This window comes from Ischnura elegans, chromosome 6 (genome assembly GCF_921293095.1).
Source record: "Ischnura elegans chromosome 6, ioIscEleg1.1, whole genome shotgun sequence".
Classification (NCBI taxonomy): Eukaryota; Metazoa; Arthropoda; class Insecta; order Odonata; family Coenagrionidae; genus Ischnura; species Ischnura elegans.
This window is the reverse complement of record NC_060251.1, coordinates 29,869,901-30,158,258: the sequence shown is the minus strand read 5'-3', so window position 1 is coordinate 30,158,258 and position 288,358 is coordinate 29,869,901. Positions and strand designations below refer to the sequence as shown.

At 38.5% G+C, this 288,358-nt stretch overlaps 5 protein-coding genes and 1 long non-coding RNA gene across 16 annotated transcripts; 2 read left to right on the top strand and 4 right to left on the bottom strand.

The window, feature by feature from the left end:
• Positions 1–15,381: 15,381 nt before the first annotated feature.
• LOC124160509 (cuticle protein 19.8) lies at positions 15,382–54,894 on the bottom strand. Its single transcript, XM_046536368.1, has 5 exons — positions 54,703–54,894; positions 47,905–48,246; positions 22,746–22,919; positions 19,369–19,599; positions 15,382–17,172 (listed from the first exon to the last, which is right to left on the bottom strand). The coding sequence occupies exons 1-5, from the start codon at positions 54,712–54,714 to the stop codon at positions 17,011–17,013; spliced, it is 921 nt and encodes a 306-aa protein (XP_046392324.1). The 5' UTR covers positions 54,715–54,894; the 3' UTR covers positions 15,382–17,010.
• Positions 54,895–135,698: 80,804 nt separating this feature from the next.
• LOC124160216 lies at positions 135,699–138,427 on the top strand. 8 transcript variants are annotated; one of them, XR_006865116.1, is made up of 3 exons: positions 135,699–135,738; positions 137,298–137,462; positions 137,544–137,840. It is a non-coding gene; the product is annotated as an uncharacterized LOC124160216 (long non-coding RNA). The 8 variants fall into 8 exon arrangements; XR_006865115.1 differs by lacking the exon at positions 135,699–135,738 and adding an exon at positions 135,925–135,964; XR_006865113.1 differs by lacking the exon at positions 135,699–135,738 and adding an exon at positions 136,313–136,352.
• A 4,520-nt stretch (positions 138,428–142,947) lies between these two features.
• LOC124160448 (28S ribosomal protein S15, mitochondrial) lies at positions 142,948–146,801 on the top strand. The gene is made up of 5 exons (XM_046536302.1): positions 142,948–143,137; positions 143,209–143,386; positions 143,960–144,093; positions 144,244–144,439; positions 146,359–146,801. Exons 1-5 carry the CDS (start codon positions 143,017–143,019, stop codon positions 146,669–146,671), a joined length of 942 nt encoding a protein of 313 aa, XP_046392258.1. The 5' UTR covers positions 142,948–143,016; the 3' UTR covers positions 146,672–146,801.
• A 4,199-nt stretch (positions 146,802–151,000) lies between these two features.
• LOC124160251 (bifunctional 3'-phosphoadenosine 5'-phosphosulfate synthase 2) lies at positions 151,001–249,667 on the bottom strand. 4 transcript variants are annotated; one of them, XM_046536066.1, is made up of 12 exons: positions 249,427–249,667; positions 166,397–166,426; positions 164,966–165,080; positions 161,744–161,979; positions 160,616–160,754; positions 159,776–159,894; positions 158,769–158,993; positions 157,314–157,562; positions 156,340–156,537; positions 154,612–154,821; positions 153,294–153,570; positions 151,001–151,845 (listed from the first exon to the last, which is right to left on the bottom strand). In XM_046536066.1, the coding sequence occupies exons 1-12, from the start codon at positions 249,469–249,471 to the stop codon at positions 151,748–151,750; spliced, it is 1,941 nt and encodes a 646-aa protein (XP_046392022.1). In that variant the 5' UTR covers positions 249,472–249,667; the 3' UTR covers positions 151,001–151,747. The 4 variants fall into 4 exon arrangements, with proteins under 4 accessions (XP_046392022.1, XP_046392023.1, XP_046392024.1 ...); XM_046536067.1 differs by lacking the exon at positions 249,427–249,667 and adding an exon at positions 186,364–186,715; XM_046536068.1 differs by lacking the exon at positions 166,397–166,426.
• A 2,820-nt stretch (positions 249,668–252,487) lies between these two features.
• LOC124160371 (carbonyl reductase [NADPH] 3-like) lies at positions 252,488–259,548 on the bottom strand. Its single transcript, XM_046536209.1, has 6 exons — positions 259,243–259,548; positions 259,025–259,153; positions 258,801–258,932; positions 258,463–258,716; positions 257,980–258,188; positions 252,488–252,921 (listed from the first exon to the last, which is right to left on the bottom strand). The coding sequence occupies exons 1-6, from the start codon at positions 259,264–259,266 to the stop codon at positions 252,791–252,793; spliced, it is 879 nt and encodes a 292-aa protein (XP_046392165.1). The 5' UTR covers positions 259,267–259,548; the 3' UTR covers positions 252,488–252,790.
• A 1,805-nt stretch (positions 259,549–261,353) lies between these two features.
• On the bottom strand, positions 261,354–285,540 carry LOC124160250 (carbonyl reductase [NADPH] 3-like). The gene is made up of 6 exons (XM_046536064.1): positions 285,417–285,540; positions 285,174–285,302; positions 284,950–285,081; positions 269,745–269,998; positions 268,326–268,534; positions 261,354–261,782 (listed from the first exon to the last, which is right to left on the bottom strand). The coding sequence occupies exons 1-6, from the start codon at positions 285,438–285,440 to the stop codon at positions 261,652–261,654; spliced, it is 879 nt and encodes a 292-aa protein (XP_046392020.1). The 5' UTR covers positions 285,441–285,540; the 3' UTR covers positions 261,354–261,651.
• Between the last annotated feature and the right edge of the window lie 2,818 nt (positions 285,541–288,358).

The following is a 288,358-nucleotide window of genomic DNA, read 5'->3' as shown; positions in this document are numbered from 1 at the left end:
TCGAGCTGGGCCACGGCTGGGCTTACAATCAGCTCGAATTAAATTTAAAAAATGTAATTTCAATTTAATTAATATTTTGAATATATTTAGTAATTAAAATGTTATATTGTTACTAAATTCAATTATTAAAGTGGTAAAAACAAAACAAATTATTTAATTTGTAGTTTTGACCGACTTATCAATTGTTGTGTTACTATAACTCCTAAAAGCATGCCCATATGAAAGAGATGAATTTTTTTTGTGAAATTATCCTTTTTTTAATGGCCTATATGTTAACCCCGCCTGAGACGAATCCAAAGAACCAAATCTCATTGAAATCGGTGCAGCCGTTCTCGAGTTATAAGTGTTCTAACTAACACGATTTTCGACTTTCTTTTATATATATAGATTACGAAATAAGAAACAAAACTCGACTGTAAGCACGCTTCGAAAACCAAACGGAGATTTTACCTCAAATGATAATGAAACGGCAACACTCCTGATTGAAACACTTCTACCCAGCGATAATATTGAAAACGAAACCCCAGAACATGTGCAAGTGCGTACGAAAAATAAAGAAAAACTAACCGTCGGTCAAATTACAGAACCCTTCACTACGGTAGAACTCCGAAACGCAATTAAAAATTAAAACAACAAAAAAGCCCCAGGATTCGACGGTATAAGAACTGAAATAATCAAGCACGCATACCCGAAGATAAACGAGAAAATGCTCAAAATGTTCAATAAACTATTGAAAGAAGAAAAATACCCGTCAGAATGGAAACTTGGAATACTAAAGATTTTCCCCAAACCTAAGAAGGATCTAAGTAACCCAAAATCTTATAGGCCAATTACGTTGTTACCAGTGCTCGGGAAAGTGTATGAAAAACTTTTAGCAAAAAGAATCAACGACGAATTAAACGCCAGAAATTATTTCAACAAGAATCAATACGGATTTGTGAAAGGGAAAAGTACCACTGATGCAATTATCAACGTGGTTAACATCGTACGAGAAACATCTAAAAAGTACGTGCTAGGCGTCTGTCTAGACATTTCCGGCGCCTTTGATAATGCATGGTGGCCTGCTATTTTAAATGAAATGTTGGAGCAGAAACTATCCAAGAACATCTATAACATCACAATAGAATATTTTAAACAAAGACGCACGAGGCTGGAGCTGAATGAAACAGCGATTACCAAGACATTATCAAAGGGATGTCCACAGGGTTCGGTCCTCGGACCGCTGTTTTGGATCATACTATTCAATGAATTACTGAACCTAGACTTGGAAAACGACACGGAGATAATCGCATATGCCGACGACGCCCTTCTCCTGGTGAAAGGTAATAGCAGAAATGAATTAGAAAGCACTTGCAATAAAGCATTAAATAGAATCAATAACTGGGGCAATAGTAAAAAGCTAACATTTTCACAAGAGAAAACCGAATGCATTCTTCTAAAAGGAAAAATGAAACGAAAGCCTATCGTTAAAATCAATGGAGTGAATGTTAAATACCGTAGTGAAGTGAAATACTTGGGTGTGATAGTGGGTGAAAACACAACGTTCAAAGAACACTGTAATCATCTAATAAACAGAATAAATGAAATATTCGTACCCCTATCACAGTTAGCCAAATCTTCTTGTGGATACACATGTGCATCACTCAGAAAACTTTACATAGGAATTGCAGAGCCAATACTACTATATGGATGTGAAGCGTGGGGCAGTGAGATTGAAATTCGAAATAAAAGCAGGCAGAAAATAACATCAGCTCAAAGAATGGCGTTACTAAAGGTAACTAAAGCATACCGAACCGTGTCCAGTGCTGCACACTGTGTACTTGCGGGATGCATCCCCGTCCATTTAATGATAGAAGAAAGAGTAGAAATTTTTAAAAATAAAATAACGAACACTGATTGTGAGATAAGCAGGAGAGCTCTCCGTAAAGCGACGATTGCCAAATGGCAGAAGGAATGGGACCAAAATGAAAAAGGAAGAGAAACCTACCAATGCTTCCCAGACGTGCACGAACGAATAAGAAAAATGGCCAGAGACATCGATCACGACACTGTCCAATTCCTGACCGGTCATGGAAATTTTATCGCCAAGCTATTTCAATTCAAATTAAGTGAGACCAGAAATTGCACCTTCTGCAAAAATAAGGATGAAACCTCATGGCATTCACTCGCTGAATGTGAGGCATTGGGGAATGAAAGGAGAGATCTAAGAAAAATGCTGGAAGAAAATAACTTGGCCTGTAACAGAATGAACGTTGTGAATAACCAAATTAAAAAAACCACGAGAACATTAATGAGCAAAATATTAAAAAGGAAGCATGAAATAACTACCTAAGCTGACCAAACGAAAGCCGATTCCCGATGATCCTACCGCAGTTTTGCGGGAGGTGAGGGGGACACTAGCCCGGCGATAGCCGGGGCAATACTCAAACGCACTAAAATCGGCAAGCCTTGAAACACGGCAAAGAAAAGCAGCCCCCGGGAAATAAGTCTCTGACTTGAAACCCGGGGGGTGGAGGTGGGTTTATGGGGGCTTTGCCCCCAACACTAGTGTCCAGTGGTGGTATCTACCGATTCGATCGATAGATTTTTCTTCCTCATAGGAAAATCTACTAGAATTGGTAGAAGAAAAAGTGCGTATGCTTGGTTTCGCTAGGTAGGGCCTCCTTCGCTTCTATAGCGCTGGAGTGTTTAATCCCTATTTCCCTCCCTTCCATTCCTTTCCTTTCCCTGGAGGCGTCGGCGGGCTCCGATCGCGACGGCGCCTCTTTCCTTTTTCCTTCCTCTCCAGCCCCTCCCCGGGTGTCCTGGCGTATAAGCCTCGGGCTTGGTTCCGGGCCCCGGTGCGTTGTACCCTTAGCAGGGTTCGCCTTGAACCCTCAGAATTCTTGTCCAGTGGTGGTAAAGAAATTGCGTACGCTTGGTTTCGCTAGGTAGGGCCTCCTTTGCTTCTATAGCACTGGAGTGTTTTATCCCTATTTCCCGCCCTTCCAACCCTTTTCCTTTCCCTGGAGGCGTCGGCGGGCTCCGATCGCGACGGCGCCTCTCTCCCTTTTCCTTCCTCTCCAGCCCCCTCCCCGGGATTCCTGGCGTATAAGCCCCTGGCTTGGTTCCGGGTCCCGGTGCGTTGTACCCTTATCAGGGTTCGCCTTGAACCCTGAGAGTTCTTCTTGTCCAGTGGTGAGGTAAAACGAGTTTTTCATTTCCCCTCGTATTTGAGTCGTGTAATTTACTAAGCATTTGAAATTCGTCTCTGGGGTGCGCTGGTGTATTTGTCTGTAAAATTTGATAGAGAAGATAAAGGTAATGCAGCCGGCGTCGTGAACTAGGTTTTAACCAGTTGAGATTGTTAATGTGATTGGTGGTATGATGGTGGCATTTGTAAATTAAATACGAACCTAATACAGGCGTTGAAAGAGCGGTGAAGTTTATTGGACAGCACCTGAGATGTGAAGTGGAGGGAGAGAAGGAGGAACGACGAGGTGCTGGACATGGCGGGTGCTACTTTGGTCCCTAAAAACCTATCGCTGGGGCTATCGCTCTGAGGAACAGATAAAATGATCGTGCGATTAAAGATTGCCATTAGTCAGTCCATTCAAAGCGAGTTAAATACTGAGAAAAAAGTAGCACATCAATGGTCTGGTGTCAAAAATAACTCGTTGAAATCATTGACCTTTGATACGAACGGAGGTGGAGGAAAATTCCATGTTTCATTCGAAAGTCATTTTTTTCCGTTTTCCTGGTATGACTCGTGACTTTGACCTCAAACGTAACGGTTCCAGAAATTTAAATTGAACTTGAAAGACACTCTAGAGAAAAAAGGTTTGTAATTTTGTGAGAAGAAAGAATGATTTGCCAGACGAAGGTGGTGGAAATTTTATAAATCAATTTTTTAGCATTATTTGTGCTAGGTATCAACATTCAGATTTTGAAAATTATATGCGGTATAATTTGGAAAGAAAGCAACTATCTAAGTTGCTCACAGCGTTCACACAGCATATGCGCATGGTGGTGAATTCGATCGAGCAGCCTTATTTTCACACAGTAAATTGGAAAGTTCTGCTAATTGAAGTACATCCGTGATTTAAACGTCAATTACTTTATATCGAAGTTTAATTATCAACATTTTCCGAGTACGTTCTCCAATATAGCAACATCGTTAAACTCCTTTTCGATTTTTTAATCACCATAAATCAACTATCGACTACTTACATTCAAATCACTAGCGCGATTACACTTCCATTATAATTTAAACATTAATTATTTTCTATCCAAGGTCATGACTTTTCGACCATTCTCTACGATATAGCAAATATAATGACTGCAGCATCTCCCGGCGAGCATTAGCATAATAGGTTACAGAGCACACATCTTAAAGTAATACTACACTTTCCCCATAACTTTACCATAACACCTACTTTAACATAATATTACCTATTGGCGAAGCGAAGTACTTAGCCTTGCACTGCCTCTATTTTATGTTTTCGTTGTTGTTATTGTTATTTCCGTTCTTTCAAAGACACCGCAGACGACGCATTCTCGGACAGAGATTTGTCGAAGGATTTCATTGGCTCTTCAGATTTCCCAATGATACCAACCTCGCGCGCTCGTACCTACATAATACGCGCGATGACGGTGGCTTACATGATCGCTCGATAGAGCGGAAGGTGATAGAAGAACGTGATGGTCATATATCGCCGTCGTCGCTGTCACATTTACATAATCGAGGTGCTGAAGCCCCAAAGCCCCTTGTTTAATTTCCTCACTCTAAAACTTGCCAGGCAATACTACATTCAGACTAGACTACTGGACGGAGTGTATCGAGCGTTATTATCATTAAATTATTCTAACGACTCTAAGGTAGATTTCCACTGAGTATTTAAGAAGAATTCTGGCAGTCTTCCCTCCATTCATGGATTCCCCTCTTCCAGTCACAACACGGCCTACTCCCCTTCATTCTATCCAAAAATCCCATTCTCTTCCTCTCTTGCTCTCATTTACCCAACATTCCCTCCCCGCTAAGTACTCGCTCCATCCATACCTTCTGTCTCCTACGTATCTCATCTAAAAGCTGCCTCTCCTCACCCACCATGTCCAGCACTTCGTCGTTCCTCCTCCTCTCCCTCCACTTCACCTTCTCCATTTTTCTCCACACCCACATCTCGAGCGCCTCCAGTCTTCTCTCGTCCTCCTTCCAAAATGTACACGTTTCCGCACCGTAAAGCGCTACACTCCAGATAAGACTCTTCACTAGCCTTTACTTCAAATTATTACGAAATGATCCTTTCATCACCTCCTTTCAGTTCGTGAGCGCCGAATCAAGCATTAGAATAAAATTTTTGCGGCTAAGTTTCAACGGTGAAGACTAACATTAAAATTTTATGTGGTTACAAAAGGTAAAAATAAAATCGCTCAGATAAGTATCTCGATACTATACTGCTTAATTAACGAAATTATTCCATTGTTTTCTCCTGGCGTAGCGATATTTCACGTAATAATCGATAAATCATAAATATCGCCAAAATAAAACGGTCTTCGTTCACCGAAATGTCAAAATAAATTACCCGTGCTACATATTTTACTATAATGATTTCCCGTGGCTTCAGATAACCCACGCAGGTAAAATACTGAACTAGATAGAAGTGTTGGATAAAGATGGAATGATGGAAGTGTAACATGAAATTTGCGGCAACGAGATTAAGGTTGAGAAGAGAAAGCATTTTCTGTATTTTCTTAAAGGTTAGGAAGTGGCTGATGACATCTCTATGCCTGGAAAAAGGTAACATGATAATTCGTAAATAACTGTATGAACAAACTTCGCTACATTGGATCCATTGGTAAATTTGAAGTTGCAATTGGATCAACCATCGGTCAGATACATTTTCGTTCATAAATAGCGCTACGTTTCCTCAAAAAAAGTGAAGGAGCGTTACCAGCTAGCAGGGTACTCAGCTACCTGCTAGCAGCCTGCGTCGTATCAGCGCTCAAGCCTCGCCCCAAGGTCACCTCACAAGGCGGCAGGGGGAACCAGAAATACGTCACACGGACTTTTTCCCATTATTCCTACTTAGCCGTCACGTTCTCGCGCGCTTACAAATTTTCACTTTTTGTTTAATCGCGAAAAATAGATATCGTCATTTAAAAATCTAAAAGCGTGAAATTCGTACTCCAGGAGTAATAATCTTTCGATTTAGGCAATAAAAAAATAATAGGAAACCACCCTATTATAATATGTATTCTATCCATTACATCTCGCCTGCCTCAGTCAATTCTATTCGTGGAGGGGTTGTTGAAAGCCTTGATGGGGGAAGAATGATAGGTGGGCAGGGGAGGAAGAGGAAAGAATTAATGGACAGATTGAAAGAAAGTAGGCTGTATTGTGATTTGAAGAGGGAATTCGATTGGAGTGGGGACGACCAGAATGATTCTCAACGGCTCTATGTAAACCTACTTCAACCGGTATAATATCTATCCATATCTACGTAAAAGAGGGCTTCTGTTTGTCAGTCCGCTAAACATTGCCATAAGGTTGCAAGGATTGCAACCAAATTAGTATATTGATGCATCTCATGCTCCCGAACCCCGTCGTGCAATTTTCGGTTGCTTCAGTCGCGTCCTTCGCGTCATTTGTTACGTCACGTCATACAATTTCTGTGGTTCTGACATCCTGCCGAAAGGCACACCTCTTTACTCTCTCAAAGGGAAATCATGCTCAGATAATGCTACACTTATTTATTAATCCCCTCGGTGAAAACCTTTTCGCTGGGGTATGAGTTCATAAGACGTTTTTGGTATATACACGTACAGATACACATAAAATCAATGTAGTGGAGCGGGGAATAACCTGATCCCGGAAATCGTTTGCTGTTCAGCATACCTAAATATCCTGCTATGTGACCATGAAATCCAAGTTCCAATTTTCTCACTTCTCTAGGTACTATCCCTCCCGAGCAAAAACGGGTGGCCTGCAAATACTTAAATTAAAAGAGACCTCACGCTGGATTTGAACCTGGTACCCTTCGGTCAGCAACTACACGCTCAACGCACTAGGCCATCACACTCCTACCATACGTAGGATAGCTCTTAAACCTTTGCTTATAATGCCAGTTGCATCACACGAATAGGTTGTCGGAAGACATTTTAGAATTTCGTCTTCGAACTCCGCGGTCACACTACCGGTTTGGAAAGTTCTCGATCGCCGCCAACGTGAGATTTCACAGTACCGAAAACCCGAGGACGAGAAATGGAGGATGGGGAGGGGTTGGGGGAACGGTCCTCGCTAAAACCGCTTCGTTAAGAAAAGAAAGAATGCCGAGCGTTCAGACGAGTAACATACATTTGCCCTCAATTTTTCGGGGGTACCAAAATGCTAACCTTCCTGGATCGTTAGCCGAGCTCTTACGCAATCCCTGATCCCAACGGCACCAGCATCAAGACAAACGACTTTCAATGCTCAAGTTAGTGAAAGTATAATTTACAATCCCACTTTATTATTTTTTGGCTGATGCGAGTGACCCAGTGGGTACGATTCCGGGCCACTGATCGGAAGGGTCTTGGGGTTCAAATTCCATGTGAAGTCTTCGTACAGCCAAAAATGATCCGCGAAGTGCAAGGTGGCTAAGGTAATGGAACTGCACACCTCTTTCTATAATGTTTGCTACAGCTGTGGTCTACTGTCGGCGTAAAAATGATATGCCGCTGTACTTGCAAATTTATAAAAGGGGTTGTGTGCATGCTAAAATAATTTACGACACATACGTTAATTAACGACAAAATGTGCGTTAATGAATAAAAAAAAATACGCAAAGCCATTTTCTTGATCTACATAAATGTTTGCAACTTATTGTGGAAGACGAATGCTGTAGACGCAGTAGTTTTCCCTAGGTTGAGTTACAAAGTTCATGAAGTTGACAAAACGGCTAATTTTACGGTGCGCGGAGCCACTTATTGCACAGTAGGCCGGCCCTTATTTTTCAGAATTGCGAAAAGTTATGTTTTCCTGGTCTCAAAATGATCCAAATGGTGTTCATATCCACGTGTTAAAATTTGGTTACTTTAAAATAACGGCAACCCGTGCCCCAAGGGCCCTAAGTACTAAGGACCCTCAATTGAGTTTTTTGGGGCCAAAAAGCGCTATTTCTATGTAAAACGTATAAGTAAAGTCCTTCAGGACCGATTTTCTGTTTGTTTTAGCCTATCTCTAGTCGTTTAGGAGATATCGTCCGTCGTAATGCAATCCCCCCCTAGGGCGCCACCCCGCACCGCGGCACCGCTGAGGTATGTCCTGAAATATAAGTCGGGAATAAATGGAAATTTAAAAATTTACTAAAAGTTTTTTTACTAAATCTCATTGGCCGAAAATAAATATATTCGAAGTAAGAGAGTAGAATTGAAGGCTTATTTGAGTGTAATTTTTGAAATAGCATTAAAAAATTGCAGCAAAGCCATATTCGACAGTACTGAGAGAAGTGTTTAGAGTCGATTTCAAATACTTTTAGCAAAATTTAATTAATTGCAAGTATCAATTACTATCCAAAAAAGTAGGAAATCGATTTATATTTGGATACTAATAGATTTATCTGAAGAACGGGGCGGGATCCCCCCATGGTTCATCGTCATATTACGTTCCTCAACTCTGAAACCTGCTAATAATGGGGTCGCTCATGGAGACCTGAAATCGCAAGTCATGTACAAAAAATTCTCAGGATGGAAGGGAAAGATATTTTGCGAAGAAGACTAATCTTCCTCATTCTCCCACTAACTTTCAGTGTACAATAAGGAAACGCGAAAGTTGCAGCAAAATTTTCATAAGTTTTTTATGCAATTCACTTTTTCTGTACTTTCGTTAATTAGGGTAGGGTAATGGGTAGATATCAGCTGAAAATAAGGATTAAGAAAACTAAGATATTAGTATGCAGACGAAGAGAAGAATTCAAGACTATTTTTAAGATTAAAATAAAGGACCCAAAAAATAGAACTTGTGGGAAGCTTCAAACTATGATTAATCAATACATCGAAATAAGTAGAGAAATTGTTTTAAATCTGTTCCTCCTTTTTCTGAAGTTCATCATGAGTCACCAGGAAAACGTTTTTGCTTAAGGGAGAATTATTCATAATACTTCTCTCATCTTATGTATAAGTATTAGTAGCTACTTTTCTCATATACATAAATTATCGGGTGCCTCTCTTTTTCGGATTTAACTGATTTTTCATAAAGAATATTTTAATGCCACTACTTTTTGTATCTCTGTCCCGTAAAATAATTTTCACAATCCCTTCGTACCCAACGCCCTAATTTCAATCTGGACCAACCACATACTTCCCCGTAAGTCGCCTCAATAGGCGTGTGGCAGGGGGTGCTAGGACACCAACCGTTTACATATAAAATGGAAATGATTGAACTAAATTACCCATGGCATTTACTAAGTCTTGTCGTGCGGAGAAAAAACGTATTCCCATACCTATGCGTTCTGCAAAATATCTCTCTTCATTCATCGTTTCTATGGGACCTGGAAATGTAGTGAGGTTCTATTATGATGTCCTCCGTGTCACTCTTATAGATATCGATTCTCATTTTAAAGCAATCTAAGTCTGGGGCGCAGCCTCCGAATCTCTAGCGGCTCCCAGCCTAATTCGCTTAACATCTGGCTACTGTCTGTATCTGTCTGTCCTCCAGTAGCACTGTTTGACGAATCACGCAGCTTTCCTTTGCATTTTAACAAGTTCACGGATTAAGCCTTTCTGCACCAGATCTCATGTGCTTGCTGCATATTCAAGGTGTTGCCGTACGATTGCGAAATATCACCACTCTTTTACTTTTTCATCCGGAAATCTTCCCGCATTACGATTGACGAATCCTAGCTACTTCAGGGCTCTGCCACAAGTATTTGGTATGTGTGTTCCTACTGTGCACGAAACCCAGAGACCCCCTATGATAAGTAAATCTGATATTATAGGGGATTCTCATGGCTTTCTATCTCTCGAGCTACGTGACTGAGAAAAGCTACTTTCTGGCAACGAAACAAACCCATGAAATAATTGATTAGCTTATATCCATGAAAAAATATCCGCCAGGTCTGAATGAATAACTATTATTATTATACATAAATCTAATACATTAGGCAGAATACGGCCAGACGATAACAAGTTTAGGAGACTAGAAATATTGGGAGCAACTAGTAAAAACGACGGTACGAGAAAATAGATAACACAATTGCCCACAGCGACGAGGCAACCGATTAATATTGTAAAAAATTGTCATGATATTGAAAATGCTGAACCTGTTGACCGCATTTTTTTAAACCGTTATCAATAAACTGGAATCGCAACTTCAGGAGCCTACTAGTATATACTAGAGTATATCGGGACTAGCCACGGTGATATCTTTACGGAGTCACCCGCAATGCACAATCAGGAGACTACAAATGAAACAATACTCAAAGCCACAGGTTTATAAAATTGACCAAGCGTCAGATAAGCCGAAAGCCCACGATAATAGTGTAGCGATGGTATTTTCTTAAATCCAGAATCTTATATAGCGGGGAATAGAATAGTAAAAATAGAATAGAATAGAGCGGGGAAAAAACCCTTAATTTTGCCCAAATAATTTCTCCGAAGAGGTAGCAATTATTTTTCTTAAATGTACCCCAAAGTTCTCTCAATATTTGCAGAAAACTCTTCGTATTTTCGCCATAGTGTTTCAAAATTTAACATAATTTATAGAAAAAAGCGCCCAGAGCAGCGGTTTCTTCGACTTGATGTTTCTCTGAACTTGATGAAAAGAAAAACCGAAATTTATTCCTTTTGAAATGCTAAGTTTGGTGAAAAACGTTAATACGGAGATGTCATGAGAGGACTACCTCTGAAATACATTTTAGAAAATATAAATTATATACATAAAAATAATATAAAGCCATTTTATTCGTAGTGTAAGGAGAGTTCTTTTGTGTGTACTACAAAGTTTTCAAAAGAATTTCATTGTATTGATTTTCAATTTTTTGCATGTTTCTGACTTTACCCTTTATATATTTATTGCAATGGTCCAAAGTAGAACGTGGAGATGCCTGGAGAAAAAACGAGCCGAATTTGTGGGCAATTTCTCGGACGCTAAATTTTTGTCGTAATTTTCGTTCAAGATAATAGGTACGTAGTTTTGAGTCAAATTGATTGATAAAGTTTTTAGGGGAAAACGTGGTAATAAAGGTTTCTTAAATAATAGAATTTTCAAACACTATGAAAGGCGTCTCTTCAAGATAGTGTCACTCTAAGAAATTTGAATGGCGGAGGTCTGACAAGCCCCAAGGGAGATTTGACTCCTAGTGGTTCCGGGGTAAAGTCGGTTCAAATTTTTGTAAAAATTCAGCCCACTTTAATTTTGAAGAGTTTATTTCCCATGCTGCTAGGATACTGGGTATTTATAATCTCCAACCGAATGATTTGAACAAATACACAGGTAATTGTCAGGTACAAGAATAAATTCCTTTGTACATTCATGCACATATGAAAATTAATTTGCTTGTGAGCGATAGAACTAATTACGCTGCAATTCGTTTCATCCGGCATGGTCACCCCCTGAAATCTGCGCCCAGGGCAAATGCCCCCTCTATCCCGACCTAGTTCCGGGCCAAATTGAAATGTCATCCTCTGTCATCTTTCACCCTCCATTTCTTTTTAATTTCTTACATCACGTCTATGGCCATTTTATGCGGAGCGGTTGTTTCAGCGGGTGAGTTTTGTGTCGAACATGGCGAATGACACCTACCGTACTGACCTTAGTACTGTAGATCTGTACCCCAGTGCGACCCAGTTAGAATACCTACTTTGGAGTTATTTCGTAACAACCAACCTTTGATGCGAGGAATAGGTGTTTGGTATCATTTTAAAGAATAAATTTTGCATTTGTTTTTTTCATTCGTTTGTGTTGTTCATTTAGAGATAAGTAACACTTCGTTACAAAAATGGCAAACTAAGAATTTTTCAAAGTAATATTACGCCCGTTGAAAAATTCGAAGGATTTTACGTAACGTATTATTACGCCCACGGCACGCAAAGGGTAAATAGCCCTAGAAAAGTTATTTATGTCGGAAAAAGTCCCGGTTCAAGGAAAAACATCGAAAAAGTCCCAAAAAGTCTCCTACAAGAGTTGTTAAAAATGTTTTATTTCATAAAATTGAATATTATATTAAAAAGCAGAAAAGCCTCATTTTTAAAAAGAGCCTTAAGACACTCCCGGCTCTATGAAACGTTGGGAATAATGCGGGCTGCATTCTCCAGGCGCAGCCATTCTATATTCGGTGTATGGAGATTATTGTTATTTTTAAAGTAATCTACCGATTAAGGCTGCTTTGAATGGAGTAATTATGAGGTACACTGGCAGTATCCACTTCCTCAATGAACTTCCCTCTTCAATTCACAATTAGGCTAACTCTCTTTATTTTATCTAAAAATTCCATTCTCTTCCCTCCTCTCCCTCGTTCAACCAACATTCTACCTTCCAACACTGTTTTCAACATCCCCTCCCCACTAAGTACTCGCTCCACCCATACCTTCGGTCTCCTCCGTATCTCACCAATAAGCTGCCTCTCCTCACCCACCATGCCCACAACTTTGTCGCTCTCCTCCTCTCCATCACCTTCACCTTCTCCATTCTTCTCTAGACCCTCATCTTATACACCCACTCTCTTTTCTCGTCCTCCTTCCTAGGGGTCAGTGTCCATTTTTCTGCACTATGAAGCGCCACACTCGAGGTCAATCTCTTCACAAGCCATTTCTTTAAACTTTTACATAACGATTCTCTCAGCAGCTCTTGACTGTTCAAGAACACCTCCTTTGCTAACGTAATTCTCTTCCTGATGACCTTACCTCTGCATCCGTTTTCCTCAATTTTGCTGCCAAATAGTTGATTTGCTCTATCTGCTCAAGTTTTTCCCACCTACTTTCATCTTGAGTCTTACATTCCTAGCTCGCTTGCCCTACAAAACTGCATAACTTCATTATTTTGGTGATTAATCTTCATGCCATATTCCCTGCAGCGCTTGTCTGATGAATCCACTAGAGCCTGCAGCTCTCTCACTAGCTGGCTGATTATCAGCTGGCATCAACAGCTGATTATCCACGAATCGCCCAGATTTGCCCATGGTACATCTTTCCCCTCACTTTTACTCCAGCTCCCAACTTATCCCATGCCTCTCTTACCATTCCCTCGGCATATACGCTAAAAAGCATCGTTGACAGCAAACAGCCTTGCACCACTCATAGACCAATACTTGCCCACCCAGATTTTATGTCCACAATCCTTACTAGTGTGGTCTGGGCCATATACAAAATAGGAATGAGTTACCTACCCCTCCAATCTACACATGTTTTCTTAAAACTGTCCATTTACTTACCCCAGTTAACTCTATCAAATTCACAACTCCTGAACAAGTCCTGCATATATTTTAGGTTTCTCTCTACTAGGGAGCTCATCACTGCTATTGCATCTCAAGTTGACCTTCTGTTACGGCAATGAAATACATAGTTGGTTTTTGGGGCGAAAGATGGCATACAGATGCGTGGAGAGACATGAGTGACTGAGTGGTACCCCAGAAGGGGATGGACCGTGTTTTAGGTGCCCAGGAAGGGGGTTGTATTGTCAAGGGTGCCTGGGAAGGGGAAGGGAGAAGAGACAATAAGGTGTGAAGGGACTGGAAGGGATGACGGGACAAGCAACAGCCCCAAAAAGCGACTGTCGGTGTATGGTGCCTACTCCACGAATGTACGAACGATTCCAAAATAGCTGTAACAACGATATAAAAAACTAAAATACAGTCCATTTTAAATCTACGACATTTTATCTATGTTGACAAGCTGAAGGTGCAACACCTTCCTTTCCTGAAACTAAACTGCTCATTCCCCAAATACTCATTTGTCCTCACCTCAACAGTACTATTTAATATACACAGAATAGACAAATTTCCATGGATTGGGCTAATAGTGCTATAATCTCTGCATTCAGCTTTCATCTTTTTTCGTCGCAGAATTAGAACTTTTTTCTCCTCCGAATCCTCCAGCCAAAATCTCTCTTCATAGATCCTGCAAACTAGTTTGAAAAACCTTTCCTTACCAAGATTCTTCAGAAGTGATTTTTGACCAATGATGATCCAATGTACACATGAGCGATTTCAGGTTTCTGCATATGCTAACAAAGTTACATAGCAAAGTCGGTCATCATGTGATGGAACTGATTGGCTGACAAAGGCAATGTGTTTTGTTTATATACATTGGAAATTTTATTTCATTTTAATTTTGCACTATCAATGAATTAAAAGTACACATGATGTTACTGATAATTTACCCAATATTGCATTCACTAACTTTTTCGTTTCTCTTGGTAAGACTGAAGTTGGTGTTACATTGTTGACCTTGTCTATTGGATACTGCACAGCCACCTAGTGAGCTCTTTAATGTGCTGACATATATTTCCTTGATCTTTTATGAGGTAATGGTGGTGCTCCTCTTGCATGCCCTCACCCAGAACACAAGGAACTCAACATGCTAGCCGCCATCATCACCTAGCTAGTTGCATTGGCTGTAATGACCCAGAAGTCCCTGGCATCTACAATGATGACCTAGCTCACTTCATTGAAATAGATCAATTAGAAGATGGAGCCACTCAACCTCAACAAACCCTATTATTACTTATGAACAATTAGACTATGCCTCATGAATCCCTATGTCTACTCAAGGCTTTCAAAAGACTTATCCCCTATTTTTCTTAGAACTTCCGCATTATCCACATATCCATTTGATCTTTAAATAAGATATGTTGACAATCTCCTTAAAATATATTGAAAGACAGAATTGTAAAAGCACAAATTATAATTTTTTAAACCTGATAATGAAATATCGCATAGCTTTAATAGCTGAACCTGTAATGTATATTAATTTGCTGGTTATATTGTGCCAAGTGCTCATAGGCAATTAGGTATTTTGAGTTTTGATATGTTTTCCTTTTAATCTCGCTTTGAAGATGTGTAGTTCTTAGGTGGAGCTACAATTAAAGAGAATAGTGAAGAAGATCTTGTGTTATTTTGTGGCTATAAAATAACAGAACCTTTGAACTGATTAACAACCTATAGCATTAGATTTTCAGCCCATCTGCAATTTTATGAAAACAAAGGTCATCACTTTTAACTGACTTTTCTTTAGCCTTTTGCATGCATTTTTAAATTTCAATACATATTTTAAAAAGTGGAAGACCAAGAGCTTCAATTATTATGCAAACAATGAACCAAACCAAAGAACACTCAAGAAAAACACCAAATAATCATCACAGAGAGACATAAAGTTTCAACATAAGTGGGTATGTATGTATTCACAAAGAGAAAAAATTAAAAAGAAAGATGGTTGACTGAACATTTATATTTACGAATTCAATCAATCTACAAAAAATACAAGCGGTATTAGCCGCAAAAATTCGACCACAAAATCCACTCTTGCTTCTTTCCATCTTCACACACATGAAATACACATATTTAACACTGGAAATACCCTAATACGGTAAGCTCTTTTTGGAGGACATTTCATTATCAAGCAGCATTCCAAAAAAGCATGGGTAATAAACTACTTTTGCCAGCTATAGCAGCAGAGCAACCAATGATATGGCTGCAATGTGCTGCAAAAGACAAGTTGGCATGCTCAAGTTTCGATTTGTCTTTTACATGAAAACATGTACAGTCACGAGAATAACAATCAAATGAAAAGCAACAAGTATGCGGATAAATTTTGGCACGGGTTGCTCTTCAAAATAGAGATATAATCACAGCAGGGAAGCTAAACAGAAACAACAAATCTGGTAAGTAAATGACAGATATCATAGAACAATTGAGAGCAACTTTTTAGATGGTGCCATCTGTCAATCCATGATATGAAAAGAAGACAATATTACAGCTGAGAAAGCTCAAGAAATATGATGGTAACAGAGAATATGTGTTCTAGAAAGTTCTAAATACATATGTTCTAAAATGTTCCAGAAAGAAGGAATAAGGAAGGAATTGTGCACGGATTTGGATGAAACGGTGATGGTATTGCTGAAGGTTAAATAATTAAACAAGCTGTATAACTGAGGAAAATGAACTGTGAAGACTGCAAATGTGAGTAGAGGAAGAGAAAGTCGGGCCAGGAGTGAAGGCAGAGTAATTTATCGCTGAAGAGGAAAATACTGTGAAAGCTGCAGAGATTTTGTATGCTCACTGGAAAGAGTAATGAGTAAAGGTCTTCCAAGTCACATTTCATTTAAAAGAAAATATTATATGCCCCTGGCAGAGAAAAAGGTGAGTTAGAGCCTTTAGCGGGATAAGTTACACTCTCCATTTAGATGCATTTAAAAAATAGGATACATATTATAAAAATAAGAATTTGGCGTGAGTTCCTTTCAGTGAATTATTGAAGCATTAAATGCAGTCATAATAATGTTTGCATGAAGTAAATTGATATTTGAAGATTGAAAACAATGCTGATGTTTTCAATACGCAAGGTAAAAAAGACAAAAAGAGCCCATTTGGAAAGCAATCAAAATGCATGCACAATTTACAAAAAATCAAAAGATTTCTTTTGGGAATATGACTGACTCATAAGCATGCCAAACCTCAAGCTTGCAGGTATACATATTCAAGGCTCGGAAATAATTGCAATCAAAATGCTCAGAAATGTCAAATAAAAAAAACTTTGCTTTAAAAGACAACAGCAGATTTGGGACGGCTGAGGAGTGGTGATCAAGGAGAAGGCTTGAAAAATAATACTATTGGGGTATTGGTTGATAGGAAATAAAACAAAGAATAAATTAAGGATCGACCAGTTACATGGCAAGTACCTGACCTTTCTGCCGAGGGGAAACTCGATGTGAGCCAACTTAATGAACAAAGACTGACTAATTTTGTTTAAAAAGAATGATCTATCATGGCCAAAATTGTCATTGCCGAGGCGTTGGCTTTCATGTTTCCCTCATCGCATAGAAATGTTATTAGAAATGATTTATTGCTGATACTGCTGGGGGAGCTGGTGTTGCTGCTGATAGAGGATACCACCAGCTACTGGGACACCGACACGTGGGGCGGCCTTGGCAGAACTAGGGCGGTACGCGGCCTGGAGGAGGTGAGCTTGTTGAAGCTGCTGGGGTTGACGAGCCAGAGTATACTATCGAGGGATGATCAAAAGAAATAAAGTAAGTTGTGAAAAAAGTGTACAATGAATCACAAATTAAATAAACCAAAACAGAAAATTATTTTAATAATTTAAAAGGAAAGGAAAATTATTTTCCAGATGGCAAAAAAAGTTAACCAAAAACAAAAATCAAACTTTTGTTTGTTTGTAATTAACACTTTCACTAATAGGTAATTGTCAAAAAATGCTAAAATGATGAAAGAATTTTAATCTTCAGCTGACATCTTACAAGTAAAAATAAATAAATTATTAATGCATGTGTTCAAAGAAAGAGTTAAAATATAAATCAAAATTGAAAATTAATAAATATTTGCGTAAAATTATCTTCAGAAAACAGTCATAATTTTTTTTTTAACTATACGCTATCCATGTAAAAAACCAGATTATTAACTTAGGATATAAGAAAAATGAAGTAACTTTACTGTCTACATGGGGAACGTAACCAGGAAAAGAAAAATGAAAGAAGACACATAAATGGGAGCAGTTGCATTTGTTTAAAAAATCAAATGCCTATTATCTTTAACAAGATAATTTATGACATAAAAAATAAACTGAAAGTTCAAAAACGACAGTAGACCTGACAGTGAAAAAATAATGTAGAAAAGAACTACCCCCCAGATCTCTTCCTCCTATTTAGGCATAATCATACCAAAAAATATTTAATGGTAAAATTGGACATTGCAATATTTCCACTGAGTTTTATTTTGACACTACTACTTGTAACAACGAAACATGTAATAATATGTGTAGTAAAATATTTCAATGCCCAATTTACTAATATTAAGAACTTCCACCACATTGTGCCTAACATTATACAAGGTAAAAATTTTCTAGCTACAACTTAACCACTTTTACCTTAGGTCAAAACATAAACATGCTTTAGCAAATGTTTTATAAGCAATTAAGATCCAAAGAAATTTCAGCTAGTTGATCGGTATGAAGACTTCAAATTATTCAGGATTAGGAGCACTGGTCTGAAGCATAGCCATGTATAGGAGGAAACCGCCCCCCTTGAAAGATGGTATGTAGCAATTAAATTCTACCTCAAAATCTTTTTGATCTAGTTCTGCTGTAGTAAATTTCATTTAAAAATTGTGAACGCTGCTCAAAAGACAAAGAACTGAATTCTTAATTTTTATTTTTTGAGAAAGTAACAAATATCTATTTTGCAAACGAAATGAATGAACAATTGTATGACCACAGTCCCTTGCTACCAAGAGGTAAAGAAGACGAGGGGTCCGGGTACCTGCTCCCAGATTTTGAGGGTAAGGCCTAAGCCCTGCTGCATTCTGTCCCAAAACTAAGACTTCACATAAACCCGTGACTGTCATGAAGGGTGAGAGCTAGGAAACCTATATTTTCGGCAGTCGTTCGCCTGTGTAGGAAAATCTCCGAAGAAAATTTTCAGCTTTCATCTCCTGGGTCAGGAAATATCCTGCCGCATATTTTTGTCCTTAGTAGCGAAAGAGTTAAACGTCTACGATACAAATACTGGCATTGGGAAAAAGCTCCACTTGGTGCCTAGTATGCCTGTGCAGGCAAGACAATTTAAAGGGTATTATAGGGCAAATTAGAATCAAATTTGGCAGTGATGGGCAACCACAGGGAATTAAAATCTGGCAGCTGAAATCTAATCATGAAACTCAAATGTAGCTCAGATTCAATCCAAAGATCATCATGACACAATGTAGGTTGAGGTTACATATTCCATCAAGACCCCGCAGAATATGTATATTAAACCACCCTCCTCAAAACAACTGCCTTAATTTTCCCCTTCCTGTGATACCTATAGAGAAGTGATCTCGCCAATAAGCCACCTACATTTCAGTGACGGAACTACATAGTTATATTTCCTATTTCACTATACACCATAGAGCCCTTAGCTGTGAATATATCAGTATGTTTTTAAGGTTGTTTTACATGGAGCACATCATTGTGCAGATTAGCACAGAAAATATTTGTAGACATTGCAACGATGTGAGCTCGGAAATAGAGCAGTGGCTATTTTGCCATCTAGCATACATGCAGTCTCGCATGCGTTCCAGCAATTCACCGCTTCACGCGATGCAATTTTGACTGCCCGTTCGTACATGCATCAGTTTTCTCAATGACGTGCAGCATGTGAAACAGCCTTTAGAGTGAATTTTTAAAATGAAATTTTCTCCTCACCTGTTGGGGCACGGCCTGCACGTATTGGGGAGCTGGTTCCTGGGGGCGCTGCCTGAGCTGAGGGGCAGGGGAGGGGATGGCCACATACTGCGGCTGCGCCCTCTGTGGCTGAGGAGCGGGAGCGTGGGAGGCGAAGGCACCGTTGGGCACAGAGGCAATGCGGGTGGCTGTCTGGGGAGCTGGTGTGGGCAGCTTCACCACAATGTCAGTGGGCTCCCTCACAACCTCAGCCTGGGTGGGAATAGGGAGAAAAATTAGTCATGAGCAAAGGCATTTTCAATCATGCTCCTCCTTCTTCTGGTACAGCTGCATACATCAATAAATTTAACGTCTAGCATATTATCCAATAACATTATTAACACTTAAAGTGCTGACCTTAGTACTGTAGATCTCTATCCAAGTGCTAGCCATTTTCAATACTTTTGTGTTATTTCTTATTAACCAACCTTTGATGCAAGGAATTGGTGTTAGGTATCATTTTAAAGAATGAATATGGCTTTTTTATTTTATTTATTTGGGGGTTGCTACTGCTTTGTTAAAATATGGTAAACTACTAATTTTCAACAGATGATTTGCATAGTATCATGCCTGCAGCAAAAATCGAAGGATTTCATGCTCCATAATATTACGCCCATTCCACTCAAACTATTAACCTGATAAGAAAATGCACTAAATGTACATTAACAACCGGAAGAAAATGTACTAAGCTGGGCTTAAGCCTGGATCATATAATCATTATTCCATCCCTTCTGAGAGATGGCTCCAGCAATAGTTTTTCAGGGACCAAAAGAGTGGTTGCTCAAACAATCATTTGAATCACACGGTCATTCCTATTGTCCCTTTTTCCTTCACTAATTCCGTCATTTTTCGTATTTACAACTGATATTCAATAGAATGCCGAGAGTGGCGTTACAATTGCAGTAAGTGGCTGTGCATTCTTTTTGGCTGAGAAACTGTGTCAGCGATGGTTTCAGCAACAGAGGAAAGGATGAGCCGAGTGAAAAAAAAGGATGGGATTTGCATCCCGGGAGCCATCTCGGAAAATGATTACGTGAAACTGTCATTTTAATGCCATCATTGGAGCGATCATTAGAGCTATCACTCTTCAGGGGAGTGAAATATGATTGTGTGATATAGGCTTTACATAAACATTTTTTCAAATTGCTTTTGCAAAAACTAGAAGAGAAAGACAAGTTTGAATTAAATAGCCCTAGCAGCACCAAAAGGATTATATCTATATTTAATATGTATCTATATTTAATGTGTACATATTATATCTGTATAAAATACATGCAAATGTCCTCTACCACACTGATAATATCTAAATATTATACATATTATATTTGCTGCCATAATATGGATTTATATAGATTAAATACGTATAACTCGTCATAAATCTGTATATTACACATATCTTATACATGTTTGATGATCCCTGGTTATGCCGCAAGGATATTATTTGCATATTTTAAAGATTCTGGTATACATCAAGGACTATGGATCATCAGAAATGTATAAAATATGTATAATATACAGATTTGCAAATCTGTATTTCGAAATCTTAAAAATATACAGATATAATCCTTTTGGTGCTACTAGGGAAATGGCACAATTTCCACCTAGGTGACCTAGTTGATTGGTCATACATAAGTCCATTCAACAAGATCAAGTTACAAAGTATGCATGACCACTACAATAAAATTCCATGATGCTTCAATATGTCAAAAATATTTTTTTCTCCATCTGAAATTTTACCTTATGTGCAATAAAATCTTTTCATATCATTTTAACTTGATAATAGCCTCCAGGAGGTAATGCTTACTGGGGTAGAGATTGTTGCAATAGAGATATGTAAGCAGGATTGTTATTATTTGTTTATCTCATCCAATCACCTCAACAGTTCCCAGATGTTTCAGCAAGAGAAGTCTTTTTGCCCTTTCGTTCTGAGATGCATTGCCTGTATATTACTCCTACGTATTACTTTCAAATGTTTGCATGCACTCATAGCTTTATTGGTTTATTTTTTATGCACAACAGGTTTAAACTGATTTTCATGAGTCACGTTATATTTTTATGATTTTTGTAGTGTTTAGATTATTTTTCCATCACTACATATGCCATTCAACATTTTTAAATGATTTTTTTGAACTGAAAGATAATATTTAACTTTTTAAATCACAAAGAAATTAAACTTAGAGCCCATTGAACATGGTACTATAGATTATATCTATTCTATTTATTCTCATTTCCTTTTTTCCTTTCCATTCCAACCAACTGACCGTCATGTAACAATCACGCTGTGCTGATCATTTATTTCCAGTAGGATTCAACATGGAAAACATCCCTACTGCTTTCCCATTTCCTTTCAGTTCTATTATTCTGCTTGTGCATAGAACCCTTCAAAAGGTAAGAAAATAAAGGAGAAAGGAATGCGTGTACGGTGACTTACAGAAGGTATCTTCAGGCACAGGTGGATTAAGGTGGGAGTGGGGCACGTGCCCACCCAAGACGGTTAAAAATAGACAAGATTTTTAATACGGTCATCATTACTACATTCGTTTTGTTTCGTTTATTACTGAGCCTTAATTATTTAATTTCACCTAAATAACTTTCATATTAAAATAAAGAGGATATTTTGCATATTAATTGTTTTACGTTGTTTTTAATCTCAATTATAAGAAGACCGTTTGCCTGTCAGACCCTGGCTCCCCCCCCCCCCCCCCCCCACCCCCCAGAAAAAATTCTGGATCCGGCCTTGTCTTCAGGGCTTGGTCACCTGACATCCTCTGTGATGGCCATCATGGAAATCAAGTTCACCATGAATACTGACCCCAGCAGAAGAACCAGAAGAAGAAGATGCATGAGAAATGCAAGCCAGAAAAAGCCATATCAGGAATAATCTGGACAGTGGCGTAGCCAGGAATTTCATTCGGGGGAGGTCCAAAACCAGGGGAGAAAAGTTTTGAAAAACAGGGTACTAAGTAATGGGTTTAAAACTAATTTTAACACTTTTCATAATCGAAAAAACATCAATTTTTAAATAAATATTTTGTAAATTCATTATTCTTCAATATTTTGTTTTCTTTTATGAAGGAAAATAATTGCATTTTCATATTTTGGGGGGCCGGTCCGGACCCCCTGGACCTCCCCCTGGCTACGCCACTGAATCTGGAGTAATTTCACAAATAAAAACATTATATTCCTCTAAATATGTATAGTCCACCCCAGAATACAATCTCCCACCAAATTCATGTTCAACCCAGTTTGGGACTGTTGCTTTGTGGTGGGAATGTGCTGTCAGTAATTGGGGCACAAGTACTCCTAGTCAGATCGACCTCTCATCCCTGACCAATTGACGGTTGTAGTTTGTTCCTCACCTTGAATCCCTGCAGGGGGTCAGCAGTGTAAGTCACGGTCCTGATGAAGCCGTCAGAGTCAACGACACTGTAGGATCCTGAGATCTTGTCTCCCTCCCTCTGCTCTTTCCTGTTCTGGTAGTTGGTGAAAGTGTCATCCTTGACATCGAAGGAGAAGTTGTATGCAGGGTTGGGCTACAGTGTAGAGAAAGAAATAGGACTTTAGTCAATTAACTTACATCCTAGAGGTCATTATAAATATAAATATTTGAAACATAGTTACCTACTTGAGGAACAACACTAAAAATTTAGACCAAATACTACCAAGAGCATATAAAGTTTAGGCTACGAATTTAGATTTAAAAATATGCTTACATTTATTTTTTTTCAACAAATAATGCTATTAAAAAATTATTTTCTAGAAGAATACCCAATAAAATTATCATTAATGTGAAGAAAATGATGTAAGCTGTATTAATGTATGCATTTTTTCAAGAACTTGCGGGAAAAAGTTAAAATTAAAAAACAATAACATTTCTCCCTTGGAAGCATTATAGCTTGGTCATGCATATGTCCAATCAACATGTAACGATTAATGCATTAATACCACATTAAAATTCACTGGCGCACAATTTTTTTTATTTTTGCGCTATTATAATCCTTTGTTGGACACAGAGAAGATAACTTTTAAGCGTTGGCGTGAATGTGTTTCTAATCTGTATCTTTTAGTGGGGCGTGTTATAAGCGGCGTTGACTTCACGTCGAAGTCGCGTTGCAACGAATCAAAGTCAACGTTCGGTATGAAAATCGAATCGAGATCGAATCGGTTCGAACGAGTGGACTGAACTGAGACATTACAATTCCCAAGAGCTGATTGAGAGCAAGGAAAACAAGGTAAGTACCTGCTTCTTTATGAAAACGCGCACATATCGACATACTCCCTGTGGATTGACAAAGCCATGCATAATTCATATGCTTATGGTGACTGAATAAATTGAATTGAATGACAACCGTTCGGAATAAAAATCCATCGGAATAATGCTGATCAGTATAATGCACATTTACTTTGTTTCGAACGAGTGGCTGGAACATTACATTCCCCAAGAGCTGACTGAGAGCCCCTCATTAATGCAAGTCCCTGCTTTATGCGAACGCGCATATATCCACTTCTCTACCTGTGGATTGAGAAGGGAGTAACGATTACGCGAGCGTAGCAATTACGATGAAGTTGACATTCCGAGCGAGTCACCGGCGACGCTTTCCGACGAAGAGGAGCCTTATAAGAACTGGAGGAGCCTATAATTGAGCGAGAAAACGGAAGTCCAGCGTACTAAGAGATTAAAAAAACTTGACGCCAGCAGGCGGGTCAGGCTGTTTCACCCCCCTCGACGTTATTACATCCACGGGGTAAAAAAAAAGACTGGACGTTACGTCGACTCGACTTGGAATACCTACTGTAACAACTCCCATCTCTGACGGGTGAAAAAGGAAACGTTGTGAAAATAGAAGCGGTATCTTCAAATAGAGTCATCACGAGGAAAGGCTTTCGCGGCGTTTTTTTACATGAAGAGAAAGTGAACTGGGTCTTCGGCAAAATCGAGGGATAAAAGGGGCTGGAATGAAAGGAAAGGGGTCTCGAAGACAGGAAGGAGAGGATTGGCTATTCAGGAAGCCCATAAAGCAGACTCCGACCACCGGAAACGGCATGCATGGAGACTTGAGCGCGCCGAGATTAAATCTTAAATTAAATAACCCCCCCTTGTTTGTACAGAGACTTTACATAAATTTTGAGTTAGCTATAAAGCATTAAATCCACGTAAAAGTGAAACGTAATAGCATTGTTATCAACCCATTTTCTCCCACCGTAGCCATATGGTTAAACCCTACCGTTCTGGGTAAATGAGGCTCTTGATGAAAAACTATGCACTGTTTTGTTTTAAAATTGTTACAAATATGCTACTTAATATTTTGTCAACCTAAGTAATCTATTAGTTTATTTTTGATCCCGGTGGAAAATTATTCTACTTCCTGGACGAGTGCAAATCGTAATTTTAACATGGACGCCTACTGCCTTAAAATAATATGCAAGAATGATAGAAGTAAAAGTAGAAGGACATTGAAAACATGATTATTTGAACTTTCTTTCATCCAAAAATATGCTTTCCCTGCAAATATTAATCCTTTTTTATACTGGTCGAAAATTTATAACATTGGATTGTGACTCGTTAAGACATAGTGCAGCCATGTGGTCGCCGCTCATTCCGAGAAAACTGTTTGATGATTGCATCACCAAGATATTAAGTAGGATGGTACAAAGCAGTCCAAATTGAACCTCTAGCATTGCCACAGGAGCATTGCGGGATTTAACGCGGCGTATCTGATAAGGTGACCTAATAATGGAACCAGATTCCAAAATGGGACTTACGAGAGACTTATATAAAACTATAAGTGCTTGAGGAGAGTGGATATCTCTGGTTGATCTTTGAATTAAGCCTATAATACCTCTGGCTTTAAAACCACAGTAAGAAATATATGACAGTTTATATTTAAATTTAAAAAATGAACATAATACATGAACGATTAACACTGCATGCGGCGACCATGCCATCGCGTACGATTCATTAAACTAATTCCGTCAACGGGATTTGACTTTTCGTCATTGCGGGGGGGAGGCCATGGACACGACACGGCCACTTAGGCGGGATCTTGCGGTCCGGAAAATTTCTCCCGCTGTTTCGATGTAATGCAGCCTACCTCTTCAGCGTTGTTGATTGTGCTCAGAAGCACGAGTAAGGGAATGACATTTCAAGCGTTTATGGAGACCAGCGTGACCTTTCCAGTGCGAGTGAAGGAGAAGTTGAAATAAAGGCTAATAGTGAGCACGTGCAATTTAGAAGACTAAAACGTGTTTAAAAAAACCTAAGACATCAAAATACACTATAAACAAATTGAGATTAATCGGCTGATATGTCGTCAACTTGTGGCCAAAATAGCGGTTCACTTATTTTTTTAACCTATTGGATCATTAAATAAAAGATACAGTGTCCGGCGTGATGCGGTGGAAATCTTTGATATTCAGCTTACTGAAACAACTTGTCTGTTTCCACACTACTGACAATGGCACAAACGACCTTTACAATAGCACAAGTTCCGAAACTATGGTCGGTGAAAATAAAATAGTGTGGAAACAGACAAGTTGTTTCAATAAGCTGAATATTGGACCATTTTTAGGTTTTGGGGGTAGGGGACGTTGGCTCCATCAGCCACCCAAATACTCGCCCTTGCTCTTAAGATTTTTATGCATACGTACATCTTTTTAGTTGTTTTTTCCTAGTTCAACCCTCCCCCAAAAAAGGAATTAGAAATATGATTGCATGAGTTTTTGAATCCTGATCGCACGCTCTTTGTGGATTTCACTTGAGAGGGAAGCGTTGTCTCGTTGGTCTTCAAATGACTGCCAACCTACCCTCTCGGCGCAATGTTATTCCCATTCCGTGACTGAGGGATTCCGTCAAATCGGACTGGAGTCTCACGCGTCACGCAGAGAGTGGAAACGACGCAGGTCGCGGAGGATCACGGTGAAAGAGAGAGTGGGGCGGTGCCCGAATTAGTAACGAGACGAAGTAAAAGAGTTGAGGGAAAAAAACAAAAGCCGGCCGCTCTTCGTCCGCGTGTGTTCTGCTGCGTCCGAGAGCCGGTTTTGAGAGAGGCCGGGAGAAAGTGGTGAAATTGCCCTTCACTCCACATTTCACTCTCGAGCGCCCTGATCTCGATTCCGCCTTCTCACCCAACCCACCACACTCTTCCCGCATGAAAACGAGAGTGATCCAATTTTTCCCAATCTTCCTTCCCAGGCTCCATTCGAACGGCTGTAAAATTTTAACGCGTGAAGATCTCGTTCACGACGGAGAAAGGTCGGGAGAAATGTCCGAGTATGCCAGATCTGGTATACAATGGGTGACGCCAAGTACGGGCATCATGTAGTACCAAGCGAAAAAATCGAAATCGACTCGAATCGAAAAAAAAATAGTCCCTAACATAATTACAAAGCTAAAATAAGGAATATGCGACAATTTCTCCCATTCTCCATTTATTACTGCGATGCATATCTTTAATAAAATTTCTCTAACTTGGTACAATCTTTTATCACTTCTTTCATTTTTAACATTTTTTGCATAGCTATTGTAATAGCATATCCATGGCCATCGACATTATTTTGGGCGTCAAAAAAATCATAATAGGTGAAAAAATACTTTAAGCACTCCCTACTTCAGTGATTCAACCTGAAGACTGATTTGGATAGGTGAGGATAACAGCAATACTACGCAAGCATGCACTTTTTTCATTTTGCATAAAACCCTTTTCTTGTCATTGTTGCATTATTTTGACGTATCATAGGCGATTCAAGGGGTCATAATCACTACAATAACATTTTTAAGCGGATTAATATCTTTCAGTTCTATTTCTGTAGAAAAATGAGACAAACACAAATACACGCGGAAAATACACTTTCAGTTCTGAAGAGGATTAAAAAATATTAAACCAGTGGCGCAGCAAGGAAAGAGGGTTGGGGGATAAATCCCTCCCAGAGCTCAGAGAAACTTTTAAGTTTAATCCATTTTACTGAAATGGTTTAATATTACTAATGGAATAGTGAAAGGGTTACTAAAATATCCCTCATAAAGCCGTAAAACTCACCATTTTGAATCATTTAAACAAACATTTTTCTGAGGGAGGGCCCTCGCACCTCCCGCTTACCCTAGCGGGTATTCCATACCCCCCAGACCACCCAGTATTAGTTGCCCTTATTTCCTCCCCCCACCCCCGACCTTATTTCCTAGCTTCGCCCCTGCTCTCAATCACTGCTAATATTTTTCGAGCACCTAGTTTTTCGCCGAGGATGTGTAACTATACCTCCTAAGCAGCTGCGTTGGCGTAAAGAGTGGTGTCGAGACTCGAACGAGATGGATACCCCATCAACACGAAAACACCGCTGTCACTCACGTTCCAGTAACACGGGGTAATACCCACTGCAGCTGCACTTTCATCAATGCATGTTCAACCCTCGAGGCCTCGGTCGCAAAGGGCAAATGATTTCACGGTGCTGAAAATGGCGAAATAAAGACGAGTGACAATCTAAAATATAAAATCATATTGATTATTAATTATTATATTCTACGGAATTTCAATGAAAAATACTGGTAGAGTTTGGCCTGATATGCTATTCCGAATAAGTTCAACTGATTAAGGCGTGATATGGGGAAGTTCGTCCTATTGAAATTTCTCATCTTAAAAAAAATTGTAGTAGACGCATTCCCTTCAAAAAATATTTTTTTAGAGTCTTCTCACATTTGCAATTTAAAATGAACATGAAAGCGACAGAAAGCCAAGTTAAATTTTTTTGTTAGTATCTCCATTATATCAAATACCAAAGTAATAAAAATTAATTTTGTAAATAATCTTATCTGATAAAATTACGGTTATATTAAACTTCATACACTGAATTTGCCGAGAATGTGACAAACTTTTCCAATTTTGATTCATTTGATTGAAGTTCAAAACACTAGTGATTTATTTTATCTTAGTTTTTCAATAGTTTAAGCTGAACTGAGTACCCTAAGGAAACGTATTACTTCAGTAAGCACAAAAGAAAAATTGAATAAATATGAATGGGAGTACGAGTTCATTACGACCCACGCAAACATAATGGGGTTCCTTAATAGTAATAAAACAACGCTTGTATCGAGGTCATTAGTTCAATGTAACGCCCGATTATTGGAAAAAAATATATTTCCGACGGTCAAAAAATTTTAAAGGGGTGTAGCAAGCTAATCGATCAGTATCGCGACAGGTTTATCAAAAGCATACACCGCAATCAAACGAGCACGATCAGGACCGAGGGACAACTATAAAATCCAGTTTTGATCGAGTGACGAAAAAAAATCATTTTGACGCCAACGAAACCGTTCCCTTGGTTTTGATAACTTTCCGTCACCCAAGAGCAGTATCACTCACATTTTGAAGAAAAAGACAATTATATGAGACAATAATTGATATAATTAATAATTAATTAATAAGACGATCGAAGAGAAAGGCGATAATTATGATTTCAGTCTTAGATTTCTAACTTGTGTCATCGAGGTTTATTGTAATAGGGAAATTCAGTGAAGAAGACGTATACGATTTTCGCTTCATTGTACTAATGTTTTTTTGCATGTTATTTTTAAGCCATAATATAATTTAAAATATTTATTAATTGTAAAATCGGTTTTATATTAAATGAATGTGAATGTATAAAAAGATTTTCTTTTTAAAACTATTTTTTAAATGAAGTATAAAAATGTAAATATTCAATACCTGGCAGTATTAACTTGTCTTTAAAATTTCAACAACTATTTTTTCAACTCGTTTCTGAAGAAACTTCAGCCTACAAACTGTCTAAAAAGTGTAGTATACATAGTCCAATTAAAAATAATTTTCTTGAGTCCTCTTATAAAATCAATTTAAAATGAACACGTAAGTCACAGAAAGCCAGACATTTTTTTTAATCTTATAAGTACTGATTTTTTAAATGTGTTTCATAAAATACCTTTACTTTCAAGTTCATTCCAATTTCATAGTAATCAATATTTTCATAACCTGTTTACGATGTTATTATTGATTTCTAAAAAACTGAAAGCCACAGATAACCTAGAAATGTCATAAGATATTTTTCCACGTAACAACGAATCTTGTGGACATGAAAAAGCAACTGTGAATCAGTGTTTTCTCAAACCTCACGGTCTACAAGCGGCGGGGAGAATTCATGAAGCACTGTTTCAACCCGCGCACCGGCGTCCCCGGAGAAATGCTACAGATTAATGGCCCATTTCGAGTGCCACATAGTTGACCGCCCATGCCCGTGCCCCGGGTTCTCGGCCGACCCATATTACACACGACAGCCACGCCCCTCAGTCGCCCCTTTCACATTTCCGCGGCCACAGCCACAGGGGTCCCGGCTAAACGAGTGGATTTCACTCAAGGGGGGACCCAAGCCCCTCATATTTCCCCATTGCATTCTCAAAATACACAGATATCACTCACATACAAATTGTTAAGTTGACCATTCGCTCAATACGATTCAATAAACATTTAATAGTATTTTACAGCCCTGTTAATTGAAGAACAATACGTAAAACGCTAATAATTGAAAAGCATACTAAGTGTACCCTGGACGGGAGTGAGCGAGTATTACAAGCGGGTCTAAATTGGTTTAATTGATAATATATTGCCAAAAAGTGCTACGCTTATAAGTATAACACATGGCTAACAGATAAACATTATAATGTACAGTTTATCCTTTGCAACATGTTATCTCTATTACAAAAAGAATCACTGGTATGTTATAGGTTATTTCGCGGCTGAGTTCTCCAATTATACAGTTTTAGCTCTCCAATAAAACAGCACTTTAAAAAAGGCATCGTCAAAATTAATGGTGGCCAGGTTTTGAAATAATCAAAGAACCGGTAAGACCTGAACGAGAGAGTAAGTTGTTCTATTATAATAGAAAAAAAAAACATTTTTCTGCAAAGGGCATTTTTTAAATTTGAAAAATTTACGATGATTTAATCTTGAATTCATAACATGTTCACATTTTGTACAGATAAGTCTGCTATTTGCGTCATTATCAAGTTTTATTAATTAATTTTCATTACAATTAGATTTAATCATCAATTTTATTGACTACATAATTTTTCAGAAAATTTTCTGAGATGAATTTGAAGATATGAAATAAAAATATAAGTTTCATGCTTAGCGGTGCGAGAGAAATGTACTATATGCATAGTTTACGGCACTTTGGGCGTGATATACAAAAGAGGTACGCCTATGAAGTTTTGTACGTGTGTTTCCACCCAGTCAAGCGGGACCATGGAAGGGAGGTATCTCGTTTCATAGCTGGTCGTCTAATTCCAAATATATGAACTACCCGACCGCGACGAAAAATCCATTTTGTTCTTCGTTCCAATTCACTTGCCCCAGAATCATTGGCTTGTGCCGTTAATACGCTTCGGCTGTCCATATAGGTTTTGAATAAACGCCTTCGCAAAGCGCGATTCGGGAAGGGAGACAGTAGCAATCACTTTCCAAATCGATGGACACGAGATAAACTAGAAATAACTGTACTGCATGCACCTGAACCCCATCATGCCGTGACCATATACTTCCAAGGTCTCCAAATAAAAATCGCACAACTTCTTGGCACCAGTTGGGGCATTGCGCCACGTCAAATGCAGCCACGAATGCAAAGGGAGGTTCCGAAAAGGAAAAATGGGAGAGCTTTCAAGGATTCTTGGAGATATTTTCTTCTTTTTGTGCCCACTAACACCAACTTGCATTGCAGCAATACCACCCATACTCTAAAAGGGGAAGTATTGGAATATCGAGCATGGAGCAAGTTAGCCATGCTCTTGATTTCTGGCCAAAGGTTACGGGGTTCATATTACGAGTGAATCCTTGGTTACTCCTAAAATAATCCTCACGGAAAGAGGTGTCCCAGGGAAAGGAACTGCACCCTCTACCCTGAGTGTTTAGAATCTTACGCTTGTGACTTAGTCCGTGGCGAGATCTACCGTCGCCTAAACAACCTTCGGATTGAAGCAATGTGTGACTAAACCACCCCAAACCATTCGCGGACCTATTGCAGTTACGCCGATGTCTACCTAACTCGGTGGAATTAACTATTTTAGTTTGTCACTAATTTTTGTGAACATTTCGCCGTGGAAAGCTGACTGCAAGAGGGCGAAAAAACATTGACTGTCAGAAATGATATTTTTGGGGAACCGGAAGAACATCTTTCTCATTGGAATCATGTCCTTTAGTGAGGGAATCTATGAATTAGCACATCCATTCTACAAGCCAAAGTTACCCATGGCGTCTGTCATTATTGGAGAGAGTGACGACAAAATTCAAAATTTCTAGAGAAATTACATTCTCAGAAAACCAAGGGTGAAGCAAAATACCAATTCGAAGCAAAAATACTGTTACCCCAACTAAAAAAGTCAGCCGCATGAAAATTGATCTAGACTATCCGGAAATATTCTCTCGCCATGGAAAATGCTTTTAAATGGGAGAGAAAACAAAGCAAGAGAAAAAACCGCACGGCTTCCAGGACATAAACAGAATTTTCGCCGTCTCGTTATGCAACGAATTACGACAAAGCCATCAGGAATTTTACCGCATGACCAAACCAAGTAAAAGCGTGTGAGATAAGAAACTTCGGAGAGATGCCGAGAGAGTAGAAAAAAAGGGCGAAATGGAAAGGCAACAACTCGGCTTCTCACGCTTGGCTTGGCCCCTGCGACAATAGGCCAAGTGTGTCGCCATAGTTCGATCTACGCTAGATACTAGAGGCTGGCTTTTTGCTTTTTACCGCATGGGTGTGCATGATAGCTTACTCTGCTGAGCGAGTCGGGAGTCGTGACTTTGGTGACGCAACCACGACGCTCCGGCAAGAGTGATCACCTGGTGGACCACCGAGGACAAACTGGTGGATGTAACTAAGCGCACTTACATACAACATCTCCAGCAGCAGTTTCTCGCATATGGGAGTCCTTTCGGATTAAAAATGAATCTTTGATGAGCCATCACATCGTTCATTAGAAGATTTAGAGGTGGGAGACTTCAACGCGCGCTCACTTTCTTAGTGGGAGACTTCAACGCACGTAAACATTCTCATTTGAAGTGACTAGCTTCTGACGCCGCAGAATCTACCGAATTACGCCAAAATACTTTTAATAGTCATTAAGATTGATCAATAGTTCGAGATGCAGCTAAAATTAGTTATAAAATTGGGTACCGTAGCAGTTAATAAGTTTTAATATTTCCTGTATTCACAGCAACATCAAACGCGAATTTTATAAATGGCTGATATGGCAAAAAACATCCGTTTTTCGTCCGTTATCATTCAAAGTTGAGACGTAAATTCCAGTCCACAGAAAATTTGAGATGATTGCTTTTTTGCCCCGGAACGACTGTTTCTTATTACCTAATGTTTCATGGTTTCCGGAATGTGAAAGTCAGGTAGCAAAAGTGAAGAAAAAATGGAATGAAATCTGCTAGTAATATACCGAGAAAACAGCATAAGATAGACTTGCGAACATATTCCAGGGTATAATGAACCTGAACAAATAATGGTTGGTTCCACATACAAAGGGAAGCACTGTTTCACGACACCATTCTGATCTATGCCTCGGCATAGTTATTATTTCAGTTATCTGGATTTGCAAGAGCAATTCATATGGTTCTGTGGCCAAACCTTGCCAATTTTTGCCTTCTCTGCTCGTCAATAGCGAAACAAGGTATCAGAATACGATGTCGCGTTACGGGTGATAAAATTGATGCAAGGGAACAAATATGTGAATGTAACTCCCACCATTCAGCGGCCTAAATTACCTGCGACAGAGCACTGAAGCCGCGAAAATACTTTCATTCCAATACTTGTAAGTACACATGATATCGTTAAGACTTGTTTACATCTAGTGCACCAATTTGAAAATTTTATTCCCATAAAATTAAACATTTTCGAAGAAAGAGAAGTACTAGGATTATAACACACTAGTTCAATCAGTATTTAATTTACGAACTTCTTCCATTTTCCACGTTAATATCGAAGTTGGAGAATTCATTATTATGCTCAGCTTTTGGCTACAACGCAGCCACCTTGAGCGCTTTCTTTACATTTACTCAAGTTTCCGTTCACAAAGAATATATCTAATTTTCTAGATTTAAGAAGGTTTTTTTCCACAGAAAGGTAGACAAGGTAGAGACATAAGATAGATAATTGCGTCAGCAAAGGATGTGTTGAACAGGAATGAGCTTTTGAGAGCATTGTTAAGAGTTTTAAGAAAAGGCGAGTGAATAGTTTGATCTGGGCTGGAGTGTAGCGCCTTAAGAAGCGGAAACATGGACGCCTAGGTAAGAGGACGAGAGAAGACTGAAGGCGTTCGAAATATGGGTCTGGAGAAGAATGCAGAAGGTGAAGTGGACGGAGAGGAGGAGGAACGAGGAAGTGCTGGACATGGTGGGTGAGGATAGGCAGCTGCTAGATGACATGAAAGAGACAGAAGGTATGGATGGAGAGAATACTTAGCGGGGAGGGCATGTTAAAAATAGTGTTAGAGGTAAAAATGCAGGGTAAACGAGGGAGAGGAAGGCAGGGAATAGGATTTTTAGATAGAATGAAAGGGAGTAGACCTCATTATGCCCGTAAGAGGGAATTCCATGAAGGGAGGGGAGACTGACAGAATAATTCTAAAATACTCCATGTAAACCTACCTTAATGCGTAGAAAACTTTCATTTAAGTTATGAAAGCAAGGCCTCCAGCCTTGTTATCTCTTCTATCTTACTCGATGAAGAAATAAATGGAAGAGCAATCAAAATGCGGAAAATAGGCCACCGATTTCCCTATTCGAAACAAACGGCAGCTGCAGCGGTCAAATAGAAAGTGCCATAGATTTTAAATAAACAAATTAGCCAGACTAATGGCGATAGAAAGGGCCTGCCACAGATGTCGATGGCTGGCGGGCGTCCGTCCTCTCGGTCAAGGTACCCGTCCCGCTCGTCCGCGATCCGACGGAAACCGCAGCTGTGAGTGCGACGACCCCTCGCGGTCACTGACGGAGACCCGGCCGGCGCTTCCCGATTAGCCACGCTCCATCAGTCCCTGTCCGGCGCCCTCTGACTTTCCAAGCCGCGACGGCCTTCTCCGATGGCCAAGGCTGCAGTTTAGCCGGAGGTGAAGAGGTTTAGCGGGGCGGAAACCACGGCATCGTATATCGAGGCCCCGACCTCACCATCCGCTCAAACTGTGGCGTGCTCACGCTGAGCGAAATTGCGGTCTTTACCCTGCACGCGGGATAGTTCCTTTGACCCTAATTCCATTGACCACGAGTGTGGAGACGTCGCGAAGAAAGTGTCTCAAGAGCTGCCTTCACCGTAAAGGCTGCATCACACCTCACGCTTGTCTGAGGATGCTTGCAAGCTGACAATTTCCAGGACCAAACCAAGAATGGCCGAAATCTTCCTGTCTTGATTCACACGACACGTGGACTACCACAATGCTTGTTGTGGTATGTTATGATGTAACATTGCGAAGCTTTGTTTTTCGCAGACAAAGGAACAGAATGGAAACATTTGTATACAAATACAATTGCACCGATTTTAAATTTTAAAAATCAAGTTAGTCCAGAAAAACTGAAATTTTCTACGATACAAATAACTGACGATGGCGGAGCAAACGATAGAAATATTATGCCTAAATATGGGACACATAATTTTATTCAATATTTTAGGGTAACGCGATAGTTTAAAATGCAATAATACACTAAAATTCACCCAATCAACATTAATTAATGCGATTGCAACATGGTGTTCGTCTTACTGGAATAATGGCGTCACATTTCACCCAGCCTGAACATAAGACGACAAAATAGAGAACTTCCTGCATTCGACAAATACGTAGCGCCTATAACTTCGAACCTTGTAGACTCCATTTTATTTAACTTAATTACATTTGTTCGTTATTAGTGACTTTGATTTTATTAATTTATATTTTAATATATGTTTTGCTACGCTGATATTTTAGGTTTTTGGGTGTATGAGGGGAAATACCAAATTGAGATTTCAAGGAAATTTATTCTATTCGGGGGATACCGACGTCGCACATCTTAAAAATCCGCTCGGCTGCTTTGCTTGAGAGCCCCTCATTATGTAGTACTGGCAAAAACGCATTCTGAGACGCCTCAATTAGAGTAACCTTCATCCATAAGAAAAACACATTCGCTTCCGTTGGGTCGTGAAAAATCACCAAAGGCAAAACTTTCCACGTTTTCCCCACAATTGACCCGGTTCCCTCCACGCCATCTCGCATACGTTTCTTTCCCCCCCCCCCCCCCCCCCCCCCCCCCAAGGTTAAGATTTCATTTGGTAGGGAAATCAGGCGAGGAGGAATCGATTGTTTCAAACAAAAAAAGCTCAAAGTGTATCGGTCGTTGGAGAGACAGGAAACTAGTGAAACTTCCTTCCACGCTGGACGGATGTTTCGGAAGGAGAGAAGCAGATTTTTCCAAAGGACGTGGGACTGGGTTCCCTCTGACCGGTTCTCACGGTCATTATCAGCGTTCTGTGACGACGACGACGGCGGAGGTCAACAAACTGGAGCAGCGAGTTAGGGATCGCATAGGCATTCATCTAGGACACGTGAGAGAACTACATTCTTTCAGACAGCAAACAAGAAGTAATTGCATACCGCAGGGGCGCAGTGAGGGTGTTTTGGGGTAAACCCTCCCCCTCCCCCAGAGCTCAGATAAAATGTTAAATTTAATCCATTTTACTTAATGGATTAGTATTACTTATATAAAAGTGTTAGGATTTTCAACTAATAGTGCCAATAAAATGTGTTTCGTACGAGTATATTTTTTCCTGTAACCAAACGGCCCTAACTTAATGAATATGCCTCGTAATTCATCAATGAAGGGGCGAGAAGAACAGAAAAAGAATTCATTGAATAAGAAAAGAGTGAACGTTTCACATTTGAAACCCATTTCAGCACACAGTGCCATTTTCAAAAAGAGGACATTATGCGTCGAAAAACCTTGAAAATAGCATTATGTGCCGAAACCTGGGTCGGTAGAAATGAAATATGTGAAAGTAGAAAAGTGCTTTCATTATGCTAAATCTCTATCCATGGTATGGTTGTTCGTTCAAGCACAGTTGTTAATTGTTGGGATCCTCGATAGAAATGCCACTGCGAGCTGTTTTCGGGGTACGTGGAAATGATTAATAAAAATAGAAATAATACGTTAATTCCCGAAAAGGTTAGCACCGTTGATTTTTTATGGCGAATAGATAGATCTGTAGGTGAGGGTTCTAAAAATGAAAAATATGGGTCTCCTTACTTTCCAAACTAATAATGTAATAATAGTAAAAATTTATTTAATCCCAATTTTTTACTGCACAAATTGGTAATGACGAAGGAAAGGGAGCTTTAGGTGATCTCTAATATCATAAAACTGAGCCACCAGCAAATTTAAAAAATGTATGACAAAGAAGTAAAAGCAGTAACAATAACATAATTATTGTTACACTGAAATAACATCAAACTAAAAATTCAATTTTATCTCGAGGAAAAAAGCCAGTCTTTGCCAAGTTTTGACATTTTATTTCAGAATTTATTTTTTTAATTTTAGCGCGAAATAGATTAAATATCTTTGGCTTTATGTGAAGAAAGCAACCTTTATGTAAAGTTAATCTCGGTCTGTTTGTTACAATAATGGTCTCACTCCTCAAATTACGTTTACATTTATCAGATATACTCGGTATATTGCCACTTCTGGCATCTATCTAACTCTATCACATTCGACTTATAAATTTAACTTGGTGAGAGAGTCCATTGGATTGCATTTGAAGCGTCGATAGGTCTGAACTGGATTTTCAACCAGATGAACCGATTCGCCCCGGGGGAGAAAGCAATCACAGTTTAACCTTTCCTCAGCTCTCAAATCTCTCCAACCCTACCCTGAATTTCATTCAAATTCACAATTACGTCTCCCCACCCCTGCTTCTCGGCCTCGGCTGGGATCACTTTCACTTTCTCCGGTTATTTATACACACTCACACGAGAGAGGCTGAGAGCAATATAGAAAAAAACGCGTCACTTGCGCAACTTTCGATGTGGCGGTGGTCAGGACGAAAATGAAAGAAGAATGGGTTCTGGGCGGGATGGCGGATTTTTTTCTCCGGGGGAAGGCGAGACGGACGCCGTGTATCCATTCCCACGACGCCAGGGTGGCATTTGGAGAACTTTTTGATCCCACCCACGAGCACAACTCGCTTATTTCTCAACGGAAGAGGCCAAGGAGTTTGGTGAGGAAATATCACCCACGGGATAAGCCACGGATATACCAAAACTAATCTCTCATTGCTTCTCAAGTGCAGGGACGATTACTTGGGAACACAAGTGATTAAGTGTTCACAATCTATTTTTAAAATCAATATCCACAAAAACAGAAAACAGCTCGCAATGGCATTTACATCGAGGATCCTAACCATTAACAGCCGTACAAGCACCAACACCAACACCCATCCCCTAAATAGAATAATTTACCCAAGTAATACTCGAATTCGCGACCTGATTACACAGAGAAACAGTCACTTTGTTTTGTTAGATCAATGTATTGTTTTCGACCAACTTTTCTAATTAATATTCATCATCACCTCCCCGAAAATAGCACATTTAAGGCCTTTACGTCGAGGGAATTTTAATAATGAACAACGGATTATTATAAATACTCATTCCCCGGATAGGGACCACCTGATAGGGTACAAGTCGAACCTACGACCTTCGGATTGACAGGCGAATACTTTTCCCCGTCACCACCGAAACCGACAAAAAGATTTTCGGCACCAGGAATCGAATCCGGGCCTCTCTGGTGAGAGTCGGGTGTACTAACCGCTATAAAATACTGGATATTTCACCTCTAAATGAGAAAATAACATTACTTTTTATCTACCACTTCAACTAATTAAGCTACAGAATACCCTCTTTTTGACTCAAAATTCGTGTAAAAACCATGCAACGTCTCGCTAGAGTCTTAGGCGTAACTAGGCAAGTACCCATGCAACAGTTACTGGTCCTCTACCACTTCGTTCCCCAGGCGACAATCGGATAAGAATGATATGAGCCAATGGGAGAGCAATAATGCTTCCTATGATCCACGGTCTATCCAGCAGAGTGTGGTCACATTCACAGTCGAGAGAGAAAATCAACTGTGGAGAAGGAATTTGGCTTCAGCTCAGAAATCAGCATGCCTAATTAACGCCAAAACAGCTCAAAAATCGAACATTACATAAAGAATACATTATAAAAAAGTTAAATTGATCTCCACTCTGCCAGGACCGCAGAATCTTACCCAAAATCCATATTTATTTCATGAATTTTATTGTGAAAACAAGGGTATAAGGTTTGTTTATAGAATTTACGTACAGCCGGGGAAAAATATATCATTGAAACAGTTTGAAATATTAAGAGAAGAAGAAAACTCCTTTGAATCGGATAGGTTTGGAAATATTGAGCTAAAACGAGGATCGAGAAACGTGAATTCATTTAATGGCAAGCCTTCGGCGATGAAGCCGGAATTGCGCAACCGCAAGAGGATACCCCTTGATGTCCCTGGTGGCACGATCACGGATGAAAGGCATCACGGGATTCACCCTGCTCCATTGGCACGGATGAAGTAATGCACCTTTGCCCTTCCACGACCACCAAGCGAGCTAGCGGCTGAGATGGATCCCGGAAGACCTGTCTACGATCTTTCCCTTCCCCCGCGGGCCTGACCTTCTCGCCCGGGTAAAAGTCACGCTCGCATCACCGGTAATCAAATTGTTCCCATTGTGTGGCCCACAAATCTTTCCTAATGCTCATGTTGCCCTCAAAAGGACGGCGATTCTCATGCATAAGAGAAAATAATTGTGTTTCCGTCGCATTAGGCACCGCAGTCGGCTGATCGACTTGAATACGGTTCCTCAAGACTACGTCAGCCAAGCGGGAGAATAAAAATACGATGCTACGAGACAACGAAGATGGGATCTGGTGCTTTTCCGGCATATAAATATTCTCTCTAGGGTGAGATTACACTGCAAGTATTTACCTATTTATAGTTTTATCAATCAATGAAAAAACTAACCATTGATTTTGTGACGATATAAACGAGTTGATCAATCACTGCTTAGTTGAATGCAAAACTTATACATTGCCATTAATTTAAATTGCATAAAAATCCTCAATTTTGTAGATTAAGCAAAGATTTGCCTTAAGTAGTCCAGATGCATATTGGAAATTAAATTATTGCCACAGAACACATCAAAACGTTCCTCAAGTTAGCAACCAAGTGAGATATATTGTTAGGAGTTATCAAAGTTTGGTCGCGGGTTCGAATCCCGCTTGGTTAGGTGATTCCTATCCAAGGCATGGATTTTTTTGTCGTGCTTTGTTGATTCCTCCGTTGTAAAGAGCCTCTATGTGCTTTTTGCGGGGAAGTTAAAAATACATAAATAAAGTATTCTTCATCTTGGCCTTTCTTAAATTATCAACATCACACATGAGCAGGAAGGCTAAAATTTATTATTTTTGGAGTAATCTACCATTTTAGCGAGCTCATAAGCTAATTTTTGTGTTTCAAAGTTCATCAATTTAATTCTGAAGCTTTCTTCCAAGTGTACAAATTTAGAACCGAATAGCAATACATGGTAGGGACCCACAGGCTGTACCATTCTTACACGAAATACAAGGATAAGAAGTAAAAGTATTTATGCCGTAACTCTTTTCTATTCATATTAATTTTCCATCAATTTTAAAGCTGAAACGACGGAGGATATGAAATCTTCAAAGTAATTGAAAACTAAAGTGCCGCAATCACAATATCCTGGTATAGCTTCTGGGAAAGCAAACGATACAACCTTCAGATTTATAGAGAGGGTAAAACCGTGTACCGTTTCCTTGAGCTATGAATAATTACAGTCCGCTTGCTTGAGAGAACATAAGCCTTTATGGAGGCTGGTAACCAATACAAAAACCACAACAATTATTTCTGCAGTATTGAACACTTAATTGAAAATTGAGTCACAGGATTACGCATCCTCCAATAACTGTTCGTATCACGTCTCGCAGTGATTTGAACAAGTCTATGGAATACAGGAAAAGCAGGATACGGTTTTTAACACTGAATACCTTGAAAACAAAAACGCGGAAAAAATTTAAAAAATGAGATAAAAACTTTTAAAATTAAATCGCCCAAGTCTAACTGCAATGGAGATACACTTTTCATGGAATACATTTTGACTAATAAGGTACTCAGGTATTTAACGTAGAATAAAAAAATGAAAAAATAAACAAAAATTAAATGGCAAGTATTGATCATATGGACAAAGATAGGAGCACGTCACATGCAAGGGGTCATCATCTATCTCGATCAGATATTAAGTTCCCATTTATCACAAAATCAGATCCAACATAAGAATAAATGGCCTTGGAAAAATTCAGTTCACACCACAGATTGATTTCAATGGTGAAAATAACATTCGAAAATGCTGCCATGATAAAATTTACTGCTTATTGCAACATTGCAAATCGGCTCAAATGTCTCGAATGATAATTTAATGATTTGTATTTGTTAACTCCTATAAAGGCGAAAAATTTCCACGAGGCGAATTTATCACATCAACCCACCTTTGAATGTGTTTCTTGAATGCGGCTCGTAAAAATTAATAAAGGAACACGTCCAGCGATGATCTTTTGGTTTTTAAGTTTCAAACTGAGACGCGGATATACCCAAATTACAGGGAAAGGTCAACAACAGTTTAAACCACTTGAGAAAGACGTTAACCAGCAACCCCGAATAGAAGGAAGCGTTCAAAAAGTCCGTGACGAGGCATCATTCCAATTAAATACGTTCACTCATCCCGACTTTGTATGCAAATACATGGACGTTGAACATTCTTTTTCCTCCTCCTTACTCCGGTTCCCTCTCATTTCTCCCGAGCGTGCGGATGGGAGATTTCCATTGTGGAGGATTAGTTGATGTTATTTTATCTCCCCTTTGACGGCAAGAGTGCCTTCATACTCCACCAAAATTATTTCCCGAACTAACTATCCGTAGAAAAAATTCTGTCACCCGAGTTTGAAAATCGATAAATTAAAGACTGCTCATTTTATTTTAATAAAACGTGCATCACATTAAAGCCCATTTATTTCTGCTTTGAATTGTGATATGCAGATTATTATTATGATAATATTAATTTAATTTTACGTAACGGAGTTCTACATTTTTCTGGTTGTCACACGGATGTAGTGCATTTACGGCTATGTATAGAAGAAACGGGTGGAGATATCCAAACTTTCCTCATTTACGTTGTAGCAAAAGGCTTTCAGAACAGATACATGCATTTCTATGTCGTGCCGCTGATCAGTATCTATGTTTTGTATGCTAAGGTAAAAACTAGTTATTTTTCGATCCCCGCACCTTACTAAATAGCAGTTTAACCGTCTTCTTGCTACAGTGTTCATCATTGCGAAGCCGTTATTGATACATTTACAATAAAGCCTGAATCACACGATCCTTCTTCCGTTCCTCTCGATCAGGCGATCGCTTCCATGATGGTGAAAATATTACAGTTCCAGGGAATCATTTTCTACGATGGCTCCAGGGATGGCAATTCCATCCCTTTTTCCATTACTCGGCACGTCCCTTTCTCCGTCGCCGAAACCATCGCTGGTACTGTCTTTCAATCGATTAAAAAGCACGGCCGCCAACAGTGATTGTAACATTACGTTTGACTTTTTGTTGTAAACACGGAAGGTGACGGAATAAGCGATGGAAAAAGGGACGGTGGGAATGATCGCGTGATTCAGAAAATAATGGTTCCAGAGATCACTCCTTCAGCCCCTGAAAGCCTATCGCTGGAGCTATCATTTCGAGGGACGGAAAAAAATGATCTTGAAATTCAGGTTTATAAGATAATTTGTGCGTTCGGAGTACTCATTTGCTTCTCAGTCAATCCAAGGTGAGCACAGAAAAACGCCTCTTTTATAGCATGTCATCCCATGATACTTTTTAGAGGCTTAAGTGTTAATATTTCTACGTCGTGCAACATTTATTTCGGGTTAAAAGTGCTCTTAAAAGCCGGATATTGTCCAGGCTCCACGCAGTAGCACCAACGAGGCAACCACCACGAGACAGAAGGCCGAGGAAGCCTTCTTCATCGCTGAGTCAGTCCGTGAGTGTTACGCGCCAAATTTTTCCGAGCACGCCGGAGATCCTAACCGAGTGGTACACGTATACAATCCGATCCCCGAAGTAAACGGGTGCGGAGCCGTACTAAGGCCGTTCCATGCAATGACGAGAAAAGATTCTCCTCCACAGACTCCCACGAAGAACTTCCGTGCCACTTTGGAAAGGGCTCCAAAGTCCTTTGCGTGAGAAAATAGAAATGTTCAATAGCTACTCGTATTCGAATAGCTTCCCACTATGCCTGGGGCAAGACATTCTAATAGAAGGATGGAAGGCCGTACGTACATGTTCCCGAAACGATATGTACCCGCATTCATCCCGATCGAAAGTGTCGTATAGTTAGACTTAAAATTGATTCTTTCTCGATTAAGGTCTTCATTTCAAATGCTCAACTAACTCAAGAGAGAGTTTAGAAGAAGCTAGTTGCCGGCTTCTTTTAGGAGTTGACGTTTTCCGCGACAAAGATAGCCGTTACTAACACCACATCCAGTTAACCCGAAGAAAAATAAATGAATATATTAGAATTACATCATCACATGAAAAAAACAACTTCTTCGGTTAAGACAGTATTAAAATCACGCGTTTATACGACAAGCCATTATGCTAGCGTGGTTGGATTAATTTCCTAATTTTGTTTGAAAGGGAATGAGTTCCGTCTCATGAGAGGATCTACTGAGTAAAATATAAGTAAGATGAATGTTTCACTTTCCAGTCAAATATGTCAACTGCAGGTTAATCATGAAAAGTCGTGCCTATTCCGTAGCCAAAAAGGATACCCGCATTCACCCGATTGAAAGTGTCGTTTAGTCACTCATAAAATTGGCATTTTTTCAGTAAGAATTCTAATTATGAATGCTCAATTAACTTAAATGTGAGTTTAGTAAAAGTTGATCGGAGCCTTCTTTCGGGAGTTGACTGCTTCCGTGAAGGTGGCCGTTGTCATTATTTTTTTTTGTATTGACTGAATTATTTTTTTGGGAAAAGCCGGAACAACGAAATTTTCTCTTCATCTTTTTTTTAGAGCAGTTAGGACACACCACGAATACCTGTAAATCGATCAAATTCCGTCTCGCATTACATGTGCTCACCTACCATGAAGCAGAAATCAGTTATACCTTACGCAAGATTTTCCGTCCTTTTTTTTTGCCCAAATAAGAGTTCCGTGGATTTGGGGCTTCAGCGTTCCTGTCGCCACAAATGAGCGAACAAATTCGCACAAGCGCTCCATCCAGATTCTCCAAAGCAAGCGCAAGGCTGACTTTCATTTCCAATAATAATCCTGAGGGGTGGGCCAGCCCCATTTCTCTTCCCTTATTTAGCATGTAAATGCATTTAAATTTTTCGCACCACGACCGATCATGCACTATGGAAGATCCAACTGAAAAAAAACATGGACATTGGAGAAAAGTGGATTGATAACGAATCAGAATCTTAGATGATATCCTGATTTAACCTTCGGAAGGAGAGCTTAGCTCCATGCAAATTTTGAACCCTATCCACACTAGATTTACATATATGCACTTAAACCGTGCAAGGGAAGATGCTAAACTAAAAACGCTTAATATTTGGGGTGCTAGCAAACGGTACAAAATATTGCAGTCGTAAGAGCGGATTCTCCAGATCATTTCTACCCTATTCATGACATTTTCTTTTTCACGTCCACAAACTATACGGAGGACAATATTGAGAAAGCATTTCAACAGTTTTCGCCTTAATCCTGTAAATATTTCCTCCGATGTAAAAAAAGACCAGTGTCTTTCACCACCTAATACATCTCCTTTAGAAATTAAACAAAAAGGATATCAGAAAAACTTTTTAACGCTAGATATGATTGCATCCTCGACTTCCATGTAACGCATCACCGCGTAACCGTATGAACTGGTGCTTGAGTGAAGTTTGAAGCACTAATCAATGACTGACCGATATTTAGTGTTAAATGGAAAATCTTACAGCTGGAAAACAAAAATAAACCGAAGGAAAGTTCTATAAACGGATTTTATTCAAGCAGGTATGTATTCATATATACTTTCATAAAACAAGCGTGTATTTTTTTAGCTATTCATTTTCCACGACCAGCCTAGAATAGTGGATCGTTAATTTTCTTTGCGATGAAAGCTGCGGAATAAAATCATGGATAAATTAGTATCTATTGGAGGAAGTCCAGCATCTTCCATCTCCATTGATTTACAGACAAGATATTCAAGGTATAACGAGTGTATTTATCTTTTATGGGCCCGGTTATAAAAGATTCTTGATTCCTTATCCTTTCTCTCAAATGGATTGGTACTGGACCAACTTCCTGGGATAATTTCGTTGGAAAGAGTTATTGACGAGCAGAGAGCCTAGTCCGCTGGCAGTAATAACAGGAAAAATATCCCTCCCAAAGCCGAGAGCATCCTAAATCATTAGCTGTTTCAGTATGAGATGGACTGAGCTGCCCTAGGATTAGTTCGTCCTTTCACTTTCCATCGCAACAACGGATCGTGAGACGAGGATGGGAGAACGTTAATTTATTTCCCAACGTCTTTGGCGCAGAAAGCTTTGATCATCATTCAAGAAGGTGGAAAAATATCATGAGGAATTAGCACCAGTAGACGTCGATGCATAATTTTTTAATCACAATGAAATAATTTTATGACTTCATACTAACCTTATTGCAGGCAATAATAATTTAAATATAAATTAAAAACTTGTGTCGTGAAATTTACAGATGATAGCAATTTTAAAACTATTCAAATTTTAATGCAATATTTCGAAACCACAGAAATTCAAAATGGAGAACAAATATTGGTTGCGTTTCCAAAGCGGTTAAAAATAATTAGTGAAATGCAGAACGCATTGATATATCACAAATATCATGATTTTTTCGTGCTATACAACAATTATTCTAATAACCCTACAACACACAAGAGAATTATAAGTATATTAGTACCCACCTCACTTGATAACAACAATGTGTATACGCCCCACATCAAGTTAAGTATTATCATTCTATCTCCTTGCTTTGTTTCATCCTTAATTTTGAATCCCACACGCAAACGCCTTAGCAGCACTCGCGGTTACCTTATATAGTTAGATGTATTGAAAGGAGTTCACTTAGCAGAACAAATGAAATAACCTCACACGTTATCGCACCATTTATTGGAACATAGCACAACAATATTTCAACACACTTGAAGATCATTTTCAAGTGATATTGATGCATATCCTAATAATAGCATGATAGGTGTATTTCAATTCAATCTGAGTCACCGAGTCTTATTCACTTTCATCTTCAAGCTACCCAGAAAGCCGTTCAATAGGCGGTTGCTAGGACACCAGCCGTTAACAAATAAAAAGGAGATGCTCTAACGAAGTTCCGCCCAGCCTTTTTTAAAGTCCTTAATTGTTCAATGGAAAAACGAATTCTCATACCAATCCGAACGTAAAAATATCTCCCTCAATTCATCGCTTCTGTCGGACCTGGAAATACATTGGGGTTTAACATGATGTTATACGTGTTGCTATGAAAGTATCTATTCTCGATTGCTCAAGCAATCTAAGCCTAGTGAGCAGCCTCCGAGTCTTAAGCGGCTCCCAACCTTATTCATTTAAAAACTTAGGAGGTCTTTAAATTTTAATTTTTAGATTTAGATCCAAATAGTTCTATTTCATCATAAATGGAAACGGAATGGAAATTGAATAAGTTTCATTTCCTTCAACCTCGACCTTAACTCCAATTGCAGTTCGCGAATCTTCTGGTGGATACGGTAACCATACCCAAAGAGACAATCTCCACGGAAGAGACTAATTTCTCCCGACACGGAAAGTTCATAATAACCTATTTCCTCGTGACGTATCCTCCGACGTGGAAATGGCAGAGGGCATCCTGTTCAATTCGGAGGACTGTGACGAAAAATAATTGGGCACAAAGTGAAAGTGCCTGTATGCTAAAGGATCGGCGCTGACCTTAACATTTGCATCCATCTCCATACGCGCACGATCTGAAAAAAATAATTGAGCACCATAGATCTCGGATTGCTTCTGAGGCAAGATACCGCTCTCGTGATGGTATAGCGGGGACTCAAGGATGCTACGACCTCCAGTGATACATAGTAGCTCTTCACAGTGGTGAATTCAGGATAGGGACAAGGGGGGGCTAAGTGGAGGTTTAAATTCTAGCATTAGTGGGGGCGGAAAAAATTACCATTCTATCTAGTGTAAATTGGATACCCAAGAGTGGGGGGGTATAGCCCCCTTATATATGCTATAGCCCTCTCAGCCCCCCTCCCCATAGATCTGCCACTGGCTCTTCACTAAATGCTGAAAAGAAATTTGTACGAAAATGTATATTTCAATAATAATGGGCTCGTTCCCCTTGATTTTCTTCCATTGCCGACTGTGATAGCGTGTGAAAAATTACGAGGCCAAAATGTTTGCCTTTTTTCCATCCTGCGTCCACTTTTCGAAATATTCGCCGCGAAATAGCGATAGCCTGAATCTTTTCCCAGATTATTTGATGACGTCACGAACTCATCGATGTCACTGCGTCTCCGCTACTTTTCGGTTTTCTGCAAGGGTCTCATGTGGTTCGCTGTCTCTTACACTCTGGTGATCAATATTTTCCCTCAACGAAAGGTTCTTCCTGATCGAGAAAAGTGACTGGAATACTAGTGACGTCACCAACTCATGATAAATAGACTGCCTTTTTTCGTGATTTGTTTTATTTTAAAGTTGCGAGAAAATAGCTGAATTAAGAGGTTTTTGTTCGCCGTAACTTATTATTCTCCTCCATCTGCAAGATTCTTTTACTGTACTACGATCTCTGATCTGAGTGAACAACCCTATTTATGCACCAATGCTTTAAAAGGGACACTTCATCGTCCTGAATAAGGCAGGTCCAATGTCGGCGAAACTGTTGTCAATAAATATGGACACACGCGGAGAATATCCCGTAAAACACTCCGCTGGCCCCAAATTAAAGTTCATTTCCCAGTCAAATTCTGATCGTTATACGGGTTATGGCGGCTAAGCGTTATATCTGTTGCCGTTTCGCGCGCATATTATTCGGCGGCGCCACTAGGCAGCAGTATCTCGAGCGATGTGACTTTCGCCATTAGCCGCAGTGGCAGTGGTCTTTTTTAGTGGACAATCGTCTTGAATGCGTTAAATGTGTTTTATATGATTTATTGGCTCAAGTGCATATTACTGTAGTGTATTTCCTCATGAAAAGTGGATATAGATGACTGTTATTGCCGCAAATGGCGATTTTAATATCTGACTTTAATGCGCGCGGAGCGACTGCAATCCTGGCGGCGACCTTGAGAATCCTGTAATGTAATATCCGTGGTCTCGACGTAGGTGGATGTGTACTCACGTCGTAGTCCTCCTCCTGAAGGGGCTGCTGCGCGTTAGGGTTGATCGGTCTAGGCACCTTCCTGGCAGGTTGCTGGGGGATCTGCTGGTACTGCTGAGGTGAGATGGGGACGGGCCTGGGCTGCGGCTGGTAGGCGGCGGGTGCCGGCTGGTAAGCGGCGATGGTCGCCCTTTGGTCGAACTGGCCATGGCCGGGCGCGACGGCAGCGAAGTACTGTGGCTGGGGCTGGAACTGTTGCGCCTGTTGCTGGGAGGCGGCAGCATAGGCCAACTGCTGCTGTTGCTGTTGGGTTAGCGAGACGGCGGAGGCTAGGGCCAGCCAAGGCAGGACGAAGGTCGCGACCTACAGACAAGTCAAAAGAATCCAGCGGGTCAAATGGGGTAATTTCGCTCTGATCCGAAGTAGAATCGCATGAAATCGTTTCGGGTTTGACTTGGTGGAAATGCAATATATATTCATGATAAAATATAAAGGTAATACTTAACTCCACTTTTTAATGTAAAACTGCATTACCCACTATGGTTTCGACATCCTATGTCATTTTCAAGGAAAATGAACAAATGAAAAACATTGAATGAAAATTACATAGAATGTTGAAACCATGGTCGGTAGAGGAGTATATTAAAGTGTGGAAGTTGCTATTTTCAAATTATATTTTATCACCGAAATAGCATGTTAATTCATAGTGATAACGGGATAAATTAATCAGTGAGGTTCACAGATGATCAGGCGTTGATTAGTCAGTTGTCGAGAGAGCTGCAGGCTCTAATGGATACGTTAGGCAAGCGTTGCGGGGAGTATGGCATGAGGATGAATCTCTAGAAGACCAAGGTAATGCAGTTTTGTAAAGCATTGCGAGCTATGAATGTGAGATTCAAGGTGAAAACTCGAGCAGGCAAAGCAATTCAACTATTTGGGCAGAAAACTAGAGGGAAACGGATGCAGCAGTAAGGATATCAGAACGTTGGATGAACGAGGAAGAGGGAGGCCTTATTGTGAATTTAAGAGGGAAGTCCATGAAGAGAGGGAAGACTGTCAGAATACTTCCTTAATAATCCATGGAATCTTACCTAATCAGTATAAATACTTAATAATGATTATGATAGGCGAATTTTTCTATCATTGCGATTGCCGAGCATAGTAAGCACAACATGGAGCTTTCAGGGATAGAGAGAATAAGAAATATTCTCAACCAAACAGAGTCGCCGTAGTTGCGTCATATTTCGTGAAAAATCTTTGCATGGCTAAGCATCCCATGAGTAGCATCTCGGTAAGAAGTCCTGTAATCGGCTGAAATAGTCACACGGGAACTAATTTTGAAAACTTTTAGAAGGAAAAATTTTAGAAGGCACGAAACACGCTAAACTTTCAAGAAATATTGAATATTATATTACTAATATATACATAACGACCATCTCACAAATTAGGTAACGAAATGGGACTCAGACTAGTTCTGGCAGTTTCGGAATATGTTAAATCGTGACTTCCAGTAAAACGAAAATTAAAACGTAATTATCCATGGGAGAATCGAGGATCGATACCATGGCAAGGAAAGGGCACAACAACGCCGCCTTCCTTTCACCACTCTAATTATCATTTCGTTCTTCCTCTGACCACGTCCCAGGTATTCATCCGGAAGTAATTACTATGTGCAGTGAGCGGGAAACTGTATTAATTTGTTTGGTCAGTTACGTAAGGTCAAAAGCGGCCGGAACACAGTGTAAGTTACACTTTCTAATCAGCTGCGAACATTCCGTTCTCTTATACTTTCGCCGTGAGCCGATGGGCCGAAAACAATTAATAGCGTCACGCGGACATGTCCATTAAAAGAACTTGAAAGGAGAAAACAATCACTTGGAGAGTGAGCGGGCGCCCAAAGAGAGCCGCAAAGGAGTGATACACTGTCAGTTAGTCTTTCTTTCTCGACAAGCGATAACAGTGCTTTGTAAGTCTACGGCGAGATGTGATGGAACAGCCTGATGAACGAATCAAACTCCATCCGTGTCTCTTCCCTTAAAACACGAAACTCGTCTATTTTCAATCATTTATCGCGAAAAAAGGACGTTCAAGTGCGGGATGATGCGACCAAAGCCCTTTTAGTGCTAACATTCTTTCTGGAGTACTTGCGATATATACTGAAGGAAATTGAGAGAATTGTATTACCCTACGACAAATATATATATATATATTTTGGTTAAGTTTGATAAGTTATTTCAGGACATCCACAAGCGGATTTTTTAAGTATTAAAGTTGATGCAATTTAAGATGTTGAGAAAATTATGGCACGCCCTATGCAAGAGCCGATATACCGGAACATCGCTATCGCTCATTTTAATGCATAGAAAAATATAAACGCAACGGATTCTTAAAAAAACTTTTAGAAGGGCAATATGGCAGTATTCCAAGGGCGGGGGCACGGCTGAACTCGTCTTCGACGCTCAAGTAGAAATCCGATCAAAACTTCGATGCGAGCCAGGAGATCTCTTCACTTTCGCCGACTTGGCGGATCGGAGGAAAAAATCTCAGCGCACAGCGCGACACCTCCCTGCCATTGTTGTCATCCGACGCAAGGCGAGTGCAATAACCTAGATTCCGCGGACGAGAGAATGGATAGATGGCAAGGAAAGTCCACTGCTCCCCACCCACGGCTCACGCGAACAGAGTGACCAACAAGAGTGAAAATATAAAACCAATTGAAATATCATGGTAGACGTACTGACATTATGGAGAAAAAAACAGGAATATGTTATTGACGACTGAGGGAGATTACATGAGAAGGATATGCAGAAAGTGTTGACTTGAATAGGTTAGAGACTATACAATAATGAATGGAATTGGGAAAAGATATATTCGACGAGGTATAAGGATGTAACAATTCTGGTTTGGTCTTGTTAATAGATGATAACAGACGGCCCAAACAAATATTGGATTGATACCTCCAGAAACAATGAAAAAAGGAAGTCCAAGAGTGAGGTAGAGACTGAGAATACAGAGAACAATGGAAACAAGAGGAATAAGAGAAGAGGAGCGTCATGACAGAGAAAATGGAAGCTGAGTGCAGGAAAACGGTGACAGTCGTAAACAACCTGCTGTTTATATATGAAAGATCAGTTTCAAAGCTTAATGAGGCTGCTCAGAAGACAAAACTGAGGTCAGCCCCAATTTGAGGCAACTGAGAGGAAATTACAATTTCAAGGTTATGAAGGAAACTGGAAGAAGTTAGCAAATTAAACAGTTATATCTACGAAATACGTTCAACCGCATGAGGCATGACTTCGTAGAAATAGCTAGATTTCTAGATGGAGACAGTTTTTCCACACTCCAGGCTATGGAAAACGTGACCCGAGAGATAACACGAGAAGAATGCCGAAAAATAGTTCACGGGGAGAGCCCACGATCCTATTCCGGGGAAGTATTTTATATTCATAGGTAAAACACTCCGTCATTTCTTCGAGCGGTCTTTTCAGCCAGTACTAGCCTGATTGGCGACTACTTGATTCGCTGTTTGGCGGGAGCTTAAATATTAGTTCAAGGAGACTTATTATGTGTAGCTAAAGGATTCAAAGTAGAAACATGGACACTTCAGATGGAGGACGAGAAAAAGGCTAGAGGCCCTCGAGATATTGATGTGGAGAAGAATGGAGATGGTGAAGTGGACGGAGAGGAATAAGAACGACGAAGTCCTTAACATGGTGGTTGAAGAGAAGCAGCTTCTAGATGAGATACGGAGGAGACAGAAGGTATAGATGGAGATAGTACTGAGAGCGGAGGGGATGTTGAAAACATTGCTAGAAGGTAAAGTTTCGGTAAACGATGGAGAGGAAGAAAGAGAATATGATTTTTATATAGAATGAAAGGGAGTAGGTCTTATTGTGAATTGAAGAGGGAAGTACAAGGAGGAATGGGTATCTTTCTTCGCTTCCTTAATCGCTAAGGATGCTTATATAATTATTTCGTACGAGCAGGCTCAATATCAGCTTTGAGTGTGAGGTAAGTCCTAGAAATTTCGCCTTGTCTATTCGCGGAATTTGAGGGAAATTCCACTGCCATATGATAGGGCTCACTCCTCCTCAATGTAACCACCAGAGTTCCCTCACCAGCAACTGATCAGCACCCTCTCCTGCCTCCCCCTAACAACCCGATTAATTCCACTTCCTGCACGGGATATTCCACTTCCGGCAAGTTCCCATCGCTGAGGCGGAGAGAGGAAAAAAATGACTGTCGAGACGCGTGGCGAGTGAAAATTTTCGGGAGGAGGGAAAAAAAAGGTCTTTATGACCCTCCCCCTAAATCAAACTCAGAAGAACCTTCCCCTCTCACTTACCCACTCTCTCCCATCGACTCAGCTACACGCGTTTCCTTTAATTGTTGCGCCCGAGGAAAGACCCACTGCACTCACGACCACCGGGCGATAAATCGAAGTGATACAATCGAAGACGATGATGATCATCATCATGATTGCATCTCCACGATTTTCACGAGGCGAGAGGATACTCGCTGACCCAAATTCATAAATTTAAACCTCACTGTTCGACGTCACGATCTTATCCTTTTGTCGGCCACTCTCGGAGGGGCAGCCGAGACAAATGCCCCATGCTGCAAGCAAATCCTTGGGTGGCATTTGACTAAAAATTTTACTTTTCTGTGATAATTTGCGTAGGAGGCTCAAAAAAATCAAGGCCGTAAAAGCTTGGGGAGAGGGGGGGTATAACCCCTCGAAATATTAAGGAGATACGGTATTACGGGTAAAGTCCCCGGCCATAAAAGGTACCTACTTTGCCCTTAAAAACACCCCCGAAATTCTTTTCTCTCTACAGCCTCGTAGAGGATCACCCGATAAACGTTTTGTCGACACATGAAAACTTATGCATGCATGTACATACCATTGAAATTTCTTCATAGCTAAGAGCAATGTTAGTCTCCGTTCTAGGGTGCCGTTAATGATTATTAAAGATGGCAGTAGCCGTAATTGACAGCACGCTGAAGCCTATGGAAATAATATTACGCTAATGACATGTAAAAGCTATCGGTTTAACCAAAAATTTTACTTTTGGAGATACAGGTTCGAGTATACTGACAATAATCACATTTAACGCATAAGATTATTTACTTTTTAATAAAATTAGCTTCAACGAATACAATCAGAAGCAAAAAATGAAACAAGCATGGTTTTAAAATATCAAATTGAACGAAGAAACTTAAATAGGGTGACTGTGTCACTGTTTATTAGAGGAACTTGCCCTAAAATGGATATCACACCACTATACCGCACGTTCCAAAAGCATTCATTTTGAGGTAGTAAAATGGTAATTCACAAAAAAATACGAAATAATCGTCTTTAAAACCTTCAAATGAAAATTAAAGGTAAAACATTGGGGGATTAATTTTAATTTAAGCTACTATTCATCACGAAAGGTATTCCTGCATTTACTTCTCATATTAAGGGTACGTTAAGAAATTAATTGGTTCCGATCACGCTGGATGAGTATCCAATGATAGTAGAACTATAGAGAAAGTCTTACATGAAAGAGTAAATAATGATCAACGCGCACTAGAATTATTCATGCGCCATAAAAAAGCATTCCCCGCTCATTATCAAAGGAAAGTTCTATATCCTGAGGGAATGGACTGATTTTCCACGAGAGGAGACAAGATTTGAGCAGAAACTAAGAGAATAGTTGAATTTTTTTCTGTCGACTCGAAGTCAAAATTGACAAGATATCACTTCGTTACACCATATATAGCATTTCAAGGAGTAGAATGAGCGTGGTTTTTTCAAGAATGATCAATTGTTAATGAAGAGTATAGCACCCACGGACCAATTAAGAGAGCCTCCATTCACCGAATGACCACTATGTTCATAAGCATGGAGATTCTCAATAAAGTTATAATGTTCTCGGACTTCCGCCTTATGTGATTTCATTTCGCCCAGGAGATTGCAGCTAGTCGAAAGCATGATACATTTTTAATAGGGATGAAATGCAAATCAAAATTATCACTTAGCAATGGAAAAATTCATTGAAATGAAGTATTTCTATAGAAATTACATTCTCGTTACAATTTTCGCAAGAGAACACCGAATTATCAAAGGAAATAGACACATAAGAATCGGTCACATGAGAAAGTTCGATAAGAATTATTACCATTTCGAAAGATTAGATGAAATATATGGAACAGATAAAGAAGGATATAGAATAGAAGAAATAAGTAGGCGTGAAAATTTGCTGATAGGAGAATTGAAAAGAGAGCTGCGTCAAGCCAATCTTAGGATTTGTTGACCAGACATGATGGTGATGCGGCGTTGATACACTGCACACATTTCTCCGTCGAAAATGCCTTTGCATACGCTTTAAACTCACAATGAAATAAAGTCTTATCCGTGGGAATTTGTATCCTATAGCTTCCATCGAATTTTTGCAAAACTTGAATGAGTTAGTTTAATTTAACGTGAATTACTTAAATGAACCTAGCATGACTTAGCTCATTTAACATTATAATTTTTCCTGGATATCAGACAATTACTTATACCGCTTATTTTTTATCAGAGCGCGACCCGGGTTTCAATGAATTTTCATCATCTTCAGGCGTTAATAATTATCGCCTGAAGATGATGATAATTCATTGAAACCCGGGTCGCGCTCTGATAAAATGAGTGGTATAAGTAATCGTCTGCTATCCAGGAAAACTTATAATGGAATACCACAAAGTAAATCAAGAGTTAGTGAATTTTGTTCAGGTAACACTGTCGAAAAAAGTCGCAGCAACAAAGAAAAAACTCCCTAGGTGTCAAGAACCCACCTTGATATACATGTTGAGTGAAGACTGCTCCGTAGACTGATGAACGAGCCTCTCTTATCTCAACCTTTTTTCGAGTTGCTGTCGGTGGAGAAGAGAGCTACACTCTCAGGTAAAACTCGGCCAAGTCCTCTAGCAAAAACTAGTAGCCCGTGTGTGTGTGCCTCTTTTTGATGCCGGAGCTCGGTTCGTGAGATGACTGAAAGTAGTGGCAGGGAGCGTCGTCTTATATACTCGGTCCCGCCTTAAAACCCCGCGATCGAAATGGAAAGGGAAATTGTTCGGGGGGATGGGGGAGGCGGAAAGGCTTGCGGGGGTGAGAAAAGGAGCTGCTCCTGCTGGGGGTGGTGAGGGGGGAGAGGGAAAGGGGAAGGGTGGGAGAGAAACTGAAAGGGGTGGGGATGCGTGGGAGGGGGAATGATAGGTTGATGATGATGATGGAGGGGAGGGGGCGGTGAAGCATTGCATATGCAGTGGACAAAAACGGATAACAAGTCACTGGGCTTCATTAAGGTTACTTGATATAATTTGTAAGAACCTAATACGAGTACCAATTATTATTATTAAAGTATCCTCCCATTAAGGAAGGCTTCGATGGACTATTTAAAAATAATTATGCCAGCATCCTCTCCCTTCATAGACTTTCCTCTTGAATTCGCAATAGGGTGGTTTCCTATTATTTTTTTATTGACTCAATCGAAAGATTATTACTCCTAGAGTACGTATTTCACACTTTTAGATTTTTAAATGACGATATCTATTTTTCGCAATTAAATGAATAGCGAAAATATTCAAGTGCGAGAAAACGCGACGGTTAAGTATCAATGCTTGGAAAAGCCCCGGTGACGTCATTCTGGTTCCGGCTGCCGCTGTGTGAAGCCACCTTGGTGCGAGGCTATGAGAACCGCCACGACGCAGGCAGGTAGCACAGTACACTGCTAGAAGATAGCCCTTGGATTAAATAAGGATTATCAACACCCCATCAAACGAAGAAAACTTTCCAACCTTAGGCAATTTTTAGAGTTGATTATTAAGACATGTTTCCTTCAGCTTACTGCCTCATGCATGCATCGGTAATCTCAGACGATGTAAAACTCCTGACTGCTCGCATAGCATATAGGTCCCTATGACGTAACGTAGAGTGGCATCGCATTGGCGCCAATCTGGCCTTTTTCAAATGAGGTTAAAATTGACCACTAAAATTCGTCTAATCAGGGATTTCTAAAACCAAATAATGTGTATATTATGAAAACACTAATGGTTGGTAATTTAGGCTGCATTTTCCGGGTTTCACCGCGTCGTGGTTGCGTTGGTGACAACAGTTTCTCCTGCATTCCAGCAGGCGTCTTCAGGTCTTCACTCTACGTTACGTCACTTCGACCTGAAGACGCCTGCTGGAATGCAGGAGAAACTGTTGTCACCAACGCAACCACGACGCGGTGAAACCCGGAAAATGCAGCCTAAATTACCAGCGCACCGCGGAAGCCTTCGCACCAACCAATGGTTGGTAACGAATCGCAATCAATGCCTATCGTTTTCTTTGACGAAGGAAACTGCCCTATTAGGTTTACTCCTCTCATTCCACCTAAAAATCCTATTCTAGTCCTTCCTCTCCCACATTTAACAAACATTCTACCATCTAACACTATTTTCAACATCCCCTTTGGGCTTCAAACTCGATCCGTCCGAACTATACCTTCTGTGTCCTCCGTATCTCCTCCATAAGCTGCTTCTTCACACCCACCATGTCCAGCCTTTCATCGTTCCTCCTCCTCTCCGTCCACTTTGCCTTCTCCTTTCTTCTCCACACCCACGTTTCGAAAGCTGCCAGTTATTTCACGTCCTCCTTCCAGAGTGTCCATATTTCCGCAACGTAAAGCTCTATACTCTAGATCAGACTTTTCACTAACCTTTTCTTCAAAACCTTATATAACGATCCTCTCATAAGTTCCTTCGCATTCATGAACACCTTCTTCGCCAATCGCAGCTTATTAGTGCCTAAGTACAATAAATAAGAAGGTGTCCAGGGTTCTAAAGAGTAATCGCTCGACCCATCATTTTCTGAATCACGCTGTTATTCCCACCATCCCATTTTCCATCGCTTGTGCCGTTCCTTTCCGTATTTACAACTACCATTCAATTAAAAGGCAAGCGTGTCGTCACAGTCGCTGTTAGCGGACGTGCGTTCTGATTGGCTGCAAAACGGTTCCAGCGACGTAATAATAAACATGGAAAATTAAAATAGAATGGAATTTCCATTCCTTGAGCCATCGCGGAAAATTACTGTGTAAAACGGTAATTTTTCCGCCATCATTGGAGCGATTGCTGGAGCTATCTCTCGAAAAGGATGGAAAAAATGATGGCGTGATTCAGGCATATTGTGTGTGAGACCATTTAACCCATTGAGGGAAGGCACGGCTAGGTGGATGGAAACCCGAATAGCAGCATCAGTGTCAATTAGGCATGTTCTTTACCCATACAGTTGATACGTGAAACGTGTAGGATGCAGTCATGCATCCTGGGGATGGGAATATTTTCCCCTGCGACAAGATAAAAAGTAATCGTCAACAGCTTTTCATGCTGGAAGTACCGAATACTAGTAATCGAAAAATAACTCGATTTAAAGCAACGCAATTATATTTATCGCAGCCAGGGTTCTAGCAAATATGTGCTATCGTCAATATAGACTGCGATGGAGGCAATTCATTTTGGGAATCGTGAACGTGATTAATTTATGTTCTTTTTTATCGTGGACAAGTAATGTAACACTACGCAGCACAGCGTCATAAATAGATAATGCGCTGCGCATACTTCCAATAGAATCCCCGCATCAGGAATCAGAAACAGTAGTGAGGATTACAAATAACTTTTTATTAATAGAAAATGGAGTGCATCCAAAGCATTTCATTAAAAAACTTATTTTATCTCAACTAAGTATAGCTACATTCCTTTCCCTTGGGCTACAAACTTGTCGCAGTGGAAAGGCTTGCGCGTTCCTTTGACCCCTAGAGCTGCAGTGGCGGAATTATTTCTCAATTATTCCCGATAGAGCCGGCCACCCATGCCAGATAGGCCACAGGGTAGGAGCCACGTGGGTCACAGGAGGTGGTCCACGTGATGGTGTCACGTGAAAAACACTGTTGGAATGGAAGAGGAAAACCCTACCAACTACCTCTTCCCTGAAAACAAAGAGTTTGGTCGAACGAGCATCGAATGTAATCGCGGGACCCAGCCCTTAAGGCCAGATCCCATGATTACATTTACAAAGACACGTCATCATCTTTTTAAGCATCAGCAGCATCCAATGAGGAGGATAAAAAGACCAATAGGATAGAGAAGAAGAAGGCATCGATGAATATAGGGACGTGGAATTTAAGGATATTGATGAGGGCGGGTAAACTAGAAAATATACTAAAGGGAAATGCAGAAAGGGAGGATAGATATCTTGGGTCAATCCCAAGTTAGGTAGAAGGACAGCGGGGACTACAGGAGTGACGGGTACAGGGTTATATATAGTGAAGGGGAGGAAAGTCAAAGGGGGTAAACTTAGTATTAAACGGGAAGACGGGTAAGAGTGTGGTAGGTATGGATCAGGTAAGCAAGAGAATTCTTGTGGTAGAAATAGAGTCACCACCCACCAACCTTGTGGTGGATCAAGTTTACATGCCCACTAGCAATCACAGAGAAGAAGAAGTTGATGAGGTGTATGACCAGCTCGAGGAAATAATTAGAGAAACCCCGGGTAAGAAAAATCTGGTAGTGATGGGGGACTGGAATGATTCAATCGGGGAAGGGAGGGGTGGAAACGAAGTAGAATTTAGATTAGAAATTCGGAACGACAGGGGTGAGAAAACAGCAGAATTTTGCAGGAGGAACAGTTTATTCATGATAAAAACTTGGTTTATTCATCACAAAGGGCGAAGGTACACATGGAAAAGTCCAGGGGATATTAGGGGATATCATATAGACTACATCATGGTAATACAGATGTTTAGGTATATTGTAAAAAACTAGCGCAGCTTCCCTGCAGCGGATGCGGATTCGGACCACAACATAGTAGGAACCCTACTTATGAAATGCAACGTATGATTCAAAAGTCTTATGAAAGTTAGGAAGGCGAAGAAGTGGAATGTAGAAACTCTGAAGTGGAGTATGAGGAGAGAATATCAGGAACTTGTTGAAAATAGCATCTGGGAGGTTGAAAGCACAAAACTGTTGAGGACAAATGGGATAATATTAAAACTGGAATAGTCGATGCGGCTGAGAAGGCTACGTTGACAGTAGAAGGATAAAGAAGCCGTGGATAACGGCGGGCATGATAAGAGAAATGGAGGAGAAAGTGGAAGAACATGGATACAGAGGAGGGAAAAATAATGTATAGACAAATTAATAATCGATTACGGCGTGAAACTAAGAGAGCAAGGGAGACTTGGTGCCAGCGGCATAACTAGGAATATGCTTTGGGTTAGATGGGTGTGCGAGCCTCCCCCCAGGCAACGGGGGTCCGGGAAAATTTTTCAAAATGACATGCCTGGAAAAATTTTTAAATCATTTGTCACTTAAAAGTTACTTAAAGCAGATGCAGTTATTATATGTCAAAACTATACAATAACTTTAAATATTTTTTTGTTTCTCTGAGGCTTTATGGGGATCTATCCCCCTCATCCCACCATAGTTACCCTATTCCCAGGTGGATAAGACAGTGTGAGGAAATGGAAAAGTTTCAGAAGCAGGGAGAGGTAGGCGCGTTATTCGCCAAAGCTAAGTCACTATTGGGTGGGAAAAGAGGGCAAGCCATGTCCAAAATTAAGGCTGAAGATGGAAGGATGCTAACCGTCCGAAAAGAGGTACAGAGTAGATGGAAGGAATACGTGGAGGATCTGTATAAGCCCTTCGTGATATGTAGGCTAGGAAAGCAGTGGGCGTGGACAATGTCCCATGTGAGCTTCTGAAGAGTCTAGGGAGGGATAGTAAAAAAAGGTTTTTCGAACTAGTATGTAGGATCTATGAGGAGGGATACCAGCCGCATGATTTCGTGAAGACGGTTCTAATTCCGCTACCGTAAATGAAGAAAGCTGTGGAATGCGGAGATTATAGGACTACTAGCCTAATATCGCACGCGGCGAAAGTGGTACTAAGGATATTGAACAGACGAATGGAGGCGACGGCAAACGAGTATTTGGACGAAGATCAGTTTGGTTTCAAGAAAGGGAAGTCAGCTCGTGATGCAATTGCAATAATGCGGTCTCTCGTGGAGAGGAACCTAGAATTTGACCAGGACGTGTATGCCTGTTTCATGGATTTTGAAAAAGCATTTGATAGAGTGAGCTGGGTAAAGCTAATGGATATTCTCAGGAAAATAGGAGTAGATTGGATAGATAGGCGACTGATTCCTAATCTGTACACGGCCCAGACTGCGCAAGTGAGGGTAACGGACGGAGAATCTGGGTGGGCAAGCATTGGCCAAGGAGTGAAACAAGGTTATCCTTCATTGCCGCTTCTATTTAACATATACGCTGAGGAGATGGTAAGATAAGCGTGGGAGGAGTTGGAAGCTGGAGTGAAAGTGGAGGAATGATGTTGGGAGCTGGAGGAATGATGTTTAAATCGGTAAGGTCCTCGGATGATCAGGCGCACATGAGCAAGTCAGCGAGGGGACTGCAGGCTCTAGTGGATACGTTAGACGAGCGGTGCGACGATTATGGGATGAGGATGAATCACAAGAAGGCCAAGGTAAAGCGGTTTAGCAAAGCATCGCGAGCGAGGAATGTGAGACATAAGATAAAAGTAGGTGGGGAAAAACTTGAGTAGGTTGAGCTGTTCAACAATTTAGGCAGCACGTTAGAGGAAAACGTACACAGCAGTAAGGACATCAGGAAGAGAATTGCATAAGCGAAGGAGGCGTTCATGAACAGGAAGGAGCTTATGAGAGGTCCGCTATGTAAGAATTTAAAGAAAAGGTTAGTGAAGACTCTGATCTGGAGTGAAGAGCTTTACGGTGCAGAAACGTGGACACTACGGAAGGAGGACGAGAGAAGACTGGAGGCATTCGAGATGTGGGGGTGGTGAAGAATGGAGAAGGTTAAGTGGACGGAGAGGAGGAGGAACGATGAAGTGCTGGACGTAGTGGGTGAGGGGAGGCAGTTTTAGATGAGATACGGAGGAGACAGAAGGTAAGGATGGAGAGAGTACTTAGCGGAGATGGTATGATGAAAACAGTATTAGAAGGTAGAATGTTAGTTAAACGAGGGAGAGGAACGAAAAGAATAGAGTTTTCAGATAGAATGAAACGGATACCACAACCATGTTCGAATGCCTATGGATACTATGATAAGTTTGGAATCTATGCAAAAATATAACAATGAAATGCGACGAGGGAATTTTTCGACAACAGTTTTTTTGGAAGCATTTCATTCCTGCTAAGCCTATCGGCATATAGATTATAAGGGGATGTTTTTTAGCAGGATCAACTTAGCCCTAATTGATTACCCGGAAGAGAGAACTCAATATGTGGCACTCCTTCCCTGGGATGAAGCCCAACCAATACGATAATTTTAAAGACCACTCACAGGCATAATTAAAACTTTTTGATGATAATTGAGACCATTAAATTGGTTTTCCTAGCTGAGACATCTCCATCACGTCGGGTTCAGAGTGGAAATCCTCGACTTCATGACGCATCATCATCATTTATAATGGCAAACTTTTCAGTTGGTCGGTTATGTGCGCTATTGAGAACAAATACTAAGGGAGCAACGTAAAGGATTAGTACTTGATTTGCGGAATCTCAGGCTCGCGATGCAGTAAGGAAGTAGATGAGGTTGATACTTAACACTATTGGTGCTGACCCTTGATATCCAACCCCTTACTCCAGTCCTGGGCATTTTTCCCAAATTTTAGAAATTTCTAGTCATTTTACTACAGTACATGGAAAGCTGAAATAAAAATTGCCATAACTAAGACTGTACCATTTAGTGCATTTTCCATGCACTAACTCGTCTAAAGAACAATTCTAGATAGATATCCGCCCGTAATATTACGGCGGAAATATAATTAAACAGACGTAATATTACGTTGCCCGCAGTTCAACGAAGTCTCACGAGAACGTAAAATTATTACGTCATTAGCACTAAGAGTGTAAAAGATAGTAGAGAGCCACGTGGCCGAAAAAGAAAACAAAAATCTTAGTGCGCTTAAGAACTGTTTTCTTGACCAGCTCAGTTCTTCTCTTTATTTTGCAGAATAATACGAATCTGTTGCTAAAGTATTTCCTATTTTTTTTCTCTGTCCAGCTTGACAATACAGGGTTATCATAAAATAATATCGCTCTTCGAGTAAGGCAGTAGGGATACGGTGGCAGAGATTTTCCAGAGGCTGCCCTATCCCTGCTCGAGTGCCTTGAGGAGGGCACTCCCAGTGCAGCACTCCGTCCGTCGGATGGGACGTTAAGCCGTGGTCCCCTTGGCGCCTTTCATTAGGAGTAGGCTATATTTGACGCCGGGTTTCTCTTCTGTCGAGCTACTGAGGGCACACATTGAAACTTAACAATTACCTCACAAAAACTGTTTGGGACGACGAATTCTAAAAAATAAAAAACAGCAACTGCAAATAATTCTGCATCAACTAAAACCATGTTCAAAACCGCACCATTCCTTCATGATAACCCTGTGTAACGGAGTTCTGACATCACTCAATGCTAGACGTCTCTCCCTCAGGGGCGGATACAGGATTTCCTTCTGGGGGGGGGGGGCACAAGCAAGGCCGTATCCAGGATTTTGTTCTGGGGGGGCATAAGGATACCTCGTTATACAAAACGAACGCAATGGTAATGGGACCGTATTAAAAATCTTGCATATTTTTCAAGGGTATTGGGGGGGGAACGTGCCCCCGCGCCCCCCCCCCCCCCACAGATCCGCCTATGCTGTCCCCAATGACTGATGTTACACCTCAGGCTTACCTTGCTTGCAGAGTCTCAAGGGAGTGGCAAATTATAGAACAAGAATAGGGAAACTAGGAGTTGACATTGGGAACAATAAGGGCTTATGGTCCGATCTGAAAGTAGAGACTTAGGGGCAAGAGCGTAGGTTAAAAAATATATTATAAATGTAAGGATTATAGCCTCTGGACAGCGAGGACAGAAATCTAATTATCCTTCCACGTGAATTTTCCCTAACCACCCTCTCATCCTATATGTTTTCAGTACGCCCGATAACCTGCTGGGAGTTGGACCCGGATCTCCCGAATTCACGCTAGTCGTCCTACCACTTAAACTAAATGGGCAAATTTCGCAGCGGAATTTTGCAACATATTTTGTTTTAATCAAGTAATTTAAATATCTCAAAGTATAACCTCTTGCAAAAATAAATACATATTTTACTTCTACAATCCATAGCCATATTTTATAAATTATCAGCAGGGCATATTAGCAGTTCCAACGTTAAAAAAATTCACTATAAATTTAATAAACCATCGATAATCTATGAGCTACGCCACTGTTCACTGAAGTGAGAGAAGAATCGTTGAATTTAGTGTTGAAAATTCTACTTGTTTGTTGAATTTTTCTGGTGGGTCATTAAGATGCGGTCTTGTGAGTTACGCCATTTGTGAATGAGCTGAAATTCCGTCTCTTGTGGAATTGAGAGGAAAGAAAAAAATCTCCTTACACTCAAGTCGCTAATTATCTGCACATAAGGTCCACACAGTGGTGGCCATAAATTTACGTGATTTTTATCATCGTAATCCTCCAACACTTGAAAATCAACGCGATGTCCAAAATTCTTTGTAAAGAGACTTGTCAACGAAATTCCTCCTCTCCGATATTCTAATGAACCACAATCGTCACGAAGTCATTCCTACCCTCTATTTACACAACCGAGAACTGTGAGACAAAATCCGAACTAAAAACAACAGTTAACATTTCTGATGATTGGGCCAATCAGAATAATTTAATGAGTCCATGATTAATTTATTTCTGTTAACTCACGACCATAATTCAACATTAGTGATTACCGTATTTTACACAATTCTTGGAATTATAAATGGACTGGACGATTTGGCAATTATTTTAACTGAAAAGTTTGTTATATTTGAATTTTCTTTCATTATATTTGTTCCAAATGTTTTAATTGTTTTCTTACATTCTTCAGCCTTCCGAATTCGGAAAACTCTGCAATAAATATTAAGAGCATAAAATATGCTCTTTCAGTTACTCATTACGACAAACCAAGCTATCAATAAAGATAAGGCATTCGGCCGAGGAAACAGTTGAATGCCCAGTTTCACTGATCATTTCGTGGGTTCTGAATAATGTCCCTTGTTTCCAATTTCGCTTTTAAACTTAAATTCATGCACCACGCTCGCCACGTGTGTTGGGCCAAGTGAAAGGTCTCCCATTATCCTCAATGGGTGCATTGTTGCGTAACAACGTCTCCATCGGGTCGACGAAAATACGACTGGACAACAAGGTAGGTAATTGCAGTCACTTCATCATAAGCCGGCGTCAGTATCCGAGGGAAAGAAACAAGCTAAGGATAAGACAGGCCTCCCTTCGCTCAATCACTGACATCTGCAGCTATTCCGAATGCCGTTACGTCCCGTCCTAGAGAGGCTTGGAAGAAAAAGCCATCGTACAGGAGGTGCAACTGCCTCTTCCCAATGAGGCGACGCTGTAACCATCGCTCACTTTCCTTGAAACTTCAACGGAAAAATGCATTCACCTTACCCTTGACTCGTGCCTTTCCATTTTTTCCATTCTCTCGGTGGCAGACTTTCACGGGAGGGAATATAAATGAGAATTATGAGTGTGGAAATGATACCTGTTGAGTTTGAGATGGAGCAGGAATGCAGCAACTCAGGAACACTTTTGCTATATACGAGCAGCGCATCACGCAACTTTCCGAGACAGTAGAGGAAGCCCCGCATGATTCCAGATCAAGACGTGGAATTTCATAAGAATTACATCCACAGTATTGTCTAGTGCAGCGGTTCCCAACCTTTCTTTCCTCCCGAAGCCCTCTATATGTATGTAATTAATATTGTGCTCCGAAAAATGTGACGTGCACATTTTATTGCATAATTTCACCACGGGTAGGTGACACTTTTAGTTATAAATAATGGTATAAATAGAAAAGTTGTTTTTTATACCCCTTATATTATGTATGCATAATCCCGGGTTAAGAGGTACGTTCCTTGCGCACGTAGTTCCTGGCGTCCGCCGTTGTCGATTATTCTCGGAGAACCTCCAAGGAATACGCGTACCACGGGTTGGGAACGGCTGGTCTAGTGGTTGGGATACACGGCTCTCACCCAGCATGGCTACCGGAATACTTTTTCCAGCCTCGGTAGCGACAGGGTAGTACTCGCCAGCCATACGCTTTCAATTTAAATAAATAAAAATAATTCTGTGTCATGTTTCACACGATAAGTATTTAGCGCGGTAATAGGGAAATATTAGAAAAATGTATCAAGAAAAATATATATTGGGCACAAGTGCATTTTTTTCTTTTTTCGTCATCATTGATCATATCATAGCATTTAGATGAGTGAATATCTTCCTCTTACTGGCCCGCGGGTTCGAATCTCGCGTGGGTTGGTTGCCCCTATCCAGGGCCCACGTACATTTATAATCGTCCTACGCTGTTTGTCCTATTAGGTAGATTCCCCCATTGTATAGGCCTTCAATAGGCTGTTTTCGGGGAGGCCGAAATAAATAAAGTGTTCAGCGGAGGAAAAGCTGTGGCTTCTAGCCCACTTTAGCAATGATTCAACACTTTAGTGGTGGTACATTACCATTGTCTTAACAGCCACTATAATAATTTAGTGTAACCTCTACTCAGTTTTCTGGGAAGAGTGCTTCATTGGGAAGACTGACTTTTGCGAATAATTCATAAAAAAGGCAAGATAATTCATGAATAAATAAGGGTAATGCGAAGAATAAAGCGCTAATTAGGAAAGAAGAAGATATTCACTCATCTAAATGCAATGGTTGGGCCAATGATGATGAAAAAAATCCATGTGTTCCCAATATATACTTTTCTTAATACATTTTTCTACTACTTCCCTGTTACCGCACCAAATGCGTGTCATGTTAAACATCCGAAGTAGCTATTACAGTCACTTCTGTTAAAAAAGAATGTTTCGGAGCGAAAATCTGTGCTACTTTACTTTATCTTAACTCTTTTCCTCGAACAAATAGGAATGTCATATCTTGATAGAGTCATTTAATTGAATATATATAGAAGGAATGCTTATCGTTTATAGCAGCTCAAGCAGGGGCCATCTAGCATTCATGAAGTCAGCAGCTCAACTACCCATGCATAGAGGATGGATTTGTTTCAATACCGCTCAACGAAACTGGCATTGCTTATATAATGGTAACCAAAGATTTCGCCTTCGAAGCGAAAACACATTCTATTAAAACCTTTCATTAAAGGGTTTTAAACACTTTTGGCAATGATCAGAAGTCATTTACTGAGACAGCGTTTTAAAGTCACAAGGCAATTTCAGCTCATTCAGAAATTGCGTAACACACGAGATCGCATCTTTATGAGGCTCTAGAAAAATGTCAAGGAATCCAGACCTACAAGGAATAAACTCAAAATGTAATGAACAGGATTTAAAAATTCATAGAATTAGCTTAACATGAGCTTGCATAAAAGTCTACATACAAAGTCTAAACTATTACACGGTACAATCGCAACCTAACCTTGGTAATTCTGGAAAGTCCAGCAACGGAAAATAATGATAATAATGTATGGCATAATTTCATTCACATACCTAATTCATAGCATACAATAAGAATAATTTATAATAGAATGAAATATGGCATCCCGTAAGAGAAGTCTTTTGATGGTATTCCCATCCGATACATAGGGCAACACATTCAAACAAAAATATCTACGCATTAAGGCTAGTTTATGCAGAGAAAAATGTTCATTATCACCAAAATATCAAAATCAGTACACAATAACAACAAAATAGAAATTATTATAGCAAAAATTATACAGATATTTAAATTTCTGATAAAATAAATCACTAGCCAAAAGTTTTTAAAACAATTTCAATATTTCAAGTATCACTTAAAATATTTCAAAATAAAGGCTATTATACACACAAAAGGTAAAATTTTTCAATTTAGTTTTCATACACTTCAATGTCTACAGCAGGCATTATAGAACCGGCAGATATAAGAAACAATTTATGACGAGCGAATCAAGACAGCAAAATGGCCGATCTCCCTGCTAAATCTGAGGAGCAACCAGATTGAACGTTATTACGGTGGTATTTTTTTTTCCTCGGATATGGGCCAGCAGTCAGATTGATTCCGCTCCGCTGGCTGATAAAGAACGATGAGTTTAAAGGGTTTTCTAACGGGAAAGCGACTGCCGGGCGATTCCCCAAGGCCAAACCTCGGTGGATGTAAAGGTTGGTCGCTCAAAAGGTCATGATGGAACGACGAGAAAAAAATGAAGCGGGATAAAATAAATCCAATTGTAAAATCCACTCTACCCACCCGATATAGGGATTCCATTTTTATTATTATAAGCAAGATTTTTATTAATATAAGCAACAAATATTATCTCCTTGACATAACAACGATAATAACAAGTTCTTGAACTTTAATAATTTTAAGTAATAAGGGAGGCTTGATCATAAGATAAGATGAGACTTAACTAATGAGAGTAGTAATTTAATTTCAAGTGATTCTTCGCCAATAATAGTTGGAAGAGAAAGGACCTACACGTAAGAGCTACCGGCTGCTATACATGGCGAATGATTTCATGCGAATGAAATCATTCGCCGTGTATAACGGAATAACTCGCGAATGCGCATGATCATTCAGTGCAAATTAGAACATGTTATATTTTGCTGGCATGATCCTGTGAATAATCACGTGATCATTCAGCATGATCATTCGCATGATCATTCACCGTGTATAGCGGCCTTACGAAACTAATTCGTCAAGTATGCTGTGGGAAATTTTTCGGATGAAAAAGTAAACGAGAGATGCAATTTTCCACTCGTCGGGCGACATCTTGACTAATCAGCGAGCATATTAGATCCGGTGCAGTAAGTAAGAGAACAGCAGTAAGTGAACGTTCCACACCTCTTGACGTTTATAAATAAAAGTTTGCGCACTCAATTCTATTGATGGTATTTACAGCTGAAAAATCCTTCGCATCACCAGCGCAACTCCTCATTGTGGGTGACAAATATACTCGTACAACTGTCGATCCCTTTAGTGTAGTTGGATATATTAGACATTACCGTAATATAATAAATGTGTATTGTATTTTAACGCCCAAAGATGTACGTGAAATTCATTATGAGATGAATATCACGAGTTATTGAAAACGGACGAAGAAGCACTACGCCAGTTCCATCGACCTCTGATGCATTCCCTTAAACTTTTACTCATCATTTTAGTGACAACATAAATCATTATAGGCAAGTTTTCACGTAATTGAACGTGGCTTGGAACAGCCATCACTTAAACTAGCAGTAACTGAGTATGGATGTAGGTGACTGGAAGACGGCTTTGTTGTTTTGAGTATTTTACGCAAATAGTGAATTTCACAGACTCAAAGCGATTGCAAGAATCACAACTTTCTTTGGGCACTTATGTATATAATTGTAAATGTTTTCAAGGAAAGCCAAGGTCCATTCCAAAGTTAATATCTATTAAAATAGCAAAGACGAGGAAGTTTCAGCATAGTTGTGTTAACAGTAGTCCTTTTACGTAAAAATTATTTCACAAGCATCAAGGCGAGACATTACTATGTCCCAAATTTATTTTTATTTGGCTATAAATGGTTTTAACGGCGTTACGGGACCCGTTCAGAAGTTAATAGCAATGAAGATGGTGAAGCCGAAGAGGTTTCATCACGGTATTGTAGACAGTAGTTATGTTAGGTAAAGTATTTACTCGTCAGCATCAAAGCCCGTTATTGAAGCATTCCTAATATATTTTTATACAATAAGAAATAGTTATCATGAGCTTACAGCCCTTTAAACCTCAATAATTATTAATTGTAAATGCGAGACGATAAGCAGAGGAAATCTGGCGGCCATATTACTTGTAGCGAGTAGCATGGTATGGATCTCACTAGACTTTGCAGCGGGTGACCGTAGCGGAGCTCGGCCGCTATAGCAGCTAAGTCACCATATGATGACGTATCCAGCAGTGGTGAGGTTTCTGGATACGGCCTTTAATCCGTGAACCTAATACAATACAAAGGAAAGTTTCACGATTCAATTGCAAAAGAGTGGTAAAAGAACAGAGGGCTGCGAAAGTTCTGACAGAATTCATCTCCGAAAACGACTCGCAATATACTTCAATGGTAAGGTCAATGCGTTAGGTCTCTATCAGATAAAATGGCTGAAAACAATTAAAATTTGCAAACTTTGTGCCTCAGTTCTCAGCTTAGCTCAATGAAATTTATAAGAACCATGACGACACAATTAGAATGTACTTACCTTCATAATTACACCCAGGATGGACCTCACGGCAGAGAATTGCACAGTGTATTTAGTCAGCTGCAGGATTTCAAAGAGAGCATCGAGGAGTCAAAAAGCACCGTTTATGATCTACCTATGAGCAAGATAACTTCATTCAAGTATGATGAAGCATATTTCTTTACATTCAGCTATGTTCGATGGGAAAACTCTGAAATAATCGACATCCTCCTAGCAATTCACAAGAATTATGAGAGGCTCAAAACGAAATACCAGTAATACATTGCCACTAAACGTATAGCAAGGCCATTTAGTCCATTCGAAAAGATTAATAGCCCGATAGATGAGATTTTCAGTTGCATAAAGCATATTACAGGTAGGGAGAGGAAATTCGATTGCGCTTAAGACCCGATATCTATCTCACACTGCTCTATTCTGTTCTCGAGAGTTAAAGAAGCAATAAGGAGATGGATATTTAGTTTTTAGCTCTAAAGTAAAGCATTAAACCGTGTGCACACTTGATAAGAATATGCAGAATATGTCAGTACGGGAATCAACGGCTTCGAGCGAACGGTACTTATGAAGAGAATGAAGTTCCAACCCAATTCTAAACTTAAAGTAATATATAAATGCGGAGAATATAGAATGTTTGAGTTCCGACTTCTACGTTAACTAATGGAAATAACTAATTTCTAAAAATGTGTAAGCATGTCAGATTCCACGAATCATCAAGGAGATAAGTTAAAAGCGGAAATGCATGGAAGAGAACAAGATTTAGTCTGAAGCAATAACCGTGATATTGCGATGAGAAAACTACGTATTCAAAATTGATGGTTTCCTGCAAATGCCTAGTAAACGGATTCAGTATCAATCTTATATAGTATAAAATATGGACTTAATTAAATGTAATATTGTCGAATATATACAGGAGAGAATAGCCACTAAAATGCAAACTACCAAAAAATACACATAAATATTAGTTTAAAAAAGTTAATTCTTTGAAAAATTAGTAATTGGACAACGTTCATGTGTTGTTACAAACATCGAAATCCTCAAAATTTTCGTTACCTCTACGACACCCCCTAGTGCTGGGAAGTGACCCCCAGGAGCGCACCTAGCCTCCTTGTCCCTATCCTGGATCCGCCACTGCTAGCGATAACTCACCTTAATTTATGATTCTCCCAAAAACGAATATATGAACAAGAAAATACAATGAAGTCACCAACTCGTGGAAAGTGGGTGACAAATTTCGTGTTTTCTTACATTGAACTTAAAGGAGAAAAAAATACATGGAAAGGATGTTTTTGTACGAAGCTTATCTTTATTTAATTTTAATTTTTTATAAATTATTAATTAAATTAATTTTCTATAAAAATTCTTTCAATGAGTTGCGACTTTTGTGTGAACGACACCATTAAAAATTTTATTCTCACAGTATTAGAGATCAGCTAAACATTATCCATAACAGTATGTTTTCTTTTTTTCACAGACGAATCGCATGGATTACGGCAATGCATGGGAAGGTGGAGAAAGAAGACATCATTTCCACGCCATTGTCGTTTATCCATGGAGGAATGAAACCAGTACCAACGCAGAACTGGATATGTGGGAGGAATGGTAGCTGGTGATACTCAGCTGCGAGGAAGACAGCGGAGAGGTACATGAGATGTGGCTTCTGATCTCCAAGATTACGAAGAAATGGTACACGAATAGAAAATGCTTGAGAAGAAGGCGAACTCCTTGATAAGGGCATACAATGAATGGCTGTTTCACTGATCTTATGTCACAATGTGTGATCAAGTTCCAAATTATATTCCTTTGCTCTTTGTAAAATCGAAATTGCTAGTTGTCACGCATCCTGTTTATATAATGGCATAAAAAATTGTGTGAGAGCAGTAGGTCATTTACGATGAACTATACTAGCTTAAATAATATTAATCGATCGCTTTCATTTTGGACATTTTTCAACACGGTGTGTTAATGTGATTTTTCCCTGCATGGCCAAATTTCCCTACATATCATGATGCATGTCACCAATGGCATCGTCACAATATCATTTGGCATGCCAAAACCAAATTATATTTCATGGAATGACCTAGGGATGCATTAAAATTTGATGACGTGGTTGGCTATCTAATTGCATTGCATTATAATTTTTACCCTTATTCTCCAATTCATCTCCATAGATTATGTATTCCACTGAATTTCATTATTTGAATAACATCCAGTACGCGTTAATTTTTTATCTACGACCCAGAGCTGTTTACTAATTATTGGTCCAGTTTTTTTTTGTTTTAATTATTGCCTCTATAAATCCCTATTTATGCCAAATTAAGCTAGAATGATGCGACCAATATCCACGTACTAGCTCAGGGATGGCGAAAATGACTGCTCAATTTATGACTCCCTACTCAGATACGGAGCCACATATACAATCCGTGTTCACGGTGAGTCCAAATACGAATCTTAAGAGAGGAAATCCTCGCCACGGAGCCCGCAAGAAAACACTCTGACGGCCCAACCTGTGCGTGAACGTGAATTTCCTCAGTGCATTCCATCCGCTAGGGCATTTGAGCCTGTAGTTTGACTCCTGTCTCGCTATCCCGATCGCCCCGCGTCCGTCCTCGTCGGATCTTGTTGGCGTACTGGTGATTGATGCAGTCTACCTCATGTGCCAACCCTCCAAGTTTTTACCGACCCGACCACATCAGTTAAGTGGGGCTCGTGGGTGTCTGCATAATTTTGGAAACGATAGTACCAAGGGGGCGACATACCCATAAGGATAATGCGTATAGGTTTTGATACATCAGTGCCATCTATGCCAGTGGTCCAAGGCTGCCGCGAAATTTGAATGGACATCTCGGCGCCTGTTCTTTTACGCGTCACGATAGGGCGTGCTATTCAGGCTTAATAATGCTACTGCGATTGCGAGAAACTTAAAAGCAATGAATGTAGGAAAATCTTCCTGATGAACTTCCCCAGGTTACTTAACTAGTAACCATAATACAAGATTCATGTACAAAGTCAACTGGCGATCTGGTGGTTGGTAAGAATAATGATCTCGGAAACTTACTTCAGTGGACATTGGTATTTATTGATACAATAACTGGTAAAAGAAATACAACAATAACAATTTCAATATGACATACTAGAGATGAAATCTGTGGAAGTTAACAATTCTACAAGCACATGAGATGCACAAGCAACAAATATCAATTACAACATGAGATAGCAGCCTTTGCGTAATAGGAGAAAGATTCCATTACTTAAGTAAACACTCCACAGTTACAGACAAAGAGGGTGACCCAGTATTCCTTGAGGTAGATGTATCTTGCAACACCTCTGGGACAGGGAAAATAATGCTAATCCTGAAACCATAGACCATAACATTACTTCACTAGAAATAAGCATGCAATTTTGAATATCATTTCATGGAAGATAATTATTTCATTATGAAAGGAGAAGGACATTATTTCGTAGGAAGTAGTTCATGACGAGTACCCATTAAGATAGCATATGTCGGCAGAGGAGTCTTAAAATGAAAGGTTCTTGTAAGTTAATATCCATCACTTATACGAAAGAAAGTATCCCAAAAGTAGAAAACAAGAAAAGTGAAGAATATTTTATACCAATGTAGTAGAAATTAAGTTCTTACTTCAAAGGGAAAGAGATTAAAGTTTTAAGAAATGTAAACATCGTAGAACACTTAATGAATAATGCTCAATTAATGACAATTAAACAGTTGAAAGGACAGAGTTGAAATAACAAATTACATACATAACCAACAAAATTATTAGCATTAAACAAACCTAAGAATAGCACTAGCGATAAATGAGTAGTTTGAACACTAGAAAAACTGCAGGTACAATGAAAAACATATTGAAATATAAGGAATACAAGACACCATAAAATTTTCAAAACATGAGAAAAGGTTATAAGCTAATCACAGGTTGAAATAAAAATGGAATAATGAAGGAAACAGAATTACTCACACTTTCATCACCAAATACATTTCATACCCACGCAATTTAGCAATAACCAAGATCATTGAGACTCGTATCCTTCATCGAGCACATTCCAAAATCGTAAGGGACACTGTAAGCAATAAAAAAAGTCTGCAGTTAACACTAATGACTATCAATAAGCCTCAATATCACGTTTGTTTACAGCGAGATTCAATATGGCAGCCCCCAGTTCGTTACTGCTCAGAAAAACAGGCTACACCAGCGCCTCTATGTTGGGTAGGCCGTTGGACCACTGGGGCTCCGGAAAAATCAAAACAAAAGAGGTTTTCCATACGATATATCGCAGTTTTGTCGCCCCCTTGATAGTACTATCCAAGGCATCCAACAACAGGGTAAATTCGCGGCCAATCGTAGCGCTTGGCTAAAATTTTCTGCGTTTTCGACCTACATATCATTGATAATTTTGGTTTCTATTGGCTATCAGCTATCCAGAGTTAAAATTTCGTGACACAATTCTACTATCAGTATATGTCGGTTCAAAGCCCAAATTACAGTTTATTTTCCCATGGAATGCGTATCGATTTGACCGTCATTGACGCGAGTGGTGACTTTTGTGAACCCATTTTACTACACGGTGGGCCACAGCACATCCAGAGGCCGACTTGAAGATCCTCTTTTGTTATATTCGTGTTTGCAGAGGTAGAATAGCAAAAGAAGCGATGATTGCGAAGGAGAAATAATGTCATCTCCTCTCTCCTAAGATGACTTTAAAATAGAATTTGGCTTAATATTGATCCCTAATATGTGATACATTGTAAAAACAACAATCAGTAGCTATATTCATTGCTGCAGACATGATATTTCTCCACCCTGTATTGGAGTGCACACCAAGCTAACACTCCACCCACCAAGCCAACCCGATATCTCGCGGCTCACACGTGAATCCTAGGTTCGCCACCACCGCTCCAGATGGAGTGAAATGGATGGGCGCAAAGGGCGGGCAAGGAGAAAAGCGCAACCGTCGAGGGCCACCGAAGGCCACAGATGCATGAGGTGCGCAGAGAGAGAGTGGAAGGCCGGTCGCTGCCGCCGTGACCACACCACCCGCCCCGTAGAGGAGGAGAGGGGGGTCACGAGCAGATGAGGAACACGCCGCGGCCCTGGAAGCCCCCCTCCCTCACGCCTTTCCTTCTTTCTCCGCTGCCGCAGGCGAAGGAGTCTCCCCCGAGGTCGAATTTCCAAAGTCCGTCGCCGGTGAGAGTTTTTTCGTGGTCGAGGTGGGCGTGCAGGATAGCAATCTAAGTGACTCAGGCGGGTGGGGGGGGAGTCAAGGGAGAGGTGTTGGTGACCGAATTCTTCAGATCAAATATATCAAACTTATGTCCCATAGGGACGGGTCCATAAGCTGCCATGATGGCGCACATACAAAGAACTATAGTATGATCTTAGGTTTTCCCGGCGTATCAGGTGCAGAAAAGTTTCTCGGGTTTTCCACCGGTTGATGTTGTCCAAGTCTCCCGACGTTTCGAGTAGTGACTGCTGATCACCCTCATGGGATCTTCCGAATCACTCCGAAGATCCCATGAGGGTGATCAGCAGTCGCTGCTCGAAACGTCGGGAGACTTGGACAACATCAACCGGTGGAAAACCCGAGAAACTTTTCTGCAAAGCACTATCGTTTTCAATATTATGTATAGACGGTATGGACAACAACGAGCCCCATTTCAATTGATGTAGCAAGGTAGGTAAAAACACGGAGGGTTGGCACTCCAGGTAAGCTGCATCCTTTGCCTGTACGTAGCCGAGACGGACGTGGATGCCGCCGCTCCGAGCCAGCAAAATGGGAGTCGAACTCCAGGCTTTTCTTTCGGGCCCCGTGGCGAGGTTTTTCGTCTCTATACATTCATATTTGGACTCACCGTTTATGTTAAACGAAGACGTGGCTGAGTAGGTAAGGTTTATTCCATGCGCGGTAGTTGCGGTGAAATTCTGAGAAGGATCCAATTCGTAGTAATTATATTTTTTTCATTTAGATAAAGAGTCATTCTTAAAATCAACACCATCGATACAGATGACTCAAGAAAAAGTTTATCCAGAATTTTTTGAACGACTAAATTTATTAAAATGATGAATCCATCCACGCTTACACATTCATTTCTAATGGAAATGACCGAAATGGATTACAGCCTGACTAATATGTTTGAAGACAACCATTACAATGTATGTCTTCAAACATATTAGTCTGGCTCACATGTGATTACGGCACACACAAGCCGAGTCAGACTTTCGACTGTTGCCCACGTTTCAATGACCGAGTCATTCATCTTCGTCAGGGAAGATGTCATGGAAATTTCCGTTATATATAGATGAACGACTCGACCATCGAAACGTGGGCAAAGCCTGACCCGGCTGCAACCCGAGAACAATTTATCAACACAATACGTAGGGAAAAATACGTATATAAACGTAACTAAAGGCTCTACAATAATATCTAAATTAAGTAAAACATAGTTATATAGGCTTTCATCGGTATGAAAAGAAAGGCATTTTTTTATTTTAATCGATCATAGTCACGTTGATGCGTAGTTTTCCGCGGCGTTGTCTAGATGACGAGAAATTGCTTATTTCTTGTGGCTCTTCTGTGTTCCTGGATGCGCACTTTTAACATCTAATCAAAACACCAATGAGAAGGATTATCAGACGGAAGCAAGGGCACACGCAGTAATTCGGTTTGTATCTGGCACCCCAGAGAAGATTGCTAGGATTCTACGACAGCACAACGTCGTAACAGGATTCACTTGTGTCACCAAGACTGGCGATGTGCTACCGGGTCCAAAAGACGTTTTGTCGCACGACATTCAAGAAGGTGTCTATAAGGTGCCATGTTCATGCGGCAAAGACTACATAGTAGAGACGTGTAGATCAATGAAAGTGCGCATCCAGGAACAAAGAAGAGCCGCAAGAAATAAGCAATATCAGCTCTCCGACATTGCGGAGCATGCATGGAGCGAACCCGGACACCCTGTTTGACGAAGCAACAGTTGTTGCAAAAGAAAATAGATATTATCCCAGGCTAATAAAGGAGGCTATCGAAATATTCAAGACACCAGAAAACATGAATAGAGAAGACGGCTATCCTCTCCACAGCTCGTGGAAGAGGGTCATACGAGAGAAAAGAAGGTGGACCAACCAGCATCCAGCATGAAAAATTGGCGCCAAAAATGAACTATATAAGTCATCAAAAATTGAATCCCGACATCGACCTGAAGACGCCGGTTGGAATACCGGAGAAACTGTCGTCATAAAGAAAAATCCACGCGGTGAAGCCCAGAAACACGGAGACATGATCATAGTCAAGGTTACAATGAGACACTATCTCTAAGGGTATCGCAACAAGGGCTTTATTTTAATCGATCATAGTCAAGTTGATGCGGAGTTTTCCGCGGCGTTGTCCAGATGACGAGAAATTGCTTATTTCTTGTGGCTCTTCTGTGTTCCTGGATGCGCACTTTTAACATCTAATCAAAACACCAATGAGAAGGAGAATAAACGCATAATTAATCAAAGAGAAAGGGTACATAACAGGAGTTATTGACCATGCGGGAAACTATCAGTGGACGTCACAAAAAAGGTAAATGAGAAAGGCACTGAAAAAGCAGGATGGCATCACGTAATTTATGACGAAAATCCGGTTGAATTTTTTCGCAGGCCAAGAGCATCGCGAAAGTCGAAATGAACTTCAGGAAGAAGGTGTCATTAGCGTGGGATACCACGAATGAATTCGGGCTGGCAGTCATGCACAAAGAGAGAGTGCAACCAAAACTCAATGGACGCATAAGGGATTCTGCCATTACCGACAAGTCTATTCTTGAGCCTAGAGATATCGTGGCTTCATGCGCTATTTTAGATATCAAAGAGCTATGATAATTGCTAGATGCATTACTCCCACTCGACCGGTGTTGTTTTGACGTTATGTAATGACGTGATGGCGTTTTGACGTGATGTGTACTTGTATTCTACTTACGCTAACATCTTCAAATTTTCAGGGCATGAAAAATAAACCAATTTTAGTATTTAATTGTATCTGAAGTACAAAGTTTTAATCCAGAGAATAAAACTGAGTTGAAATTTTCATATTCATCCCATTTCCGCCCAGAAAATGTCCGCTTGCCATTTTGAAGAAATTTAGGTAATTTGCTTATACAGTCGACTCAAGTAATCGTTTTATATATTTTGGTAATACATTCATCAAATAGTTTTTCAGAATGACCCGTGGCCACATGGTTACACTTGGCGGTAGCGTTGTCAAAATAAAATTATCTAGAGTCTACCAGCAGTTGAAAAAATTAAATCTCCAGGGATTAAATAGATTTAGACGGAGGAAAGTTGAAAATCATTTTTTTCAACGTCCTTCTATTTTTTCCGTATTTTACCTGCATCTTATTTACAGACAGATGGCGCCCATATTTAAATTCCGATTTGCACCCGTCACGTTCAGCAAGTGGGATTATTTCTATCAGCTTCAAAAATAAACTAATAGTTGGATTATTTTTACAAAACCTTAAGCAGAATATTTGTGATAATTTTATTGCTAAAGAGTGCACAATTTTTCATCAATAGCCTCAGCTCATTTGGGTTAAGCTACATGGCAGCGGTGGATGAAAATGGTTTAAGAACCATGCCAATGTTGACCAGGGACTATTCGATACATGTTTAAAATTTCAAAATGATAGTGCAAGTTCTAAAGAGTAATCCGTCACAAGAAAAAGATCCATCGATCAGGGTCCAAGGGTCCTCTTAATCTCGATGATAGTACCGAGATTGTTTCCGATAAATATACCACTTGCCAAACATTAATATTTTCAAGGCAAATTACATATATAAGTATTTCCTAATTATTGTGAAGCAAAGGAAAAATATTCCAAGGGAAGTTTTGATTAGTTAATCATATCTAAGGACGACAACCAACTAGAAGTCAACACTGATGCTCAACGTATTGAAGTTTAACTATAATAATATTTAACGACTTAATTTCATTTGTATACATGATTCTCAGCATATAATAAGCATCAGCTAAAAGATATGTAATTAGGCAACCCATAAGAGCACTCTTTTAATGTGATTGCCATCCAATACATATATCAACGCAGACAAACAAAAATATCTAAGCATCATGATAAGTTTATGCATAGAAAATTGTTCATTATTAAAAAATGCAGAACTAGTGCACAATAACAGCAAAATAAAAGTCATTATAGCAAAAAAATATGGGCACTTAAATTGCTAATCAAATCCTTCCTTAGCCAATATTTAAAAAAACACCAAAGATTTCAATTCCTGAAAAAAAACAACCAGGCTCTCAATTTGCAAATACTTATAAGTAAAAGAGGAACGATTCAATTCTGGAAATTGTTTACAATTACGGAATTGAGAATCGATTGCACTTAATAAAATGCGTACAAGGTAGAATTTTAAAAAATTTTTCTTTTTTTTACTTGCACCTAGATGGTGCGATTATCAGAGTGCCCACCATTCTCCTAACAGCAGAGTGGAAATATAAAATATTGATTGATGGATAGTTAGTCTTCATGGAATATATCTGAATATTCGATTTCATATTTCCAGACATATTCATTTCCAGGTCAAATAATGAAAAGCACTTATTCGACGCAATTTAGAAGGACAGAAACATTTATACCGAGAGAAATAACAATGGATTCATGCACCACCTTTCTTTCGCAAGAAGAAAACGGCCGAATTATTCAAAGAGAAAGCTCATCAATGCAAAAAGGTTCTAGAGGAAGCGAATATAATGTCATTATAAATGATACAATCATTTTCTTCCGGTGAAAGCCAATTATTTTAAGCATTATCAAGGCTCCATTCACCCAGTTCTTCCTTGTCAAATATTTATACGATCGAATTTTATGAGTATATATTAGAAATGGTTTCCGAAATTTAAGTAAACTTTTAAGGGATTCAATTCTATTTACAAGAACAAATCTAGCTTTTCTCGACAAGAAAGAACTTTTAATTCAAGAAAAATTACGTGTTCTACGAATAGAATAAGAAAAAGGCCGGATTCAGTGATCCTTTGGTTACCAGCAAAGCAAAAAATTAAGAATTATAAAATATTATGCCCAAACTTTCTCACGGATTATGAGCTTATAATTGTGCCCTTTAAATTAAGACAAATTCAAATTATACTTTTAACTTACTGGAGAAGAATTGGGGAGAAAAGCATTTCGCGTGGAGATAATTAACTCTGACACGGTAAATTTTTGTACTACGCCGCATTCGATCAAATCCAATTGCCATGCAATGATAAAATTTGGATTTGTTTTTCTCATTTTTTAACTTAGTCACGAGTCGATTGCTATGGCTGTGAAATCCTCTTCGCCTTTCAAGAATTATTTGGGATATCCGGCTGGTTTGAAGACTAGAGTGCTTGCATCCTACCTAGTTGCTATGGGTTCAAATCCCGGGGGTGGCAGAGACTTCTCAGAAGTTTCCGACTCAGTCCGTCGGATTGGACGTTAAGCTGTGGTTACCTTGTGGCCTTTCTTTAAGAGCACGCTGTTGCAGACACCGGGTTTGTCACCACCCTTCCCTTCCTACCCCATCCTCATGGCGCTGCAACATTTTATATTCAAATGCTGATTTTGATGTTTAATACACACGATTATTGAAGGTTGTCAGGGATTTGAGAGAGAAATGTCTTAAATAAAACATTTTTTGCGTCAATTCATAACATAACCCCGTTCATACATTATACATTTTTCAACCAATACCATTACAGGCATCCCCCGAGTTACGTATGTCTCGACTTACGTAAATCCGTACTTACGTAAGTGATAACCGTATTTCAAATGATTACGTTAATTTTCGAATGCGAGCGCGAAGAAGTAGATATTCGCTCGTACAACCTATGGTAGAAAAAAAATTGAATAGTTATCGAGTTTTTTACGTGCTAAAAATAACTAAGTGACCTATTTTTGTCATTCCTCGAAGGAATTTTCATTAATTTCTGTAGAAAAATCGCTTACAAATCCCAAGTCAGCAATCAATCTGAAAATTTGCAGTTCTAGCGATGGATGTGGTTGCGCTCATTCCCGTACGATACAACTTGTTGTACAGCATGCACTCCCGAACTCCGACATTCAACTATTTAACAATTGTATCCTTAAGTTTGGACATTTCCATCTATGGAATTAAAAGAAAATGAAGTTCAAGCAGAAATTTTTACTGCGGAAAAGAATTGTTTAGTACCCACGTAGCGGCATTGAAATTTTGAGTGTTGGCATGAACGCCGCGAAAAAGTTAAGGAGAAGTTGACACACGACATTAATTGCGTAATTGTTTACATGTTTCTGGTGGAAAATTTTATTAAGCTGCATTTTCTCGTTATCTCTGTGCAACTGTAAATGAATATTGCGTCATTGAAAGCTTTTCCCCACTAACTTTGTTGCACGTCAATGACGGAGTTGGCTGAATAAAAGCTCACTTTTAATTAGCTTCGTGCTTTGGAAATACTCTTCGATGTTCGATGTTTCCAGCCCAGTAAATATTCAAATGATGATATTTTCACGTTATTTTATTGAGATATGAGATAATGAAAGTATGTTTCCGTGCGTGAAAGATTGAGGGTATGTGCGTGTGATTTTATCTAGGAATATAGTAATTTTCTGGTATTTTTTTGTGTGTTATTTGCTCGTAATCCTAGACTCTCCTCCTACGTGTATTAACTGTGACAGTGAAACCACCAGATTCATCGGTCAACGTAATATATAAAAGGCAGAAGATATAATGATTAAAGGTAGGTAGACAATGCATTGTTTGGGCCCTTAGATGAATCAATTTAAGTATTCAGTTTAGTAATGTAGCGTTGAGATACCGTACTTTCCCGAATCCACGCAATCAGTCAACTCTGGGAATAATATTACGCATTTTGATTGGCAATGCTCGAGATGCAACTCTCAGACTATATTAATGTTTACCGATTTTGTATCTAATAACGTAAGAATACGCGGTAGAGTTCATGAATATCGCAGTGAATTAAATGAAACTTCACCGAGAATTTACCGCGAATTTCTCTGCTGAGAATTTCACCGCGCCGATCGAAATCTCTGAAGCACTAACGCAAAGGTTCGACTTACGCAGAGTCTGCCGGAACGCATCTCTTACGTAACTCGGGGGATGCCTGTATAATTCATTCCCTAAGATAGATCTTTGTAATCTCAATCTGGCATTTTACAAACACGGTGAAGCAGGAGATTGGATTCTCTAAAGCAAGAAAAAATTCGAACTAATAATGCCAGGAGAAAATATTCCCGTTCTTCTAGAAGGCAGTGAGATTTCATTGGTGTCCTTCATGAATGCACAGCCTAGAAGCAGCAGGAAGGACTTTTTGCCACAGAAATTGTCGAAATTTTTACCGAAAGCGGGACACCAAAGAAAATTCCGAACGGAGGATTATCGCCATTCCGAGGGTGTGAAAGAATCGATTTTTTGCCTTCAAAAGATAAATATCAACATTCAAGGCCCTAATTACCAGTCAAGAGACTCAAACCAATGAGCTTTTTAAAAATGAGTTACATATCGCGCCGCAATCGCGAGGGGAAATCTCTTTGATTTATTCTTCGCATGAATAATTCCATTGAGACTGCCCAATGAGAAAAAAGGTATACTCACGACTGAACTGTAGAAAACTTTCCTATAGGCTAGTTCATTGAAAGGATGTCGACCGAGAAATGATTCAATTACCGCCGCCACGGATGGATATGTAAATAGATAAGAGAACAATAACAGAAACATGAGAAACGGAGACACTACAGATACTATTTAGCATCTTAAAATACGACGAAGCCGCAGATTGAATTCATTCGAATTGGATTACTCTGAAGTAACAACATTTCAACGAATGCCATGAGAAACGATTTCCATTATTCTTGCGAGCAGTGAGATTCTATTGGCGTCCTTCATGAACGCACAACCGTGAAGCAGCAGGCACGCAGGCATAAACCTGTTTATCAGGGTTTACAAGGGGATATAACTAGATAGCATCGGGTTTAGTAAGTCCAGTATTAATAACAATTACACACTTTTTGAAACACGGCCTCGTTATTCAAATAACTCGACTATTACTTACCGAAAAAATTTACCCCAAAGGATCTGTTCAATTAAGGGAAATAATTACTTATATTCTAGAGCAATTTCATCAAATTCTCAGAATCTGATAAATTACTTATTTTCTTGAATCAACAAATGAGTTAATGCAATGAAATAAACGAATGCAATCCCTTCCTAATGCTCACACTACGATCTTTCGTACAATATCTCAATACTTACTATTACATTCTAAATCATTTCTTCCATTCGTGAGCATAATATGTTCAGTTCCGTTTCGTATAATAACTCTATACCCTTCACTGCCAGCAGTGACAGGAAAGATCATCTATTTCGTCACGATGGTGTCTCAATCCACCCTCTTACTAAAAATTTTGCGGATGAAGGCCCTATAGCGCCATCAATCCTTGGATTACATCCTTCAAATTAATTCAGAACGGTAAAGATACAAAGGAATAATTCATCAGAATTTATATCCTGAGTATTCTTCAGTGCGGCAGTGAGGCATAGACATTGGCAGCAGAAAGAAATCGAGGAGGATGTGGTGCAATGGAAATCAGTGGCGGATAAAGAAAAAACTCAAGGGGGGGCGCAACATATCTTGACTTGTCTTTCCTTTTATCGTAATAAAAGATCACAGTCAAGTCACAGCCAAAGTATAAGAAAATTTTATTTAAAGTGATTATAAACATGTAAAAGACAATGCCATCTTATGATATAAAAAAGTTACAATTATGGTTTTGCAATGTTCGGCAATACGGGCGGACCCGCAAGGGGGGGGGGGGCGCGCGCCCCCTGCGCCCCCCATCTGTATCCGCCACTGATAGAAATGGAGCGATGAAAATCGAATGGATCGACCAAGTGAGCAATGAAGGAGTCCTAAGAAGAAAAGAGGAACCTAATAAAAACTTTAAGAAGGCGAAACTACTTGATCGGTCTTTTCTTGAGGCATGATGGCCTGATGAAGACAATCGTCGAGCGACATGTGTATGACAAGAATGAAAATAGATGATGACCTTGGATGAAATGTGCGGAACAGGTAACACAAGATGAGAAGAGAAATAAATACTTAGGTGCAAACAGATTATTATAAATAAACTATTCTACCGATTAAGATAGGTTTTCGAGGAGTATTTAAGAAGTATTCTGGCAGTCTTCCATTCCATCATGGACTTCCCTCTTCAATAGGGTGGTTTCCCATTACATTTTTACTGCCTAAATCGAAAGATTATTACTCCTGGAGTACGCATTTCACGCTTTTAGATTTTTAAATGACGATATATATTTTTGCGATAAAATGAAAAGTGAAAATTTTCAAGCGCGCGAAAACGCGACCGATAAGTTTGAATGATGGAAAAAGCCCGTGTGATGTCATTCTGTTTCCCGCTGCCACCGAGTGAGATGACCTTGGGGCGAGAATATGTGCGCCACTGCGATGCAGGCTGCTAGCAAGTAGCAGAATACCCTGCTAGCAGGTAGCGCTTGGCTTAAATAAGGATTATTAATACCTTATCAAACGTAGGAAACTTTCCGACCTTAGGCAGTATTAATAGCTGATTATTAAGGAATGTTTCCCTGAGCTCTGTGCTTCATGCATGCATCATATCTCAGAGGATGTAAAACTCCTATCTACTCGTATAGAAACTAGGTCCCTGTGACGTCATGTGGAGTGGCATCGCATGGGCGCCAATCTGGCCTTTTTCAAATGAGGATAAAATTGACCATTGACATTCGTCTAAACTGGGATTTCTAAAACCAAATAATTTGTATATTATGAACACACTAATGGTGGGTAACGAATCGCAATCAATACCTTTCGTTTGCTTTGATGAAGGAAACTAATTCATCAATTCATAATAAGGCCTACTCCCTTTCATCTGAAAATCCTATTCTATTCCTTCGCCTTCGTCCCAACATCCTTCCCTCTAACACTGTTTTCAACATGCCCTCCCCGCTCAGTACTCGCTCCATCCAAACCTTTCGTCTCCTCCGTGTCTTATCTAGAAGGTTCTCTTCACCACCCGCCATGTCCAGCACTTTGTAAACGTATTAGGAACTAATGAAGGAATTAAATGGACAGCTGCGTTGAACCAATCAATGGTACTCCAAATTTTACTCTAAACACCAAATGGTACTCTAAACACCGGTACACTAAATTTTCAATAATACTGCGTGTGTTCTGCATTGCTTCTTTTTCATTTTTCCGAGTGACTCCGTGCGTGTTATACAGAGTAAACGTTAAAGCATAGGCAAGTAAACGTGAAAGCATACGCATAAAAATTATTTGGTAGGTTATTTATCAAATATATCTTAAAGCATTAAAATATTAAATCAGTGAAATGATAATATAGCTTTTCCATTAGCTAATATCAATGATTCCGAGACTATAAATTCCAGTATTCAAGTTCCGGCGGGTATCCTGCGCGCGATATGTGAGTGCGCGTTACGCTTGAAATTTTTTAGACATTCAGATTATAGACAAAGGTAGACATGCGAGTAATGCAATAGTGCTTCACCAATTAATTGAAGGTAATTAATATGAAGAATTGATACACACAAGTTCATAGAAAATATTTTTTATGCCGCTAAAATGATGATTATAGAAGATGATTATAGAAGATGATTAATGTGGAAATGAACGGAGTTCTCGAGAATCTGAGAGGAAGCGTCTGTTTCCGTAAATCATCCTCAGCCGTCCCAGCGTCGAGAATAAATTAATTCATGATTTAAATGCCAATTTTTTCATTGGAGAACGGAACGTTGAGGTATCTTCCATCACATTCGCCAGAAAGCATGTGTTTTTCTTCTTGACGCCATGACCCTGATCATAAAGCGTACAGGTTGGAGAAAGTCCTTGAAATGATGGGAGCAGGATAATTACTTAAGTGGAGTCACGAGAAAATAAACACGAAGTTAAAAACGAGTAACCTGTTGGGGTACCTTGGGGGTACCAATTAAAATCCTTTTCCATAATACCATTTCTATTTAATTTTTTTAATAAAAACAAACAAACGAATAAAAAACGATTCACTAACGGGGGAGAAAGATATTTAGAAAAATGGCGCAATAGAGAAACAGAGCAGTTTGTAAAAATAAAAAAGACATGTCCTTGACCAGAACATTAATTAATCAACATTTTTAAATTAAGAAATTAAATTTAATGTTAATTCATGATAGCTCAAACAAAGCTTTTATCACTTGGGTATTGTGAAAATTAGTTGATGCTGATCCGCATACCAGTATATTAGCAAACTATAAATATGAAATAAATAGCTAATTATTAACAAGAGCCTTATTTTTAGAAAATAATACATTTAAGGAACAAAGGAAAATAAAATTTGAAAATGCAAGAAAGGAATAGGCAAGGATGAATTTTGAACGAACTTGGATACTTATGATATTCCATTTTCACGGCACAAAGATTGGCACATCCTTGTACTACGCCAATACTATGAATGAATGGAAACGATGAATTTTTCAGTTATTGATCACCATCATTGTCAACATTTCCTTGTGAGTTGTTCCCTTGACACTTTAGAGCCTCTTTTTAGAAATTTAGAACCAATATGTGAACGTAATTCGGATCGAATTCCTAAGTCACGCCGATTAATGTTACTTCATCCTTAACAGATTCATTTCATTACTTTGGAGCTACAGATTACTAAGTAGCAAAATTATTCATCTGTTCTTTCCAAGTACTGCTTTGCTTTATGCATAATATAATTTAATGCATGGGTTGGTATTTTTCGTGCAGTTGATTAATGGAACTATTATAGAATTATAATTATGACTCCTATTCTCTTTTTGTATTCTTTGTTTCGTTATTTATGTGTTGCAGCTAATAATATTTATTATATCTATATTTTAATTTTTAATTTAAATTAAGGGGAATACAAAATGTGTATTCCTGTGAATATCTTAGAACTATATTTATATAAATACGTAAATGTTTTAAAATCAATGAGTGAATTGTAAATTTTTTAGCAAAAACGTATCCACTACAAGTTAAACATTGATGGTATCGGTATCCAGCTTTTATTTGATTGGAATGGGGTTCGAGAATCGATACATTTAGGTTTCGACATATCCCTATTGCCTAAAAATAAATAAACAATCACCAAGGTCGTTCTACGCATCACCATTCCTTAAAACCTAGGAGTAGCGAGATCCTGATTTTCGTGAGAGTTTTTCCCACCTCGCCTGATAGAGCGAAATTACTCAATCATAAAAAGCAGGGCAATGGAAACTTACGCGCATGAAATTCCAACGGGGAATTCAGTCACACGAGAAAATAACTCCTGGCCAATGAATTGACTAACTGTGGCACTAAGGCTCTGCTAGACAATGGAATCTGAGGAGAAATCAAACCCAGTGTCTTAATCAAGCATTATTACCCCATGTGAATTTGCTGAGGAAGCTGAAGCTTGCCGTTTTATAAAAATCGATAAAGATTAAATACATTAAGACCTTAAGAAATGCACTTAAATGCTAATTTCGAGCAGTCATGCTAGAAGGAGTTGGGAAAGACAAACGTGATTTTTATTTGACGTAGTAAATTTAGCGAGTAAGAAACAGAACTACACGTAGAAATACTTTCGGGGAAATACTTTCAATAAAACAATTATTATTCAACTCATGTCTTAAAGGGGGGTACCAAAAACTCCCTAATGAGGTTGGAATGTCTTTAATAAATGGATTTTCCCTCTTCTTAAGTTTTAGTATTAGGCCTGTATTCCACCGAGCCATCGACACCTACATCATGGTCCACGACGCGATGCTGGCGTCGAGTATGCTCCAAATAATATTAAAAATCTCGAAAACGTTATTCAGTCATGGATGCGTACTCATTACCGCTGCACTTCACTCCCAATCAGAGCCCAATTATCAGTCATCGGTATGTATTTAGGCCGCACGCCGCAAACGTTAATTCGGGTGGCCGCCGCCGTCAAATTCGAAATCTACACACTATTCCCCAGGTCGCCTCAATAGGTGTGTGACCGGGAATGATAGGGCCCCAACCATTAACAAATAAAAGGAAATGCTCTAACGAGGTTCCGCCTAACATTTATTAAAGTCCTTTACTGTTCGAATGTAAAATGAATTCCCATATCTATCCGTTCGTTAAAATCTCTCTCTTAATTTATTGTCTATGTCGGACCTGGAAATGTACTGGGGCTCTAATATTATATTCTCCGTGTCGCTCTGAAAGATATCGAATGTCAATTGCTCATGCCATGCAATCTAAGTCTACCTCGCAGCCTCAGAGTCTCAAGCGGATCCTCCTCCTAATCTTCTATAGTGCGCGTACAGATCTACGATGGATTGCTTTAGACTTCCTAAAGATGCAAGATCTTCAAAATAAGAAGCTGTAACAGTGGTTTGCGTTCAAGACATGGCCCTCATGAACCAATCCTAACCAAGGCGATGGTGGAGGTAGCAAACGAATTAGGATCTACCTCATCCAAGGAGTTTTCTGCCATACATAGCTTTAGCCCATATCCGGTCCAAAGTTTATATATTTTACGTTTACTGGATCAAGCCAGGAGTAAAAACTTAATATTTATCAATAAGTATTCTATGTATGGACAACTTCAGATAAAGAATTCTGCCCTCATCTTCGGCGTCCATCCTTATTCCAACATAATTTGCGTGCCTTGCTCCTTTGCTGAAGTCTTTCCTCGCCAATTATACCCACCAACCAAAGCATTCCAAGCACCAAACAACTTTTTTACGAAGTCACGAGTATTGTTGCAGATTACTCATCAAGGTTGAAATTCACAAGGAAAAATTCATTTGGGTAAGCCAGGATTCGAACCCAGATTTCCACTATGAGGTTAAGAACGCATCCAGTTACACCACTAGCAATAACCCATTTTCCTTCAATGAGAATTTTTTTATCTGAATAACCCAGTCAGTAATTCACCAAGAGGGAAAATGGCTAGGTCTACCTGGTCGTATACCTGACCGGCGATGGAAGATCCAGGTTCGTATCCCGGGTTAGCCAAATTATTTTTCCATTGTAAATTTCAGCTTGATGTCAGAAACTCTCCAATTTTCACCCAAATTAAAGTAATTCCTAAATTTGAGTTTTAACTCAACTCTGAAAAACTAAATTTGAATCCAAATAGCTCCCCATAAGCGCTCTATTTGGTGATACGAGTATCTCACAAAAAAGGTTGTCATTGGTAGGCGATCGTATCGTATGACATTGTCACTGTACGTATAGAGTGTAGATCTTTAAGAACTAAATGCAACATTTTTGGCCAACGTTTTGGTTCATCTTTATACCTTATTTGGCGCTTTTTGCGATGAATTTGATTTGTTTGAAAATTATGCTAAAGTAAATCTTATTCATGGCAAAAAAAAAGCCCTGAAAGAATATAAAAATATACTGAAAGGAAGGACAAAGAAATTCGCGATAAATATCGAGGTTAAATTGAGGTTACGATAAAGAAAAAATAACACAATTGTCTCTTTATACATCACCCCTTTCGGGGCAGATCCCTTTAAGCCTATCAGAAATGCTAGAAATGAATACGCTGGCCATGAGTATGCCTTCTATAACCAGAAGAATGAACAATTTTGAAAGTTAAGATTCTTGGTTAAATTGACTCTTTCCCGCCAGACGCACTGCGTAACGTCAATACTGGGCAATGCATACAGCAAAAATTGTCAGCCAATAGGGTAGTTTCCTTCATCAAAGAAAACAAAAGGCAATAATTGCGATTCGTTACCCACCATTAGTGTATTCATAATATACAAATTATTTCGTTTTATAAATGCCGGTGTAGACGAATGGCAATGGTCCATTTTTATCCTCATTTGAAAAGGGCCAGATTGGCGCCCATGCGATGCCACTCCACGTGACGTCACAGGGACCTAGTTTCTATAGGAGAAGATAGGAGTTATACGTCGTCTGAGGTTACCAATGCATGCATGAGGCGCAGAGCTCAGGGAAACATGTCTTAATAATCACTTATTAAAACTGGCTAAGGTCGGAAAGTTTTCCTCGTTTGATAAGGTATTAATAATCCTTATTTAAGCCAAGCGCTACCAGGCGGCAGGGCACTAGGCTACCCGCTGGCAGCCTGCGACGTATCAGCGCTAAGCCTCGCCTCAAGGTCACCTCACCGGGCGGAGGGGGAACCAGAAATACGACGTACGGAGAGATTTCCCATCATTCCTACTAACGCGTCGCGTTTTCGCGCGCTTGAAAATTTTCACTTTTCATTTAATCGCGAAAAATAGATATTATAATTTAAAAATCTAAAAGCGTGAAATACGTACTCCAGGAGTAATAATCTTTCGATTAAGGCAATAAAAAAATAATAGGAAACCACCCTATTGCCACACGAAAGAATTAGTCGACCGACTAAGGTTTCACGCTCCTGGTGCCATTATGAAGGCTATTGCATATATGTGATGCCCATCTCTCAACCATATATATTTATATTATATTTTATTAATTATCAGAAATTGAAAAGTGAATTATAAGATAAAAACGACCACCCTCTCACAAGTATGAAGTTGCTGCTGATAATTCTCTTGACAAGTGCCCTAGGAAATACAAAGAATAAAGGAAAAAATAAAGAACATTAGAATAAAAAAGTTATACATCTATACAAAAACATTAACACACTTGCATCCCGAATGTGAATACCCGGGAATGCAATTGCACAAATTTCCACACACATGAAATGCATTGGAAACAATCCCTCTACCATTTCAAACAATATGTTCATGGCTAACAGAAAAACGCACCACAAGTAGAAAACACATCAAAAATATAAAAATATATTCTCCTTCTCATCGCAACGGTAAGTCATCACTCCAGCATGGCTAGTTATTCTGGGAAAATCGTGAATTCTTAGGCTGAGCCCGGAGCATAAAATTCTAGCGAGTACCGAAAACTCAAATTCAAATCTTTGGCGTGAGAACTGGGTAGTAATGCTGGGAGTCCCATCTCAACTGTATTGGAATAAACGCACTTTCACGAGATCGCCATCGTCCACATTATTCGCTTCGTGAGGAATCCACGGTCTTTCTTCACTGCCCCGCATTGTTCCAGGCTGAAGTGCATCTGATTATCATCGTGAAGAGGGGCTTCGAACTAGATCCCATCGCTCCATGGTGATACAAACATTAGCATGAAGGAGATCGCCTGTATTCTTTCGCTAGATCGTGGTTGTTTCATATTTATAAAGAGAAGAGAGAAACTCATCACCGCTTGGAAAAATAGCAAACTTTGCTTTCTACAACTTGACCTTTAATTGTAAACTAGTTTCGATACATTGTATCATTGAATTAGTCTTGTAAAAAACGAAACTAGTCGACGATTAAACGTTAAGTTGTAGAAAGCAAAGTTTGATATTTTTCCTAACTTAAAATTGAATTCTGCAAGGTTAAGGCTTTAACAATTCAGTGCATCAACGTATCACAAGTCCCAAATAAATCAGAACCTAGTTTTCACCACTCATCTCTGAAAAAATATAACTGCAGGCTAATCTCAAACAAGTTTTCAAGCGAGAAACCAATCAAACAGCAACTAGAAATCATAACGTAGCGTTGCTGCACAGAGGAAGATCAAATATTGAATGCATTTTTCGAATACAAAGCAAAGATACCAGGAATGGAAATGCAAGAAAACTGAATTTAATGACGGGGTATGGATAGTAGGCGGATTTAAAGGGACTTAGTATATGAGGAGTTGATCTAATTCTAAAAATAAATGTGTTGGAGTTAGAGTTAATAAATAGAGTGTTGGAGTTGGAGTTAGATACGGAAAATTCAAAGTGATGTGAAGAACTCTATATAACTAAATTCCCAGAAAAATTAAAAATACGTACATACAATCATTGATGATGACAAATAAAATAATATAGTTCAAAGGCGGCCGTAATTGTCTTCCTTTCCCCATAAGAATGCGATAATCCGTCATCGATTAAATTTATCCTGAGCAATAATCATCGCGGCACCACCAGTCCATGTGAGCCTCCTAACAGACGAAAATTAAGTAAACTATCGGAATTTCGTAATCTCTTAACTTCCAACGGAAGATAACTAGTGATAGCTAAGATGTCAATTATGGCAGCGTCAGGTGGGTAGTAATGTTAATAACAATGGGTTATACTCATATTAAGTGGTTGAACGACCTGCACATCAGATAGATATTTACAATCTAAAAGCAACTCAATAAATGAAATTTAATCAATGGATACAACAAAATATCACCAACGAAGATAATGTGTCACCATTCGGTAAGCGTCGAATACCACGAGGCACTTACATAAGTCTTGAACAACCCCGTGGAGCATCAAGGTACAAAATAAAGCTCTTTGCCCATTTTTCACCAAGATATTACTAAATACCTCTGCAAATTACAGATATGCGCCAAAAGCCACCATGCAATTCAACAATCAGAGTAGCCTCGGATTGTTCCAAACTGTCATAAGGCGTCTAGCTTCAACAAAGTGAAACTAAAAACAATGAAAGCGCAAGATGCTTGGTTGAGCTAGAAGATTCGTTCGAAATGTTCCTTATGTTCCGCCAGAGAAATAAAATGGTGGATAAGAAAGAAAGACACCAGAAGCACTGAACCCTAGGAGCGAGCCGCGAAGGATGTTGTTTCCTCGCTAGAAAAGTGCAAGACGTATAATTTGAATGGACTCAGCATATCAAAAGAAGACATCAGGGGAAGCAGGAAGGAGGTCCGAGTCAGTCGATGGACATTGGTGCCAGACGAGAGAGTGGGAAAGTTGTCGGGTGAAGGTGAAGGGCGATCCCGAGCGAGAAAAGAAGAGGCGTGGTTTTCGACGCATTCCATCCAATCGTGCAAGCATACTGCATACCCCATTTACACTGACTAGGGAGGGAGCGATCGACCAACAAGTGAGAGTGGAGGAGAATATGGATCAGTTGCAAAACCCCGCAGACGTTGACCTGCGAAAGGATATTCCTTTCAGCAAAGAATTTCAGCAAAGCTTTCAGCAACCGATAAGCAATAGGGTAGTTTCCTTCATCAAAGAAAACGAAAGGCACTGATTGCGATTCGTTACCCACCATTAGTGTATTCATAATATACAAATTATTTGGTTTTAGAAATACCGGTTTAGACGAATGGCAAGGGTCAATTTTATCCTCATTTGAAAAAGGCCAGATTGGCGCCCATGCGACGCCACTCCACGTGACGTCACAGGGACCTAGTTTCTACACGAGAGGATAAGAGTTTTACATCGTCTGAGGTTACCAATGCATGCATGAGGCACAGAGCTCAGGGAAACATGTCTTAATAATCACCTATTAAAACTGGCTGAGGTCGGAAAGTTTTCTTCGTTTGATAAGGTATTAATAATCCTTATTTAAGCCAAGCGCTACCAGTTAGCATGGTACTCTGCTACTTGCTAGCATCCTGCGTCGTATCAGCGCTCAGAGCCTCGCCCCAAGGTCACCTCACTTGCAGCAGCGGGAACCAGAACGACGTCACACGGGAGTTTTCCCGGCATTCATACTTACCCGTCGCGTTTTCGCGCGCTTGAAAATTTTCACTTTTAATTTAATCGCGAAAAATAGATATCGTCATTTAACAATCTAAAAGCGTGAAATACGTACTCCAGGAGTACGTATTTCACGCTTTCGATTTATGCAATAAAAAAATAATAGGAAACCACCCTATCAGCAAAGCAGTCAACGGTTACACCCACAAAAACATACACATAGGACTGAAATCAACTAGCTTTGGGAACTATTAGAACCCGTATTCACGAACATACTATTGAATTGTTGCTTAGGAATATTAAATGATAAAAATTAATATAATTGGGGTTAACCGTGATCAGGTGGCTCACAAATCATTAAGAATAATTTATGGGTGATACTAAGAGGACTTAGAAATCCCACCATCATCATCACCGGTCAACAATGCTAAGATTTATTTGACGATGGTTTCCACTCAATCCTCCTAAAAGCACATATTTTCAGCCCTACGCATTGCTTCTCTTCAACACCTGTAGGTCTTCCTTTACCGTTCTTGCCATATCCTTTTCCCTCGACGAGCGTCTTAATCAGGCCATCAAGTTTCAAGATATGCCCGATTGGACTGTTTTGTCTTCCTATCAAGGTTTTCACAAGGTTTCTCTCTTCTCAGATTTTCCAATTTTTTTCACACAATGCATGTAATATCTCCATCATTCTTCAGTAGCGCCACATTTCGGAATTCTCCACCCTTGATTTCTTCGCTGCTGTCGTTGCCCATGCCTTAATTAACCCATTATTCCCCAGCTTAAAAAAAAAATGTTTAAATGCGTTTGCAAGCATGTTCTCAAATGGGAACACGCCACAAATTTGTGTTATTACTTGAAAAATAAATATACACTTGTCCAATAAATTAAGTTTAGCAATGTAATATATATATATATATATATATAGTGCGCTTTCATCAAGATTATATATATATATATATATATATATATATATATATATATATATTGATCTTTTAGATTATGGGCATTTGTTACTCGAGAGAGGGAGAGTATAGAAAAATATCGAATAATCCACATGCTCACAATAGAGGCGATGAAAATAACCAATTTTGAAAATGTATAATTTACGACCAATTTATACAAAAGTAATGCGATTCACTGTAAAAAGAACACTCTCATACTTTGTTTATATAATAAAAGCTATAAACGTGTTCGCAAATACGAAATATGATTTTCATGATTTTTTAGAAATTTGTTCCCTAATGGGAACATTGGACTTTAAACGGTTAAGATTGGTTTAACGCGCCTATCCGCAGCTTAACCCATTATTCCCCAGCCTGTATGTAGGGCTTTTAACTTCGGTTGTTTCGCATTTTCCTATTTATTTTGGCCAAATTTAGATGAATTTATGGAAAAAAGTATTTTCATCATATTATATTATTTTCAAAATGTTGCGTATACGCAACGCTAGGAAAACTCCGGCAAATGAGAACAAAAAAGTAATTTTTTAAAATTAGGCTACATCTTTTATTTTTATCTTGATATGTAAACTCGAAATCTTCGCCGGGAGTTATCAGTATTCCCTTGGAAGAAATGCCCCATTCTGCCTTAACGGACATGCTGGGATATGTCATTTTTCCTAGGGTGTCTCGTATGTGCGCATCGATTTTTATGCCAAACGCCATCAGTCATAAAAATACAATTATATGGATGAAAATGTTGGTGGAATTGACAAAATTAGAACTAGAGATACTTTTAAAAAAGTCATTAAATCGATGAAAATATATTATTCTGAGGTAGAAACTTGATCTGAGAATTAGAATTCAAATAATGTTGCGTTAACGCAACGCTGGGGATTAATGGGTAATTCCGAAGAGAAGCATACTCTAAATCTAAGCTCTAATAAATTGTTAACACACTCGTAGGTTAAAATTTACCGCTGACAGTATATCCTTATTTTGGTGGTCTTACATTTTGTGTACGAGATACAGATAAATTTAGGCATGAATGTGCTCAAAATACCGTGAAAATTTTGTGAAGGCGGTAAAAGTTTAACGTGTTCAGGCCGGCTAGCCTTCGGAGTGAAATTATAAAGGCGGGAAATTTTACAATCGCAGCATAAACCTGAGACTTCAGGATTTTAATCACTCCAATTAAAAACACTGGTAAAATTTTCAGTCGTTTCAGGAGATGAAAATTCGAATGACTAAGTTCCAAGAATGTAAGATGCATATTTTTTGGCAAATTTTTCCGAAAGTGAGCAGTAATTTGCTTCCTCTTATGAAGTTTATTCCAACTTATAATTGGTGAATCAATAATTATATTAAAATTGTATTTCTGGAAAAGAGAACCTTATTAACACAATCATGTCAAATCACATAACTAAATCTAAAATCACATAACATTACTAAAAACTAAAATCAAATAACTAAAGTGATAACTATTATCAATTAAAGTATTATTAAAAAATTTTGAACCTAAAATCAACTATAAATTTGAACATACACTGAGGCAAATTATATGTCAAAAGATAAGCATCATTAAAATTTCAATTTCTATCTTTTCTCCATTTGCACTAAAGAAAATGAACATAAAATGTTACATTAGCAGTAAGTTTAACTGCTTGTGAGGAAGTTGGAACAAGACAGAAGCGTCATCCAGGAGAGGGAAACATCGGAGGGGAAGAAGGCAAGAGGAGAGGATGGAAGAGCTAGTTACTAATGGGCAGAGATATAATATGTTCCTCAGACAGTCGAAAGGGAAAGCTGTTACACTTCTGAGGTGAGCCAAGCACCTCGGAAACCGATCGCAATCGACGGAAATGATCAACGGAAATGACAGAGAATTAATTCACATAAATTTAGAAGTCTGGTCACACCCACCAAAGCGTAATCAATAAAAGACGTAAAAAAGTAAATCACTTGATATTTATTTCAATTTTTTTAGAGTCAATTGGGAAGGATGCAAGATGCATATTGGTACATCATTTACATCCATGAAGGAATCTTTGACTGCGATTTTTTCTGCTAGTTTCGGCAGGTTTCTATAGTTTCCTTCTACACGTGAACCGCTAATGCGGTTTTCTTCTTTTCTTCCTTCAATTATTTCCTTTAAACTCAGCCGATCTCCTACAGCACAATATTTTCGTTTTTTCCCATTGTTTTGGGAAGGTTTCTATAGAGTCCGTATACAAAGCCAATACAGTAAGATTTATTATTTCAATTATTATACTTAAACTCAGCTGATTTCGTGCAGCACAATGATTATTACAAAAAATATTCTACATTCAAAGGTAAATTTACGCGGAAATTTTAGCGAATCGCCTTCGCTTCATTCAAACTGTACAATAGCCTTTTCTTCACACATCTACACAAAGATTATGGAGTAAAATATTTTGCACTTTTTTGCACAAATATTCATTTAAAAAGAAGTCAGCCTGTTTCACTGCACTGCAGTACAACTAAGACTCAAAATCCTGCAAGGCAGTGAAATAGGTTGACTTCTTTTTAAATGAATATTTTTGTGGAAAGGTGAAAATTATTTTACTTCATATCTTACAATGGATTTCCACTAGGTATCAGCCGCCGCCATTCATTTCTACCTGTTCTACATTTCTTTTAAGCTCTTTCCTACTCATTGCTTTTCACAAAGTTTTCGTCCTGATTTTCTCAATGCTATTTAGCATCACAAATGAAAAAACGACTTCGTTTTCTTCCACTAATTTATTTTGACGGTACGGCATGTTTCGACCTTGAGCGGTCATTTACGAGTACAGCACAATGATTACTAGCACAAGTACTCGTAAATGACCGCTCAAGGTCGAAACATGTCGTACCGTCAAAATAAATTAGTGGAAGAAAACGAAGTCGTTTTTTCATTTGTGAACTTCAACTTCCACAAAGTTGAGCCTGACACCATTGAAAGCTATTTAGCATCCTCTATTTTGCTGCCAAAATAGTTAAACTATCGCAGCTGGTTAAGTTTGGACCCGCTAACCTCACTAATTCAAGCATCTTCCCTTAAACTCCCATCTTCAACTCAACCCAAGCCTCTATCACCACTGGTTTAAGTATACCTGAATTAGCCACGGTGATAACTTTACGGGAGTCACCCGCCATGCACAAAATGTGCGAAAAATCCACAGAGAAAACAATCATCCGCCTTGACCTCACTCTATCACCACCTCCTCCGTATACACGATAAATGGAAAAGAGCAATAATGAACACTCATGTCTCTCATCTCGGCCTAAAGGCTGGTTTGCAGACAAAAAATAAAAAAAAGATTAGAAATAAACATGAAAAAAATAGAAATAAAAATAAGTTAGGATAAACAAAAAGAATAGCTTTACAGCTTCGTTCATAAAAAATTAACTTCGACTAGACCCCATCTATCTGACGTCTGCAGAACTATGACAAAAAAAATCTAACTCAAAAGGTATTGACATTGAGTTGAGCTGCTGTTGAGGCCATTTTACGCGATGAATAACATGGCAAATGATCATTCTAATGATTGTTCACGCGAAATTCATGGTTGAAACGTCCGCTTTACGCGGTGAATGAATTTGGCAAATTTTCCGCGCAGAAACGATGCAGGACAGTGCGACAATCGATATCACATACATATCGATTTCGATTTATTTCCGACTAAGGACAGTTGTTTATTGAAGTCGTAGAAGACAAAATGCTTCGTTTACATGTGGGCTAGTTGAATATAATTTTGTGTTGCCTTCACTAATCGCGTGGGGTATAACATGTACAAGTAGGACAATGATATTTATTTTTTTTAATTGTTAAATGTGGAGAGTTATGTGAGGGATTCACACGGTAGGTTATGATAGTTAGACTGAAACCTTAAGAAAAGAAGCCAAGTATAATATAAGAAACCATCCCGTTCCTGAATCAACTAGAAGACAGCTGATTGGCTGGGAGCTAGTACTGCTGCTATTAAAGAAAACTCCGCTGCTGCTGCTGCTGGTTATGATAGTAAGAAACCAAAAAAGAAACCGCTGGTATGGTCTTTTTTGCAATCCCGAAAAGAAGTGATAAGTAGTTCCCTCAGCAGTGCAGCCATGATTATGGCTTGAAGATAGCACAGTGTGGAGAATGATCCGATGGAAAACCAGCCTTCAAATGGCTATCCTAAGTTCTTTCCTATTCCATGCAATGATTAAGAAAACAGGGAATAACATAATTTGGGGGGCAGCTGTACAAAGAGTCTCGCACAGAAAAATACTACCCATCGGGAGACGATTTTAAGTCACGCACAATGAATTATTAGGAACTCATTATATAATATAGCATTATTTATTCTGTAGGTCACAAGTCCTTATCGTTATCTCGCTTGTGTTAAATAGGCAAAACGAATTTGTAGAAAATCAAATACAAGCGAAATTGCCGTTATTGCTATGGTGCGAGTAGTCTTTGCTGCAAGGCCGAAAAGTTTTGCGATTTTAGCTTCATTCGATAGCAAAGAAGTTGGATCCTCCTTCCAGACAGATTAATTTATTTCCGCGTATATATCTCTCTTCTTTGAATTTAATAATTTTCGAAAGTTTTTAAAACCATGATACTCCACATTTGCGCACATTCCATTCCATGGAATTGAAGGTAACTGGGCGAGGAAAAGAGACAAGACAATTGAACCTCCAATATTTCCTCGCGTGAACGGTCTCCTAAAAAACGAAGCGCAGAAATTCCTGCACGCATTGCTCCTATAATGCGGTGTTGAAACCACCTCCACTGGCGTGATTTAAAGGAAAAACGTCTTTGAGGCAAATGAATGTCTCAATTTTCTCTGTAGCACTAACTCTAAGGAATTCTTTCCCCAAATCAAAAAGCTCATATCTATGCAAACCGATATGACCATCTTACCTAATTTTCATATGTATAACATGTATTACTGGTAAATGAGATGAATGGAATAATATATACTTCCCGAGTAAACCACCGTATATAAATTAAACATAGAATAAAATTATTGGAATAGCCCTAACTCTTAACCAAGCCAGATAAAACAAATTCCCCCCCCCCCCACATTATATGATTGCCAGTGATATCATGGTGATTCGAAGGGGGAACTAGGCACCATCTATCCGAGCTATGCATTTTAAGAACGGAAGGGCGAGGTGTGCGGTTTTGCACGGGAAGAGTGTAACTGAATCCAGATTTCAAATTCTAATTACTCTGTAGTGAAAGAACTTTCAGAGAAAACAATAATATTAGTAAACAAAAGAAAATGCTCAATTCATTTATCCAACTAAGGTTTTTGTCCAAAATTGGCATTTTCGCGGATTTTAAAACTGGCCGTCCACGTATGCGAGTTCGTTGGACGTTACAGAGATGATCGGTTTTTCTTCGCCCGTTGTTAGCTGAGCGCATTTATATTTCCGCCGGGCTACCAGGTGAGCGGGTTTGCTACGCAGCACGGTGGGTTTAAATCGAAAAAATCTGGTCAAAACAAGTTATTTTTTTAGAACAGAGGCTAACAGAACTCTACACAGTTTTCACCAATACATTGGTGCATAATGTCAGCCGATTGAGGCATGATATATTGGAATTTGACATATTGAAATAAAAGGTAGTTGAACTTTTCCAAAAGAATTTAATGCGTACCACGCGTTTCGGCCCACAGAGCCATCATCTGGTACAAAACGACTTGTACCAGACTGTCTTGCACCATTTGATGGATTTTTCAGCCGAAACGCGTCGTAAGTACGCATGTAATACTTGTGGAAAGTGCGAGTACCTTTTATTTCAACATTAGTGCATGTTCTGACGCATATCGTTTTTCATATGTTTACATATCTTAACAACACACATGGCTTCCAATTTGAATAAATTTCAAACAAAAATCCCGTGTTGAATTTTTTTCCGAAATTCGGCATATTATAACTAGAGGTACACCACTTGGAATACCTCGCATAGTTTCCGTACTAAAAAAAACATGCTTGAGATTCGGCCAGCATTTTGCATTTTTGCAAAAGTTTGTATTGATTAAACTGTTTAGGCAGCTTCGGAAAAAGTACATGTGTATGATTTCCCGCTTCGAAAATTGTAATCGTGCTTCTCTAGTGAAAAGGTTCCAAGACTAAATTTTATAAAGATGCGCTATCAAGAAATTCAAATAATTTTTCGATTACTGAGAAAAAAGTTGGGAAAATTGACTATTATATTCTGTGATTTCTACCGTAGAACCCAAAAAAATGATAAAAATAATACTAGGATGTATTTTCATAGTGTAATTTCTCCCTCGAGGTTCGCCCAAGACGAGTTAAAATCATTGATTTTGATATAAAGGTTGATCCAACTACCCTAATTTTCAGACCAGGAACAAGAGTTTATTGATGTGATTATAGAAGAAAATGATCGGCCTTACGAAATATTTTCGCTCCCAAGGCAGACGCTAACAAGAGATCCAAATTATTTTTCGATTACTAAGAAAAAGGTTGGGAATTTTGCCTATAAAATTCTGTGATTGCTTCCATAGAACCAAATCGAAGCCGACAGACAAATGATAAAAATTATACGAGGATATATTTTCATGATATTAATTCTCCATCATGGTTCGTCCAAGACGAGTTAAAATCATTGATTTTGATATTAATTTTAATCCAACTACCCTAAGTTTCAGATCAGGAATAATAGTTTATCCATGTGATTATCGAAGAAAACGATCGGCCTTACGAAATAGTTTTGCTCTCAAGGCAGACGTTCCGGAACGTTTCCGGCTCACACGTCACCGGTGAAACGATTGGAATTCTCGGAGCGCCAAGTTGGGTGGGTGGGAATTTGATTGGTGGACCAGTTTCCCGTTTGCAAAGGAGAAGAGAAAGAAAGGCGGCGTGGGTACACACCATGATACGACGGATGGAACATGACAGACCAAGAGTGAGGTGAGCCGATGGGGAAAGTCTCCTCAAAACTCAGTGGGTGTTTCGCAAAGGCATAATAATCTGGATGTTTTTTATAAGAACCATTATGAGTTAAGACCGGTTCCCGAAAACAATGTGCGGAATGTTAAAGTAAAAGCTGAATAAGGATTTCCCGGGTTTGCGACCGGGTGAGGATGTCCACTTTCTCCAACACGTCGAGGTCCTATCCGCAGCATGAGCAGCGGTGTAGCCAGGAGGGAGACCAGGGGGCACGCCCCCCCCCCCCAAACCAATTGCTTTTAGAAAAAAATATTAACCTAAAAAACAAATTTATTCTAACATTAAAGATTATTTACAAAAACAGCTTTCCGACAACCATCCAATTGTGAAATTTTAGCATAAAATGTGATTTCTAGAGTTAAAAATTCACATGTAAATAAATGTTCACCTTTTCTCTAAAGGGGGTTCCACCTCCCTGGCCTCCCGGACCATGGTCATGCCCCCTCCACCCCTCAACACATTTTCCTGGCTACGCCACTGGTATTCAGATATCCTATGTAAAAAGGATCCATTTTGATGAAGCGGAAATAATCTGCCCTGCATCCAATCATTGGGTAAAAATCCATCCGTTTCGAAAACCGGTCTTTGAATAGAGACAGCGGATACGCGCTGAGCAATACTAGAAGTCCAGTTCTTAAAATTATTATGCCATAGGAAGACAAAAATCTGCGTCAACCAATGGGAGGAAACCGCTACTGCGATATAATTATATATAGGCCACGGTCATGGCAACAGCATATTTTCCTGATAAAAAAATTCGTAGCTGTCCGAAATTGTCAGCGTAATTTATGATTGACCATGGGTGCTTTCCATTCATCGACACAAGTCAACTTGCGTCGTGGTTTTCGTGTTCCATTCTATGTGTGTCGCCGACTGTTGTGATACAAGTCAACTAACGATAACGCGATAAGGAATTGGAGAGTTATAAACAGTTACCGCGAGTCGACAATAGTCGACGCGCGAGTCGCATGAATGGAAAGCACCCCATGTGATTACTAAGTGATAATTAAGTCTCCATGCCAACCATCGTTTTCATTTTATATCGATATCTAATATCAATGCAAAGTAAAGAGGAAAAACCTCAAATCCTTCTCAATACGATTCTATTAATGGGAGCTGAACGATTTTTTTTCCTGAAGTCCTCTAGGTTGCCATGTAATAACTACGCAATTGAAGACATGCAGATGGAGAAGTGTTGAGAGTGCAATCCAGAGGACTCTGTCCCTGATGACGTGAAATGTAACGGACCACGAAACGTTGAAGAAAATGGGACACTGTCACCCAGATGTAAACCCGAGAAAACTTCATTAAGTCAATTCGCCGGGAGTCAGCCAGATATATCTTTAAACATTTCCCGAAAAATTATCGCCATAGTCATGGGAGTTCATGGACAAAACTAAAGCGCTCTAAATACCATCTATCAGAGAGAACTAATAACAAACTTCCAGACATAGTCTCAATATGACGCCTTGTCAGATGTTCATTTTATCAAACTAATGTTATTTTTATCCTTTATTACCTTCTTCCATCTTTCAAAAAGTCACTATAGCATTGTCAGTAAGATACAAATATTCTTGTATTTCCACCACTTTTTTCGAGTATAGTACAAAATCGTTGGAAGAAGTAATGGAACGATTAACCTAAGACATCTTCGGACGTATAAACATTCCGCAAACATTAGCAAGAGGTATATAATGGGAAATTATAGAAATGGTCAATAAATTTTACTTCTTCATGCATATTTTCACAGGTACAGATGGCTTTTGCGTACACGAACACGCACACACATCACTGCCCACGCCAATTTTTTCATGAAAAATGTCACCTTAACCAATAATTGGGACAGAATATTTTTTTATCGCTCTTCGCCGAAAGGGGACGAAGAGCGATAAAACTAATGAATGACACCATTTAAGCATGAAAGGGCCACCGGATGACAATGCAGAGGAAAAAAATCATTCCTTAGACTAATTATTGACAGGTATTAGATATTAAGGGGGTACTACAATACGTGGCCTCTGTTAACATAGGTTTTAGAGAAGTTTTAAAAAATTTAATATTTTCGTCAGAATGTCAAGACCACGATATGTTGTGACATTGTGAAGAAGTTGACAACAGGGTTAAAGAGAAAGGGTGGCTGCACCTAAAACAGGAAGAGCGTACAGATGAGGTAAATGGTCAATATACATCAGATATGGCTTTAAAATGAACGGCAGTGATCTCGAAACGCTATCAAGATCAGTGACCACTCGACGGAGAAAGCATTTATTCACGTCTATATCATCCGCGTGCACCCTCATTAGATTTCACTTAAAACGGCCACTCTTAAGTCATGCACATTCTATTCGAGAAAGTACTGAAACGGATGACACATTACTTGGCTTCGTTTCATGACTCATATTCAGGAGGCTTCAGTGTCCAACTACCAGATACTGCATCTAGATATAAATCCCTGGACGATCACTTCAATAGGTTGTCTTCCCTTTCCGGGAAGGATTACATTCAGGAATTCTCGTTCAAGCAGGAGGATCGGAAGTGCCGGTAACACTTTAAATGTGTCAACCTTCTTGTACGCTCACTAACTACGTGGTTCAGCCCAAAGGTGGTTTGGATAGATAATGGCACAGCTCACCTCAAACTAAGCCACTGGGAGGAGTTTTAAGGTAGGACTGTTTCTTGTAGAACCGGTCTCAGGGGCGTAACCTCACGGAAACCGAGTAGAATATCGGTCCAACTGCCCAGGTACTACTGATTGTAGCTTAAATGAAAACCAAACACCTAGAGACCGGAAAGTTTTGAAAGACGAAGGTCACAGCACTTTCTGCTTCGAATATTGTTCAATGCATTATGCTCAGATGACTTATAACGATCGCAAATTTTCGATAGATTCTGTAAATTTTCAAGGTAAAATCGTGATGACCATCGGGTTCTAGCGAGGGGAATAATTTATATTTTCCAGTGTCTCTTTATGGTTTAAAAATGAGTTCGCCAACGTTATCTTACAGGGGTTCCTCTACATCAGGGGTCTTCAACTCATTTTTAATGCAAGGGCCAAAAAACTATTTCACATCGTCCGGAGGGCCACAATACTCCATGCCACTTCACCACACCAATAAAATTTAAAAAATATATAATTTCAAATTGCAATAATCTGCATTGGTTAAAACGTGCAATCAATCAATACGATTTTTACGACTAGCCTCGACGCTAGTTCCCTACGTAGACCTAAGAGCGTCGCTTAGAAAAGTTGTCCTTGAACAGTGGAGGGAGTCGTGGATGACTCTGAATGATTATACACTCTGAAGCATCAAGGCAATAACATCAGCTTGGCCCTCCTCCGTCAGGAACAATCGAAGGGAAGAAGTAGTAATCACACGGTTGATGATAGGCATTGCCCTTTGACTCATGCCTCTCTCTTTACTGAAGAGAAGCAAGCCCCTCAGTGTGATCAGTGTAGGTGCCGTTTAAGTATCCGACATAGCTGACCGAGTGTGACTAATACCGTGACGTGCGGATACGGTTCAATATAGGGGGAGACCTTGAATCCCTTCTAGGAGACCACCCTCCTAAATTAAAAAGCACAATTTTGTTTCTCAAGGAAATAGGTCTGCTTAATAAAATGTAAAAGTTCCTGTCTATTTTATGTAAATAAATTGTACAGTAACGATCCCTTTGCTATACGATTTGGATCAAATGATTGAGTAGTGGAGTAGAATGACCTAGCCGTCGACGCAACCTAACGTCTAATTCTACTACTAATGATTTTTGACATTGTTTATTTTTGATGAATGTGTCGATACATTTTTTATTGTTTGTCGCGATACAATATTTTCTTTAGCCTCTATATATAGTGGCCGCAAGAAATTAGCCGGCGGGCCGCGGTTTGAAGACCCTTGCTCTACACAGCGTAGCCACTACCGAGTAGAATATCGGCCCGGGTTACAACCCCTCCCTTGAGTGTTTAAAAGAGGCGCCAAAAATCAGTAAGATGACCTTAATAAATAAATGTTAACAATACTCGTACAAAATTACGCTTTTTGAGTCCTAAAACTCACTTTTCATCATCAAAAATCCCTAAATTTGCCCTAGGGTGTTCATTTTTCTCTAAATTTCGGAAATTTCTTTCGCACATTCCATTTAGATCACCCTCAACCTCAAGTATAGATGTCATTAAAGATTTAAAATTCCGAAATCAATCCTCTTAGGTGTGACAGCAAAACTACCGAAATTAATTGGAGCAACTGAGTACCATAAAACGATGTATTTCAAATTAAGTCAAAGACATATCGATGGCTAGGTTCTAACAACACGTATCTCAAATTCGGCCGGTTTGAGACAGGTGTCTTCAACTAAGTGTAATGACATTAAAAAATAAAATACAAGCAAAAACAACTCTTTGTTTGCAAGTGAATGCCTCTTTTTCAGTTTTACGGCCTTTTGGTTTTTAATTTCAGTGTACAAGTAAAAAAAATATTCGTTTTTTTTTTGCTCTCCTGAAAATTTTCTATTTTTGAGATACGTGTTTTCAGAACCTAGCCATCGATATAGTCTTCTGTGATTTTCAGTTCCCATCATCTGAATGAGGTCATCCTAACAATCAGATATTTCGGCGATTAGCGATATCTCGAGGCACCTATCATGACATTCAAAACCTGGATCGCCAACGACTTGATGTAGCGATCCGATAATTCTTTCTGACACCTTCAAAGGTACACATGATTTTAGATACTTATCGTAAATGATTCACGCAAGGCGTTTGACACAGTTGAAACGGTAAATACAGAGGGTTTGCCTCAGAGGAAAAGAATCAATTTTTAAATCACTGGCAATAAGTCCACATAATACTAGGTCAGCGATAACTGAAAATCTAAATATACTAATCTGGCAGCAATAAATTTTCACATTTATGCGTTCCTTAAAACATGTTATAAACGTCTACGTGTGAGTGAAGTTGGAAAAAATAATCTGTAATCAGATTTCCCACGATATTTACAAAGAGTAAAATTACTTTCCCATACCTATTTAGTACTTTCCACCTATCCTCCTCCCCGCTATAGTCATTATTAAAATTAACCTTCGCCAAAATATTTTTTGTTGGCCAGGAATTAATCATTGAAATGAACCACTACTAACGCTAGGTCTCGTGAATGATTCACCGAACTTCATTGATTCAACCTAACGATAAAAAGTCATTAATAAGCAATTAGCAATCTAAAAGTATGAAACCTGTGGTTGTTTAGATCATGTTATATGGAACGCAAATATATGAAAATTTATATTCTTGTGTCTTCCATTGCTGCCAGATTAGTATATTTAGATTTGTAAGTATGCTTACAAAAATCTACATATACAATCACGTACTATCAAGGAATGCGGAAGGAAAAATATAATGCACCTCCATGTCTATGATACATTGATAAGAAGCTAAAATGCTAACAGACTAGCTTTTCATAAAAAATGCGAACCGATTAAATATATTTATGCATTAGAGAAGGCACTACCTTCAAGCGGAATGATAGATTTGGTATTCTTTGCAAGACCTCTTTTAAGCCTAATCGGATATGGAAAGTAGCTTCAGATGTAAATGAAATAGAAAATAAAATTTTAAATGAGAACCATGGTTCGAGATCTTCCGCACCTTTGCTTTCATGGATAAGTGATGCTTTGGTACCCTCCTACCGTTTTTACGAGAAAGTTTTCAGAGGCAAATGCTATGAAAATTAATCAAATATAAAATAAGGCCAAATGAATCTCTACTCTTACGCACAAAGTATTTTAATTGTGCTCACAAAATTGGCGTGTAAAAGTTAAAAATTTAAGATGACTGTCGGACTAAAATCCAAAGACACACATCCAGTGAAGAGGTATCTATTTATGTAGGTGGCGCCACGCGTTGAGCGTATTTACGACTGTCAACCGTCATCTCGACGGAACATAAAAAGTATGGAGGAGAGGAGAAAGTGCGACACGAAGTCGAGAAAAATGTATCGAGGGGTCGGAAAGAAAAGCGTGTGGACCTTGGAGAAGGGGATTCCGATATATTAACAACCCCCGCACGGGCAGCGCGAGATAACTTATTACTTGTGGGTTTTTATCCGCACGCATGAAGCTTTCCCGTTTCCGATTTGTGTCTCTTTTGCTTCACGCCTAGGTGAACTTCGCGGCATCGAAGAAACCGCAACATTGCTGCTTTTTGAATTCCTGCCAAAACGTCAAGATTTTGAAAGCTTTTTAAGCGAATCAGCCAATGGAATTGGCAACGGCGTGGAACGGAACGCGAATAGATAGATCAAAACGGTGACTGGTTTTACGGCACTCGAGAATTCATTTCAAGCAAGACAAACTCAAAACAGGGAGAGATAAAACGGTAAACATTTTGCTTCGACTCAACTTTTGCAAAATATGTTGCTAAATAATTTAGGTGTCCATAAAATTTCTCTACATATTAATTTCTATTTTGTTGCTGTTATGCACTGATTTTGATATTTTGTAATACATACTTAACAGTTTTCTACGCATGAACTTGATGCTTAGATATCTCTGTGCTGTCATATACATTGCATGGCAATCCCATCAAAAGAGAGCTCTTCTGGGGTGTCTAATTTCATGCTACTATCACTGATGATTATTGTATACCATGAATTTTTATGTAAATGGATGGAATAAAGTCACATTATATTATTATTATAACTATTTTTAATATTAATTTACCTCATGTGATTCATAAGGCTTTTCCAGTGGAAAACGGATTAAGTCAAAATCGTTCGTGCTCTTTGTCATTATTCCACTGTCTGTCTGTCGCACAATTTGGCAGGCGTTCTAGATAAAGCATTCCTGTACATTTGGAAAATCTCTTAAATGTCGCGTTTTTTCAGTTGTTTAATTCGGCATGATTCCCGTTGTAATTAGAGCCACTGGACACACACCCACAGACTGAACTCTCCACTTTTAGTCCTTTAACTTCAACAGTAAGTACTCCGTATAAATCTAGGGAGGATAAATAACTGATGGACTACGATTTCAGGGTCCCTGGAGAGCAGTGGTGAATGCAGGTTTGGGTCATAGAGGTTCCTGGATAGGTCATAGAGGCTGTTCCTCCTGCCGTTGGCAGTGGAAGCTAGGATTTTTGCCCGTCCGTAGCGCCTCTACCTCGGGTGAAGCAAAAATAGAGGGTGATAATTTTAAGTAATGAGAATAAACAAAAACAATTTATATTAGATATAGTTACAAAAATTCAAGTATTTGGGCAGCATATTAGAGGAAAACGGATGCAGCAAAATTGTATTTGCTACTTACCAAAAGCGTGTAAAATAACTTTAAAACTCTCATTGCCCTTATTTCAAAACCCTTCCGTATTTTAGTTCGCTTCTGAGAGTAAATTTGCTGGGAAATATAGCTAAATATTTAGACGAAGTGTTACCCTTCAAAAATGTCTATTTTATCAAGAGCAAGTTTGGACCCAATCGGATGAATGTTGTAGATCCTTTATACACCCCAATAGTTTTGGAACGTCTAGAGACCAAGGTTTAATATTAATATACGGAGACAGAGTTGGCACAATGAGGGACCATTACTCGTGAAATAGTTTAGCACTATGATAGCTTGACTAGGACAAGGTAAAATGGGCTCTGCATGAGTAGTTAATATCTTATTATGTTCGTAAATGCTATCAGCATGAATTTTTTGGCATGCCATAACTCATGCATGAATCACAGTATACGCTAACTCATACTTTTTCTATGACTAATTAGTAGGTTTATTTGAATGGTAGCATATTCGTGTCCTCAGCACTCTCCTACTTTCTTTTCTGACCACGTGTCGTTGTCCTGAGTGCTTGGCCTGTATCAGGCGATCGACCGCGTTTCTTATTAAGGCTAGGAACACACTTGAGCACGGAATAGAGGGCATAGGGTCATAAATCCATAACTTTTTAACGCGTCCTCATGTTAGTAACCGTCCACAAGCTACTCGAAATCCGGAACAGCAAAAATAAAGTTAGCAATCGATCAAAAATTTCAAAGCAGCTAGATCGCCTCGAGTATTTAAAAGGAGCGAATTCTTCGGGTCCATCCTAGGTTAGCCATATGATACACCATACTCTTAAGGACACCAGCGCATGATTATGGGGAATAAATTTTGGAGCCGTGAAAGCGCGTCAGATAAACGCAGGAAAGAAGTCAAATAAAACCCCCTATGCCAAATCCATACCCTCCGAACATCCTCAAAATTCCTAACAGCAGCCTTTTTGGACTGAATAACGACATACAACAGAACGCGCTACGGACACCAGCGCATAGCTAAGAGGAATAATTTTGTGAGCCGAGGTATGCATGAAAGAACCAAAACCAGGACACTTCCTTCGATTAAAATATGATCAAATATTCTCGGCCACCGCAAGTGATTGACAACATTTTAAGAAAATCAATTTCTTATGAGACCGCGCAAGACCAAGAAAGTTAGGTGAGATGTATTGGCGGAAGGTGAACATGAACTAAAAATTCTATACGAGATCCGAAAAAAAAACTGCTCAGTGGAAACAGTTTACGAATGGAGGAACATGTTCTTTGGGCTCACCATGAGACATTACAACCTCTTAAAGCTGAAAATATGGAGAAATCAATGGAAATTTCACCGAATGAAACCAATAGCCTAATGAATGGGACATGAGGAGGAGAAATGCCATAAAAAGGTAAAGGACTTACTAATAATTAATAAAAAGGAATTTTAGGTTTAAAGGAGAAAAATATGTTAGAACCGTTTCGAACCCTGAACCAGAACACCGTTCAGGCTCATGACCGAACTTGTAAAATCAATGCCACCATAATAAATGGTGAGCCAATAAGTTTTAGTGAGAAATCTAAGACTTTTGAATGCGTCCTTATGTTAGTTCACGTCCACGCGCAACTCGAAACTTGGGACGGTAAAAATAAAATTGCAAATCAATCAAAAATTTAAAAGTAACATGACACCTCACACATTTGAATGGAGATAATTCTTCAGGTACATCCTAGGATAGACATATACGTAATTTCATGGCCAATAACATGGACTTAGCAATGTATGATCCATAACTAAGAATATTACTAAAGAAAAGTCTCTAGTCTGCCACTAAATTTTCCATCACCCAGCGCCTATTTAAACGGATTTATAAAGTCATTCGCGTCGCCGAAAGCAGTGCGATCCGAATTCCGCACAAACATTTGCCATAATTACGGCTCTAAACCGAAATATATATCCATGATGATATGATCCATCAAATTCATAATTTACTTAAGCAATTTCTCGCTACTCCTGAATTTAGACTGAGCAAAATAACGGATGAAACTAAAAGTAAATATTCAGTAGAATAGCCTAGGAAAGAAGGCATTCAGTCTTAACAGTTGGTAATATAAGCGTTGGAGTAACGAAAAAAACTTAACAAGACTTAATTTTTGGGAATGCGTATATGTAGTGATTCATGGACGATGACAGTAGCAGAGAAATCAAGGCTGAAAGATTTTTAATTCATATATATACATGACTTAAATTTCTTACTTCATCAGGTTCCCTTGGAAAAGCGACCAGCATCGATCGGGAAACGTTGGGGCAACCCGTACGCCAACGCGGCGACATAGCCCAAAAAGTTTTTAACTACCATGAGCCTATCACCGGTGATCCATTCGCTATTGATCAAATCAATAGCAAAGGAAAATAGCACGCATTCAGTTCTAAGACCTTTAGGCTGAATGAATTCTGGAGGGAGGCGTGGGAGGGCATTTTGAAAAAAAGCAGATTAGAGAAAGGAAGGAGAGAGATTGAGAAAACGTTGGTAGCGGAGGTGGGGTGAGAAATAAATTATCGTCTGGCTTACGTACGTGTGCCTCCTCGCTTTAGTGTGGCCGTGCGTGTGGATATGTGAATGTGATTTGGGCGTGGATACCGACAACAGCGACCCCGTGACGTCGAAGCATTTCGACACTTAGACAGAGGGAGTTCCCTTCGCCATTTACATGTTTTGTTACGCGATACCAGGCGAGGAAAAGCCACCCTCCTTTTTTTCGCCATGATGGATTGCTATTATATTTGGACCCAATCTCCCAAGTCGATTGGCGAATCGCTGGATAGGTTTCAAAAGGTTCTTACATACAATTAGGGAGGTGATGACGTTATCTATATTTGCATATATACACTAACCCGCTAAATTAGTGAAAACGGATACAGAAGTAACGGCATCAAGAAGGCATTAACCGTTAACAAAGGAGGCATTCATAAACGGGAAAGAACTTATGAGAGGATCGTTATGTAAGATTTTAAAGAATAGGATAGTTAAAAGAATAATTTGGAGAATAGCTCTTCGGCAAAATATCTCTATTTTTATCTTTTCTGCCGAACCTGTGCTGCGTGATAAACTGTTATTTTAAGTTTGATGTAGATCGGGGATATCAAAATATTTCAGGCCCGCGGCCGGCCGTGTTAACCGTCAAACACCATTTTGGGGGCTGATTACATTCCACAGTTCCAAATGAAACATAATCAACATATAGGAGTAATTTAAAGGTATGTCTTTAATATTATTTGTCTCAGTTTCAGCTCTAATGTGCACCTCTAGTTATATTCTATTAAAACGCAACGTTAACCGATGCGCAGCAGATTTTGACAGCTCACATTTAAATTACTGTAATTTTTCTTCCTAGATAAAAACGTCCACGGTGTCGGTTGAGAGGTCTTCTTGGGCAGAATCTTGCAAGCGGGCCGAAGTTTGAATCTAAAGGCAAAAATAAATTCTATCTTATTTGGGGAGATAAAGGAAAACAAACGGGCTAGTAACATTGTACTAAATTTGACTTCATTGCAAAAAAAAAATAACAGCCAGAGTGAAAATATTTTTTCCATAAATTAACGCCTTTACTGCAGTAACCTTGTCAGACCAATGCAAGGAAATTGATCCAAGCACAATTATGTCCGATTGTATTATTGAGGTACTCCTAAGGTATTTCTAACAATCACGCACCCACTACACTTCATTTCATTAATGAATCAGTCTATATTATAAAATATCTCATTTTTCATGAATTCTGTCTTTAATCAACTATGATTCTTCCTCATCCCACTTCTCTAGAGCCTACCATACCTTTTTCTCTTATTGAAGAGCCAGAGGATGTGCAACGTGATATACTTCAGGTTTGCAGCAACTCACCGTGCTTCTGTCAATAACGATGAAAATCACTTCCTCAAAATCACATCCTTGAAGACGGTGGCAAAGTAATCTGCTGCAACTTGTTGAAAATATTTAACTAATCCAAATACAAATCCGAGAATCCTAATTGCATTGCAACCACTTTCTTAAATCTTTAATCAGCCACGACAGAAACAATTAGGGTATCTGATAGACAAAATAATTTATTTCCTAAAGGGGGTATGCATGAAATTTGTTCATCGTGTTAGTAAGTCTCATTGGATAGACAATTTTCTCACGAGTCCAAATATATTAGCCAAAACTCTCCTAGTACTCCACCAACTTCATCGCTTATCAAAAGTGCTCGAATATCGCTTTGAAGTCACGTGACCTGAAACGCCTTCTGACGTCATCGTACGGTAAACCATTCACTTCGCGAAGAGAGTAGAGCGGTAGAGTCTTCATTGCAAGATAGTCGAACTAAAAATCATCGTCGAGCTTCGTAGTAGTTCCTCAAAGGACACATTGACTTTAGAGGGATTTAAGAAAACACAATACGACATTTACTTTTAGTCGACTCCCTAATGGTGGCTGATTTTCTGGAAATCAGTAATTGCTTCGTCAAGACCGCGATGCGTGGAGTACAAGCTAGCAGGTAAATAATTATGCGAATTATAATTATTATATTACGAAGGTTTTTAAATATTTATTTATTCTCCATTAATATTAAATAGATTGCTGAAAGCTGAAAATCTGTCTCATGCATTTACTTACAATTAGTAAACTACCAAGCGGAACTAACTTTCCCCAATCGGCCGGAGTTGAGATCCCAATGATCGTTAAAAGGAATTTTAGGTTTTCCTTTGGCATGCAGCACTTTATGGGTATCACAGTAGCAAATATTTTTTCTTTACCTTGCCAAAAGTCTCATATTTCTCGTATATTTCTTATTTTTCCCATGAATTTGTCGTAATCAGTATTTATTCTCGTGAATAGCCACCTTCCTTTATATTTAATCCTAAAACGGGTTGACTATTTTTATTTGTTTCAACAATGCCTTGGCAACCTCAGTTATTCACAATCTGCAATTTGACGTTAAAAACACCAATTATTTTCGCCACATTTGCGTTTGATCTTCTGCGTAGACCGATTTTCTATCCACTGCCTCAGTCTGTCATCAGCGGATACCGTGCCCTGACGTCACTTTTTATGACGTCGTGTTTTCAAACAGGCGATGAAGACTAATGTTTAAAGACTTATAACTCCTGCTAAAAAATATTCATCCGCGAAATTTTCGGAGAGTACATTTGTTGTAGGAACCTTCTTATTCTAGTACTTAAAAAATTGTGCATGTCACCCATTCCCACGAGTGAACTCCACAGTGAGGATTTCACATCAATCTTTTGACAGTAATTTCTCCAACAATTCTCGCGACCACATTCTTCTTCTAAGAATATGTTTTATACTGAAAGTTCTGTAACCACACAAAATACTGTTCTACGCATATACGCATATATTGCTGTTTATTGGTTCTTGCATATACATCTATCACATTTGGCAGACGCATTTTCCACTCAGAACTTCCAGTTTGAGATTTTAGTCCTGAATTTTTATTTGATGAGGAAAGTAGAGATAAAAATCGGATGATTTCTCTTCAGTTTAATTTTCTTCGGATGAATTGATGAAGAAAATTTTTGATACTATTTTCCCATACAAGAATTGACGATGTCGACTCAACACTCTCCGACGATTCTCTTTTTTTCCTCAATTGTCGAGTTTCTTTAGGACTCAATCCAGCAGCCATCATCTTTAGTTTCGTCCGCTGGTCTCTCAACATACTTCTTCATTGGGGGGAACATTATGCTCCTTCTTGTACTTACACGCAAAAATATCGCATAACTTCAAATGTTCTTTCAAAAAGGCTTCAGGTTTGTACTTAAAAACCCTAACCTAAAGCAAAAACCCTACTTTTGGCCTATTCGTATTTTCCGTAAGTTTTAGTACTTCCTGTTGTACCGCTAAATCCATTTAGTCACACACATAATGGAAGGGAAGCGTCACCATAGTTCGCACACCTTTATAGCCACTCGAGAGGCATTTTCATGGACCGTAGGCTCCTTTCCTGCGTTCTCGGATCTAAAAATATTTCATCACTTCTCTAAAAGTTGGTAACATCGATTTGTTTAACCCCGACGAGGCGCCTAATAAGGGACAAGTCGTCTCACTAAGCTTCCTTTATTACCTTCTACCATCTTCCGATTTATATTATCAAAGATAAATGACCTCCTAGCAGCATACGCGGGATGAATTTTGCTGTATTGGAGGCGTGGGAGGGGTAGAAGGGAGCGGGGAGGGGAGGGGATCGGCCTGCGGCTCTTGTATCCGCGACGCTGCGTGGGCGTTGGAACATTTTCTTCGCGGGCGCGGACTCAAATTAGGCATTTGTGGCTAAACGGTGGCAGATACGTCAAAATGCACGAAATTTTCGTCCTAAAAGGGCAGTAGCTCGGCATAATCTATTGGAAATGATCATAAAATATTAAATTTTTAGAATTTTGTCCCTCCCCCCCTAAATCGCATTTGAGCGAGGGTCAGGGGTTCACCTAGAGGTCTCAAATTTTTCAGGCCTTATTTTTGAACGGTCCCACAACTTTTTTTCATTGGGCCAGATGGATTTTAAAAAAATGGATTTTTCCGATCCGCCCTACTATGCATATAATGAATTGACATCCCATGATAATCGTCAGATTCACGTATATTTACAAACTTATAATGTAAACGAGTCGATTGGGTGCTTGAATTCTTCAAGCGGGTAATAAAAGGGTGGGAACATTGTTGTGTCACGTGTTGTCGAGTATTGTGTCCATAAGTGTTTAAAATATTCAAAAATTTCCCTGCCGGTTTTTGAAAGGGTAAGGAACTTAATTGTTTACTTTTAAAATTATTTGTTATTTTCAATATGATTTCATTTGACGGATAGTTCATTATTTGAATAGGCTAACTTTAACACTGAGACATAATTGGAATAAGGTTTTTAAAATTTCAAGACAGTGATGATTTTGTGGTTATTTTTCAACTCTTAAAGTCCAAAAGCGTTGTGATAAGCGAAACTTGAAAATGAAACGCAGATTCCTTAGATAAATATATAAAGATATATATACCACTCGCAAAACATATGTCCATAATGCAGTGTGTAAAATACTAAATTGTATTCACCAAATTTCATTGATCCAACGTAAATACTAATCATGTTATGCCAATTCGCGTATTTGCTACAATTATCGAATCGATCTTTCGATAAAACTGCTATCTGCACTGTAATATCCGCAATGCCGTAGATTTTAATTCCAGTTAATAGAAATCTTCTCTATATTTCCTGGTCAACTATGTCCTTGGATGTAAAATCCTATATGTTATAGCAATTCGACATATTTTAAGAAAAAGTAGATTCGATATATATCGAACGTGAGACTAAACGCAAACAATATTTCAATTGGGCATTGTGAGGAATCCCAAGATGTACCCATTCACAAAATTTCATTGGTGCAACGTATATACTAATCAAAATATGCTAAATTCAGCATTTGCTATAACTATCGAATCGATCTTTCGATTATACTGACATCTGCACTGTAAACTCCGCAACGATATTGATTTTATTTCCACGCTATGGTCATCTTCTATATTATTGTTGGTCAACAATGCCCGTGGGTGTAAAATCCTAAATGTTATAGCTATTCGATATAATTTGTGAAAAAGCAGATTCGATATGTATCGAATGTGAGACTACATGCAAAACATATTTCCATTGGGCAATGTGAGGAATACCAAGATGTACCCATTCACCAATTTTCATTGGTCCAACGTATATACTAATCCAGTTATGCCAATTTGCGTATTTGCTACAATAATCGATTCGATCTTTCGATTATACTGACATCTGTAATGTAAAATCCGCAATGACATTTTTTTTATATCCAGTCTATGGTCATCTACTATATAATTCCTGGTCAAGAATGCCCATGGGTGTAAAATCCTAAATGTCATAGCTATTCGATATAATTTGTGAAAAAGCAGATTCGATATGTATCGAATGTGAGACTACATGCAAAACATATTTCCATTGGACAATTTGAGGAATACCAAGATGTACCCATTCACCAATTTTCATTGGTCCAACGTATATACTAATCCAGTTATGCCAATTTGCGTATTTGCTACAATAATCGATTCGATCTTTCGATTATACTGACATCTGTAATGTAAAATCCGCAATGACATTTTTTTATATCCAGTCTATGGTCATCTACTATATAATTCCTGGTCAACAATGCCCGTGGGTGTAAAATCCTATATGTTATAGCTATTCGATATAAATTGTGAAAAAGCAGATTCGATATATATCGAATGTGAGACTACATGCAAGACATATTTTCATTGGATATTGTGAGGAATAAAAAGATGTACCCATTCACCATATTTCATTGGTCAAACGGAAACACTATTGAAGTTATGCCAATTAACGTATTTGCTAGAATAATCGAATCGATTCTTCGATCATACTGACATCTGTACTTTAAAATCCGCATTGCTTTGGGTTTAACTTACAGTCTATGGGTATCTACTATATAATTCCTGGTCAAATATGTCCTTGGATATAAAATCCTATGTGTTATAGCAATTCGATATATTTTAATAAAAATTATATTCGATATATATCGAGCGTGAGACTACATACAAAACAAATTTCCATTGGGCATTGTGAGGAATACAAAGATGTACCCATTCACCAAATTTCATTGGTCCAACGGAAACACAATTGAAGTTATGCCAATTAACGTATTTGCTATAATAATCTAATCGATTTTTCGATCATACTGACATCTGTACTTTAAAATTCGCAATGTTTTTGGTTTAATTTCTGGTCTATGGGTATCTACTATATATTTCCTGGTCTACTATGTCCTTAGATGTAAAATCCTATATGCTATAGCAATTCGATATATTTTAAGAAAAAGTAGATTCGATATATATCGAGCGTGAGACTATATACAAAACAGGTTTCCATTGCGCATTGTGAGGAATACCATGATGTACCAATTCACTGAATTTCATTGGTCCAACGTATACACTTATCATTTAATGCCAATTTGCGTATTTGCTTTAAAAATCGAATCGTACATTCGACTATACTGCCACCTGTATTGAAAAATTCGCATCCTGTTTTTAACCCCTCCATTCGATGGCCATTCCCTTATCCCTCTCTTCTCTACTATCCCCGCTTTCAAAATTTCGCCTATGTTCTTATATTGGTGACGTATATAGGGCGATGCGTGTATTTCTTACGGGGACCTAATACAAAAAGATATTAATTCATATTGATATATCTTCGTTAGGAAACAATACTCATCTAAATAATTAATGTGTACGCATAACTCATTCCTTCCTTTACATATTGCCATAATTTTTATCCCCGTAACTATGTAAATAGGTCTGAAAAATGGCTCAATCGAATGCAACCTTTTATCGATCATAACTTCGACTGTAATCGCTCGATTCGCTTGATTTAACTTTTGTCGAAGAAAAGACATTAACAGTAGTATTATATATGACTTTCACATTCATGCCTTGATTTAGAAAAAAGTTATTAGCGATTTAAGCGTAACCAAGGAGATTGGTATCGATATAACTCGCACATGAATCGATCGAGCGAAATGGTCATCATTGCAAAAGTTGACCATTTTGATAAAAGTATTACCCTAAAAATTTCATTCATGTAGCTGGAACGGTTGCTATGATATTCAAGATTGTATGCTCCACAAAATAATGGCGACAATGATTTTTCGCGTGCAGGATATTTTTCGGAATTTAATTATGAATTAACCAAGAGGGATACGGAGAAAGTGAGCTCAAACGTGAGAGTACGAAGTACCCTCTAACGGTTTTTCCAGAAGAGTCCAAATTTTCATATGGCACATGTCTCAAGGCTGAAATCCGAGTTTGAAAATTCGCCCATCACGACAATGTTAAATCGAAATCGTTTATTCCTCGGAATTGTTTCGACGTACGAAAATTCCAAGATAGCCAAAAAATTAACCAAAGAATTCTCTACCTTTTTGGCAAAGGAATTTGTCGTACGATTATTGCAAGTTGGTCAAAAAAATTCCTAAAGTTTTCCCATAAGAAAAGCATTGAGAGCGTTCAAACGATAATAAAAAATACTAAATATCAATTTGTCGCTATGCCAACCACACCAAAAAATCGACCAAAGAATCTTGTCCATGTCCATTGAATATCATGTTCCTCGGACGTTTAAAAGTACAAAATTAAAGCGAAAAAGTTGTAGTCCCATAAGGCTCCCATGTTAATTCAAGTCGATATATCTCGAAAACTAATCGACTTTTTCAACTTTTCAGATTTTTCCTCCCGATGAATTTTTTTTTACTTTTACGTCCAATATTCCATATACCCACACCTATCACAGTTTGGGCTGCTAATTTGTATCAATCACCCAATCAATGAATCAGTTTCCAGCTTTAAATAGCGTAAAATTGTTCTTTCCATGGTGAATACTGATATCGATAAGAAATGAAAGGAGAAACAATGAATTACTGCATATAAATAAACCTCTTATTTATCATGACGGTAATCTCAAATTGCCAGTCGATTAAAAAAGAATACCAACTAAGTCTAGATATCTCAAAAAAGCCATTTCGAAGACTAAAACTCAAAGGGAAAAATATGAATGTCATGAATTCTTATTCCGTCAACGACATAACAGGAGGCTTCATTTCACCTCATATTCCTAATTGAGTTTACAGGCTTATTAGAAGGCACGAAAAATGTCTTCCAAATAAATGTAAATATAGGTCAAGTGTACCACACACACCAGGGAGTTGGTATGAAAGGACGAAAGCGTTACGATACGGTAGAGAAAGTAAAATTAGTTGGCGCATGACATAAATGGAAAAGCAGCCTCATCCTCTGAGCAGGACATGATGGCTCTTCAACGGTCCCGTTCTCCATAAGTCTCCATAAATGCTAAATCTAAATTATCGGATTACTATAATTTTGAGAATCGTTAAAATTGCTAATATCGGGACAATAATTATCGGAAGTTATAAAAATATTGGGAGATAAAAAAGCGAATTTTAGTAGGGCCAGATATTTTCACCTATGATATTTTTATGATATATGTCGTGATATTTTTTGGAGAGGCGATTTATTTTCGGATGGTTCATCGTGATATTTTATCTCTTAGTACAAAAATATATCGCCCGATACTTTGATTTTTGCTAGACAGTGATATATCACAATTTTATCGGAAAACTATGGTATCGTTTAAAACTCGATATCGGATTCCCGATATGTTTCAATATGGTGACATTTTACGATATATTTCTCATGCCTATGCAATCATGCCCCAACTACCGTGAGTTGTGACAAAACTTAAAAAGCAAAAGACCGTAAACTCTGCATCACTGACTCCATACTAAACTCTTTGTATCTAACGTTTACACCTATATCATTCACTCTTAACTACTGCTAAATTAATACTTACCTCTCCTCTACCAACCCCTCCTCATGTATTTTAATTGGGCGTGATACAATTGAAGGTAGAGGTATTTCCTGTAAAATTAACTTCAAGGCTGCTTACGGCTGATTTCCATTTTCAAACAATGCTAAAGATCGTCATTAATTTGTATAAAAAGTATTCATTTTAATGTATATTACTTTTTAGTGATGAATCCATGATGGGTCGAAACTTACGCTAAATAAAATCAAAACTTTGGGGGTACCACTAACGTACAAGAATTACCTTTATTATTTAATTACAAATTTAAGTACAAATTTGTTTAAAATTACGAACTGCCTTACAGGATATTGGTGTAATTACAGTAACATTTTCAAATTAGCTCTTTTTCATCAAAGAAATTTTATGACCACGACGGTTTATTTATGGAAACATCGAACATCGGGCGTTTACATATCAGACGCCCTAGTCCGTATTCGCCACTTTTCGCGATGAATACAATGCCGTATGAAATTTGCACACAGTTATCAAAGCTGTCCCTGGTACTCATAAGGCCTGCCTGTAGAAACACTTTATTAAAATAATTTTACTCCCGTGGTGATAAATTATTGCTTCTTATGGAAGAAAAGTCGCTATAAATCCTTTTTTTACTTTCATTTTCATAAAATTGAAACTGTTGATATCAGAAAACAAAGGACATTAAATAAAATTCTTTCAGGTTTTTCAATGACCTACGAGGGAAAAAGTCTATTTATTTATAATCCTGAATCGTTCATGGTGTGGTTTAGTCCCATACCCAATATAATAATTACTTAATTTTTCATTAGCATTCAAAATTTATCAAGTTCAGTTTTCAAAATGATTATAAAATATGATATTTAATTTTCTGTAGCTGCTTTTGCCTTGATAATGACAAAGATGAATACATTTCAGGTTGTCTTTTTCTATTTTGTAGCCCAGCGATACAGGTCCATACTTTAAGTATATTTTTGTCAACGATGCGAAGGTAGTGATTAATGATGTCAAAGCAGGTTTAGGTAGGCGATGGATGTATTCCATTATAAAAGTTTCTCAGGTTTCACAACGGGTAAATATTTATTTCAAAAATATTTCGCACGATTTTCTCGAATCAAGCGAAGAAATTACTAAAAAAACTGCAGAGCAGCGGCACAGCCAGGGGTTAGAGGGGGTTTTAGGCGCAACTAATACTGTGGGCATGGGGGATATAAAAGTAGGTAAGTGGGAGGTTCGGGGGCCCTCCACCAAAAAAATTTATGTTAAATGTTTAAAAATTGTGAATTTAAGGCTTTCTGAGCGATATTTTACTTATCCTTACACTATTTTATAAGTAATATATTAATCCAATTAAGTATAATGGATTTAACTTAAAAATTTCTCTGAGCTCTGGCTCTTCATCCCCTACAACTCCCCCTCGTTGCGCCACTGGCGCAGAGGTATGCATAAAATAAATAAGGGTAAGTTTTTGGGTCAAGAGAGTGAGAAGGTCTCAGGTTCGAGTAAGTACTGATTGCAAGCCACATGCTTGCTGCGACCTTGCATGGTTTTCACGAGAAGCCATTGAGAGACAAGAACGGGAAAAGTGATTTGCAGTCTCGATAAAGACCGAAATAAATGCGAATAGTCGTGACTTGGTCCCGCCCACGTCGATTCCCTGTCTGTTTCTGAGAGAAAAAAAAACTTAAGTGCTTCAGTTTCAGAGGGACTATCACTACTTGCTCGACGATTTACCACAGTGTACCTATAATATACCATTTTTACTTTTTCCTCTCGTAATTACATCATTTGAGAGGAAAAGATTAGAGGCTTTTAGATGTGGTGTTACAAGGGGATACTAAAAATAAATTGCGGTTACTTTAACAAATGTTATAGAATAGAGTTATTAAGCAAACTAATAAAATTATGATTCCTATGAACACGAATATTTGCATATAAATAAAAATATGCATAAAATTAAATTGCATATTCAGCACCGACAAACATTGAAAACTACAAGCCTAAAATAGAATTTATTCGTACTCGTGTATGAATTAAGCATTCCAGTTATATTTTTCGACCGCCAAATAAAATTCAAAGTTAAGGCATGGAATTCAATCCAGCGAAGTGTAAATCTGTTGACTTTTTAGAACGAATATCACAACCCAACATTGCATCACAACCATGAAATTAAAAATTCAAATTTTATTTCTTAATGTTCTCTCCCGGCATTGATAGATGCACTCTGGGGATATCAGGTATTTATCACGCCATGAAAATGCCTAAGATACGCAGTTTCTTTACAAACGCCTGTCCATTTCAATTTACTGATGATAGTAAACAATTCATTAATGTAATCACTCGCAAAAGTATCTGTCTGTTCTGCGACTGCGAGCACCATTTTTTACGCTGTATCCACTCATTCCTAACAATGCGTGAGGAATTCCATGAGCTTGGATAATTGGACTACCACTTTCTCATTTATTAATTACCCTACTTCCGCATTTCAGTTCCGCGCCCTTTCGCATATTCCCTCGAGATGTATCATTTCATTTATAGCACCACCAAAAACTATTTGAACCACTGCAGTGTCAGTCAGTGCACTGGTTCCCATACAATCTACCTGTCTCGGTGGCGGCATGGTACGGAGCTCACCTGATAACCTGAAAGTCACGGGTTCGAGTCCCGCATCGATATGTTACCTATATCCAAGGTATAATTATTCGTGCTTGTACAAATGTTAATAATTAGGATCCTAGATATAAATACTATTGCGAGATGTTTTCGTGGCATGCGGAAATAAAAAAGCTCTAATGACATTGGATCATAAGACAACAAGATGAAAGGTTAAACCACTATTTAAGTTGAAGAAGGAAACATTTTATTGCACTGAAAATCACGAAATGGGGAATTTTTTATATTTAAATACAGCAGTGACGTATATAGATGCTCATTTCGGGGTGGGGGACCGGGATGGGACCCGGTACTATCAGCAACTCCATGCATTATATTTAACCGCGATGGGACTACTATTAGCAACTCCATGCATTCACCTTAATGCATTGGTCTAAATGAAGAGCGTAATTTCAGTGAGGAGAGACGATGGCACCCGTTAAGACAATCCAATGATATAAGTTAATTTCAGTTGTATGAATTCGCCCCTTCCATTTTGGCTCCATCTCTCATGCGCACTTGGGCTACCAGTGCTTATCAATAACTTTAGATGGCAGATTGATAATACAGGAGGAGCTAAGATCAATTTGATGGTAGGTTAACTCGTATTTAATAGGAAAAATCCATAATATTTTATACTTGAATGTATAGGAGGTATGGTATGGTAATTGGGGGAGGCGACCGACTGCTTAGGTCATTTGCGCCATGAGGGTAGGGTAGGGAAGGAAGGGTGGAAATAAACCTGGCGTAAGCATACGCCTGCTCCCACGTAAGGCGCCAAGGAGACCACGGCTTAACGTCCCATCCGACGGACGGAGTGCTGCTATTGAAATGCCGCCGACACACGTCCCGTCCCCATGGAATCGAGGGTTTGTCACTATCCCCCAAGGTGCGTATAATAGGAGGTGGTCTCAGCTGAAACTCCTTGCGGGCGTGACGTCACGAAGTTCCCAACGTAGACGTATGCCAGGGAATAACAAGCAGGAACCGGGTCGTGATATCGCCTTTCCGCATCAAATTCTTATGAGTTACAAAAAAAATATCGTTATTAGCCATCAGATTACGTTGTATATTCTTCCGGAATGTCCCTGTTTCCTTTTCAATCGCATCAAAAGACTAGCAAAGTAAGCAGAATTATCGTATTCTGCATCCTATAGTTTCATCCATAAAATATCGCAATGTATCATGCTATTTGAAATTATAAACTCATAAGAGGAATAAGCTACCGTAAAAAAATAGTTAAACACGTATTTTATTTAAGTATTTTTAGCTTTAAAATTTAAACTGAAAACCAGGACTGCAGATTCGTAGCCACTCCAAAATTGCAAATGGAATTCTATTGATATCAAGATAACACATTTACATGTAATGTAAATATGTGTCACAACTATTATTTTGGCTAAAAATAAATATCCTCTGTTAATTGAAGACCGTAATCTGAGCTAAGTCAGCACCAGCAGTAGTTAATTCGCCACAAAAAAGTAATTAAGGGGAAACTATAAGCGTGCCTTAGACAAGTTTTGGTGCTTTTACAGGACGTTTTTCCGGGTATGGAACTTATATATTAACATGGTAAATCATATCTGAAAGTACTAGTATTAATCTCATGCCCACAAAGTAGCAATGCTCACTATGGAATAATTTGAGCTTTAGGAAAGTAAAATATAAGCTGAGAAACAAGATCGAAGGTATTCCGCACATAATTTCCAAGTAAACTTCCATTAAGGTAGTGCAATGAACAGAATCGAGCACGAATCTGGTCAATTTTAAGGGCTGACTAATTAGAAATATTATCACTCCCCGAAATAAGACAAGAACAACTACGGGAACCACAACCTAACATGCAGTACATGTGCTTTTCATGAGAGTTGCAGCATGGATAACAGCTGCATCAAATGGAATCACAGACAGAGGTGTTACAAAGGAAAACAATTTACATTTTTCAAACTTATATAATGAACACACATGTCAAATGTTACATTTTCAGAATTATATAAGAACGCCATTGAAACTATAAGATATCATATTAGTTAATAGATACTTAATATTATTTATACAATCAATGCAAAGTAAGCAACATTAAAATAAATCTTAAGTACAAATGATGGAACAATTCTATTGAAAAAGTTTCAAATTAGTGAGAGAACCATGAATAGGAGATGAAAGCCGCCACGCATATTCCATTAATTGTTGCTGGAATAGCTTAACCTGTAATTGAAAATGTGTATTAATTGATGAGCTTGATTAGACCAAAAAAAACAAAGAATTTAATAATTTCAATGAATATCATCAGAGTGATATATACATTAAATGGTCAGTATCATCAATCATCATACATTCTAAAACCTTTGGTTTCAAATCAAACATGCTATCACTCAAGTTTCTAATTCATCTTTCAAGGTTTGTACTACAAGAAGACAATGATTGAGCACTTTCAATTTGCAGTATTAGCAATATACAATAATAACAGCAAAATGAAACTATTAAACATAATAATATGATATAACCATTACACAACAACCATTTTTCCTCGACAAAAGATTTCGATATTTACCAAAATATCTGCATTTATAATTAAATTTAATAACTGCAATCATAAAAAACTAATACATTTCTCAATCATGACCGTTGTATTTTTTATGACTACTGAAAATAATAAGGTATAAAATCTGGCAACTTACCAAACAGCAGAATAGGTAGATTAATTTCACATTCAATAGACATTTCCAATCATATCCACAACTTAATGTTTCTCACCATGAAGATATAAAAACCTGAATGAATCCAAATAAAACCATAACGGAATGTTAACTAGATATCCTTCAATCACTAACAAAACATAATAATTCTCTAGGTAGGCCGAAACAATTGATATTTATGGAAAGAAACAAAATTAAAAATAGGATTTCAGAATGGCATTGAATTAATGGAAAAGCCAAACTTACCGGCGGACAGAAGAATGACCTAATGTACTACAATCTTTGTGGACTACTGATATACACATTCCTCACGGACACATTCAAATAGGTATAATACGAATCAGGATGAAGTGATAACTATTTCTGTAAAAGAAAGGAATTGTTATAAAGGATCCTTAGAAGGGCAGTGAATTTATCTTTAACAAAACAATACTTACCTGTCTAAAGAAATATTCTCAATTATTATGAAGTTACTTCAACCTCATATTCCAGTTACCCAAAGATTTCAAGTCAAAGTACATTGTAGCTGCAAATTGCTTCCACGGCTGAGCCACGATGCTAGGAACCCTAGGAACTCTGAGGAAGCGAAAGGCAATGTGGAACTTCGTGACGTCACGCGCTTCCTCCCCCACTTTCAGCTGAGACCATCTCCTATTATACGCACCTTGACTATCCCCTACCTTCCACCTCTATTCTCACCCCGGAGGCGTCGACGGCCTCCTATCGTTGCGGCGCTTTCTTCCTTTTTCCTTCCCCTCTAATCTCCTCCCAGGGTGATCGGGTGAATCAGTTTTTGGTCGTGGGTCCAGTCCCCGGAGCGCTGTAGCCTTGAAAGGGTCCCCCTTGGGCCTTCATCCGTTGTCGCCGACACAACATTCAAGCAGGGAACGGGCAGTCTCCGAAAATTTTCTGCCACCGCCGGGATTTGAACCCGAGCCCACAGGGTGGGAATCCAACACTCTAGCTACCGCATCGTCTTTATAATTGCAATTTCCCATCTCTCACACTATTACTGGGTCGTAGATTCTCCGTACGTTCTTTCTTGAAAATTTTTAGTCGATGCCTCATTGTCAGCTCCATAAAGTACAACTTGTCTAATAAGAGTTTTATAGAACGTTTCAGGCCTTATTTAGCAGAAATACGAAATATCCATGAGGAAATAGAAATTACAAATGATAATTTCCTCACTTCTTTCTCTACATAAATACATACATGAGGCTGCTTGTTGCGTCACCTTGAAAATGTCATAGAATGTCGAAACCATGATTGGTAGTGGAGTTTTATATTAAAGGTTAGAAATTGCAATTTGCAGTTTATATTTTACCATAAATAACGGTTTAGCTTTTAGGGTTTTATAGATTTTTATTAGAGATAATAATCAGTAAAATATAACTAAAACAGGACATTTCAATATATTGTATATATTGTAAAAAAAACTTAAAGAGTACTTTTGACGAAAGTTTTAATTTTCACCACAGCCTTCTCCAAATCCAATTTTTGTCAACACTACACTTTATGCCTTCTTTTTTGGGCACATCTGTTATCGAGGCACCGACCATGAGTGCCATTTTTCCACATAACCACCATTTTCATCAATTCATTCACTCTCACCCCCAATCATACGCGGCTCGTGGAATCCTAAAAACTTAAATTATTCGCGTCACAATTCTGCATTACTTAATTATCTTCCTTCCGCGTTCCATTTCCTGATCCTTTTCCTCGGCCGACATTTCCGCAATCATTTACTCGAGCTGCTCACGTGTTTACATGAAATACGCCGATGAAATATCATTATTACCTCCCGCCTATGCCAATTCCAGCATCCATGAATCCTGTTCCCTTCCTCCCAGTTGGCGCCAAGATGTTTGTAAATGCGTTCATTTGCCTGCCATTGGATGGAGCAAATTTATTTATCTATTTATTTTCATCGTACCGAAAACAGCTCATTTAAGGCCTTTCACATGGGGGAAATAACATGAAAAAACGACTATTACACACAATCATGCCCAGAGTAGGGGCAACCTACCCAGGCGGGTCTCGAACTCGCGACCTACGGTTTGACAGACGAGGATGAGATACTGCTATTTTTCTTTACAAGTTCCGAAGAAATATCAATTACAAAAAATTAGTGTCTCCAATCCAAAATACTGGCGACCTAACATTACATTTGAATGACAAAACATTCTTGGCAGGCAAAAGAAACGTATTTAGATAAAACGTTTACAAGAAATAGTCAAGAAGGGGAAAAGTTTACTTTTCTTGTAACAGTTACCGGCGCAGACTTCGTGCAGCAACATTAACAATGCACAACTTAATTTTTACCACAGCCTTCTCCAAATCCCATTCATGAACTGGAATGGGACCTCCCACCCAAGACTCGAACCTACGACCGACGATTTGGCAAGCCAAGACTTGAACCCACCACCACTGAGATCAACAACTTCATGCGATTTTGGTGTACGATTTAATTGTTTACGATTCTTGTTTCCTCAGATGAAATCCATCACATGCTTTCAGTTAATTTGAACTGCCCTCAGCCATTCGCCACTTTCAGGAGAAGAGGGCCGTTTTTCCTTCCTTGAGCCTGAATCACATGATCATTTTTTCCGTCCATTCTGAGCCATTGCCCCAGCGATCGCTCCAATGATAGCGGAGGAACGATGGTTTCGCGCAATTATTTTCCGCCATGGCTTCACAGATGGATATCCCATCCCATTTTCAATTATACGGCAAGTCCCTTTTTCCGCAGCTGAAAGCATCGCTGGTACTGTATGTGAGCCAATCCGAACACACGGCCGCTAAAAACGATTGTAATGCCGCGCTTGGCTTTAAATTGAACGGCATTTGTAAATACGGAAAGTGACGGAAGGAGCGATGGAAAAGGGGAAGGTGGGAATGACCGCGTCATTCAGAATATGATTGGTCTCTCATCAGGGGCGCAGCTAGGAATTAAAGCTGGGGGGGGGGGGGGGGCTTAACTGCAACTAATACCGGGGTGTGTGAGGGTATGGAATACCCACCAGGATAAGCGGCAGGTGCGAGATTAATAAATTGCGGAATTTTAAGATAAACGGTTCAAAATGGTGAGTTTTACGGCTTTCTGAGGGATATTTTATTAATGCTTACACTATTCTATTAGTAATATCAATCCAATTAAGTAAAATGGATTAAACGTAAACATTCCTCTGAGCAACTCGGTACTGCATGTCCACAATGAGATCGCATGATGGTAAAGTTGTAAATTATGATTCTAGCGGCTATATCCTTATTATCACCACCGTTCCTTTCCTACAACACACGCAGACATTTCAAACCCCCATTTCGCGCATCTAGAGAACGTAAACTTTCGCGAATGCTTGAAATAAAACCCAAACTCTCAGCGAAGAGGTTTACGGATACACACCGCGTGTGTACATCTTTTTAGTCTAATAGTTTCGCGGGCATTGCAACTGGCTTATTCGCGTCAATGAAGTACAGGGGGGTCAGCTCAAGTCCAGCTATGAGTATTCTGCTGATAACTTTCACATGAAATATATTTCGCATTAACAAAATAAATAAGAACAAAAATATATACATTTGTGGAGCTATTTAGGCTGTCGCCTCTTCAGCATAACTTGGGTTGAACACTAGTACGGGAGTGGTATCGGCCCGGCATTCACCCGATGACGGCGGCAAACCTGTATAACCACCCTCACGCCAATACCGTACAATAAATTATTCCATATGAGCGGACGGGGACTTCTCATTGGTCCGTCTTCTCTGGCGTTTTCCTTCTTGTTTTTCTCTCGTGTTGTTTTGGGCACTCTTTTCCACGAGTTGGATAGCAGGTATCCTTATTTTATGTTGAAGATTTTCATAGATTTCATAATCTCTTACGCTTCCCTGATGATACGTGGATATTACCTCTTCTGCTTGGCAATTGCTTTTCCGTTGCCATTGTCAATATTGTGAATGAACCCACACCAGGTGTGTTCAGTGATCACTTTTCACCTATCTCGTTAACTTCTTCGATGAATCTCCACCACCCCGGACTAATTGTAAGCCACAGAAGCATAAAGTCATACATTCAGGGAGCCACTTCCTCTCCCTGGGCCACCTCGCACTTCGAGGATTTCATTTTACGGTGTCCGGATATTTTCTGCGGTTAACTGGCACCCGATTAGAGGGCATTCGGGATTTGAACCGGGGACTCTTCGATTTGTATCTCAACGGTCTACCTAATAGGCTACAACGCCCGTCATCATTATAAGCCAACTATCCTAATACAGGTATGACGCAGCTCTCAATTCCACTCTCTATCCACTAATAGCCTTTTCATATGCACGTATTTCTTCTGTTTTACATCCTTTATAATCTCCACGATATAACTCATTCGGGACCGTCCCTTACCTTTTTTCATGTCCACCCTTCTTTCCACGATTGTTTTCAATAGACCATCATGCCTAATAAAATGGCCGACTATGTTGCCCTATCTTCTCCACAAGGTTACTTGAAGACTTCTCTTTTTTACCACTTTTCTCATTCATTTCTCATTACTCACTCGGTCGATCCATTTTATCTTCATCACTTTTTGGTAGCACCACATTTCGAATGCTTCAATTCTTGACTTATCCGCACCTATCAACCTCCAAACCTCAATTCCATGTAAGAATATGCCCCTAACGCTAACCGCCAAAAATTTAATCGACACCGGCAATAGCGATTACTATAATTCTTCCGATCACTGTCATACGGACATGATATAAATGTCGACTTGCATATGACATATAGTCATGGAAAATGCATGGTACGATCTCGGCTGGACTGTCTCGCCATTGCGTGGAATCCAAATATATGGCGCGAGTTGTAAAGCAACATCGCGTAACATGAGCGCATTTGGCAGAATTCCGCGTGACTTCCTCAACTACGAGTGCGTCTTGCCGGACCTTGCTGAGACACTCGATTCACATCTCGGACTTTCCCCATGTCCTTCATCTTCTTTTTTTTCACTTTATCCACACTTTATCCACCTTGTGGGTGAAAGTTAGAAATGACTGTAAGTAACTTTCAAATTGCTACCCCCAACTCAGATGAAAAGCTGCCTTGTTCTCTTCGCTGGAAGGCACTTCTGTGGACTGACGCAGTAATACGGACAGGGACGAATATAAAGGAGGGAGACAGACCCGATGCCCGAAATCCAAAAGGAAATAAAAATTAAAGTTCTATCACTATTTGACCCCTACAACTTTTTCATACGGCTTTATTTCATGAACTATAATGTTTACTTATCTATCCTCAAATTGAAGAATGGAGAAGGTACAGTGGACGGAAAGAAGGAAGAACGACGAAGTGCTGGAGTTGATGGGTGAAGAGCGGCAGCTTCTAGATGAGATACGGAGGAGACAGAAGGTAGGGATGGAGCGAGTATTTAGCGGGAAGGGGATGTTGAAAACAGTGCTGGAGGGTAGAATATTGGGTATACGAGGGAGAGGAAGGAAGAGAATAGGATTTTTAGACAGAATGAAAGGGGGCAGGCCTTACTTTGAATTGAAAGGAGGAGAGACTGCCGGAAAACTTCTTAAATACTCCGTGGAAGTCTACCTTAACCGGTAGGATAAAAGAGTAACCAAAGTAGATAGATCGAAAAAGTTACGTTATATTATTGTAAAATCGAACATATATCCCATTTCAAAGGGAGGTTCCTACAGTATGTGTTAATCGGTATGTAAAAACAGTCAGGCAAAGGTAGAAGAAGTATGCGAAGTTGATTGCCCCCACCTTCCATGAGTTGGTTACGTAATCAAATTTGTTCATTAAGAACCTTGACCTTTCATTGATGGAAGGAATAGCCCACTTGAGTGAAAAAAAACAACTAACTACGTAAGGCTCATTCATAAGGCTAATTAATAGATGAAATTGAGAATCGGTGATATGCTTGGTATCAGCTCGTGTCGTCATCAACTTATCAATAACAGATTTAAGACCTTCGTTTGTTCGTCCCCATTAGCTTGGAAAGTATAGACCAGATGCAAAAAAAGAGAAAAGAAAAATACAAATCACCCAACTATCCTAGCACAATGACAACAACAAAAAAAACTTGGTAAACGAGCCAAATACAAGTAACTGCACCATACGCCATTTCTGCCAAAAATGTAGTTGTAGTACCATTTTGACCATCAAATCCCATCGGCGCAATCGGCCTTCCATCAACCCGGTTGGCATGCACGGTCATTGTTTTTGGGAGGGAGCGTGACACTTCTTTCCTAGGCGCCTTGGTGGTAAGCAATACCTCTCAGCGTTTTATGACAGTTTATAAGCAAGTGGCTTATAGATATTCTCCAATTAATTTGTTTCACTTAATTTCATTAATATTTAATTTTAACTTAAATTTTCAGTACCCTTCTCTACGGTAGCGAGGCTTGGAGAATGACAACAGCGAAGAAATTAAGGGAAGAGGCCTTCGAAATGTGGTGATGCAGAAGAATGATGAGAATCAAATGGATCGACCGAGTTACAAATGAGGAAGTCCAAAGGAAGTAGAAGGGAAGAGAAGCCTCATGAAAACCTTGACAAGAAGACAGAACAAGCATATTCTTAGACCACAAAAAGCCATATTTTTAGACATGATAACCAGATGAAGATAATCATCGAGGGAGAAATAGATGGCAAAAATGGAAAAGGCAAACTTCGAATTAAATATATGGAACAGAAAAAGGTTGTGAAATAGAAGAAATAAATAGATGTGAACATATTAGCTTCTGGACAATAGGGTGGTTTCCTAATTTTTAATTCCTTTCCTATTTTTTTATTAAATCTAAATCGAAAGATTATTACTCCTGGGGTACGTGTTTCACGCTTTTAGATTTTTCAATTACGATATCTATTTTCCGCGATTAAGTGAAAATTGAAAACTATCCAGCGCGCGAAAACGCGGCGGCTTAGTACCAATGCTTGGAAAAGCCCGTGTGAAGTCATTCTGGTTCCGGCTGCCGCTGTGTGAGACCACCTTGGTGCGAGGCTATGAGCAAGGTCGGTAAAAGGCAGGTCGTGTCACGCTCCCATAGTGCATTTCGGTTTGATCATCTTGGTTCCCACCTGTCTGTTGTTTACATGGTGTTTGCATAGGGCATATGAATTAATTTCAAAAAATTGTGTGCTGCAGTGCTCCGATTTGCTCCAATTCCACGAAAAACGGAGTATGAATATTTCGTTTTCCTTCTGATCGTAAAAGAATGGCTCCTTGGTCGATAGATTGCAGAAGAAACAAATGGAAATCTACAATAACATCGCACATTGTGAGGTAAGGAAGTGACAATATTATAAGTATTTTTTGCCTGTATTTGTACTTTGTAAATATTTATATATTCAACGTAAGTCTTAATAATTCTAGCAATAGTCTATGTCAATGAGGGAACGTCACATAGTAGAAATATAGGCTTCTCAAAAGTTGTTGACAACGCTGTTGTCACCAGCATATTTTGATACGGATTCATCACGCTTTACCTTGAAATTATGTTAAGTAATGCAAAAGTGCCAAACTTTTCAATGTTATTTATTACTTCGGGTCATGTTTCATACGGAATAATACGGAAATGGTGCATTTTCATTGTAAATTAGTAGAATAATCGGATCGTATGTAGGCTCGCTTGCGCCAGTATACATTTCTTCAATTCAGTTTTATACGTGCAATGGATAATGCCTTCTCTGTTCAGAAATTCCTCAATTTTTACGAATATTATTATTTAGGTTTGTTTCACTGCGGAGAAGTTAAGAGTGTCGTCAACAGGATGGTCGCAAACTACATAAACAAACTGCCGTTCCAACAGCGATTTCTGGAAAAAGGTATGTATTCTGAAGATAAGTTATACAAAGTTTGAATAAGTTTACATAGTTTTAATATTACAAATTGGCGACAGTCGAATCTAGTCTTTTCTAATAATTTCAGTTTTTTATGCACTTTTGGAAGTCGTAATTAGATGTCCTGTTAAACTCGTGCATTCGTTATACGTTATGCATAGAAATTCTTGCATCCAAACAACTCGGATATCAACCCGTGTGCTGGAGGAGAGTTGGTGGAAGAACCAGACGTTCCCGACTGTCAACAGGACGAGATGTTGGTGATTAATTAGGAAATCCGGATGCTGAAAGCAAAAGTAAGTGTATTATGATATTATGGAAAAGTATTTACAAATTATGATTGTGAAGTTCAATGCAACCATGTACGAGAAAGTTATATGCTTTACTCGAGTTTTAATTCTGCTAGTGTGTAGTAAATTTATGAGTTATGTAGTAGAATATTGAATTATCACTTGTTACGTTATTTGTTTGGCTTTCAGTTAACTTTTTTGTATCAGTGCTGTTGAAGTGATATTTTCATGATACTGGATATTATGCACACCGAATTGCAGTAACCTATAACTTCATACATGGACTCCTTCGCGTATAAATTTATATAAAGCCTATGTACCGTTTATAAAGTTGTCTGGTAGTTTTTGAGAATGTCGCAAAGTATATCTTCATTTAAAGGAAGGGTCTATTGACAGGAATTTCATTAAAGTGTGGGCTATAGGGATATCAATATATGGCAGTTCAATTATTTGACAGTTATTTGAGTGCAGTCATTGTGTGTTGAATTCATGGGAATAAGGACATGTGGTATTATCCCAAGTAGCAAAAGAATATTGAAAAATGATTTTAAAATTATTTCAAATGATTTTAAAATCAAAATATCATAAGATGGCTAAATTCATGACTTTTTCAAGATTTTAAAATAATTTTAAAATAATTTTAAAATAATGTATTAGGCGTTGCTCTTTTTAAGTCTTGTACCAATTGATCTCATTTTGTTGATAGTATATTCTTGGATATGCAGGAAGTAATGGCTTATTTTTGCCAAAAATGTTCGTTTTTTAATTTCACAGAAAAATAATTATGTGAACATTATTTTAAAACAATTTCAAAATTATTTTACACACATTTTAAAATAATTTTGAAATAATTTTATAATTATTTTCTAATCATTTTAACATAATGTTAAAATCATTTTAACATAATTTTGAAATAATTAGGTCATTTCAATCTTAGTCATACCAGTGTGATAAAATAAACCAGTATAAACATTCTCATTCCTTGGAGGTGATTGTGGTAACTGACATAAGTAGCTTTACATAAAACAAGTAATACAGATGATTTTGGAGACCATGTCTACCAAAAATGAATCCCTTTTTTCAAAAGTGAGTATGAATTTCGCCATCTTGAAATCCACAAAACAGTATTTTTTGGCAGTTTTCCATAATATTTCTAGAAATTTAAAATAATGAATTTCTGGGAAAAATATCCCAAAATGAAGGCATATCATCAAAAAATGGACAGTGAACGATCCGAGAATGCAATCAAGGAACACCTGAAAACACTCTCAATATGTGCTTTATTGCATACTAAAAAGGGATAAGGACTGAGTATACATGTTTCTAGTATGAAATCGTTTCAAATCCAAACTCAGACATCTGATTTCCAAGATGTCAAGGTGTGTGTGGTCAATGGTGGGATTTCCGTGAAAGCATGCAGAGAAGGAGGTTCTGTAATTGTCACGCTGCATGTACCATTTCCTTCAAAACATTCATGTCTGTTGACGCTAGGATAATTGTTAGGTGGGAAATTTTTTTTACTGTTCCTGGCACAGTTCGAAATTTCAAACATGTGTTTACTTATATCATATTAACATAGCAATTAATCATTTTTAAAAGAGGCTGAATTAGTTACAACATATTTTAAAACTATTTTAAAATCTATATTTCATAGCTTATACAAGAGTAGGACATATTTTAAACTTATGTTAAAATCATTTTGAAATGGTGAAAAAAAGATTTGTAACGTTGAAACAGAGAAAGCTAATATGTTTTCAAAATGATGTTAAAATCATTTTAAAATGTTCTCGCAATATATTTTAAAATAATTTTTACATAAGATTTTGCTACTTGGGATGTGAGGTTAAGTTATTGAGAGTGTAACAGTAGTGTGGGAAAAATAGACCTTAAATCTATGCTATCATTCATTTACTGTGTAAATGGTGCAACAACATCAGCCCATTTTATTGTGGATTAGTGCAAAAGTTGAACATTATATGGCCAAATTCATGCAAAAAGTAATAAATATTCAACATTGTAATAGATACTAATCATTATATGTGTTAATAGATTACCCACTGTAGGATGTGAATCAATACGGTGAAGCCTAATGAAAATGACCACATACAATTTATAATCTGATATTATTGTGATGAGCATTGCTTTTCGCAGGCATTACCTGTCCTTCCTATGCAAACTATTTCCAAGGTTGTTCCTATTATTTCTGCCATTTTTTCAGGTTGAACTATGATGAGCTAGTCAGGTGAAGCAGCAACAAAATAAAAATGTACTCATGAAAGCATTTGAACTGTGGAATGACTGCTGGATAAATTAAGGAAGCAAGTGACCGTCTTATGAGGAATACTGCCTAAGTCTTGGAAGCTGTTTCATAAGTACACAGGTGTAAGTAGATGTTTTTTTCCATTGTCCTCCCTTGCAATCGCAAAATATTGTTATAAATTTATAGCATATTACCAAGGTTGTTTTTATCATTATTGTCATCCTTCTAGGTTGAATGGTCTATGGTCAGTTGAAGCGTGTACATATTACTCATGAGAGCTGGTAAAATCATTGGAATTGTAGAATTTTGCTGGATAATTTAAGGACAATGTGACAGTTTCCTGGGGGAACATTATTGAAAGAAGTCATAGATGCTGTTCCACAACCATAAAGGTGTAAGTAGATGTATTTTTTCATCCAGTCCTTCCCTTGCTACATATTTCCATGGTTGTTCTTTTAATTCTAATAATTCTTCTAGGTTGATATATGATCCATGGTCAGGTGAAGTGTGAACATGTTACTTATGAGAGCTGGTAAAATCATTTGAATTGTAGAATGTAGATAGAGAAATTAAGGAAGCAAGTGAGAGTCTTATGGGGAACATTGTCGGAAAAGTTTATGAAGCTGTCTCATAACCACACATGTGTAAGTAGGTGCATTTTTTCATCTTGTGTTCCGTTGCAACATATTCCCAATGGTGTTCATATCATTATTATCATTCTTCTAGGTTGAATTATGTCGATCTATGGTCAGTTGAGGCATTAACACGGTATTCATGAGAGATGGTGAAATCAGTTGAATTATGGAATGATGGCTGGAGAATTTAAGGAAGAAGTTGGTTGCCTCATGAGGATTATTTATTAAAAAAATGGTAAGTCATGTAAGAGAATTAGAACTTGTTTCAATAATGTTAATGTGCACATTTTTCCCACCCTTTTATAGGCTACAAAATATTTTTGTAGGATTAGTTTGGGAACTGGGTAGTATTTAGTAATGGCATGAGCTAGCTTGTGTTATTTGAGAATATAATACCTTATATATTGCTATGAACAGCCTTTCATATAGCTGGCAAATGCTGAATGACATGTTAACTTTATTCTCATGTTTGGTTAATATGTGAGATTTTACAACCTGTGAAAGTTATGTAGCATGTATTGTTTCAAATAGTCTTTGTAATTCTATTTCAGGTGTACAAGGATTTTATTTGGATCTTACATCAGGGAGAATATCAGTTTATTTTAAGAAGTTGATGACTTTAAGTATGGAATTGCTGGCATTTGGTATACTTTTTATAATGGTTTTTATATGTTGTGTTTTCTAGCAGCCTGGTGCAATGGTTATTGATGAACTACTTGAAGAACAGTTATTCTTATTCCAGGATGATAATATGCATATTATAACTATCCCTCTTAATGATCAGTGCACACTCATATGACTTATGTGAATATAGATACAGTTTTGTGATTAACTTAACCGTGGAGATTGTAGTGAATTATAATATAAGAATGTGATTATGATGAGCCTGGATGATTTATTTCTCTCTCCATCAATGCAGCATTATTAGTATAGTTTGACTGCATATTGAGATGCACCATATCTTTCCTTTCGGGGTTATCTCCTGCATTTAGCTCGGTATTAATCATTTCGTTTCATTTAATACCCATTATGTCTGTACCCCACCCTGTATCTATAGTGCATTTCAACCCATAATATATCCATTAAAATTAACACATGAGCGAGGTATTCTACTGGATTTGTAAAACTACTTCCTACAATTTAACAGGCTTTATGCTTCAGTTATTTACATCCATGATTGTCTTGTCATTGTTAATTGTCTGAGTCTAATTGCTCAATTTGGAATGCATTTGCTCCGTGCAGCATTTGCTGACTTAAAATCAGTGATTGAGTTTGGAATCCATCCTATTCTAATTAATGTTCTGATGTATATTCATTTATTGCAGTTATTTGTAAAATCTTTAATGTACCTAAAGGCTCACCTGAGTGCACACTGACATCACTGTGTCAGATTATTTGCCGTGATTCTTGGAATATTTGCATGCGGATTATTCTAGTATTACATTCATTATTGGGATTGGCAATATTTACAATTTCTAACTAATTAACATAGGCCTCAACTTTAGACAATTAATAAGCATTCAATGAGAGTTTATTATTATCATATGGACATGTTATCACTTTCCTAGGTTCCTTTGTCATCTATGGTTTGGTGAATTGTGAACATGTTAGCCATGAGAGTTGTTAAATGATTTGAAGAATGGAATAACATCTGTGTTAACTTTGGGAGCAAGTGAGTCTCATTCGGAACATTGTGGAAACAGTCTATGAAGATGAATGATTGGCAAGCATGAGTAAGTAGGAGCATTTTTCATTTGTCTTGCCTTTTCGAAATGTATCCAAGGATGTCCTTATAATTATTTTCTTTCTTCTAGGTTGATCTGTCTTCAATGGTGGAGCAAATGAGATACCCATCAGGGACATTGCTTTAGGAAAATCTTAGTATTTTTGACCTGTGGGGATGGTGAAGTCTGATTATCTTTGGTAACGTTGGTGAAGTAAGTTTGATAAGCTGTCTCTAATCTGTCTCTTAAGTTAGATAAAATCAGGGCAAAGCTGTTATAATGCAAGTATATAATGCAATGCAAATTATAATGCAATGCTGGTATATGCTATTGGAGTATATGAGGCCTTATGCATTGCTGTGAACTTGTCATTTTGCAGGCATATGGTAATGGTGAATGGCATTTCAACTTTATTTTACATATTTGGATAATGTGTGAGACTACTGCAATCTGCAATCCTTGGAAATTATGTAATATGTACTGTTTCCGATGGTCTTTTTAATTGTATTTCAGGTTTGCAAGGATTTTATTAGGATCTTACATCAGGAGGAATATCAGTATATTTAGAAGTTGATGATTTTAAGTATGGAATTGATGTTTAGTACAATCCATTTATTTTAAGATATTATTCTATGAACTACAAACACAATTACATAGTTCTGATTTTTTCGGGATCATGGTTTAAGTGTTGTTGGGTATTCTATACACTGACCTATAATGATAACTTGGATGAACATAACTTTTTCCTTTTGAATGTTGATTTCCCATGAACATACTTGTGCATCTCAAATTGAATGGTTTGTTCAATTAATTACATTGTTAACTCTTCGGTTTACTTTGTCTCATGGTATTTATATGTTATGTTTTCTAGCAGCCTGGTGCAGTGGATAATCATGAACTATTTGAAAAACTGTTCTTCTTAATCCGGGACAGGATACTATGCATTAAGTGGCAGGCTGGATTTGTAATCCTGAGGGTGATACCTGTTGTGTGGACCTTACTGCTACATTTGCCAGCATTAGCAAAATCATCATTCCTTAAAGTCTAGACATTATGGCAGTGCACCTTTAAATGGATGTTTTAAAAGCCTTAAATTATGTGCATCTGTTTTGAAATTAGTTTGATCAAATTGTACTACTATTTCAACAAAATTATATTTTATTTATTCTGGAAAAATATTCTATTGCCCATGACTTTCTGTTTTAATGATCAAACATTACTTTATATGACTGTAATTGTAAATAGTTATGTGATTTACTGAACTGTGGAGATTGTAGTGAATTTTATTATAATATAAGGATGTGATTACGATGTGCCAGCTTTTTTTATTTCTATCCAGCAATTCATCTCAATAAGTATTTTAATTGTTAATGGTCTGGGTGTAATTTGGAATGCATTTGCTCTGTGCTGAATTAAATGCAGTTGCAGTCAGATTATTTCTCACGATTCTTAGAAAATTGGTAAGCAGATGGTTCTAGTATTACATACATGATTTGGAGTAGCAATGTTAATAAATTCACAACCCTCTTAGATCAGTCATCCTATCGCTTGGTTTGGGCATTTTTCGAGAGTCGAACCAAGGTCCTCAGACTAAAATACCGCCATATAATATAATTTTAATAATTTAATTTTTATTTAATAAAATAATAAAAGTATTATCAGGTATGCTATAATTTCCTATAACCTTGGGAGATTTCATGAATCTAACTTAATAAATGAAGGAATGAAACATGGTTCCTTGTACCTATTCACCCGGATCGCTGAAGACAATTTTTGTTGTGTGGGTTGGGGATTTTTCCAGAGTTGAACCGAGATCTTCAGGGTCGAAAACCGCCCTTATTATCTAGTATAATGTAATTAACTATGATCGTGGAAAATTCCATGCACCGGACTTCCTAATTAAGGAAGTGAGACATGGTTCCTTGTACCTATACACACGGAGCGCTGTAGAACGAATGTTTTTTTCGCTTGGCTTGTAAATTTTTCCAGAGTCGAACCGAGGTCGTCAGACTAAAAACCGCCCGTGTTATCAAGTATACTATAATTTCCTATGACCTTGGGAGATTTCATGAATCTAATTTCATAAATAAAGGAATAAAACATGGTTCCTTGTACCTATGCACCCGGAGCGCTGAAGTAAGAAAATTTTTGTCGCGTGGGTTGACAATTTTTCTAGAGTCGAACCGAGGTCTTCAGTGTCAAAAACTACCCGTGTTCGCAAGTATATTATAATTATATATGACCATGGAAAATTTCATGTACCAGACTTCCTAAATAAGGAAGAAAGACATGGTGCCTTACAACCCATGCATCCAGAGCGCTGCAGTGCGAAATTTATTTTTCCCGTGAGTTGACAATTTTTCTGGAGTCGAACCGAGGTCTTCAGTGTCAAAAACTGCCCGTGTTCGCAAGTATATTATAATCATCTATGACCATGGAAAATTTCATGTACCAGACTTCCTAAATAAGGAAGCAAGACATGGTGCCTTACAACCCATGCATCCAGAGCGCTGCAGTGCGAAATTTATTTTTCCCGTGAGTTGACAATTTTTCTAGAGTCGAACCGAGGTCTTCAGTGTCAAAAACTGCCCGTGTTCGCAAGTATATTATAATCATCTATGACCATGGAAAATTTCATGTACCAGACTTCCTAAATAAGGAAGCAAGACATGGTGCCTTACATTCCATGCATCCAGAGCGCTGCAGTGCGAAATTTATTTTTCCCGTGAGTTGACAATTTTTCTAGAGTCGAACCGAGGTCTTCAGTGTCAAAAACTGCCCGTTTTCGCAAGTATATTATAATTATATATGACCATGGAAAATTTCATGTACCAGACTTCCTAAATAAGGAAGAAAGACATGGTGCCTTACAACCCATGCATCCAGAGCGCTGCAGTGCGAAATTTATTTTTCCCGTGAGTTGACAATTTTTCTAGAGTCGAACCGAGGTCTTCAGTGTCAAAAACTGCCCGTGTTCGCAAGTATATTATAATTATCTATGACCATGGAAAATTTCATGTACCAGACTTCCTAAATAAGGAAGCAAGACATGGTGCCTTACATTCCATGCATCCAGAGCGCTGCAGTGCGAAATTTATTTTTCCCGTGAGTTGACAATTTTTCTAGAGTCGAACCGAGGTCTTCAGTGTCAAAAACTGCCCGTTTTCGCAAGTATATTATAATTATATATGACCATGGAAAATTTCATGTACCAGACTTCCTAAATAAGGAAGAAAGACATGGTGCCTTACAACCCATGCATCCAGAGCGCTGCAGTGCGAAATTTATTTTTCCCGTGAGTTGACAATTTTTCTAGAGTCGAACCGAGGTCTTCAGTGTCAAAAACTGCCCGTGTTCGCAAGTATATTATAATCATCTATGACCATGGAAAATTTCATGTACCAGACTTCCTAAATAAGGAAGCAAGACATGGTGCCTTACAACCCATGCATCCAGAGCGCTGCAGTGCGAAATTTATTTTTCCCGTGAGTTGACAATTTTTCTAGAGTCGAACCGAGGTCTTCAGTGTCAAAAACTGCCCGTGTTCGCAAGTATATTATAATCATCTATGACCATGGAAAATTTCATGTACCAGACTTCCTAAATAAGGAAGCAAGACATGGTGCCTTACATTCCATGCATCCAGAGCGCTGCAGTGCGAAATTTATTTTTCCCGTGAGTTGACAATTTTTCTAGAGTCGAACCGAGGTCTTCAGTGTCAAAAACTGCCCGTTTTCGCAAGTATATTATAATTATATATGACCATGGAAAATTTCATGTACCAGACTTCCTAAATAAGGAAGAAAGACATGGTGCCTTACAACCCATGCATCCAGAGCGCTGCAGTGCGAAATTTATTTTTCCCGTGAGTTGACAATTTTTCTAGAGTCGAACCGAGGTCTTCAGTGTCAAAAACTGCCCGTGTTCGCAAGTATATTATAATTATCTATGACCATGGAAAATTTCATGTACCAGACTTCCTAAATAAGGAAGCAAGACATGGTGCCTTACATTCCATGCATCCAGAGCGCTGCAGTGCGAAATTTATTTTTCCCGTGATTTGACAATTTTTCTAGAGTCGAACCGAGGTCTTCAGTGTCAAAAACTGCCCGTGTTCGCAAGTATATTATAATCATCTATGACCATGGAAAATTTCATGTACCAGACTTCCTAAATAAGGAAGCAAGACATGGTGCCTTACAACTCATGCATCCAGAGCGCTGCAGTGCGAAATTTATTTTTCCCGTGATTTGACAATTTTTCTAGAGTCGAACCGTGGACCATAGACTCAAAATACAGACGTATCATAAATTTCCATTTCATTAACTATTTATAAAAAAAATTTCATATCCCTGCATCGATTACGTTGTGAGATAACCGTGTTCCCTTTTACCTATGTCTCCCATTTAAATGCACGTAAAATTTGAATTCCCGCCGCGCTCGAGAATCAAGATGGCGGATTACATTGGTCAAGTGCGTGACACGACCTGGCTTTTACCGACCTTGGCTATGAGCGCTGACAATAGCTTCTAGACAATAGGGTGGTTTTCTATTTTTTTATTGCCTAAATCGAAAGATTATATGCCTGGAGTGCATATTTCACGCTTTTAGATTTTTAAATGATGATATCTATTTTTCGCGATTTAATGAAAAGTGAAAAATTTTAAATGTGCGAAAACGCGACGGCGACAGCGACAAGGAGCGCTAAAAACCTTTTGGATGAATAAAAATATCATGGTTCCTTTCCTGTCGTAAATTAACGTAAACAAATGCAATAATTTTATACAACATTAAGATATGATGCAACCAATATCTTAATATCCTTCAAATGACTTATAAATAAAAGGGCACTACTGACATTACCATGTAAATTGATGTCAGAAAAAAGCATCAGTACTTTTTGAAAGTAGAAACTGTTACTTACTCTTGATGCCAACTTTGACGATAATATGCCTAAGAGGGTTCACTTCTTTCATCATGAAAACTAAAATCGGTAGCAAATGTTGAGGCTGAAAATATATAAATAGTTTAAAGAAGATTAAATTCATGTTGAAATTTATTACAACACAATATTACTTTTAAAGTACATATATACTGCGATGGAGCACGATAAAACGAGTTGTCGAAAGTTATAGCAACAGTTATAAATTCATTGGTAAACGAAATACTTGATTGTTCTTCAAAACATGAAGAGGAGAGTTTTCAAATTTAGATATCGCATATTAAAGATGAAATATATTTAATTATATTAAACGTTCAATGTTATCCCAAATGTAGATAATATGGATATTTTAAAACGTAATGAAATAGTACCAACTACAAAGTTTTCAAATTCGCCTGCCTTTCTACCGCGTTATATCATTTTAAGATTTTCCCTCCACTACACTTCTTGCCTGCTTTTTGCCACCAAGTGCCATCTGCTGAGCCATGAACATGCATGTATGTTCATGTGCTGAGCATTTAAAAAACTACGGAAACAAAAACGGAGAGAAAGTAACAATCGAAGGGCAGAAATCGAAGGCCGTAATTCAATAACACATCCGCATTGCTTTAACTGGAAATTATGATGAATTCACTCAGCTGTCTTAGAAGGATGCGGGTGCCTTGCTCGTCTTTGCTTAAGCACGTTAACCGAAATCCATTGATTCATCCAACTGCTGCAGATGCATCAATATGTGGAAACTGTAAGGTATCACTCGAATTTTTTGTTTGTTAACCTTCATTTCACAGTTAATATTTACTCATTACTTTGCAGCTTTATGGTATCAGCGAAGACGAGGGTATGCATTCAAATCTGATCTCAAAATTAAATGGGTTAGACCCACCAAAATACCGTCGTATAAACCAGAAAAGAGCGGAGACTGTGAATTGTTTCCACAATTGGACATGACTCGACTACCTGCGGCATTTCAGAAGTCTAAGGAACTTGAGACGTAAGAAAAGATGCCATCCATTGTTTTTGAGTCATGACCTAGTTTATTCTTTGTGCGCAGTTGGTGAAAGTAGTAAATGCATCATTCTATTTTAAGCGGTGTTAGCTAATTGTTTCAATGCTACTACAATACACATGTTTTACTGTGTTTCGAACCAGAAATCGCTTATGCTCATCTAATTTTTCAGCATATTGAGTAACGGTATGAATTTTCAGTGTGTGTAGGGCAATAGTTTTTCGTTCGAATATCTTTTAGTTTATTATTTCCAGTGCATAACCTTCGAAAGTTGTGATATGGCATTTCTCAAGATGTGTTTTGCACACTACGGGATTTTATTTCATCTGCTGTTGGACCCATTACATCCCCTTCCCAGTAAAACTTATCAGCTCGATGAGTATATTTTGCCTTGATGACTTCCAATTGTTATTCAAGGACTTTTATTTCAATTTAACTCAAATTGGTCCATTCTCTTATGTGTACTTATTTACTCTTAGCACAGTAATCGTATGCATTATAATCTAAATTGCCTCGTTGAATGATTTGTAATTTTTGTGTTTATTCATTAATTTTCAGGGCTGATGATACAGTTAAGAAATTATTCTCGCTGGAATTTCTTCCTAAGAAGTGGACCAGGAGGGAATATGAGCACATGCTGACGGAGAGAGTCAAAAGACACGAATATGATTATACCACTGTGGAGGTTCAAAGTAAGAGCCATAGCCGGAATTTTAAATATCATTATTTGTTTTATTTTCATAAATTTGCATTATTTTGCATTTATTATGATATTTGATTCTCGTAATACCCTTCTGAGGATGGTATAGTGCATCGCATTCTCAAGCCAAAATTCATTTTAGTCTCCAGGATGACGGCACACATCAGGTTCCTGCAGCATCATGTTGATCAAATCCCCAAAGATGTAAGAAGTAAAGTTATTGTCAAGGAACTAATAGAAAAAAGGAAGAAATATTTGAAATTTCTGCGTAAATGGGACTACAAGAGGTTTGAATGGCTGCTAGACAAATTGAATATAATTTTTCGGCCACATCCCAAGTAAGTGTTTTATGTCACACATCGTGACATATTCTCATAAATTTCCTGAAAATTGTTGTTTTTCTACCTTTGAGTTCCGATTTGCTTACATATGCGGATCTAGGCGAGGGGGCACGTCCCCCCCCCCCCCCCCCCCCCCCCAGACCTTTAAAAAATATGCAAGATTAATGTGGTCCCATCATTATTGCGTTCGTTTTGTATTATGAGGCATCCTTGTGCCCCCCAGACAAAATCCTAGGCATGGCCTTACTTGTGCCCCCCAGAAATAAATCCTGGATCCACCCCTGCTCTCGGTAATTGCATCAATAAATAATTACCTTAAGTACGTTAATAGCAGGCACATTAAGTTCCTCATTAACGGCAGGGATTAATAATATTGACCAATAATAACTAAAATAATATCCTGTGGTATATCATTATTGTGGTTACATTCCTCTCCTGGCGCAATATCTTGTTTAACCTTTTCCCCACGCAGGGCGTGATTTCATGGCCTGAATTTTCTGATGCTAAAGAAGGAAGGCCGGCTTTTCACGGCTTGAATTTTTCGAAGCAAAAGGCCTAAGGCAGTGTTTTCACGGTTTCGCGGTCAAGCATGCCAAGTGGGTCCCAACTGCCATTAGGGTACCTCGGCGCGAGAGGTCCGACCCTTTCCTATTGTCCGCGTGGGGATTATCTCGGCCCATTCCGGCACTTAGTGACCCACTCAAGGAAGGTGCTCATGGTCACTTATTTGTTTATAAGGTGGAATAACTAAAAACGTAAAGGTTGCATTTTATGATAATCAATGCCAAGAGTTACATTCTGGATGTTTTGCTGATCGGTTCCAAATTTTAAACGGAACTCTAGCGTTCATATTAACGGAGTTTATCATCACCTAGAACAAATTTTGGAGACGCTAAGGTTAGATGTTTAGTTATTATTTTTAAAAATTACTAGCAAATGTATAGGAGCGATATTGTAACGATTTACATCTAAAGATATACGTTACTCTGTTTGCCACATTCTAAGTGTACATTTGCGGTGAAATTCGATGGAATATCCGATTTAACTTCTATGAAAAAAAGCCCTCTTAATGTAATAAAATTTGATTCTCTCAGTTCTTTGTCGTGAGCCAAAATTACTGCGGCTATTTTTAATAACCTCTTACCAGCCTTTGAATACAAAGGTATTATAAACGAATTTCGCTATAAATACTGATTTATGCATATCCTAAAAATTAGTAAATTTAATGTACCAATAGGGAATGTTTTACGTAGACACATGTTGTGGAAGCATTCCATACCATTGCAGGAATAAGAACTGCTCTACCCAGGTAATTACTCTCATATTGTAAGTACTCTCATTGGTGTAAGTATTCTCCAACTGAAATATGTACGTGGAAGATGATAACCTCACTCTTCTCGGAAAAGCTCATTTGGCTATGATATAGTGCCGTTTTGCTGAAAACCCTAAAAATAACCGTAGAACTTCGTTTAAAAGTTCTACAGGCATTGCAAAATGAAAGGAATTCATTGATGAACTGACATTTAATGCAACAGTAACAATTTAAAAAAAATAAAATTGCACTGGCAACAATAAACTGACCGCAAAAGTACGCCGGGATGGGCTGCCTTCGGGGAAAGGGTCCGAGACCCCGCTAGGAAAGGACATTAAGGGGAGGAAGCGACTACCTGCACAGTCCCAAGCCGTGAAAAAACTCCGTACGGGGCGAAAAATAAATTCTCAAACCCTTCGTATAGCCAAAAGCAACTTCCCGTAAAGGAACTCGGCGCGAAAAGGTTAAGTTTTATAATATGCATTATTTATCTCTTTGAATTCTTTCATCGCTTTGAATGATCATTCTAAATGTAATCTGAGTCATTAATATTTTTGAGGGTAATCACTTATGAAACAATTTACTTGTCTCTTTTGGTTTTCAGATTTTACCATCGGATAACTCGAAAGGAGTCCCTCACCAAGCTCACACGTAGGCATTGTTTGAGTATCAGGCAAGAGAGAATTTTAGCCTTTAAAAGGCATTTGGAATCACAGAAAGAGGCATTTCTGCAAGAGAAAGCCAAATCACTGGAGTGGATTCGCAATGAAGAAATCGCGTGTGATGTGGAGCCTAGTGTGTCTGATAAGGATATAGCTGAAGTGCAGAAAAAGCTTGAGGAACTGAAGTTGAAAAAAGAGAAGCCAGTTGCTGAGGAGACCAAAATACCTTACCACCCTGAGTGTCTTGGATTGTGACGTACTGGTGTGTACTTAAGTGTCTGAAGATCCATTCTTAACGTGTAATTTCCTAGTTCCAATTCTGAACCATGTATATATTTCCTCAGTGCCCAGAGTTATTTGTTAGAAAAATAAATCCTGATGGTGCATATTTATTCGAATATATGATTAATTTCCATTTTTATTATCTATAAGGTATTACATATGAAAGTAGGGATACCCATGTTTTTGATGTGCAATTAGTGCCGATGAAAATGTTGGCATAATATGCATTATAAATGAGGCTGAGGGCATGCAAAGGGAATGTCCAAGGCCTTCACATTACAATGAGGGAAATATTTTGAATTTAATCTGTTGCCACCCACTTCTTACAGCTATCGCAATATGTACTTGTTAACCATCTCCTGACAATATCATTTTTTGTACATTAAATATCTTGAGGTTTGGCAACTTGAATTAATTAACCTAACCTAGATTTGATTTGGGGAGCTTGGTAGCCTAGTGGATAGAGTGCTTGGCTGCTGAGCAAGGGGTCTCGGGTTCATATCCTGGATGAAGCCATTGGACATCCCTAAATGAAATCCTTGAAGTGCAAGGTGGCCCAGGGAAGTGCATGTGGCCCTCACACCCTGAATGTCTGAAATCCTCATTAGTTAGTTCAAGGTGAGCTCCAACCTCACCTATCATAACCAACCTTCGGGTTGAAACACGAGTGAACGAACAAATTGATCTTGCTCACCACTCGTAAAAATAAATTATGTACTCTATTGATGGGGGGCAGTAATGATATAAAATTCATAATATAATTTAATTTAAAATGGATGGAATCACTCACTATTTTTCTCATGTCCAACCAGATCAATTTTAAGAAGCAAAATAGTTTTTATCGGCACTTTAAAAATAAGGAAGAATTGGTTATTGATTTGCGAGCTATTTCTGATTCAAAATTTCAGAAGGAGCTGGTCATCAGGTTTTGTCACAGGATCATTAAGGTTTATATGGAAGGCATGCCTTTCTAAAGTGTGGTATTTTTCATCCCTTATACTTAATGGGCACTCAAGTTAAAGATCCGAGATTACCTTTCTTCCTCGTTTTTACACTTTCAGACCTGGCTTCCAATATGTATTTAGGATGTGCATTTTCAGCCAACTTATGTAACTCATTGACAATTTATGGGTACCCCAAGGACCTTATGATCAAGGTATTAGGTAGATGTTTATAAAAATTATTGTATAAAATGTTGGTAAAAATTACGGATTCACCTTTAAATTGCACCTTTGTGAGTGATTATAATATCAAAAACCTATGTTATACCCTTGCAAAGTTAATTCACGTCTGAAAGGGAGTGAATTTAAATATTGCTGTACATTTACATTTCTACCAGAGGACCTTAAAGATGTTACTAATGAGCTGTAGCTGGCTTTTCCTCCATCTTGCCATCTTTGATAAAACTTCACTGATGAATGTTTCTCATATTTTGCATTTGCGGTAGGTGGTTTCATTCAGTGGTGCAGCGAGGGGGGGTTTTGGGGGATAACCCCCCCCCCCCCAGAGCTCAGGGAAATATTTAAGTTTAAAACATTTGACTTAATTGTATTATGATTACTTATAGATTAGTGTTAGGATTAGTCAAATATTCTCCAGAAAGCCGTAAAACTCGCCATTTTGAACCATTAAACTTAAATATTTTCTGGAGGAGGGCCCCCGCAAATCCCACTTACCCTGGTGAGTATGCAATACCCCCACACCCCAAAGTATTAGTTGCGCCTAAACCCCCCCTAGCCTTAATTCCTAGCTGCACCCCTGGTTTCATTTGCACTGATGTGTTTAGATTAAACTTATTTTTTGCTGTCGGGTTGAGTTTGGTAGGTTAGCCGTATACATATGTGTAGTATGTATTAAGTAGATTGGACTCCAAAACATTGGCACAAATGAAACCATTCACCCAGAGTGAAGTCTGAAAAACATCAAACCAATCCACTTTTATCTAAGGAAAACAAAATCTTTAATTTATGCTATAGTATTTACCTCACAACTATCAAGTGACTTAGTAGCAGCTGGTCAGATAAAGTGAGTTGGAGCCACATCACTTATGTATATGAAATATTTCAAACCCTGCCGCGTGAACGGCGGTGAAATATACAACAATTGCCATGAGAAAAAATTCCCCTGGACTGGGAATCGAACCACGGACCTTTGGCTTTCCGGGCCAATGCGCAGACCACTACGCTACCCAGGTTCTTTAATTCCCATGGCAATTATACCGAGGCTCATGGCACTAGGTGTTAGGCCCTCGCGGTCCATCAAGGATGGCAACGCGAGGGAGAAAGGACTTCCAAGAAGCCACAACCGGTTGAGAGCCTCAAACCTGCGCTAAAGCCGCGCATAGCGGTATGTGAAATATTTCAAACCCTGCCGCGTGAACGGCGGTGAAATATACAACAATTGCCATGAGAAAAAATTCCCCTGGACCGGGAATCGAACCACGGACCTATGTATATATTTAGAGAATGCTTGTATGAGAATTTTAATTACTGTGCGAGTATTCTGGAATTTAATAAAGCTTTTCATGCCCTAGGGTTTTATGGGTCTAGTTATGCAAAAACTTTTGGCACAATGCTCCTACAAGATGCAGAAACGTCTGTCGATCAGGAGTATTAGTATCAGCAAGGGAAGTGAAGGTCCTTACTTCACCCCTTCAGTTCACAGAGAAGGGAAATATATGTTTTGCCATGGCTACTGCCTGTTCGGTGATGTGCTTATGATAGCTCTTCCTTTGCACTGTGTATTTCTGCACTATTTTGCACTACTGACAGTCAGGCCTTCTGAATTCTGTCTGCAATGCTGAATCTGTCGGCACTTAAGGCTGCAACCCCTGTTATGTCATATTGTTCATACAAATAATCAAGAATATAAACTTGGATCTGGTGCCTACTCTAGTGGCACAGCGAGGGGGGGGTTTTGGGGGATAACCCCCCCCCCCAAGAGCTCAGAAAATAGGGTAGTTTCCTTCATCAAATAAAACGAAAGGCATTGATTGCGATTCGTTACCCACCAGTAGTGTATTCATAATATACAAATTATTTCGTTTTATAAATACCGGTTTAGACGAATGGCAATGGTCCATTTTTATCCTCATTTGAAAAGGGCCAGATTGGCGCCCATGCGATGCCACTCCACATGACGTCACGGGGACCTAGTTCCTATACGAGAAGATAGGAGTTATACGTCATCTGAGGTTACCAATGCATGCATGAGGCGCAGAGCTCAGGGAAACATGTCTTAATAATCACTTATTAAAACTGGCTAAGGTCGGAAAGTTTTCTTCATTTGATAAGGTATTAATAATCCTTATTTAAGCCAAGCGCTACCAGCCAGCAGGGTACTCAGCTACCCGCTAGCAGCCTGCGTCGTATCAGTGCTCAACTCGCCTCAAGGTCACCTCACAGGGCGGCAGCGGGAACCAGAAATACGCCACATGGAGAGAGATTTCCCGGCATTCATACTTACGCATCTCGTTTTCGTGCGCTTGAAAATTTTCAGTTTTCATTTAATCGTGAAAAATAGATAATATTGTCACTTAAAAATCTAAAAGCGTGAAATACGTACTCCAGGAGTAATAATCTTTCGATTTAGGCAATAAAATAATAATAGGAAACCACCCTATTTTTTAAGTTTAATCTATTTTATTGAATTAATATTACTTATAGAGTAGTGTAAGGAATAATAAAATATCCCTCAAAAGGCCGTAAAACCCATCATTTTGAACAATTTATCTTAAATTTTTTCTGGCGGAGGATCTCACACCTCCTGCTTACCCTGGCAGGTATGCCATACCCCCAGACCCCCAAGTATTAGTTGTGCCTGAAACTCCCCCTAGCAGTGGCGCCGACTCCATGGGGCCTGAAGGGGCTCGAGCCCCCTCAAAAATTCATATGGGTGTGGGGAAAAAATGTGTCAGGCATTTCGATTTTCCCCGGAATGTCCAGATATCGAGATTCGAGTTATCAGGGTTCTAATGTTGATCATATGACTCTTCTAAAATGTTTAAAAAACTTAGAACTCACTACTTATCACATTTCCCGGGGCAATATCCCGGGTTTGGCCCCCCCAATATTTTTTGTAAGTCGGCATCCCTGCCCCCTAGCCTTAATTCCTAGCTGCGCCCGTGGCCTACTCAGCCTATTAACTAGATGTATTTTTTCATGATTTCATCTGAATGAGTTGGTTCATAAATACTTGTCTTGAGGTGCTAATTCTCCTTCTTACGAGGGAATAAAACATCTATCAGTCCAGTCAGTGATTTGAGGTGGAATCTCTGTGATGAGTTGGGTGCAATGTACCAAATACAACTTAAAATACTTTATTAGAAAAAATGATCTTTCATAAAAGATTAAAGGGGAGATCATGAAAAGTTAATATCTATATATCCACTACTCAAATTTTAATGTCAAAAACATTTACCAATAAATATTAATAGAATTTCTACTCTGCGGTGAAAAAACATGGAATGTTTGATCTAAAATTTTATATGAAATTGCAGCATGACACTGCCTGTATTCATTTTCTTTTTAACATATTGTACAAATAACAACACTTTTAAAAATATTATAAAGATAAAAAAACCTTGTGCCAGCAAGATAAAATAGAAAACAATATTTTCCAAATAATAGGTATTTTCAAATCATCAAAATGAATAACAATACTATGACCTTTCCTTGACACTGCTATTAAACAAACAGAAATAACAAATTTGTAAAAATTCAAACATCAAATTAATCTTTGGTTGAGTATAAATTGATAAAATTGTACAATTACTTATGGAAAAATGTTAACAAAAGGGCAAAGGAAGTAAGAAAAGAGAGCACCTAAAAACTATTTACATAAACATAAAATATACAGAATGTATCAATATGTGACTCATTTCCTCCATGAAATGACCACTGGCAATAACAATTTCATAGAATGTATCATTAATACAAGGAATCTTTTCTTCTATGATTAAGCTGTCTTCAACTGGCTGATATGACTCCTTCATTAAATACCATGATCTTAAAATGAATATATGAACTCTTCATCCAATAAATAAATGAATCAATTGGTCCTCAGAGACTGGTAGTATTCAGCAAGTACCTTCCATGCCTTTGGTGCCATGAAACCATCTGGTGGATTCTGCCCACTTCTGGCTAGACCTGAAAATTTGGAATTATTACTTCAGTCAAAAATACACTAATTTAAGCCCAAGACACACAAGAATTTATGAGGCATCCTCTGCTCTAATACTGATGGATGCACAAGTTATATAAACACCCTTGTCAAAAATGTACAATAACAACAGACAATTTTACTGAGTGAGCAAAGAAATATGTAGTGATTTTAGTGAAACATCAGAAAAAAGTAAGAGGCTTTATAACACAAAGTTGCCAATGTGTAATAAAGGGAAACTACTGAAAAAGTATAAGATCTATTCTCATTTCTGCTCTATTCATGATACCTCAAATGATTATCGGAGGAAATTGTAGTACACTTAGCTAGACAACATGGAGATTGTGAGGAAAGCAAAAGATACGAACAGGAAGCATGATGAATATATGTGAGGCACAGAAAATGTCCGACCAACTGGACAGAGTTTTTCGGTGTCTCACACTTCCTTAGGAAAATCCTACAGCTGATTTTTTGCAATTTTAAATATTTTCTTATGAGGAAAGAGCGAGAAACTTATCTCAAAGAGTAAGTAAAGTAGACTCATAAAATGGTAAAGAATATAACAGAGATATTTCAGTGAAAATAGAACCATTTCTTACAATTCCTCATATTAGGGGCAGATTGGTAGAAATAGGGCTAAAAACAATAGCCGTAATCCACCCTTAGCTCATAAAACATTTCCCATGAATATTTCTATAAACAATCATAGAAATGAGTTCCTGACTATAGGGTGGTTTCCTATTTTTTTTTATTGGCTAAATTGAAAGATTATTACTCCTGGAGTATGTATTTTATGATTTTAGATTTTTAAACAATATATATTTTTTGCGATTAAATGAAAAGTGAAAATTTTCAAGGGCGCGAAAATGCAACAGCTGAGTTTGAATGCTGGGAAAAGCCCGTGTGGCATCATTCTGGTTCCGTACCGGCTGCCGCTGTGTGAGGCCAGCTTTGAGCAAGGCTATGAGCACCACTACGATGCAGGCTGCTAGCAGGTAGTACTTGGCTTAAATAAGGATTATTAATACCCAATCAAACGAAGGAGACTTTCCGACCATAGGCAATTTTAATAGGCGATTATTAAGAGATGTTTCCCTGAGCTCTGTGGCTCATGCATGCATTGGTAATCTCAGCCGATGTAAAACTTCTGACTACTCGTATTGCATCTGGAAACCCTGTGGCATCACGTGGAGTGGCATCACATGGCCGTCAATCTGGCCTTTTTCAAATGAGGTTAAAATTGACCATTAACGTTCACCTAAACTGGGGTTTCTAAAACCAAATAATCTGTATCTTATGAATACACCAATGGTGGGTAACGAATTGCAATCAATGCCTGTCGTTTTCTTTGATGAAGGAAACTACCCTATTGAACAATTTCATGTGTGTAATACATTCGAGTATAAAAAAAATGAAACAATCATCTCCAACTTACCCCTCATTTTGGTTCCCGAAATGAAATCAAAATCAGAAGCTCTGGATGGTTCAAAAAATGCCATTTTCCTCACTGACCGGTCATATGCTGCCACACGGAACGGAACAATTTCAAGATGTGACAAGCCTGGAGCTGCCCTCAGCACTCTTGCGCCATGTGTAGGCTCATAGAGATCACCACCCACTTCCTTATTGGGATGAGGCAGACCAGCTGGATCTCTGCCCACAATATAGAAGTTTGCACCGGCGTTCATTCGAGCCTTGGCATGCCACTGCACCTAAGGTTCAGAAAAATGCATTTATTTATTCATCTGAGATCAGTAGCAGATGTATAGAATATGATATTATAGGCAATATTAATGTAAATTTTAGTTAAGAAATTTTAAATAAGGACATCCTATTATATTCTTATATTTAAAATAAAGATGAAATTAAAAAATAACAAATAGGATATATTAGAAGGTAGATGGGAAGAACTCTCAAGTTCAGGTGATAAATGGTGGTAAATGCTGAACATTTTCCTCATTTTAGAGGGCTCAAATATTATTTATATGATTTTCAAATTGATACCATTCCTTGACAACAGCCTTCGATACTACTACATGTCATTTGTAGGTTTAGTGGCAATATTACCCAGAATTTAATAATAGAACTACATAATTGTAAACTTTATCCCTTCTGGCAACATGCTTCAAGCACAAGCACTTTTTGTGTACTGATGATGAGGAAAAAATTTTACTTAAAACTATTAGGTATATCATGCAATCAAAGACAAAATAAACCACAGAATTTTTTTATGCAACTGACTTCAATGTACATTCATAGGTTATTTATGTACTTTTTGAACTCCAAACTCAAGGTAAAATGGGTCATTTTAGCTCTGGCAAAAGAATTGGAGCATATCATGTTGAATCAGCAAGTAAAGTATCAGAGTAAGGATGAATATAAAAATATCTATAGATAGGTATAATGAATATAATTAGTAATAATTTGTTTCAGTTATCTAAATTAATAGACACTTATAGTATAAAGTTATTATTATAGCTATTAAGTATTGATGAAATTAAACATTCTACAATATTTCCGCACCACACATTTTGTTGTCACTACAGTACTCTGAAATTCACTGTGTTACATGGATGAACTTGGTATAGCTTAGTGCACTTGACAATTTTACAGTGACAAAGAAATGCATCATGTGGAAATTAATTGTACAATGTCTAACTTAATCTGTAGTAAGAATTTACGCCACATCCTGCCACAAATCATACATGATATTAAGTATGCATTCACAAAACAATGTAGTTCTGGCTAATTACCTCTGTGGGCCCAGCATAGTGCATAGGAGATGGGAATATGGCAAGGATGGTGGAATCTTCAGGGAGGACACCCTCCTGCAGGACTGCCTGGTGCTGCTGCATGCGAATGGGCAGGGGGACATCGTCATCCTTGGTCCACCCACCAAGAGGGTGCAGGAGCAGAACTGGCTTCTTGAAACCCCTTTCTTCCAGCAAGCGCCGCCTCGTATCCTTTGTGAAAACATAACACATATATAAGACATCAATACCAGTGGCGCAGCAAGGGTGGGGTTTTGGGGGTTAAACCCCCCCCCAGAGCTCAGAGAAAATTTTAAGTTTAATCCATTTTACTTAATTGGATTGATATTACTAATATAATGGTGTAAGTATTAATAAAATACTCCTCAGAATGCGGTAAAACTCACCATTTATCTTAAAATTCCACAATTCACTAATCTCGCACCTACCGCTTATCCTGGTGGGTATACCATACCCCCACACACCCCGGTATTAGTTGCACCTAAACCCCCCCAGCCTTAATTCCTAGCTGCGTCCCTGATCAATACAGTTTCTCATGATGACCAGTAGGAGGAATAATATAAAAAAATCAAAAACAACATATACTAGCCACAAAGCCAGAAATTTATTTCAGGGGGTAAACAAGTCAACGCCAAACTATATGACCAAGTCTATGAGTTAGTGAATTTTATATGACAAAGTGCAATGGGAAGACAATGCAATGCAAGACGGCTCCCTAAAGCCGCTGACACCAATTAACAAGCAATGCTTGAAAATAATTGATGAATATTTAAATGCCACTTGTCTAACCATATTTGATCTCAGATGCATTATTGCTGAGAAGTGCTGCATACTGCTATAGTGCTGTGGAAAGTAAAGAACCGCCTTTCCCAAAACAATGACCTTCATCAACCCCTGAGCTCTTATGGTCATTTTACTGGGTGCAAGTTTTTTTTACAAACATATTAAAGTGAGATTGTGAACTTGTCTAAATGAAATTAAAACTGGTTATATTTTGCATTCAATAATTCATGCAATTTGAGCACTGTAAATTTTATTTCAGAGACAGCAAATTTTATTGATAAATAGTTCACTGTGCTAATCTTCCCAAGAGTAACACCTGAAACCATCAATTTTGCACAAAATTTTTATAAAATTTATTTTGGATTTTTTATTGCAAGTGTTTCAAAATGTGAATATCGTAAAGCCTCTATGCATAGAATTCGACATGACCAATAAAATAGTAACTTCAATGCAAGGGGGTTCGCTGTATAGATGTGACTCACCATTATTGATAAATAGTTCACTGTGCTAACCTTCCCAAGAGTAACACCTGAAACCATCAATTTTGCACAAAATGCATCCTAATGCTTAATTAGATGAATAAAATTGAAGTTTAAGACCTTAATAAAGAAAAACTAGGAGTTATGTGGAATTCGGAAGAGAAATTTTCTGCAAACACAAGGTAAAATCATAATACATATTAAATGGTAAATTCACTTTAAAGAGCCTTTTCCTTATTGGGGCCCAAAAGTGAACTTCATTCTGGAGGTTTCATAGTTATTGAGATTCATTGCAGGAAGTTTTTCCCCATTCACCAAGTTCTATCAATGAGTGGATTTTATGATGAGAAGGGTCCATCACCAGAATGACTACTTTGGAACATGGAGGTTTTGACCCAATTTCATTAAATGGAGGTTTATTACACAGGTTAAGTTACAAGTTACCTACCTGCATCAGAAGGGCATGACCATTGTGAATAGGATTCCTGAGTTGAAAGGCGAACACAGCATCAGCACCCATCTCCTTAAAGCGGGCACGCAACTCATTTGGAGACAGTCTGTACTGGTCCAGGCCATCGTTCCACATTATCTTGCCAAGCACCTCAAGGTCTCCTCCCACTAACCAGTCCCCACTCTCATAGATCATCTGTCAAATTATACAATTGATATCAATCTTACGGCGGATTTCTATCAATAATAATAATAACAAGTATCCGCAAAAAAATCAAACTGAAGAGGATGGAATCAAACTTATACGCAACCAAACTCTACAAATGAGATACCAAAGTGCACAGAATTTATCAGAGAACATGGGACGGCATATATTACTTCCTAAATATTGCTATTGTTTCCTAAAATTGGTTTTTTAAAAATAATTTAAAAAAAAACAAAAACCGGTAAATATTCCTTATGTTAACGGTGCACCAACTAATACATTCGTTCATTTGCAACAATAACTCGCATTCTTTAAATAACTTTTATCAAAATGCGGCTGATTCCACATTCAAGTCTCCTGTTGAAATGTAAGTTTGTGTCATCATGTGCGTTTAACAGAGGATAGTGTAATTACTTCCAATGTTGTGTTTAATGTGTTTAATTGCAATGTTGTGTCCTCTGACCTCAATTTGTACATGAACATTCCAATTAAATTTGTACATAAGACACTGCCTTTTTTTCTACATTTTTAAATTAGAAATGCGCCTATCCCTCTGTGGACCTGCATTGAAAAGAGCGGGGGAAGCCCGCTGGGAGCGGGCACAGCACGCTTGTAATTTCATATTGCGTACATATGTTGCTATAAGTAAGGCTCTCAATAAATAATCCTTGTAAAGAAAATGTTAGATTTGTAAATCTCAAAATTAGCTGATTTGAACGAGTCTCTACAATAAAAAAATACACTTGAGAAATACTATACCCTCGTACCTTAATGTAGGGATGATCTCTGTTAACACAACCAAAAGTCCTTGCAACACGTTCCTCCTTTCTATGGACGTAGAATTCAGGAAGACGTAGGATAGCTACAGGCTTCCCTTCATAGCGCAGTGAAATAGCTGAGCATCCATCCAAAATAGCTTTGTCCTCTGAGGATACGGGAAGAACAATTGGAATGGAATGGTTGCGAATTCCATGTGCTGCTTCATCTCCTCCAGAGACTGTGTTGAAATGTAGTGACTGTAACAGGAAAAAAAAATCAATAAATTGGGTAGAGAACTTAGCAACTGATCAAAGAGTACCATATTCAAATTTGGGTTTAGTCTTTGGGCACCCCCAGGAAATATTTTTGGAATGTGAAACCTGAGCATGGTATAATACAAATGGCTTATTCTGTGGTGAGCTCTCCCTCACACATTCTAACATTGAAGCACTGAAAGAATCTTACGCTAAAGCTGTGAAATATATTACAAACATCAGGTATATTGAGCATGTTACAAGATATATTTGTAGAAATTCACCAAACTTTTTCACTGAAACTGTTGGATCAATATAAAAATATTTGCTATTTCCTAGGTAATTCTTGGGAGACTTATCCAAAATATGAGTTTAACAGTGTAAAGATAAATGGAAAGTATTTTCCTAAATGGTATACATAGAAAAAGAAGTATACATCGCTGGATTCACCATTATCAGCTGTCACTCTCCTCATAAAAAGCAACAAGCGTGGTATCTGAGATTATAGCAATATAAAATGGAATTTGTCCTCATTGGAATAGCAATATGCAATTTTCAACAAAAAAAGATTTTAATTTGACCTTGGTTTCAAATTACTACATAATTTTTGTGGAAAATTGTTCAAAGTTTCTCGAGAATAAGTATTAGTACCAGAGATAGACTGTGATAGATAGATAGAGATAGATAGATAACTATTCCATATAATTTTTATTGAATAAATTAGAAGTCAACTTGTCTCCATCAATCATACAAGAAATAATGAAAATCTCTGCAGTAGCAAAAAAAAAAGAGGAGGCAACCAGCAGAGGAAAACTTTGCCACACCTAGGTGGAGGCTGTGAGGGCTATCCACAGTGGAGGTAAACACAAATGCAAAACTTTAAGCTTGCTGCTCAAGACACTACCCCACACTACAAGACACCACATACTGTTACTAATTACTAATGCACAAATTAAATATAGCTTTCAATAGAAAGCATTGAGTACTGACAAGGTTTATTTATTCCAGTTAATGAGTAAGATGGCGACCATTTATTCCAACACAGGATGTGAAGCACGACTTTTAAAATGTTACTGCTAAATGTAAATGAGATATTGCGAGGTAAAAAATTTAATATTAAGTATTTATGCTTTATATATTTCTTTGCTAATTCTTTTCTAAAAATTGAGCAAATTCTCCATTGAGGAAAAAGTTACGTGCTGCACTGACCTGTAAGAATTGGTCCTCTCTCATGAAGCCTTTGAGCGGATAGGCCCAGCCTTCAGCCAGCACCTGCAACCACTGGAGGTCCAGAGTGGAAATGTTCAGTTGCTTGAGTGTCTCAGCCTCCTTCCTTGCATCCTCCAGCCTATTTTCACTCACAAATAGTTCCTCAACTCGGTCCAATCCCAAAATGCTTTCTCCTGGTCGGTTAATTCCCTTTGGAATGATGCCCTGAGAGAAAAAATCACCGTTTATGAATGACATACCCACAAATTTTTTTACATATGATCTTGCCTCTGGGATATTCAATTTAAAAATATACAGTCAGGGCATTACAGTGAAAACCCACGCGGAGTTAACAATTATTAATACAAAAAAATTGAGTAGATTAAAGTAGCTACTGCACCACTAGCAAAGGTAGAGGAGACAAAAATTTATCACAAGTGCTATTTTGATTACCATGTCATCAAAGTAATATGGAAAGCTTCAGAGGTGAAGAAGAAGCTAAATGTCCTCTGTTACTGACAAAGATATTTCACTTCATACCTACATTAAATATTTAATAGAAGAAAAAACAGCAGATGAGAACATAAAGGTAAACATGTAAAACAATCGAAGAATGTTCAGAACATTTGATTAAAAACCAGATTAATGAGAAGCAAAAAATAAAGTTTTTTTATTGCTATGAATAAAAGGATTTAAATATTCCTTTATCTACGTGTAAAAATTTCTACCATCTGTCCCAAATAATAGTAATTGTATTCTCGAGTGCCACATCATTACAAATGTGTGCATTTTGATAAACAGATAAAAATACATTGCTTAAGTTTTATTTAATCATGTCACTTTTTCACAAAATATCGCCTGACTAGATCATAGAAATATGCGCTGGACATACATCTGCATATGCTAGCTTAAATTTGTTCCACTGCCACAGAGATTTTCTTCCACTGTACTTAGGAGACACACAGTAGCTAAGCTGGTTAAAGCAATAGTCGCAAATTCACACTCACATGCTCTTCCAGTAAGTCCACAACCTGCAATGTAGTTTCTTCCACTGTGCACCCAACAGTTTTCACCACCAGATCTGGATGCTCAGGCTTCTCATACGCTTGATCCACACCAGTGAAGCCTAAAACAGAGCATTTTTATTAGTCAAAACTAAATCATAGAAATAAAGGGCCCTTTTTTCATATTAAATGCATACCTATCTTATCATTTTCACTTCAAATAAAATATTTTGATGTCATACTTAAATCTGATAAAATAATACCCAATGCACGATGAATCTTTGATGTAAACCCAGCATCCCAAGTATGCACCAGCACAGTTAACAGCATGTATAGTTAAGATTATAAAACGTCATTTTATATTAAAACAAATTTACCATAAAAATTGTTAGAAATTTGCTTTCATTATTTCACATGGTACTTATCAAAATATAAGTAAATTTAAACCCATGCTAAGAATGAACAAATCAAAATTCATACCGTACACCAAATTAAATTATGGATAAGTTTTATTCTTATGAAAAGAGGAACTTCTAGTCACATGGCCTGCTTCATTATCATTAAAAAAATTCCCTAGAACTTCTAGGAACAAATTTTTCACTCATGATTGTTAAAATTTTTAAATTGCTTATATAGAATTCTTTGCAAAACAATTGAAATATTTTTAATGATTTAATGAGAGAAAAATTATAGTGATGAATGAGTTCTGTTAAATTTAGTCCAAACAACAATTTATAAGCAAAATGCTGCTATGACTTAGTATTTCTAAACAAAACAAAAAAACACAGGAATGTATTCCAATAACACTGGAAAAATGTTAAACTTATCAGATAACTAAATTACCTTTAATGCTCCCTTCCCTGGCTTTCTTGTAAAGACCTTTGGTATCTCTTGTTTCACAAACATTTAAGGGAGTATTCACAAAAACTTCAAAGAAGGGAAGCTCACTTTCCTTGTGAATCTTTCTTGCCATCTCACGATCCTGTTTAAAGAATAAAAAATAAATTTAATGAATCATACAAGAGAGATTTAAGAACTACCATTTCCCTTGTTAACCCATTTTGTAAAAACTTGAATTTTAGTAAGGGAAGAAGGCATTACGAATTAATTCAGACTATGGTGATCCAAAAGATGAATACCAATATAAATAATATTTTTGAACTTCCAAGTCTCATGTCACGGGCACATAACTACACTTAAACTGAGGTCAGTATCTTCACTCCAATCTATAGCTGATATAATCAACATCAGCTAAAATCGTTGACTGTTTCTCAGGAGTTCCAATTTTACAAACCATAATGCTCACTTAGCACAATCTCAAAGTAAATAAATGAAGATCAGTCTGGTTTGAATTCCAAAAACATTATACAACGGATTCATTCAACAGCCAAATTCAAGAGGTATGCCATTACACAATATTGTGGGACTTCACATTCATGGTTCCTATTTAGAATCACTACAGAATCAGGATATCATTGAAGAATGATGAAGATCAAAAGGATAGATAGCGTGAGAAATTTAATTGCCAACAACATAAGACATGGTCAAATGAAAATTATCATTGAAAGACATATGGAAAGGGATAGTGATAGAGATAGTCATACAGATGTACAGCAGAAAAATTATGTACATGTTAAAATATTAGCAGATAGGAGAATTGAGTGGAGAGCTGCACCAATCTTCGCAATGATGACTGTTGAGAGTAACGCTGAAGGATGAGGAAAATAGAGTGGCTCCATTATGACCAATTACAGAAAGGCCACGATTATAACTGGCTCATGATGCTACGTACAAGAAGTTACCAATTTTAATAATGAGACTGTATGGCATCCAACTACATATATTGAACCTTGACACTATTATCAAGGATTATGTAACCAAAATAGCTAATGCTGATGGCCAGCACTCTAATTGACAGTACAACATTCCATTTTTTCACAAGTGAGAAAGCATAGTCAGATCTTCAGTTACCTTGGAAAATGGTGAGACAAAGGAACACAGTGCAACAACTCCAGAGTCTGCAAATAGCCTAGCAACCTCAGCAACTCTTCTAATATTCTCTTCCCGATCTTCGGGAGAGAATCCAAGGTTTTTGTTCAAGCCTTTTCTCACGTTGTCGCCATCAAGCCCATAAGCAGGAATTCCTCTTGAGACCAGATATGCCTCAAGTTCGAATGACACTGATGTTTTACCCGCTCCAGAAAGCCCTGTGGAAGAAAATACAAATTTCACTTGATAAGTTTTAGAAGGATACATTTTTCAGCTTAGGCAGAAAAAAATCAGGTTGAATATCTTAACTGGATTAAGTAACACCTAAAATGGCTTTTAAATATGAATAATGTGAAAGTACATATTACATCACTAATCTCCCAAACAGGGTGAAATGCAGGCAGTTGTAGATTAAGGGGTGTGCTCAGTCATAGATAGTCATTTTTAAGGTTGTTTAAGTGTTTTCATTACGACAGATTTACAAAAATTTATGAAAAATATGTAATTGGTTAATATCTAAAAGCCTGCACATACCAGACATCAGAGATGAAGTCACTGGGAGGTATAGTTAGTATACCAGCAAGGCAGAAATCACGGAAAGTAATAAACCCCCCTTGATGCAGGGGTTCCTGTACCATCCCGTTACCACTCACCCTCAAGGATTCATGTAAACCTCTGCAACATCCAGGGATAATGCACTGATTGAGAACAAATTGACTGGAGAAAAATTTTACCAGGAGGGAGAAATTATTAAGCCAAATAAAAAGGGAAGATGTAAAAATTTTTAAAAATATCATTTTGTTTAATAATTATAACAGTATTAAATTTTTAAAAATCGCTACCAATATGGAAATGAATTTTCAAAGACAATGTGATTCCACAAAGATTTAGGGTATTTTCTTGTAAAAATTCTCTTTCTGATGTATTTCTAGTCTAAACTTTGAAAGTAAAGTAACCATCTTGAAATTTTCACAGCAAGTAGAATAAACCTTTGCTAATATTTGCCTGTATCTCAAATTTTAAAAATTGTATGAGAAAATTCCAGTGTAAAATTTTCAAATATGAGACAGAGGCAAATGTTTCCCATGGAAGGTGTGCTTGACACATGTCGGAATTATTCCAATCAATTTCAATCCCAAGAGATTGATCCCCATTAGTTGAAATTCAATCGGAGACTATGTTGTGGTTGAAAATTTTCATTTTGACAAAGACATGGGCCCTCACAGTGTGACGCTGAAGAGAAAAACCACAAACACAAAAAAATTGATCTCCTTGCAACCAATCCAAGTCAACCATTTGGAATAACAACTGATAGTGATTATTCTCTAGTACATCATCAGTGTCAAGCACGTCCCTTCAGGGTGTACTGTATATCACATGAAAATTTCAAGGGGGTGTCATAAGTTTCGAGCAATTAATATGCCACTAAAAATGAGAAGTTGAGTGGGAGGGATGTGCCCTCTAAGGCTAAATAATCATCCAGGCAAAGTTATTTAAAAAAACATATTTACACACAAAACCCACTCAAGAAAATCCGATTAAGTATGAAAAAGAGCTGAGCTTGTTACGAAATTTGGATTAGATAGCACAAGAAGCTTTATCAGTAGTAGGTTTTTTGGAAGTTGTGACATTTGCTCAGCTAAGAAGCTACACTTGATTACACTGACCCAGAAAAAGAGATAAATGATGACTCCTGAAGGTCAACAGTTATAAAAATAAGGTTCAACACAGATAAAGTTATGGGATTCTGCCGCTTTGATGAGCAAGATGCCATTCTCAGTGAACCAAAAAAAGTTAAGAGGAAGCATGAAAGTCATATTTTAACTACATGACTCATCATTAACACAGAAATGAATATTGTTCTGAAGATATAAATTGATTACTGAAAGGGTAATATATGATAATGATTACATACAATTTCTGAATTACTCAATTCTATACTATACATATTTAACATCTATATTTGAAGGGATGGAAATAAATAAAGACATTTACTTCCGTGTAAATTAGGTTAATACAGATTAGACTATTTATAGATTATAACAATGCTCATAAGAATTATTCTAACTTGCAGCTCTATTTACTTCAAATATCAACAACCTATTTTCTATAAATATGATGGAATATTTCACACTATCAAATTTACTGATTGGCATCCAAAGAAACTATCTAAACTTCAAATAGCCTTCAAGATCTCAGAGACAGCACCTCACCATAATCTTGATTGCTATTTTAATATTCATTATTTCAACAAAGGCTCCAAAAGTAATTTATAATTACTTCAGTTTCTTATGAAAAGCAACGTAAGACTAAAAAGAATGAGGAAAAGCAGAAACATGAGGAAATGAAAGTTTACAATGGGAAAACATAGTCACTTAGAAAAGGAGGATGAGAAAATACTGGAGGTGTGAGATGATGTCGAAAATAGTTTTAGAGGGAAAAATATTGGTTTAAAAAGGAAGAGGAGGAAAGAGAATAGGATTTTTTTAGATAGAATGAAAGGGAATTAGCCTCATTTGGAATTGAAGGGGACACTAACAGAATTTTTAATAAATACTTCAAGCTAACCTACCTTAATACAATAAAAACTTTGATAAATCGTTGCTTAAAGTCACAAATTTTCTGCAGTCTCAATAGAAACAATCCTAATACATCCCAATCACCCTATTAAGGTAAAGATTATTCATAGTAATTGATAGCAGTGTGGTTGTTCCCTCCAACTTGAAATTGCAATTCATTTTTTCAATGGTAGTTGGAAGGGAAAAATAAGTTGTGACAAAAAGAAAATCTTCCTCACTCTAACCCTCTCTCATGTATGCTACAATAAAATGTAAAGGAATGGGAAAGATACAGCTCACTTTTCGTAAGTTGATGATGTCATCATATTTCTGGTTTATTCGCTCCTTCAGGGTGAACTTTTCATTAAGGGAAGGAAATGTTGCGAGATTGCTAACGATAAAAAACCATGGAAGTATGTATGTGCATAAGGTAGAGGAGAGACTGAGAAGCAGTTATTTGCTAGGCATGAGCTTGTGGCATCACCGACTTATCGTCGAAATGCATAAGGGTGGCGATCTTTCTCTTTATTATTCAAACTGTACCACAATCGGCATTAAAAAATTAGTGAATGAGCCCATTATTAATTGTCCAAGGAAATATTTATATGCAGGGAAATTGATTGAGATACATAAATACACTACTTACCAGTAAACCACACGGTACACCCTCGGAAACCTCGGAGATTGCCAAGTACTTGACCTCGCTTGTCTCGGGATACGTGGTGCTTTTGCTCAGTCACATTTGTTGCAACTTGCAGAGCCTGATTATTCGAAAATAAAAAAAAAATTATTAAAATATGGATACTTTTTTTAGATTAGAACACCAATCAAAGGTACTTCAACTCTCAACTCAAGTACATGCAAACTAAAATCAGGAATAATAAATTATTGTGATGTTATTTAATGGAGAATGAAGGATAGAGGATATATTTGAAGGTAATGCCATGTTGCTTAATGGGATCCCTTGGATGAATCACCAAATTGTGATACACATTGGCTGCTCTACAATATGTATACTACTAGCTCTTTGTGAAGAGTAGCATCAAAATTATGAAATTTCTTTGAAAAAAGAAACTAAACTCATATAAATACACTACAATCTTTAGGTGCTAAATAATACATTCTATGAACATGCATAGATTCTGTCACACGCCATAAATTGGCCATATCAACAATGTACAACCTTCAAAGGAGCTTTATTTTAATTCAGTTGAAATGAATGAATTTATCAATTCCTGAGTCTGAAATATCAAATACAACCATGAATTGCAAGGGTAACATGGTGTCTGTAAAAAATATCAAATTCATGCTTTTTTTTAAAGCAAGCTGAGATCACATGTCATTCTCATCTAAATGGCAAAAATATCTTAAATCAATTCACGCATTAATTAGCCAAAATTATTTAAAACAGCTTATAGAGATGCACTAAAATGACCAAAGACGTAAGGCAATATAATTTTGATACTAGGATTGCAGTGAAGATCATGCTGTTGAGAATTTCAAGATTTATGCTGCATAATGAAGATAGATTGAATTTAATCACTACTCTCTCCTAAAAATAACACAATAAAATGTTGAATAGCAATTAGAAATCTTACAGCAAATCCCTGACCAAAACAGCAAAATCTAGGAGTACTTTCATGGATAAATCATAATTCATTAAATAATAGTCCATGCTTCTACGGGCTACATTACCCTAATGCAATACTACAATGTGGAAAAGTTACAATAAAGCAGTGGATGATGGAAAATGACAACAAAGCAGACTCACTAAACTATGGCATAGTAATTACATTTTGGTATTAGGACAAATTATCAAGACTAAATTAATTATTATGTTAAAACAAATTCAGAGATGCTACTCAATCAAGATGGAATGAAGACTAGAAGCTGAAAAAAATTGGGACTCATAAAGGTGCCAAAAGCCATGCAGCGAACAATTATTCACAGAAACAAACACACTTAATTCAATACATCAAATACAAGAGAGACTAAAGCAAACACTCGTACTTCATCCCTCCCCATGCACTAAAACACTCAAGCATGCTTTCAAGTATGCACTCAAACTCCTCCTTACCCAAGCTGAAGTGGAGGTGATGATCATTTCCTGTAAAGGACAAACTTTTGATGAAAAAGAGAAAGTTTGGCAGACCCAAGCTCAATTCCAACAGTAATTAGCAGGAAAGTATGCACACGTTCCCATCAATTTTGTTAGTAATATGGTACCTCAAAAGCATTTCAAAGCATTTGTACCAAAGTTGCACTAAAAATAAGTAAATTAGATCCTCACTCTAAGATGGGTTTGGCTTAAGATAGATTTGGCATCTGAGCTGATTTTGAGCACAATTTTTGGAATTACAAATTTTACCGATTTTATTTCCACTCGCACATATGTCATCCATTTTACAATTATACACTTTATTTGAAAGCACATTTAGAACATGCCAACAGTCACATGAGCTGTAACTGCTTAAACTGATTAATCATCCAGACAAAATGCAGATTAGACGTACAATGGAATTCGCTTGATATTCCGTCTTTCAGAACTGATTAATGTCATAAAGCGAGGATCTAATGTAAACCAAAACACTGATGTTCATACACTATACATATAATCTCATGAGATATCGATGGCTTAAATGCCTCATTCAAGTTGTTAAAAACTATTTTAGTTTTACATAAAGCAAGAGCAAGATGGAGTATTTGACAAAGGATATATTTTCTGTGGAAAATATTGGATTACAAATAAAATACACTGAAGAGGATTGACGTACCACGTATTTCTCTTAAATACCCAACGATAAACAATTTCGGGATAATGATATTCGAAATAGCACCAAATTATATCTAAAATACCATCCAGAACAATGTTCTTCAGCTACTTTAGTCAATCTCAATCCAAAAAAATCCGTTTACCTGTAAGTGCATGCAACGAAAATGAAACAACAGCCGCGAAAACAAAAATGCCCCACACCTAAACGGAGGATTTAATAGTCATGCTTCAATACTCAAGGGGTATTCCAGAGCCAGTTGGGTTGCCTACACCGAAGGATATAAACCCTAACATTATGCAATCTTTAGTAAGGACCACGGTGTGACCACTTCATAATCTTCACCTGAAAAAAATATCACCATAATTATAATTGGACATATTGAAAACTGTTTTTATGATCCTGAAGAATGCAATTTTTTAAATCATTCTGTTCTATTCATTATTTTCTCGCCTTTAGTCATGACAGTCTAAAACCATCAGCCTCTTCTTTTGTCGTTCAAATAGCGATCATAAATCCCCTTTCTCGTAGTTTTTCTGAATAATCCGCACAATATATTCTTCCTCACGCCTCAACCTCCCACCAACTAAGATTGGGAAATTAAATGCTAAATTTAATCAATTAAATGAAAATGCGGGAAAACATTGAGAAATTTGTTCAACTTTTAGGCCATGTACTTTGTTAAAAAATTAACCTATGAAAAAAAGTTTGCGTCAAAATATGCGCCAATATATTGACAACAACTGTGTAAAGTTTCATTTTCCATACTCAAAAATGCGATTGTTGAGGTTTAGACCAGCTTTTTTCGATTTCAGCCCACTGTGCGGCGCGGCGATGACCGGCTCGAGTTGAGCTTAAACTCACCCGCGAAAGGGTTTAGGGCGTCGATTTTTCGTCGCAAATAGCTCGAGTACCGGCCTCTTTACTTTCCAAACTGTATCATAATCGACAATGAAAAAAATGGATTGTTGTACGAGGCAATTCCGACTGTGGTGTGTAATAGAAGGCCCACTGCAAAAAAAGAGCGGCAAGCAATTGGACTTCGCCCTAGTATGAGTGTGAAAGTCACGCGAATTCAACTCCGTCCAATCTCGCCTGGGGCAATTGAGAAGTGAGGGTCGACGTGGAGGACGAACAAAAAAGAAGCCCTATTCCAACAGCGACATTAACGGTGAACTCTTGGGAACGTGTAATTACACAACCGCCCGACAAGACCCCTCTCCCGAGTACGATGCCATAGAGAAAGCCGACGATGCTCATGCCAACGAGAAAGTAGATAGAGCCTTTCGCGAACAAAAGCTACGAATCAACAACAAAAGCCTGGTTTAAAGACTGAAATATACTACAATAGCAGTAGCTCAAAAATAATATCTCGTTACCGGTATCAACACAGCAGCGTTCCAAGTGTTCCTAAGCGCTTCGTGATGGGATTATTATCTAATAAGTATTCTACCGACTATGGTAGGTTTCCATAGAGTATTTAAGAAGTATTCTGGCAACCGCCCTTCCCATCGTGGACTTCCCTCTTTAAGTCTCTGCAAGGGTTTCGCATGTTGATGACCTCGAGGACTTTGCGGACCTCGCTGCCTTGAACGAAACCCGCCTTTTGCGGACGGGTCCCGTTCGATGAGTTTCTGAGGCTCATCTGATTGTACTCGATATTTTTCAGGGAAGAGATAGTTGGTAGGATTTCCAACTTCCATTACAATAGTGTTTTGTTACGTGACACTATCTCGTGGACTACCTTTCGTCTGGCTCCAACCCTTCGACCTATCTGGCATGGGTGGCTCGATTTGTGCTCTCTTCGCACTGCCTCGTAGTCGACATGCCCGGAGCTGAGCATTTATCTATCATGGTAATCAACTTCAATGCATAAAATCATGCTAAAGAGCAGGCGGGAAAGGACGAAAAGAAGCAGTATACACGAATTTACTTTTACGATATTTACGATTTATCAGCACGGTCTTATGCCGCGATCCGTTTCTACCTGAAACTGAGAAATTGGAGAACTATTTTCTATAATATAAACAACATTTATAATAAATCGTGCCATTATTTCACCTCCAATCACCTTTCACGCATGAAAGACGACCATGTATGTCTGGTTCCCTCCAGGTACCCAAGGTGGAGGGAAGTTGGGTGCGAACACCTAAAATACGATTAGATTCGTAAAGCTAATGACCAGGATTGCAATAAATGATACGACGATTTTAAGTACAAACGTATAAAAAATCAAAACATAGATGGTGCAGTACACTTAATCCGCTGCATTTAAATGTATAATAAAAATAAGTGGTATAAAAAAGTTAGTATCACAAAACTTATGAGCAATGAGCCACCTTCAGAAAAAAATATCCTCTATTATTCCCCAATGCAATTTGGGGTTAACGGCCATTCGAATAGTTTTTCCTTCAGAAGCAATTTCAAGGAGATATAGGTTCCGCATTTCTTAAGCACGGGTAATTTCACCGCATTTTTTGTGAGGACAATCGTTGTAGGAAACGTAAAACCGGCGGTTAAGCGCAAAGAAAATCGCCCGAGGAAGAATTCTAGAGGGGCATGGCGTCGGTATCAAGGAGGCGATCGCAGTGAATCTTCCGAGGTTGAACGAGAATTAAATTTTTTCACCTACCTCCACTCGCATGTACAAAAGCAAGGAGTAAAATAAAAAGAGGCGCCTGATTTAAGGCGTCAGCGATCACAAAAGGTAGCAGTAGTTGTTAAAGCTGCAAAGCAATAATAATAATAATACAGTAAAACACGCTTATACTGATCACGCATACAACGAAATCCCGCCTATAACGAGGTGAGCTTCCGGTCCCTTGGACTTTCCTATTATTTCCAATTAATTTCATTTAATGTTAAATTCCCAGCATGCAACGAGTACGATATTACGAACTATTCTTTGGTCCCTTGGGGAATTATTTCCTTTTTATAAAGAAATTAAGGCTATCTTCGCTACGTCACCGTTTCTTACCTTATAATCAGTTGTTCCTACGCTAGCCATCACCACGTATTTCTACCGCTGATCTTAAGATCCTTCGTTTTACAGCGGTTTGATGGAAAGGGTAGGATGATAGTTAATTTTTACCGATCTTTTGCTTAAATAAAGACGATATACAGAATATTATCCGGCAATCCTGTTATGTATACGGCAAAATCCTTTAATATGGATATAAAGAAATCCCGTTAATAACAAAATACAACGATGAAACCCTGAAATCCGCAATAAGCCAGTTTTACTGTATAATAATTTTCATTGGTTCCTGAGGACAACTTTTTCGCAAGTATCGAATAAGTAATTATGGCGTGTTGGCTCGAAGTCTTCCACGGCGTTCTGGATTCGTAGATATCTTCATCTTCCGGGTTTTCGCAGCGTTGGCTGAAATCAATGCCAAAGTAATTATGCCTATTCACGAGCAGCACTACAGGGAACGCTACCATCAGCAAAGTTGCGTACTATATATAACAGTAAACTTTTACAGCGCACGGATCAAGTAATGCAAACACGCACGAGTAAACACACAGAGATTATAAAATATGCTACCGAATTTAATAGAGCATAAAATAGTACAATAAGATATTCATTTCTCATTCATTGGGCAGTGGGATGTATTCATGAATCAGTTTTATTGAAAATGTGGTCAAGTTTTCAAAATTTCAACCGGATTTTTTTATACCTTGGAAAATATATCCAAGTAAAAAAAAGGATCGATTTAAAAATCGGGTCTCGGGTCGGATCTCCGTAAAAATATCTGTTCACTCATATTTTCGCCGGAAAAGGTCACAAAGTAGGTATGTATCAAAAAATAATTGCTTCGTTGTCACTTCCGGTTTTTTAGGCATATTCCAATGATAGTAACCGAAAATATGAAATAGCTATTTGGTAGAATAGGCAAGCAATAGTCTTATAGCTTACACAGTCTTCCCGACGAATGATCTTCATAGTTAAAATCTAGTATCACATCCGAAAAAGGTGACATTTCGAAGCAGAAGAAACAATATGCATGAATCATTTGAAAAAAAAGGCAAAACATAAGACCAAGATAACGCCAACGTAATTCCTATTGCGTGTTCCGTCGCACCGCAGCTGACAACGAAAAAATATGCGAACGAGAAATATCCCGAAACACGCCTCACTAATCACTGTCTTTCTCTCAGAATTTCTGTTACTAGTGAATTCATTTTTTATTACATATTTCCCAACACTTGAGACTCTACAAGCACTCCGAGGGCGGTCCAAACGTATAGAATCCGAAGATTAAAGCGTGATCGAGAGGAATTTTTCCACATTGAAATAAATACTTGCACTTTTCCTCGATTATGAAATTTATTACGACCTATGTTTCAATGTTACTACAACATCTTCAAGGTATCGAAGAATTTAAATTAAGAAGGTGTATAGTAATATTGAAATCTAGGTCGTAATAAATTTTATAATCGTGGAAAATAGGAAGTATTTATTTCAGTGAGGTCCAAATGTGAGTTTAACAGCACGCACGGGAAAATGAACGACGATATGAAAGGCAATTTCATCATTTCTGATATTTTTCACAACAGTACGATTTCACTAGTAACATGAGCAATTCACTGAATAGTTGATATTTATACCAATGGCGTTATTGACCTTATATTTTCGCAATTACCAGCCAAGCTCAACCGGTCGAAATAAATCTGAATATTCTGCCATGATGACGACAATGCCACCATAAACGGCAACACGCGGCAGACACCGAAAACATTCAGGATGTACGGCATCCCAAAACCATTAATACTATCAATCGAGCAACTTCATTCGTGAAAATATAGGCACATTCATACAGAGATTCCAAACTAAGCATATGGTCGCAGGCAATAAAGGACGGAATTAGGTCGCCTTTAAAATACACATACAAACTTCGACTGCATCGGTAATATTTTGTGGTTATAAAAGTAGTCATTTTTCATAGAAGGCGTCTGTTCAGAAAAAAACCTTCAAAATTCGATCGCGTAGGTGAAAAGTCAAGTCGTTTTTCATGAATAAATATTCCTAGTCCCAAATTTATGAGTGGTTATTTCGTGCAGGCTGCGAATATCCATGAGAACAATTCGCTTTGGGCGGGATTCGAAAACCTAACTTCTGGTTTTCCCCGAATCCAAGTTTTTGTGTGAATTCGAGGGGACATTCAGAGCGAAAAAGAATTCATAAAAATTTCCTCTTTGAGTAAAAATATTTTTATGAAGTAAATTTAAATTCCTTCGACGGAACAAATCGCCTTCATAGTCTTCTAAACGAATGACCTTCATTGTTAAAATCTGGTAACACATCACAACACATGCGACATTTCAAAGCAGGAGGAACAATACGAAAGAATCATTTTTTAAAAAAGGCAAACATAAAACCATATAACGCCAACGGCATTTCTATGGCGTGGAACACTTTTTTCTAACTCAGCCAGTAACAAGCGGTCTCGGTGTCGCAATAAAACCACTTAAGAAAACAGTAGCCAACAGCCAGCGGAAGTAAGTGGAGAATAGCTAGCTTTAACCAACGCTTTTCTCATCATTCGCTCAAGGAGCAACCTCGAGTGATTCCTTCTCCCGGTGCCAAGTATATATGAAGTAAAGCTCCAAGACTGCTAGCACAATAATTTGGTATTACACTCATTTTATTTTGTCTATTTTTACATCTGAAGTTGGTTTAAAAAGTGACAGTAGATATCATTCAGTAGCAAGAGGTTAGCAAGTGAAATACGTAAGTTCACAACAGAGGAGATCAATTCTGTTCCCTAGGCAACCAACAACTCCATCAAGTTGATACACCGATACGATCAGTGGCGTAGCCAGGGGGAGTGCAGGGGGTCCGGACCCCCGCCGAAATATAAAAACACAATTATTTTCCTTCATAAAAGAAAACAAAATATTGAAAAATCATGAATTTACAAAATATTTCTTGAACAAATGAAGTTTTTTCGATCATGAAAAGTGTTAAAATTAGTTCAAAACCCATTACTTAGTACCCTGTTTTTCAAAAAAATTTCCCCCTGGTTTTGGACACCCCCCCCCCCCCCCTCCCCCGAACGAAATTCTTGGCTACGCCACTGGATAAGATCATCATCATCACCGGTCAACAATCCTAAGAATCCTAAGATCGGTTTGACGCAGCTCTCCACTCCATTCTCCTGTTCAAACTGATCAAAATAAAATCATGCTTAGTCACAAATTTAAATCTAGCGAGATAAGTTCACCGCCATACATATTTAGCAATATTTCCCGCTACTTATCTAACCATAACAATTTATTACTTAGGCCGATAAATCTAATCTAATCTTTTCAAACCAACGTATTTCTTCCCTTTCACATCTTCTTTTACCTTTTCCATATATTTTACTCGAGGACTACCTTTTCCGTTCAAGCCATCTACTTGCCCTTCGATGATTGTCTTCACTAGGCCATTATGTCTCAAGATAAGCCAGATTGGGTTGTTTCGTCTTCCTATCAAGGTTGCTATGATGCTTTTACTTTTCTCACCACTTCCACATTGTTCACGCGATGTATCTACTTAACCTTCTTCATTCTTTTATTGCACCTCATTTCGCAAGCCTCCACCTTTGAATTCTCCGATGCTGTCATTTTCCATGCCTCACTTCCGTGGAGAAGCATACTCAAAAATTTAAATTCTGTTTAATTGTTCCGTTACTTACATGTGTATACTTCCCGCAGTAAGTACATATTTATTTTGGTGGAATGCTTTCTTCTTCCGTCGCTCAAAAATCTTCCTCGTGATTATATAATCACAGCAATCCTAAGTCAGGTTTACTGCAGCCGGCCATTAGTACTCCCTATTCACGCCTGACGTCATTACTTTGACGTTCTGTTGTCTTGAATTCCTGTCATTAGTATTTTCGAAAATGGCCTACTATTTGGGACCTTCCATTTTCTCCACTATTAAGCTCTTGATAAGAAGTTACGTAATGTTACGTACACGTAACCGCTACGATAAGTGCACGTCAAATCACTTACTTCGTGCACGTCAAAATGCTTCCGCCAACACAAGAGAGCAATCTTCCCTAAACAAATTCTATGTACGATTATGAGATATCAAAGTAGTCACCATGCTTCATTCAAACTGTAAAACAAAAGCAGTAACCGTACAAAGAAAAGAGAAAGCAAGGAAGCTTCAGTAAATTTACAAGGAAGAAAGTAGGAAGAGCTGAAGCGAATTCATTACAAAATGTTGTCTGTCAATAAGGGGAACGCGACTTCAACACGTTTACTTTGGAAAACCAGCCTTTTTATCTTCTTTTCCTTATACCAGTCTCTACATCCTTTCACCAATGCCAGCCGCGGCACTACAAGGGAGAATGAATGGATTTCCGCGCTTGGCAAACGGCCTAAATTCAATCAATCCCTTTGGCAAGTGTTTGAATAGAGAGAGAATTAACGCGCTAACCTGCGCATATATTCACCTTTTCAGAAGCCAAGTTGAGCCGATCTCTGCCATTATAACTGAAAGATAACTGAATTTCTACAAAAATAATTTTCTGTATATAATTTAAACATTTTCAATTGCTCGCAACCATCATAATGCCCAATGGTCTGATTTTTACTGCTCATCTTCATAAAATTATTCACAGGTAAAATTTACGGCACCGTTAGATCTTTAATTAAAAATAAGCTGTAATTTCAGATGGGCATCATAATTCATCCATCTAATACTGAGAGCATGATAAATTTACACGATTATTGCATAGTAAAAAAATGAAGCCGCTTTCGGAGAGTGGTGTTTCGTGGCAAATTTTATCCCGATCCCAGAAAAGCGTCAACTGCCATTCAACGCATCATAATTTCTTCCTGTTCCAAAAATCTTGCCTCCAGCTCGCTACCTAACTCTTCATCAAAACCATTAGCATTCTTAGCCTCCAGTGGTCCGCACCAATCAAGCTTAATCTACGAGGTTTACTGCATCCACATTAACTTTAGGACTTCTACATCCATTTGAACTTAAAAAAAAAACTCCGGAAAGGGAGAGGAACTACATAAAGTGCGCTGATGACGCGGAGAATTTATCCTTCTACCGGAAAATTATATTTTCTCTGAGGTTGGAACAGTAAGGGACACTATTGTAAGACAGTTCCTCATAATCATTGCACAGCGAAACCATCTACTATGCTCACCATACTCCTTAATACCATGCTTATACATATATGCCGACATAATTTCAATGAAGGCATTTAACAACCCTCCAATAATTTTTCAAATTTAAAAAAATTGAAGGATAAAAAACTATAGTTAAAAATCGTGAAGTAAGAAAACTTTTCATTCCATGGTAAAATACATGATAAAGAACTCTGAGGATGTTTCTAAGTTTTTAAACATTTTAAAATGCGCTCACGTACCGATTTTGAATTTTTTACATTATTTTTTAGAATACTCATGGCTGTTAATTGACTTATCTTTGAACCAATTGTGAATTATGTATTTCATTTTGACTCACGTATATGTAAGTACATTGGCAAGATCTATTCTGATGTACAATCATCTAATGATACAATAAATATAATAATTATTAGTACATTAATTATACTACGCCAAGCAACGTGCAAGAGTTACAGCTTTCACGCAAACAAATCAAACTCTGCCGTTCTCGGGACTTTCCTGAAACAGATTCAAAGATTGATGGGGGCATATGATAAACTGGAATATGAGCTGCTGTCGCCGTTTTACTCCTCGTGTCTTGGCTTTCAACTTTCCTGATGCACAATAAACGTCTCCACTTCCCATGGCCAATCACCGGTAAACACGGTCGAGCCCGACCTTGCTGCAATGCGCGAATGATCTCCTCCGTGTCAGGATTTTATGGAAATAACTCGCGTACACAAATATACTATTAATTGAAAGAATTTGATAAATGTAAGGGAGAGATAATAAAGGCAAAAAAAATCACCCTCGTTCGGCCATTCTCTCAAAAGTTTAAAAGTAAAAAAAAACGCTAAAGTTATTGTCCACTTTTCATGAGTTGGTGATGTCACTATAGTTTTGGTTCTTTAAATTGTGCAAATAGAGCCGCTAGTTGAGATGAGGAATCGTTCACCAGAGTGTAAACAACAAGAGTGTAAACAACAACGAACCACTCAAGATCTTTGCACAAGGAACAGGAGTGGCTGAGACACGGTGACCCGCGCAGCAGGAGTCGGTAATGTCATCAACTTATCTGCGAGAGGGTTAAGGCCGCCAATTTTTCGTCAAGAAGTTTTACTCGAGAAGTTTGTGAGATATAGAAGAAAGAAAATTAATTACGGGTCTGTTTATTTTTCAAGCTTTATCAAAATCGTACAACCCGTAAAATAATTGATGAAAGGACCGGACATTCCGAACGAGAAGCGGAAGGGAAATGGCACGTGAGAGGAGAGTAGCGACTGGAATGCACCCAAGAGACCTTTCCGCGAGCACCGTGACCCACTTCGGGGGGAAGGGTGGGATGGAAATCCCAAGTTCAGCGATTGGGACGGCTGCAAGCTGCGACGGACCGCTCGGGACACATCAGATTGTTCTCGATTCAGAGTAAGCATAAACATATGGGTTCAAGATGGCTATCCGCAAAGAGTTCGTACGGCTTTAAGTTTCGTCACGAAGAAAATTTTGGGGAAATAAAAGGAGGATTGAGGCAAGGTTGTCCAATATCGCCGTTGCTTTTAAACGTGTACGCTGAGGAGATGGTAAGAGAGGCGAGGGATGACTTGGAAGCTGCAGTAAAAGTGGGAGGAATGATTTTAAATCATGTTCAGATTTTAAATCAGATTTCAAATTGAGGTTCACGATTGCGAATTGAAGAGGGAAGTCAATAAAGGTAGGGAAGACTGAGATACATCTCAATTTCTCCATGGAAACCTTCCTTTACCGATAAAATACAATAATTATTATTATTATATTAATAATAATAATAACGACGGCGGTAGATTTGGTACTTCGTAGACATTAAATTTTATAATATTTTGTAGACATGAAAGTAACGATTCAAATAAACAGCATGAAAACGAACGCTTTAGTCGGCATCTGCCAATCAGAACAACACCTATGTATAATGCTGTGTGTGTAATATGTATAACCCAGTTAGTCCGAATGAGTTGATTACGAGGGACCAAAGCAAGTAGGTTCCAAAAAATCAACACATTCGGATTAACTACGTAACGTCACAGGATCTGAAAGAGGTCTTTATGCATAGGAGATGTTGATCAGACTCATCAGGAATCATGTGATCACAGAAAATGCTACTTCAATCTCGGTCGCATCTGATACTGGGGAACAAACGCTTATTGTAAAGGCATTTCCTCGCTAGGTTAAAAGGAATCACCCAAGGCTCCCACTATCCAACATCATTTTCAATGCTCCCATTTGCGTGCAGAACACTGAATTTTCAATAACCTATTCGTCACTAAAATACTTTCGCAAGTGTCATTCTATCAAACAAGGCATTCAATAAGACTAGTATGAGGCTTTTATGCCAAATTATACATCAAAATTTTAGCCATTTTAACAACTTATTCAGATTCAATTAGCGAGAATGCAGCAATTTATGAAGGATAATTGACACACATAATGCGGTTATTTCAATTCAAGAATCGAGATTAAATTATACTGACCAGCTAACTTTTCATTGCTACAATTAGATGAGTGCTTTCCAGAGTTGAGAAAATATTCATCAATACCAGAGGAGCCAATCGCCAACTTATCATCAAACACGAAAAAGAATTAGAGTTGACAAACGTAATCAAACTGATCAATATGAGTGTTAAGATACTATTCATATCGCGCAGTGACGGATCATAAATACGGAGTATACATTGAGATCTGCTATCTTCAAGATGAGAGAGATTATCACCGATTAGAAACATTTTCATCCACATATCCACCATTCCAAAGATCAATTTGATACGTAAGGATGCGGAAATTTAGCCCTTGCTCTATTTTACGCGAATTAAATTTGGCGTTAAGATTAATTGCCTAGAGAGAAGAAATTTCCGATGTTCAAACTTCAACACCGCGTCGTGTTTTGTATTATATGAAATTTGCAGCGCAAACGTTGAGATATCATGAGACAAATCTCATATATATAATTCGATATCCCATAAGCTCACATACCACATAGCACAGCTCGCGATAAATACATCACGACGAATTTTTCCCGAATGTTATTTGGAGGCATTGTAAAAGTCTACTACAAGTCGTTTTGCTTAAAGTTCATGCGCTAATCATAGCTGACTAAACGTTTTAGTGGCGAAGAGTTATAAGCACACATCATAAAAACAGAGGATCTAAAGAAACGAATTGCACATTTACTCCAACATTATGAGAATGAGTAGTAGCATGTATTGTATGGCGCAAGGTTTTAAAGTCTTTTAAAACCAGTTATTTATTTAAAAAATCGAGAATAAGGGTCCTCGGTAATCGACAAAGAAAAACTTAAGTTGAGGTTGAATCGTCGAATGCTGAATGATTGGGTAAATGCATACTCGTATTCATCCCAACACTCCCTCAACAGGTGAACATTGCGTTAAATTGAAATGTACCGGTGAATTTTCAGTGAATTTCACTTGTTTTTAGAGGAGAGTTGATGGAAAAGTTTTCTGGGTGTAAGCGGAGGGGTTAATATCACAGTCATTCGCAATCACAGCTTCTCTTGTGACGCAATTATTACCCAATAATTAATTATTCATGGATTCGCCCTCACAAGAGAATCACCGGAAATTATGACAATGCATAATTACTCATTAGCAGCACGTGATCATCAAGAGGTGCTCCATTGAATTGAAATATTACCCTATTCAGGCAAAAGCGAGACTTATACAACCAGAAAAAGAAGACGAGGCAGAATAAAAATAATTAGGTATCTAATGAAAATTGTCAAGGAAAGAATTTCGAAGGAAAAAATACACGAAAGCCCCATATGATATTAACAGGGATTACTTTTCACTCTCGCAATTGGGTAGAGTATTGGAGTGGACATCGGTAACGAATCCTTGATTGCCCAGATAAGCTTCTCCCGTATGCTATCACTGACTCTTCAGATTTCACAAAAATTCTCTTTTCATTAACGAAATTTATTTGGTACACAGGGTACCACATATTTTAAATCAAAATATTTTCGTAGGTTCGGCTATGTGTTGAAATTTCTGCTTTTCGGGTTTTCCGCCCACTATATTTTGCGTAGCTATCTTACACGATTACTTAGGCCAATCGCTCGCTTTGTTAGTAGGTAAACACGTGATCATATAGGCTCTCCCGTATGCTATCACTGACTCTTTTCATTAACGAAATTTATTTGGTACACAGGGTATCACATATTTTAAATCAAAATATTTTCGTAGGTTCGGCTATGTGTTGAAATTTCTGCTTTTCGGGTTTTCCGCCCACTATATTTTGCGTAGCTATCTTACACGATTACTTAGGCCAATCGCTCGCTTTGTTATTAGGTACACACGTGATCATATAGGCCATTGTGAGCAGAAAATTTTTATTGTTTTCGCTTCATTGACTAATTTCCCAGAGCTTTCACCATAACGTAGGCAACTATTGAAATGCGGTGAGGCAATAGTGATCACACACCTTGAAAGGCTATGAAGTGACGTACAATGTATTGATTTTAGCAGAAATGATGATAATAACATTCAGTGCCTTTGAATCAATGCGTTACCCATGATCTCCGTGACTTTCCCCAAGTACTATCCTCATGGTAAATCTAGCATAATGATGTAATGATGAAACTAAATATCAATATCCCTTCCAATGATTAATATGATGTTGCATCATCGCCCGCCACTGTAATCTGCATCTGATACACTTAAACGATGCGTATTTATTATAAAGTTTTTCATAACAACAACCAAGAGCGTAAATAAACCTGAAAAAATCGCTGCAGAAACGTCAAATGTCACATAGATTCATCTTTAGTACCTACGTGGAAACCGGTCTGGTAAGAGGAGGTAATTGTACAAAATAATCCGAAGGGAAAGAGAATTTAATTTCACATAATGCATGTAGCTCACATTGAATTTTCCCCGACATTCTCTAGTAACATTTTTAATTATTGTTTACCGTCCTTGGAGACTACTTCGCCGACATCCAATCTCGTGCCGTAATAGATCGCAGAAATTAGCGCAGATAGTCGGTGCTGTAAGGAATCTCATTGGCCAACAGTATTCGCTCCACTGCCTGTAACAAGGATATCAATCCGTAACATAAGCACTTGGTGGAGCGCAAAGAAAAGCATTTAAGCAAAATTCAATATTCCGTATCGCTTCAACCAACGACATGATTTCCTCCAGCACTACGCAATCATGTTCGCAATTTTCGAATGAGAGTTCAAACACGCTGAAGAGACCAGAGGAATGAGAACCGAAAATCTGACTGGAAAATGCTGTCCCTTTTTGGTAGCAAATGGCCAACTCTAAGCTAGGGACGAGTCTGATCTGGAGTGTCGCGCTTTAAGATGCGGTAACATGGTCTCTTAGGACCAGAAAAGACTAGGCCTTCGAGATGCGGGTAAGGTAAGGAGAAGAAAGGAGAAGATAACGTGGACGGGGGAGGAGGAACGACGAAGTGCTAGGCATGGTGGGTAAGAAGAGGTAGCTTCTAGATGGGAAATGGAGGAGACAGAGGATTTGGATGGAGCGATTACTGAGTAGAGACGGGATGTTGAAAAAGATGTAGGAGGGAAGAATGCTGGGTAAACGAGAAAGAATACTTTAATAATGATGATAATAATAATAACGAAAGTAATATTATTATTTAAAATTTATTTTTAAAAAAATGGAAGCAAGAAAAATCACCTATCCGTGCTAAACAGGATGCATTACATACGGTTTTGAAGCACTGTGACAGACAAGTAACTTCATTCGCACTAATAGAGTTACTCCTATGGTAATGAAAGGGAAGGAATTACAAAACTGAATGATCAATAGGTAAAATAAAGTTACTAAAACAAAAAAACGGTCTATTTCTTGAAAAGCAAAATGCAAATTTACGAAAGATAACGACGGGAGTTAGAAAGAACATTTCAAATTTGGCGAGTCAACATCGAAAAGATAAGTTCCAGAACTCGAGACCAGATATACGGCAGGTTTGATAACACGGTTATCTGAGCTATTAACCTCTTAAACAATCGGAATGTTTGGTAAAACACTATACCCTAAAGACAATGGCCATAAAAAAATTACGTAAAGATGAGGCAAAAATATTTTCATAGCAACAATATCGATTGATCAAAAAAAATGCTCAATGCAAGGCCGTAGAAAAAAATCAGGAAGTATTTTTACGAGGCGATGGACAAATATGTTGAATGGGTCTATATCATAAAAGTCACTTCCGTTCTACACTCGCAATGGGTTATATAGGCATAGAAAATTTTGAGGGTTCGCTAAAAGTATGAATGCCACGGTAGTGAAATTTTACAGCTCAATAAAATAAATCACTAATCGCAAATCCCTCTTCCTCAACACGGATTCCAAATCATTGATGGGAAGAATTCATATCTATAACTCATACAGACAACAGAACACACATGCACAGCACTCTTAATCTGAAACAATGATGTTCACCGGGAAATGCCCAACAGTCAGTGGTAAAATCCAGGTAAACTAATAATAGATTATGTTATATATAAATAATAATTAATTGAATTTCATTTCTGTCGATTCCTTCTTCACTTTGTATGCAATATTTTAAGATGCAATACTCAGCAAATACACATATGAGGAAAACAATTTAATGAATAAAATCGTAAATTTTAATGCGAAAGATTTAATGCGAAAAATATTGGTCGCGGAAAAGAATATTGTGTCACCGTAATTATATGCTTTCCAAAAAAGCGAAACGAAGAAAAAATCAATATTTTGTCAATTCTAGGGATAATGCACTGGTCATTTGTAAGAAAAATGATCGAGAGAAAGTTAGGTAATGAACTATGAACCCTTTGTGCCACAAATAAAAGCCTTTCAGCAATTTCAAAGAAATGAGAAATATCAGGTCTAAACCGCGTGATGCACACGAAACATAAGTGCAAAGGCGCTTCACGACAGAAATGCGCGTAAAACTTAGACCATAACAATAATTATGTTAATTTATTGACATAATATAATTATTATATATTTTTTGCGAAAGTAGCTGCACTTAAAATGCTGTCTGGTTGACATACAATCCGAAATCAATTAACTTCTGGCAGAAGGCCGGGGGAAGATGGAGTATACAGATTGAACAAGGATGAACACAACCTTGAAATCGATTACTGAGGCTATGCTGGGCGACACTCCTTTCTAACAGGAAGTAAAAGTAAAACTAAGAGCTCAGAGGATCATTACTTATGGATAAAATTAGACCATCTATCACTTACAACGAAACACCAATGGATTTGGATAAGAATTAGGTCTCGCAGCATTAAGACGCTCCTAAAATGGTGAAGCCTTGACCATATTATAGCAACAAGTACGTGGATGTGAGATATTCTATCGCCAACATTACTACTATCACTTCCTGCACTAAGCAACTTGTTGAGGAACAATGATATCGATACATTCTTCTACAGAAAAAGTTTCGATTGCGATGATATTTACCTTCTCTAACATATCTTTATTATAAGAAACAAAGACTGCAATAATAATTTAGCCTACCACAAAGTAGGCCTCAATTACGAATAAAATACCATTTAATATTAAATAAAATAGAGGACCGAAACTGAGATTGCTACTGATACTTAAACATTCCCGTTCTTTATTCTTTCAAACTTATTATTCAACATTATGAGTTGTCACCAACTCGATTTCACTATATTTCCTAACTTTCGTCAGGTTTTTTTACTTCCCCAAATCAGAATTTAATTTTTTGAAAAACAACGTGAAAAGGAAAAAAGCAACACTAACAAAGGCAGTTACATTGTTAACGAAATAGTTAAGATAAAATTTTTAAATTTTTAATTTCTTCTGGCATTATCGCATGATAACCAATTGAAAACTCAAAATGTGTACGGCAAAAAATTATCACAATCCTCTTGGAGAACTTAGCGAAGACTTAACGATTCAAGAACGAAGCAACTAAGAACCTTCAATTTTTTACTGTTGAAAGGTTGGTGAGTCTCCTTTCAACAAACTTTAACTCATTCCCTAGAATCTTGATAGCTATAAGGATTAGGACAAAAATATACCCCAAAATGAATCAACAAACTCCAGATCATACTTTTATCCGCCTTACACTATCAAAAAACGCAAATTCTTTTCTCAATACCATCCGCAATTTCACAAACGTTTCTTACGAAATTCAGTGTAAATTTATTAAAAGTTTAAATTATGAATTAACTATTTTGATCGGCTCTACACATAGACGCCACTTAGAGTGATTTCAGCAATTCGACCCGATAAAAATATCATACAATGAAGGCGACTTCTTTAAACAATGGAACAGGAGGTAATTCGTAAACCATACAAGGCATAAAATGGGACTTCCGTTCATCGGAAGCCACTTATCCTTAAACACATCGTAGGCCAATCAATTTTTGGCCAAAAATAGGCCATAACGAGACACAATCACACGGCAGTTTTAAAATCCATACGAATGCTTTAACCCAAAATAACCTAGACCACCAAGCGCAACTGAAATCCTAGGGAAAACATCATTGGAGCCGCCAAATAGACTCTACATGGCTTGCACCTATACACAAAGAGATCCAAATAAACTGCCAACCTATCAGTTGTAAAGTTACACATACTTCCAGGGATCCACTAATGGTGATTACAGTAATTCGAACTGATAGAAATTTCAACTAATGAGAATGTCTTCCGGCGTTGGAACAGAAAGTAATTCGTAAATCGCCCCAAAATTAGACGCTGAACGGGACTTGAAACCCACTTAGGTGTAAAGGAATAAGGAAAGCCCGTTCGAAAGAAAGGTTTTCGGCAAGTTTGCTCGGAAAGAAAGAAGGCAGATGGTCTTAAAGAGAGTTTTTAAGCAACATTCTATCGCTTAAAGCAACGGGTTCCTATATTTAAAAAAACTCTCAAGAGCCAAAAAAAGTGAGCCAATCAATAATCATAGATAAAGAAAACAGCAACAAATGAACAAATTGGGCATTAAGTAGATTAGCTCGCTTCATAGCATACTTTCGTCAAGCGCACATAACACAAAAACAAGACACACACGAGCAAGCCATACAACCCACACTTCCGCCAGAGGCTTTCCACACCCATACCCATGCAAAAATGCACTGACAAAACCATACACCATAGGTTTCGATCAAGGGACTTCTCAAACGAAAACTATAGTGTGTACATGGAAACGGATACTGCCGCATTTCTCATCTCTTCGCTTTTTCCTCAACGATGTAAACAGGTGTGGGTGTAAAGAGATCGACAAATATGTCGCCAGTCCTTACAATCCTTTACGACCAAGAAGTTTCATGACCTTTCTTTTTCCTAGAACCGGTTGCAGTTAATAATTAATAGGTTTTCCATTTAAGAGGAAAGGAAAAAATGCAAAGGGAGACGGGGTAAGGTGTTGTGGAAGATATTATTCAGTAATAAGCCCACGTCTATTGACAAATAATGACCTCAAATACCCGTACACCGTTTTAGATCTACAAATAATATAAATAATCTTTCGGAAAATTTCACCGGCTGATGAACAAGTTGAAGAGACTTTTGAACCAAAGTAGCAACGCATAATTCGGCCAATGAATCAATTATATATTTCAAGCTGTCAAATATAAAACTATCACTTGACTTGAACGATACGTTTCATTAGATCCCATCTTGACAAGAGGAATAATTAGACCTTGTCGCCATAATTATGGATAGCACGTAAGTCCCAATATTTCACCAGTTTCTTCATCTCCCTCGTTTCAACGCTATCACAATTATTGAATGAAATACTTAGACAGATAAAACAGACTACATTTCCGATTTACTGCCTATCTTGAGTGAAGATCCATCAACAAAGCAACGAGAACACTACATGGCGTTCTATTTAATTAAACAAATTAATTATCACTATAAGAAGAACAATATAACTTATTTACTGAAAATAATTTTGCCAAGAAATATGAAACCTGAGATACCAATATCTCTGAACCTCAGTTTCGTTGAACATATATTTCAAATACGAAAATGTAACTATTAGGTTGCATTGTTTCGAAGGTAAACAAATAATAGTGACAGCAAAACCTACAAAAATCCGAGATAATAATTGATTCAATATGCTATTACACACTTCATAAAATATGGAGCTTTTCAAAACAATCTGAGAGAAAGAGAACCGAGACGTCTTACAGTTCACTTTAATTGAGTAGGCGGCTAATAATTCGGCTTCCCTCGTCATTTCTCGCAGAAAGTCGTATACGAGCGCAAACTTGTAGCTGGAAATGATAATAATTACCTATCGTTATGACTGAACCGAATCCAAAGCTACCCTCCTGCGCCAAGCTCACAAGAGTTCACACGAAAAGCCTGATTCTCAACCACCAAGTATTTTGAGCAACATACACACGTGTTTACATGAATTTGGCTCAACAATATACTGCAATATGTGAGAGACAGAAATGTGTATAAAAGTGCTAATCTATATGTAAAATTTGATCTAACAATTGAGATGTAACCTAACGTAAGAGGTTTGACGTAACAAACATGTACCGATTAAAATTCTGATCCTGGGTTATAAGGAATCCTGTACCATCCGAAAGAAATTAAAATCCCATGACATGCCGCCAAAGACAGGTTTTTACTATTCCAATATGCAGGTGGACAAAGTTGTCGGCCACACCATTAGGCACGATGGTCTTATGAAGACAATTACTACACGACAGTAGGAAGAGAAAACCGGCAGATGAGGCCTTGGATAAGATTTATAGGACAGGTAATAAAGGATTTAAATGAGAAGAATTAAGTAATTGCGTATTCTTAAGTCTCCCTCCAGGGACTTATTCATCAGTGCAATGATGGGAAAAAAATTAGGTAAAAGACTCCGAGGAAGACCCAGAGATAAGTAGGTACTAGGGACAGATGAATACGGACGCAAGGAAGGTGAACATCAGCGAACTGAAGGAAGTGACCAGGGGAAGGGAGAAATAGAGGGGAGCAGTATACTACCCTTGGGATTGTAGAACTATGAGTGAATGAATGTGTGAATAGATTTGCTGATAGGAAAGCTTCCACAACCCAATCCCAGGATTCCCTACTGCTGATTATGAATATCCGAAAGGAAAGCATCCAATCTGCAAGCAGCATTCACGTCAGGCAAGAGTATTGGTGCGTACCTTAGAATGGCCGATCAGCTGCCCTCTCCCATTCCGATTCATCTTGACGTCTCCCCGCGGGGTCCACTCGTAAAATTCAGAACGGATACGGCTCCTAACAGTGGTCAGCAGACTCTCTCGGAGCGCGGAAGTGGCGCGGGGGAAGCAACAGGTCCTCAGAAGGAAAGTCCGCGAGCCAGTTTCGGTGGAGACGCAAATTAACGACGGGATACCACAAGGCACACTCCACGGTCCTCTCGCGCTGCTCACTGACAGATAACTCAAGTCGCCGAAGGCGGGGAGGCTTTCCTTATAAGAGCGCCGACGTGTTTCCGCCCCTCCAACAAACAAATGACTCTCCCCGCCGCGATACCGCCTCTACAATATCCCCCTCCCCTTCCTCCTGCATCCAGCTTCCTCGCGACTCCCCTCCCTCCCCAACCCATTCATGGAAGTCTCGGTCGGAAGGCGTTCCACTATCGGCAGATTCCGAAATAATATCTTGGGTTTCTTCGGTTCGTTAACATGATGGGCGTGGATGCTGGACCACTATCTCCACTTCGACCTCTCCCTTGATCCCGGGAAATACGAAGAAACGCGGCGGACGCTTCCTGGGATTTCCGATGGGAATTATCCGTAGCAAACATTATTGGGACAGTCAAAAAGGCTTCAGAAATGATATTGAAATAAATACTCTCAATTTTCCACGATTATAAAATTTTAGACCGGCCTTGGTTTCGATGATACTACATTATCTTCAAGGTTCAAAATGGTTGATTTCGTACATTGAAGATTATATAGTAGGTAAAATCTAAACGTAGGTCGGAATAAAAATTTTGTAATCGTGGAAACTAGCAAGTTTATTTCAATATGAAAAAATTCCACTCATCACGCTTATTATCTGATTATTGATTGTGAGTAAGAGAGTGGTAGTAGAAAACTTGACTGGATTATTGAAAAGATTCAAAATTATCTCAGATCGGTATCGGAATCGAAGAAAACGTTTTGGATTGAGATTTATTTTGATTGCTGGAATTTACAATTTGGAGCTTCTTTTTTTGGTTTCGAAATAGATCTATTGAATAAAGGATATCTTCGGATTTTATTCGGTAATGAGTCGACTATTCCTTAATAAGACATCGGAAACGCCGCGGCAGTTAATCCAAAGAATTTAAGCATAACTTAAACAACATCATGTGTAGTGCGTACGAGGTCTGTTCAGAAAATAATGGGAATTTTAGCTTTTTGAAAAAAAATTATTTAGTCGTCTACAAAAATGTTGATGACAAAGTTGACCCCACTACTCATACAGAGAGTCATGAAGACTGATGAGAACCCAATTCGATAGGCTTACAAAATTATTTCAAACTGAGGATATATTCCGAATGTACTTGTAAAGCTATTGCCTGAAATACTACGCCAAAGATTTTCTATAATTTTATCTGACAATGAGTGGTGGTAAATGACATATTACGTGAGTTCTTATTTCCAAAATCTCCCGCCTTAATTAGGCAGGCCTTTCCGAATCAGTTCTTCACAAGTAATCATAGGTCTGATGAATTTAGCTCGTTTAAATTGTTAGCGCTTTGCTTTGTTTTATTCTTGTACGTTCTGTAAGAGATCTTCGTCAACAGTTATTTTATTCAGACGATTTTCTATTACTCCCCTGTTTCAAGGCAATCATATTCTATCGGTAAAACTGAGGTACTAGCGTTTGTGGTCTATAGAATATGTTTCGGTCGGTTCATTCTGAATTGATACCCATTTGGAATATTATGTAATAATTTACTAACACATTCAGAAAGTCGTTTAAATATTTTAACTCGGTCTATACAAAATTACCTTAATTGAAACCGAGTCCCACCATCACTCACGGTGTATCCATTCTTTGCAGCATTCTTCAAGACAAAACTAAACAGTGGGTACGGTATGAAGCGAAAAGGGCCGTTAAAATTACGTCTCGTGAAAACCTGGACGTAATCGTACCTGGCTCGTCCGCAATAGGAAGGTACTGCCACGAAAACCTCACAGTTGAACCACTTAGAGAATATCTTAATGAAATAGCCAAATTATTCGAACAATCTCTACACAGAACACACAAATACAGCCACTTTGTATTTATAGTGAAAATTCATTCTTCAAATACAATTGACCGAAAAGAGCAATAAAGCATGGGTAATACACAATTATACCGAGAAAATAGCCAAATAACTTATTGCCGTCATAATACAAGAATCACTGAATGAAGAATACCTGTTTGCGCTGAAGCGCCCGGCAGGAGTTCGTGACGTCATCAAATTTTCTGCGAAAGCGTTTCAACCGCTAATTTCTCACCACTCGATTATTATCCGATTTTATGCCTTCCGATTATTATCCGATTTTTCACCTTTCGATTATCATCCGATTTTTCGCCTTTAGATTATTTTAAGATTTTTTCACCTCTCGATTATTATACGATTTTAAACCTTTAGTTTATCATCTGATTTTACGCTTTTCGATTATTATCAGATTTTTCACCTTTCGATTATTATCCGATTATTCGATTATTTTACGATATTTTTCACCTCTCGATTATTATACGAATTTAAACCTTTCAATTATTACATCAATTTCACCTTTCGATTATTATCCGATTTTTCACCTCTCGATTACCATCCAATTTTTCATCTTTCGATTACTATCCGATTTTTGACCTTTAGATTATCATCCGGTTTTCCGCCTTTCGTTATTATTATACGATTTTTCAGCTTAAGATTATTCTTAGAGATGGGGGAAGGACCGAAAAACAGAAAAAATACTGTTCCCTTTATTTTATCAGCAATTATAAGTGGCAATAAAATAAACTTGGTGCACTAGCCCACGGGTCGGCAACCTACGGCTCTTTCGATGTCAAGTTGCGGCTTTCCAGTTCCATGGGGAAAAATAATTTTTATACTTCTTTATTTTCAAAACTCAAAAAATATTGCAAACAGGATAAAAACCAAGACTGTAGGAGGGGGATAAAGTGTCCCTTGAATGAATACATTGCCGGTAATCAAAATTAAAGCCATCTCGAAAAGTAGATGCGCACTTGGTTGCATAACTTTTGTGGTATTCCGTCTCCAAATGTTGCCGACCCCTGCACTATCGCACAGGAGGGAGAATCAATAATCATCACCATTGAATTAAGGCTTCGTAGAAGATGAATTTCCATAGCAAACGCACATGCTTCCCCGAATACGCGAATTCTCATTAATTGGAGCGTTTTTGCTCTACCGGTGAACCATGTATACCTCAGCAAGTATACATTTCAATACCTAAGGAGCGCAATTGTTTGTGATGTGTGGGTAGTGTGCTGTTTGTGATAGCAGAAACTTATATACGTACTAAAATGAGAACACTGATGAAGCAACATTGATTACAAAAAGGTTATGTTTTTTCAAATTCCATTTAATTTGTCCATTTTGCCTTTTTAAATCACTTTATTTTTTCCACTGCGAGTAGCTTTTTATAATTTCTTTCTAAATACATAGTAAGGATCCATAGAAGAGTAGCTTGATGAGGCAGTTTGTACGTTGTTAAAATTGAAGGATCATAATTCCAAATGTCTGTTTAGAATATGCTATTAGTTGTCCCGAGCCTGGACTTAAAATTTACGCTCATTTAGTGTCTTTTTATTCTTCACTTTGATGCCAAAAGATTTTTTCCAGCTCAATTCCTGGAAATTATCTCCGAAACATTTTCTTTCCCATTCAAAAGTGCGTGATGACTGATTGTGAGCGGTTTCGCCGCCAGAAGCTGATAATGACTGGCACTTTTTACTCTAATCAGAACTTTGTTTACATTTTCAGAACTCAACGTAAGGCAAGGTAACGTGTGAGATAATATACGGAAGAGGGGCAACTAAGCATGTCGGTTACGTATCACACGGCTCGTGCATGCTCAGGAAATTTATGTGACTCGTGGACTAAATGTAGGTTAATTGCCTCTTACGCTTGGACTTTATTTTTTCATCGCGAAATTCGCACGAAGTAAGCAGCTTCGCCGTTAGTCGTGCAATATTTCGCGAATGAGCCAAACATGCAACAAAAACTACTCAAGAAAAGAACTCACAACTCGAGTGTTCCTCGATATGAGTTGCTACGCCGTTCTTTGCTATGGATTAGCGATTTCATCCAATATGGAAAATATAAGTATAAAAATTTCATTCCGATAAAGTAATGAACAATGATCATTAGTCGCACGCTTCGTCACAGATATTCCAAAAGACAACTTTGTAAACAAATGGCACACAACTCATGTCTCGCTTTGAAAAAAAATTGATTCAGAGATCTCAGAAGAAATATAAACAAGATTGCGCATTGGCTTCTGCGCTTGGAGCCAAGATTTAATTGGCAAAAACCTATCGCGTGGTGGATCTGATTGGCTGCCTGTGAACATAACGCTTGTTTTCACGTTATTACTTTTTCGGCTTTCGCGTTGCGGTGAATATTTCGTGGATATGTCCCACGTGTGTCCATCATTGTAGACAACAGTTTCGCCAGCTTATAGCTGGCTTCTTCAGGTCGTTGAAGCGAAGAGAGGTGGTCGTTCATATGCATCCGTTCGAGTCAGGCGTCTTCTCGTACGATGGTTCTCTCTCGATTTCCGACAAAGGTAATGTGCTGAGTTACCCAAAGCGCGTTAAAATGAGTTTTAAAAAAAGTAGCCACTTGCGTCGCTGACAGTCAGAGTGATCCGAATTTCACGGAAAATTGAGCTATTGATCGTGCTGTCAACCGTAATGTATACATACGCAGTGGCGGATCGAATTGCGCAATTGCAATCACTATGCAGCAAATACTGAGAACAAATGGATCGCTTTGCAATCAACGCCGATCTGCGGACGTACTTGATATCCCAATTAGAGGCTAAAATCACCGACGGCGACGCTGAAGGCAGTGACGTAATTTTCCAACATGGCCGGCGCATCGAAGATATTGCTGTGATCATTGCCCTTATAAATATAAGGGCCATGGTTGTGATGATAACATGGGTGTAACAGGATGAATCGTCGAGGCACGGCGAAAATTACAGTATAAAATATCAAGGAAGATTATTCTTGGCTTTGAGGAGGTATTTCAATTCCTAGGGGCGACGAAAAATAGCAGTTAAGATTAAGGAATAAATACATTTTAGCTGATATATCCTCTACAATTTCACGGCGATTACTCAAAGGGTTCCTAATGATAATAAATTGTAGCAATGAGTGGCAACTAAAAGGCATTTTATATGAATATGAATGCATAAAATATATTACTCACGACGTCATGATAGCTTAATACCAAAAATATATTTAGAAAAATCAGTAAATTCCCACAAAAATGCCAACGATTTGTCAACGTGGTTTCCGTTGGGAATTACTTGGTATCCTCGGATCTTTACTTCCGAATTCAGCCAATAGTTGACGTATTTCTTGTCTGGATTCTCGAATAAAATGCTCCCAAAGTGACAACATAATTCTAGTTTCCACGGGACGTACTGGGGTCTCCTCTAAGTAGTACCCTTGGTTTCATTCATCCTCCAAGCGTAGGAACAAATCAAAAACACCGCTACTCCCGCATCTAGGACGCCTCGCCATTGGCCACTTTCTCGAGCGCCAAACACTTCCGGCAACGAAAGGCCAACGGACACCTTAGGAGTGCCACTTTTCCTCTCCAATCGACACTGGATTGGTCCAGCATAGTTTCGAGCTGTTGGGTTTCCCCTGACGGACCCAAGGCCAGCTCGGCAACCGCATAATCATGCAGACGAGGAGATCGGCCAATAAGTGACGAATCATCGTCGAACACAAAGCGGAGGACAAAAAATTGGCGATCCAAATTCCTGCGGCGTCACTAAGCGATACAAAATCGCGCGTGCCAATACGAGAAAACATTTGTAAACAAGTTCAATGCATTTTCTTAAGCAAAACAAATTTTAAGTCCTACTCATACTGATTACAATAACATTTTTATTAATTTCCATTAATTTAACTTCACATACCCCAAAACCAGCTTGCAATTGTCTTTTCATCAAAGATCCAAAAAATAATCTACTATGCAACCACGTAAAATCATGTCCTGGATTCATATAATTCACTCAATCGGAACTCGAACCCGGTCCTTCGGATTAGCATTCGAGGACTTCATCCCGCCGACACCGAGGCCGGAATTTTTAAATTTCCATTCCCTGCACATTTTGCATAAATACCATAGTAATACAAAGTATTTTACAACGCAAGTCAAGCAAATAGCCAGACTCTACGAGTCAATTGCTCTCTTTAAATGCCGAAAGTGAACAAATTCCGATGGTACAGACCACTTAACCGAGAGATTAACGTAAACATGTAGAAATATGCAACATTAAAAAAATTTTATACAAATAATTGAATTACAGCAAACGAAGATTCTAATTGGTTGATATAAATATAATTGAGAAAGTTAAAATTTCAGCAGGGTGTTTAAGCCCCAAAAGTTAATTCTCTCACTGCGAACACGTCGTAAGCGCATATCGTGCATGTCGTCTACAAAGAAATGCAAGTGATGTGATGGATTATATTATTCTCTTGAGTAATATGTAAACTATAAGCACAGATTTTTACTTTGTGAATGAGTAAATGGTCAAAAAAAGAATAAATTACCCATTTTATTAATTTTCAGTGCATTTAGCATTCGAAAACAGAGAATATATTGGGCACAAAGTAGGAAGCACTTTTTTAATTAAGGGAAACAGAAATTTGAAATTCTGAGCAAGAATATCGCTCCAAAGATAACGGAATACTTTCCTGTAAAGGCATTATCATCCATACTTACGCATACCTGCTTCCACCCACGAACGTTTCTCATAATTGGAATCTCATAATGTTCACCACAACCAGCCAGGTTACATTTCAATATTCATGAAGGTCATTTTTTTGCGCTGCGTGGGTGGTATGTTGTATATGATAGCAGAAACGTGTCTCTAAATTGAGTTCATTGATAAGATAACTATATTTTGGTTAATTTTTCATTAATTTAGTCTTTTTTAAATATTTTTATTTTTTTCCATTTGAAGCAGTAAATTTTATCATTTTGTTTATATTTTTATGTTTTTTTCTTTGTTACCTTGTTAAATTTTTAACACACTTTTGAACATATTCTGCCAAAAAATAAAGTTATTCAATACTTGATAACATTAAAACTAGGAGGAGGAAAGACTTAGGAAAGATTCATAGGGGGATAGCTTGATAAAGCATTGTGTATGTCGTTGGATTTAATGAATCATAATTCCAAATGTCAGATAATAGTGTGTAACTAGTTGCCCCTAGTCTGGACTTAAAATTATTGACTATCTGGGAGATTAACTGGTTTAATGTGGGGAGTTTATGAGAGGAAAGGATATTATGGATTCTGGTTAGGTTGGGAAGGTTCACGAGAAGTGGAGGGATTTATTTGTAAAAATATCACGTTTCTTATGAATTAATTTACTATGAGCAAATGCTTCGCAGCCGTAGAGGAGAGTAGGTCAGAGACAATGGAGGTACATAATTTTATTATGGATCTGTGGGAGAACAACACTCAATATGACGCCCTGACGTGGAAACCATGGTCTGAGATGTATACTGTTTTTGTAGAAAATGGAAAGTTTAATGTTATTCGAGATAGTAAGAAATGACCAAGTATTTCCCAAAAATAAAAGATTAGAAGTAGTCAAAGGTTATAAATTCCATTTTTTGTTTTACAATGATTAGGACACTTACTTCATAATCAGTCATAAGGCCGTTTTACACGGTACACGGAATTGCGCAATCTGACGTACGTGCGAAGGCGCAATCAAAATTGCGTCGTGTAAAGCGGTGAATTGCTAGAACACATGCGGTAATGCGTGGATGCGAGACGGCAAAATAACCCCCGTTCTAATTTCGTTCATGCATTCGCGCAATTCCACGCCATTTTAGAAATAAATGCAGCTCTAACAAGCGCAATTCCGTGCCCCGTGTAAAACGGCCTATACACCTTATATTTGTGTGTTGTGCTAATAAGCACTCTTGGATCCCACGCGAAAAAATTCTAAACACGACTGTGCTCGCAGGTTAAAACACTTCAAATCATCGGGAGGAACTCGGGTGAGAAGTTGATATTATAGTATATTCCGGTTAATTGGGACATATCGGGACTTGTGCTCTTTGCCCCAATTAAGCGACTGCTCCAATTAGGCAAACTATCCTGTATATGGTCATAAACAAACGTTGAAATGATAAAAAGAAGACTAAAGAATGTTTATAATGCAATATAAGTTTATTAATCTATTACTTTGATTAATAAATCAGCGATTTCAGTTAATTTATTATCATTTTTAAGAATTATAACAATTTATTTAAAAATATTTTTCACAGCCTCAGGCGACGCTGAATGAATGTCTTTTATTAAGTCCTATTAAAGAAAAGTCCTATCCTCTTGCGGATAGTATAAGAACAAGAGCTTTCAAAATAGGGCAAGAATAGGAACATTTGTGAAAAATAAGAGTAAATCAAAGGAGGAAAATAAAAAAAAATGATATTCTGAAAACAAAAAATTTAATTTCGTCGCGAGTATAGTCTATGTCGCCGACTCATGGCCCAATAAAGCGGCATACTGTCCCAATTAAGCGGAGAATACTCTGGGATATTCCTCTATTGGGTTCTGTTCTTCAAGATCTGCCCCAATTAAGCGGCTGCCCCAAGTAACCGGAGGACACATTAAACGGAATCTACTGTATAAGCATTCAAGAAGATGTTCAGCTGCTAGAGAGGAGGCCACACGCTCCGACTTCGGAGATAACGCCGCGAGAATTCCGGGAAGAGCAGTTTTCCCCCTTCGTCTCGAAGCAATCGCGGTGCCCAAGGAGATCGAGGGAATCTCGGAAGCAGAAGGCGTGTGGGAGAGGCAACTGAGGTCGGATTGAATACGGAATGAGGCAAGGGGGAAAATGAGAGGCCGAGCGTGGATGGGGGGAGAGCAATATTTAAGATGGAAGACCGCACGCGCGCTTTGAAAGGAGACTTTTAAGTTCCAATAAACAACACCTTCCCACTTCATCAAAGCAAGCGGAGACAGAATCCAAAGCCAAGGACGAGGTCAGCAGTAGCCTACGGCCTATCGGCACCTATGACCGGTTGACGGGTCTATTTATCGATCATCATCATAACTGCCATACATACAGTAGGACGCAAGTGGCTTGCGATGTCGACGGTCAATCGATTTGTAAAACCTATCATCGACTTCTGACGGTTTTGGTGATTCCCAACATTTTGTGAGTTATCCTCAATATTTTAAGGACAGTAGTTGAAAACGCAAGGAATAGGATTTTATAGCTATTAATTAGTTATACCATCCACATAGTCATAAAAATTTCGGTGAATAGCCCCAAACGACGTTTATTTCTCAGTGAAATTCGATGACCGTCGAATTTTGTGAACAATTTAATCGATTTTTATATCCATAATCTATTGCCGATGGTTTTGATGATCGATGAGCTCAAAATTGGTGATCTAAATTCAAAGGTCGACCAGAGCTCGATAATATTGTTAGTCATTGATTCAGAACACTGAAATTAAAATCGCGGGGACCACAAGTAGGAGACCCCACATCGTACCGCCTTGCGTTACGGGGCATTCATTAATTACGTGAGGAGCTTAGGTGGGGTGGGGGTGAAGCCGATTCTCACCAAATCTCACGCGGGGGAGATAGGGGTCTTGGCAAGTATCACGTATTTTTTTCCGCAAAAGCAATTTAATATTGTGAGAAAACAGGGTTGAATTGATTAATCTTAAATAAAAATAATTAAAATTTAAAAAAATAAATTCCAACTCAATGAAGCCTAGATAAACGTATTTACATTGAAAATGTGCATTGCGAACAATCTCACGTGAGATTAGACGGATGGGGTCGAGCCAAATCACACGGTATCTCACAAAGGTGGAGGGGAGATCCAACAATCGCCAAATACACCTCGCGTAATTAATGGAAGCCGACTTTTGTTGCCATTTTGGGATTATTTTGATCGGCTTCCAAGAATTTCCGCACAACGGCGATGAGTCAAGAGCGATCAATCTATACTCAGTAATTGATATAGGGTACTTGAAAGTAAATGCAGACTATTCCATTATGAATAAAAATTTCGGTGAGTAGCCTCAAATTCTGATGCCTCTGACGTCGGCGACCCGGGCGTCAAACTTGGTGATCAAAATTAATGATAGGAAGATGACAACATATCTACACGCTACCCCGCAAGCCGCCTGAATAAGCGTGTAACGGGGGGTGATAGGACACCAGGCGTCGTCGAAAAGAAAATGCACCAACAAAATTAGGCCTGTAATTTAGTAAGTCCTTATTGTTCGGAGGAAAAACGAATTCTCATACCTATCTTAAAAAAAAAGGAATCTTAAAAATAAAATAGCCCACCATCATTTCTTTAACTAAAGCAGCAAATTTAAGATGAACTCCAATAAATAGGAAAATATTCGTGATTTAGGCTACCCTAAAAGCAGGGGAAGTTTCTCTAGCTGAGCTTAACCTAGAAATGGAATGAAACAGTTTCAAATAGTGATCCAAAACCATAACGATGTGCTATGGTCTCTGTAAATAAATAACTGGGGAGTACAGGTGAAAAAAATATTTAGAGAAAACCTGACCTCAATACATTGAGAGGCTAAGGGTCGAAATGACGCCTAGTCATCCTTCAAGGTACAACATGTTAAAAGGGATAACATGTATGAAAATGTCCAATGCGCAATAACAATTTTCTTTAATTATTGTAATAATAAGAGCAAGTAACGATATTTCGCAAGAATAGGATAGAAAATTATAAGTTAAATTTTATTGTAAACAAGACGCATGGGTCATAATGGCCTATATTGTCCCCATAGCGTTAAAAGGAAAAAAATGTAGATGGAAAATAGAAAGAAGGGAAATATAGGGCAGGATTTAAAAAAATGACGGTGCAAATGCTTCAGCGTTTTTTCCCCTTTCATTTCGCAGTACACAATTGAGGGACTTTAAGCGAGTGAGAGGCTCGGCTAAGCTACCCGCTTGCGCTGAAATGAAGTCTTTTGTCGAGGAGCTTTTTTAACGCAGCCAATTTTCCACGCATTCTATTAAGGTCTCCCAGCGGACAGGCCGTCAAGGCGAGAAATTCTCCCCCGCGAGGAAAAATCAGCTTAAACTTTATCCACAGAGACATCGCCGAGGTGCCTTTTCATAATTTCCACAACGTTAACATCTCCCCAAGCGCCAACGAGACACATTTTCTTGCAAGGGACCGCGTAGGAGCACGGCAACTATATCAATGCAGAACCATATTCATCATCACTGGGCAGCAATACTGATTGGTTCGTCACAGCCCTCCACTCAATTTTCCACCAGTGCATATGGAAATGAAGAGCGAAAAGAAGAAGATAAAGAAGAAGATAAAGAAGAATTTAACCTCGGTGATGAGACAATCGCTTGAACAATCTTTAAGGTTTAAGTATCAGAAATGTGGTGCAGTCAATGTATAACATATATCAAAGGATGGACAGAGTGAAAAATGAGGAAATCCTACACAGAAACCATTCTAGTTAGAATACTTATGATCCTGGTATAAATGACGATAGTATAAAAACCTGGATTTCCCACACAGAGTAGTAAAGTAAGGACCAACTCGAAATCTGGTTAATTATACTATCCTGCAGTGCAAATACAATTTTTCGGATAGAATTAATATTCCATATCATGCCTGTCTAATAAGGCATATCATATTAACATGTAAAATTAATACGAATCAATAAGAACAAAGAGGTCTTTAAAATGCCCTCGGGAGAAGACCGAACGACTTTATCGGCCACATCAAGAGACATGATGACTTGATGGAGGCAACGGACGAGAAGAAGGTAAAAAAGACAAAGGAAGTAGCCTCAAATATAAAAAAAAATAATTGGTATTGCCTATTGGTAAAATAAATTAGATTATCAGATAAAGTCTCTAAGGGTACAAATCAAAAAACAAAAATCATCACTAATCAACAATCCTAAGATTGGTTTAACGAAACTCTCCACTCAGTTCTCCGATCACCTATAATCTTTTTCAACCTACGTATTTCATCTCTTTCACATCCTTCTTTACCTGTTCCATATACTTTGTTCGAGGTCTTCCTTTTCCGTTTTAGCCATTTACTTGTCCCTTGACGATTGTCTACATCAGGCTATCATGTCTCAAAATAAGACCAATAAGGTTTTTTCGTCTCCTGGTCAAGGTTTTCATGAGGCTTCTCTTCTCCCCAACTCTTCTTAGCACTTCCTCATAACTAACTCGGTCGATCCATTTGATCCTCATTATTCTTCTGTAGCACCACATTTCAAAGGCCTCCAACCTTGAGTTCTCCGCGGCTATTACTGTCCATACCTGAATACCTTACTTCGGTAGAGAAGCATACTCCAAATATAAATTGTGATTAACTCTTTCCTTACTTCTATGTTTAAATTTCTTGCTGTAAGCAGATCTCTCTTTTGGTGGAATGGTCTCTTCGCTTGGGCTATTCTGCTGATAATTTCTTTCTTGCTTCTCCCATTGCTAGTGATCCTGATTCCCTTATTACAGAATTAATCCACCTTTTTCAGTTTTTGTTTCCCTATTTTAATGTCAGCCTTGACTTCTTTTCTTATACGGCATACTAAATTCTTGGTACTCTTTTTGCTTATTTTCAGCTGATATTTACCCATAACCTTCATAATAATCACATTTTGCAAAATAGTTTTGTAGCTTAGGTGGCGATGGGGTAAAGTCCTCGCCTACCAAACCAAATATCTCAGGTTCGAGTCCCGACTATGTAGACGGTCCCTATCCACAGCATAGGTGTTTGTGTTTTGCATTGTTAGTGTTGGAAACCCCGTTGTAAAAGGTCGTTATGTGCAATTCATGGGGAAGATCGTAATAAATGTAATGAATAAACAAGGACAGGAGTTTAAATTGACCAGAAAGACGGGCAGGAGTGATTTTTTTCAATTAAATTTTCTAGCTGCATGCACATTTAGCCTTGACTTCTTTTCTTATGTTGCATACTTAAGTAGCATACATAAGTAGTTAATCATGAATCATGGTCCCCTAACAAATGAAATTTTTAGTTGAAATCATAGAAACGAGAAAAAAATTGTAATGTAAGCAACCCGAAAATTGGGATAAGTCTTCCAAAAGCCCCAAAAAAAAGGTAGGCCACGGAAAAAACTGACTACGAGATATCGCACGCCTGTCGATAAATCTGGGTCAGCTCTACTCTCACCTATCCAAACAAGCCTCCGGGTTGAATTACTGAGTGCGTATTAGTAATATGTAATACAAGCTTCAAAGGACGATGGAAGCATCATTTCTCCTAATTTCACGAAATATAAGACCCGCTGTGTTAGATTAAAAGTTACGATTCTTTTGCGGTAGTCCTAGGGTGGATTAACCCACCGTAATTCGCGAGGAATGATACAGAAATGACCTTTCCGACCGAGCGGCCTTTAACAAAAATAATACGGCCAACACATTGGTTACATTCATAAATCATGAATGAGGCTAAAAGCTGCTTACAAAAGGATTACGTATTCGGATAAACAAGTTACTATTTTACTAAAACTGGTGCGACAACAGAAGATTGGCAAAAGGTGCTCAACATGATGCAACCAAAACCTGGATAACTTTCTTTTATCTTTCTCACGTCAATACAACTTATAATGAGTTATATAGTAGTTTTTCTTTGGTTGACGAAAACAGATCGCCTTAGAATTAAAATTTGGTGGGCGTTCACTGAGGAGCGCCAAAGCCAATTTCAATCTCTTCTTCAATGTTCTCCGACAAAAGTTTTTGAGAATTTGGTCACCACCACCTTTTGTAACATTAGAAACTGCATTTTAAGTTGCGTCTCATCATGACTCGACAATAGCTTCTCTGATCAATTGGGCACGTTTCCCATATGTCAGTAAATTGAGTTACGAAAAGAACTGCCGTCTTTAAAGGAAGTATCGTTTCACAAATGACTGCGAGATTTTCTTACCCAACAATTAAAAAAAAAAAAAACAGTGGAGCATACATGCCTTTCACGGGAAGCAACGTAGACGCACATGAGGAAGACAATCACAGTCACATGCAAGGATATCACAAAAAAAGAACTTTTAACGGGCTTTTTAAAATACTCGAACCAAAGCATAAATAACTAACACACAGTATTCCGGGCTATTTCGAACACGTGAACAAATACATCGGCTAAAAAAATCCAGAGTAGATGCACGTGCTGCATGTTAGGTCAGTCGCTAGTGCGATGTGTCTATGAGAGAACAAGCTGAATTTTGTGGAGGCTATCTCAATTATCAGTAGATAGTCCGCCTCGGTGGCGGCGGGGATAAGTCCTCGCCTACCAAACCGAAGGTCGCGGGTTCGAGTCCCGCCTGGATAGGTTGCCCCTACCAGGACATGGATGTGTGTGATCGTCTGTAATTGATTTCTTGGAACTTCCGAAGTGAAGGGCTCGTTGTACTGTTTTCGGAAATAATTGAGATAAATAAATAAAATACGCGCGGGAAATTGTTTAGAGAAAGTGGTAACAGATGAAAAAAATCGGACGCTTTCCCGGAGTATTCTGGTAATGAAGGCTGCTAGGGTGCTCCACCGATAATCTTCTCCATGTCAGCCAACGTATCGGGGTACTCCATCCTCAGGACAGAGTTTCCATACATGACGTGCGTCACTCAACCCTGAGGAGACACGCTTCGTACTCCGAAACGTCTGCAGCCATGGAGAAGATTACCCCGTGGAGTACCCGAGGAGACTTCACTCCCAGCAGTAACAGATGCTACCACGGGCGTACCTAGCGAGGCAGCTGCCCCCTATATAGAAGCAAAAATCGCAATAGTCTTTCAGCAAAATCAGTACTGAATTGAAACGAAAGTATTCAACAAATTTTCTTTAAACCCACGAAAAATGATATATTAGTATAAGATACGTAACTAAAATAAAACTATTTTTTCAAGGAAATAATCTCATAAATCCCATGGCTTGCCCCCCACCTAGACCATGGCTTGCCCCCCCCCCCCAGTTATGATCTTGGGTACGCCATTGGATGCTACACAATATTCAGATACCGATACAACATTCTGCTCTACCGAAAGAAGGTTGAAGAAATTGGTAATCTACAGCATTTCAGTTCTTTGAATTTTTTGACGATTCCACAATAAATTAGTAAAATGACAATGGTCTACCTGCATCCAAAAAATAATTAACTAATTTGTGTACGACCCGCAGAACGATTTCCTTCAAATTTGGTGGAGCAATTTTGATCACTCGATCACACCTGTTCAACGTCATATTTCTTTAGGCTTGTGGCGCATCGTCCGCCACAATGTAGAGTTGGACCAGTGGATAAGTGTCCGCCTACTAATCGGACGGCGCGCGTTCGAGTCCTGGCGCCGGCCGGTATTTTTTCCTATATCTTTTCAGGAATTCTAGAAGGTTCGAGGAAGATCCGGCGCGGCGTTCCAGAATATTCGCCGCATGTATATAAGCTAGCCCTCTGGGCTACCCAGTTCAGTTCTGTATTGTCAAGTCACAATAAACGCCTCTCCGCAGATAACCGAAGTGTGTTATTTAGCGTAGCCATCGCTACAGTGGTGACCCCGACAACACGCGACCATGGCAGACGCAGATCAACTCGCCAAACTGCAGGCTCAAATCGCGGGACTCCAGCAGCAACTCGCCGAACACCAAACGAACCACAGCCAACAGCTAGCGCTCCTTCAAGAACAGCACCAGCAGGCTCTGCAGCAACAACAGCAGCAAACAACGCTGTCATCGCAGCAAGCCTCACCGTCTCCATCATCCTACGGCGTCGACACTGCTGCCGTCTACCGCGTCACTCCGAAACTGCCTCCTTTCTGGCCAGCTCAGCCTGAAATATGGTTCGCCCAAGTCGAAGCACAATTTTCTTTGGCCAACATCACCTCGGACAAGACTAAATACGATTACGTCGTGGGAAACCTAGACCATCGTTTTGCCAGTGAAATAAGCGATCTTATCGTGAATCCTCCGGCCGAGAATCGTTACCTAACGCTGAAAAACCTATTGATACAGCGCGTCTCTCCCTCCGAGGATCAACGGGTGCGGCAACTCCTCATAGCAGAAGAGCTCGGTGATACCAAGCCTTCGCATACGACGCATGCGGTCTCTCATCAGCACCACCCTTGTGGAGGATTCTTTCCTCCGCACATTATGGTTGCAACGTCTTCCGGCCAACGCTCAAGCCATCCTGCAAACGCAAGTTACTTCAATGCCTCTTGATGAACTTGCAAATATGGCCGACCGCATCGTCGCCGTGGCTCCGCCTCCAACTGCACCCGCCATCCATGCAGTACGCTATACCAACGATGTTTCGTCATTGGCCCAACGGGTTGAGAAACTCTCAAAGCAGCTCGAAGATATACAAGCTCATCTGAAAAAACCTCCGTACTCACGGACTTGGAGCAGATCTCTACCCGCGCCGCGCCCCGCTCAGCCTGAGATGTGTTACTACCATCGCAAATTTGGAGCCGAAGCCAGACGTTGCATCCAGCCATGCACCGCAAATGCAGTGAATCCGGTAAACTCCAACAGCGACTCGTAACGGCGGCTATGACTCGTTCTATCACAGGCTGCCGCCTCTTCGTCACCGACCGCCTCTCCCAGCGGCGTTTCCTCGTAGACACAGGATCGGATCTCTCAATCTACCCTGTAAAATTATGCACCGAACAACGAACCTGCACTGACTACGAGCTCTCCGCAGCCAATGACAGTAGGATCCGTACTTATGGTACTTTACTTCTACGCCTTCAGTTCGGCCTCCCGCGTGACTTCCTTTGGAGATTCATCGTTGCCGACGTTTCCGAGCCAATCATCGGAGCAGATTTCTTAACCCACTTTCAACTCATTCCTAACATGGCCACTGCTCAGCTCATCGACGCAATCACTGGCCATTCTACATCGGGTCATCGAGGTCGAACTTACCAGGACAGCGTGCGCGCTCTGTCGGGCTCTTCATCCTACCACGACCTCTTGGCCGAATTTCCTGATATCACGCGGCCATCAGGGACTCCTCGGGAGATCCACCATCATACCAAGCACCACATACGCCTACAACCTGGACCGCCGATCTACCACCGTGCCCGCCGTCTAGCCCCGGATCGACTCCGAGATGCACAGGCAGAATTCGAGCTACTAGTACGCGAAGGCACTGCTCGTCGTTCACACAGCCCTTACGCCTCACCACTACACATGGTTCGCAAGAAGGATAGTAGCTGGCGACCTTGTGGTGACTACAGGGCTCTCAACGCACGTACGATACCGGACCGCTACCCCGTCCGCCATCTGAAGGATTTCTCCCACGCTCTTCAGGGGTGCAACATCTTCAGTGTTATCGACTGTGCCAAGGCCTTCACTCAAATTCCAATGGCTCCCGAAGACATAGAGAAGACAGCCATAATTACACCCTTCGGCCTTTTTGAATTCCTATTTATGTCATTTGGACTTCGAAATGCCGCCCAAACATGGCAGCGCTTCATCGACGAAGCTCTCGAAGGCCTAAATTTTTGCTTTCCTTACATAGATGACATCATAGTATTTTCCCGTTCGCAGGAAGAGCATCATCAACACCTGCGGATATTATTTCAGCGCCTTTCTGACTACGGTGTCATCGTCAACTCAGCTAAGTGTGTCCTAGGATCTTCCAAGGTCACATTTCTGGGCTTTCACGTGAGCGCTGACGGATGCTCGCCGTTACCTGACAAGGTAGCTGCTATCAACAACTTCCCTCCACCGAAGACCATAAAGGACCTTCGGAGATTCCTCGGTATGCTGAATTTTTATCGACAGCACATACCACACGCCGCATCCACACAGGCCCCTCTCAATGCTCTACTTCAAGGTCCTGATATCAGGAGCTCCACTCCAATTTTCTGGACACCAGAACTTCAGCAGAGTTTCGATGCCTCTAAAGGCGGACTAGCCAAGGCGGCAACCCTGTCGCATCCAATCGACTCAGCACCTCTGGCTCTTGTCGTCGATGCTAGCCGAACCGCAATCGGCGCTGTCCTACAGCAAAATTTTGGGAACTCTTGGCAGCCACTCGGTTTCTTCTCTCGCAAGCTGACACCTTCCCAGCAGAAGTGGAGCACTTACGACCGCGAACTCTACGCCGCCTACCAAGCAGTGAGGCACTTTCGGCCGATGGTTGAAGCCCGCGATTTCGCCATCTTCACCGATCACAAACCACTCTCTTATGCCTTTGGCCCCAGCAAGAAGAGTAGCGACACCTGCTCACCACGACAATTTAATCACCTGGAATTCATCTCACAATTCACCACGGACGTGAGACACATCTCCGGACTTGACAACGTCGTCGCGGACTGTCTCTCCAGGGTAGAATCCATATCCACACCGTCTCCGATTGACTTCGCCGCTCTCTCTCGCTCCCAAGATGAAGACGAAGAGCTCCAAAGACTACGCCACAGCGGTACGGCTCTTCAACTTCACCGTAGGCCTGTACCCGGAACGAACATTTCACTATGGTGCGACACCTCCATGCCAACCCCACGCCCCTACGTTACTCCCTCATATCGCCGACAAATCTTTGACAACATCCACTCCCTTAGTCATCCTGGTGCAAACTCCACCATTAAACTCGTCTCCCGTCGATATGTTTGGCCATCCATGCGAAAGGACTGTCGCGCATGGGCTCGCAGCTGCCTCTCCTGCCAACGTTGCAAGGTGTCTCGTCACATCACAACGCCACTTGGAGACTTCGTTCCGCCAACCAGGCGTTTCGAACACATACATATGGACATCGTGGGTCCTCTCCCGTCTTGCTCCGGCTACCGGTACCTCCTCACAATTATCGACCGATTCTCCCGCTGGCCAGTCGCAGAACCCCTAGCAGACATCACCGCAGACAGCATCTCCCGCGCCTTTCTCCTGGGATGGGTTGCTCACTACGGCTGTCCTCAACACATCACCTGCGACCGTGGACGACAGTTTGTGTCATCTCTTTTCCAGAGACTTTGCACCACTCTGGGAACAACGCTACATCACACCACGAGCTACCATCCCCAGGCAAACGGACTCGTCGAACGACTACATCGCGTTCTTAAGGCGGCCCTCATGTGCTCTTCTTCCAACTCATGGATGGACGCACTACCCACAGTTCTTCTCGGCCTCCGCACAATTTGGAGAGCCGACCTGCAGAAAACACCTGCCGAACTCCTCTTCGGGGAGCAACTGCGTCTTCCCGGGGACTTCTTCGTCGACTCTGCCCAGCATCTGGACTCCCAGGATCTTGTTTCTCAGCTACGTAACCACATGAGCCAGCTGCGTCCGACCCCTGCGTCACGCCACATCTCATCGCAGCGTGTCTTCATCCACAAGGACTTGGCCACATCCTCCCAGGTCTTTGTCCGCCAAGACGCTTTGCGGCCAGCCCTGCAACCACCTTACGCGGGACCATATCCTGTCCTCAGCCGCGGTGAGAAGACGTATACCCTGTACATCAATGGCAAACCAGCCACTATATCAATCGACCGTCTCAAGCCAGCCCATCTTCTTGAGGAGGACCCTCCGCCTACTCCGTCACCAGATACCACCACTCGCTCCGGCCGCGCCGTCCGTCCTCCAGAACGTTTTGTTGCCAACACTCTGTCTCTCCTCCAAGGGGGGGAGTAGTGTGGCGCATCGTCCGCCACAATGTAGAGTTGGACCAGTGGATAAGTGTCCGCCTACTAATCGGACGGCGCGCGTTCGAGTCCTGGCGCCGGCCGGTATTTTTTCCTATATCTTTTCAGGAATTCTAGAAGGTTCGAGGAAGATCCGGCGCGGCGTTCCAGAATATTCGCCGCATGTATATAAGCTAGCCCTCTGGGCTACCCAGTTCAGTTCTGTATTGTCAAGTCACAATAAACGCCTCTCCGCAGATAACCGAAGTGTGTTATTTAGCGTAGCCATCGCTACAGGCTTATTTCCATACGTTTCCTAGGGTTCATTTTTCACATTCCAAACATTGGGAAAATATAACATTAATGATGAATATCACAAAGTGAAGGAAAAAATACCATAAAAACGATCTTAATGTGCTGCCTTTAATTCCAGAAGACTTTCACACAAGGCCGACGCATTACCTAGTATTATATTTTGTTAATGTGTGTAATGACATTTAATTCAATCTAATGCTAAAATAATGCATTTTATTTTCCTCTTTAGTAAAATGAGATTAATGGAACCCAATTTGGCAATAAATAATCAATCTTAACTTCGTCATTTTTGAAATTTCAAACATTTAAGTGACGTCACTTGTACCGCTCTATCTACCAAGATTTACTGGTTTAAATATTCTTCAAGACGCACAGTCTCAAGAAACGGTCAAGCTGAAAATAGCGCAAATAAATAGTTCCACAAATAATTATACCTCCGTTTGCAACAGAATGGTTCTAAAATGATGGCAATAGGTCAATTCCAAACGACCGCGATGGGAACAATAACTCGATTATACTATTTTTGTCCACGTGAAAAGCTTCCCCCTCGTAAACACCAAAACCTGGACCGATAATTGTGAGCCCTTTCGAAAAATTTCCTCGTCTGATCACGAGCATTGCCGGAGGTTATAACGTTCAGAATGGCAACGCCAGCGGCCTTGGCAATGAAACAGAAGATATCCAACTTATGTCAATAATAGCAGGATATCAGGGAAAACGAAGCGTTCCTTCACGGATGAAAAACATAAACAGTAGTCAGGAGGGTCAAGATAGGCACTGCCCTATCTGGAGCCGGTTACTTATCAAGAGAGTAATTCTGCAACTATTACTAGGTGCGGCAGACTGGTTAAAAGCCCTTAAAGGTTTTAAGAATTTTTGTGATGATTAATATATTCTAGTACATCTTGCTCTTTTTGTAAAAGGGTGAGATGTTGTACGATGAGCGTGCCTGTTATTTCTTTGTGTCTTTTGTTTTGTGCACGGTCTGGCATCCGGTAGAGGGCATACAGAAGGAAACGTACCTAGTCCTTGTTGTATTCTTACTATGCATATTCTATGCTGCCAGTTCAAATGTGTATTTGAAACAACTACTTTATCCCTTAGTATTCAAATGCTAGTGGGCTGTAAAAAATGGGATTTCACATTGCGGTAAAAAAACGCATGCCTCGTAAATTCATCTCTACACACGTCTGGATTCAACATAGCTGGCAGCTGTGAGAGTTAAACTAGCATATAATATGTAAACTAAATGTCGTGTTGAGAGGTAAAAATTGGTGGCATAGAAATTTTAATGGTTTAATTAGTGGCATAGATTTTTTAACGAACGAAGCTGCAACATGACAGATGTTTTTAATTATTTTAAAAATTATTTTGTAAACTACTATTTAATTTATAGTATTTTTACGAAACTGTTTCATTTCATATTTATAAAAGTATAAATCAAAAAAATGTACACTAACACACACACAACACTCGGGTCTGGGGAAAACTACCTCAACAACAAGACTACTACATACTCTTTCAGAAACGAACAGTCCCACGTCGCGAGAGACAAAGTTTTGACGTCACGAAAAATGCCGATGGCAACGGTCGAAAAGTTTGGCATTCGTCGAGGTCGTGAATCCCAAACTGCGATTGCTGCGATGAAGGGCCATCACCGTTTTCAATGCGTTCGTCCAAACAGCGGCCCTTTATAAACCAACTAGATTTTACTGGTTAGACGTAGTGTATAAGGCTCTTTCACTTTTAAATGGGTCGCCTAGAAGTATTTCGCAAGAAACTAGTGGTAGAGAGTTTTACTATACGTGACGTTAGGGTAAATTAGAGCATTCTTTCACTGTCGAGCATCACTTGTTCCTACTGTGATTACATACAGGGCCGGATTTACCCAAAGTTACGCTATGGGCACCTCTCCATTCAGCGCCCCTCCTCATTTGAGCCCCCCGCCCTCCCCGATTTTTATGATAAGGCATAGCCACTCGCATGAGGCGATAGAAGGCGCCCCTTGGACTGCAACGCCCCTATGCACGTACCTATTCTGCCTTACGGTAAATCCGGCCCTGATTACATACATCGGTTATATTTTATTCGACTAACTTATCTTATTTCAACTTCACTGAAAAAACGCTAACAACTTCTGGCATCTTAACCCTTTTACTACTAGCGGGTCGGAATATCGATCCTCGCTGGTTGTGCGAAAACTGCCACTGCCAACTAATTTGATTAATTTTATTTCGTGACGGCCGTTTCACCGGCTGTCTTCTCATAAATACCTTCCCACAACCCATTTATAGTTCTAAGCTTTTACAATATCTTTAGCATTTGGAAAACATCTATCATCATCATTAGTCAACAATCCTAAGATTGGTTTGACGCAGCTCTCCATTTCTCTCTCCTATCCGCTAATCTCTTCATAGCTACATATTTATTCTCTTTTACATCCTTTATAACCTGTCCGATATAACTCATTCGGGGCCGTCCCTTACCCTTTTTCCCTTCCACTTGTCCTTCAACGATAGTCTTCATCAGACCATCGTGCCTCAAAATGTGGCCAACTAAGTTGAAAACATCTATATGCATTCAATAAAATACAGTTCTCATAATAATTTAAAATCTGAAATATTGTAAATCCCGGAAAATATCCTTGGCAGTCTTTGTACATCTCACCCGTGATGTGCTATCAGTAAAAGGGTTAGCGAACGGTACCAGGGGAATGGGAACGAGGGGCCCAACTGCGCCCAACCAATAAAATATCATCAGTAAAAAAAGCTTCATCTGCGCTAGCAAAATGGTTGGTTTGATTTTTTCACCATTGCTTACTAGTTTAATTACTCGTCCCTTATCTCCTTTCGATGAATACTATCATTTTCGATTCATGAGTGAGTCCACCATTGCTGCGGGGGAAATCACGGGTCACGCAAATGGCTGTGCGCCTCGGAGGGCATCCCAACTGTCGAGTCATACCGAGCCAGCTGGATATGCCTCTCCCCGCGAGAAAGCTCCTCTTCCTATTTCCTGTAATTAGAGTCGGGGAAAGTGTCTTGGAATTTGTATCCATCGCCAATGGCTTCGGGTTATCGTCTCTCGTGAACCCGCCAGCCGTCGGAATTACCGCCATGAGTGTGCACTATTTCTCGTTTCGCATCCATGAATGCACTTGCTCAAGGTTTTTTTTTCATTTGCGCAACGAAACTCCGGAGAAGCGTTGCATTTTCATCTCTGCGATCTCATCTCGCCTGATACTTCTCATCCCTAGACTTTACTTTTGGCCGCGAGTTTACTTATTCCAACAAAGGGGGCTTATCCGTGACTGCGTTACCGTTTTCGGTTTTTTTTCACCCTTCATTGACATTAGTTAAATAAGAAATTGCAATATTTCCACAGAATTCATTTTCTAACAACGGGTTTCATTTTGATATACAGGGTGTGGCGACATAACTCCCTTTTTTTAAAATGGGCGCCAGTCAGTCGGTTGATGTCGTAGCTGAGCGCCAGTGGTCTCGTTCGAGAGGCGTGACTATAAAGTTTTGATTCTGAAAAATTCAATCACCATCATACGTCGTTCAGTCGGCTCACACTTCAAGAGCATAGGTGGTTGTTTTGAAGGAACACTTCCCTGAGCGCTTCATCTCAACTAGGGGCGATTTGGAGGTGCCGACACTCTCTCCCGATTTGGCCCCTAGTGATTTTTTTCAAAGGATTTTTTGATATTGTCGTGTCCTCTCGTGGACAGCTGGACAAGGGGCGACTCAGACTAGGGACTCATGTTTATGTGCACAGCTTAAGGACCCTGCAAGATTTTAATACCAAAATTCGGGATGAATTTGCCAGCATACCCCCTGATATGCTGGTAACAGCCATGACAAACGCCAGAAAATTGTTTAGTCATTGTCTGGAAAGTGGGGAACGTCACCCACCTGGCTGGGTCTTCAAAATTGTGTGAAACAGAACATTAGATATAATCCTACATTATAAAAAACAAGTAAAAAGTTTCTGATCGATAAAATGGAATATAATAAGTTTTGAAAAAAGGAAATTATGTAGCCGCACCCTGTATAAGATAGTTACACTTTTCCACAATTACTTAATGCGTACGACGCTTTTCGGCTCACAGCACCATCATCTGGTAAAAGACACATTGACTATATTGTTAAAATACACATTTTTTGTGCCAGATGATGGCTTAGTGAGCCGAAACCGTCGTAGGCATGAAATAATTGTGGAAAAATGCAACTATGATTTATTTCAATACGTCGAATGTCCACTATATGACCCCTGATTCAGTAAAACTTGACGAGTTTCGTAATTACATCGTTTTCATGTGCCTCGTGAGCAGCTAAGTTCTTCCTTTAATATGTCCTCCTGCCAAAGGAGAGGGGATAGGAAGAAGGATGGGGTTTGGGTGACGGTGCCACACATCATAAGAGCCTTTCATTGAAAATTCTAATATATCCCCTCCACTTAAGGCATGTCATATTGTCTTTATTCATGATATTCTCAATTTAAACATATGGTTTCAATCAGGGTTCCCACTCTAACTACATTATAAAATTCACGGTTTTTTCCAGGTTTCCACGGTCTAAATGTCATCAAATTCACGGTTTGGAGATAGGTCATTTTAGGCAGAAATGTTGATCACGTAACAATCATCGGCCGCACGTTAACTTAAAATGTAACAAACGTGACAGATGCCTTGAATCCAAACGCAGCAATGACAGTGCTATCTCTCATGACGTCACCTATCGTTAGCAAAATTCATGTCCGGCTAAAAGGGTGTGAGTGGGAAAATGAAGAGAGCAGGGTGGCAGCGACGTGAAGAAAGGCCTGATTTTTTGCCAGGATTTACGTCTTCCAATCGCAGGCTGAAGGTCAATGTGCTGTCATGGCACACGCGGACCAATTAATAGTTGCGCTTTCGAATACACGTGTGCAGGTAAATGCGTGGACAGTATCTGCACGTGACTCTGCCTTAAAACATGACGGAAATATCGTTTTTTTTCTTTTAAACCGTCTATCGTAGTTCTACAATCAAGTTTGAGAGAGTGCTAAGGTTTTATGACGAAATTCACTGCTATTTCCAGTTTTATTTCACGGTAAACGAAATTCACGGCTAATTCACGGTTTTAAGGTTTTCACGGTTGAGTGGGAACCCTTTTAAAATATGTAAAATATTTTTCCCATTTCCCTTTATTTCCGTTCATTTGTATCGAAAAAATGTTATTCTGAGACATGAAATATCATAAAGTGTGAAAAAGCTATGACAATGATAAAATACTATCTATGTCTTAACTATCTAAACTAAAACTATCCCGTCTATCTTTGTTCTACAATCATGTTTGAGAGATTTTTAAGGTTTTATGACGAAATTCACGGCTATTTCCAGGTTTTTTCACGGCACACGAAATTCACGGCTTATTCACGGTTTTAAGGTTTTCACGGTTGAGAGGGAACCCTGTCAATCATGTAATGTGCTTAGTTAATTGGAGAAGATTGGGAAGTATGTGGATTGGACTTCAGCGGCAAAACCAAGTAAGACTTAAGAAAGATTCGCAGAAGAAATTAACGTTTTGTGTCTTATACAACGGACGGTGTTAAACACTGACGTGGCCCTGAAGGCAATATCCAAGCAGGGATAGGAATTCCATCGAAAAATTAGAGCATCAGGAATCGATATGGGTGCATTAGGATAGACAGTCATTATTACACACACAGAAACCGGTTTCCTATCGACTAAATAAATTAACTATCATGAGGGGAAGAATATTTTTTTTATAACCGACCATTTCCTATTGCCTTCAAAAGCCGGTATTCTACGGAGACAGCAGGATCGATCGAATTCCGACTTCACCTGGACTTGCGCGCATCGCCTATGCTTTCAGCGAATCTGAGGACTAATTGTTCGAATTTTTCTCATCACCGAAGTAGGCCTTCTAAGAACGTTCTACCACACACAATTCCTCCACTATCTTTTCTGGACGCCCGTATTTATTTATTAATTTATTTAATACATATTGCTACTAGTAGGCTATCGCACAGAGATGGTAACATGAGAATTGAAATAAATGAATGAAAAGCTTACCTACTTAAGGGCAAAGTTAAGGGGCAGAAAATACACCTATTGGGAAAAAATACACTAATACGAATACCATACTACCAACAAAATAAATTTGAACCAAATAACCAAAATGAACCAAAACTACATCAACCAAGAATCAAGGAATACTTGCTCCTAAAAAATTTATTGTTCACAGGGAAGATCTTAATAATTTCTTCAGGTAGGTAATTCTTTTCCTTTATTACTCTCTGTAGGCAAGATTCCTTCAAAAGGCACGTATTCTGCTTCTTGAACTTAATTTTGAATTTGTGATCGTCCCTTCCTATGTTTCACGGCGAGTCCAGCTTTTAACCCATTTCCTTCCAAGCCCGCTCTTTTTTACCTTGTAAACACCTTTTATTTACGGTTCTCATTGATTTCAATGGTTTCCATCCCAAACACCCTACAAAACAACTGCGGGAAATTCCCAATGAAGTGTTATTCACTCTATGAACATCAGATAAATTCAGCTAAATTTACGCGTACGATACCTATAACCATTAAAACTTGTTGACGACCATGAAACTCGCTCTTACATGTTCCACAATCTCAAATGAGTTAAAATGGTCCAAAGAATTTTTTAAAAACCAACCCAGATTTCCACAAACTGTCATTAACAAGACCTCGGTATGTACAGTCGGATTCAAAAGTATTGCAACAAATGGAGCGGCGCCACTTTCGCCGCAGTTTGGAAATTGAGTTTCGGCATTTTCTATTGTACCAGTGGGAGGGAAATTTGAACAGCATTCCCACCTGCCGTAATATTTTTATAACAACATCGTTAAAGAGAAATGTATGCGGGATATGTGCAATGTTTAATGCCAAATAATTTATGCAGCATCTGCTAGATGATAAATCTACGTTCAGAACGTCAATTTACCTTCTCTCGTAAGTTGGCCGATCCGTCGAAGTATATTGTTCTACAATTAACGCTGAAGCTATTCGATCAGCGATAGCGAATATAACATACATATAAAATATCCGCCGCAATATCACAGTAAATATTGCCAGTGAGTGTTTAAAATCAGCTTGATTTAGTGACACTAGAAGACCGGTTCATTCCTTGCCTGACAAAGCTCGCAATGAATCCACAATGAAGTCAACGTGGGAGATGGACTAGTGGTTAAGGTGAAGACTTACCACGGCAGCAATCCCAAGTCGGCATTTTGAACCTCTGCGGATCAATTTTTTTCAGTTACATAGTATAGCAGTAACATTTTTTTCCACTTTAACTCATATTAACTTAATTAAAAACTGCTGCCGTATCAATATTTTGAATAGAGAAAATTCTCTTTTTGCTTTCCGCGGATATAATATACGTTTTTTCCGAAATATCAGTGCACCAATAATATGGAAAATATTTCAATCAGGTAAACCGCTCCATCAAGTCCTTCTTCGTATTACCCGAATATTCTATCGTTTTCAATAATATGTAGACACTCACGAGACCCGCTGAATTGTGGGGCCGGGTCGGAGTAAACTTGGAAGGTTGGCACATGAAGCAACCTGCATTCGTTGCCTTCGCGGCGAGCCGGCGAGGACGGACGCGACTGAGCAACTGAACCTGGAGTCAAACTCCAGGAGCAAGTGCCCAATCGAAATTAAGATTAGTGGATGGAATGTATTGAGGTAATTCGCGTCCCCACAGACGTTGGGCTGTCTGTGTGTTTTCTTCCGGTCTCCGTGGCGAGGTTTTTCCTGTCTTTGGATTCATATTCGGACTCACCGTTTACCTCTCATCACTACGTGGCTCTGTGGTGAGTGCTGTAATATTACTGAGTATAATAATACTGAGTATAATTATTACTGAATATAATAATACTATACTGAGTGCTGTAATTTCGTTAGTATTCTTGCGAAGGATCGAGTCGGACGTAATCATACTTTTTTCACGTTTTAAAAGATGTATTCTTAATCTCAACATAATCTATGCAGGTGACTCGAGAAAAATTCACTAGTGAATTTTTTAAACGATTAAAGCCACCTAACAAAATGTAGCCTCCGAAGTAGTCCACATTGCGAAAATCCATACATCACATGAAGTAAACTTAGGAGAAGTAATTCCCAGTAAATAACGATAATTCCAAAGGTCCTATGACCATGTACTTTTGCTTACAACGCTATGACAATAAATTGCGACAAAGTTAATGTCATATTTTTTTGCCTTTCGGTTGGTTCTTTTGTTCGCTAATGTGTATAAATGGGTGTATCACTCTGAATGTTCTAATTAATTTAGATATAATCGCTTTTTGTGGAGTAGGACCTTTGGAATTATCGTTATTTACTGGGAATTACTTCTCCTAAGTTAACTTCATGTGATGTAAGGATTTTCGCAATGTGGACTACTTCGGAGGCTACATTTAGTTAGATGGCTTTAATCGTTTAAAAAATTCACAACTGAATTTTTCTCGAGTCACCTGCATAGATTATGTTGATATTAAGAATACTTCTTTTAAAACGTGAAATAAGTATGATTACGTCCGACTCGATCCTTCGCTAGAATTTTAACGAAAATACAGCACTCAGTATAGACCCACTCCACCACGGAGCCACGTAGTGATGAGAGGTAAACGGTGAGTCCGAATATGAATCCAAAGACAGGAAAAACCTCGCCACGGAGACCGAAAGAAAAGACACAGACAGCCTAACGTCTGTGGGGACGCGAATTACCTCAATAAATTCCATCCGCTAATCTTAATTTCGACTGGGCACTTGCTCCTGGAGTTTGACTCCAGGTTCAGTTGCTCAGTCGCGTCCGTGTCCGTCCTCGCCGGCTCGCAGCGAAGGCAACGAACGCAGGTTGCTTCATGTGCCAACCTTCCAAGTTTACTCCGACCCGGCCCCACAATTAAGCGGGTCTCGTGAGTGTCTACATATTATTGAAAACGATAGAATATTCGGGTAATACGAAAAAGGACTTGATGGAGCGGTTTACCAGACTGAAATATTTTCCATATTATTGGTGCACTGATATTTCGGTAAAAACGTATATTATATCCGCGGAAAGCAAAAAGAGAATTTTCTCTATTCAAAATTTTAATACGGCAGCAGTTTTTAATTAAGTTAATATGAGTTAAAGTGGAAAAAAATGTTACTGCTATACTAAGTAACTGAAAAAATTGATCCGCATAGGTTCGAACCGCCGACTTGGGATTGCTGCCGTGGTAAGTCTTCACCTTAACCACTAGTCCATCTCACATGTTGACTTCAATGTGGATTAATTGCGAGCTTTGTCAGGCAAGGAATGAACCGGTCTTTTAGTGTCACTAAATCAAGCTGATTTTAAACACTCACCGGCAATATTTACTGTGATATTGCGGCGGATATTTTATATGTATGTTATATTCGCATCACTGATCGAATAGCTTCAGCGTTAATTGTAGAACAATATACTTCGACGGATCGGCCAACTTACGAGAGAAGGTAAATTGACGTTCTGAACGTAGATGTATTATCTAGCAGATGCTGCATAAATTATTTGGTATTAAACATTGCACATATCCCGCATACATTTCTCTTTAACGATGTCGTTATAAAAATATTACGGGAGGTGGGAATGCTGTTCAAATTTCCCTCCCACTGGTACAATAGAAAATGCCGAAATTCGATTTCCAAACGGCGGCGAAAGTGGCGCCGCTCCATTTGTTGCAATACTTTTGAATCCGACTGTACATCTTCATCCTGCCCCACAAGCCGCCTCAATAGGCGAGTGGCGGGGGATGTTCGGACACCAGCCATTTGCACACAAGAGGGAATTGCTCTGACCAAGTTTCGCCTGGAATTTTTTCAAGTCCTTTATTGTTATGGGAAAAAACGACTTCCCATTGCTATCCGTGGGGCAAAATACCTCTCTTAATTTATCGTTTCTTTCGGATCTGGAAGTAGAGTGGGGTTCTAATATGATGTTATCCGGGTTGCTCTGAAAGATATCTATTCTCAATCGCTCAATCTAATCGTAGTACGCAGTTTCCGAGTGCCTAGCGGCTCCTGGCCAAATTCGTTGTAGCGCTTTCTGAACGCCCGTAGCAGTTCTTGACGAGTCGCGCAGTTTTCCTCAGTATCTAATTAAGTTAACGATTAAGTCTTTCTGCGCCAGATCCCATACGCTCGTCACATATTCAAGGTGTGTTCGGTAGAATGCGAAATGACATCTCTCTTTCATAAATTCATACGTAAATCTTGCCACTGCACGCTTGACGAATTATAGCTTCTTCAGAATATATCAGAACCTTGCTATGTTTCGTGACCTTGATAACCGAAACCTGGGTCGGTCAATAAAACTCTGTGGACATGCAAACTTACGCCTGTGATAATGTTACCCAGGGGCGGTCTGTCCAGGTCGGCTTGGCCCCCCTCACAACGCTCTCGTCTATCGTGAAGAGTATACGAAATGTGTAGTGAAAAAGACCGAGATCACTTAAACCAAAGTTTTTTTCGCAATTTTTAAATTGCACGTTTTTAATAGTTGCTTTATTTATAACATAATCCGTATAAAATACCATATAAAAAATAAAATATAGGTGTCAGAGGATAAAAGAGAACCAGATGCTTTTTTTGAAAGGGTTATTTTTAGAGGATTTATAGATTTCAGTGCAGTTACAAGGAGAAAATTCACTTGATAGATAATGGAACCATAATATATTATTGAATTTTATAAGCTATATAATTCTCACTTTTTGTAGCATTTTTTCGAACGAAATTGCCAATTTTCATTTGTCTTTATCTAGTTTTTAAGAATCAGAATAGCGTCAAAATCTATTTCCAGGCATGCAAAATAAAGTTTTCCGAAATCGGTAAGTCCCATTACGAACGCAAGACGAGGGCCCCCAATCATCCCAGACCACCCCTGATGTTAACGGTGAAACGGTTCCACAACAAATCGCCATCGACCCTTCAGTTGGTAACTCTGGCATATTGCAAAACGTAGTGTTCGTGCTGAATATTTAAAAAACAGTAGCTCGTGACTAGGAAACCATGCATGACATTACACGACAGTTCAAAGTAAAACTTAATCACTCCGAGGCATCAAAGAAAAATGCCTATCACTCTCTAATATATTTCGCAATGTACACCAATCGTGTACTCCGACCACGATTGTCTCCATTTGAATAAACGCACCAAAGAAACGGGAGAATGTAATGTGATAAAAATACCAAAAAGCATTAAACAACGAGGGAATACATATTCCAGGGATTTCTCTGATAAAAAAAGAAACAGTTCACCAAATAAATTGCATCAAACTTGACTGCTGATCTATCCTTGATTTCATGAAAGATATACTAGGAGTTCTCTAAGACTTACATATATTACTACAGGAAGTCTGAGAGCAACCAATCAATAACGTTCAATTCAACGCGAACAATGGTGTCTTTAATCTCCATTTTCCCAATACGCAGGAGCTCTGTGACCGTGGACGCCCAAGTGTAAATAATCACGAGAATGCTTCAACGACGGATTATTTCACGCTATGCTAAACCTTCTGCTTCGAGCGTTACCTACTGGTGTCTCCAACAAGTAACACTGGTTGAACACATGGTCTTTGGTAACTAATTTCAGTGACTTCTCTCACCATGTCTGAATATGCCAAAACTTCGATCGCTACTCTGTGACACACTCATTAATCCAGGGTAGCGACCAATGAAACACCGAAAATTTATTGAAAATTCGACTTTAGATATTTTTTAAAAAATTCGATCTCCTAAGAAAATGTAGAAAATCATAAGATCATAAATTGCCTCACCGCAGTCACGGCGCGACACATTAAAAATTTCTTCCGACAATCACGGTAGTTAGATAAGAAAACTAGATGACAAATGATGCATGAATACCAAGGGGAAAAATCAAAATATACTCATTACAGAGGCATTAGCAAGGAGACAACCGAGAATTCACGAAACGAGTATCAGAGAACATCAAAAATCCGGAATGAACCGATCCATATGGGCGAACGCCCGCGCTGGGTCGCTTATTCGTATCGTTAATTTTTTCCACGAAAATATGGTAATACGAAAAACCTTTTGATTGATATTGTACGCACTGAAGCCATGACGAGAATTGACTTTCTCAGCCCGATTCGATGCGTGTTCCATAATTGGCACAAGGTGCAATTTACAGCGGTAATTAACATCCACTTAATTTTTATTGCAGTACGAAACAGCAATTGGGAAATTTGCACATAGTTGACGCAACCATTTTAGATTCAGATAATTGGCCCGATTAAAGTAAGGTGTTGGCTTTCGAGGAAAAGCATGGCAGCAAGTTTTTTAAACAGTTTTTACGTAAAGGGCATAGTTATTAATAAAAATATTTATTAAGCCATTATTCTTTTAATAGATAGAAATTATTAGCATCGGCGATGAAAAAATCAGCTTCACAGGAAAACCCAATCAATGTATCTAAATTTTAGATGACAATTTCTCCGAAAGATGATATAATGAAATCACTATTCGAACTATGTACTTCAACACTAACACAGGAAGTTGTAAATTTTCAACATGACGTTAATTAGAAAGAGCTTCGGAAGCGTTTAGATAATGAAAGGTTAAAAATGTTTTCCATCACGGAAGTATTAAGTTTTTCACACCCTGGAAATTGTTTGAATGAGTAAAAGACGAGTTTTGGCAGAATGAAAAGTAAGAGAATTACAGCTCCATTTTCTTTTTCATTTTTCGGTTTCATTTCTATGCGTCCTACATTATATTTCAGAACTGCATGACGGTTAACAAGCAAAGTAATAAGGATGCATGGATATATATTAGATGAAGGGAACTTAACTTAAAAAAAGGAGAGCATTAGAAAGGCAGGTGGGGCATTCACAGGGGGAAAAATAACAAGATAAAAAAAAAACTAAGAAAGGGGTTGATTTTATGTATCACTAGCGTAGTTTGCACGGGTATTCTAACAATTATAGATACCTAGAATCGAAATGCAAGTAATCCTCACAAACATAATGATTACATGCATGACTTTTTGCTGTTAACAAGTCATAAAATCACTTATTGATCGAAAAAATGGAAAAATAAATCCCCGCTATGAGTGAACAGAGGAAAACTGGGCTCCACCGTAATCGCTATGTCCTTAAGTTAACAAATCAGGGTAATTTATGAGAAATATTCCATTCAAATCGCCGTTTTGATACGACGCCCGTTTGATACGAGAGAATCGTTTTTTTTCCCTTCACTTCACTAGCCGGGAAAATTCTCATTACCGACTGGTTTTTGCTAACAGTTATTTGCGCAAACAGCGAACTTGTCCCTCTATTTTGCTACTAGTGATGGATGAAAAATACAGCCGCTTGCCAACCTATTTCTCTGGCAACTAGCATGGTATTTCACCTTCGCGAGAAACGTTCCCTGGCACTCAATAATGAATGACTATGGCTTCCATGGGAAAATGATATCAACAAAGCATTAACAGCAGTAGTTTCTACAAGGGACAGAATGAAACGATCAACTTAATTCTTTGGTCATGATGAATCGGAGGATATGATGCTTACAGCCGGCATTTCTTATGTTATAGCCGACCAGGGAAGAGGTTTGCTACAAGATAACGATAGAATGTGTATTAGTAATATCAAAACAGCCATGAGAATGGAAATTAAATTCACAATAATCAGTATGTGAAAAAAATTCAACCAATTTTTGGGCATACCAATTATGACTGCATTTAATCAAGATCATCCTCTCTCGTGGAAATTTAAACAAACTTTATTTATTAAGAATCGTGCTCGCTGTTTTTATCCCCTGGTTTAACTCCTGGTCCAAACAAATTTAGGCGACCGCTACCAACTTCTGCATGAATTCTTCAAAGGATAATAAATTTAAATTATCCTAAATCGTGTAACAGGCGATGCCTGATCAATAAAATAGGAAGACAATGAAGCTGTTTTAAGCAGATAAAAAATAATAGTTAAATCGTATTTGAAAATATTTTCGACATCTCCTAAGAAATCTCAACATATGCCATTTTTCCTCGCTGCACATTTAGGTTTGAGAAATCAGATTAGGTAAATAGAGCAGTATCACTGGAATGCTGAAGGCTAAGGCAGAAGGGCGTATGCTGAGAGAACGGGGAAGGGAAGAATAGATTAGGATTTCTCGATAAGATGAAGAGAGGATATATTTTCACCAGAGAATTGATGCTAAAAAGAGGCCTCCTTTGAGAACCAATCATATAATTTTAATTGCTTACTGAGTTACTCATTCATTAAGAGTGAGAAAATTAAACATAATCCCTAAATACACCTTCCATTAAGATAAAATATGTACACTCGATAATATATCAACACTGCCAAAACTCATAATTCAGACACGAGCGACATCGTGGCCACGTAACATCTTCTGGCTCACATAATAATTAGCCAAATCATCAAAAAAGTATGATTTCGCCTTCAATCAAAAACTCGTGAACATTATAGAATGCTATACGAATTTCCATGAGAAAAAATTCACCTGGACCGGGAATGGAATCATGGACCTCTGGATTATAATGGTGATGACACAACAACACCACCACTAATAATGATCTTATTCCCGAAAGTAAAAACATAGAGAGCAACCGATTAATAGCAGTGTCTCTTCGGTTTCCCTCTTCAGCATCATCCCATCAAGCCCTCTCGTAATGACTGGGTCTGCGTACACCACTCTCCCGCCACCCCAGAGCAAATTTGACGCATACCATGCCGTAATTGAAGGCGAAACAACGTTGCCAAATCGCCAATGAGAAAGACGTTCTCAACCAAGTATTCACCGCAGCGTAACATAAACAAGAGCGACTTTCGGCTCCAGCACATTGAGCCAAGATTGAAATGGCAAAATCTCAGACCATGTGGTAGGTCTGATAGGCTGACGATAGTGTTCGTGTTTATGTCGTTTACTTTACTTGGAAATGTTATTTGCATTTTCTTTAATATTCACCACGATAGAAAAGCATCCGGTGAATAATAGTTAAATGAAACATTGTAATGTTTCCGCTGAATTTATTTTCGCAACAAGAGTTTCGTTGTTACAACAGCTGCGTAACAAAGAAACGCGCCGTGCGAAAATAAATTAATTGTAAGTGAAACTATTGCAATGTCTCATTAAAAACATATTTATGACTTCCACCACATCGTGCCACATGTCATTCAAGAGATTATGATTGTAATAAAATAGATTCGGAAGTATTTCATTCGCTGTTTCCATTAACCAATATAATGTGATGAATTTACGGTTTGCCTCAGCGTTTCGATACTATACAGCTGCCTATAGTGCTTTTCTATGCATCAATCCTGAGGTATTCGCAAATATCAACAGAAAACTTCTGCATGGATACCTTTGGAGGTTATCGAGACGATGAGACTTGGAAATTATGCTTTCTTTCTATCAATCGATTTGGAGACTATGCCTGTCTATTCACTTTCACCCATCGTTGAAACGATCGGAGAAAGTGAATCCGCATATGATAGTGCAAAAATAATCCTACGGGCCAATATGACGAGAGTTCTACCCAAATAAAAACCACGAAATCAAGCTAATGTTGCGATACTGTTAGAGAAAATAGAAATATAGCGAATTAGATGATTAAAAAATTAATTAAAATTATCAGCGCTATTCTTTTACCCAAGACGGATTAGTTGAACGAAGAAGAGAACCTTAACGTTATATTGCGCCTGAAAACAAAAAAAAGTTTACATCAACTGTATAAGGCTTAGAGGGAATTTGTGAATGCACTAAACCTAAGGCGTCAAACGTTTAATTACCTCTTAATTTAGAAATTCCAAACATTTTAGAAACGTATCCAAAATAAAAGAAAAGTGGCCAATGATCAAACACCAAAATTGCAAATTGATAAACAGTCCAAAGATATCGAAGCAAAATATTAGAGGTAAGAAAGAGAGAGAAACCACTTGCATAATAAATAAACATTTTAAGCCTACAAGGACGGCGACAAGAGTAACAAATGATTCATGAAACTCAAACTCCCAAGAATTCAACTTTTACGACTATTTCGCCAAAATATAGTCACTGAAACCAATGACTTTTACTGGCGATGTCTTTCGCAAGAATCCACCAACTAACCGCTACATTTGAAAGGAAAGTCATAATTCCATTTCTCATTTCAATTTTAACAGCATACACAAAAGAAGATTAGTAATAAAACGGTTACCCACGACTAAATGCATAAAAATCCTTGAACACAAGGTTCAAAAGAAATAACGGGTCCAAATTATGGATAGACAATTTTTCTAACCGTAGAAATTCCGCCAAGAATGCAGAGCGATATCATTCTAAATGATAAACACACATCTACTAAAAAGCATCACACATTCATGGAAATAATATAATAACAATTATTCTACAACATAATTTTGGCGCCAACAATTAGTACCACTAAAGCATTCTGGTGGCCATAAAAATTTGACTGGAACCATGAAAGTTCGCATGATAAAGAAGCAACTTCCCGCTACTATTGTAGACTTAACTTGCAGCAATGAATAAACAAGTGGCTTCGTGCGCTGTCATTTATATGCTCGAAATAAATACCTAAGGAAGAAATTCACCACGACAAAATCATTCCGGTTCAATGCCGAATATTGATAATCTGTAAATTTTAACTACTCTTATAATAGCCAAATTTTTCATAAAATTATTGTTTTTATCGTCTAGGCTACAATTTAAATTCAATATCAAACTATCAATATTCTGTAAGAAAAATAATTTAGACATTTACCCTTAAAAGAAGTAACTCATTCACTAGTCACTTAAATTTTTAAAAGGTTGAGAGCCAATCGTCGTTTCATTGTAGGTAACTAATACTTAATAACCATGAGGATGGAAAACTTCAATGCGACGAGAAACGCCCGGGTTTGACACGAAGCAATTACCAGACAAGCATGTTACCAGTTTCACAACCACGTCTTGTGGTATGCCTAAGAGGTAGATTATCTGACCATCAATGGGTCATCTGGGTTCGAATTCCGGTTGAGTCAAGTGATTTAATTTCCACTAGGAAGGTTTTCTTTTACCAGCAATATTTTAGAAAGCATTTTACGAAGATAAAATTTGGTAAAACTTATAATAATGAGATCCTCGAAATCTTTTGTTGCACGTTTTCACGCCGAATACAAACGAACGTAAATCTAAATAATTCCAAAAAAGGTATTGTCCGAAGCCACAAATTGCCAAGAAAAGATCTATGTAAGGCATGACAATGTATTAGTATCATGATACACAGCCGTGTTGAGCTGGTCAGAGTTTAGTCCGGGACGCATTTATCAATAAAAAACGTAAAAAGGCATATACATATTATCTTATGGTGGATTTAATTTCAAGAAATCTTCAAAATACTTACTTTTCTAAATCAATAAAATCCAGCCTCGGCAAGCTGAGTCTCATAATTTAAAATACAATTCCTTACTCAAGGAACTTAACCATTTCTTAATTTCCACTTTGCTATTTTCCGTCCACAAAATCCGACCGGAATGGTCATAATCTGCAATAATGCTTCAGTTACAAACGTAAAATGAAGAACTATGTTACATTGTTACAACGATCTGGTGCAAGTATATTTGTATTCTTGAATTAGGAAGTCTTTCTTCAGGCAAAACCAATGGCAATAAAGGCCAAGCAAAGGAACTTCGATGAAAATTGAAATAATAATTATTTTGACGTTAAAATTAAACAATGCGACAAGTTAAAATTGTGTTTCTCGTCCAACGAATACCAAGTTACCAAGTCCCGAAAAATTTTCAAGGCCTTTTCTTCAGACTTGATCACTCAAATGCATGCAGAGCTTCAGATAACACGTTAAGACTCCCAAATCCCAAAAAAGATATGCTCACAGCTTTATCAACACATCTACAGAAGCATATTTAGCGTGAAGGAGATGGTATCAAGTTTGCAATCAGCATTAAGAAAAACAGTACCGTAACCAGCGTAGAAGATACTCTTGATATAATTACGGGTACCTTTCGGCAATTACTTAATGATATACCGTCTCATTCAAATACTGTAAAACCAACTTCCGACTACTGACTGACTGAAAAACTGATTCAAATACAAATATTTGGGGTGAACGAGACTAGATACGACAGTAAGTCATAAAAACAACCCCCTCTAAAATCGCCCCAAACCCAAGGAATAATTGTCGAAACACTATTTTACTAGAGCTTTTCCAGCTGCCTCTAGGCTTATACTTCTTGGGGGCTTTTGAAGGCTTGTGGGGGTCAAAACCTCGATGGTAATGAGGAATTTGAACATCGCGGAGAAGCTTGCTAATGGCACCGAAGTCATTGTGGCAGCCATTATCCCACGCCTTGAAACAGTCAGAAAGCTCAGAACTTAGAAAAGTACAGAATGTAAGATTCAATTTAATTAGGTTAGATATCACCGAAAACGATCCTTAAGGAAAAAATGGCAGACAAAAATTGTAAGAACTGGCAACAGATAACAGAAAAGGCCACAAGGGCCCCCCACCCAGAGCACCCCAGCGATCGATAGTGAGTATCACATTTATAATCATTGCAGCTATTTCTCTGAGAAATAAGCTCCAATAAAAGAAGCGGGATTTTCTCTATTTCGGCTAGAGCTCAGTGGAAGAATCATTCAGACTTCTTCTGCACGCACAAGGGCGTACCCAGGATCTACATCTACATAATACCCTGCGAGCCACCTCTAGGGACATGGATCAAAACTAGGGGGGCAAGCCATGGTTGTTCAAGTTGTAGGTAAGATTTAAGCATGGAAAAGGTGAATGGAATCAACATTTTAAGGAAACTGTAACAGCTCTTTATTAGTTTTTCAAACTATTTGCTTGAAAAAGTATAATTTTCCTTAAAGACATTTGCGATTTTTGCTTCTAGAGAGGGGGGCAGACACACCCCCAACCCCCCCCCCCCCCCATCTCCCCCGCCCTGCCCCTCGCTGGGTGCACCCATGTACACGCACAATCAATCGAATGCATTGAATTGATGTGCGTCTCCGCCTGCGCCAAAATACCTACAATTCACCAAAGTGTCAAACTCATTGGAGGGAGCGCAGTGGGAAGCCAGTCGTGTATCCGAATCTGGACCAAGGCCGCGGAGAGGAGGCTGGCGAACCATCCTTGACCTAACCTTGGCGACCAGCAAAGCGAGAGCACAGCGAGGCGAGGGGAATGGACAAGCGGGGGTCGGTGCCGTTAGCCTCCACGGCACTTCCTCCTTCAACGATTCACACTGTATCCACTGGGAGGACTCAAGAGTAAAAGGCCGGTGAATTGCGACTATCATTACATTCTTTGGAGCAGCTGCTTCACGCTCCTTGCGCTGTTATTGTTTTTAGTCTTTTCTTTTTTGAAGCTGGCAGTTCGGGATCAATCCGAGGCCACTGAAATTGTTTTATTGTACGGCACAATGGGCGAAGTTTAGAGTTTCATGTTGTGGGCCAGTATTAGGGTAGTTTCCTTCATCAAAGAAAACGAAAGGCATTGATTGCGATTCGTTACCCACCATTAGTGTATTCATAATATACAAATTATTTGGTTTTAGAAATACCGGTTTAGACGAATGGCAAGGATCAATTTTATCCTCATTTGAAAAAGGCCAGATTGGCGCCCATGCAATACCACTCCACGTGACGTCACAGGGACCTAGTTTCTATACGAGTAGATAGGAGTTTTATATCGTCTGATGTGAGCTCTGGGAGGGGTTTATCCACCAAATCCCCCCCCCCCCCCTCGCTTCGCCACTTATACTCTGATGGGCAGCGGAAACACAGACTTTCGGTTCCCCGGGTCACTGCTAAGCCGTAAAGCTATCCAGGTAATTCTAATGTTATTTTCACCGATAAATACCTCGCTCCGCGAACCTCGGTAAATAGCTTAAGGGTCTCAATAATCTAGATATCGCAATGGTATGTGCCGGGATCTGAAAATTCCTTGGTTCGATTCCAGCTCTAGGGGAATATTTTTCCATAGCCATTAATGTGAAAAGAACAGAGGTTGGGAGGAAACAGGGGGTTAGGAGGAAACAAGGTTTGGAGGGGAAAACTGAAAATTTTAGCTTGTTTAAGCAGCTTAGAACTTTTTAAAGTGAAGGGATACGGAATCAATAGGTTCTCGTTTTTTATTTTAGAAACCCAGAACCGGTTATTTTGACAGGTTTTGAAAACCTTGTCGCCGAAATTTCCATGACGTTTACTGGAGTGAGCTGAAATTTCATGAATTTTATATTAACCAGAGAAATCAAGGGATTTCGAAATGCGGTACTAAAGAAGAATGGTGAGGATGAAATGGATCGACCGAGTTATTAATGTGGAAATCTTTAGAGTAATCAGAGAGAAAAGTTTCGTGAAAAGCTTGATGAGATGACGAAACAACCTTATGGGTCATTATCTTGAGATATGGTGGTCTGATGAGGACAATCGCCGAGGGACAAGTCTATGGCAAGAACGAAAAATGAAGATAAAAAATATCAGACGGGTTAGCAAGGATGTGAAAGAGAAAAAAATAAATGGGTGTGAAAAGATTGGCTGACGGGAGAATTGTGTGGAGAGCTGCATAAAGCCAATCTTAGGATTATATATGAAGAGACCCTTTCCCGGCATACGTGAGGACTGAATGTTTCTCCGGCTCCCACTTGGGTCAAAAACTAATTCCTCGTCAAAGTTTCGGAGAGCGCGTTGCTCATCGTCTTCAGGTCGGACTGCCTTGCGGACGATTAGCACTGAGCCCTTCCAAACGTCGGCGGCGATGCAATTTTTAACCCCAGCGGAAGCCCGAGAAACATTCACTGATTCCTAGCATTATTTCCCAGGGTTGATGCTCTTCATATAAGCCATCAATTATTCTTAATCATTTGTGAACCATCGTATCACCTTCAACCCTAAAACCGGTAATTTTCATCAATATTGTGCTCGTGAATAAGGGCTCTTAAATTTACAAAAGCTATTTGAGATCAGTCCTGTGTCTATTTGTGCGTGCAGTAATTGAATGCTTTGCTATTAACCTGATGCAACTCCAGGCAGTAAAAATATAATCGAAGAATGCCCCAAAAATTAGGAGCCTTACTAGAGGTAGATGTTCATGTATATAAGGAATACCACGAAGTCGGAATATATCGGAGTAAATTCCATTACTAACAATATCAAATTGTGAGCTTTTTTTAGATATAAACGAAGTTATAAATGGAGGATGAAAACAACGCTTCTTCCAAAATAGAGAAAAAATTACCTCAGGTCAAAAATAGGGGTGGCGGGGTAACAGGCATGGCCTGGAGTTTCGCATTGCTTCGTCGTATCTTTGACTACGCACCAGGTTCAGAACGTACTTGGTTACTTCCACAAATGTATTCCAACCTAATCCAGCAGGTTTTAGGTGATACGCCATCCTCAGGTATTACGGCGGATGGTATACAATCATTCTGTTCCTGCAGTACTCAAAAAGTGGTAAATTGTGTAAGAAAGCTTGCGTAGTCATCGTATTTCGATGAATCGTTTCATTTTTGACACTGGATGAAGAGAACTTTAAGATGGGTACATAATTATATTTTATTATTGCCTTTCGAATTCTGTCCGAGAGTCATAAATTCCATTCTAAATTCGAGGTTGCAGCATATAATAGACAAAATCAATACACAGCATCACCACAGTAAAGCTGTGAAAGTAATATAAGGCATAGGTGAGCAAATCGTGAGTAAATAATGGGCGTTTCTTTCCGTCCTTTCAAATAAATATTCTGAAAAGTGGTAGTAATTGGTCTCCACGCAAAACAACACCTGAATCTCTATCTTTTCCTTGTTTTTGAAACGTTTACTGGATTGATTTGAAATATATTTGTTGTGTTTTTTATATTTCCGATGGCTGAATTACTGAATGCATGGCGAATATTTGCTGGTTCATTGGTCACGCTGAACTTTCTGTCCTTCATGGCTAAGGATTTTGGTCCGTGATCATTGGAATTGGTGGAAGCATGTTTCCGTGATGTGAACTTCTAATCTGAAGGCTTTCTACCGGAATATCGGTTGGAGATATCTTTCGATCGACATCCCTTTTTAGTAAGTACACGGAAATCTAAACGATGGTCGCAAGGCTCCGGCGTTTAATCTTTATTCCTCCCATTGCCCGCAGCATAAATATTAAAAATTAAAGGACGGTAGACTCCGCACTGCGCCGTGATACCTTTGCTGAAGCCAGCCGCAGCGCAATCAGTACATTTTATACTAATAACAGACGAATTCTATGTAAACTTACGGAGTTTCTTAATATTTTAAACTATAATTTAATATTTAATATTGCTAACAGCTTCCAAAAAGTTAAATATGGCCTGATAAAACGTCATCACCACAGTAAAGCTGTGAAAGTAACATAAGCCGTAAGTGAGCAAATTAGTCACGGACGGCTAATGAACTCATTAGCTGTCCCTCTAAACCATGTTCACCTTAACCAGCCAGTCGACATACCAATAATTTTGATGCGCATCTGTCTGTGTTGTGAGAGTAATGAGTTGTTTGTGTAGACAATTAAAATTTGAGAGCATGAATCTACGTATTTTTTAACAATTACATAGAATGATGTTTAAAAGGTGTATATACTACTTTTTCCTATATTTTATCTTGTAGTTTTTTGTAATTCATTGCTATTTTATTATTATTTTTGCCTAAAGTAGCATTTTCTTCACTTTATAATTTTTTAAGTTCTTTTCATTTATTTTTACATTAAAAATGAAAAAAAATTGAAAATGGTAGAAAATCATGTGACTACCTTAATTTATGCCCTCAGTTATTTTCGTGGCGTAGGAAATGATGGAATGGTCCACAAATGGAGAGAAGGTTGTCAATCTAGTTCTAACAGCCCTCCCCCTCCCACCGCAGCTACGTTCTATGTCCCAAGGCCAGCACCGCAGGCATCAGTGATATCCCTCTAGATGGCCGCCTATCCTTGCGCTTTTTGAGCTATTTTTTTTCTCCGAGGCTCTCCTTGGCCTGGATGCAATTGTAGGAAAAACATAGAGTCGGGAGTTGGATCGTTAAAAAAAAACACACCAACGGCCCAAAGGAATTGTCACACGTAGTTGATCTATAACCTTACTCGCGTTACAATCTCACCGGAACGAAATCGTAGTTTAAAAAAAATACAACCCAACCCAAAAAAATGGCATTGGCCATCCAAAAAAAAGCCGAATGGTTGTGAGTTCTCATTTTTTACGACGTAATAAATCAAAATCCAAAACTGAGGGTTTGAGTTCAACTTCAAAAGTTAAAGGACATCACTCTTATGCGAGTGAAGTGAGTGAGAGCTCATAAACACTCTTTGACCGAGTCCTCCCTTGAGTAACCCTGACTGGAGTGATTTTCAGTGACGTTCTCCTCTAAAAGATGTCAAAGTTATCATGTGAATCATTGAGATCTAGCTTGAACAGTTCATTAAATTACGCTGTTATTTCATATCTTTCACTTCCGTATGACTTTCACTTCTCATTAATTTATCATGGAAATGTTCTCATAAGCATGAAATTGATAAAATAATTCTAAATCTCAATTAAAGTGATAGAGGCGTTAAAGAAAACCGCACAAAAAGGTATTTCATTCTAAAAAATAATAGCATGTTCGAAAAACATGTTTGTCAAAGTATATATTAACTGTTATTGTGCTTTTAAAAATTCGTTTCGAAAGTCATATAAAAAATATGGGCACATAAATGTAAGTACCACAATCGAAACTCAATTTTATTCGTTTTTTTCAATTAAGGATGAAACGCTAATATGTTGTTAAGCATAGGCCTAATTATCCCTATATTTTCAGAGATAAATGATAAATAATGATCAAATATGTCTCTCCGACTACTTACTGTTTTGTTATAACGATGACGTAACGAAAAACGACTTGCTTTCATCACTCCGACGTTTCCTCCCGGATCTGTCACGATTCACAGAGGAGTTATAATAAATTTTATGGAGTTATTGCAAATCATTATTCCGTGCGTACATTGAGGACTGTTTTCTCATTCGTTTCATCGTAAAATATTAAAACTACTCCTTTTCGTTTGTTAACATAAAGTGTTCAAACAGGGCTGGATTTAGATGAAAAGAAGCCCTAAGCTATTCCACTTATTAGGCCGTTTCACCTGCAATTTTCAAGATTTTAAATTACATGAGAGATAATAAAACACATTATTACCATGACATATACATCAATATCTTTACCAATACATTTTTGTTTGTTTATTAGTAATATGCGTTGAATTGCTCCTTGTTTTCGGTTCAGTGTTTTATAGACCACCGAGTCTCTAAGCCTCCGTGTCGCGGAGTCGGGAAGTGAAGCGCGATCGAAATTTGCGTTCTTTTTTGCAGTTCCAAACTTTTTTCCAAGATTTTTGTTTTTTATTCTTAATCTATCTCTACTAAATACTCTCAGAAAAATTGGAGAGCTATTATCTCTCAAACTAAAGATAATATCTACTTTATGTTAGGTTTAGCCATAAAAATGGAGCCGCCATTATGCTACATTATACCACATCGATATCAACCAAAATATTTAAAAATAATGGAAAATGTTTTTACGTCATTAAAATCCTTCCGAAACTCTACCATCAGCTTAGGCCCCTATTAGCCGAGGCAACCAGACGCGCAACCGGTGGCGCGTCCGGTGGCGCGTCTGGTTGCTCGGGTTTATTCCGCCCAGGACACCGGTGGCGCCACCAATATCTCTTTTAAATCTTACCCTGCGCACAGCAGTAGTTGCAATGGTGTTGTGCTGTGAGGACGTACTATTGCTAGCTCTTCTCATAAAGAAGAGAAGGCGAAGGACCAGGAGGTTTCGGAAGCATCCTATGTTGATGTCTAGACTTACCAAAGGGCTTTATTACACACTATACGATGATCTTTGTGCTAGTGGAAGTAAGTTTTTTTTTAACTACTTCCGTATGTCAAAATCTTCATTTGACGACCTTCTTGGATACATCAAAGATGACATCACGAAAAACGACGTCATCGGAACGTGACGTCACAGTATGGTATCCACTGATGACGTACTGAGGAAGTGGATACAAAATCGGTCTATGCATACCTATGAGGTCCAGTGGGCCCCAAAAAAAAAATTCCATTTCTTTATGAATTTTTTTAAATCATTGAGTACCTAATTGTTTTTCTTATAATTCTATGTAACGTAACAATCGTGCAATTACAAAAAAAATTGTTTTTGGAGATGCTAATCCTAAATAGGATTAGCATCTCCAAAAGCATTAAAAATCTCATTGACTAAATGATAGTATTTTTTCAATATTTGTTTTATTTGAAATTTTAAGCAATATAACTAAACATAGTTGTTATCTCTTTCAAAATACGTGCAGGTTAATTTAGACAAAAACGCACAACAATAATTTTAACGTTAAATGTCAGTAAGAACAATTTTTACGTTATACTTCAAAACCTTCCCTTAAGGTTTAAATATTTTTAACCAGTTTTATAATAAATACAACATTTTACATCAATATTGGCAGTTTATAAAACTTAATTCTACTTTTACAAACAGTCTTCAAATAAACATAAGGAGTATTAATTCATTAACATTGTTCAATTAAAAGAATATCATTCATTAACACAATAGAATATTCTATTAACCACTGAAATTTTAAAATCAAATATTTGTTTGATTACACGTGAGAATAAAATTCCTGAATCTTTCAAACTTTACACTAAAAACGGTTTTGTTAGAATGTCGGCTACTTGATTTTCTGGGAGACAAAACTGTAAATCAAATAATCCTTCCGAATACATACTCCCAACTTATAAATCTGTACCTCACCTCAATGTGTTTTGTTCTCCTACTCATCTGACCAGATTGCATCATTTTTATTGTACTTTGATTGTCTATGTTTAAATTTACAAATACTGGTTTGCCTGTCAACTCTCCAATTAAATCCTTGGCAATTTTTTTATTTCTTGACAGCATTCAGATGTTGCAATAAATTCTGCTTCAGTTGAGGATAGTGCCACTACGCTTAGTTTGTGTGAGCACCACAGGATTGGCACACCACCGAACAAAATTACATGTCCTGTTGTACTTTTTCTTTCAGACATATCTCCTGGAAAGTCTGAGTCACTATGCATATGCTTGCAGCTTTATTTGCTCTTCCACTTCTGTTGTGCGGAAATGCATTCCCAACCCTTGTGTTCTTTGTAGATATCTCACTGTCCTCTTCAAATTCTCTATATTTTCTTTGACAGGTTTTTCCATGAATCTGCCCTCAAAATTAACCGAAATTGCAAGGTCTGGTCTAGTTTTAGATAATGTATCGTATCATCTATAAATGATACGAAGTGCCTTTTACTATCGCGAGTCTCTGTCTCAAATGGATCGCAAACATCAGTGTGAATTATTTGCAAAATTCTATTCGCTCTCATTTTTTCAGTTTTAAATGGGAATCTGGTTCGTTAAGAATTCACGCAAACAGAACAAAACTTATTGCCATTTGTCCGTGCAATTTCTTAAGGTACACCATGACACAGTGATGAAAAATTTTCAATGCTCTTAAAATTTAAATGACCCATTTTTATGAGCCATTCCACATCCAAATTAACTGCCTGAGTTAACATGACTTCGGTTTCGTTTACATCAATAATAAACTATCCATTTGAACCTTTCTTCCCTTCTATTACAATATTTTGTTTTAGTATTTGTATTTCAACTACTAATATTTTAATGCTATTCTTTGTAAATAATACATTTCCATTATTTTCTGTGATTTCAGAAACTGACATTAAATGTTTAAATAATTCAGGTACACATACCCCTCCTTTACATTTATTCATTTCTAGACTTCCTACTCCATTGACTAACATACTCGCATCTTTCTTAGCAACCTTAACCTTATCATTACATGGGCGCAAATTTTTTTACTATTTCGGTGGAATTAACCATATGTTTTGTCATCCGCTATCCATTACAAATTCAAATGTATTCTTGCTACTAAGATAAGACGCAGATTAAGCTAAAAATGCTTCTTAACTTTCTCTCGGCTTTCTGTCCCTATATATTATACCCTTTTTCATTTGACGATCCCTTATTTCTAAATTCCTTTCACATTTTACAACATTTTTCTCGTAAAAAGCAGTCCTTTTCAGAACGATTAGTTCGTTTACATATTGAACACCCCCTTTTTGGACATCTAGCTTTGATATGACCCTTTTGGATACATGAAAAACACACTATATCATTTTTATAATTCATTTTACCGTGTCGATAATCTGCCTGGAGCGTCGTGGTCAGGGCAGTATGATGCGCGCGCATGCAATATTCAGTCACCGGTGGCGCGTCTGGTTGCCTCGGCTAATAGGCTACATATACTCCAATGCCCCGGGACGATTCTGAGCAACCCAAAGTGGAAGGCGCGGTTGCGGGGCTCAGGCGACTGGTTTCGGTGGAAAGTCTGGTGGCGCGTCTGGTTGCCTCGGCTAATAGGACTCATTTGATTCTATGCCCCGCGACTGACCATTTCCACCGGACGCGCCACCGGTTGCGCGTCTGGTTGCCTCGGCTAATAGGGGCCTAACTTCTAATTTTTTCGAAGAAAAATGACATCGGGCGTGTTGTTGGAAATTTGGTCGTGTTTGGTCCTCTGTATCTTAGCAACGGATGAGATCTATGAAAAATGACTTGTTCTTTCATGATCATCAATTATTTTTTAGCATATACGTCCAGTTTCAAGTCTCTACCTCAAAAAACGCTATTTTCGACTTTTGTCCGGCTTTTTCCGATTTCGGACCACTGTGCGCTGGGCTGAATCCTAGTGAGCCTATAGGAAAATCCAGTTCAGTATCCAAACACCCTCCCCCCGCCATACGTCTATTGAGGCGGCTTGCAGGGTAGTGTGTAGATGTTTCGACATCGAACTCGGTATCATCCATGGCTATGCAGTTGAGACCCGATTCCCAAGGGGGCGGCGACAGATGGAATCGCCGTCATCCCGCGGACCGTCACGTGACCGGATGTGCCGCGGGCTCTCGCGAAAACACTCATGGTCCACGCACACATGTATGGGATCGCCAGCCGCTGGAAAGCGAATCAAGCGATGAAGGAGGGAACGAAGCAGTATCGCACACTGAGGATCGCGGGGAGCAAATATGGGGAGGAAATTTACGGGCATTAAAATTTCAAGCGAATTGAGATACGGGAGCCCATGCAGATAATGAGGTTGTTCACCCAGACCAGTGAACGTAATTCATTTAAAGAATTCGGCAGGTGGAGGAGCGAAGTAAGCGACGACGAAGAAAAAAGCTTCCACATTCAACCATCCTCTCATTATTTCAAAACAAAGAAATGCGAAAGCCGCCCACCACTTTACACGAATAAGTGACGTCATTTAGACTTTCGGATGAATATCTCTTTCAAATATAACCGCTCAATGGTGGAAGGAATCGATCAATACAGTGTAAACGACAACGAACCACTTGAGATTGATCGACGCAGGAGGCCGGGAAAATCGGTGACCCTCTCGGCTTGAGTTCGGGACGTCATCAACTAATCTGCGAAGGTTTAATGCGGTCGATTTTTCACCGCGAACAGCTTGAGAAGTAGACGGATCGATCGACGGATAAATACGGATCTCTGAATTTTTTAAGCCCTATAAAAATTGATGTTAAAAAAAAGACTGATCTAGTCCACTCAATATCCTCCATGATTCATAGCCAGAAGAAAATTCAAGTGTCAGTAGACCTAATCACTCTCCTCCAACAAGGTACTTTTAAAGCAAATTATGGTACACCAGCCAAAAGAGAGGTATCAGTCGATTCACGCTTTCTCCTAGTTTGGAATAAAATTGTGAATACCCCTGAATGAAAATCGTAATACGCAGCTGCCCCCAAGAATGCCTCCGATACAGAGGATTCTAGATGCGAAAGCCGAAGTTTAGATTTATCCTGAATGAAAAATTATCCTATGATATAAAAGAACATCAGGAGGCATACTCGCATAAACTGCATTGTAATTGCACAGATACTCTGAGGATTCTGTTACATCATTTTATAAGTTAAAATAGAACTAAAAATTTTGACGAGTCCTATTTCCATATTTATATGAAATTTTGATATTTAATCATTAACTTTTATCTTCAAATAAGTTTATTCAAGCTGGGAATCAATTACGAGGAAAAGTTACGAGGGCGTTTTTGACGATTTAGCAGTCGTATCGATTGAGACTTCTGCCGTATGTTTCCTGTGTAACTCAAGAGCCAGTATTATGTGTAGCCACATAAAGGAAATAACCTTCGAGGAATACACAACATTCTTAGCCCACGCCTTTGAGTTACATAATTTCTAATTTTTTTGAGATCGTCACTTTTTGCTAGTTGCAGTTTCGACATAATCTGCAACAATTGCGAACATAGATTATATTTTAGAGAGGAAAGGTCAATGTATGGCTAGGTTGAGGGCTTCAAAAAATAAAAACACCCCGTGGCATTTTATACTTAACCTAGATGTGAAAAAAGGACCAGTAATACTGAATGCCGCGGCCATGCACTGTCGCGTGATAAATTCAGATTGCGGCCGTGTTATTTTAAATAATTTTAATCATTTCCTGGATGACACTAGACCCCTTGGATATTCGTTCCTAATCGGCTACGTATAACGAAGAGCACGTAACGAAAATATGAACCCCGTCTACGTGGCCAAAAAAAAAGGATTGTGGGAAACATGAAGTTGGCTCGCTACACGCAGATTAGTCGCAGTTTCGTTTCATTAGTCAATGGTGCATTGAAAGAACGAATTCCGTGGAGCCATCCTTCCCTTCTTTTCTACTTCGTCATTTATTTCTATGACCATCTATTTTTGCGTCAACTTTTCACAGGCTGCGAGAATCCGGGACTCCTTTCACTCGCACTTCTCCATTTTGATAATTTGAAACATTGCCTCAGGTCACGACAAAAATAAGTCACTTAAGAGTATGAAAGAGGACGAATTTATTTTTTTGGGAAATCTATTTTCTTATCAATTTAAATAAAATGTAAATGCACTTTACCACAATTATTTTAATTCCTACAAGGCGTTTCGCCTCATAGAGCCACCATCTGGTCTTTGAGTCGAAAAGAGTCGTACCTACGCATTCCAATAACCGTGGAAAAGTGAAATTACATTTTATTTCAATAAGTCGAACTTCCACCACATCACGCCAGTTTCTTGTTGGTAAACTTAATCTATTATCTTATCTTACGCTATCAACACAGAACCGGTGAATTCCACGGAAAAAATCTTTTTCCTTGACCGGGATTCAAACCCCCATCTCCCGAGTTCGCGTCCGGTGTTCTACCACTTGACTTATCGAGGCGTGTTCTTTCTCTGCGGTTATGTTGGCTTGAGAGGACAACATACTAGGCATGTAACGCCACAACACAGAAAATTTATGAGTATAACTTAAATTGCACTTTGGCGAGATTCCTCAATCCGGTACGCCGATGGATAGCTCGCGGTTTCCTTCGAAGACTACCATCCTATTAATTTTAACAATCGAATTTCCGATTTAAACTAGTATTAATGGGCTATATGGACAACTATTCCAAAACATTCTGATTTGGATCCAAGCAAAGGCTGCCATTCGACTAAGACAACTCTCAAAATACCATCAAGAGAGAAAAAAAAACATTTTCAACGACTACATGAGTGGAGAAAAATCTCTTGCTTACACTCCAGATGATATAAGGCTCATTAGGGCTCTATTATCTCGCACTCTTGCCACCGTCTTCTGTTGACAACAAGAACCAAGAAGAGCAGCATATCTCAACTGGGAGTCTGTGTCTCCTTCTCCTACACCGATTACCAACCGCGCTACTGCACGCAGCCATGATATGAGTGACGAGGTAATTCAGAATCACCTGTTGCGACACTCGGTTCTACTATAAAGTACCCGATTACGCGACTCAAGACGATGATAAAACTGATTCTCTGCATACTTCATGGTGACAAGAAGTCTTGATAATGACGGTATAAACGTCGAAACTAGTTTGACAGTTAAAATAAAAGTTTGTGGAATAGTACTGGGTTTTGTTTCGCCATGAACATTTCATCGTTCCACCCAGTAACGCCCAAATCAGTTGATTTTATTCTCTGCATACTTCATTACAGCTTGACTATGGGACACCAAACACTGTATTTTGCAGTATCACACTGCCACACACAAAGTAATTATTAATTCACAAATCGAAATATTTATCCTTAAAATATTCTTATTAGAAGCATATTTTTAGTATAGTATTATTATTAAAAGCACTCCACAAATTAAGGTAGGTTTCCGTGGCGTATTAAATAAAAACTCTAGCAGGCTCCCTTCCCTTCATGGAATTCCATCTTCAATTCACAATAAGGCCTTCTCCCTTTCATTCTATCTAAACCCCTATTCTTCCTTCCTCTCCTTTATTTACCCAACATTCTACACTTGAGCATTATTTTTAGCATTTTCCGCTCAGTACACCATCCACAGCTCCGTCCATATTTTCTAACTCCTCCGTATTTTTTATTAGACGATCGAAATATGAATAATGAAGGCATAGCAAACCAATTAGATTCAAAAAGTAAAAGGCCTGGTCACACGATACATCAACACGCACGAGTTTACAAGTGAATGCATGAATAATTTTTATGGACATTAAGGGAACATCTTAAAACGTATTAACCAAATTACAACAGGTTTTATTTGCATGTCTATTCTCTTCATGTATTTGCACATTGCGGGGGTACTTAAGGGGTGCATTTTCGTGTTGATTCCCGCATTTACTCATTAACTTTTACGTGTCCATTCATCTTGAAACCAAACCCCAAAGAAGAAACATGAAAAATCAGCACAAAATAAGTACGAACAAAAAAGAATACCTTTTGAGTTAACATGTTAAAATAAATTTGGATAATTTCCAAGGCGGCAAATAGAAATGACTTAAAGAGGACCGAGATAAGGAAAATTAAACGGTGAAGAGATGAAAGTAAAAGAGGAAAGAAAAGGATAAATAACAATGAAATGAAATTGGCTCGAGTTGCTACGATAAGAGCAAAAAAGGTAGTCGAAAAGGTTATAATACTGAGTGGACATGGGAGCAAGTTGATTGCATCAACTGATAATTTTATATTCAATGTAAAATACAACCAATGCAGCCATTTTCTCCAAATGACCTTACTAGAGCTCTAAATACACCAATCGAATGATATAAAACTCATGAGACAAATTTAATTAATGAATGAGTATTTTTAAGACCAAAATAAGTTACGCGTTTCGATAGCATCGACCTTTCCGCATAGTTTCGTGTAGTGTCTTCAGCTAGCTGATGAAAGCAACTCCGGAACACATACTACCACAGTGAACACTCTTGCTAAACACATAACTTTTCTAGTATGGAAAAGCTACCGAAAAGTAAAATCTGCGATTTAGTTGTGATAGGTCATATCTGTTAGACGAAAGGGATACATCCCACTATACAACAGCTCCAGCACGCATAAATAAAAAAGCTGGCATTAAAATTCCGCGATCAATCTGAAATTGCCACCTTTTCCTACAAAATATCCCTTCATTCTTAATTTTTCCGTCTCCTTTCCTTACATCAAGGTCGTGTTACTTCCACCTACTTAAATTCTTTGGGGAGTATTTCTTGTGTTTCATTTTAATTTCCCACGATCGGTAACAATCTGAGTCAGTTATCCATTATTTAAGATAAAAACACAACATCAAAAAAACTTGACCCAATGTTAAATAAAAATGCAGAAAAATTCCTTGAAGATAAGGAAAAACCTAACACCTTTCCAAAAGAAAATACCTGCAGTATTACACAAGGCCCCGCGCCATCAACTTAATAACATACGGTGTCATTCGCGATTCTTAAAACGGACAAGGATTCCCAGGAAACGGCCTTCCGCCATCCCTCCTTTCCCCCAGTCTGTATTAACAAATTTCATGCTCCAATGAAATTTTCCTTGGAACAGACTGTGAACTCTTTCCTCCAGACGCGGAGCACTGAATCTATCACGGGAAGGAATTTATAACGTCCTCACAACAGCTTTAAACCGGTCGGCCGCTTTCCCGTGAATGAAAGTGGAAATACCTGGGATCTTGGAGGAAACTCGAAGCGGCGGGTTTGCGATGTTCGAGGGTCAATACTCTGGCTCAAGGAAAACTTCGCGAAACATAAACACTGGCTCAGGCCGTTCCACTAACAACGTAAATCCCTTGTCCCTTTCATGCACCGCAATCAACGACTTAGGTGAGTATTTCAGAGATCAAGTTAGGTAAAAATCATTTCACGCCATCAACAGTTAATATTGTTCTATACTTAATACTGGAGCCCTCCTCCTACCCCTGATTTATCCGTACCTCGTCCGTGCCTTTCCGGCCTCGGTAACGCCGGGGTAATGTCCACGTCCGCCAGCCTAAAGGTCGCAGGTTCGAATCCCGTCTGAGTGGACTTACCACCATCCATGGCATGGATGTATGTAATTGTCAAAGAAGTAAGAAAGTACTATCTCGTCCGAAATTGGCTAGAAGTGAAGACGATATTATTATTATTTTCACCTCCTTTGTTGCCTGTTTTCTCACTGTCTACCCACAGTACTCCACAAACTTCTCAAATCCTCACCCACTTCTTCCTCAAATATATAAATTTGATGTTACGATGAACTGTGACGAATAGGGAAGTTTCCTTCAACAAAGAAAACGACAGGCATTGATTGCGATTCGTTACCCACCATTAGTGTATTCATGATATATATAATTATTTGGATTTATAAATCCCAGTTTAGACGAATGTTAATGGTCAATTTTAACCTCATTTGAAAAAGGCCAGATTGGCGCCCATGCGATGCCACTCCCCGTGATGTCACAAGGTCGCAAATGCTAGGAGTTTTACATCGTCTGAGATTACCAATGTATGCATGAGGCACAGAGCTCAGGGAAGCATCTCTTAATAATCCCCTATTAAAATTGCCTATGGTCGGAAAGTTTCCGACCAGAATCTCAATTAAATTAAAAATACTAATGGACGGTACGTAAGTTATAAATACATTACGTAGTGCATACAGCAATTTTTAAATTTGTCGTTTTCCAAATCAGAGGGAACAAAAAGCGATGATTGATTAGAATACGATAGTTTACCCCAATCACCTAGAAACGCTTGGGTGGGAGCAGGTAAAAACACTGGAAAAACTAGACAATGGAGAGATTGCATCTTCATTACCCAGCAAATTAAAAGGTATTCTCGGCGGAGGGAAACGGAATAAATTACTGATTTATTACATGTAACAATTTTATTAAGGTCGCAGGACTTACAAGGCTGAAATATTATGCATGTCCTTCAAGTCCTGGATTAAAAAAACTCTAGTATAAAAACATGAAGGTAAAAAATACTATTTTGGCACAATGGTTCAATGCTCAGCTTAATGGAATGGAAAAGCGGAGGTCAGTATTTGTTTCCGAATTAAGGTGACCTTGTTTATTTGGAAAAAGTTTGAGCCGTCCCTCAAAATTGTGTTACCAGTATGATCAAAAAAATAATGAAAAGTAGACTAATGAAGGTCCTTAACATTATTTTTAACGTCTCACGTAAGAAAAATGAGAGGCAATACTTTAAATCAATGGCTTTATGACGCTGTAATGTTTTGTAAATAAACCATTGACTTTGTAATATAATAAATAATTCATCATACAAATAATATTCGCAGAAGACAACGTGATAGGGATGAGTGCCATAATCGTTTTTATATGTTTAGACTTCATTATTTGCAAATAACAAATTTCATAGACTATTTCAGCGGCAATACATGTTGTACCAAATGAAATAATTACTCGAAGCAGTAAGAGCTCATTTAGAATTCCTCTTTTAATCGTTGAAAACATTCGTTCCTACTATCCAAATTTAAACCCCACAAGAAGAGGAGTAGACAATGCTTTGCAAATATATCATTATTACATAAGTGCATGAATAATTTTCGATCTTTTACGAAAAGACCTTTTGGTACTTGCGATCAAGTTTGGTAGCACCCGAAAGCAGCCTCGACCGATGTAAATAAAGAAATTCTCAATTTCACGCTGCAGCTGCCAACTGCAAGCGCATGCTAATAGTTTTGATAATTTCGATCGCATAAAATTCCTCCACGACCGCAAACCAATGAGTACCTCAAAAATCTTTAGAAAAATAACAATTACCTTCCAACATATATTGCCTTTTTACAACCTTGATGGTCCATCTCTCCTCCAAACCTGATTCCTCCGCCCTTACATATAAATGTAAAAAGCATCTTTGAAGAGGGAATATACCGCAAACCCAAGAAGAAACTTGCTTCAAATTCAAGTCTTAATAAATCGCATCCTGAATTAAAGGTTATATTATCACCAGACTCCTCTTTTCGAGGAATGCCCAATTGCGATTCCCCGTCCTCTAACCAAAATTTTCAAGACTTCTATGTCACTCATCCCAGAATAACCGCAAACGTTGGAATTTTTGTAGAAATGAAATTCCTTAGGTTTCTCGAAGGAACTTCCGCAAAGAAATAGGAGTTTCAAGGATTGGGAAACATTGCCCCTACATGACACCAAGAGATCGATACGAATCAGGACACACGAAGTTGCCCGTCCAGAGGAGATGGGGCCCTCCCCATGAGGTCAAACCCGATTGGAAGTGACCAAAGGCTGGTCCGGAGTCCACTTGATAAGATGATGATGATGGATCCCCGTTTCGCAACACACCACCGAACTGGATCGGCCTGTTTTCTTTTTTGGCAACTCGAGATAGCGGGCCAATCGACAGAGACGGAAGAGTAAATGGGAGGAAGTGCCAATGACCTTCAAGTTCTCAGCGAACACCCGCACTACACCTAAACCCAAGGGTAATAGTAATATAAACTCTATGGGTGCATTCACAGTGGAGGCCCCACTCTGTCCCGCACCCTAGTAGCACCAAAAGGATTATATATGTATATTTTTAAGATTTCGAAATACATCGGATTTACAGATTTGCAAATCTGTATATTATACCTACATATTTTATACATGTCTGATGATTCATGGTCCTTGATGTATACCAGAATCTTTAAAATATACAAATAATATCCTTACGGCGTAACCAGCGATTATCATACATGTATAACATATGTATAATATACAGATTTACGACGAGTTATACGTATTTAATCTACATAAAATCCATATTATGGCAGCAGATATAATACGTATAATATCTTGATATTATCTGCGTGGTAGAGGACATTTGCATGTATTTTATACATATATATTATGTATACAGTGTATAATATGATACGTATTAACTCTAGATATAATCCTTTTGGTGCTACCAGGGTAATAGATTGATTTTTGTAGCCACTTCGGTCGCTTATGAATCGGTTTACACAAATTTCCGCCGCGCGTCGATGAGTGCAGTGCGATCCACTTTTATTCCATTATTTTCCACTAGATAATTTGACATTACGACATATAGCATTGAAAAGTCATAAATTTGAAAGATAACATCATAAAGAATATAAAATTACGTTAACAGCCCTAATTTTAGCTTATTTCTAGGTGGAATTCGGATTGCTTTTCCCGTCAGCGACGCGAGTGGCGACTTTTGCAATCACATTTTCATGCGCGGTGGGTGATAACACATTTATGGGTCGACTAGAGGACCCTCTTTTGTAATATCCGTAATTCGGTGTTCCCAACAGTGCGTATGGGAACGAAGAATGAGAAGAAGAACAGAAAGAAGAATTTACCCTTGGTGATCCGGCACTCGCGTGAACACTATTTAAGGTTAAAGGATGAGAAATGTGGTGCTGCCAATGAATGATAAATATCGAAGGATGGACAGAGTGAGAAATGAGGAAATCCGACTCAGAAAAAATTATAGTTAGAATACCTAGGAATCTGGCATAAATGATGATTAATATAGAAACCTGAATTTCTTACACACAATCAGTGCAATCAAATATGGACCAACTAGAAATGAGTGCATGTTTACTACCCTGAGCAATTAGGATTTTTCGGGAAGAATTAATAGAAAAAACACAGTAACATGCCTATTTTATAAGGCATACCACATTCGTAGGCAAAAATTAATACGAATCAATAAGAACTAAGAAGTCTGGGGGGATCGGGTTGGTGTGGTGGCTAGAGTGTTGGCTTCCCACCCGGCGGGCTCGGGTTCAAATCCCGGCGAATGTTGTGTGGAGGACATTTCAAGCGCAACACTCCGTCCGTCGGATGGGACGTGGTCCCCTTGGCACCTTTCGTTAAGAGCAGGCTAACGCCGACGCCGGGTTTCTCTCCACCCTTCCCTCATGGCGCAAATGACCTCAGCTGTCGGTCGCCTCCTCCAAATACCATTCCATACTAAGAAGTCTTCAAAATACCCTCGGAAGAAGACTGAATGACTTCATCGGCCACATCAAAGAGATATGATGGCCTGATGGAGTCAACGGACGAGAGGGCCGCAAAAACAGCAAAGTAGCCACAAATAGCAATAAAATATTTGGTATTACCAATTGGTAAAATACCTTGGATTTGCAGTTAAAGTCACTAATAGTGCAAATCAAGAAAATATAAAATCATAGAAAGATTTAATGATAGGATAATATAGCCATTGTACTTATTTTTCGTCGATATAGTTACTTTCTGAGATAAGAGAAATAGATTTAATCACCCCTAGAACTCGAAGTCATGTTATTCGCGGTACTTAAGTATTATTCTCATTAAATCGGTTGCAATCAACATCCCAGGCAAATGAGATAAAAGGATATAACGTGTGGGAGATAAAAGGATATAACGTGATCTCAAAGGCAATTACTGAAATAATTTTAGGAAAGTATTGGCGGCATATTTGCAACCATTTTATTCACTCCTAAACACGAGCAGAAAACACGTTTCGCATTAAACAGACATGAAAAACGCAAAAAAATATACATCGGAAAATGAAAAGTTGTTTTTAATCTTGAAATCTCCAAATTGATCTCAATAACCCTAGAAAATGTAGACCAAATTCATGGGCGATACAAGGAATAAATACCATGAGAGATTCATACAAAAGCCAATCAAAAAACTACGAGTACAGCCAATCATATTTGCAAGAATCCTGACAATCCGCATTCCCCTTGCTATTTTAAATATGTGCACGAATCTCTACCGCTAGACAGGCCTTTTTTCGTGACAAATTAATTACTTTTAACTCATGCTATCACCCAAAATTGTTCACAGAGCATACAAGACACCATATAAGGAAGAATTTAGTGTATGAACGAAAGATACTCGTAGATTCCACTTGAACACTCGACGCGATTCGATGTTTTTTACATCACTGTCAATAGTGTCTTCAACTTTCCTACCCTGTCCATACATACCAACACATAGAATAGGGGAGGGGTGGTATTAAGGTGGTACTTTGCCGCGGGAAGATGCATTAGGATTTGGTCGGGGGAATAGGGGAGGGGTTCATGGTGTTGATGGCTCTATCCTTTGGGAACATTCTTTAGGTCTGCCAATGCAACGACGAGGAAAAATATTTATGTTTCAGCCATAGATAAATGTTGACTTGGATCAATTACGATGACATCAATGAGTGATGGGGATCCAGTAGGTGTGGTGGCTTCCAACCCCGTGGGCCCGAGTTCCAATCCCGGGAGTGGCAGAGATTCTCATGGGATACCCGATTCCTGATCGAGAGTTGTGTGGAGGATATTTCAAGCGCAACTCTCCGTCCATCAGATGGGACATTAATCCGTGGTCCCCTTGGCGCCTTTTGTTAAGAGCAGACTGATTCCGACGCCAGGTTTCTTTCCACCCTTTCCTATGACGCAAATGACCAAGATGTCTGTCGCCTCCGACAGTTTGGAGAGTCCGATTAACCGATTTTTTTATTGCGTTGGTGTATTAACCCTAAGGTAAAGTGATAAAATTTTCCTCCGTATCCATTGTTTACTTTGCCAGTGGCAGCCACTCGGGTTGTACGTGTTTTTATGAGCTCGGTGATTTTCGGCTCACCATTCATTGCTGGTTCGTGAATTTTAGGCCAAAAACAGTACAGTAAAGATGACTGGGGGCAAATATAGGCTCCATGAGACTTTTTCCTATTTCCAAAAATAAAGAGTACCTTAAAGCGTTGTCACTTTACAAGCATTGATGACATTAAAAGAAATCGCTGAAAGAGAAAGAGGTAATCCCAAATATTGAGTTTGAGAAGTGTTTCCAGGATTGGAAGATCATATTATCATCATATTGTATGGGGACTATTTTGAAGGCGACAACAGAAATGTAGACGAATGTATAATTTTTTAATAAAATTCCCGTTATTTTCTCAAAACACCTCGTACGTCATATGACATGAACTTCATATGTTAGCGCAAGTATTAAACGTGAAATGTTGTCACGAAAAAAAAACAAATAGCATCCCGCAGAGGGAGAGTGTTACGTCCCTTAACTCAAACATACAAAAAGAGGCGACAGAATTGCCGCGACAATTTCATCTCAACTGCTTCAATTACACGAACATGCCTCTTTCCCACCATTCAAAAAAGCAGCCCACGGCCGCACTCAGTACTGACGCACACGACTCTCCTAGATGAATACAACCATAATACGACTCCAGAAAAAAATGCACTAACGGTACCCCGGACATGAGCATGTGCCATGGGTAGGCAGATAGCAAATTTTTTTAGCAAACGCTATTCTCATGAAGGTGATGCTCATTCTTGACCATGCACTGCCTCGATTTCTCACCACAGCAAATAAATAATTGCTACCACAAGAAATGTAGCTGGTACTGTAAAATGCTAACTTCAATTTACTTATTTTCAGTGGCAGTAATTTCAGGCCGACTAAGGGATTATGGATGCTTGAGATAGAAATCTTTGATTTCAATAAAATCAAGGAAACAGTCCCAGACAGAAATGAATTTACGTAATCGCTGAGAGTACACCTTCCCATTTCCCAACAACGCCAGTTTTCCTCAGAGGGAGATCTTATTTCGACTCCTGGTTAGACAAATGACTTCTATCCTCTCCGGAATTTTCGTACCTTAGGTCAGTTCAACGCTTTACAATGCAGAAACATGGACACTTAGGAAAGATGACGAGAGAAGACTGGAGGCATTCGAAATGTGGGTGGGGAGAATAATGGAGAAAGTAAAGTGGACAGAAGAGAGGAGGAACGACGACGTGATGGACATGGAGGACGGGGCGAGGCAGCTTATAGATGAGATACGGAGGAGACAAAATGTATAGATAGAGCGAGAACTTCGCGTGGAGGGGATGTTGATATCAGTATTAGAGGGTAGAATGTTGGGTAAACTAGGGAGATGGAGGAAGATAACAGGACAATTAGATAGAATGAAATGGAGGATGCCTTCTTATGGATTGAAGAAGCCCAGTAAGGAAGTAGAGAATACTTCTCAAACACTCCTTAATCGGAAGAATACTTTAATGGAAAATAACATAAATAAATATGCATTTACGAGTGACTAAGGAACGCTACGCCACGCCATCCACTGGCTATACAGCGACCAGCGTCTGTGATGGGAAGCGATGCCAACATGTCCAAAAGGCTGCCCACAAATTTCAAGGAAATCCGTAAGTAAATAGACGAGTTAACTTGGGTCTGTGTCAAGATACAAAGACAACACTCCCATTCTCCTACATAGCCATGCGGAAACTGCCCACGGAAATCGTAGTACAGAGGAAATGATAGTGTGCATTCGTCAACGAAATTTCGCGATCCGTATCAACCTAAAACGATCCGTAAAGAATTTCTACGCACATCAGCACAATGCACGAATAAATATCCTCTACATTTCTGGCACCTGTACCAATATGTAGATACACCACTGATCATGTCCTGCGACTGTTGAGGGTCTCCAGGCAACGGGGGCTCCGGGAGGTATTCACCGGTCGGTATTCAGTGATTCGTCTCCCTGCTATGATATTAATAAATGATCTTTAACTTTAAGCAGATGCAGTTATTATACACCAAAACAAGACAACAGTTTTAAATTATTTTATTATTTCTCTGAGGCTTTGGGGGGGAGATATATCCCCTCGTCCCCCCTAATAGTTACGTCACTGGGACAACCCCTTCTTTTACCACAAAAATTTATCCTCCTCTTTTAACACCACGTTTGAGATTCCCTGTAATTAAGGCTACGGTACAATGCGGACCTGATCGAAACCGGACGCTCTGCGCGGACTTAGCCGTAGATCAGACCGCCTGTTTCTAGTCGCCATCCCTCCCATTCGTTCAATAGCTAAAAATCACCTAAGCTGTCGGTCGCCATCTTCAACTACCAATACGTCAGAGCATATTTTAGGAATTTTCAAAGAAAGACACTAAAACTAATATAACCCCCTGCAACATCCAAAACCCCATAAATACCAACAAATTATTTTTTTCTCTGGTTATAAAGTTGGTACATATTTATTGCTGCTGCGCGAAAAAAGTAGGATATTAACTGAGACATCAATCAGAAACATATTACACATCTTTCGGCGATAAATAATGAAAAGAAATAAATATCATAATGATCATATGAGCGAATCAATTTCACAGAAGAAAAACTTTACGCCTCGATTGCTCATTTTCGCCGCAAGTGCTCAAAGCAGTTCAGCTACCGAGGCGTTCGACTCCTCACCCTGCATCCTCCCTTCAGTTGACCACGGGGAAAACTTGAGTTTTTTTTTCTATTTTCTGCCATCATTAGATACTTTCATTGGTCGACAAAATCTTATAATTCGAAGACATTCGTGTCGCCTACTTTCATTAGCGTACCCAGCGAGGGGCAGTAGGGGGCAGCTGCCCCCCCCCCCTTGAAGCAAAAATCGCAAATGTCTTTCAGGAAAACAATATTTTTTCAAACAAATAATTTTAAAAAATAATAAAGAGATGTTACAGTTTCCTTAAAATGTTGATTTCATTCACCTTTTCCATGCTTAAATCTTACCTAAAACTTGAAAAACAATGGCTTATCCCCCCTCCCCCTATTTTGATCGTGGGTACGCCCTTACCTACTTTATACGTTATTTTCTGCACAGCAATATATGTAAGAAATTTTCAATACCTAACCTTTTACCCAAAATTCCTCTCCCCGGCAATGATAACATAGAAGCATATTCTAATAGTCTAAAACCATAATTTGGAGGGTCACAGGGGCGGTTCTAGAGGCTTGTCAAAGGATGGGTTTCCGATGAGGAGGGACAACAGAGAAATGAGGGTTTGTGAGGCCTAGTCTGAAGCCATCTGGTGCCAATTAAAACCCAATGGGAGGTATATGGCTCGAATTTCCACCCTACCCTTGGAGCCGCCCTTGTGTGAGAATTAGGTACACTGCATTCATAGCTAAACGTTTCTACAATCTAGCATCGTGCTTATGGAGGTGTCATAATCAGCCTTTTTTACCGGCGCGTCTCAGAAGACAGTAGAAACAGTGGCTATCATAGCTTTTTATTAAATTTCAGTATGGTTCACGAATATTTCTATTTTTAATATAAATCCATCTCCTTAATCCCACTTTTAAAATGCATGGGTCGCAATGAGACTTCAGCATCAGGATACCTTTCCTCGAACACGTTACTACATCACAAAATGTAATTCAGGGCAGATCTACTTCTTCTGCCATGGAAAAGAAAGATGGAATAAAACGTATTATAATTCATAATGATTGAATGGCACGGCGAATTTTTACTTTAACAATATACGTGTGTATCATTTCGTAATTTAATCCTAGATGCAGGCTATTAAAAAGGAGCATGTTTAGGCGAAAGACATATTTCCAAATGGCTAACCAGCAGAATATACCATAGGGTAAATATGATGTAAATATGACGATGAATAATAATGATGATATTTCTCGATGGAGAAGAACAAACATTCATAGTGAAATACAATCCAGTAAAGAAGGTGTTAGTTATATATTTCTAATGACATAAATACAATAATTCGGAAACAGGAGCTATGATACAACCCCTGGTATGCAACGGGCGGGAGAATTATAATTTTATATATAATCTAATAACTCACAGTTCTTTGTTTCTTGTTGTCTTGAGATTCTTGACCAGCAGGCATTGTGCTGAAGTAGAATTCCGGGTATGCTTCCTGAATTTTCGACGATCACCAGCTTCCTCAAAAAGCTTACGTAATTTTTTCTCAAATTAAAATGAAAAGACCATAAAAACTGAAAATACCAATTGGAACCCTCACAATTGCCCACGGTCAAGAAAAAATGGTTAAGCCGCTGAGAAACATCAACACGGTGTCACAGAAAGCAGACCTCTTTCCCCTCCCACTATTTATTTCGTCTTTCATCTGAAATACATGTAGTTTCACTTCTCGTCACCAGTAACAAGTGTCGCCATTTACCGGCACGACAAGCGAGCTGTTCGCCGCGGAATTCGTTTCGATTTCAATTCCTTCGCATGGCAACGTTTTTATTTGCGATGCTTATATTACGATTCATGGGTCACGCATGGGGGTTTTTTCGAATGATACATGACGGTATGTTTTTTGAAGGTATCATTATGCTGCAGTTTATTATCTTGCCAGTTAATAACCATACTTAAGAATTATTGTGTATCTTTTCCATATTAAGGTTTAACTCCAGAATGTTGGCTTTAACGTATATATTAATGTTGACCAGGTATGCAGGGCAGAATGTTCCCCATCATCCACGGTCCTGTTTCAAGGCGGCACGAAGGCTACCCGTGTGAGAGAAGGGTAATCTTGAGTCTGATTTAAGTAAGTTCTAAGTTTGCTCAGTATATTAATTTATATCACCGAACTTATCATTCATATGTACTTCGCATAATTAAGTGTATTGTGGAGTGGAGGGTACCAATTAAATAGGAGATTCTTACGAAATATATTACATTTTCTTTACTGTATTGGCAATATCTTTGCCGGTCAATCTGTCGACTTCCGGGTATCACTTCGACTTATTCCTGACTTTTTAATGTCACTTCTGGTGTAAATAATGCCCTATAATATGCTAACATTTACTGGGGAGAATCGGACCTTAAACAGTAAATAATGATGATATACCAAGAATTCACATGTTGGCTGGCTAGTATACTCTTTTCGACCTATTCTTGGCAAATAGTGGGCCATGCCCAGGTTTGATATCACATTCCACAAAATGACAATAAATATCTGTAGAGGATTAGTATGATTATAAGTCCACCGTTTCGATGTCTGTACCCACTGTATCAATCAGCAGATAATGGAAGCTAGTATGAAAATTTTAAATGGGGAAATAGTTAACAACACCCATGAATACTAACATTTTTTGCCTTAACCCAGCGGTTCCCAAACTTTTTCTTTCCGCGACCCATTTTAGCTCATTCTTTTTAGCCGCGACCCCCTAAAAATGGTCGTCCAAGTACGTTAAGTACGTTGTTCACCATATTATTAGTATCTCGCGACCCCTTTCCGAACGGCCTACGACCCCCTTGGGGGTCGCGACCCCCACTTTGGGAACCGCTGCCTTAACCTATTGGAAAAAATCAGCCGATTCAATTGATTCAACCACAAGGTCTCCTCTAGATTTCATTATCACAAACCTCCCAAGAATGAAGTAAAGTGAGGTGGATGTAATTAATACTACCCTAATAGGGCAGGATGACCTCCAATTTTTTATTCTTATACCAATATTAGGATATCACAAGCTGAATTTTACTACTTACCAAAGATTGACGCGTAATGGACAAAGCAGAAGAACCCATAACCAAGCACACTAAGCCTAACACAAACTTAATAATAATAACCCTCAGCACTCTATAACAAATTACCATCTTATATTAAATCACTTACTTCTCTGCCAGTGTTCTAAAACAGTGTTAAGAATTTACTCCTTGAAAAAGCGTACTATTGCGTTTCTGAATTCGAACTAATTGTATTTGTCCTGTTGTTTTTTTTTATTTTCAGCTATTTAACCAATGTTGTTTGCTATTATGTATCATTTTTGTTTTTTCCCCTTTGACGATTTATGTTACTTTCTAACCAACAGAAATAAAATCAATGCATATTATTACTGCTCAAAAGTTTTTGTCGTGCATACTAGAATTAACTCAGTAATTCAGTTGTAGTTGAAAAGGGACAACTAAAACCTGTCTCCATAAATTCTGTATATTCTAGAATGGGTTAAGTGTTGAGAAAATTATTTTTCTGATTTGAAATATTTAATGACCCGTATCTATATCAACCTTAATATCCTCTTAAATATACATAATAAATGATAAGTGTGGGACTTCTCCAGCCTGTATCTTTAGCTCCAAGTGATTATAGTTTGTTCACCTTATCTTGGCAGGTGAGCTAGTATGGTCTAAGTGAGTGGGAGTGAGAGGAGGGAAAGTTTCTCTACGTGTGACTTTCCCTTTGCCAATCATCAGACAGTAGGCGTGGCCTAGCACTTCGGAAATTCAGTCGCTCTCAGACCTCCATTGTGTTAACATCGTGAATCTGCTGTCTGAGTGGCCAAACCTTGCGCATCCCGTCCCCATTCATCAGAATGTTTCGCCTATGTATGCCTTTCACTGGTGGTCCCGCATTCTGCATGGTAGCGGACAAAGTCCTGGCTTCTGTGAAGAGACTATCCTCAATCCCCTCCAAATGAGTAGGTATACGTTGCATGCATTGTTTCGGCGCCATAATATCCGAGGCCCACCCTAAATATCTGAGGCCACATATGAGACACACCTTTTCAGTGACAAACTAGTGTGGCTATGTACATTTGTCAACGTTGAGTTCGCCCCTGCGCTCTCTCAGTACTACCCCTTCCCCTTCAGTGAGGCCCTCCAAGAGTGTCCAGGATCTTAGAAAGCTCAACCGCACAGATACAGTGAACAAAGTATAACTGCTCACTGCACATTAGTTATTCAATCAAATTAAGAATTCCCCTGGTCTAGACCATTGTGTAAGGAAGTTTGGGAGAAGTAGGAATTTTCACCTGTTGCAAGCTAATACGGTAACCTCCCCAGTAATGACATGTAAAAGGTAGGCAGGTAAAAATGCTCAAAAACAAACCAGTGTCAAAAATGAACCATTTCTACATTCTCGACCATTAACCGCAATAAACTCGATGTAATAATTCAAATCAGTAACACAATTTTTATTAAAATAAACAGTTTTCTTAGAAAATTCACAGTACATAATAACAACAGAAAATTTTCAGTAGGAAGTTACTTAGCAAACTTCATTTCCAAGGTATTTAACACAGTTCATGAGGGACTTGGACACTCACCTCTTGCTTGTATCTACTAGTTGCACATTTACATCAGCAGCAGCAAGAAATCTTCAAACCAAGAGGTACATTTTCAAATGGACATCAATCTGTCGTCAACTTAGTTCGTTTTTGCTGGAAAAATCTTATTCCAAAGAAATTGAAGAACATTTATACAACATAATCGGAAGGTAGTTTTTGGGTCCACTCAAGAATAGTCTTGTCCTTCCATACATATGCTCCTTTGGGAGTAGTGCTATCAGTAGCTGGTAGCAAAGCCACATACAAAGGAGCAACAGCACCTAAAATGGAAGGGAGAGAGTTGCACACAACCATTAAAAAAATAAGCATCAAGGTTATTGATACTTCTAATAATCAGCAAATTCAACTTTTACAGTTTATTTCATGTGAAGGGGTTGCATTGAATTCCTAAGCAGACTCCAAAAATAGCCAAAAAAACTGCATCAATTCCACTTTTTTTCAAAAATCATGAAATTACAATTGTTAAAATACTGAATTTCCACTTATGGTATTAAGTGAAAGGTGGGAACATTTTTTGGGACAATTTTGCAAGATACCAACATCTTTGGGAAAATGGGCTCATTCTCTAAATATTTTATAATATTTTTTTATGGAAATACATTTAAGAATTCACATTTTATAGAGAAAACAGGCCCAGGTTTACACATCTTAACATCACAGAGAGGTGAGAAATACTGGCGAGAGGAATCAAAAGTAGCTGACATCTGGTGGCCAATTTGAGAAATGAGACAGAGGTGATCGGCCAGTTTGTTTCCTAGTGCTTCAGCCTGGCAGTGAGCGAGACAAGTGTGTATTCACCAATTATGTGAAGCGAATACTTATGAGTATCTCAGTAGTGAATAATGGATGAAGTAATTTACTTCACATCTGCAATTTTGGAGTTCAATGGAGACTTAAGAAGGCCCTTCGTTGAGGGTTATGTAGTGGAATGCTGTAATCACACATTGGAAGCTGTCATGGTTGAATCACTGGAGTATTTGGTTCTTGTAATGGGCCTGTACCTACAAACAATCGATATTAATGGAATGTCACACAAGATACATGCTTTTCGGAAAAAAATTTGTTGTTTCTTTTTCAGTTTTCGTGTATTTTTGAAGAATTTATTAACCATCTACTAAAATAGATCACCATTAAAATCATCAAACAATGTGATAGGCATCTCCTCACATGAGCCATCTGTCCTCAATAAGCTAATATCTTTTGTTTCAAGGTTGTAAATAGTGATCAAACATGTATCACTTCCCACTCAGAAACGCTCATTGACTTAATAATTAACAACCTCCCTTCATCCTGTTTTGCCTTTGATTCCCTATGCCAGACTATCTTGCTATTTATGTTAGGATAAAAATTTAAAACTTCATAAACAAGTTCTGCTGCTTAGCCTACATCAAACATACAGATGCGTGGCATTCATGGTATTTGAGCATAGTATGCAAACTGGGTTGGGAATACTACTATGAGTTATTTCTTGCTCCAGGCCACTTAACATTATTCTCAGTTGTCATGATTCTAATTATTTCCCCAACCCTAACTTTCCTGGCTTATTAGGTAGCTGAAAATTCATTGACAGTAATTACAAATTTGATCAACCTTCCTTCTGTCTGCATCCACTCCTCTAGCACTCCCATACTTACGCGAACATCTTTTAAGTAGGCATTAAATAAAACAATGACATTGTCATGCCCTTCATATATTTCTACATGACCCATTCTTATTTTTTCTTAAGTAAGCTAGCTAACTCTTCCAATCTTAACCTTAGGCTGCGGGAACGTTTCTGAACGGTCTGCATGGTGAGTGCGGGAAAAACGTTTTTCAACGTTTGACCAGGTTTTCTTACCACTGGAAGCCTTTCCTTAAGATTTTATTGCCATCCTTTCTGCGGTTTCTTGAACTCCGCCAAACCCTGAGGCAGAGAGCACAAAGGCGTCTTTCAAGGACTGGGCACCCTCACCACAGGGAGCACTACCTGGTTTATCCCTTCTCGGAGAGGGAGCTCCCTGCTCTCCATGGCGCATTCACGATGAAAACAATTCCAAAGAGTCCTTGTATTTACTAGGAATTTATTCATCTTCCCGTTGTCCACTAGCTGGGGAAACTTATTTGAAAGCATTGGTCTCTCTTTCTTAAACTTTTGGTGGTGGGTCTTGCGTAATTGCCAAGGACATATTATGTTCATGGTCTGTCTTCAGGGGGTAGAGGAGTCCTGGATTATGAGGGTCCACTACCTGCTAGACACACGCCCGGGGTCAATGGAATTATGTTTTTGCCGCTCACGTCCCGCACACAGTGGCAGCAAAATTTTGACACTCCCGAAGCTAAAGGGTTACGGCAGGCTCCCTCTTCTTCCTCAAATAAAGGGTTTTGGGGAATCAACGCGGAGAGATAGCTTTTGTCTCACACTGGTTGGTGCAATTATAAACGCCGTACATTTTGTTGCTCATGAACTTCTCCTTCTACATTTTTCATCATAATGCTATTGATGTTCAGCTAAGAGAGTATACTGGCATAGTGCTGGCTGGCTATCGTTTCACATGAACAAACGTATTAAAGCAACCGATCACCTCCATTAGGCCACGACACCTAATTCAGTGTTGCCACCATTCAGCATTACCTTCCAGATGCTCATACATTCCACAACCTCATAAATACTTATACACAGATTAAGGGGTGGGATGGAGAGAAAGAAGGAATACTAAGATGGTTTTTTTACACTGAATACCTGCTCCAAAAATGAGAGATGGAGCAAGCATTGATTAATAACCTTTCTTAAATTGCTGATGATAGTGATTACGATAACATGGATTACCATTCAAATTATAAAATCGTTGTTTTGTGAATTACATGTGGTACCTGTAAGTCTGGAAAAGTTCTTCCTGTGATATATAGCTTTAAGCCTTTAAAATTTCCCCTGCTTCATAAACATTTCCCTTGTTTATACTATTATTATAGCTTAAAAATAGTTGCCATTAAAATGTTATAGTAGAGGGAAGTTTAAAAATACAGAAGCCAAAAATGATGAAAAATGAGCATTTCAGAGGATGTACTGACAGATATTTCATAAAGCTACTGCCGGTAGCATCCATCTCAGAGGTAATTGACTTAAAGATGGGGCACAGAAGAAAGAAATCAATTTGATGTTGAAGGATTTTATGTAACCAGTGGATAAATTTTTGCAGTAGGTTCGACAACCGTAAAACTATCAGACAACCATAAGCGCTCTCCACTTCAGCTTGGCCTGAGGATGCGTTCGGCACAGTAGGTGAAACATCGCCATCAAAATGACGAGGACAGATCCCAGAACTTTACCCCACAGCTAGCCAGTGATTGGATTGATAAAATCATGAAGAGCAAGAAGAAGTTGTTAATCTCAGACTATAGATCTTTAAATGTGAGGAAAAATGAAACTCAAACCTGTATATATCATGTGGTGATGAATAAGACTAACTGACTTGCGGTTAAGTAAACAAGCTTCCCTCATTATGGCAATATATTGCCCCACTCATGACATGAAAAGCTTTGAAACAGAAAATTAGTGAAATCTATATATATAAAGTCGAAAATCGTGTTAGTTAGAACACTTATAACTCGAGAACGGCTGCACCGATTTTAGTGACATTAGGCTCTTTGGATTCGTCTCAGCCCCGGATAACATATAGGACATTAAAAAATAGGAAAATTTCACAAAAAAAATTCAACTTTATCTTAGAGATATGTTTTTAGGAGTTGATTGTTATGACGGTCAAAAAAATAAGATTTTTTTTTCGTTTTTACTAATGTATTGACTGGTCTTTTTAACAATATTTAAAAAAATTTAATGTTCAAACATGTTAAAAATATTAAAGTAATATTAAAATAGTATTAAAATAATTGAATTAGAGGTAAGCTCAGCTCGAATTGAGTTTTCAACAAACACATAACTACCGTGTGTGTAAACAAATCTCCAAGCAATTGTTGATTATCAGTAATGTCCGTGTACTCTGCATGAATTCAAATCTTTTAACTTTGTAATAAACGAAGACGAAGTCACCAACTATCTATCTGAATATTTAAAGTCCTTGGACGCACCTGGCTTACTACGGCACGATTTACAGCTAAAGGTAGGCTCTGTGTTCATGATCTTTCGAAACCTAAACCAACCAAAACTATCCAACGGAACGTGTTTGGTTATTAAAAAAACTGATAATGAAAGTGATTCACGCCACTATACTCAAAAGAAAATTCAAAGATGAGGAAGTTCTCAATCCGAAGATTCCATGATCCCAACTTATATGCCCTTTTGAGCTTAAACGTATTCAATTTCCAATTCGTGTTGCATTCGTGATAACGATTAACAAATCGCATGGTCAGTCTTTCAGTATTTGTGATGTTTATTCTCATGTGTAAGTGAAAACCCATGATTTTCTCATGGTAAACAATATGTGGTATGTTTACGAGTCGGTAAACCATCCGCTGTATTTCTTCCTTCGCTTCAAGGGCGCAGCTAGGAATTAAGGATAGGCGCAGCTAATATTGGCGGGTCCGTAGGGTATAGAAAACTCGCCAAGGTAAGCGAGAGGTGTGGGGGCCCTCCCCAGACCCCCCCCTTTAGGATAAAAGGTTCAAAATGGTAGGTTTTGCGGCTGTGTGAACAGTTAAATATTTTGTGACTCATCCGTCCCCCTAATATTAATAACCAAATGTTTTATAAAAAGATTCTCTGAGCTTTTGGGGGGGGTTTTAACCCTCAAAAACCCCCCTCGCTGCGTCCCTGCTTCGCTATTTTTATTTAGCTCCATTCGCTTTATCTTGCACCTGATAGCAAAACAAAAACTGTTGTTTATCAGAAGGCGCTTGACACAAGACATTAAACCCGAATGTGTAGGGCACACCGTGGTGCATTTACGCATGCAGCACGTTTACGCAGTGCATTTTTTCCAAACAGAGATATTAAAACTGGCGCGCCTAAAGTCATTTGATACGAATGCTGCTTCATAGGGGCTTTTCTTACACTATTTTGAGCATCAGTCAAGCGTCGGTCTAGCGTTGCGTTAACTTGCACCGTGAACGAGCCAAGTTTACGCTACGGACTTAGACAAAAACATTTTTTTACAGTTAATAACACAAATAGCCAACAACTGAATGCGTATAATTTTTATTTAATCAATATTTTCTCATTTAGTTTATAATAAATCAAATATGATTAAAACGATACAGCCACTCTTTATTTGCAACTAAACTATAAGTTCATTGAATGTTAGGCGGTACGAAGTTCGCCCGGTCAGCTAGTTGTATCATAAAATGACCTTATTAAACCTCTACAAAATCAATTGGTAACTTACCTTCTTCAATAGTCAGAGAACCCTTGTGGCTGGTCATATCTGTATCAACATATCCTGGATGAACATGATTAGCAACAATTCCTGGCCTACTACTATCAGCATCAAATCCTCTCTGCTGAATTCTCGTCAAAGCAGAAAGGCCTACTTTAGATGCAACATATGCACTATTGGGCCAACCTTTGGCGAAATGGTCTCCGGCTTTAGCTGCCCTACAATGAGAAAATGTAAGCCATTACCAAGCAAAAATTTTTTACAAGAAATAAGATTTAGAAACTGAATGAGCATACTTTGTGACGCACTTTCCCAGAAAAGCTCGACTCAAATGGAGTTCAATAAAAATGTGAGTTGCAAGCAGAACTTACTTGAGTAGGAAAGGGTTTTGCAGCATTAATTATGAACGCTGAGAACGTAACTTTGTGATATAATAATTGTGGTATAATAATAATTGACGTAAAGTTTGATGGAATGATAACTAAAACTTACGTGACAAATTCTTTCATCAATGAACACAGTTCATCTTCGGTCAAATTTGGGCTAGAAAATCTTTCGCGAAGTTTGGATGCATGTGGTTCCTCGCCACAAATTCTGAACAAGTGGCCTGCGCTACTAGACACGTTAACAACGCGAGCACCAGCCCTTAATATTGGGAAAAGCACACGGCATGTATTGAGAACAGAAGTGAAATTTACACGAACTGTCACTTCGGCTTGCTCGCCAAATGGCTCCTTGGCATCATTCTAAAAGAGAGAAGCAAATGTACCTCGGATATAGATGCTGGCAGCATTATAGAAACCACCATTCAGTGTCTTTCACCCACTAACCTTGAATGCGATCGCAGCATTGTTTACAAGAACATCGATACCGCCGTGGGTTTTCACGATGTGTTCTTTAAAAGCAACCACAGTGTCTGTTTTTTCAATATCTAGTACATGAAACAATGGTTTAAATCCCAGCTGAAAAAGAGACAAATATTTATCGGATTGAGTTCAGTCTCGTCTAAGGCTTGACAGACTAACGCCGGGTGAAGTCATTCCGTACTTAATACCTTGTTCAACTCAGCTACGGCGGCTTTGCCTCTACCTTCATCCCTGGCGGTCAAGTACACTACACCACCAAACTTTTCACAAAGTCCTTTGACGATTGCGTATCCAATGCCTTTGTTACCGCCAGTTACCTGCGTTTTAAAGAAAAAGAAACACATTGCGTGTATGTAACGAAGTATCTGCACTATATATCATTACCATCTTACAAATTGATACTTACAACAGCAACCTTAGTAGCAGACATGACTCTAGCTTTCTTAAGATGTAATTAATGCAATCCTTATTTATACTTTCAGCGATAAAACTTTTATTAACTCGGAACGTTTAGCACCTTTCGAACACCCCTGTACATGCGTGGGTGATGTAGAACAAATGACTGACTGGAGCAACTGTTCGAATTTCGAGACGTGAAGGCTCGTACTGACGTCTTATCGCCTTATGTAAGGAGGTACGCCAGAGATAATGATTGCTATGTAATTCGAAATGAGCAATAGATTCTCCGTCCGTCGTTTATTGCGTAACAGCGCAGGTGGGTGTTCAGTTTATGGCTGAAGTCCAGTCGAGGACATCTGTGGTCTGCTGCTGGGAAGCCATTTACGCGGGAAATACGAAAAGGTCGTATGCCGGCCTCATAGATGAAAAACTTGTTTTCGTTCACCGCGTCGTATTGATCCTGCTAAGTTTATTGATAAGAAAAACGATTTCATTTTTTATTACATTTTTTTCGTAATAAATCTACTTGAAAAAATGAAACGGAACGATAGATAATATTAAAGTATCTCAACATTCATCATCAAAAATCAATCCGCGATACCAAGACACAGTTTCGGTAAATCGCAGTAAAATGGAACCAGTGGCGGATACAGATGGGGGGCGCGCGCCCCCCCCTTGCGGGTCCGCTTGTATTGCCGAACATTGCAAAACCACAATTGTAACTTTTTTATATCATAAGATGGCATTGTCTTTAACATGTTTATAATCACGTTAAATAAAATTTTCATATACTTTGCCTGTGACTTGATCATCTTTTATTACGATAGAAGTAAAGACAACTCAAGATATGTTGTGCCCCCCCCCTTGAGTTTTTTCTGTATCCGCCACTGAATGGAACTTGTACGAAAGAGCTCTCATTAAATTGATATTCTGTAGTACATACTACCAAATACGTTCTCTGGAAGAAGGAACGACATAACTCCTTGAATAGGAACGGGATTTTCTAAACATTTAAGTGGAGGATTTGGTTAGATAATAAGTGGTTAGAGTACCAAGTAATATCTATAAAAATGCAAAAGTTCATGCCATGGGCAAATATGTACAGCTGACCCCCCCAAATCCAGTATTCCTTAATCTGGGAACACCCATAATCCAGCAACATTTCCAAGGCATGCTTCATGGGAAATGTAACTTTCCTTATTCATACATTAGTCTTCACCTACTGAAACTGTTTCCCACTCTCAATAAATATACTCCCTGTTGTATCTGTTGACAAAAGGAGACAGTTTTACTTGGAACACTTGACTGGCAAGTCAGAGACTCTTAAATGTGCTGCCAACAAAATGCAGAAATTACTCCACTAAACTTACTTAGCAGGACTTGTGTCCTTTCAGGCAACAGCTTTAACCCTTTCACATGTAAGTTGATAATACACGAACTAATTACAATGAGGTCACAACCCAACGGCTGAATGGGCAGATTTACTTCACATCATATCTTTCCCATCAATCTACCCAATTCTTTTAATGGATTGAGTCTGAGTGGTTGACTGCATTTTGAATTGCACTTAAGCTTTAGAATACCGGTTGAAGGACATTTATTGAATTTTAATGAACACCTTATTTGTTCAAAATCATTTCATCTCAGATTAAAATTTCCTCACTTGAAAGTATATTTGCTCGCATTTAATACTGTGAACAGATATAATTAGAGAATAAACCCTCTCAGTCGAAGGCTTGAATGCCAATGCTTTAGATAAAGCAAAAAGGCAAATGCTTTGGTCTTGATTTATTTGGTTGTCAGTATGTATGACTCAAAAATATGCAACAAATGAAGATGTTAGTAGCACTTTTAGTTTTAAAATGAAATTAAAGTATAATGGAACCAGTAGTTATAACATTTCCTGTTCAAAAGAGTAATTTTTTACATTTTCCACAATTTATCAAATAATTTGTTTCAACTTTAGTTGTATCTTTTCATAAATTTCCCATACATCAAGCAGAAATGATGAATTTTTTTCTTCTACCTCATTTTTTTGTGTGACAATAAATGGTATTAGGATGTAGTGACCCTTTGAGCATTGGGGAATAAGTACAAAGAACAAACAAAAGAACAAAGTAATACTTAAAAGCTTTGTTAAAGAATATATTCATATAAAAATTGTTATTCATAAAAATTGTAATTTTAGCAAATATAAAAAGCACAATAAATGCAGGTAAACTCATATCCAAGGTATTCAACTTACTTCAAAAGGAATATAGTTGCACAGCCCTTTACTCTAAATATAGTTATGCTTTATCCATATGAGCTGTTGCAGCCATGATAACTTCAGGTACATATTTAAATGAATATTAATCTGTTACTTTCCATATTTATAACCACAACTCCTACTCAATCATTATAAATTTAAGAATATTTAGACAACATAGTTTGGGGGCAGCTCCTTGGTCCATTCAAGAATAGTCTTGTCCTTCCACACGTATGCTCCTTTGGGAGTTGTGCTTTCAGTGGGAGGTAGCAGAGCCAGATACAAAGGAGCAACAGCACCTGAAATTAAAAGGAATCAGTTACAGTTTATAGTAAAGTATTAGTACATATTAGTATAAGACAAGAGAGTATGAGGAGTTTCTCACATGGATGACAATATGCATTTAGTTAGCTAATTAATGTCCAAGGGTGAGAGACGGCTAGTGAGCACAATACTAATAACTTTATTTCTAAGTTCGGATAATAACAAAGGGTACTGAGGAAAATGGTATAGCAGGATAATAATGAGGAAATTAATGGGTTAACTAATTCATTAAAAATCGATTACAAAATTTGAATGTTTTACACTTTAGAGTGTACCTTTCCCTTGGGCTTCAAACCTTGTTGTGGTGGAAAGACTTGCACATTCCTATGACCCCTATAGCAGCACTGGAAGGATTAATTTGCAATTATTCCCAGTAGGGCCACCCATGCCAGGTAGGTCGAAGGGTAGGAGCCAGACAAAGGTAGTCCACGTGATGGTGTCACGTAAAAAACACTGTTGAAATAAAAGTGGGAAACCCTACCAACTATCTCTTCCATGAAAACATGGAGTTGGATCGAACGAGCCTAGGATGGAATCGCGGAACCCAGCCCTTAAGAACGAGTGTCGTAGGTGGCAGCGAGGTCGGCAAGGTCCTCAGGGTCCTAATCATACAAAATCCTTGCTGGAACATATCATCATCATCTTTTTCAGAATCAGCAGCAGCATCCAAGGAGGTGGTAAAGAAGACCAAGAGGATGGACGAATGTAGATGAAGGCATCGACGAATGTAGGGACATGGAATGTGAGGACAATGATGAGGGCAGGTAAATCTAGAAAATATAAAAAGGGAAATGCAGAAAGGGAGGATAGATATCTTGGGTCAACCCGAAGTTAGGTGGAAGGACAATGGGGACTCCTGGGGGTCTATGCTCGAAACCGCTCGACTTATCCGAGCGCTCGGCAACGAAGCGAGTGGTGATGTCGAGTGGTATCCCGAGTCGAGCGCAGATCGGTATGCTTGAGACGAAGTCGGCCGAGTGCGACATAGGTCGCTCGAGTGACACGAAGGGTGAGTGGCAACGTCGCAGAAACGAGCGCTCGAGAAGTAAACAACAGCTAATTTCAAATAGCAACAGCAAATTTATGTGACAAATGAGACTCCGAAAACGCCATAGAATACTCGGCAGCCCGGGAAGAAGTTAAAAAGAGTTGATCACAGTTTTGTAAGATATTTACGATGTTTAATTACATTGCGGACTCAATTTCTTACTCCAGTTGGTGCGATGTGGTTCGTGCTCGGAGATTTTTCTGTTTTTCTATCGGATTTTTTCAAGCCTAAGTAAATAAGCGTTTATATTCAAGGGTTCAACAGTCGTCGATGGAAGAATATCGCTAACTTTTGGTGCTCAATATATCGGAATTTTAAAGTATAACTGTCTTGAATAGGATTTTATGTGCTACGAACTTGTTTACCTACGCCTGTAATGATTATACTCTTGTGATTAGTAGTGACAAAATTATTTTTATTAGTATTGTAACAATGTACGTTCATCTTCCGCCACGGCTTGTTTACATCGTTTGCCTTATTGTTCGCCGTAAGTCCACGACTTCCAAAAGGGTAATTATTTAATTAGGAAACCTTTTTGTCGCTTGAAATCACATTTTGGGCTATTTAAAATACATTCGTCGACGAAAGCATAAATTACGTGGATGTCATAGAAGGAACCATCGCTAGTGTTGTGATTGTGAGCTCGTGTGACATACTTTACGGTTTATAATATCAATTTCTTGTGCCATGTTCATGGAAGTGTTAATGTTTGCATTTTGTTACCATTTGCATGTTACTTCAACTATCTTAGCGTTGATATGACTCGGACTAAATATACTGGATCAGTGTAAATTTGTGATATACCGCTGAAGGAATGAAGATTTTCCCGTGTTGAAATGAAATGTATGTAGTTTTATGACGAATAATTCATTAAACTTTTCCTTGTTTCGAGCGATCATTCTGTTTATTGGCCCCTTTCTTCCGTTGGAATACACGGTACGTACTCAATGGTCTTATAATTAATAAACCTATTTTTAAGTCCCGTAAGGTGTTTGGTTAGTATGGTGAAGTAAATTCAGCATTGCTTGAAACGAAATTCGTGAGCACCGGTACCGGCGTCAATGAGTGTGAGGATCTTTGTGATGCCATTTGCATTCTTTTGAAATGTGGTAGCAAGATGCATTTTCAATAGTAGCGGTGCTTTTTGTGCCCATGAACGAATGCTCGCAAGGGTAGGTATTTACGAAGGTAGAAAAGTTATTCATTAGATTTTCTTTTTTCTGTTTTCTTGACCTCTTGTTACTTTCATTATAAATCCCATTCTCTGCTGCTCACGAAGGGTATTGAAGACAAGTATAAAGTGATCAAAATTTCCACGAACATATTTCAATAATAGTGCATTAATCCCACTTAGCATCCCATTCGCTTTGGTTGAAAATTTAATTATATTATATTTTGATTTCGGAACCAAACTTCAATATTCCACCAAAGATACCTATCGCCTCTTGTAATAGGTAATTTAAAAGCGAATCAATACGTTACATTCGTGCAAATGACGGAATATAGATGATGTACAATACCTAAAACTATTGGAACGCATATCGTAATATTGGCAAAGTTAATTACTGCTCTCACTACGTAAGTTTTACTTTTCATGTATTTACTCAATCATTTATACTATAAAAAACACAACTAGAGCGCTCCAAAGTCTCTAGCGTCTTTGATTATAATTTAAAATCGTCAGCATGGGCCGAAAAGTGCTAAAATGGTTTTTTATCGTCATCAAGATTTCGTGAAAATTAAAGGCATTAATTTATAGACCTCCGCTTCGCTGAATGAAATTCCCTCTTTCCTTTACTGTAATTGAATTTAGATCAACTATTTCTCCATTTAAATGTAATCACTAAACTCTGCCATAGAAATGCCATAAATCGTAGACTCAGGTTGAAAGTGACCCACCGGACCCAACATTACATAGAGTGTTTTCATCTCAGCATCTCAAGTATACATAAAGATAAATATATATTAAAATCAACCCTAGAATAATCCACCATCAATAATCAATACATGAACCGGACCCTTAAATGCGCGTTTATGGCATGAGTCACTTCGGTAATGCATCTGCCAGCCGTAGATTGGTACATAGCAGTGTACTCATCCTGTCCAACGAGACTGGTGAGGTCCTCCAGTATAAAAGCGAAGCGCTGTAAGAACCTTAGGCGTCAAAATGCTTTGGAATTATGTAGACCAAAACTCAGGAATAGCGTTATATCAATTAAATTCCTTGCAGGAGAATAAAATTATCACATAAAAGTCATAGCTAATGGCATGTAGACAATCTTCTACAATGTTTTACGGGCACTCCTTTAATTTCATACGTCGATGCCGAAATTTTGGCGATTCCCGCAAAATCCTCGTAAGCCGTCGATTAAGTCCGCTGTAAGTTATTTGTTCAGCCGGTATAAACGCATGAATTTCTTGTGTTATAATAGAAATTTATTTTTCCAAAACGGACGGTAGCGGACGGAGAATCTGGGTGGGCAAGCATTGGACGAGGGGTGAGGCAAGGCTGTCCTCTATCGCCGCTAATTTTAAATGTATACTCTGAGGAGATGGTTGGGGAAGCTTGAGATGAGTTGGAAGCTGGAGTAAAAGTGGGAGGGTAAATGTTTAAGCACATTTAAGGTGTATAAGAAATAAAAATAAGGGTAAAACATTTATAGCTGAAAATGTCATTCCTTGTACGTAATCACGGCTGCATTAATGGTCTCTAGTTGTCTTGGTACGATTAGCGGAAGTAGTTAGGCAGTCTCGGGGATGTCTCCTTGGTGTAATAAGTGGAGGTTTTACGAGATAAAGAGGTTCACTACATAGAGGTTTGCCTCTAAATTTACATGATGGGACCGTAGGGGTGGTATGAAGTATGGAGGTTTATGATGTAAAGAGGTTCACTACATAGAAGTTTTACTGTAATAACATTTATTCAGGAGTGATAAATATTTATATAACATCCAGTATAAATGTGAAACTTACTCCAAATACAAGGTGTGGTCAAAAAGAGACCGGACTGATGTTATAATTTGTTTATTTCAACGGATACGGCTTAATCTAACTTGTTACCCTCTAAGTACATGCCTTAGCTGACGACACACCTTTGCCAACATTTGTTTCAGCTCTCGAATCCTGCCTGGTAAGTCACCTTAGGGATTCTCTTCAGATCTGCCGTACAATGAGGTTTAATGCCCGAGTCAAATTGTTGTCTTTTCAAGGTTGATTTTATACTTGGAAACAAAATGGATCTGATGAGTCTGATGGAGCCATGTCTGCAGAGTAAGGTGGCTGTGGGATCACGGAAGTTCTGGTTTTGGTGAAAAACTCTGTCACGATCAGCATGTGAGCCGGCGCATTATTGTGGTGGAAACCGATCATGAGGGATGAATTTTGATGTGACACGCATCATGCCCAAAATGTCTATCAAAATTATCTGACAGGATCCAAAACTATTGTTCACTTTTTCAGCTTCCTCCCTAATGATTAAATGGCAATTTGTATGCACCAAATCGTTCATCAATTTGACATGTTTGGGGTCAGTCGATGTGGAAGACCACCCAGTTCGCAAATCTTCATCTGTCGACGTTCTGCCCGATTTAAAATGACTGAACCACTCAAAACACTGACTTCGCCTCAAAGCTTCATAAACAAATGCTTGCTGAATCATTCCAAATGTCTCCATAGCATTTTGCCAAGTTAGAAACAAACTCTCATTTTAGTCGTCAGATATGTCACAAGATGATGTCCTTCGTTTTGTTTCGATCCATCGTACCATTTGTGCATAATAAAATCAGTCTGGTCTTTTTTGATCACACCTTGTATAAAAAAGTATTATTTTTACATGGGATTAAACACAGGGCCAATATGCGTTGCAAGGTTTCCGGGTTGACCTCCGCATCGATTCATCTTCAAGACGACAGTTTCGCCGGCGTTGCAGCTAGCGTCTTCAGGTACAAAGTACCTGAAGACGCTAGCTGCAATGCCGGCGAAACTGTTGTCTTGAAGATGAATCGACGCGGAGGTCAACCCGGAAACCTTGCTACACATGCTGTACCACCCCGCGAAAGTCTCCATCAACACAGGGCCAATATATTCGCACGTTCAGATTTTTAAAGAAAAAGGAAAATAAAATATATCAGCACCTTGAGAGTCTTAATGTTAAATGAAATATAATATCAATTTTTCTTAACTCATAGAAGAGGGTTGTATACACAACATATAAAAGAAATTAAGAAAAGTCAAGGTTGTCCCTAAACTATCAAAAATCAATTTGGAAATTTGGATTTGTTATAAAATTAAGTATCTTCGAGAAATTCGATTCATTACCTTTAAATTGAGAAATTGCATTTTTTTATATCTTCCTTATTTCCGGAGATACGACATCTTAAGCGAAGACATTGTTTTAAAATTTCAGTTTTACAACATTAAGCTCATAAACCATTTCATTTATTACAAAAAGACTACGGGGTTTTAGTTTCATAATGAGGTAAGACAATTTGCCAATTTTATTCAGAATTGGTAATCCAAGTGGCAAATACTTGGTTGAATTTGGTTAGAATGGTGCATGTATACTTCTTAATGATAACGCAGAGTATAATTTTGAGGATGACAAAGGGAAAGCTATATGTACTTCTACTCCATTCCCAGCTTTCAGGACGTTACACCACGAAGTTAGTTCGAATTTCCTAACAAAATAATCTCTTCACCAGTGGTTTTATTTCATTACTGAAGTCATAAAAGCACACTAGAAGAAATCGAGTAAGAAAAACAACAATCAGAGACCAATTCCAGCAAGACTCAATCATTGAAGCAATGGAAAGAGAAGCACTAGAATGGTATGGACATGTGGTTTGGATGAAGGAGGTTAGGAAACCAAGAGAGGAGATGGAAACAAGACCAGAGGAAAGGCAAAGAAGAGGACGGCCAAGGCTGGAGTGGGAAGGTTATGTGGAGAGACTGGCAGCCTGGCGCAGGCTGAGTATGAATGATGTGAAACAGCTCGGTCTGAATAGGAGGGAGATTAGAGAGTAGCTGGTGGACCCTGATACCTAATAGCAAAAGGGGATTATAGAAAGAAGAAGAGAAGTCCTAAAAGAGGCATCAGATGTATTGACACTATCCACCTTAGTCCCAAAATAACATAATCCTGCAAATTGTAGCAGCAGATGAGTTCACTTCTGCAAATATCCTTAAGTTTAGAAAATTATTCATTTTGTTACTCATGCTTACTTCATGAGTTTACAAACAGGCCTGGCATAAGTTAATTAATCCCAGTTCAAAATTAGCATTTCCAAGCATATCCTAACAGCAGTATACGTATGATGACTTAACCACTTATAGTAAGCAATTAAAAAGTTAACACCTCCAAAATTGCAATCCTAAGTCAAACATCAATAAATCCATTATGCGATGCCAATATTTTGTCAAACCTTCCGCTAGCTACAGCGGTAAAAAAACAGCCTTTTAAAAAGAGACTTACCCTCCTCAATCGTGAGAGGACCTTTGTGGCTAGTCATATCGGTATCAACATATCCAGGGTGAACATGGTTCACTACAATTCCTGGCCTGCTGGTATCGGCATCAAATGCTCTCTGCTGGATTCTAGTCAGAGCAGAAAGGCCCACTTTCGATGCATTATATGCACTATTGGACCAACCTTTGGCAACGTGATCACCTGCTTTGGCTGCCCTGTAAGGATAAACATAATTACATAAGGCTTCAAAGTCATTTCAATAAAGAATCAAAACTTTAATACACTTACCCCATGCTTACATATACCACAAAATTCATAACATAAGTAGTTAAATGTCAAAAGAGATAATCTTAGAATAACTTGCTACACAATTATGCTTACATATTCGGCATCTAAATTCGTTGATGAATGCATGAAATGTGTGGCATAAGTAGCCTCAATATACAGCAATTATGAGGGAAGAATCAGCATATTCTGTTGATGTCTGTTTTATGAGTTAGGTTTGGTGTGTATTTTATAGATGAAAATTTAGTGACGGAAGAAACTGTTTCCCTGCATTAATAGTAAAGCTGTGCTTACGCTTGGTAACATATTCTTGAGATTGAATTCTTATCTGAGGAGTATAATTACCTTGAATGTGTACCTAAGGGTAAATATACATGATGCCAACCAAATGGAACCATGTTTAATGAAATATCAAAAGCTATAAGGAAAATATGGTATAAAAGGGAGGGGGAAAGGAAATTGCACTAGCGGAATTTAATAGCCGATTCAATGGCCACATTCAAGTAGGAGTGAGCACTTTTGAGCTCTAAATGGGAAGAGAGTGGATCAGTATGTAGCATACTCTGGGGTAAAGCCTTTAATGCCTCTAGCAACACATCATCAGCCTACTAGAATGATAAATTGAGCTGCTGCTAACTGTTACCAATCAGCAACAAACAGCCACAAAAAGTTCTGTAAGATCCCCAAATTGTTTAAAAAAAAGGTGGCCAATTCCTTCTTAATAAATCTCTGGTGTAGCAGCTTCAAGCAGTAAATATCTCTAATTAATCTCTCCAATGTGTGCTCAAAGGTTTATGAAAAAGTAACATGGCCATACACGAAATTTCACACTTGTACTAAAACATTAGCAGGTTGCAGTAAAAATCTCTAATCAATATCTACACTAATATTTTTGAAAAATAGATATGACTGTAAACGAAATTTCACACTAAACCATCCATATATTCCAATGCACTAAAACACGAACATGTGCTTTCATTAAATCTCAAGTGTTGGATGGAAATCGATGAAACGGCAATGATAATTCAAACAAGTTTTTTAACATAGTGATTCGCCGAGTAAAGATAATATTATGGATCTAGGGCATAACCCTCTGATGTGGGAAAATAAATCAAGTTTTAAACACTGATTAAAACTTACTTCACAAATTCTTCCATCAATGCACACAGTTCATCTTCGGTCAAACTTGGGCTGGCAAATCTTTCACGAAGTTTAGATGCATGTGGTTCTTCTCCGTTGATCTTAAACAAGTGGCCACAGCAACTGGAGAGGTTGACAACGCGAGCACCAGGTCGTAAAATTGAGAAAAGGACATGGCATGTATTGAGAACCGAAGTAAAATTTACACGAACTGTCACTTCAGCTTGCTGGCCGAAGGGCTCCTTGGCGTCATGCTAGAATGCAAACAAAAACATTTCTCGTGATATTGGCACGATAAATATAAATTGTTCAGGTTTCTCGGGTTAACAGATTTGAGTAAAACTTAATTGATTAAGTAATTGGGCTTTATTGCCAACAAAGAAAATACATTCCCTTGCTACACACCATGGCCCCCTGGGCCCATGGTAACACACCAGGCTCACATACCAACACATACAGAGCGACTGCGAGAGACTGACCAGACTGGCTCTCCCGCCAACTAACGTGCGTAACCAACGTGCGCTCACCAACGTGCGCACACCAATGTGCGCATGCGCATCAACAGTTTTGCGCTATATAGATGTACCACACATATATCCAACACACCTCCTTACATCTATATTGCACTTACACTAATTCAAACCCAACACATTTCGAAAACTTTCAAACTTTTGACGACACAAGGATTTAGTAAATACATCAGCAACATTATCCTCTGAATTTACCTTGACAATATCAATCATACCATCCCTAACACATTCATGCACATAATGGTAGTGTACCTCAATATGCTTTGAATTTTTAGTAAAATTACCATGCTTTGCAATATCAATTGCACCTGAATTATCTTCATAAACCTTCATTGGCTTTATTAATTGTACATCAAATGTACTCAATAACTCTTTTATAAATTTTAATTCACTCACTGCTTCTGACAAAGCTACATACTCTGCAAAAGTTGAAGCTTTCGTCACAGACTTTTGCTTTTTCGATTTCCAATATACAACATTCCCAAATAATCTTATAACATAACCTGTTGTGGATTTCCTATCCAAATAATCACCTGCCCAATCAGCATCAACATAACAATCAATAATATTTACACAATCATTCATTTTGTAACATAATTTCAAATCCTTTGTTAAAATTAAATATTTCAAAATTCTTAAAGCATACTTAAAATGCGTTTCATTATAACAATTTTGATATCTACTTAAGTAATTAACGCTGAAACTTATGTCAGGCCTTGTAGCTGAACTTATATATAATAAGGCACCAATTAAATTTCTGAATTTAATGTTTTTGTCACAGATATCCGCCTTCTCAATTTTTAAGTTTACTTCCATTGGTGTATTGTACAATTTACTATTTTCTAAATTATATTTCTTAACCAATGATTCAATATACTTGGTTTGATTTAATTTCAATTCATGCTTGTGGGACTCATATTCAATGGTAATCCCAAGATACTCTTTAACTTTCCCAAGATCTTTCATCTTAAATTTTTCAGATAGTAAGACTTTAACTTTCTGTATTTCTTTCTTATTTGCACCACAAATTAATAAATCATCAACAAAAATTAATAAATAAATAGAATCTTTTCCATTTCTAAGAGAATATAAGCAGGAATCAATATCACTTCTTTTAAAACCTAAATTTGCCAAAAATTCATCAAGGCATTCATACCAAGCTCTTGGACTTTCTCTTAAACCATATAAAGCTTTGAACAATTTACATACTCTTTTTGTACCATCTTCATAGCCTTTTGGTTGTTTAACATAAACTTCAGAAGTGACCTTGCCATTTAAAAAAGCAGTTTCCACATCCATTTGGTCAACTTCTAAACCCATCTGACAACAATATGACAAAAGAATTTTTAAAGTCTGCATTTTTGCTACGGGAGAATAAATATCATCAATTTCATCGGTTTGCTCGAAACCTCTCACAACTAATCTGGCCTTATAAGTACCATCAGTTTTTTTTGTATACACCCATTTAACATCTAAGACTTTATTTTTAATATTTTTGACCAATTTCCAAGTGTTATTTTTAATTAAACAATCAATCTCTTTATCCATTGCCTTTTTCCATAATTTACTCTCGTTGGACTCAATCGCCTCCTCAAATGTATTTGGTACATCCGTTCTGCACATATTTACAAATATACCGCTATTGTACACATAATAATCATCAAGTTTCTTAGGAGGATTCCTGTCTCGTTGAGATCTACGAATTTCAGCTTCCCTCTTAGTGTCTGACTCTAATGATTCATTTTCAGAACTATCGTTACTTTCATCTTTCAAATCACTGTTTTCATTGTCCTCATGATCAGATTCATTCTCATTTAATCCAATACATACAACATTTTCTTCTACAATATCTACATGCCGTGCTACTATGACTGTACCATTTATTAGTACCCTGTATCCAACATTACTATAACCAATTAAAATACCCATATCTGCCTTTTTATCCCATTTTGAAGATCTTTTCTGTTCTGGAACTCTAACAAAAACAGTACTTCCGTACAAACGTAAATTGGAAACATCTGGTTTCTTACCGAAAAATATCTCATAGGGAGTTTTTCTTTCAATAGTATTGGCTAATGTACGATTTTTCAAATACGTTGCAGTAAATATAATTTCTGGCCAATACCTCTTGTGCACATTTGCTTCTGCTAACAAACAACGTGCCATATTCATTATGGTCCTGTTAAACCGTTCCGCTGTTCCATTCAGTTCATGTACATATGATGGACAATTGTTAATTACAATACCTCTCTCTCTGGTAAAATTATAAATGTCACCATTCAAATACTCCTTCCCATTATCACATCTCAAAAATTTTACCCTTTTACCTGTAAGATTTTCACATTCATTCACAAATTCAACAAGACAATCAAACACTTCAGTTTTAGATTTCATCGTATAAACTTTAGCAATCTTACTATAATCATCAATGAAAGAAACAAAATATTTTTCACCTTTAAGACCTGTGGTTTGGAAAGGTCCACAAACATCAGTATGAACAATTTCTAAAATATCTTTTGCTCTGTTCCTATTATTCTTAAATGGAACATTACTCATTTTGTTTTCAATACATAATTTACATTTCAAAAAGTCTGATTCAAGTTCACTCGGAATACCGTCCAGCAACTGATTTTTCACCAAAGTATTTAAATATTTAAAATTTACATGTCCCAATAAACGATGCCATTTTTCCTTTAGAGTCATAGAATCAACACTTTTATTTGCAACATTTACCAAAGTTCCTGATTTTACTTTGCTTTTCATAATGTATAAACCATTCACTTCCAAAGCTACTGCTGTAACATTACCTTTAAAATCAATAATTTTGGTCATTTTGCCTTTAGAAACAATTGTATTACCCACAGTTATTTTGCTGTAGCTAATCAGGTTTGATTGCATATCTTTAACATACAATACATTCTTCATATTAACTAAATTCTTCTTGCCAAATGCATCAAAATAACTTAACACATTTCCGATTTTTGTGGCTTTTAGAATTTCATTATTACCCAAATGAACATTTATGGGTTGCTTCAGAACAATACATTTATCAAAATATCTATCATCATTAATGATGTGGTCTGTACAGCCACTATCAAGAAGCCACTTTATTTCATTACGATCTACATTACTTATCTCAGTGTTATGCACCGCACGATGAGCAACCGTTGTAAGCCATGCGCTGTATTCTTCATTCTTCTGTCCTTGGTCTGCGCATGCTCCGTGCCATACTCCGCGCTGCCCGCGATGAAAGCTGCCACGCCCCCTTACGAAGCCTCTTCTTCCGGATCCTTGTCTGCATCGTGATGAACGCCATGTGCCTCTGCTACTTGTCATTTGTCCACTACTTCTGCAATCTCTTCGTATATGTCCCACTTCACCACATTGGAAGCATGTTCGCTCTTGCCTATTTCTATCCGCCGCGAATGCGTTGCTTTTCCTAGCCGAAGTCTCGCATCTTTGATTTTTCAACTCGGCCATTTGAATTTTATTCCTCACATAGTCAGCTGTTTGATCCTCTACTTTTAACGTGTCAATTAAATCACCAATGTAACTGTACGAGTCAGGCAACGTGTTCAACATATAATTTAATTTTTCCTTCTCTGAAACACTCGCGCCAGCGGTTTTCAACTCATTTACCAATTTTTCAAAGTCACTGAAAAATTTCGCCGAGTCACTGTAATCTCTAAGTCTCAGTCTTTCCAATTTATTTCTACACACAATCTGCAGTGCTGTTGACTCTTTCAGATATAAACTATCGAACTTCTTAATTATATCGTACGCCGTCGTTTTATCACATACAAATTCCAATTGCTTATTTGAAATAGCGCCGTATATATAGTTCATTGCCTTTAAATCATTTTCATCCCAATCCTCTTTGTCCGATGAAACTTTTCCTCTCATTATGACATTGTCACACTTTTTAAGTTTCAAAAATAATGTCACACGTTTCTTCCACATACCGTATTCTTCTCCGTCAAACACCGGTATAACCAAATCACTGTACTTCGCCATTTTACCGTCACTCGTACAATAACCAAGAAACCACCACGTGAACCACGGACTTCTGCTACCATGTTCAGGTTTCTCGGGTTAACAGATTTGAGTAAAACTTAATTGATTAAGTAATTGGGCTTTATTGCCAACAAAGAAAATACATTCCCTTGCTACACACCATGGCCCCCTGGGCCCATGGTAACACACCAGGCTCACATACCAACACATACAGAGCGACTGCGAGAGACTGACCAGACTGAGTCGTTCTTAATGTAGAAAGAGATAACATGAAAGCTAACCTAAATTTGGCAACAGCGCCCGTTGCAGACGATAATCATATACCGTGAAATATAAACGTACGATTCAAAAAGCAAGTGTAAACGTTAAATTGGACGAAAGACAGAAGAAATTGTTGTAACAAATGGAGCACGGATTAATTACAAGTGAAAAAAACACGAAGGAGTTTAACAATTGTTATATGGTTAAATATATTTGACATTTCCAATTGACAGAAAGTGAAAACAACCAGGTTAACCTCATATTTCAGTGCTAATATCTAACTTTATAATGAACGGAACCAAAAAATGACGATAGAGTTGAATAAAGTTGCCTATTTCAAGTGACAGAAAGTGAAAACATCCAGGTTAACCTCATATTTGAGTGCTAATATCTAACTTTATAATGAACGGAACCAAAAAAAGACGATAGAGTTGAATAAAGTTGCCTATTTCAAGTGACAGAAAGTGAAAACATCCAGGTTAACCTCATATTCGAGTGCTAATATCTAATTTTATAATGAACGGAACCAAAAAATGACGATAGAGTTGAATAAAGTTGCCTATTTCAAGCGACAGAAAGTGAAAACATCCAGGTTAACCTCATATTCGAGTGCTAATATCTAATTTTATAATGAACGGAACCAAAAAATGACGATAGAGTTGAATAAAGTTGCCTATTTCAAGTGACAGAAAGTGAAAACATCCAGGTTAACCTCATATTCGAGTGCTAATATCTAATTTTATAATGAACGGAACCAAAAAATGACGATAGAGTTGAATAAAGTTGCCTATTTCAAGTGACAGAAAGTGAAAACATCCAGGTTAACCTCATATTCGAGTGCTAATATCTAATTTTATAATGAACGGAACCAAAAAATGACGATAGAGTTGAATAAAGTTGCCTATTTCAAGTGACAGAAAGTGAAAACATCCAGGTTAACCTCATATTTGAGTGCTAATATCTAATTTTATAATGAACGGAACCAAAAAATGACGATAGAGTTGAATAAAGTTGCCTATTTCAAGTGACAGAAAGTGAAAACATCCAGGTTAACCTCATATTCGAGTGCTAATATCTAATTTTATAATGAAGGGAACCAAAAAATGACGATAGAGTTGAATAAAGTTGCCTATTTCAAGTAACAGAAAGTGAAAACATCCAGGTTAACCTCATATTTGAGTGCTAATATCTAACTTTATAATGAACGGAACCAAAAAATGACGATAGAGTTGAATAAAGTTGCCTATTTAAAGTGACAGAAAGTGAAAACATCCAGGTTAACCTCATATTCGAGTGCTAATATCTAATTTTATAATGAACGGAACCAAAAAATGACGATAGAGTTGAATAAAGTTGCCTATTTCAAGTGACAGAAAGTGAAAACATCCAGGTTAACCTCATATTTGAGTGCTAATATCTAACTTTTATAATGAACGGAACCAAAAAATGACGATAGAGTTGAATAAAGTTGCCTATTTCAAGTGACAGAAAGTGAAAACATCCAGGTTAACCTCATATTCGAGTGCTAATATCTAATTTTATAATGAACGGAACCAAAAAATGACGATAGAGTTGAATAAAGTTGCCTATTTCAAGTGACAGAAAGTGAAAACATCCAGGTTAACCTCATATTCGAGTGCTAATATCTAATTTTATAATGAAGGGAACCAAAAAATGACGATAGAGTTGAATAAAGTTGCCTATTTCAAGTGACAGAAAGTGAAAACATCCAGGTTAACCTCATATTCGAGTGCTAATATCTAATTTTATAATGAACGGAACCAAAAAATGACGATAGAGTTGAATAAAGTTGCCTATTTCAAGTGACAGAAAGTGAAAACATCCAGGTTAACCTCATATTTGAGTGCTAATATCTAACTTTTATAATGAACGGAACCAAAAAATGACGATAGAGTTGAATAAAGTTGCCTATTTCAAGTGACAGAAAGTGAAAACATCCAGGTTAACCTCATATTCGAGTGCTAATATCTAATTTTATAATGAACGGAACCAAAAAATGACGATAGAGTTGAATAAAGTTGCCTATTTCAAGTGACAGAAAGTGAAAACATCCAGGTTAACCTCTTATTCGAGTGCTAATATCTAATTTTATAATGAAGGGAACCAAAAAATGACGATAGAGTTGAATAAAGTTGCCTATTTCAAGTGACAGAAAGTGAAAACATCCAGGTTAACCTCATATTCGAGTGCTAATATCTAATTTTATAATGAACGGAACCAAAAAATGACGATAGAGTTGAATAAAGTTGCCTATTTCAAGGGACAGAAAGTGAAAACATCCAGGTTAACCTCATATTTGAGTGCTAATATCTAATTTTATAATGAAGGGAACCAAAAAATGACGATAGAGTTTAATAAAGTTGCCTATTTCAAGTGACAGAAAGTGAAAACATCCAGGTTTACCTCATATTTGAGTGATAATATCTAATTTTATAATGAAGGGAACCAAAAAATGACGATAGAGTTGAATAAAGTTGCCAGGGGCGGATCCAGGATTTTTTTCTGGGAGGGGCACAAGCAAGGCCGTATCCAGGATTTTGTTCTGGGTGGGGCACAAGGATACCTCGTAATACAAAACGAACGCAATGATAATGGGACGTTATTAAAAATCATGCATATTTTTGAGGGTCTGGGGGGGGCACGTGCCCCCGTGCCCCCCCCTGGATCCGCCTATGAAAGTTGCCTATATCAAGAGACAGATAATGATAACTTTGAGGCTAACCTCATAATTTAGTGCAAATATCTTATTTTAATGCCAATGGTAACACCAGCTTATGTTTCAGTGAAATATATTTGCCTATTGCATATGAAAGAAAGGGATAACTAAATGGCAAACCTCATGTATACATTATTTAAAATATTATATTTCTTTGTGAAGGGAATGGCTTTGGGAAGTAATTTTTCCTTGTCAGCTATTTTTTTCTTTTTAGGTCTACAAATACCTGGTAATGAGTGTTTTATCATCACTTTATTTTTATTATGTTGTACCTAAATGGTTTTTCAAGGGACCAATGTTTGAATCCAGTTGAAACCTATTAATGTACAGAGTGAAAATACTATCAGCATATTTTATTACCACAAAAAATCCTTTCAAAGCATCATTGCAATCTTAAGTGTTTGCATAAATCTCACTCTAGTTAGTAATACTTAAACAACCATGCAATCCACTAAAGTTCTGTAGACCAGTACTCAGACAAGTGTGGTATTGTATAAACATTTAGGCGTATTATAGGCACGTCTAAAATACAGACTACATAAATTCATCACTCAAGAACATACCATGCTATAGTAGCATTTATGAAATAGCAGTTCTTTTAATTTATTTTAAAGGCATATTTTTTGACTATTTTAATTCGAAATGGAATCTTATTGTAGATAATTGAGGCTGAATTATGAGGACCTCTCTTGCCTATGTTTAGTGGCTTATTTGCCAGATGCATGGCGGCAGCTAGGAATTAACGCAGGTGGTGGTGGGGGTTTAGGTGCAACTAATAGTGCGATGTGTGGGGGGGGGGGGTTGTATATAATATCCACCAGGATAAGCGGTAGGTGCGAGATTAATAAATTGCTGAATGTTAAGATAAATGGATCAAAATGGTGAGTTTTACGGCTTTATGAGGGAAATTTTATTATCCTTACACTATTCTATTAGTAATATCAATCCAATTAAGTATAATGGATTAAATTAAAAAATTTCTCTGATCTCTGATCATGAGGTTTTATCCCCCATACCACCACCCTTGCTGTGCCACTGGCCATGAACATTTTCTCTACCATGTCTCATTGCTATAATGTGTTGCAGAATTGGGCATAACTAGGTATAAATACATGGCAGAGTGAGTGACATGAGTTTCAAGAATATTTTAGTCTTCCTAGCACCCTTTTGAAAAGCACAATATGGATTTAACAGCCATCTTTTGCATTGAAAACGACTTGGACGCTACACTAGCATTTCTCTAGAAGACAATTCCGTAGGTATGCTAAATAGGGATGAATTTTGGCATACTCTTTAAGGTTAGTGAAGGCTTTTATCGGGAGTGCAGCTCTTTACAGTGTGGAAACATGGGCACTTAGGAAGGAGGACGGGAGAAAATTGTGGACATGAAGGCAAAGAATGGAAAAGGTGTAGCGGATGGAGAGGAGGAGGAATGATGAACTGCTGCATAGGATGGGTGAGGAGAGGCAGCTCTTATATGAGAAATGGAGGAGACAGAAGGTATGGATGGAGCGAGTACTTAGTGGGAAGGGAATGCTGAAAAAAGTGTAGGATGGTTGAATGTTAGGTAAACGAGGGAGAGGAAGGAAAAGAATGGAATTTTTAGATAGATTGAAAGGGAGTAGGCCTTATTGTGAATTGAAGAGGGAAGTGGTTGAGGGAAGGGGAGACTCCCAGAATGCTTCTTAAGTACTCCAATGAAACCTACCTTAATCTGTAGAATACTATAATAATAGATAAGGCTCTTATAGCCTGTGTTGAGGTAGTTGGTATAAGTTTATTAATCATGTAGATCGCAGTAGTTATTTTAGTGATTATTGCAGTACTATTATAATATGTGGTTGTAACCATGTTGCAACCATTCATATGTGGCATGCCAATCAATATTCAGATTAAAATATAATCCAAGAAATTAAGTAGTGTCTTGTGTGGTCTTTAGTATCAAATACTCTTTATGTGTAAAAAAAAATCCGATGATGTCTTTCTTATTAGAAAGCCCCCAAATTATCTTATTAATTAGGTGAAAGGCTGCAGTTATGGTTGAATATTCATTTGAGAATCCATTATGAGAAGGATGCCCAGCTGGAAATTTTTCCTACCGGTTTCAGTAGGCTATATGCTTTTTGAAACATCCTACAGGGTTCGTTAGGCAACCGAACCCCATCTATGTAGCCAACCGGGTTCGGTAGGCAACCAAACATCATCTGTAACCAACTGGCAACTGAACGTCATCTGTAGTCAAGCAATCACCTTCAGAAGCTTACCAGATTTTGTAACCTATTACGAATTTTTAACAGAGTCAAACAGTTAATTGAATATCTCATAAGACCAACCAGGAGCTCTTATAACCTCTGTGACACGAAACGCTATTAACTGTATCAAAACATTAACTATCATTTCATCTAATGTGCAAAATAAATCACTAACTATAACGTTTCAAGAGGGAGATTGAAAATACATATTCACTCTCTCACTGGAAATGCTGAGAACAGTACCGTATATGTCTGAATATAGTCCCCCCTTTTTTACCAAAAATGCCCGTGATAAAAGTTATGGGAGGGGACTATATTCAAACCCATTTTTTTATATTTTTTTCCAAAACTGAAGCCTCAAAATTAGGGGGGGACTATATTCAGTGGAATATGTTAATTATATGCACATAATTTACATACGGTTTCATATTCAAATGGAGAATTCACTACAAAATAAGTAATGAACCCAATCAAGAGAATATAAAGATCAATTTCATTGAAAAAGTGATTAGAAACTGGCATCGTTAATTTTAGATGATTCATTTCTTAGCAAAAGTTAGAAAAAATCAATCATTAATGAAACTCATTTGGTTATTAACAGAAAAATAAATTCTAGTACTTTTATGCATTTATGTAATCACAAATCTATTTATTTTTTAATTTAACCTTTACATATGTAAAAGGTTACATTTTTCATTACCTGGATATAGTCATAACATAGCTTCAAAGACTTTAGAAAAAATAAGAAATGCCAATGGTTCTTTAATTTTCATAACCACTCCAAGAACCTTTTTCTATGGATGATATAAAACATGTAATGATAGCTTTAGGAAAATGTCCAATCAAGAGAGAAAGATTTCATATATAACAGAGAGGCAGATATATAATTTTTAAATGGTAAACAGATAAAAAATGGCATAGGTATCCATCCTAACCCACAGACCGATTGTTGTCAAACACATAACAATAACAATTTTAACTTAAATCAGATCTGAGGGAGCCAAAAAAAAGACAAATAAATAAAATGTGGATGGACAATATATCAAAGTAAGACTAGAGATGCAGTGAACTTCACAGATTGGCAAAATTGTTAATTGAAGTGATTGGAAATCTCTAGCAACTCCCACACTGGAATACTATTGAACTTGATGATAAAATGAGGAATACTTTTGTTGACATCATTAATTGTTTGTAGGTTGATTGTATGCCAATCAGCTTTGCTGTGCTTATTTGATCTTAGAATATGGCGGCTAAAGTAGTTTTTTCAAATCATTAGGTAATTTCAGTCAGTATAATATTCCTAAAGACTTAGCCAAGGCTAGTTGCTTCCCCTATGAAAAAATTGTATAAATCTGTTTCAAATTTTTATGCATTTTTATACATTGCCATGGCAATGTATAAAATTTTGAAACAGGTTTATACAATTTTTTCATAGGGGTTCTCATAAACACTAAATTGCTGAAGCTGCCCAAGTTTTTCAAAGTATTCCTATACCTCTGGTTTACCATGGTATAGTCTATCAGATATCTCCTCAAAACCTCGAGGTCCAGATCTGGACTCATCCAATTGGATGTGTGTACTTACACTGTGTGTGGACACTTAAGTGTAACTCTGCCCAGGAGAATTAACACAAAGGGGGGCTTTAGGCACAACTAGTTCTGAAGGGTATGTGTGGTATGGAATACCCACTGGGGTAAGCGGTAGGTGCAAAAGAAACTTTTTAAGATAAATGGTTCAAATTGGTATAAAGTTTGCGGCTGGGTGAATAATTTCATGTGATGCTTGTGAGCCACCCGTCCCCCTCATATTAGTTACTAAAAATGTCATTATAAAATATATTAAGTTCAACAGATTCAGGACTCAATTGGTGAAAGTTAGGCATATTTAAATAAATAAAAGATCGTAGCACTTTTCCACAAAATTATTCCAAATATTTTGTGGAAAAGTGCTACCATCTATTATTTATTAAAATATATTAATAAAAAAACATTCTCTGAGTTCTAAGGGGTTAAATCCCCTAAAACCACCGCTCGCTACGCCTCTGCCTCCACAACTAATGTGATGCCTGGACCGTGCTTTTGTTATGACTAATTTGTACCTCCACAAATTTCTTATTTTCTCCCCACTGATGGCTTCCCCATTTCAAGTTCTCCTTTTCCCCACCTATCTCTGACTTCCAGTCCATCGTAATTAGATATTTCCTCCCCAAGGTTTTTGGTTGAATTGATATGAAGATTAGATTAGCAATTTGGACTTTCATCTCAGAGTCATTTGATAATGGAGACAAAGTTTCTGCTCTCTTCATAGACTTCTCTAGGGCATTTGATATGGTTGACCATCAAACCCTCTTAAAAAAATGTTGTAACTATGGAGTGAGAGGTAATGCATTGGCATGGTTAGATTCATACTTGAGAAACAGAACTCAGCTAGTTGAACTAGTATTACACGACTCAGTGGGAAAATCCAACCCTAAGGTGATAAACGTAGGTGTACCTCAAGGCAGTGTTCTTGGCCCCCTTTTGTTTCTCATATATATCAATGACCTACCTTCATTTATACACGAAAACAGCAACATTAGACCCATCATGTATGCAGACAGGGGCGGATCCAGGAATTCTTTCTGGGAGGGGCACAAGCAAGGCCGTATCCAGGATTTTGTTCAGGGGGGGCACAAGGATACTTCGTCATACAAAACGAACGAAATGATAATGGGACCGTATTAAAAATCGAGCATATTTTTAAGGGTCTGGGGGGGGCACGTGCCCCCCCCCCTGGATCCGCCTATGTATGCAGATGATGCAAACTTCCTCATATCAGCGAGTAATATGACTGATCTACATTGCCAATGTCAGGAGGTATTGAACTCAGTGTGGACATGGAGTGCCGCAAACAAACTAAATTTGAATACCTCAAAAACTCAACTCTTGCTATTCAATAATGATGCTTCTTTTAATCAGTTGATTTTAAACAATGCCCAACTCTATCCTACTACTAACACAAAATTCCTAGGTCTAATAATTGAAAACTCTGGTTCTTGGTCTATATATGTCAATGAACTTTGTACAAAATTATCTACAGTCCTATATAGTCTGAGATTACTTTCCAACTCACTATCCCATAAAGGACTAATGACCCTGTATAACTGTAACTTCTTAAGTATAGTTAATTATGCCATTGAATTCTGGGGGTCAACAATTACTCTCCTAAACAAAACGTTTCTCCTGCAGAAGAGGGCACTCAGAACCATTTTGGGTATACCTAGAAGAGAATCATGTAGACCACTGTTTGTTAAGCTGGGAATTCTCACGCTTCCTTGTCTCTATATATTTAAACTATGTGTTCTAGTTAAACTCAACCTTCATAGACTAAAGCTAAATCAGGATATACATAATCACCAAACTAGATCACATACATCCATCCACATAACCCTCCACAGACGGAAACTTTCCTACACAAGCCCCATAGCTATAGGCTCAAAAATATATAATTCACTCCCCCCCAAACTTAGGAGCATCTCCTCAATGAACAGATTTAAAGCTGACCTAAAAAGATATCTTGTAAACAAATCTTACTACAGCATCCAAGAGTTCTATATTGATCCCTAAAAATATGTATAAATGTATGTGAATGTCACTTATTGATATATTGTGTTCAATTGTTTAGTGTTACATCTACTGTTCAGTATGTTACATTTTTATGATTCACTTAACTTCCATGACGTGTCCTATATCTATATTCTGTGGCTCACTGTAATATATGATCTTTTGGACAAATAAAATTATTATTATTAAATTAGGACCAACAGTTTTCTGCGTAAAAACGAGAAATTTGTAATAACGAGGACTCGTTAAATGAGAACTTCGTAAAAACGTGGACTTCGTAACAACAACGATGTCGTTAATTAAGACCTTCGTAATAACGAAGACTACGTTAAATGAGAACTTCGTAGAAATGAGACCTTCGTAGAAATGAGACCTTCGTCAAATAAGAACTACGTAGAAATGGGGACTAAGTAAAAACGAGGAATTCGTAAAAACGACTGTACTCGTTAAATCGGATATCCACGAATGATTGCTTATCTACTTAAATTAGGAGATTTTAAAATTAAATATACGGTTTGCCGTCTTGTGATCACTTTCTTTCACTGCAATATGCAAATATATTTCCCTGTATCATAAGCTGGTAATAACCTTGACATTAAAGTAAGAAAATTTTTAATAGATATCAGGTTTGCTATATTGTGATCACATTCTTTCACTTCAATATATATGCAAATATATTACACTGAATCATAAGCTGCAGGTGATACCCTTGAATATTAAAATAAGATATTTGTAATTAAATATGAGGTTTGCTGTCTTGTTATCACTTTCTTTCACTGCAATATGCAAATATATTTCACTGAATCATAAGCTGGTAATACCCTTGAATATTAAAATAAGATATTTATAATTAAACATGACGTTGGCCGTCTTGTTATCACTTTCTTTCACTGCAATATGCAAATATATTTCACTGAATCATAAGCTGGTAATACCCTTGAATATTAAAATAAGATATTTATAATTAAACATGACGTTGGCCGTCTTGTTATCACTTTCTTTCACTGCAATATGCAAATACATTTCACTGAATCATAAGCTGGTAATACCCTTGAATATTAAAATAAGATATTAATAATTAAACATGACGTTGGCCGACTTGTGATCACATTCTTTCGCTTGCAATGTGCAAATATATTTCACTGAATCAGAAGCTGGTGTTAACTTTGACATTAAGATATTTTTAATTAGATATTAGGTTTGCTGTCTCGTGATCACTTTCTTTCACTTGCAATAAGCAAATATATTACACTCTTCCATCATTTGTTGGTTCCCTTAACAAAGAAATAGCTTTGTCGTCATCTGATCACCTTCTTTCAATAATTACTATTTACTATCGTAGAACATCGGAATATCCATATAGAACACATTAACTATTGCAATGTATAGTAATAATACATATAACAATAAATAGCTGGGTGCATCTTAAAATTCACAATATAAACACATTTCAACAAGTATATCCACCGAAAGAACGTGTTTGTCAAATGCTTGGCGCCATAATCCCATAATTAATTCCCCATCCCCCGCATTTTATAATTCATTTGTTTTTAGTTCCCAATGTGGCCATAGGGGCGCTGTCCCTTGGGGAAATATGGCAACACTGCGGTTAGCATGGATGTTTTCTCTTTCTCCAGGGAATGAAAATCGACCAGACTGGCTCTCCCGCCAACTAACGTGCGTAACCAACGTGCGCTCACCAACGTGCGCACACCAATGTGCGCATGCGCATCAACAGTTTTGCGCTATATAGATGTACCACACATATATCCAACATAAATAAACTTTGAACACAAATCACGCACTAACCTTGAATGCGATTGCAGCATTGTTCACAAGAACATCAATACCGCCGTGGGTTTTCACGATGTGTTCTTTAAAAGCAACCACAGTGTCTGTTTTTTCAATATCTAGTACATGAAACAATGGTTTAAATCCCAGCTGAAAGAGAGACAAATATTTATCGGATTGAGTTCAGTCTCGTATAAGGCTTGACAGACTTACGTCGGGTGAAGTAATTCCGTACTTAATACCTTGTTCAACTCTGCTACGGCGGCTTTGCCTCTACCTTCATCCCTGGCGGTCAAGTACACGACACCATCAAACTTTTCACAAAGTCCTTTGGCGATTGCGTATCCAATGCCTTTGTTACCGCCAGTTACCTGCGTAAATTAGGAAACAGAAACGCGTTGTAGGTATATGACGAAATTTCTGCAATATATACAAGGAAGTTGTCTTGAATATATACCATTACCTATTTACAAATTGATACTTACAACAGCAACCTTTGTAGCAGACATGACTATGACTTGCTTTAGAGGTCAATGAATGCAATATTGAATTATATTTGAAGTAGAAAAAAGTTCGCAAGTTCGTGTCGTGCTTAGTGCGCTCCGTGCGCTCGGTTCTGGGTTCTGCCATGGCCATGGTTCTGCTCATAGAGCATCTCTATGGTTCTGCTGCTTTGTCCATTACGCGGGAAATATGACAGGTTCGACTGTTCTTACTGGGCGAAAAATTATTTCTTATTAACATACCTTGCAATTAGTCATCTTCATATCTTTATTGATCAGGTAATTATCGCATTTCCCACTCTTTTTTTTACATTGATTAGCTAAAACGCTAAAATATTTCTGTTTGGAAGCGTCGAGCTGAATTTATAATTCGATTTGTGAATAGTTTTAAATAGAAACAATTCATTCGTAGATTGAGCGCTCTATCTGTATCGTATTCAATATACGACCATTTTAATATAAAAATGTCTATGGTTATGTTTCTTCTTCATCCTCAGTTTAATTTGAGGAAGATTTATTTCTGTACTTCAAAGCAGAGTATATGGACCGCAGACCATCCTAGCTTGTCTTGATAGAAAGTCGTCTTTGAAATATGTTGGTATCAGGGATTACTTTTCTCCAAGTGAAAATGTTAGACTCCTTTGAGTAAAGCGTCATCACTATCAAATTTGTTAGGCTTACAGCTAGCAATCTATATTTGCATTTGATACGGCCCTTTAATTTGGAGAGGCCATATTAGAGATGGTTTACCATTTTTTTATCGTAGCTATCGCCGAATTCAGTGTTAATAGAATTCGCTGTTATCTGTTCTCTCTACATTACTTTTTTCAGTAGTATCAGTGCTAATGGAATCAGAGCTGTTCTCTCAAAAACTTTCACCCAATATCCCTCATTAAATATCTTATCAAAGCACTTTGAAAACCTCCTTGGGGCCTTCCCTGTAATCTTTAAAAATTCAGATAACTATTGTGCATGTCCACAGCCTTCCTTGTCTACTTTCTAGATGGGCTTTGCATATTTTTTCATCAAGTCCAAGGTCTGAGGTTTTTCTCATCAACCTCCCTGTTCTCTCTTTATATCTCTGGTTCACACAGATCCTCTACTGATCCCTTCTATTGTGAGCTTTTCCTCATATTATTTACATCCTACCATTCTTAGCCTTAATCTTCAGCATAGCTAATCCTCTTCTGTTCACTTAATTGAGTAGTAGTAGTATATATATACTTTCATTATTTTTTATAGTACTATAAAAAATAATGAAAAACATTAGAAACCATGGCATGTACTATAATTCAAAGCATTATTACTAATTGTTATCATATAATCATGCTTATACGTACAGTCTTAGAATGTATTAATGCACAGAAAATTCACTGGTATATACCAGAGCTTAGTCTCTTTCTAAGCTGTTCAAAATATATCGTGAGATAACTTGGGTTGTTCCCGTCAAGCTTGCACATGGTGGTGCTTTTCCCTGCCAGCAGTGCAGAGTGGTTGATTGTGTTGCCTTAATGACAATATCAAGGTTCTCCATCTTTTCCCTTCTGTCCCTATTCTTACCCCTGGTGGTGTTGTCGGGCTTTCATCCTGGTGCACATAATTTCCTTCCTTTTCTTCACCTCCTCTAGAGGTGCTTGTGCTGTTGTGATTGGATTTAAATTATCATGAATGAAAAATCTGCCTTTTTATGTTCTGGCTTCCCCTTACATTATCTCATGAATAGACCCTTTCAGTGGCGCAGCGAGGGGGGGTTTTGAGGGTTAAACCCCTCCCCCCCCATAGCTCGGAGAAAATTTTAAGTTTAATCCATTTTACTTAATTTAATTGATTTTACTTATAGAATAGTACATATAAGGATTAATTAAATATCCCTCAAAAAGCTGTAAAACTTGCCATTTTGAACCGTTTATCTTATAATTCCGCAATTTATTAATCTCACACCTACCACTTATCCTGGTGGGTATTCCATACCCCTACACCCTGGTATTAGTTGCACCTAAGCCCCCCCAGCCTTAATTCCTAGCTGCACCCCAGGACCCTTTATAGGATATTACATGGGATTAGTTTTTGTGCTACTCGGCCACAGATCCAAGCATTGCTAAGAGATAAACGGTGAGTCCAAATATGAATCTAAAGATAGGAAAAACCTCACCATGGATCCCAAAAGAAAGCACTCATATGGCCCAACGTGAGTTACCTCAGTACATTCATTCCACTAATCTTAATTCTGATTTGACTTATACCCCTGCAGTTCGACTCCAGCTTTGGTAGCTAGGTCGTGTCCAGGGCCAGATTTACTGTAAGGTAAAATAGGCAAGTGCCTAGGGGCGTCGCAGTCCAAGGGGCGCCTTCTATTACTGCATGTGAGTGGCTATGCCTTATCATAAAAATCGGGGAGGGGGTGGTGCTCAAGTGAGGAGGGGCACGCAATGGAAAGGTGCCAATAGTGTAACTTTGGGTAAATCCGGCCCTGGTCGCATCCACCTCCGTCCTCATCAGCTCTTGGTGGCATACGAGTGAGGGATGCAGGTCTCTTCATGTGCCAACCTCACAAGTTTTCACCGACCCGGCCTCATCAGTTAAGTGGGACTCCTGGGTGTCTACATCTTTTGAAAATGATAGTACATGTTAATATACAGTGTAAATAGGCCACAAATAAAATGTTTGAATGTCAATAAAAATACTACCGAGGGCACTTTTATGTTTCTTAAGACTTTTTTTTCCAGATTTTTCATAAATGATACGGTGAAATTTTCATAAGCATTAATTTATGATAGAAGAAAAGAGAAAGGATTCTAACTGTCTGAATTGAACTTACTAGACAAATTCTGCCATCAATGCACACAATTCATCTTCGGTCAGTTTTGGGTTGGCAAACCTTTCACAAAGTTTGAATGCTTGTGGTTCCTCACCACCTTTGGGAA

Coding starts and splice junctions, on each gene's coding strand:
- LOC124160509 (XM_046536368.1), bottom strand. Junction 22,920..47,904: donor TTCAGGAGGAGGACTACGAC/GTGAGTACACAT, acceptor TCTACACTGTAG/CCCAACCCTGCATACAACTT. Junction 17,173..19,368: donor TGCAGGCCGTGCCCCAACAG/GTGAGGAGAAAA, acceptor ATCCCTCGATAG/TATACTCTGGCTCGTCAACC.
- LOC124160448 (XM_046536302.1), top strand. CDS start 143,017: ATGATGAATTCACTCAGCTGTCTTAGAAGGATGCGGGTGCCTTGCTCG. Junction 143,138..143,208: donor TGCATCAATATGTGGAAACT/GTAAGGTATCAC, acceptor ATTACTTTGCAG/CTTTATGGTATCAGCGAAGA. Junction 143,387..143,959: donor AAGTCTAAGGAACTTGAGAC/GTAAGAAAAGAT, acceptor ATTAATTTTCAG/GGCTGATGATACAGTTAAGA.
- LOC124160251 (XM_046536066.1), bottom strand. CDS start 249,471: ATGCCTGCTGGTCAAGAATCTCAAGACAACAAGAAACAAAGAACT. Junction 158,994..159,775: donor TGGACTTACTGGAAGAGCAT/GTGAGTGTGAAT, acceptor TTTTTCTCTCAG/GGCATCATTCCAAAGGGAAT. Junction 151,846..153,293: donor TTCGGGAACCAAAATGAGGG/GTAAGTTGGAGA, acceptor CCAAATTTTCAG/GTCTAGCCAGAAGTGGGCAG.
- LOC124160371 (XM_046536209.1), bottom strand. CDS start 259,266: ATGTCTGCTACTAAGGTTGCTGTT. Junction 258,717..258,800: donor ATGCTGCGATCGCATTCAAG/GTTAGTGGGTGA, acceptor TCTCTCTTTTAG/AATGATGCCAAGGAGCCATT. Junction 258,189..258,462: donor TTGATGAAAGAATTTGTCAC/GTAAGTTTTAGT, acceptor TTCTCATTGTAG/GGCAGCTAAAGCCGGAGACC.
- LOC124160250 (XM_046536064.1), bottom strand. CDS start 285,440: ATGTCTGCTACAAAGGTTGCTGTT. Junction 285,082..285,173: donor CCGTAGCAGAGTTGAACAAG/GTATTAAGTACG, acceptor TCTCTCTTTCAG/CTGGGATTTAAACCATTGTT. Junction 269,999..284,949: donor ATGCTGCAATCGCATTCAAG/GTTAGTGCGTGA, acceptor TTTGCATTCTAG/CATGACGCCAAGGAGCCCTT.